This window comes from Dipodomys spectabilis, unplaced genomic scaffold (genome assembly GCF_019054845.1).
Source record: "Dipodomys spectabilis isolate Male_0828 unplaced genomic scaffold, ASM1905484v1 ptg000783l, whole genome shotgun sequence".
NCBI classification, from domain to species: Eukaryota; Metazoa; Chordata; class Mammalia; order Rodentia; family Heteromyidae; genus Dipodomys; species Dipodomys spectabilis.
The window spans coordinates 19,728,326-19,982,841 of NW_024871460.1; the positions used below are offsets into that span (position 1 = coordinate 19,728,326).

Genomic DNA, 254,516 nt, shown 5'->3' on the forward strand with positions numbered 1-254,516 from the left:
CATATGCTTAGAAATGTCTAATTTTGATGTAGCACCTCATGTAAAGAATAGAAGGCAGTGTTTGGGACACAGGTAGAAGAAATACTAATTTCTAGGAAAGAAAGCTCTGTGGGTTATTGAGCATTACTGATGTGAAGAAAGAAAAGGAGAATGGTAATGACTGACTAGCCGGTCTGCGTATGTCAGAAGTAATACTGAAAATTAATATTAATGTTTACCATGTCGATTATGTGGCAGATCTGTTACACAGGATGGTCAGTTTATTCCCCAGAACAACTCTGTGAGGGGATCTCTCTGACTCTTAGACAGTGGGTTTCAAGTGGGTTTAAGTGGGTTTAAACCATTTTCTTAAGCATCTCGGCTTGTCATCAATGACAGAGTTGGGATTTGAACCTGAACACTGACTCAGAGACTGTGCCTTTTCTCTTGTACCCATGCTGACAGCCTCCTCACGAGGAGAGGCTCCATTTGTGAGGGTGGAGAGAGACACACAGAGAGGAAACAAGAGCGCAGAGATGTGGGTGTGGCGGGTGCTCTCTGCACAAAGAGCGGTACTGGGAAAACATCGCTGTGCTGGCACGCCGCTGGGGCCCATTTTGGTCAATGTAGGCTAACGGCTGCGCTGAACAACCCTGCAGCTAAACCCAGAAGCTTAGTTCTTACGGACATAAACTCAGACATTCCTCAGGCAGCCTTTCCCTCCCCCTCCCCCTTCCTTGCCCTCACTCCCACACTGGGCTCCTCCGCCACACAGTGAGTCAGAGATCCAGGCCCCTGTCCCTTAGGTGGCATAAGGTGGGGGAGAAATGTTGGTCACTTGGCTACTGAATCCCAAAATAATATCACTTAAGCTTAATTTTAATGAGGGTTAAGGAGAAATGATGAGTTAAAGGGAAAATATAGTTCCTGGTTAATCAACTGCTTCTAAATAGCATCCACTCCAGAGATGAGGAGTCAATTAGACATTTCTATCACGAGCACATTAGAGAAGGAGAAAGGGTCACACACACACACACACACACACACACAGAGGCCACATGATAGACATGATAGAGATAGAAGATACATGACAGATAGGCAAACGCTGGTGAGTGGCACACAAACTTCAGGCTATAGAGGTGGCATTAGAAAGGAAAAGCTCCAAAGGTTTAGTCTGGGTGTCCTCTTCTTAAAGTGGATCCTGGAGATCCAGTCTATTCCCCAGACCTTATAGAGAGCCCTAGTCTACAGCTCAGTGTCTCACTGAATCTGATCCCAAGTTCAGCCCTACAGAAGACCTGTTCTCTGAGGACCAGACCATCCTTCCTATGGCTTTTAGAATTAGTTATGTCTGGTCACAGGACTTCCTGAGGTTTTTTAAAAAGCTGACTGCAGGGAGTTCAGGCAAGAAGTATTGAGTCCCAGGGTTGTAATTTGCAGACTACAGATATTTAAAGTAAGAACAAGAATAAGCGTGGCTGTCTGAATAGAAAGAGGGCCAGAAAAAAGGGTGGATAGATTCTGAGGGAAATAAAAACCAACAACAACAACAAAAAAAACCCAGGCTGTTCTCTGAATCATATTTCAAATTCCAAGTTTTATGTTTGTCTTTTTCCAAATTGTTATTAATTATGGATTGTGTGTCCCTTGGAAATTTGTTAATAGTATTAGTTTTGGAATGGAATTTCCTGCTTCTTTTCCATATGTGGATATTTATTTAGTCAGCTGGTTTTCATTTCTTAGTGTATGTTCCATGGTCCAGCTAAAGGATAATGGGCCAAGATGTCTCCAAGAAAACTCAAATGAATACAGGACATTGATTCCTGTTTTTCAGGAGTGGATGGAGACAGAATTGGTCTATTGGGATCAACCTGGCCCCTCCTTAGGAAAATGTCCCTAAATGGAAATCATAGTGAATTTAAAAACAGTTAAGCTGCACATTTTCTGAAGGGCCAGTTCCTCTGGAACTCTGATGCTCTGGACTGGGAAACTTGGTCTGTAACTCTTCTCCAAAATCCTTCTCAGAGGAAAACTACAGATGAAGAAGCAAAATGGAAAGAACATCATGTCTCCCACAGGAAGGAGAGCATAGATCTCCCCTTTTCCTGGACAACTCCACCTTTGTGTAGCCACTTTCCCCATTCCTCAGCCAATAGGACTGCAGGACAGGCTTGCAACCAGCAAGTTGCTATTAGACAACTTTGAGGACGAGTGTATGAGTTTCTCTTTGGCATCGCTGTTCCTGTCCTTGTATTCTAAACAAACCAGTGAGAAGCTTCTTGAAAGCAAACTCTGACCTTCATGTGTGTACCTACCTGCCTGCTCTCCTTTACCAGGAATGCCCCTATATCTCTCAGGCCAGTACCCCAGTTCCCTCAATTATCTTCCCAAGGCTACCACAGCCTCTCCATCTACCTTCCCCGCCTCTCTTTGCATAAGCACAGCCAGCCTGAGGGTGTGGGTTTAGTCCAAGTGGTCTCAGAGCCCAGACCTATGCGTGCTTTAGCCCAGATGTGGTCTTTGTGGGCCAGACCAGCGGCTGCAGTAAGTAGGCCAGTGGCACACAGCTGAGGCCAGCATGACAGAGGTCATGACCTGGATGCAGGATGGCTGGATCTCAGCCTGAGTTGGTGTCAGCGCAGCTGTAAGACAGACCCAGATGTGCTGTCATGGGCAGTGGCACTCTGGATAGGAAGTCAGAGACCATGATCAAGAGCGGGTGGTTGCATCTGGAGAGGACCTCATGCTGCAACATAGCATGGTGTGTGGCAGTGCACAGCAGGTGCACATGTTAAGCAGAGGGCAGTCTATTGGGAAGAGACCAACACGCCAGAGGTAACCGTGCTTTGTAATAACCATTCTCACAGTGATGCCTTCAGTCCCATGACACCCAATACACTGCAGAGAGATGCTCAAGAAAGACATGACTCCACTTGTGTGGAGGCCCGTGACCTAATCACTGCCCAACATTGTTGCATGGAGGAATTAAGAAGCATCGCCATAAGTTTTGCTGGAGCCAACCCCCAATGGAAGCCAGGCAGGAGGTTAACACAGTGATAGGCAAAGCTTGCCTAGTACTCAGTCTCTCCTGATGTTCTGAGCTTTTTGCAACATGAACTTACCACGCTGTAGGGTTACCATCTTCCGCTCAGCATGCAGCTGAAGCAGAAACTCAAAGAATGTTCCTCCCTTCTCCCAGCTATCACAGAAGTGACTGAGCTGCTATTTGAACCCAGGCAGTCATAAGTTGCAAGTTTTGTCAAGCTCCAAGCTGAGTGTTGAAGTTTAAGAGGCTTGAGATGGAGGGTGGACAGGAAGGGAACTTCGCAAAAGGTAGGGTCAGAGGGCCACCTGTGGAATGTCAGGCTGAACAGAAGAATGAGAAGATGTTCAGACGGACCAAGTGGGAGATCAAAGTTTAAACCAGTCCAGGTCTCAGCTTCATTGCCTGTTCTTCCAGGAAGTCTTCTTTGATCATGAAGGATTGAATCAGGTGGTGCTTCTCTTCCGTGTCTCTCCCAGCATGTGGACCAGACACTAATGACACTGAACTGAAATTAAACTTGCTTACTCTCCCCATTGTGGGCCCAGAGGTAAGTGTGATCTGTGCAGCTTTCTGTCCTCCAAACCTGGTATCCAACCTAACATAGAGTAGGTCTTAGTAGCCATTCTTGAGTGAGTGAATGGAACAAAAAGCTGAAACATATCTGAGCAGCAATAGCTCTACCTCTAGTCCAAATACTTCAATTCTCACACCAGTGAATCCAACTGGGAAAAGGCTGACCCTGTTGTTATTCCTACTCCATACCTGAGTGGCTCGGGGTAATGGATCTAGAGGGGTCTGTGGAGATAAAAAACATACCTAGACCACAGCAGCGCCTAAAGGATGGTTTGTGGATGCACAAGCGCATGCGCACACACGTCTCTACCACTGGCAGCACAGATCTTGTCAGTCCCCGGAGAATGAGACTTAACTCTACAAAGCACCTGGGTATGAAACTAGAAAACTGGGGAGCAGACCAGGAGGAGGTTTCCGTGAGAGCCCAAACCCCCACCCATCTTGTCTAAAAAGGGATCCCACAGAAACTTTTTTTTTTGGTCAGTCATGGGGCTTGGGGCCTGGGCGCTGTTCCTGAGCCCTTTTGCCCAAGGCTAGCACTCTACCACTTTGAGCTACAGCACTACTTCTGGTTTTGGTTTTCTCGTGGTGAATTGGAATAAGAGTCTCATGGACTTTCTGGCACTGGCTGACTTTGAACCACTATCCTCAGATCTCAGCTTCCTGAGTAGTTAGGATTACAGACATGAGCCACCAGCCCCTGGCTCTACAGAAACTCTTCGGGTTTTGTGGGGGATTTGTTGTTGTTGTTGTTTGGTTTGTCATAGGGTTGAACTCTGGGCCTCGGCGCTATTCCTCAGCTCTCCAGCTCAAGGCTAGTGCTCTACCACTTGAGCCACAGCGCCATTTCCAGTTTTCTGGTGGTTAATTGGAGATGAATCTCATGGACTTTCCTGCCTGGGCTGGCTTTGAACCTCGATCCTCAGATCTCAGCCTCCTGAGCAGTTAGGATTACAGGCGTGAGCCACCAGTGCCCAGCTCCACAAAAACTTTTAACTAATAAGTTTTCTTCCCAATAAGGCAAGGACACTAAGGTCACGTGCCCATCACCATGGGGCCATCTCTAGGGCCCTTTTGGAGGGAGCTGCTCTTTCAGGGGACACTCTAGGAGAACCTTCAGGGGAATTCCAAGCCCCACCGATTGCCTGCCATCAGAACTTGGCTTCTCCAACAGTTGCTCAAGAACGCTGGCATGCAGACTGGGAGGCTCAGCACAAAATGCCTTGATCTGCTTCGTTTTCTTTCCCTAGTGTTGTGGGCCCAGCCAACCTCAGGACTTAAAAATGTGCCTGATTGCCTAAGCAGGAAACAGGCAGGCCAAGATGTAAGAGGCATGGGCCCAAAGTGTAAAATCAATGTATAATCTTAACAGGCTCAAGGTCATTTTGTTGTTGTTGTTGTTTAATTTGCAGCTCCCTGGCACCTAACTACTTCTATCCATCAAAGCCAGGCAAAGCCCCAGTTGCCGCTGGGGCCTTGGGCATGATTGCTAGACTTCATCCACCTCACTGGGAACACTCTGGGCTTGAGAGTTGAATCTTTGACCTGTACTCACACTTCCTTTCCTGGATGTAAGGCACAGCAAGAAACTCAGGTCAATAGCCAGGGTGCTGATAGAGGTTCAGGTGACACTGGTTACCTAAAATGAAGGACTGCCTGCTAATCTATTTACTGGAAAATGCAGATCATGGAATGTTCCAGGCAGCCCACAGAAGTTTTCCACACTGAAATTGCTAGTGTGGGATATATGAAAAAATATAGCCAAAGGTTGGCTGAGGCTGTCTATGTGGACTGAGTTTGGTGAACGCATGGCCTGTCTTCATAATCCTTGACCCAGAGTTCTTGGTCCATCCAGTCAGGCTGTAGATCCACCTGTGTTGTCAACTTCCTTCTTGACAGGACCTGAGGACAGTGGGGCAGGCTGACATTCAGAAGACTTAGAGCCCAGCCCCAGTTCTACTTCCAAGACCTCAGCAAGACACTGAATTAAGTAAATGAAAGAGGTTCAAAGCAAGTGGCAAAGCATATGACAGCGTGCTGGCTATTTGGCTAGTGTTTTTCATCTCTAAACCTCCCTCTGCTTAGGCTTGCAGGGACTGGTCTCCTGCTAACCACCATCCTCCCTTGCCAGCTGGCACTTATGACATCCTGACAAAGTGAGCAATAATAGCAGGACTAGAATGCTAAGTTAGGCAAAGTTGCGCCAGTGTGAAAGTCATGGATGGGAAGACCAACTCTCAGGTCTGGGACCTGGCCCTGGAACAACCCCCTGCTATGCCTGCAAGACTAAATGCTGTCTCTGTCTATAAGTACAAATGTGAGCCTAGTTCATCCACATATGCAGAATCCACCTCCTAAATATTCCAAGATAGTTGTTTTAATGAGCTAAGTCTTTTCCCTTCTCCAGGAGCAATAGACAAGTAATCTTTAATGACTGAAGGAGTATTCAGAGTTTACTATGTTGAACAATGTATCTTAGGGAAATGGGAATGGGAGTCTTGGCTTTCTGTCCCCAAAGCTGGTGAGCCTTGGCTGAATGAAAGGGAGACAAAATGATCCACATGGCCCAGATTTATTGTTTTTGATGCTGTTTATACACCTACATCTAATTTGGACTGACCAGCCTGAAGGAGGGAAGATAAACAAAAGGAGAAATGAGCAGCCAGCAGAGGTGGGCTTAGAAGCAAGAATGAAAAAAGAACGTAAATTGCTGATGGGAAAAGAAAAGTCCAGAACTGTTCACCAGAAGCAATCAGCAATTCACGTGGCCTTGTCATCTTCAGCTCCAGTGAAAATATGATTCCATCTGGCTGAAGGAAAAACAAAATCTATAGTGTTTAATGATTTTGTTCCCTTAATAACACTAAGTGAACAAACAACGTCTTTAGCTCTGCTTGGAGCACAGCACAAACCATTCTAATGGGGGTGGTGTTTAAACATAAACTCCCTCTGATTCACCTCTGCCTCACTCACCTCAGACCTACTGCTGTAACCTGTATTGACGTACCAAATGCTAAGCCATTAAGCTATTGCTATTCTGCTCAGAGGCATCTTAGCTATACAGCCACAAAATCAAGTGTCTGTTTTCTACCTAAGAACTACTTCAGGCTAGCCAGAGCTCACAGATGGCAGCTCAGGGGACAGAAGAGGCAATTGGTTATTTTTCTTAACTCTGCAAGAAAAAACCATAGACACAAACACTGTAGTATTCTGAAACATTTCTTACCTTGAACTGCTTAATGTGTGATTTAGAAATAAACTTTTTCTGTTAGGAATGGTACGTTAAATTTCTCAGAGTTGCCTTAAGAGAGTATATAGTCTGGTTAGCTTAAACAACAGACATTTATTTTTTCATAATTCTGGACCTGGAGGCTGGAAATCGAACATCTATGTGGAGGCCCTGTTGTTTTCTTTTGAGCTCTCTCTCCTTGGCTGGTGGTGTTTACATCATTCTGTGTTTCCACAAGGCCTTTTGTCAATGTATGTCTTTGTCCCACTCTCCTCATCTAAGAAAGACACTAACTCTATGAAGTTAGGGCCTCTCCCCACTAACCTCATTTTACCTTTTTTACCTCTTCAACAAAATAAATCACGTTCTAAGGCAATGGAGTTTTGGACTTCCACATATTAACTTTGAGGGTCAAGGTACAATTTGGCCCATAATAAGCTACAGTGATGACAATTGCAATGATAGCTAACATTTTCTGGAGACTTGCTATATATTTGAAATTGGATTAAATACTCAGCCTGAAAACAGTCCTATACTGGGCATATGTGGACTCCTAGCTACTTGAGAGCGTGAATGGGGAGAATCACAGTTCCCGACCAGCCTGGGGAAACAGCATGAGATTCAATCTAAAAACAAGAAAATAACTCAAGCAAACAGGGCAGAGATATGGTTCAGATGGTAGAGCATTTGTCTAACAAGCTTGAGGCTCTGAGTTCAAGTCTTAGTTCAGAACAAAAACCTAACCCAATATAGTAGGTAGCACCACCCTCTCATTATATAGATTAGTGATGAAAGCTTTCAGAGGTTCAGTGGCTTGTCTGTGGCTATACAACTATGAAGAAGAGGGCTGGAAATACAAAGAATGGTATAATGTGAGCCCACGTCTGTCCAACTCTAAAGAGAATCCGGGCATTAGAGGATCCTGCAGCTACTTCCTTTCCCAGCAAATTAATAACATCAATGCACTCAACACAAATCCATTGAGGATAATGAGGAAAAATAACTTCAGAAAAAATGCCTTAGATAACTCAAAATTTAAAGCCTGAATATGCTATGCGACCTGTTGGGTGATACCTACTTTTGAAATTAGGCGGCACTTTTTTAAAGACAAGACTAAGGAAAAAGAAAAGCAATGAATAATTAATCTTTATTTATTGATGTTCTTGGCACTGCTTTAGAAAAACAATGATGATGATCCATTCTCGAGAAAACTCCAGATCTAAAGAACACATTATGTACTATGAAATCGGAACTTTACCCAAAGACCGGAACATGAGCTAAACTGAATAGGTTAAAAAAATCATCAGATGAGCTGGTGGCTCATGCCTGTAATCCTAGCTACTCAGGAGGCTAAGAGCTGAGGATTGCAGTTCAAAACCAGCCCGGGCAGGAAAATCTGTGGGACTCTTATCTCCAGTAAACCACTAGAAAACCGGAAGTGGCACTGTGGCTAAAGCGGTAGAGTGCTCGCCTTGAGCTGAAGAGCTGAGGGACAACACCCAGGCCCAGAGTTCAAGCCCCACAACCGACCAAAAAAAAAAAAATCATCAAATGCTTGTTTTTCTCTACCTTAAATATAAAATTACATTGTTTATTTGATAGAAAAGACCTATGACAAGATTATCTGATCTAATTTCTTCATTTTCCTTAGCTATATGAAAAATTCCTATTTATTGAAAGCTTATCAAGGAGCCAATTGTGTCACTTTTCAATTAGTGTTATTTTACTTGCCTGTCCTTTCCTCTCTACCCTTGTTACTCCATGCACTCTAGCCAGATAATCTTAAAAGGAAAAATATGTACAACTATGATTTGAAATAATTCTTGAATTAATATTCTCCAAAAATCCAGATAAACATGAACTGACATTCTCTGACATACTAGAAGGACCCAACAAATATAGTTTGTGTTTAAATTAGTGGTTAGCCATAGTCCTTCAACCAGTATACCAACAGATGTGTCATTATCACAGGAAGGTGTACTTCCATGCTGGGAGCTGGTGGCTCACACCTGTAATCATAGCTACTCAGGAGTCTGAGACCTGAGGATCTCAGTTTACAGCCAGCTCAGGCAAGAAAGTGTGAGACTCCTATCTCCAATTAAGCACCCAAAAAAGCCAGAAATAAAGCTGTGGTTCAAGTGGTAGAGCATCAGCCTTGGGCAAAATAGCTCAGGGACAGTTTTCAGGACTGAGTTCAAGCCCCAGGACCAGCACACACTCGCGTGCACGCACGCATGCACGCACACGCACACACACTATAAGTGTACTTCCAATATCTTCCATACATGATTTTTTGAAAGTTACCATGAAATGCCAGCTGGAAAGGTTCAGATTATGGCTTTAAAGAGGCAGTATTATAAAATCAATCATCTACTTTATATATACTCTGCTTAAAAAACACTTTATAGGCATAAATTGACATTAACCTGCTAACCTTGAATTTAATCATAGAGTGTCTCAAAACAACTAGAGAAAAATCTGAATCTACTTATCATTGACATTATACCGAACACCTAATGCATAGTAGCTAATAAAATCATTGATAGTGATTGAAGTCACTAGTGGCTACACTGAGACATGAACGAATGTCAATCAACAAATTCTCCAAGGCCAAGGAGTTTCTTTATCATAAAAGGCAATGCTACTTTAAAAAATCATAAGTAATGCAAAGCAGGACCAATGTCAACAGTGGACGTCTTGCAGAAAAACACAGGTTCATTCACCACTGTAATAACAAAAATACCATACCAGGCCCAGTTTGTACTGGTAGTACTGGTAGGGGAAGGAGGTGAGCTACCTCAGCTGAGCCCCTGGGGTATGCTGCATGCCCCCCCCAACAACCTCATCTTCCTCAGGCACATTCTCATCTCTAGGCTCCTTCTCTCTTACCTCAATTTGTCCCTCTATGTCTGTGATTCCCAAACACTCACTGTATTTACTTTTCCCACAGTACTTGGGATTAACTTCCTATCTCCTCATTGCCACACTATAAGCAATAGGAAGACAATTAGCAAACTTGTCCTTAACTCTTCTAGTTACAAAGTCTACTACAGTAGTCATTGCATAATTGTTTTTGTGATAAATGGATAATTATGTTTAGTTGCCTTTGTTTTTAAATTTGTAGGTGATGTCCAACCCTTCCAATCTGTTGTTTAATAGAGCACATCTTTGTGTTTATATGTGATTTCTTTCCTTGGTAATAAAACATTCCTAGTGTCTAAATTGATTTTCTCAAAATGCATTCTCTTCGTTGATAAAAGGATCAGGTAGTTTAATGAATATCAACCTGGCTTGTCATAATAAGTCTAATTAGAGTCTAATTAGACATTTTTAAATAACCTTGAGCAATCAACTCTCTATAGTATCTAACGAAACATTCACAACCAACAAGTAAGTGTTCTGTGTGATTTTTTTTTTTTTTGAAGAAAAAGAGGGTTTTTTTTTTGAAGAAGCTTACTGAGCAATTAGTCTGGTATCCTCCTATATGACTCAGATTTCAGGAGCAGTATGACAGAGTGAGAGGAAGACTGTCATCTGGAAGTCCCCAAAATGGATACTTGTGGTCAACCTATCTCAAAACTCCACAGTGTGGCGTAGATCTGTTGCTAGGCAACCCTGATGATGGGACCCATGATTTGGCCAGCCCGAATAAACAACCCTGCTGCTTTAAGCAAACAAAAAGCTGTCAACAGAACATTTTCACTTAGCTCTGGAAATTATTTTCAGCATTGGAAGGTACACATTGCTCTCTTGCTAAGAAGAATCTTCTACTTAAAATAAGACAGATGTACTTTAAAGATAGGAGACCACAGACCATCTGACTCTCAAGGCTAAATGTTCAGAAAATAGGATTATCATTTTGTGCTTGAGTATTTGTTTTTCTCGTGCTCAAGTAAGGAATACTGAATGCAGGTGTCTACATTTTCATATATGCCACCCACAATGCAATTCTGTTTTCCTGGGGCATTAGCTCCCTGGGTTTCTGTTAAACAAGAGACCTGTTTGCGTCTACTTACCCTAAAAGAGATGCACTCCTCAAATAGCTGCTTTTAACTTAGAACCATGCTCAGAACTTAAAACCCTAACTCTGTACCAGAGCATTAAGAGGGAAAGATAGAAGTGAGACACCATGATCAAACCTTTTCCGTGCTTTCTTTTCTCCATGAACATCCTAAGGAATAGGTTGCCTATTTAAACCAATGAATTGTCACATTGTCAGGGCTTCTATAGCTGTTGTTGAGTAATTCTCCAAGAAGTTTAGAAGTTCTAATTCTTCATCTTCTCTCTGTCTCTGACACACACACACCATATCTTTTCTCTGTCTCTGACACACACACCACTTTTTCTGTCTTTGAGTCTGTATTTTTTAATGATGTTTTTCATAAGTCTGAATTTTCTGTTACTTAGATGGAATTCAGGTCTACTGAGGGTTAGGAAGTAGCTCAGTAAACACCTGTCATAGTGTTGTGTGGTAATTTAAAAATAAGACCATAATTCTTTGAGACAGCTTTTTTTTTTTAAGCTAGATGGCCATTCCCCCTTCTTCTTGAGTATAGCTAAACGTAGTGACTTGTTTCCAATGACTAGAATGCTGTTAAGATGATACTATGTAACTCCAAAATTAAGTCATAAAATTGGCAACTTCTTCCTCAATCACTCTGGGATCAGTTGCTATGGAGGAAGCCAATTGCCATGTTATCAGAGCACTCTAGAAATCTGAGGGAGATGGCCTAAGTAGAGTAGCACTGAACTTTGTGCCAAGGGCTACTGTCAAATTGCCAGTCATGTGAATAATACATATTAGGAATTAATCTAGCCCCACTCAAGCCTTCAGGTAATTGTGGTCCCACCTAACATGTTGAGTATAACTTCATAAGAGGTTCTGAGCTAAAGCTATCCAAACAATCCCCATACTTTTGACCCATAGAGGTCGGGAGAAATAGTAAATATATGTTGTAGTTTCAAGCAATTAAGGTTCAGGATTATTCAGTACAGAGCAATAGGTACACATTATCGCCTCTTCCTTCTGTGCCCCAAACAAACAACACCAGTGAATTATGGAGTCATAGCTCCTGAGCATGAACTTGAGTCTATGAACTTCACCTGTTATATTAGGAAGCTACCAAAAGAGATGAAATGCAGCACAGATCTAAAGGGCCAACTACAACACTCAACCAAATGTGTTAGGTGACTCTATTTGTAAATGCAGACTAACTTTAGCAGCAATATCCATGCTAGTCATTTTACACAGGTAAAAGCGTAGCTTATGGGGGCTGGCTCTTTTACTTGACTCTGGTTTGTTTTCTATAACTTTTCAACTTATTCCATAAAGTAAATGCCAAGTATCATCTTGTTCAAGAATTCAAAGTGGGCTTTGTGTCAGATCCCCAGGTCACGACAATAAAGAGCTAAAAACAATGTCACTATCAAACTATAGCTTGGAGTGATACCAGCAAAATGACAGTGTATCCGGCTCCAGGCTCAAACTCCCAAGAAAACACCAAAGAACAAGCAGAAACTGTCAGAACCCTGGAAAACAGCCACGGGTTTATAGCAACCACATGAAGGCAGAGTCAAGAGAAAGGAAGGGATGGGAAGGGGAAACAAAGGAGGAGGCAACAATGCTTGATAAGAAATGTACTCATTACCTTGCTCATGTAATTGTAACCCCTCTGTACGGTATTTTCACAAGAAAAAAAAAACAAGAAAAAAAGAGAGAAAGTAAGGTAGGAATGCTATTAGAAGGTGGGCTATTAGAAGGTAGCAGGTGCAGGTCACAGGGGAGCATTCCTTTGAAGGGTGTGTCTTGTCTCTTGCCCTTCCTGCCTCACTTGCTACTTCTTGGTCACCATGAAGTAAGCTGCTCTCATCTGCTGTGTGTCTTTGCCTTAATGTTTCAGGCTGTCCTCAGATGTACAGCAATGGAGTCAGCAGATCCTAAACTGAAACCATGAGCATCTCTCTCTCTCTCTCTCTCTCTCTCTCTCTCTCTCTCTCTCTCTCTCTCTCTCTCTCTCTCTCACACATCTATCTATATATTTTCTCCCTTGAGTAGCTTTTCTCAGATATTTGGTCACAGCAATGACACAAAAACTAAACACAGCTTGAAAAGTAACACAGCTGATAAACAACAACTGAGGAAATTTATTACCACTCCACCAGCTCTACAAGAATTGCTAAAGGGACTTCTTCAGCTTGAAATGAAACATGAGATACTATGAAAAAATAAAGATCATCCCACAAAGAAGTTGGACCCTTACTTTATACCATATACCAAAAAAAAAAAAAAAAAAAAACCCAAAACCCTCAAAATGGATCGAAGTTCTAAGCTTAGGAGCTAAAAGTATAAAACTTTTCAGAGAAAACAATGGGAAAATTTTTTATGACATTGTATTTGGCCACAATTTTATGGGCAGAACTCCATAAACACAGGCAATAAAAAATAGAAAAATGGAGCTTAAAAATTAAGAACATTTGTGTTGCAAAGGACACTCTGGGGGAAATAAAAATAGGAAATGTCCACAAGTCATTTTTATAAGAAATTAATGTCCAGAATACATATAGAACTCCAATAACAATAACAACAAAATTGAAAAATGATAAAAGATTAAATAAATATTTCCCCAAAGAAGGTACACAAGTGGCCAACAAACATGAAAATATGCTCACTATCTTTAGTTTGGTAAATAAGAATCTAAATCTTGATGAGATACAAGTTCACATCCACTGGAATCACTATAATAATTTTTAAAAAGCAGATAATAGTTGGGTGCTGGTGGCTCACGCCTGTAATCCTAGCTTCTCAGGAGGCTGAGATCTGAGGATCGTGGTTCAAAGCCAGCCCAGGCAGGAAAGACTGTGAGACTCCTATCGCCAATAAACCACCAGAAAACCGGAAGTGGCGCTGTGGCTCAAGTGGTAGAGCACTTGCCTTGAGCTGAAGACCTGAGGGACTGCACCCAGGCCCAGAGTTCAAGCTCCACGACTGACAAAAAAAAAAGCCCACATACTTTGCTGGTAGGTGTGTAAATATATAATGCATTTTATTTACAGAAATACCTTGTTTTCCCAATAATGGACCCCTACTTTGAGCTATTTTGAATAGTGATGTAGTCAATATTGGTGCCAAGTATCTCTTTGCGTTCTGTCATTAATTATTTGGGACATATATTTCTTGGTGTAATTGTTGGGTTACAAGGTAATCCTGTTTGTGACTTTTTGAGGTACTACCAAACTATTTTCCATGGTAGCTGAAGCCTACTGTTGAGATACAAGAAAGAATGAAGTTTGAACACAAACTACCACATGGATGAACCTTGAAAATAGTATGCTAAATGAAATAAGCAAAACCCAAAGGATAAGTATCATAAGATTCTTATTGCATGAAATATCCAAAATAGGTGAAGTTATTTGGACAAGAAGTCAATTAAGATTGTCAGCAGCTAAAGACAGGAGAATGGGAAGTGAGTCCTTGATAGTTACAGAGCTTCTTTGAGAGGTGATAAAATGTTTTCAAATATAATACAGAGAGATGGTTATATATTAACAGTGTCAATAATACTACAGAATTATATACTGAAAATGGTTAAATGATACATTTTATATTATAGATGTTTTAGCATGATTATTAAAATGAATAGATGTTTTAGCATGATTTTAGCATGATTATTAAAATGAATTTTCCAAACAGTAGAGCTGGTACAACACTAGCCTAGCATGAGAGGGGTCCTGAGTTCAAGCCAGAAACAATGAAAAAAAAATCAGAAGTCCATTTGCAGTGTCTGATGCCTCTAAATTTCAGCCTCAGGATCAAGACTGAGATTTGGGAGATATTAGTTTTGTGCAGGCAGGAAAGCTCATGAGATTTCCTTCTCAACAGAGAGCTTGCTGCAGTGGCTCATGCCTGCTATCCTAACTACTATGGGAAGCCCAGATCCCAGCCCAGACATGTTCCAAGGTCGGAAGACAGATTATTTAAAAAATAACCAGCAGAAAAAGCATAGAGGCATGGTTCCAGAGGCCTTGTTTTCAAACACCAGTGCTACCAAAAAGAGAGCGAGAGAAGGGCAATGGCTTGTTTTACCCAATTACATCCTAGGCACCAGAGCATTGATTGGTCAGAATTATTTTAAAGATAACTATTTGACATGACCATTGGCTAAGGCCACAAAGAAAACCTGATAGATGAAAACAAGACAGTCATTTATCTACCAACCCCTCTCCCCCTGTCCCATCTCCCAGGATACCTTGCCCCTGCCAGGTCCAGTTCCCAGGCTATCTGACTATGCAGTAATAAATCTGAGTTACTTTCTCCTTGGTAGAGCTAACGTCCCTTAGAGAGATGGCCCAGGTGTGCTCAGGTAATACCCTCCTGTACAACACATGTTTCACTCCTTTTCTCCTTACAAGGATAGATGCCTTGATAGGTGACTACACCAATACACCACTAACTGCTTCCTATTTTTTGGTGCCTCGCTCTTCAGAGAGCCAGTAATAACTCCTGAGAACAGAGACGGGGAAGATCCATTCTTCTTCCTCACATACACTTTGTTATAAGATAGACTGAGTGCAGTTCTCAAAGTTTAATAGATTTTAGAACATGGCTTTTCCATTTGGTCACTCCCTCCTCTCTTCTTAGGCAAGGAGACTCAGGGAACAAAGCAAGAGAATTGGCAGAGGAGGCAGTCTATGTGGCTAGCATAGTACTTGGGGTTCAGAAACATCTGTCCTCCCTAGGTTTTTATGTATTTATTTATATTTTTAAAAAATATTTTTATTGTTGTTATAAAGATGATGTACAGAGGGGTAACAGTTACATAAGTTAGGTAAAGAGTACATTTCTCTTCTAGTTCCTCCCCAATTTTAATCCACTGCTCTTGATAAAATTTGGGGACTTCACTCTCTTCCTTTGGCACAAATTCTCTCCTAGAAGAGCCTCAATCGTCATAGCAAATAGCCACTGTAGTCCAGCCCCTCCACATTCCAGATTTGCAGGGTATCTTGCTGATTATTAATCTCTAAGTACCATGTGCAGAAATGAAAGCTTTCAGATAGGCACATTTCCCTTTTTTTAGATGAAAAAAAAATCTTATGATAGTCATGACCCCTGCATGTTTTGGAAATTTATTAATGTACCAAAAATTATGTATGATTAAGACTTGCCCTCAATCTTGTTACTTATTACTTCATGTAACCCTCTTCATAATCCAGTGAGGAAGACTTGTCTGTGGTCCAGACAAAGATAGCTGAGCTTAAAAAAGGTTAATGACCTTGTCCAAGGATGCACACAAGAAATGGATTTGTCCCGAAAGAATCAGAGCTCCTTCCATTGGCATACTACTATGCTATAGTTAGGGCAGGAAAGAGTTAACCCCCAAAGCTGATGGGGGCCAGTTATTTTGTGTTTTCTAAATTCTACAATGGTGGTTGTTTTTGCTATTTTAATCTATCTCACCAGTCCTAGGGTTTTTCCAACTTTCTTATACCTGGGAACTTACAAGTTTCTCTGAATCGTGGGTATTAAGGCCCACAAGGAAACCCCTAATTTATCTTTGTGATAAATTCCTTCCCTAGATCATTTAGAATCTTCTTAGGTTCCCATTAGTGTTTGTGTGAACCACTTACAAAAATAGTGCTAAGTTTCTTCTGTTAGTGAGATATGTTGGCTTTGGGTATACCCAGTCAGGAGTTTCAGAAATGCTCTACCTTATGTATTTTCTTCCAGTCTTCAAAGTCCCCTGCTAAGATGAGAAGAAAAAGATGGTTTTCCATTTAAAAGTCACCCTCCAAAGTTGATTTCTCTCGCCTGTGTCAAATTCACAGCGTCACCATGAGAAAAAGGCAGCCCTCGCTGCTTCAGGTTGAATACACACCCAGCCCACTCCTTCCGCAACACTGCACCCGTCTCTGACTAATCTTCACCTTATTGATGACTCACACACACAAAGCTGCTCAATGCAGACCTACCGCCTCTACAACTCCAGTGTTCGTCTACTACCAGGGTCACCACTTTCCATCCCACATCCTGCTTCTTTCTCCCTCCCTTCTCAGGGCTTATACAGGCTAGCACACTGGGGATAGCATCTCCAGATCCTCTCAATAAGAGTCACTGGTGCCAGTGGGTAAATTGTGCAGAACAAGGGCCTTGGAATTAGATAGGCCATGAGACAGGAAATAGGTTTGGGCTCCTTTACTTACAGGCTATACAGCCGTAGAGACGTTCATTAATTTTTCCTACCCTTGCTTTTCTCATCTCTAAAATGTCAGTGTAACTACTTCAAGAGGATTGAATAATGTGGGACAGAAGAAACTTGTAGCATCTAGAAGGTACCTTATAGGCAGTAATGATTATTATCACTAGTATCATCACTATTAAACATTCCAAGACTCAAAAGCTCTCAGAAGCATTGGTAGTAAGCAACCTCAGACTTGTACCCAATGATCTGTTTCTGCTCCTCTGTACCCCATCCCCTTCACTCACTCTGTCCAGAAAATGGGTAGGGTACACCACGCCTGACTTGGTGACTTGGTACTGGAGCTTAGAATCCTCTCCTCTCCCAATACACCCTTTCCCCTTTGATTGGCCATCTCCCAAGGAAGCCTAGTGGAGCCAGTCCCCACCAGACTAACTTCCCTCTTAATTCTTTCAAATGCCATAGCCGTTTGGCATACTCTCCACAATTACAAATATGTCACTATAGTTGTTTAAATATTATTAGATATCTACAGTAAGCTCCATGATGATTGAAGGTGTATGGGCTGTGGTGACCTTGTTGCCTAGGAATTGGCTTGGTACATATGTGAATGAATGAGGGGAAAGCAAGAAGGAAGGAAAAAAGAAAGAAGGAAAGAGGGTGTGAGGGAGGAAAGGAAAGAGAAAGGAAGGAAAAGGGGGAAAAGAGAAACTGACTTGGGTTTTTATATGGACCATCTCAGATATACCATTCTATGCCTTGTCTTAGTACAGAGAACTCAACTTCTGCATCTACCTGCTTGCATAGCTTGAGACTTGATTTTAGGTCCCAGCCAGCTTTGTGGAGCCTAACACTGGACCAAACTCCTCTAAATCCTTTCTTGGAGGAGTAGATGTTTTCTCTGTACCCACCAGGCCCTGCCTGAGGTCCTGCCAGACATGAGCTTAACTTTGTGAATTCTTGGTTCTAAACTAGGCTCCATAACTGACTACATTAAACACACAGGTCCCCCTGATGTAGGGCCCAGGTTTCTCTGGCGCTGAGTGACCAAAATCCCAGAAGGCCTCATGCCTCTGCTCTGAGACACCACAGGAGACAGGGGCAGGCCTACCATTGGTATTTCTGGGATGGTTTTAGTGTGGTGTCCTGGAATTATTTCTCACCAGCTTCCCACAGAATATCATAGGAACATGACATTTCTACAAACTGTTTAAAGAACTAATTTAAGTTTTGTTTAAATACTACTTTTCCCATGAGGTTTCTTACTTGCTTAAGGTCTACCTAACACAACCACATTAAATAGCCCGGTACTATCACCCTTGACCCCTCCCAATATATACATATTTTAATCTTTCCCTGCCTGTGCTAATCACCAGGTATAAGTGTTCCTGTGGGAAAATGCTCACCCAGATCCAATCCACCCACCTAAATAACAGCCTTGGGATCCTCAGTCTAGAATGGAAGCCCTGGTTTCTGTTCCCATTCTCTGACATATCAGGAAAGTGAGGAAGGAAGCAAGGAATTCTCCAGGATTGCCTGCGTCCATGGAAATGTCTATTTCACTAGTGTTGGAGGAGCCAGGTGCTTTCTAGGAAAACATACCCTGTGAGTTTGCCCAGCTCAGAGCTAAGTTGTCAGGGGTGATAGGCAGGGAAAAATCAGAGAGGCCAGGAGAAGCCCACGTTACCCTCAATAAAAAAAGCTGAAGGAGATATAGCTGAAGGATTCTTCTGTGTTGGGAGAGCCTGTGTGGCTCCCACACAGATGTGAGCAAGGAGGAAGCAGCCACCGTCAAGTGAAACTGTGTTCTGTGAAATGCTATATGCCTTCCTCCTTGCATTCCTTGGAGAGCTTTCAGTAAACTCAGCTCTGCTTCTTAACCTGTGTGGAGTTTTTCGTTCTGCAAGGTGACAGGTACAGGGTTTCTCTCAGTGGGTACAGGGCAAATGAGCAGACTCCCAAGGAATTACAGCTTGTGTGTGTGTGTGTGTGTGTGTGTGTGTGTGTGTGCATATGTGTGTGTGTGTGTGTGTGTATGTGTGTGCGTTTGTGTGTGTGTGTATGTGTGTGCTCGTTTCTTTAGTTTGTTTGTCTGAAGGCGTGGTGGTTCTTTACTAGCACAAAAACGTAAAATATGATTGATCAAGATGGGGAATAAAATGTTACATAGAGTGACTCTAGGTGAGTACTATTTCTCCTTACTTTTTTCAAATTCGGACTAAACTAAGGAATGACAAATAATGATCTAGGGCCAAGGGAAGACCTTGGAGACCAAGGAGAATCCTGGTGTTTGCCAACCCATGTCGTTTATCTGTGGGCATTGCTGTTCCCAGCTGCGAGGCTCAACAGGAAAAGCCTAAGAGATCCAGCAGTTCTGAAAAAAAATGTTTCTCTGTGCCTGAGGGGTCAGGGGGCACCGGCCTTCGTGGGAGAGCGCCAAGGACCAGCAGCCTCGCCCTGTGGGTTGCATTCCATCCTCACACTTATAATTTAATTCAAGACACTGTAGCTCTAAGCCAAGAGCAACAGCTTGTGATTTGTGGGTGTCAAACCTGCCAGAAAATGGCCAGAGTGTTATAGGCAAACAAATGGGAGGGGAAGGCACTCCTAGGCTGTGGTGGAGGAGGAAGGCTGAGGGCCTCTTCCATTTTGGAGCATGTGGCTTTCTCTGCTGAGAACGGATACCCAACCAAACCAGGAAAAGTCTGAGTTTACAAGGCCTCCCAGCCTGAAGGTCAACCATAGTCACGTTAAAAATAAACTCTGTGACTATAATCCTTGCTGAGCATGTGCATTTGTGGCGTTGGATCATAGACACTGGCTGTGGCTAAGAGTTAGATTCACCAAAAATAGTGATTCAAGCATCTGGGAATCATATTGGGAAGGAAGAGCGAAGTTTAATGTGGCACTCTCTTGCTGTGTCCTTCTCCAGAAGACCAAGCAAATCAACTCAGCCCTGGTTACTTTCATTCAATACAAGGTTATTGAGGACCCTTTATGTGCAGAACCTTAAGACTCAAGTGTGAATGAGCCAGACACAGGCCCTGCTCTCAAGATGATGACGTCTTGTTGAGTGTCTTCTATTTTCACAGGACTGCTCTAATAAGCCACTAAGTGGATGACCTAAAATAACAGATTTATTTTTTTCCTTTCAAATAGTTTTGGAGTCAAGAAGTTTGAAATCTAAAGAGTCTACTTGTTGCCGGGCAATTCTTGGCATGCCTCCATCTTGAGTTTCTGTTTGTGTGCCCAAATGTCCCTCTTTAAGTACACAGGTTGTTGGACTTAGAACCCATCCAAATCCAGTATGACTTCATCTTAATTGTTTCTGTCCCCAAAAAGGGAGGTGTGTCATATTCTGAGGTTCCTGGTGAACATCAATATAGGTGTCACTTGGTGGACCTATAACCCCACAAGTAAATGGATATGAGGCTGAATTATATGGCAACAGTTAATCTGAATGTTTACTGAATATTTCTGTCTCTATGCTCCTCCTTACTGGTACACCAGGTCAAGACATACCACAGCAGGAAAGAAGATGGAAAGAAATACCCCTCAGGGTCCTTCAGGAAGATGCTGGGGAAATGTGTTTTGCTGAGGCTGCAACTAGAGAATCCAGGCCTCATTTTCGGAGAGCATGAAAAGACCCTGGGACAATAAGAACAAGGAAGTAGAGAGAAGGAAGGGGTCTCCACAAAGGGAAGGGAAAGGGTTTGGAGGGGCTGTCCTGGAGTGGGCCACTTCCTACCACACACACACACACACACACACACACACAGAGGCATATTTAGGATGCCTGTCAAGGTTCCTAGGTACTGGTCTCTCCCTCTGTGGAGAGGGGGCAGTAGATGGAATTGAACAAAACCAAAGGGATTTTCTTCTGAGCTGGGACCATGGTAGAGACCACCACCCCTGTGCTATGTCATGGGGGATAGTAACAAGACAAACACGTATACTGGCTGGAAGTAACAGGGAGAGGGGGAACTTCCACTGAGGCTGAGGAAGGAGGAGTTCCCTGAAGAAGTGATGGCTGATGGGTGATGTGCAGAGGGACAAGGTGGGGGCACTTGAAAGCAAAGGGAACAGAGCTGGCAGGTCTCAGATGGGAATCTGGAAGGGAAATCAACATTATGGAATTATTGCATCTGGGGTGTGTGTGTGTGTGTGTGTGTGTGTGTGTGTGTGTGTGTGTGTGTGTGTGTGTGTGTGTGTGTGTGTGTGTGTGTGTGTGTGTGTGTAGGGCCAGGGTCTGGATAAGGAAGAGCCACGTGAAGATAGAGAATAACAACAATGACTCAGTAGATGGAAATGAGAGAAGCATTTATTTATTTGGGGTCTCTTCCAGATAGTCATGTGGAAAATCTCCTTTGGCTGTTGAGTGGTTAGATCTGTCCCAGGGAGAAATCAGGACTTCTGACATTAATGTAGGAGTTCTGTCAGGGGAACTCACAAGGGGTTCATGCCTCAAAATCTGTAAACCAGAGAGGAGAGAGTGATAGGTTTTAGTTTTAATAAGATGTAGGCATTTTCTCCTAAAAACAGAAGCAAATTCATTGCAACAGTATTGGAAATTAACCTCAGCAACAAGGGTAAAAATGGAAATATTTGCACAGGGAAATGTACTAGAAACACATCTCTCTGTCAATATAAATCCTGCAAAACAGTGTTTCCTAGCCGAAAGTTTCCATTATGTGAATAGTCAGTTTGTTCCCTCCAACCGCCCCCCCATTATCAGCAATCCTGAGACCAGCACCCTTGTCAGCCTTGTGTACATTCTTTAGCTATTTCTGAGAGAAATGTCCATAAAATCAAATGGTTTTTATTTCATTTACTTTTGATCATTGTTACCCTCCAAAACAGTTGGGCCTCTTCATGAAGCTGCAGGTGTGGTTGGATTATGAAGAGCACTCAGGGAAGATCCTGCCCATTCCCTACCCTGCCCACAGAGTGGGGCAAATCCTTGGAGCAGGGGGGTGAGGGTGGCAGAGAATAGTCTCAAAGGACAGTGCACAAGTCTGAATGAGGAGCTTTTAAGCACCAGGATGTTCCCAGGAGTGACATCAGAAGCAGAGCTGGTCCGTTCAGGAAAGTCAGGGCTACCAGATGAATGGCACTTACCTTACCAAAGGAGGTCGCACATTGCTAGGGTGACAGGGCCAAAGCATGTGGCCTGCACCCAGAGGGCCAAGGTGAGAGAGGGCTATCTTAGTTAATATACCATCTTTCAGAGTCTCTTGGCCTCAATGATTTCTTAGTTCAGTCTCTTTGGAAGAGCAGTGACTTAGCACCATGTTGGAGACAGTCAGCATCATACAGGTGCAATCTGACTGCACTTCACCTTAGCCTCTGACACCCCAATGTAGGAGGAAACAGAAACCTGTTTGGAGCTTAGCCAGTGTCCTGAGACACTTGAAGTACCTCCTTGTGATCTAGGGCAAGGCCAGTTGGATTATGCATCTTTGTAATAGCCTTGCTACAGCTCTCTATGTCTCCAATACATGGGACCCTGCTTCTTAGCAAAGCATTCACTTCTATGTTGTGTTAAGCTTTTCTTTGTAGAGAATCTAGACTAAACGTTCTCATTTGTGACCTGAGGAAAATGCACAAACCCTCATGTTCTCATCTCCAAAATAGAGGAAAATAGGAGCATTGACAGTGGTAGGTGGCCTAATAGTCCCCTCATATCATCCATATCCTAAGCCTTGCAATTTGTAAATGTGTGACTTTCATGGCAAAGGGAAATCAGAGTTGCAGGTGAAATTAAAGTTGTTAGCTGATCTGAAAATAGGAAGATTATCCTGGATACTGGCCCCCATGTATCAAAGACTTCTTAAAAGTGTGGGTGTGAAGTCAGTTAGATTAGAAAGATAGCGATGTGACCACAGAAGAAAGACCTAGATAGATGTAATGCTGCTGCCTTTGAAGATTCCATAAACCGAGGAATGTGGGCAGCCTCTGGAAGATAGAAACAGACCCCAAACAAATTCTCCCAGAGAGCTTCCAGAAAGGAATCGACCCTGCTGACACCTTGTTTTTAGCGTAGTGAGGCTTGTGCCAGACTTCTGACTGTAATAATGCTTATATGTTATTTTAAACTACTGAGTTTATGGTAATTTGTTTTACCAACAATGGAAAAAGAATATAGCTACCTCATGGTCTACTGTGACAATTTTATGAGATAATATGTTTAAAGTACTGAACTCAAGGTCTAGCACATAGGAAATAAGTTATTACTGATGTTACTATTTTGGCAATACTCTGAGAATGCTTGCCTAACCCAAGGTGCAGACACTTTGAGTCCCACCTCTAGTGATTCAGAAGTCTGGGAATGGGAAGGAAAATTACAGCCTTGAAGAGTTAACCACATGATCTTCCTGTTCAGCTACGCCTTTGATCCAAAATGATAACATGGTGGACAAGAGTATTATCATCCGACCCCATCTGTCAGCCCTAAGTCAGGCTGCTCAGGCACTTGAAATAGCAGCCACATTTCTTGATCAAAAGATACTTGTTCCTGCCAGATTGATCTTTGTGTCTGGCAGCCTCAGTAATGGTAACAGTTTAAAGGCCTCATTCTGCCTTGAACACATAAAGATACTTTTTCCTTTAAGGCATCATCAACTTACCAGGCAGGCCATGTTCTCCAGGTGGCATTCGTGGACCAACAATATCAGCCCACCTTGAACTTGTTGGAAACGCACATTCCCTGCGCCATACCATCCCTACAGGCAAAACTTCTGGGGACAGGGGCCAGCAAGCTGCCTTTTCCCAGGATTTCCAGGGGATCCTCTGCACCTGGACTTTGTCTTGGGGAGGACTTTGTCCAAATGTGTGGGGGGGTGCCCTTTTCAATGGGCTGTTCAGTATCTTGTCTATTCTTATCACCCCCTGGGGATGGCTACACAGAATATATGGCTTATTAATTTAACAAGTAGAATGGAGTATTTATGGTATTCCAGGGATTGGGCCAAAAGATAGGAAGAAGCCTGAAGAAGTCAGGAGGGGCCTGACCTCGTGGGGCTAATAGAGAGGACAGACATTGAGCAGCCCATGGCCAGTGACCTTGCAAGGTAGGGCTTGCAGCTGTAACCCAATGCTGCTGAATCATTCATTGGCATGGAGATTCCCTGGAGCTTGTTAAGGTACAGTTTCTGCTTCAGGAACATCATGGGGTCCATCATGGAGGCCACTGGTAGTAACTCCACACTGAACAGCACCACTGTCAACCTCCTTGGGTAATTCTGTGTCCGTAACCCATAGTTACAAGACCCAGTGGCAAGAATTATTTTCCCCACTGCAGGTGAAAAACAAACAAGCAAACAACCCAATGTCCTATTAAGTGTTCTATTAAGGCTTACAATCCCCACCCCCAGCTCCTTGGACCTCTCCCACTTTATCAAGAAGCACAGCAGGGGCCGTGGACAGAGGTGGCTCACTGATTAACTTCTGAATCTGTTTTATCACAGAACCAGAGCTCTCCTGCACCCACCCCTGCTACGTGAGAGACTGCAGATTGGTTCCTCCTTCGGTCCAGAACTGTGATAAGAAAATGTGAAGTTGCAAGGCCTCAAGGTCTAACAAGTTCTCCTGCCAGCACTGCATGAAAAAGAAGACACACTCTCACCTCACTGAAGGGGAGAGAAATAATAGTGGATGTCTGCAGCTCCTCTCACCCCACACCTATTTTAAACATAAAGGTCTTCCATTCTCTTACAGCCAAGGGGAAATGGGAAGCTGGCATTTCTTGGCTTCTTTCCAGTCCAGGCATCTGGAATCTATTGGACGTGTTCAAACAGTTACCCTCCACTGAGCTAGGTGGGTTAGGGGAAAGTGGGTGTTATATTCATGAACATTCTGTCCCCTTTTTGGCCTCCCACCTCAAGGTAAGGGATGCCTCTCCAAGGCTACTTTTACCTCTGACACTCTGGCTGTGGTTCTGTTTCATGTCCACACCTGGCTTTCTCAAAACTCGTGAAAGTGATAAGATTTGACCCTCAGAATGCTGAGGCAGGAGAGCTGTGAGTTCAAGACCAGCCTGAGGTACATAACGAAGCTCTCAAAAAAAAAGTTCCTTTTGGAGACTCTACCCCAACATCAAATTGAATATATGTTTGGACAATTAACTAAAGATAATACAAATATAATTTTAAAAGATTTTTTAAAAACCAGTCACATATTATGTAGTAAGCAGTTAATTGGCCAATGTGAGCAAGTAAAATTTGTTCATATTCTGGCTGTAAAAACTGTGGTATGACTTTTATAATTCTGCTTTTGACATAATTCGCCTACAATGAGTACATTTAATTTGTGATGGGCTGTGATTTTTCTGTGATCACTATGCAAGCTAGAAAAATCTTTGCAAAGTAAGAAAAAAGCAAGTCTTATTGTTTTTAAGCATCATGAATTTTTTATGAACTCCCAATTTATTCATGAAATTAACATGCCATTTTTACAAATCAGACCTACTTTAATTTTAGTCATGCAGTTTTCTTTTCTTACTTTGGAGCTCCCTACATTTTTTTTTTAGGAGGACTTTCAACATTACTGTAGGCCCAAGAGGGCATTAAACGGCTACACAGGCCTTGGATGGGTGGTGAAGAGACAGGTGAGACACGGCCAGGGTGGGCACCTGGGAGAGCATGTTCCAGCTTTAGCAGTCTTCAGAGCACTTTGCTTCCTTCCTGCATTTTCTTACCTCCTGGGATCCAATTTCAGCCAAGAATCGGGTTGCTATGGTGATGGGGAATGTCAAGCTGGGGAAAACTAAGCAGAAACATCAGGTCTATGGGGTTTGTTCAAATTGACTAAATTTTAATTACAGAAAGTATGGTGAGCTGTGGGGAAAGGGAGTAGAATTATGCTGAGTGGAGAAGGTGTGTGTGTGTGTGTGTGTGTGTGTGTGTGTGTGTGTGTGTGTGTGTGTTAGAGAGAGAGAGAGAGAGAGAGAGAGAGAGAGAGAGCATGCACCATATGTGACCAGGAAAGTCTCAAATGCCTCTACTGCTTCATGGCTCCATATCAGGTGACCCTGATATAATATAAGGCAGACAAATCTCTGTGCCTGCCTTTCATTAATATGCTAGGACAATAGCAATAATGTCTGCCTCCCATAACTGCTGCAAAACTGAACTACTGCAGGATATTATATTCCTGTATCTGTATACATGCTTGTGTTTATTGAATTTTATCAAAATAATAGATATTATTTTATTATTGAAAGCAAACTCTCCAGGTCAAGTATCTTTGCCCTCATATAGTATGATGGGACTCCAATCCTCAGGGAGAAAAGGCTTTGAGGATGATGCCAGTACATCTTAAGGCCCCCAGACATCCGTAGCTCACATACAGAGCCAGTGGCAAACATAATGGAGAAGACAGTCTCTAGGGTAAGGTAATCAGACTGCATTTGTAAGCCACCAAAGAAATCTCAAGTCAAGTGTCCATGCTGTAAGCAAAGGCATTGATTAGAAGAAAATGTTTGGGGTTTGAGATTCTCGTAACTGGCATGTACCTAAGTAGCATCCCTACTCACGCCCACCAGAGACCTCTACAGATGCTGGCATCCAGATAGGGAGTGGAGGGAAATGAGTGGAGAGTTGTTATGATCTAGGCTTGGAAGTGACAGGCATTTCTTCCATCCTTATCTCATACATTAGCCAGAACCAGTCATGCCATTTCTGAGTGTTAGAGACTGAGAAATGGATCCACACAGAGCCCAGCGAAAACCAGCCAGCAACAACTAAAATGGGCAATTTTGATGCACAATTATGTTGAAAAAAAAACAGCAAAAAAAATACAACCAACTTCTATCCTGGGGTGAAAAGGAAAGAAATTGAAGCATAAAAAAAAAACAACCACCTAAAGAAAGACACAGAGGAAGCAAAGAAAATGATGTGTTCTAGTGGAAGAGAGGCTGCAGTTTCCATGGACTGTCCTGGACTGTCCCGCACGCCCACTTAAGTGTTCCAGATAGATAGAGCAGTGTGGGTGCCAACTTACCCTTCCAGGTCCTCCCACTTCACCTTGTCCAGGCCTCTGTTCCCCACCTATCCCACTCCTGTGTTCTGTGTGTCTGCTTCCAGACAAGGATTTCCACTTACTCATCTCCGAATCCCAACTGCCTGACACAGCACTTATAGCCTAATGGAGTAATTACTTGTTGATTTCAGTTAAATAAGAGCTAAATGGAAAAGAAGAAATGAGGACTGAGAAGTAAGGTCTCCATGGCTAAGAACTCAGCTTTTGCCTCTTAGTAGCTAGATGACCTTGGACAGGTCCCTTAACCTTGGTTAAGTGTCTTGGTTTCCTTGTTTGTAAAATAGAATTCATAATTGCATTGACCTGAAATGCTTGTTGTGAGGGTTTGTGAGTCATGAAAGCCAGTGTGCTTAGAAAAGTGCCTCATTCATCATAGGTCTGAGGAAGTATTGTGGCTATTTTTGTTAAAAGACAGTAAGAATGCTACCATTGAGAGGTGGCAGATGGCAGAAATGAGCAAGCACACAAGAAGCTCCCACTGCCCACAGAATTGTGTAAGTTGAGGGGAAGAGAGAAAGATGTCTGCGATAGGTAAATTTTCCCATGTATCTTGCCCAAAGACTTCAAAGTAAGTAAACATCAGAGGGTGACATTTAACATGGAACTTCACCATGCTAGCCCTGTGCAGGCTGGGACAGGAAATGGGGGTGGGGAGGGGGCTGAGGGAGGAGGAATAGAGTAGGAATTTGTTTCTCAAACTATCAGAGATTTACTTGATATCTGACACTGGCCTCAAGCAACAAATGATGGCATTTTTGCTGTAAAGCTCATAATTTTCAAAAGATATATTGCGCTAGGTAGCTGCATGGTAAAAATTTAATGATTCGGAGGAGATCATGATGTTTTAGGGGGGAAACTCTAAGGCCTTGCATGATAAAACTAAGAGGGAAGAGTGCAATGAATGTCTGCTTCAGCACCCAAAGTTTAGTTTCTTGCTCATGGAAATGAAACAGGCCACTATTAAGGACACCAAGATTGAAGGCCTAACCTGGATGCTACGGCTCTTTCTGTACTAGTACCCCTCTCAGAAAACTCAAATGTAATGAAATTGAGGGAAATCCACGTAGCCTGCTCTCCAAGAGAGCCTGGGGTAGTGGTGGATTCAGACTCTCGGGGAACTCAAGGATCCCACCCTTCTGCTGTTAAGCCCCCTAAATTTCCAGTCTTGCCCGTGGCCTTGCAGCGGCACTGTTATCCCAGCATCAGAAAACGGTCCCAGGTGTCTGCTCAGCTTCCTTTGAGACAAATCTGAGCTATTGGTGACATGGCACACCATGTGTGGAGAGAAAAGTCCTTCATTAAAGAAAGTAGTCCACCAAGTCACACCTACCTCCTTGCCAGCACCAACAATGCCATCATCAGATAACCAGTCAAAGTGACTGCCATCCTGACACACAACCTCAAGACTCTTCTACCATCGACTCTGATGAATGAAAGTGACCTTAGAAATCTATGAGTCTGAGGAGAGGGGCTGAGTATTTTGGAGGAAGAAGGAGTCAGTATATAGCATCTTGGAGAGGGGTGAAATGGAGTCCAGAGTTGCCCAAATCTAACCTCACATCTCCATTCTGCAACTCTCTGATACCACAAGGATGACACACTGTTCATGATCTCAATCTCTTGGGAATTCCAGCTCATCTTTTTTTTTTTTTAAGTACTAGTTCTGGGGCTTGAACTGAGGGCCTTGGTGCTGTGCCTTAGCTTTTTGCTCAAAACCAGTGCCCTACCACTTGAGCCACAGCTACACTTCCAGGTTTTTAGAGATAAGAATCTCATGGACTTTCCTGCCTGGGCTGACTTTGAACCATGATCCTCAGATCTCAGTGTCCTGATTAGGTAGGATTATAGATTTGAGCCCTGGCCTCTACATTATCTCTCACGGTTTCCTGTTCACTACCTGATAGTTGCTATGGCCCCTGGAGGGTGCTAAGCTCTCCTGACCTTTGCCTAGCTCTGCCTGAAAACTGTTCCTGTTATTTCTCACAGAACCTTTCCCTAGGGTTCCTCTTTTGTTAGAGGAAAGATATTTTCACCATCAGAAGGAATCTTGCTATCTTGGAAGGCATTGTACCCAGCCAGCCAGAAGGTGTGAGGCTCCACTTAAGCAGATGTTGAATGAAGGGACTTGTTTGAAGTTGGTTGGGCAAGCCCCATAACTTGGTTCCCGGCAGGATGAGACCAGGTGAGTGGGCTGAGTTTCTATTAAAGTCTCCTCATTAGGTTCCAGTTTTGGTGAAACTATGTTTGCAGGCACAAATGAGTGTATTTGAGACTCTGATTCATGCTCTCGATTAACCCATGGACCACATGTGATGGATCCACGGAAGAACCTGGACCTGCTGTCACTGTTCATTTCCTTCAGCCTTAGGGACAGTGGGAGCCATGGTAGTCAGAAATTGTAAGAAAATGGACTTGTGAACATGGTCAGGAAGTTTTATTTTTAGGGTTAGAGTGATCCTTGACTAATACCTCTATTGTTCTATTGCATTGGGAGTCCAAATTAAAGTCTGAGAATTGAAGAGTGAAATGAGCATAAGAAAGCAACTAACCCCACATAGAGAAGTGTTTCCCTCTCTTTGGACCCAGAAGGGCCTCCTGTCATTTATTCTCTGGAAGTAGAAGGGGGATCTGCCTCCCCAGGGAAGAAAATGCAAACAAGGCTGGGAGTGTAGCTCAGTGTGAATGCTTGTGTGACATGCATAAATGCTGATTCTCAGCACTGTAAAAACAAAACAAAACAACACAGATGATCCTGGTATAAGATGTATGACACTCAGGATGATCCTCTTGCAAGTTCTGCAACATTAAGATCACAGTAAGCCTGATGAAAGGAACTATAACAGGTACCAAGAGGAGCCCAAACCACACAAAATTTTTATAATGCTTTTATTTTTCATATATGTGAATATATTAGAATAAGAATATATGAGAAGATTTCTCTGTGATTATTTGTGAAAGACAGGGAATAATTTTGTGGGTTTTTTTTTCCTTAGCTGATTTTTTTTTTGTGACACTGGGGTTTGATCTGAGGGCCTTCCACTTTCTAGGCAGGCATTCTACCACTTGAGTCATGACTCCAGCCCTTTCTGGTTTTGTTGTTTTTTGGGGGGGGTAAAATTCTCGTTTTTGTCAGGGGCAGCCTAGACTATGATCCTCATACCTACACCTCTCACGTAGCTGGGATTACAAATTCATACCATCACATCCAGCTTATTGGTTGAGATAGCGTCTCACTAATTTTTCTTGGGCTGGACTCAGTACTGCTGACCTCTGCTTCCAAGTAGCTAAGATAAGAGTATGAGCTACCATATTAGGCCTTTAGCTGAAAAAAAAAATGTAAGTTTTTTTTAATGGACATATTTTACTTTTGTAAAAAAAAAAAAAACAAAAAATTATGTTTTGTGGAGATGGGGATTAGAACCCAGAGCCTCACATGTGCTCATTGAGTGCTCTACCACCAAAGTATACTCTTATCCAATTAAAAAAAATTAGCAAAATATCATAGAATTATGGGATTGGAAAAATTATTCAAAGCGCATGTGTATATAAGGGTATATCTATGATTTTTTTGCTTGCCTTTGAAAACATATTTCATCAAAGTCACTTTCTATGCATTTTAATCTAAAGGATTTTATTCAAACATGTGAACAATATAATAGCTACTAAAATGCTGTAGTTTGACTTTTACTTGTGTAAAAGTCATGAACATGAGAACATACATGTTCCCTCAAGGCAAGTTTAGATTTCATAGCAATGGGAAGCCACTGACAAATTTTAAGCAGCTGAATGACAAAATCAAGTTTTGATTTTGGAAAGATCTTGTGACTCAACATGGAAATCCATGGTTGGGGTGAGATGGAACGGAGGCAAACTGAGCTAGGGTTCATACTATACTCTTCTAACCTCCTACCACAGAAATCCACACTTCTTATTCTTGCCTTCCTTCAAAGTTTTGAGCACTATGGAAATTTTGAGGCCCAACGTTCCCATTTTACTGATAGTCAGATAGGGCTTAGAACTTTAAGTGACTTTTAAGATCACATAAAGAGTAGTAAAGCTTTGTATTAAAACATAAGGCTTCTGATTTTAGTCCTATGTTCTTTCCTATAATTAAATCTTTAGATATGTATCACTGTGTTAAGTTGAAGATGGCTTATAATTTTGTGCGGAAGGGATTCTTGGTGACGGTGGAAATGATGGCGGTAGTGTGTATAGAGGTGGTGGAGATGACAGTGGGGATGATGGCGGTGGCGGTGTGGTACTGGTGAGGCTAGTCATGGTGGTTGTAGTAGTGAAGGTGTGGTGGTGATGGTGGTAATGTGGTGGTAGTGAGGGTGGTGATAGTGGCGATATGGTAATAGTGGTGTGACAGTGTTGGGGCAATGGTGGTAGAGGTTCTGGTGATGATGGTGGTAATAGTGAGAATGGCAATGGTGGTGGTAGTGATATGGTAATAATGGTGATGGTGTTGGGTGTAATAATGGTGGTGATTCTTTACGAAGAAAGCATTTCACCAACTATGAGCTCATTTGATTTTAAAACAACTAAAAAACAGCAGCCATAACTCATTATCAAGTAAGGTATCATGAGAGAGGTCTTATTTACATTTTTTTCATTTAATGGCGATCACAGTCTTATGAGGTTGGTATCATTATTTTTTCCCATTTTAAACCCGAAGAGCCTGTGTCTCGGGGAGGTAAACTGTCTGTCATTTACACACATAAGGAAGCTGGGATGAGAACTCATTTCACCTGTGAAATTTTATTGACTTATTTTTTCCAGGATTAATCATTCCGACAAGACTTTCTTCCAGCAGGCTATCTGATCAAACTGTCAGAGGGAATGGCTGCAGAGAGAAGCTGGTTGCTGACCTGCCCAGGTACATGTCAGTTGAGAATGAGTTGGAAGATGCCGTTACTATTACACAACCACAAGACAGAGAAGAGCTCCACACAACATTCTCCAGGAATAAAAAGCAATGCAGGTCCTGTGGACCTTATTATTAAGAATTATTACTCAAAGATGACTGGCACATGAACTATCATAGGAACAGAACTATCTTTCAACCTTGAAATTTTCTAAACACTGATTGCATCTCACAAGCTTCTATTGGAAGTGCAGGCAACAGCAATCATGGGCTGACAAAACTGCCCATTGCAATTGTGCTTCCAAAATGGGCCAGCAAATACTCATTGTTATGTTGTTTGAATGTGAATCTTATTTGGACCAACTGTCTCTGGTTGGGGTATATAAATGCAGATGACCACTAATTTACATGATTAGTTTATGAGAGAAATTCGTGACACCAGGAGGAATAAATGTCATATTTGTTTTTATTTCCTTGCCCAGCAAATCCTAAGTTTCGTAGTCTAAAAACTACTGTGCCTGAGACATTTGTCCTCCTATCAGAATGAGATGGATAGAAAAGTATGATGATTGCCAAAAGTACTGTCAAATGAGGAAAAGAGGTCCCTTCTCCAAAAGTAAAGCAAAATAAAATGCAAACTCATTCAATGAAGGAGGAGACAGGACCACCTCAAGGAGTTGTCCATATTTCAAGTTAATCCTTTTTACAAACTAGAAATTGGTTTTGCTGTCTATGGCAAAGAATTTTCTCACTAGTCTAGCTCACCCTCCTCTCCTCCAGGTCATAATTTAAAGGTGCCTTCTTCATAGTACCCTCCCTAACATTACACATTACACACTTCCCCCCATACTACCTGTGTCTCTTCCTGCTTTTTAGCTTCCTAACAATTGCTGCTGCTGTTTTGCCTATTCTATATACTATTTATGTATCTTTTAGTGGTTATTTCCCCCATTCAAACATAAACTCTATGAGAGCAGGAGTGATTGTTCCTTTTTGTTCTCCTGTTTTCTTAAATGAACAGTGTCTGGCACATAGTTGGCTCTGAATATTTGTTGAACAGATGAAGGGATGAATAAATGAGTAATTGCATTTCTTCAATATAGTGGAGAACTTAGCCAGAGTGCTAGAGGAAACACATCATTTGTTTAATCTCTAATATCAACTAGATACCGAATAAATGGGTTTCATGTCTAAGAGAGAACATGGAGGTATTATTTTTAAAGCAAGTTGTACCTGTTTACTCTAGAACGTGAAGACAGAATTCATCCTGGAAAGCAAGGTCCTCTGCTGAAAGACACTTGGCTGTGCAAAAATGAGGTGAAGATGAGGTGAGTTTGCTTTTCATAAATGAAGTAACATCTTGACTATAACTTCCGTAAGCAGAATTTTGGGTTGCTTCTCTGAAGGGATTGTCAGGCTTTTTTTCCCTCTAACAATCATAAAATACAGAAGTTCTGGTCTGAGTGGAGTGGGGAGGAATTTTAGATCTGAGAGTAAAAACAGATTTGAGAAAGAACTTGGTTCTGAAGAAAGAACTCCCAGTCTGGAGGCCAACTGGTGACCAAAAAGAAAGACCACCCATGAGGCAGTCCTTCTAATGGGGGTACAACTGAGACCCCCACAGTGATATTGGAGATCTACTTTTAAGTTGTCCAGGAATGTGCCTAGTCCTTCAACGAATCTGTCATATATGGCTGTTTGATAGGCAGCTACTCTCTAGATAGCTACACTATTAAAATATCAAGGATTTTCCCATTCTAAGCTGGGTACCAGTAGCTCACACCTGTAATCTGGCTCCTCAGAAGACTGAGATCTGAGGATCATGATTCAATGCCAACCAAGGCAGAAAAGTCCCTGAGGCCCTAAAGTTAACCACCAAAATGCTGGACTAGAGATAAGCCTCAAGTGATAGAGTTCCAACCATGAACAAAAAAAACAAGTAAGGTGTGAGGTCCAGAGTTCAAGTTTTAGCACCAGCACACACACACACACACACACACACACAAATGAAGATATTTCATACTAATTAGCAAATAACTTCTGTGCTAAGGCCTTTTCTCCTAGTTCTCTCATCATGATCTTGAGGACTCTCAGCCCATACCAGGACCCTTTCCCCTCGGAATCAATGGAAGCCTTACCCCTACCACAGCAGGGCCCATCCAGACTCATGCTTATTCCCTGGACCATCAGTTGTCACATATTTACTCTCAACTATTTTGCTCTATACATGGCAGCTTGGTTTGGAAGCCAAGGTGTGAGAGTAGGGGATAAAGGAGGAGGTTGTATGCACAGTTGAGATGAAGTGGGGCAGAGAGAGGGTAGTAGCATGAAAAAGACTGAGGGAAGCAATAGACAGAGGAGAAAATGTGGTGGCTGCTTGGTGGGGGTGATAAGAACCATCCAGGACATCTTTTGAGCCGTCTGGAAGACACCGTGTCCTGCAGTCATGTAGAGCAAGGGGGTCAGGCTATGAACTTGGGATATTAAAAGAAAATGAGCTGGCAGAGTGCTGAGGAACTCGGAGCTGTGAGATTACGTATTAGGCAGACAGAAAGAAAACATGACCTTCCCACTGAGGACCTGTTAATTCTGATAGATTCCGTTTGATCCCAAAGAATAGCTTGTGTTCACAGAGAACAGGCTGACAGAAGACAGCATAATTCCCTTTGTATTAAATCAGATGTTCAGCTACACAGGGGGTATGCACACGGCTGCTCCCCCCATACCCACTTCAAAATCTGGCACATTCCACAGGCATGAGCATCTAGGGAGGAACATGGAGCACCTGCTGCGTTTATTGGGCTCCCTGCTCAGTCCTTTTCCTGTTTTCTTCATATCAGAGAAATTTCTGGGAAACTATGAAGCAGAAAGGAAAGCAGCCATTTCCTTCCTTCCTTCTTTCCTTCCTTCCTTCCTTCCTTCCTTCTTTCCTTCCTTCCTTCCCTTCTTCCTTTCTTTCCTTCTTTCTCTCTTTCTTTCTTTTTCTTCCATCCTTCCTTCCTTCCTTCTTTCTTTCCTTCCTTTCTTTCTTTCTTTCTTTCTTTTTTTATTGGTTTCAGGGCTTGAACTCTGGGCCTGGGCGCTATCCCTCAGCTCTTCAGCTCAAGGCTAGCACTCTGCCACTTGAGCCACAGAACCACTTCCAGTTTTCTGAGTGGTTTATTGGAGATAAGAGTCTCACAGACTTATCTGACCCATCTGGCTTTGAACGGTGATCCTCAGATCTCAGCTTCCTGAGTAGCTAGGATTACAGGTGTGAGCCATTGGCGCCTGGCTAAAGCAACCATTTTTCAAGAGGCCCCAGGCAAGCATTGGTGGGGGCTGAGGTCCAATATCATCTTTTCTTTGTGACTCCCATTTTCTGAGACCTCTTCATCCTAGAGCCTTCTAACCTCCCAGTGTCAACTTGGTCTTTCCTCTTCTGTTCACACTTGCCTTTTGAGCTTTGTTGAACAGATTTACAGCTCACTTACTGGCAACATGGTGAGATCCTGCTCTGAGCTTACCAAAGGGAGAAATACCCAAGAAGCTGGGAAATGAAAATGGATTCAAGACCATTGAAGTCCATGAAGAAGAAGTGGGCTGCCCTACAGGCTGGTGCTAAGGATCCAGGAAATGCAGACATTCCCTATAGATAATTCTCTCATGTTTGCTCTTTCCCTTTTGTTGCTCCCCACCACATCCTCTATCTCTAAAGCGCATTCCCTGCTTCATCAGAGTCTCCCACAAACTGTCCAGATGCTCGGTGGGGGTGTATTCTGTTCTGCAGAATATAGAGCATATTTTCTGCAGGCCATACTCCCCTCATGCTTAATCTCCGAACAAAGTCCAGGCACTTGGGGCAGACCACAAGATGGAATATGCAGAGTGGAAGTACAATGGATGAGAATTCTTATGCTAGAAAAATATTTTCAACCTAGCAGGGACCCATGAAGTACCTTCCGATGGTGTCCATTCATCGTCAGCATTGCACCAGTATGTAAGGAAGGCCCATACTACCCTGCAGGTCAAGCCCTGTTATAGGGGCTGAAACTCAGCCATTGACAAAAAAATAAGCAGCAAAATGCTTTACCCTTATGCATATTCTGGCAGGAGAAAATCATGAGGAAATAAATGTAGAATGTGTTATAGGGTGGTAAATGCACGTAGGAAAGCAGTATGGTTTGTGAGGGCAGTCATCACAAAGACCCATAAACTAGTTAAAATAACAGAAATGTTACCTTGGAGACTGGGCATGATAGAGCTCTCTTGCTATCTCAGCCCCTCAAGGGACAGAGGTAGGGAGATCAGGTTCAAGGTCAGCCTGGGCAAAAGTACAAGACCTTATCTGGAAAACAAACTAAGGGCAAAAGTTCCAGGAATATGGCTCAAATGGTAGAGTGCCTGCCTACTATGTGGAAGGCCCTGAGTTCAAATCTCCGCACTGCCAAAAAATAAGTTGAAATTCTGAAATCAAAGAGTTAGCAGAATTGGCTTTTTCTCTCCTTGGCTTGTAGATATCTGCCTTCTTCCTGTGTAAATGGATCAGATGTTACTTATCATGAAAGTTTACACACAGTTAAAAGTTGAAAACAAGCAAAACCCACATTTACCGTTCCCTTTTTTGCTTGTTTGTTTTCTTCTTTTGGTTGTTTTATTTATGGCTAGAGTGAATATTTTGAAGAGATTCCAGGATCATCTCATTTCAGACTTAAACACAGATCTCCAAAAATGATGTTTTCCTCAGACAACTGTAATGTCATTACCTTACCTATCAAAATTAACAGAAATTCTCAGTTACTGTTTAATGCCAAAGTGTGGTCAATTTTTTTCAATTAGTCAAAATTATTTTCACAATTATTTGTACCGATCAGTCTCTAAACAGTATGATCCTTTCTTGTGCTTGGCTGTTCCATCCTACTTCATCGCTAAATCTCTTTGAACCTAGAAGAGCCCTCTAGGCATTTTTCTTACTAGTTAACTTGGAGGAGCCCAGTTAATTTCTCCAAAATAACCCACATCTTATTTTTCACAGATGCCTTTAATGTGACAATTTAGCATGTTCATTTTCCCCATCTTCTCTAAAAGTAATGGTTTGGTTCAGGTTTGGTTGTTCCCCAACCATGCTTCATTTATTGTTTTGTACTGCATCATATCTGGAGACACAGAATCTCTGGGTGCATTTTTTGTCAGGCTAAGATGAAACAATAATTTCACATGAGTGAGAACCCGGTCTCTCTGTTGTAAAATTCTTCATCAACAAGAGCATAGGATGTTTATCTTTATCCTCCATTGATAACTAACTACCTGTTCTCCTTCTTCATGGAGGGGGGAGCTACAAAATGATTCTTTTCTAATATTATCACTTCCTATTATTCAGAAAGAAATTTCAAACTCTAATCAACTGTATTGATTCAACTTCTAATCAGCTGTATTTTAAATGACATAAGGCAATGGTCCATGCTTGTTTTTAGGTCACTGAAGAACAAATGATATTGCTCATGACAGTCTGGTGGAGACTCCAAAGTCATCTCATGAAAGATGCTTACCTTTGTTGTATGTGTGTGGTGCTGGAGATGGAACCTGGGACTTCATGCATGCTCTTTCCTACTTTCAATCTACTACCAAGCTACTGGGCTACACTTCCATTCCCAGAGGTTTACTTTTATTTGGGGGGGGGGGCTTCAACTTAGGGCCTGGACTCTGTCCTTGATCTATTGTGCTCAAAGCTAGTGATCTACCAATTGAGACACAGCTCCACTTTCAGCTTTCTAGTGATTAATAGGAGATATAAGAATCATAAACTTTCCTGCCCAGATTGACTTCAAACTGAAATCCTCAGATTTCAGTCTTCTGCGTAGCTAGGATTACAGGTGCGAGCCACTAATGTCTGGCGTTTTTTTTTCTTCTTCCCAGTAGTGGAGATTCAACCTAGGGTGTCAAGCATGCTAAGAAAGTACTCTACCACTGAGCTCCCCTAGCCCAATTCCAGGTGGGTCTCAAAGCACATCTGGAGTGAATCAGACTGTCTAATAATAGCTACTAGTTATACAGGTCTTCCAATGTTCTAAATGATGGGCTAAGCTCTTGACACATATTTGTTTCCCATCTACTTATGGGGACTCAAGTCCAATCCTACCCCTTTGAGAGTCCAGCCAAGAACCGGTATCGCAGGTAATAAAGGGCCTGTCAATCAAGCCCAGCCCAGCCTCCTAGTACACAGTATCAGTGAGCTGCAGTGGTCTCCTAAAGTGATCTCCCCACTCCCCAGCCACCCAGGAGGGCACTCAGCCCCCACTGCTTGGAGACCTGTGACAGTAGTCTGCATTGTGTTCCATTTTCTGTGTCATGAACCAAAGAACACAAAATCCTGGCAATACAGCTGACAGGCAGGCGTGTCTCATTCTGAGTTGACAGATTTCATGTCTGTGTCAGCCTGTCTTTCCTTTTTTAGGAATCATCACGGCTCTAGTTTTTCCTTCTAGATAATACATACACATCCATCCCATGCCTTGAGCCAGATATTTGTGGCTACCCAAACCCCACTCTCCCCCACATTCTTTTATAGTCTCTGAGTCATCATCCTCACACAAGCCCCAGGCTGCCCCACCTGATGAGGCCTCCCTTCTGGCTTCTTGCCAAGGCTGCTCTTCTCCTGTGTTCATGTTCTTTAGCATCCTCCACCCCCATCCCTTTCCCTTGTGTTCTGTTCTGCTCTTGCTCTGCCACCCACTCAGGCAGAGCTCAAGAGCTGTGAAAAAATGAGCAAAGCTTAGAAAATGGGGGGGGGGGTGCCACCTGGAAACCCTTCATGCCAAGTTTAGGGCAGCCCCTGTTAGGCAAGCAATAAAGAAATGGCAATTTATGCAATTTAGAAGCAAACAGGCCTTTGATCTGGAGAGGCTGTCTAATAAAAAGCACACTCGTGCCAGGGAGGGGAGTAAGCTCCAGGGAGGAGAGCCCGCCTGCTGCAGCCCAGAAAAGGCCGCCTGGCTGCCCTGCCTCTCATAAAAGCAGCTGGAGGCAGAGAGAATGAGCAGAAAATCGCCTGGTGGATGCAAGATTAAATTTTATGCTTTTGTGTCTGGTGAATGTTCACTTCCAGGGGGTCTACTCTGGGCTCAGCTGCAGGAAGGCAGAAAGTCAGAGCATCAGTTATTGCCTGCCTGGGCGATGGATCAAAAGGGCCAATAAGAGACATTTGATAGCAGCACTCCATCACTGGAATGGTGTCCAAGGGTGAGATTGGAGACTGGTTGTCATCAGGAAAAACAAAAACAAAAACAACCTTTATCAACCTGATGGCCACATGAGCCAACTTTCCCTCTCTTCCACGTGGGGTGGTTCGGACAAAGCTAGGTCATTGCCATTCATGCGTGTGCTTCAGGGACCACGTTCGCAATGGAATTGCCCGAGCTTCACAGAAAATGCAGACTGTGGGGTCCCACGACAAAGCTAGTGGGTCACTTTGCATTTTAACTGCCACTATCCTGTGGAATTCTGGGTCACTGGCTGAGTGTGTGTGTGTGTGCACGTGCGTGCATGCGCACGCATGCATGCAAGCACACAAGCAGGGTGGGGGACCTCCAGACCTCCCTCTAGCTTGAGAGGATACAGGTGCAATAAGGAGACAGAAGAAAGAGGTCACGAACATGGAGGCACAGCCACTTTCTTCTGTGGGCCACAAATAGAGAAAGTGCCTGTGAGTCACACAGCCACTCTTCTTGCCTATGGGGAACTTTCAGCACTGAGTCATACCCCTCATTCCGTTCTAAGTCCCACCAGATCCCTCCTTCCTCCTTTCAGCCAGGCAAAACTCCGGAGTACGTACAATAGATTCCACTCTTTAACTGTGCAACACTGCCTCTTCTCTTCCACTGGTCACAAACCAGGTCTGTCAAGCATTCATGGAACCTCTGAGTGCATTGAAATAAGCGGGTCCAGCCCTCTCCGGAGCAGAGCTGTCTTCAGCTCTCTGGGATCAGTCAGCTTTAACCACCAGGACTCCTAGCAAGTTTCCCCAGTGGGCAGCATTTACTGCTTCCTATATCGTCCCTCAACCTCCAGGCCACATGCTGAAAGCAGAGAAAGATTCTATTACAAAATTTACTTGAAAGGAAATCCTTCCAAGTTGTCTTTTTTTTAATCTTGCAAGTATTTTGAGAATGTATGTGCTGTGGTGACCAGGCAGGGTGTCTACCTCAGCATCATTAAAAGAAAAACGTCCTCAGCTTTGGGAAGGTGGGAAGAGGAGCATATCCAGGAAAGGACGGGTTTCTCCCTGCAACAAACGACTGTGGCACGTTCACCCCCCATGGCCCTGAGCCTGGCCTAGCACCAGGTCCTTCTGCCCTGTCTGCCCAACACCCCTCCTACCCCCGCTTTGCTTTGGGGAAGCCATCAAGATGGGAGTGTTCACTTCTTTGGGCAAAGCTGTGTTGAATTGGCTCTTTTAAAGTTGATAATAAGAAACTTGTGTACCCGTTGATCTTGAAGTAGCTGCTAACTCACTAAATGTGGTCATTTTCAAGTATTAGGTATTCATAGAGTTTGACAGAAAATTGAGTGTGTCCTAGGAAATGATGTTGAAGGCATGAATTTCCCCAGCCAGAATAGTGCCGGTCATATTGAAGAATGCAGGCGTTTTATGTTTATGTGTGATCATTTCAGTCTAGGAAATGGGCTGGAACGAGATGGCAATGGAGGAAAGAGAGGGCATGTGTTGTTTAACATGCAGGAGGGCCACAGGAAGTACCATGACTCAGAAGAGGTCGGGACTGCTGATACATTTGAACCTACAGAAAGAAACATGGACGACCAGGCATGGTACTGCAAACCTGTAGTCTAGCTACCTGGAAGGCAGAGTCAGTAGAATCTTGGTTCAAAGCTAGACTGCAAAAAAGTTAAGAGTTGCCAGGTGCCAGTGGTTCACACCTGTAATCCTAGCTACTCAAGAGGCTGAGATCTGAGGATTGTGGTCAAAGCCATTCTAGGCAGAGAAGTCTGTGAGTCTCATCTCCAATTAACCACCAGAAAAATGGAAATAGAGCTGTGGCTCAAAGTGGCAGAGAGCTAGCCTTAAGCAAAAAAAACCCTCAGGAATAGCACCCAGGCCCTGAGTTCAAGCCCCATGACTAACACCACCAACAACAAAAGAACTAAAGGACTATAGGCATGGCTCTAAGTGCTGGAGTAGTTTCCTTGCAAGAATTTCAAGGCCATGAGTTCAAATCCCAGTATCATAAAATAAGAGAGATGTGGAGACAGGTTACAGGCACCAAAAAGAGGCTGATAAGCACCCCAGATAACAGTCATCGATCAGGTCACCTCTGGTCATCTCTGCTGAGCCAAGTGTCAGAGCCCCCATCCTCCATCTCTTCTTCCTATAAAAAAAAAAAAAGGTTTCCCAAATGGGGACTTAGGATAGCAAAGCCTGTGCCTGCACCTGCTTTTAACTAGTATGGGTAGATACACATTTCTTCCTTTAAAAGGATAGCTTTTTAGAGACATTCCTGTTTCTGCAGGCAGAGCCTTTGTATAATCAATTCAAATTATGCCAGAGAAATCTATTTGGCCGTAGCTGTTTTGACTTCCCTGGTAAGCACTGTGGAAGTGTTGGTGGGCAAAGAAGAAAAGGAATGAAAAAACAGCAGGCTTGCAGGCATCAGTGTTTCAGAGGACTGCAAAATGGGGCCAGCACCCCCAAAGACTGCATAACCAAATATGAATTGAGAGTGAAAACAGAACAATGAAGATTTGGGGGAGAGCGAATGCCTAACAGTTCTCAGTTGCCTTGGCTTGCCTACCTTGAAGTGAGTGTCTTCTTCTATTGCTAGGGATTTCATCTTAAGCTGGAGTCAGGATTCACAGGCCAGGTGTAGATCAGAGTGTGCTAAAAGGAGAGAGAAGAAAGATGGACAGGCTGTGCGTTGCTGCCCCAAGCTCAAACAACACCACACAGTTGATCCCACCATGAAACAAGGGGCCATCAGTGGTCACTCACTGAGCCAGGACAGCAGGTAGAAGGGAATGGAGACCAAGTGCAGTCCACTAGCCATACAAGGGAGAAGCTCACTGGCAACTCCTACTGCCCTGTCAAGGTTCACTTCAGCACACAGCTGGGTCCACCAGTCAAGCCTGGGTAATAAATAATATGTAATGTGATTTTTGTCTGTATCATTTAGATTTTTACCAGCTTCTCAACCCTGATCCCCTCCAATTGTTCTGCCTCACTTACCACCTTCCAACTTGCTAATGATGTATCTATTTATACCAGTTCATAATTGATTTATTATCTCTGCTTCTACACTGGAGAATCTAAGTTCTACAAGGTCAAATAGTTTTACATACATGATATATCCTGAGAATAGTATCTGACATGTCTGTAAGTACCTTATAAAGTACTGCATAAATATTTGTAGGATATAAGAGTACTCTGAAGAGTGTATTCTTTATGGCTGCTGCTCAGAGACTTTTGGGATTGTGTTTTAGGAGCAATGCAATTACATGGTGGACATGGGGGAACACAGAGCCCTGTGATTCTGACTTCTTTGTATCAAGAATAACCTGGGGGACAGAGGGTAGGCCAATGAAGTGAAGAGGCAGGGGAGAATCATAATATTCAATGCATAATCTAAGAAACTAAGAAAATTGAAGGGAGGGGACGGCCTGGAAGGGATGAAGGAGAATGAGGAAAGGGGTGCAAGATGCATTGGACATTGGACTTAGAAACTGAGTTGTTGAATGGTAACTCCTTTGTACCACTGCTTAATGATGATGATGATGATGATGATGATGATGATAATGATGATGATTTAAAAAAACATCCAGGGATCTTGTTAAAAATGTGATTCTTGGCCCCCTAACCCAGATTCGTATTCAGTAGGTCTGGAAAGAGCCCACGAATGCACTTCAAAACAAATAAAAACAACAGCAACAAAAAGTCTGTAACTGTTGGTTTTGAGGTAGGTGACCCAAGACACATACTTTAGGAAACACTGACAGAATTGGAAACAGTAGCTTAGTTACAAGCTGATGAGCCACGGAGCTGGGGTAGACCGGGCTCTTCCCACCTCCAAGCAGCACATTTTCCATTCACAGTCTCTCTTAATATATGTATATATAAGCTCTGCACGTATGCTTGTTACTATGGTAACCTGATGAAATCCTACCATCGTAGCTGGGCTTGACGGCACAGGTTGATCGCTATCTTTAGAAAACTTCTGCTTCACATTTTATTCTGGCGCTTATTACCTCTATTTTTCCTGTAGATTTTTTCTTTTAAATTTTTTAATACATTTTGTGATGCGCTGATGTCATAATCATTTGTCAGGAGGGAACTCGCTGTGAGCCAGGAACTTGGACAACAATGTATATGTGGATTATGGGTTGTATTGAAAAGAGATGGGGAAGTTATACTGGGAAAACTATGGAATAATGTAGTATGGATTTAATGCTGGAGAAAATCTCCAGGGAACATGTTAATTGATTAGAAATCAGTACACAGGAATTTCTAAGTCTGAATGAATGAATGAAGTAAATTTGCTTAAAGATATTGTAATAAGGAAATAAATAAAATTTTATCGAGTATGAATTGTCTAATGAAGAACACAGTATCCTTAGAAGGAATGTATTGAGGGTGGGTGTTTAATCCCAAAGTGTATGCTCAAAGAAGAAAATTAATTGATAAGCTATTTTCCAAGAGAAGTGTTTGAAGAAAGAACTATATTATAGGTTAAATAGCCTTCACCTAAAAATTAGAAAATCAAAATATTCTCTAAGATCCAAAACTTTGGGGGCATCAACATGATACCATGAATGAAAAAGTCTACATCCAAACTTTGTGTTTTGTGCATAAAATTATTTAAAATATTGTGAAAATTACCTCAAAGGTAGGTTTAAGATTTATATGAAACATAAATTTGGTGTTTGGACTTTGATCCTCATGGTCAAGCCTTCTTAGTGTATGTACTCACATATATACATGCAATATATAATATATAATTATATATACTATATATAATATGATGTAATAATTCCCAAATCTGAAACACTTGGGGCCCCAAGCGTTTCTGACATGGGTACATGGTACTTACTGTGTGTCAGGCTGCGCTTGAAGTTTTATATATCATCTCACTGGATCTTCATATCAATGTTTGAAGCTGTGTACTAGTGTCCCCAGAAAAGAGAAGTTAAGTCAGTTGTCTAAATTTGAGCTAGGATTTGGTCTGAGCTATTTGGGTCCTGAGCCTCTACTTTTAACCAACCACTACTTTTCAGCACATCTGAAATATGAGGCAAGACTTTGATTTCTGGAGCATTGCCAGGGAGGTTGATGAACCATTTCAAAATGGGAGTTATCACCCGTCCGAATTACTTAACAGTTTGGCAGAGGTGAGTGTCAGGAAGCTAGGGAGCCATAAGCATCAGGTGGAATGCCGATTATAGGACCTAAATTCTCTCCTCTTTGATCTATTCAGAAATCTACCATGTTTACTCTGGCCTTTTCCAAGTGAACTCTTTTCTGGAAGCATTCAACAAATGCTTCCTGAGCTTCTACTGGACTTGGGATATAACTGAATGGAACAGATTGCTGGGTTAACAAAAGCAGACTAGCAAGTTGAACAGTGTACTTCATGGTGATGCAGCTATGAAAACCAGTGAAACCAGGGCAAGGTAAGACAATAAATAAGAAGTGCTGGGGTGGGGTAGTCTACATTAAATTTTAAGGTTAGAACTGAGAGACCCCTGGAAGCAGGTGTTAGGTGGAGCCATCAACAGAAGTCCTCAGAACTCAGAAGCAAAGGCACCTCTCTCTCTGTCTCTCCCTGTCTCTCTGTCTCTCTCTGTCTCTCTGTCTGACTCTGTCTCTGTCTTTCTCTCTCTCTCTCTCTCTCTCTCTCTCTCTCTCTCACACACACACACACACATACACACACACACACACACACACACACACTTCCAGGAAGGCTATTTGAAGGCAGCATAGAGTAAGCCTCTGGGTGAAGAAGAGGAGGAGCTCCAGAAAGGCCTTGAACCTGTGAATCTAGAGGGGAAGGAGGCCACTACTACTACAGGACTATCAGCATTTCACTGAGTCCCTCTTAGAGCATTAGTCTTTGCCATGTGCTCCCTCAATGTGGTCGGACACAAGCCTGCACTAGAAACAGGATGTTCTGGGAGAAAGGCTCAATGCAGCCAAGACCCTCTCCAACTCCTTGCCACTCTCCCCCTAGACTTGAGAAGAGAGTAACATTCAAAGTCTCATGTGACTGTAGGTGTTTTGGTACCCAGAGCAAAGTCTGAGGCTATTTCAGTTACACAGAAAACACATTAAAAATAAATGTTTCTGCCTATTTTACCATGCAAATCATGTTTCCTAATCCTTTTCAGTCTATGCATATTTCATACATTCTTCAGGGAAATGAATACACCTTGGTAAACAGTCATTTCAATGTCCTTCAGACCCAAACTGTATGCTGCCATAATCTCTCATCTGGGGGACTATTTCTGGCTTGTCACATTTGACATGCCATCATCCTAGCCCATTGCTCACAGTCATCTGCCATGAACTGGCGAGCAGCAATTCTGGATCCTTCCCATGGTTATTTGTGCACTTTGGGCACAAATAATAGGGTTTCTTTATTGTTTTTCTAAGTTCTCGGTTTACTTTGAAAAAGCAAGATTGATTTTCTCACACAGCATGACACTGAGGCTTTGGGAAGGGGCTGGGTATGGGAAATGCAGCACTATAATAAAGGGGTTTATTGAACTTGGTGGTTCCCAGGGCTGTGCCTCATGTTGGTGTTAACAGTGGTCATATGGAGTTTTGGAGGGCCAGGTTTGGTGCTAGTCAGGAGTCAGGGAACCAGCATCCTCTTGGGCCTCTGCGCTCTGTGACCTCTACACTCTGTGGATGCTTGATTTCGGCCTCCTTGCCTCATTTCTCACTTTCTCAAGTGACCTCTTAAGCTAACGTCCGTGGTTCAGAGGGACATTGCCCAGACTGAAAGCTCCAGTTCATTCCCAGTGACTCTCACCCCCAGTGACCTGTGAATTACTTTCAGACCAAAGAAATGCTCAGACTTCAAGAGTTATGGAGGAACCAGGTCATTTGTGCCACCCCCTAAATTCCTGTCAAGACACCCCCTTTTATGGTAGACATCATCACCCACATCATCAAAATTATCCCCCACCCCCAGTTTCTTTATCTTTCTCCTCTCTCCTTGACTAGATTAATGAATACCAAAGTGACTTGCATGTGTTTTGGCTAATGTCGCTGCTTGATTTCACCTTGATCTTTTCATTCCTGCGTATGTCTAGGTTGCTAATCCTTAGCTGGGCTCAGATTCTTGTATTCTTGCCACTCAGCCACCCCCTCAACATCACTAATGCCCATGTGTGATGCCCTATTTTGGAAACAATGCTGCAAGCAACATCCTCAGGCTTTGTCATTCTGTTCCACAGTGGCCCAGCCAAGGACTCCTATCTCCCTCCCATTTACCCAAACAACAGACGCTTTCAGATCCTCCCATGAACACTGTGTTTCACCAGCCATCACTCAGACGTTTTAGTGATAAGCAGGGTTGACGGATTTAGCAAGGAAAACAACAGCCAACTAATCAATTTTCAATTTGTGATAAGCAATGACTAAATTCTCACTATATGTCCCCAACAGCATTTGGAACATGCTTTGTGATTTAAAAAAAATAGTTACTATTTACTTGCATTTCAAAATGGCTGGATGTCCTCTATTTTATCTGACAACTGCCTTTCCAAACCACACAATAACAGGCAACTTACTGACTTAGGTAACTGAGAAGTTCAGGCTGCAGCAGCTCTAGGATGGCTCAACATGGAAGTCAGAATGATGTCACAAGAACAAGATTTCATCTTTCTCCTCTGCCCAGGCCACACTCCTCTGGATTGGCTACATTTGAAGAGAGAGTTCAGTCCTGAAGCCACATAGTGAATATTCCACCTCCTTGTTTTTAATATTCTGGTGTGTGTGTGTGTGTGTGTGTGTGTGTTTAAGTGTTTTTCTCTCCCCCCCTCCCCCCCAAAAGCTCCACAGAACTTTTAAAATTCACTCCAAATGGATCAGCTTTGGTTACTTACTGACTGCTAAGCTCAAGCTTGAGGCTAAGGAAATAAGATGACATTCAGGCCAGGGTGGTTGCCCACCACTGGGGTAATTGAGGTACCCCCCCCCACCCTGAGCACGTGGAAGGAGAGAGGCCGCACGTGATGGCCAGAAAGGCAGGCAATGCACATTCTCCACTCAGGCTAAGCTACCAAAGACACTGGGGCAGCACTTGGTAGTTTCTCTGGCCTCGAGAGAAGGCACAATGTTGGAGAAGTGAAGTACAATGCCTAGAAAGAAGTAAGTAGCTTAGGAAGTGCCAGCCAGCAGCTGCCATCATTTTGCCTATAGCTTGTGGATTCACTCTCCCTGGCTCCTTTCCTGTTGCCTGGCTGTCTCAGCATGTGCCTCGTTTGTAGCAACCTGGGAGACTGTTTATCCATGCAGCCGAGATTCAACAGTTATTTCTTAACACTGATAAAAGAGGTTTGTAAAATGGTCAATGACCTAGAGACGTGTGATCCACCAGATGGCTTTTCTGTGTATCTGTCTGTTTGAAGGGGCAAATAGCCTAGAACAATGTTAATGTTTAACCCGTCTTACTCATGTGCTTCAAGTATTTTTCAATGATACTGTCTAAAGGTTTTAAAAAATCATTACCTTCATTTCAAATGGCAAAAAAATTAAAGTAATTAGGTCCCCCAGCATGATAGTGTATACCTATAATCCCAGCTGTTCATGAGGCAGAAGTAGGAGGATCAGACCTGAGACAAGCCTGAGTATAAGTGTAATACACGATCTGAAAAACAAACAAAGCAAAAGGACTACTAGCATGAGTCGACTGATAGAGCACCTGCCTAGCAAGCAGCACCTGCCTAGCAAGCAGGTGAATCCACAGGACCACAAGAAAAAATATTTAAAGACTAAAGGCCTAAGATATAAAAGCTTATCTCTCTTTCCAATAGAAAGAAAAGTGTACAGGGAGGTATTTGAGATGAAGTGTTTCCATAGAGTCATCGAAGGACGATCCTTCTCACTGCTCTTTCATTCTTGAAACAGTCTATTGTAAGGCTTCAGATGACTGCTCGAGTTCCAGCCACTAAATCTACATCATAGCTCACAGCAAGGAGGGGAGAGCAAAGCATATATTTTGCCTTCTAAGGACATTTCCTTACATTTATACATTCTATTGGACAGGACTTAATTATATATTCATATAGATCTGCAAAGGAGCTGGGAAATTCAGACTAGTGACCTTTGTCCTCTTGAAAATTGGGGGCTTTGTAAAAAAAAAAAAAAACAACAGAAAGGATAGATGTTAGGGACAAATAGAAATCTTGGCAGCACAGATAATTATAAAACTTTAATATTGCATTGAGAGTGAAATATTGAAATGTTTTCACAAGAAAGATTTTTAAAAGACATAGAATAAAGATATCAGACATAAACTAATGAACATTAAGACCTGAGCATTTTATATTTCAAATTTTCTTCTAATATGTTACATCATATCATTGTGATCAATGTCTATGTCTTACTTTAATTATACTGGATATACACATTGCCGTATTTGGCCATAATTTTTTTTTATTTGTAGTTTCAAATATTTGTTTGATATTCATTTAGCATCTTTTTAAACCATGGAAGAAGGGAACAGTATGAAGTCACAATGGCAAAATGTTGATGAGCATTGCATTGGTGAATTCTTTACAATTGTTGAAGTTAGTTGTTGTATTATCTCTATTTTGAAAAGACTTCTTTATGCCTATATTACAGTTTCCTAACTTTTCTTTTTGTAGTCAGATAAAGGAATAAAGAAAGACAGAAGAAATTTCTTCCATCTTCCTCTTGAGCAAAATAAGTTTCATTCACAAGACAGATCTCATCTAAGGAAGCTAGTTGTAAGACTGCTTTGTTTAAGCACAGTGGTGCTATATTCGTTTGGGAGGGTGGGTTTCAATTTATGACTCTAATCTTTCATAATTTTACTTTGTAAAAGAGTCATTGTCTGTAGAGAGGCATTGCACAAAATTCTTTCTTTCCCCCAGACCTAGACCCCTGATCTCCAACGTATATTGAGAATCTATTCAGAGTGGTTCTGGGGTGAACAGAGGAGGAGTCTGCTGCTAGTCAAGCAGCTGGGATTCCTTTGGGAGATGTGAGACCATGGCAGGATGCTGAGAGAGCTGTGTGGAGCATATCTGCTCTACAAAACATACTCAGGGAATAGAATGGCTATGAAACAATGTGTTTAAAGATGTCTTCTTCATCAAAAGCAACTTAGTAAGGTTGAATGTATGCAGACTATGACCCCACTTACATAAATTACAGAGATGCTTTAAAATGAATGGAATTTACAAATGTTAATACATTCCACGAAGCTTAAATGGTACTATAACTTGACTACAAATTCCTCAGTTTTAATCACAGAAATGTGATATTTAGTAAAGAAAAGCCGTTCAAGGATCTCATACAAGGTAAGTTATTATGTAACCTGCTGTTCAAGTTCATGGAAAACAATTTTTTAAAAAGATGATGACTTACTTAAATCATCAAATAAGCCACTTCAGATACAGCCATTGCTGTACTTTCTACGCAACAGATATTTTTGAATGAATGAGTTATTCAGTCAGATTTAGTGACACCACTTGGAATCTAGTCTGTCTTGGATTGGCCACAAAGTAATCAAGGGCTGTAGGCACTTTACTGGAACCTCCCTGGGGTTTCTTTTTTTTTTTTTTCAATCCATGAAAACTAAGGGTTTCAAATGTTATTTACACATCAACATTTGTTCAAATAAATATAGTACTATTTGAAATGCAACATATAGGTGGGAACTAATTAGAAGTATGTGTGTGCATGTGTGTAGGTATGTGAGAGAGGGAAAGAAATAGAGAGAGGGAGAGAGAGGAGAGAGAGTATGTGTATGTGTGTGCATGTGTGTATGCACATTTGCACTCGTGTGTATTGCATGACTGGTCTGTGATCTTGGTCCATTCCCATTCTCAAGTTCCCACCTAGAGTTACCTTCTCCAAAGAACAGTGTGGCACCTACTAATCTGGAGAAGACTGGGGCCATTTCTACCTCTCCCATGGAATGATCTTGTTATTGCAAATCATGCAGCCATAGAACACTCACTGAGGAAATGTCAATAAACAAAACAAAACAAAAACCTTTAGTCTATCTACAGGAAGAGAAGGCTTAAAAATGGGACATTTTGATCACATTTGATAGTGTCTGTGAGGCTAGAAACAAAAAAACTGAACAGGTTACCCCCCCCCCCCACCCCCATTCTCTTTTAGATTAGCTTCCTAGACAGAGAGAATATAAATGAGCTTAGGTCCAGAGTCAAGCTTTCCAGAAGAATCCATGGGAGCCATAAAACCAGGAAAAGAGATTGGCTTTTCTCATTCTTCTCTGTTTAATGCTTTTAGCCACTGTCTCACAGGGAACTCTGTGTCTGCTCACATACAGCCTGACCTACTGATGTGGTTGTGACAGGAGCAGGAACATATTTCCCCAACGTGAAACCTCAAGTACATTTTCCATCATCTGTAACAAACCAACACTAGTTCAGGGTGGATGCTTTTCTTGCTCACTGATGGTCACAACCTCAAGGAAAACGCCTATAATCCTAGCTACTCAGTAGGCTAAGACCTGAGATTCACAGTTCAAAGCCAGCCTGAGCAGAAAAAGTCCCCATGAGACTCTTATGTCCAATTAACCACTCAAAAACCAGAAGTGGTGCTGGGCTCAAAGTGGCAGAGCACTAGCCTTGAATGAAAGAGCTCAGGGACAGTGCTCAGGCCCTGAGTTCAAGCCCCATGACTGACAAAACAAACAACAACAACAACAAATAGCTGAAGCCTCCACTAGCAAGAGCCAGTAGGATCTTGTAGGAACTGCTTATGGGTCTTGGCTATAATGCCATTTTGTTTAGACAAGGCTTCCCTGAGATACAAGTACACATTGCTCTGAGAAATGCTCCAAAAACTGGAGCCTTCTCAGTCTTATGACTTACACCTCAGCCAAAACCACCTCCATAACACTCAGCCACGAACTTTACTGGTCAAGATCTTGCGTTAGTACAAAACCACACACCATCTGGAAACAGCCTTGAGAAACTCACACAGTGAAAGCTCCAGCTCCCCCGACCAAAACATTGCCTTCCTAGAGCCAAGCAACCCACAACTGATCACTTTCTCAACCCTTACAGCTTTCCTGGAAAGGAGACTGAGAAATAAGTAGGTGAGGACTGCAAAACAAGACAACGTGGAAGGTCTCCACTGAGGGCTTGGCTTCCCATCTTGTACTTAATAAACAAAGCCAGCAACTTCTCTGTACCAGCTTATTTCTCTAGCCTGGGGGAAGAAACCATTGTCAACAATGTGCATTTTATAGACACAAATTCCAAACCACAGAACATTTAAATTTAATTTTTTTCCTCCATGTAACCCTTGGTGTTGAAAGATGATATTTGTCTCTCAAAAGGGCATTTGTATCCTTCATTGGAGCTTCTAGCAGGAAGGGAGCTGATTTTCCAATGAATCTGTATTTACTAAGATGTTTGTCATGATCATCTTGTCCTCTGAGCTTGATAGCATAAGCTCTTGTCCTTTCTGGTGGTAGTACGAAGTCATTGGTAGACAGCTAGTTACACAGGAAAGCTCTTATTTAGATTGGGTTAAAGTCTTTGACTTAAGCTTTCCCATGTCTTTGCCCAAATTCCTGAGGTTGGAGTTTCCCAGCTAGTCTAGGTCTAGTCTATGTCAACTAGAAATGCTTCCAGTCACCCAAAAGGACCTCTTTGAAATATTGTGTCATCTGGCTGGAAGGCCACATTGACAGTCTGATCCATATTTTGTTATGATATATGATATATATGTGAACACTGAAAGGAAATGCCTCAAGATTGCTAACTAGTGTCTTTCTCGGGAGGGTCAAAATCTGGATGATTTTTTTTTCTTCCTGATTTTGTACTTTCCAGAATTTCTGCAATAAACAGACATTGCTCTCCTAGAAAAAAGACGGTGTGTGTATGTGTGTATGTGTGCCTGTGCGCGTGTGTATGTGTAGTTTGATATGGTTTAATCAACAGTTTATTCTATGGAGAGGTCAGGCTCCCAACACCTAGACTGTTTACTGAATTTTCTAGACATTCTTAGCTGCCATCTTCCTGTTATGCAGAATATTCTATCAACTTCCTGCTTTATGAGAGTTGTGAAGATAGCTTGAAAACATTGTCAAATTTTTCAATTTCTCAAATGTTCACATTAGTTAATAGAACCAGTTGAAAATGGTGAGAGCCTAAGCCAGTAGCAATCTTTAAAAATGTTATCTTTATAAATGCTTATGTTAAATTGGTTCTAAAACATGCTAATCATTGTAGATGATTGTTCTTAATACTTTCATACATTTTTTTCTTCCACTGAGTCAATGCTGGAAGTTATCATACTGGGCATATATTTACAGGGTAGGGAGGGGAACACCAAGAACATGACTCTGAAATTCTGGGCCTCGCAGGTTTCTCTTCCTGTTGTCTAGGCTGGATCTTAAATGATACTCTCACTACACCCATGGAGACAGGAAAGGACCTGCATGATTTTGTTCCTTTTAACTCAATGGAAAAGTTTATTTGAATAAGCTATCTAAATATCTGTCATTGTGCACAGATTCTGGCTGTCCAGAGATCAATAAAATGGTTTGGAGACAAAATATGAACAAATAATCGAGGCATAACTTGCAGAATCCATTGACAGATCCAAGCTAAGATTAGCCAACAATATCTCAGAAAGATAAGGGGGAAAATACAGCAAAGGGAACCCTGGGCAGCCTTCACAGGGCATTCCTTGGTTCTTCTAGCTGATGAGTTATGAACCTTGACTTCTAGAAGCAGTTGGCTCAGACCCCAAAGCAAGTTGTGCCACTTACTTGCTATAAGCAACAACAACCACAAAAAAAAAAAAAAAACCTTTTGAAAGCTTATCAAGCTTTAGTTAGGCCTACCTTCTTAACAGGGACGCTGACAGAATGATTTGAAATAAGGTCAAGACCTTACCGTGAGCACTCCTGAGGGCCAATGAAATGACCACAGGGACCTCCTTCCTGCTGCTGTGTGCTGCCAGCACGCCCCGCAGACCCTGGAGTACATTGTAATCCCTAGAAAGGAGAATTTCACATGAATAGGGAGCCACTCCTGCAGGATAGATGGAGAAGGGAGTGGATGGCCCTGAACTCTTATCTGCTTCTTCAGGGCACAGCCTGAAGAGGAAGAGGCTGAGACCAATGAGGGCATGGTTTTGAGCACTGCCACTCAGGAATGGAAGGTACCTGACTTCTGCCTCTGTTGCAAACTAGGCAAGAGCAGGGGCAAAGCACACATTGCCAGGGGCATTACTAAGGCCAAGTGTACCATTTCGTTCATCACCTTCATCTCATCTGGACATCTACCCCCTCTTAGTGGTTGTCTTATTGGTGTCTCAGGAGATCCACATGGCATCCTGTGAGGTGTGTAGGAAGCAAGCTTCCTGAGACAGACACTGCAGATGCTGATGTAAAGAAAGCTACCACAGACTGAACTTTATCTAATCACCACTAAAGGCTATTTGCCCAATACTTGCTTACACAGTTGTCTCAATGAGACAGAGCTGTGCCAAGATCCTGGAAATCCTCTAAAAGGCACTGAGAGTACACTATGTGGACTTGAAGTACTTAAGCCAATATATTTTATTCCCAAGGCCTGGCTTAGACCATTGTGACTTTCCTGCATGGAGCAGAGATTCCATGTTTCCTCTGGGATGTGAGTGACTTTTATCTCACAATGGTGATCACTGATAGCAACAGCTCAGTTTTGACTGGGTCCTAGTTTTCCTCCCTGATTCTCTATGATACCTGATCTATCCCTATAGCAAGATTTACAATCTGATGCAGAGAGGCTGATTGTTAGACCCAAGTCTAAGGATAAAAAAGATTGACCTTAAGTCCCAATACTAGAAATGAAGAAACAAATTTGTAACTCAAATTTAAGGCAGAACAGATGTAGCTCAATTTATGTTTGAGGAGAGAATCCTTTAGTGACTAAAGTGTACTTGATAGTTAACTGGAAAGAAATTCTTTGGAAAATCCACAAACATGTTCAAAAGTAAAAATATGTTATTTTTCCCATTTCTAGAAAAACAAATCTGGAAACTTATTTTTGACATGAGACTGGTGACACATGAAGCACTTTTAAAAAGTGAGATCCAGCCAGGTGCCAGTAGCTTGCACCTGTAAGCCTAGCCAGTTAGGAGGCTGAGATCTGAGGACAGAGGCCAGGCCATCCAGACAAATCTAAGAGACTCTTTTTTTTTGGGGGGGGGGGTCTGTTTGTGGAGCCTGAACTCTGGGCCTGGGTTCTGTCCCTGAGCTCTTCAGCTCAAGGCTAGCGCTCTACCACTTGAGCCACAGCACTACTTCTGGCTTTATTTTTTCTGCTTATGTGGTGCTGAGGAATCCAACCCAGGGCCTCCTGCATGCAAGGCAAGTGCTCTATCACTGAGCCACCTTCCCAGCCCAGAGACTCTTATCTCTAATTAACCAGTGAAAAGCCAGAAATGGAGATGTGGCTCAAGTGGTAGAGTACTAGCCTTGAGTAAAAAAGCTAACAGGGAGTATGAGTCTCCAAGTTCAAGCCCCAGTATTAGCACCAAAAAACAAACAACAAACAAAAATCCTGAGATTTGATACTCACATTATCTTCTCTCCTACTTTCATTGAGTCTGATGTTGTTCTGCATAATAATGAGGCCTCATCTCATCTTATTGACCAAGAGTGGAAACCAATCTGGGATGTTATCATTAAGAGTTCTGCTGGATCCATAAACACTTAAAATGTTTTAAAGAAGTGGATTCATTCCCAGGAATATCCATTAGGGCATTTCAGAAGAGATGGATTTGGGCACTTTAGGACATCCAGGCCCACCCTAATGATAAAGAGCAGCTCACAGTGAGTTGGGGCAGACAATCTCAGAGGCACAGCCAGGAAACCAAGACTCTGGAAAGTGAAAAGATTTCAAAAAACAAGAATTGAATTTCCATCTGGATATTTCAAAGTTTATTTTTGTAAAATAAATTTGGAAAAAATGTGTTTTCATAATGTCCTCCTTCGTGAATATAGGGAAAGATAAAAACATGAATTTGTTTTTACCATATGAATATAAATAGGGAAAAGGGCTGGGGTGATATCACAGGAGATAGAATACTTGTCAAGCAAAGGTAAAACCCTGAATTCAACCCAAATACCACAAAAATAAAAATATTTCATATTTTCATATTTTTTGTGACTAAGGACTATGTTTATTAGGTTTAAAAACTGGGTATTCATCAGAATTTTTTCCATTAGAGTTATTATCTTTTCTATAAGACATCCACAATGCTTGGCTATTAGCCAGTTGTTATGAGTTCTATGTGCTTGTTATTGTTTTCTACTATTCAATTATGGAGGTATGCATACATGAAGAGGTTGTCTTTGGTTCCTAAACCCTTATCTGTTTTATCCCCACTGGATCCTAATAGAGTGTAACCTTGGAATAAGTGCCCAAGTTTTCCTCTAGCATTTCAGAAATCATAGACACAAGTATCAAATCCCCTAAACAAAAACAATGATAAAGAGGCAGACACAGGAACAGACAAAACAAAAATATGACAGGGTATCAGAAGACGATGTGGGCAGACATTCTCTAAATCTTTTGCAAGCCAAAGAAAAGGGAGGCCTTTTTTTCTAATTTGCCTCATTTTTGTTTTAGAGGTGATATACGGAGGGATTACATTTACATACATCAGATAACGTGTATTTCCTTTTGCTAAGTGTCATCTATTCCCTCATTCTCTCCCATTCCCTCCTTCCCATCTCTACCCACAGCTGCATAAATCACCTTTGTCAATGTCCAGTGTGCTCCATTGTTGCACTTTTTCACCCTTTTTCTCTCTTTCTGTGCCCTTCTCCCACTCTCCCAAAGATGTGCACATGAATACACCATATATAAGGTAGAGAACATAAAGTCATCAGAAAAAGAAAAATAATTAAGAAAAACTCTTTATTACCATATCTTTGGAGTTCATTTCAGTATGGTTATTATTTTATATATGTATGAAGAGGTGCTTGGATAGTTCATCTTTTATTACTCTAATTTTCATCTCCTTCCCTCCAGTCCTCCTCCTCCTCTTCCTGCTCCTCTTCCTTTACTTCCTCCTCCTCGTTTTCTTTTTGGTGGTACATAGGATTGAACCAACAATGTGGCTTAAGTCATAGAGCACTTGCCTACCATGAACCACTTAAGTCATGCCCTTGTGCCCCAGTCCTTTAGTTTTATCTTCTTTGGGGACTAGGTCTAAATAATTGTGCCCAAGATGGCCTCCTCCCACCTCCATCTCCCTGATTACGATATTTTCTAGTACTGATGGGTCTAAATTGATTCATCCACACAGTTTTGTTTCTTTTTTGACTAAGGACTATGTTTGTAAGATGCCTGTCTGACATAGTGATGGAGGAAGGGAAGGGGAAGGTAAAGATTCAAGAGTCGGGAGCCCCAAACAAATAGAGAACAGGAGCACATATTATCTAGATGTTGGCCATCTGACCAAGCAGATGTGCATGGACCAGAAGAAGAAATCTTGCATTTTTTGTAGTCACTTGGGCAGAGGTGAAGGTTAGAAAGGAACATGTTTTAGAAGAGCAGGTACGACAGTACAAGGTCTTGTGCTACTTGTCATGGGATCGAGTCCTGTCAATTCCTAAGAGCTGAAACAAAGCTTTCTTAAGTGTTCTACTGCTCCGATATCTCATCTGCACCATTGGGATCATAGCACTTCCTGCCTTGCTGACTCAGACTCCATATTATGTTTCATATTATGCTTGAGTTCATCTCAGAACAAACTGAAAACGCAAGTAATATCCTTCCTATTCTATAGATAGAGACATTGAAGTCAGGTGCTGGTAGCTCACGCCTGTAATCCTGGCTGCTCAGGAGGCTGAGAGCTGAGGATCACAGTTCAAATCCAGCCTAGGCAGGAAAGTCTGTGAGACTCTTATCTCCAATTAACTACCAGAAAATTGGAAATGGTACTGTGGTTCAAAGAGGTAGAGTGTAGAGCGCTAGATTTGAGCAAAAAGAGCTCAGGACAGCACCTAGGCCCTGAGTTCAAGTCCCAGAACTGACAAAAAAAACCATTGAGCCTCAGAAAGTTAAGAAAAATTGATCAGATGTATACAGGTAAGTAGCCCATCTAGAAAGTATCACATCTAGGTATGTTTGCCCCCAAACTGTATTAAACATCACGGTTACCCCCAGCCTACTTGGGCTGCTATTTTATAAACTTCTGTAATGTAGTTCAGAACATTGCAGTTCTAATCAATATTATTGCTGAGAAAATTATTCCTCTCTCTAAAAAGATTTAACTACCTCATCCAAAATTAATCAGTAATATTAGACAAATGTTTTATACATCTGAAACTGAGTCACTCCAGAGTCCCTTAGCAGAAAGCCCTATCTGAGTACAGCTGGAGAAAGGAAAACATTACTTTCTTCCTTCCTACACTCTTTGACTGGACAGGAAGGGCCAGCAAATGCACAGATGCCTCTCAGCACAGACACAAAGCCCGGTGCAGTGTCTTTCCTGAGCTGGCAGTGATCTGCTGGTTCCATCACCAAGTAGCCATGTTCTCTCCCAGGCTTGCCTTCCCAGCCTCAAAGCTCTCCGGAAGCTGGGAGCAGGACTTTCCTTACCAATAGCATTCAAGGCAGGAAGCAGATTTTCCTTCAGGCTGTCCTGTTCTGCTTCCTGGTCATGCAAGAAGACGAGTAAAGAACAAATAAGAACAAAAACACTGATTAGAAAAAAGTACAACAAGCAGTGGTATTGGGATAGCATCATGATTTAAAATCTGAGTTCAAAAGAAGTCAAGCCCTGGTACTTGTGTTTAAATGATATATCTAAGAACTCATTGCAATACATGGTCAAGAAGGACGATGCCTTTATGGTTTTTCAGAGTTCTGTAGTTTAAGATCACACATCTAGATCACACATCCAAACATGGCATAAAGTAAAGGCACTCCATTGCATGTGATTATACACTTGTCCAGAGTAAAACTTTGGCTGAAAGCACCAGTGTCCTCCACCTCCCTTGACTGTCTAAGAAACCTAGTCAAAAAACATTTGACAAGCCAGGCAGGGTAGTGCATGAATATACTTTCAGCACTCGGGTGGATGAAGTAGGAAGTTCTTGAGCTTGAGGGCATCCTGGACTTCATATGAGTTCAAGAGCAGCATGGGTAAGATCTTGTCTCAGAAATAAAAACAATTAACTATAAATGTTAAGAGTTGTTTCTAGGGGCTGAAGAATTCTGATATATTCCTATAATACCAGCTACTCAAAAGGGAGATTCACAGGGTTCTGGTTCAAGACCAGCCCAAGCAAAACACAAGTGAGATCCTCTCTCACCACATCCTGACATGGTAGTTTGAATTTGCAATCCCAGCTATTTAGGAGGCTTGTGTCTGAGGCTAGCCTCTGGCAAAAGTACAAGGCCCTATCTAAAAATAAAGCCAAAAAGTGGTGGTAGGGGGAGGAGTTTGGCCAAGTGATAGAGTATCTGCCTAGACAGCACAAGACCCTGAGCTCAACCCCCAGAACCAGAATTTTAAAAAGGAGTTTATTTCTAGGACTTTCAGTTCTATTATATTTATCTATGTGCCTATTCTAATGCCAGCAGAACATTGCTATTACATTGTACCTTTGTAGTAAAATTTGAAATTGGAAAAAATGGAACACTTCCATCTTTTCTTTTCAAAATTGTTTTGGCCCTTCAGGTCCCTTTGAATTAGCATATGAATTTTAGGACCAGACTGTCATTATCTTCAAAAAGACAACTAGGAATTTGATAGAATTTGTATTAAATAATCAATTGGTAGTATTCAATATATTTGTGGGTTTTGTTTTTGTTTTTGTTTTGGGTAGATGCCCATAAACAGAGATATTTGGGAGGTAGAGATAAGAGAATAAGAATCTTAGAACAGCCTGAGCAAAAGTGTGAAACCCTATCTGAAAACAAACTAAAGCAAAACAGGCTGGGGTATAGAGCACTTACCAACCGGTGTGAGGTCCTGAGTTCAATCCTAAGTATTTCTGAAAAATTGAATGAAATAATTGTATCGTTTTTGCTATATAAAATATAAATGCTCTTTTGATCTAATCAATTGGTGAACTGAAGTTACCGAGATTTTATGTTAGCTTGTTGTACTGGAAATCCCATTAAACTTGAATATTTCATTACAATATGTGTCATATTACTTTGACTCTCCATAGGAATGGGAAATCACTGTAGGTCATTGTTTTTGGAAGCAATTTGATTATTTGGAATGGTTTGGAGTCAAGTATGATGTTTCAGGGAATGCAATGGTTGGTCTGGGTAATGCTTTTTTTCCCCAAGACTGAAGGGTTCCATACCACTCAATAATGGTGTTGTTATAACATTTCCTGTCAGAATGTATGTGCTTAAATGAGAATTGTACTATGAAGAAGTCCTGGACCAGAGAATTTATCTATGTATGAAATGATAAGCTAAGAAAATTCTGAGTCTTGTTTCTGCCTATGATAAGAATTGTCTCCTCCCTCCCCTCCCTCACTCCCAGCCCACCTTCCAAGCTTGACACTACTGATATTCTGGGCTAGATAATTCATTGCTATTACAGCCAGCACATGTGTTACAGATATTTAACATCATTCCTGGTATCTCCCCACTAGATTACAGTCCCACCACAATCGCCACAATCGAAAATGCCTCCCATGTTTCCTAACATGCTCCAGCCGTCAAAATCATCCTTTAACAGCAATGAGTTCTTAGTCCTTCTTGCTCCAAGAAATAGGCTTTGTTGCTGCTGTTGTTTGCCAGTCCTGGGGCTTGGACTCAGCCTGCGTGCTTACTGTCCCAGAGCTTCTTTTGCTCAATGTTAGCACTCTACCACTTGAGTCACAGAGCCACTTCCAGCTTTTTCTGAGTAGTTTTTTGGAGATGAGTCTCACTGACATTCCTGCCTAGGCTGGCTTTGAACTGTGATCCTCAGATCTCAGCCTCTTGAGTAGCTAGGATTACAGGTATGAGCCACCCGCTCCTAGCTAAGCAATAGTTTTGGTTTTGGTTTTGTTGTTGTTGTTGTTTATTTTCAAACATCTAGGCTAAAGATCTAAATGGCAAAGGCAGATCAGGTTGATGAGATGTGAAAAAACCCAATTGATATAGATATGAGATATATGCCATTTTCCTATTTATTGTGAGATAAGAAAGAAAACAAGTGTGAATAATAGAAGCAGTGGTCACCCTCGGTTTAAGGAGCAGTAAGGGTCGGTTAAGATTATGGTGAAGAACCACCTCACAGGGGAAGCCACTAGTCCATTTCAGCCAGCACTGTTCTTTGGGGCATGTGGCCTCGTAGCCAGACATTTTGATTTTGAAAGGTGGGGGAGGGAGAGAATCAAAAACTCAGATTTTTGTTTGTGAAGCTTCCCAGTTTTTAATACACTGTCATTTCATTCAGCGTGTTTAAAGCCTTGCCTCTGACCATGTGCCTGACCGTGCCTCGCGTTTGCCATTCCTGGTTGAGACACAGAATTTGGATGCCCTGAGGGAACCAAATTCAGAAGCTATGAGAAAAAGAAGGAGAAAGTCTAGTGTTCCCCAAAGCACATAGACTCCCCAAAACTGGGCTCTGCAGAGGTGGGGTCCATTCCCTCCCATATGGTGTGTCTGCAGGATATCTGGGGATGGGGAGCAGCAGTGAAAGTCTCTGCAGTCAAGTCCGATGCAGAGGGTATGGATGTCATGAGTCCTGGCCTTCACATGAGCAAAGTAGCTCTGCCAATGAGCATCCTGATTCTGATCAAGGTTGATTCAAGACCAGAGATCTTTTCTCAGGTTTCCTGGATAACACCAACTTTCTGATTCTCACGATATCTTAGCAGAGAAGGAAGAACTGTCACTTCTAGTACCAGCCCCCTGTAATCTTGACTGTGTGGTATAATCAAGATTGGATAACCCATGTAGCCTGCTGTCATCTTGGCTCTAAGTTGCTCTAGAACAGTTCAGTCCAGACAATGGATATAAGTTTTATCCTTAATTCTAGGGACAGTTAACTGACATTTGAAGTATCTATACTAGGATTGACACTACAAGGGAGTTTTTTACCCTTTAAAACACTCTAATAAAAACTCATATTCCCTTTGTCTCAGAACACTGTAGGCTTTGCTAATTGGCAGAATGGATATGGAAAAGGGTTGCTCTTTGGAGAAATGATTGGTGAGCAAACTGTGGACCACCTAGAAATATACTAGAGGCTTGCTGCCTTGTGCCTTTGCATGTACCCTCCAACATTGCACCCACCACAGGACTTTTCCCTGCTTCGGTCACATCATTGGAGACACCACGCAGGTTATCTGACTCGTAAAAGATCACCAGGTCCACCTCAGGGGAAAATTTCAGGCTAGCTACTTTCAAATGTCTTAAAGTCAGAAATCAGATTTTCAGCAAGCCTGAAAAATGAGATCTATGCCTGTTTTTGTACCTGCTTGGTAATCAGTGCCAGGGCATGAAATCCATTCATTGTAAGGAGAAAGTGCGATTGTGGCTGTCATTTGCTTTCACCGTCAAAGATTGTTAATAGCTACCAAGAAGGATCAGTAGTTGAAAATTTCCACACTGCAATCAGTTCATCACATCTGCCAACCCTGATCAGTGGAGGAAGAGTCAGATTTCATTTGGTTTTGAAAAATAAAAGAACATGATACTTCTTTCGCCCATGATCATAGTGATTACGCCCTTATTCCAGGGACCTTGTCAATGCTAACACTTGGAGGTTCTCCTTACCGTCACTGCTGAACCGTCTCACCATTCCATTGCCTCAGCTCTTCTCTATAGTAGTTCCTCACTGAAACACTTATGCACATGTGTTTGTGCTCACCCTCCCCCACTTTCCCACACTAGGCTTTAAAGATGCACTAACACACTCAGCTCATGTTTTTCCCTTTTTAAATCTAAAAAAAAAAATGTTAGACTAGAGATAAAGTAGCCTTCCTGCCCAAATTAGTTTCTCCTAAAGATGATCTTTCTGCCTTAGATAAACATAGCCTAATAAGAAATTGAGCCTCTGCACTAAACAAATATGTCCTAAAAGGAAACACCTGGCAGATTTTCAAGCATATATCAACTACGTAAGCTAAAGACACTTCGTGGCCTCTGAGAATCTCAAAATTACCAGTTCTAAGGACATAAGGTACAATGCAAGAAGGGTTATCACAGCAAGTGAGTAATCCTCCAGGTGGTCAAAAGGAAGAAGCTTGCTCAAAGATAAGGACCCACAGATCCCTAGACAAACTTAATCTTGTAAATATGCCAGACACAAAAGATGGCATTTCTCCAGCCAAATGGGATATGCTTGGCTTCCTGCTTTGCTGAGTACAACTTCTATAAACTTATTTCTTGCCAAATGACTCTCATCCTCAAACTGTTTTCTGTGATGACTTCACAAACTTGGTCAGCCTCTGTGCAACAAACCAGCCACCCCATGTCACAAGCTAAGAACTCCAGACTTCCCTACTTTAAAACTGGCCTTTGCTTTAGGAACTCACTTTCTCTGAGCTAATGTTCTACTAGCCTCGTGAGGATAAGAGATGGGAATTACATTCTAAGCCACTGACTTTATCATCTGGCCAGATAGAAATACATGCAAACATCCAGTCTGTAACACAAACCAGAATATGACTATGTCCCAGTGAGACAAGTACCATGTGAGGAGAGCTCTGACTGATGGGGAGTAATGCTTCATGGGGAGCCTGTGGCCAGCTGTGGGGAATGAGATGTTTGGTGGAGAATGAGGAGAATGCTCCACGTATTAAGTCCCAGAGGCAGGAAGCTCTAGTATGTGCAGGGAAAACAGAAAGAAGACTTGGAAGCCTTCCAACCACAGTTTGTAGCTGAGATGAAGGAATTCTGCTACATGGTTTAGTGGGAGACAAAACCCAGTCCTGTAGCCATGCCTTAAGCAGCCAAAACTCAAAATCCCACAAAGACCCCATGGCCTAGTGGAGCCTTATTTCTGATGGTCTTGAATGGCAATCCAGGGACTCTGGGCTTTGTTCTGTAGCCAGTGGGAATCTTTGAGGATTTTTGAGGTTTGAGAGCTTTAGAAGATAACACGAATAAGAAAAATAATAACACAATGGATATTGAACACCCTTTCCTTTGTTTCTTCCTCTGCTTCAGAAATATTCTTACGCATTCACAAAGGCCTCCAAAATGTAACTTTTTCTATCAATCAATTGTATAACAGTTAGGTGGATCCAGCTCAGATCAGACGCAGATCTGTATTCTCAGACTAAAACTCTCCATGTTCAGGATTTGTGACATTATACTTCTGAATGGAATATATGCACTATTTGCTGAATGTTTGGATAAAGGGGGAAAGAGAACAAGAACACACACGCACACACACACACAACAGCACAGCACAATCTAAGAGTGAAGAAGGAACTCATGTTTCACCTTGATTTTATTTGCTTGATTTTTTGAGACAAGGTTTTACTCTGTATCCCAGGCTGACCTTGAACTCACAATCCTTACTTCTCAGCCTCCTGAGACCTAGGATTATATGTAGTTACCACCATTTCTGGAATCTTCTTGATTTCTTAAACATTCTCCATCTTTCCACTTACAACAAGAGAAAAAAAGATAAAATTAAGACAGCAGTAGATAATTTACCCAAGTAAGTTCTAGATCATGAGCAATTATATCAACCAAACTTTACCCTTGCATACTCTTGCCATTATACCTGGTTTGATGTTAAGATAACATTTACACCCCCAAAAAAGAAGATAACAGTTACCCAATAGTCCTATGTGGAAATATTTGGCTTTAAGAATCCATTAAGAAGAGATTAACGAAAGTCTTGGAAAAAATTATATTTAATTAAGTAAGCCAGGCCCAAAGAAATATAGGTCCCATGGTTTCCCTTATCTGCAATAACTAGTATATGTCTAGGACAAGCAGAAAAAGTGAAAAGCTATGTACATATGACTATATAAGATGATGCCAAGCGAAATGAATCCCAAGATCGGAACACAGAGGTTTTATTTTTGTTGCTGTTGTTTTTAATGTAGTTATAATGTACTACGTGATTTTTTTTTTGTTTCTCTTGTATGTTCTCCTGTGGTATAACCCTTGTTTTCACTGTATTGGATTCTGGTGCTCTGCATCTTGTATATACATGCTTCTAATTTGGGGAGGGGAAGGGAAATAACAAAATGCTGAAACAAGGATAGGCATGACTCATTGTAACAATGAGAAGTACAAGACACTATGTTGAAAAAAAAACTTTACTACTTGGTGGGGGGAGGAGTTGAGGAGGTGAGGAGGGAAGGGATGGTAGGGGAAAAACAGAGGAGGGAGTAACAATGCTTGGTAGGAAGTGTACTCATTACTTTACTCATGTAACTGTAACCCCTCTGCACAGTATCTTTACAATAAAAAATATACATTAAAAAAAGAGATTAATGAAGTGTAAATGCTGCCAGCCAGCCACCCTGGTGGTATCTACTCACTGCCATTGGACAGTCAACATTGGTACATTAACACCAGCCATGCCTTTCCTATTCTTTATGCTTTTACCTGACTCCAGTCCAGAGATGCTCACATTTTCAGCTTCCCTGGAAGTTAAAAAAGATCATATGACAGTCATACATAGAAAGTTTTTGCTTTTCTGATGAAAGAAGGAACAGTTGACATTGTGACCTCCTTTTCTCCTCTTTGAAGATGGTATGGTGCCTGGAGCTACAAGCAGACTTCTTGTAGCCATCATTGTTACAATACCATTTATTGTTACAATAAAGAAAGTCCAAAAGAACTTCAGAGATGTTCATATTAACATTGTATCATTGAGCTGATGAGTGAACTCCATTGACTGCCTGTTTCTAGCTTCCATGTTGTTTTAGAGATATAAACCTTTATTCATTGAAGTTGCCTTTAGTTTGGTTTCTGTATCTCAACTAATGCAACCAATTATGGAAAATTTTTATTACTAAAATTTATTACTAAAATTACTCTAATTTAGTAAGATGTATCTACTAAAATTTATCTTCCCGTAATTCAGTCTATTTTGTGTGTGTGTGTGTGTGTGTGTGTGTGTGTGTGTGTGTGTGTGTGTGTGTGTGTGTGTGTGTACCAGTCCTGGGTCTTGAACTCAGAATCTGGGTGTTATCCCTAATCCTTTTTTGCTCAAGGCTTGTACTCTACCCTTTGGCTTCTTTTTCTGGTTAAGTGGAGATTAGAGTTTCATAGACTTTCCTGTCTGGGCTGACTTCGAACTATAATCCTCAGATACCAGCTGCCTGAGTACCTAGGATTACACGTATGAGACTTGGGTGACTGACTCGGTCTATTGATTTTAATCTACCATTTCTCTCTTTTCCCTCTCCTGTGTATGTCAGTACTGTCTGAGGCCTGCTTTTTTTTTTTTTTAATCTTCATGATCATATCATGGAAACTTAATTGTTTTACATTTGGGGAAAATACTAAATTCATTTTCAAAGAAATACATTTGTACTTTTCACTTTCAAAATCTAATCTATATCACTCTATGTAGATAGAAGTGTTTCCTTGGGCAACTGCCACCCACACATGGTAGGACCCGTTGATGTGGGAGCAGGAAAGGGAAATTGTGACTGTGTCTCAAAGTACAAAGCCATTGGATGACAGACCAGATTGTGCATGAAGACAATACTTAAAAAGAAAACCATAACCTTTAGCAAACTCAACTGTCAAGACCAGAGTGTGAAATAACTACCACAGAAAACATGAGAGGCCTTTTGTCGATCTTTAGTACACTAACTCACCTTAATATACTAGAGAGAAAAAGAAATATATGCTTTTAATATTGTTGTTTTTTAAAATCAATTCCTTACAATGTGCTTTCAGTCTCTTTAGTTGTGGTTGAGCAATTGACATTGCTTTGGTCTGTCAAAGATAGGGTCCATCATATCTTGTAGTTTCCTGTTTATGAGGACGTTGAGGAAATATTCCTGGCTGCCCATAGAACTTGAATATTTATATCTGGGTAATAAGCTTATTTTTATCTCATGGATATGGCCAATAGGCCACTGATTTTTGTTTAAACAACAAAAGAAGTTATCTAAAAAGGCACACAAGCCTCATAGCATTTGTTTTTTACTTTAGAAAAGAATAATTTAATTTGGTCAGGTTCTCCCTGATGCATAAAAGTGTAAAGGAACAATCATACATTCTTGCCATCACTCAGTGTTTCTAGCATTGACATTAGCGTTAACTAACATCATGTCCATTTTCATATTTTTTATTAATTGTTATTACTAGTTTAAAAGGTGCTCACTAAAATGACAAGAAATAGAGTTTAAGTTTAATTAGGTTAAACCAATAATACAAAAAATATACTGGGGGTGGAGATGGGAGGGCAGGGATGGTAAGGGGAACAAAGGAGGAGGCTACAATGCTTGATAAGAAATGTACTCATTATCTTGCCCATGTAATTGTAACTCCTCTGAACAGTATTTTCACAATAAAAAAATTCTTTAAGATAAAAAAAGAACCTTGCTCATGTAATTGTAACCCCTCTGTATGGTATTTTCACAATAAAAATAACTTATTAATAATAAAAATATATACTTGCTTTCACATAACAACTGAATTTTATTTTCTACTCAGAGTAATCAAGTCTAAAATGGGAATTCCTGATCAGCCTATAGCTCCTTGAAAATCAGGTCTCTGTCATCTTGAATCTGTAGCTTTCAAGATAACCTTATTTCTCTGCACTAAGCCTAATAGAAGAGGGAGGGCCATGGAGGGTAGAGTGTTTGTTAGTGTTTCCCAAATTTCATTGGCTCACACTCAGTCACATGTGCCACAGTAACTGCAAGGGAATCCGGGATAAAGTCTAGCTCTGTGCCCAAGAAGTGGAGGAAAGTTTTGATGAAGACCTAGCCAATCTCTTCAGCAATGAAAGAGATAATAAAGTATAAGAAAATCTGCTTTACAATCTAAAGAAGAATGGAAAATTCAATTAACAAAAAGATAGGCTACACAACCAAGGTAAACTCTACAGAGTTTTATTCACTTAAAGCATGTGTTTAAAAGGGAAAGATACTATGATAAAAAAAATAGGATAAGGGTGAAAGTTTAAAGTTACTCTGAGGACAGATACTTGTGGTGACACAACAGGCAGAAGCTCAGATAAAACCATCCTGGAAAAACTCCCAGTATTTCATATCTAACTGATAATCAGTGTAGCAGTTCCAACTAACTCAAGCTAGTCTGAAGTGATTTCCTGCTTCCCGTGACAGGTAAAAGTGACTTTCCATGGAAAAGGTAAAGAAAACAGATACTGAAAGCAGTCTAATTCATTGGATTATGACTTGTTATGTTATGTCTTAGGAGTAAGTTTGTTAGACGTTCTGATCAGTTTGACTTAAAAAGTTTGAGCCGGGCGCCTGTGGCTCACACCCGTTATCCTAGCTACTCTGGAGGCTGCAATCTGAGGATCACGGTTCAGAGACAGACTGGGCAGGAAAGTCCCTGAGACTCTTATCTCCAATAAACCACTAGAAAACCAGAAGTGGCACTGTGGCTCAAGTGGTAGAGCGCTTGCCTTGAGCTGAAGAGTGCAGGGACAGCATACAGGCCCGGAGTTCAAGCCCCATGACCAACCAAAAAAAAAAAAAAAGTTTGAAATGTTTCAGAGAATCTAACATGGTCACCTTGTGGTTTCCTTCTAAATTAATAAATTGAATGGTCAAGAAAACTTAATTTACTCCAGGCACCAGTGGCTCATGCCTGTAAGGCTAGCTAGGAGGCTAGGAGGCTGAGCTCTGAGGGTTATATTTAGAATCTAGCTTGAACTGACAAAACTAAAAGACTCTTATTTCCAGTTATCTAGGCAAAGGATAGTATAGCTTAAGTGGTAGAGTGCCAGTTTTGAGCACAACAGCCAGGCAAGATCACCAGCCCCAGTATCAGTACAAAAGGGTGGGGGGAATGCTACATTTATAAGTTTCTTATTGGAGTTAATTGAGATATAGGAAGGTTTTTCTTTCTAGGTTTATATATTTTACCACCTTAACCATTGGATTTGTAAAAACAGTTGCAACTATCTTAGAAATTTAGCTCCGGATATCTGTTGCACTGTTGCCTCTGCATCCTAGCATGGATGGATGCTCTTCTCTTGAAATGCCAATCCTCTCCTTGCCTGTGAACCTTCTCCATATCTTTCAAGACTCATCTCAATATTATGTGGATTTCTCTCCTTTCCTTTGATAGGAAAAACTATCAATAGTGCTGTGTATCTCTAACTTGAGATTCTATTTTATGGTACCACTATATTATTTTTATCATTTTATTCCTGCCTTACACATAGCAAGTTGTGTGCAAAACAGAAACTCTGCTTATTCATAAATGTAATCTCTGCTGCCCTACACAAGTCTTACTTAAGACACACACTTAATGATTTGTGGAACTGAATGAACATCAGAGCAATACCAATGTAACTCATTAATGATCAGCTCATTTGAGATCTTACTGCTCAATGTCTCCCATATCCTGAAATTATTGATACAAAGCCCTTGGCAGTTGTTGAGGTCAAGCAGAGATACTATCTTGTATATTTGTTGTCTCTTACTAAATTTTTGATCTTTAATATCAGGAATTATTTTTGGAACTTACTGTTAATTTCCTTTCCTCTCTCCAAATTCCTCCCCTCAGCTCATAACCAGTAATTCTTAGCTCAATGTCCCACTTACTGAATTACTTTTAATACTCCATTATTTTACTTAATTTTATTTAATTTTGTTTTTCTTTGTTTTTGGTCAGTTGTGGGGCTTGAACTCAGGGCCTGGACACTGTCCCTGAGCTTTTTCACTCAAGGCTAGTGCTCTACCACTTTGTGCCACAGTGCCACTTCCTATTTTATTTTATTTTAAAAAGTATCTTTAATTTTCCCAGCCCTCTCTCTTTCACAACTCTTTTTCCCAGCTCTCTCTTCTCTTTCCCAGCTTTTTCCCAGCTCCCTCTCTTTCCCAGCTCTCTTTCCCAGGCCTTTCTCAGCTGCGTGGAGGGCCAACATGGCCTGTGCAAGCCAAAATGATGAATAAACCTACCCCTTACCTGAATACCACATGCGTGGTGCTGTTCTTACTCGATCTACCTCTTTTTAAAAACCTAACATAAATGGTGCTGTTTGAACCCAGGAAAGGCTTTAAGTCAGGATAGGTGGGATTCCTTTCCTATTTTTCCCCCTTTTTTGTTCTGAGGAATATCCACAGTTCTGACAGCCTTTTGCAAACCTATCTGTCTAGGTTCCCTCTCAAAGGCTAGCCAATGTAGGCTTGATCTATTTGTTCAGGGTTTCTTTGCATTCTTTCAGAAATTCGCCATCTTGAGTTCGCCATCTTGGCCACTTGGTGGGTTAAGGGTTTGGCCCCATCTGGCCCTTAACCTTCCACCAAGCTTACTACTCCATCCATTTATTCACAGACCCTGGTAAGTGAGGCCCAACCATCTGATGTTCTTTGTTAGCAAAGATGTCTAAACATTGTTGTCAAAAATTTTAGGGTTTGAGTTTTTCCTTTTTTGCTTTGTGTTGTGTATTCTGGTACTGACTACATGACTCTAAAATATTGGGCATCTAATGAGTTTTGTCATTTCAGAATATTTGTTGGCAATTTTTGATAAGGACCAGGTAAACTCTACTTATTCTATTTGATCTCCTTGTTGCTTTAATTGGAAATAACAAAGGGTTTTTTTTTTTGGCAAAGTTTGCAGTTCAAAGCCAGCCCAGGCCGAAAAATCCCTAAGACTCCATCTGCCAACTAACCTGCAAAGAGCCAGTCTGAAAGCATGGGTCAAGACGCTTATCTCTAACCAGCCAAACACTGGAAGTGGTACTGCAACTCAGTGTGGTAGAGCACTAGCCTTGAGCAGAAGTGCTCAGGGACAGTGCCCAGGCCTTGAGTTCAAACCTCCATGAATACTAACTGGGAAAAGCCATCCCAGCAATGAGCATCTAGACTCAGCCAGTCTGGGGAACAAGGGACTATTGAGAGAAATAAGAGGAGATGATGTCATATCAGCAACTTTGTGCCTGCCCTTTCAATATTAACCAGAGCCGGGAGGTCAACAGAAGTAAGAAGCCTGCCCATCTAGTATCCACAGGAATTTATAGTCTTGCCTTTGTTACCTGACTTCTCTACCTAGTCACCAGATGTCAGAAGAAGCTAGGGACATTTCTACTAACGTTTTTCAGCCCCAAGTCCTTCCTCTTGTCATTTATTTGCTCTCTAGTATTTTTCAGCCCCTCAATGCCTCATGAGACTTCTCCAGACTTCATCTATGAACTCATGCCACCAAGGGACAGCTGCTGCTCGCTGCCTTCTCTAAGAGGGGACCAAATTCCAGCCTTTTACCCCTAATGTTGACTCCCCTTGTCAGCAGGAAGTAGCCAGAGAGAATCTGAGCTCTATTTCATGATTATTAAAAGGCTGGAATGTAAGGTCCACTCCTGGATGGTGAACAGACTCCACCCTCCTCACAGCAAAGTCTCCACCCAGTACCTGCATTACCTAGGCAACTGGCACACCTGGAAGAGGTCACATCTGCATCTGCTGAGGTCACATCTGAATTTGATGTGGCCACACCTTTCTCCACCCATACCCTAGATAAGGCCTAGCCCAGGCCCAGATGCTCTTTCCCAGCTCTTTCTCTCTTTCCCAACTCTTTTTCCCTTCTTCCTCTCTTTCCCAGCTCTCTTTCCCAGGCATGTGAAGGGCCAACATGGCCTGGTGCCAGCCAGAATGATGAATAAACCTACCCCTTACCTGAAAAAAAAAATTATATTAAAAAAAGTATCTTACAAAATGTCATGTCAAAAACGAGCTTTACAATGTCGGTGGGGGGGGGGGGGAAGGATTGGGTGGGGGGGAAGGGGGAGGCTGGGAAGGGAGGTGAAGGGTAAACAAAGGAGGAGGCTGCAATGCTTGGTAAGAAATGTATGCATTATCCTGCCCATGTAATTGTAACCCCTCTGTACAGTATGTTCTCAAATAAAATAAAATACAATTAAAAAAAAAAAGTATCTTTAAGCACTTGTACAAAGGGATTTCAATCCAACATGTCAGCTTATGAGCACAATCATTCTCATCAACATCCTCTTCATCATTCTCCCCCATTCCTCCAATCCCACCCATCCCTTCTCAAATACTTCTTGAAGTAATGAATGGATAAAGTCACATTTTCTTTTCCAAACATTTGCTTTTCTTTTCCATTTTCAGGGCTACTATTTGGTCAGATGGTGCTCATTTCTTTGTTCTATTGTTTAAGCCTCATTCATCAAAGATTACTCCAGCTCTTCCCAGAGCTCTCAGAACCCCAATAACCAGGGAAAAATTAAGTAATCCAGTCTTCCTTTAATCTCCATATAATAAAATGTTGGTGAGATTCTAAAAAGCTCCAGGGTCTGATTTTTTAATTGCTAAGTAGTTGTACAAAGGGTTTATAATTCCATGTCAGGTTATGAGTACAATGCTTCTTGATCAAGTCACCTCTTCCTTCATCCCCCCCCCCAATTTACCCCCTCCCTTCCCTACTCTCAAGTTACCTTTTTTACATAATGTACATTGAATATAATGGCTGCATTTGCTTACCCTTCCTCCTTCCATTTGTATGCTTCTCCCCTTATTCTTAAAGGGTGTGAATAAAGCATAGAGCTTTTAGATATTTGCATGGATTTTTTTTTTTTCATTGCTAGCAGGCCAACAAGTATGATGCTCTGAGGTCAGCACTCCAAGATAAGGAAAGTTTCCATAGCAAGTCAAGGTTTGTTCTTGCCTTTGGTTTTTTTTTTTTTTTTGGTTGTTTTTTTTTTTAGTAGGAATTTATCCTATCACTTTCCAAATTGGAATTAAGGCTGATTAACATCTGTTCATGGTCAGATTTCCAGCTCACAAAACATCCCTAGGGAATAGGGAGTTGGGAATGGTGCCCGGGTCAGCTGCTTCTGCAGAAGGCTCTGGAGTTGAGAGACTTCCCATCAGTAATGCTAAATGGGAGGATTTCTGTTCTAAAGATCCCACTGTTTCCAAACACAGCTTTCTCTGTGTCCTCACTCTGGTATCCCTCTTTGGTGATATATTGTCCAATTCCACATAGTGGATGCACATCTTAGAATATAGTCTCATTACTTTAAAAGCCTCCCGTGAACTATTGCAGACTTTGTAACTCCCATCATAATTACACTTTTTTTGCATTAAGTATTTTAATTATCTGGAAGTCATTGTACAAAGCAGAATTACTTTTTAATTTTCATTTTTCAATCCAGACCAACCAAGGCTCCTTCACCTAATTTTTTCTGTAACTGAGGAATAAAGGATCCATTCTGTAGGTCTGTGAATCATGCCTGCACTCAGGCAAGGCTACACTTCACACAGCCTTGGGATTCAAATGGTGATCCTCCCCTGGTTTCTTCTCACATAAATTCCCCTCATCCCCTGCCCCACTCTTGTTTTTGAACTGTGTTAGTCAGCTTACTGGTATTGTACCAAATACCTGAGCTAGATCAACTTATGAAGAGGAAAGGTTTGTTTTGACTCACAGTCTTAATATTTCTGTCAGTTGAGTGCTGTCAACTGAGAGCATGACAGCACATCACAACAAGGGAAGAGTGTGTGGAGGAATAAGATGCTCACCCCTTGGTGGCCAGGAAGTGAAAAGAGGAAGAAAGAGAGACTGGAGTCCTACAAGCCCCTTCAAGGTCTTGGAAAAGTTCTACTACCTCCCAATAGTGCCAAACAAAGAACTAAGACTAACATATGAGCTTTTAGACATTCCAGATGTCAATTACAGAATGAACCTCCAGTCAGCATCCCTGATCTCCCTGTCCTCTTGCTCTTCTGCTTTTGCAGTTCTAAAGACCACTTCACAGCAGGCATTCAACCTGCATCAAATCACAGTAAGACCAAGGTGCCAACCCTCAAGAGAAGGGGCTTACAATTTCTCCCTCTACTTCTCTCTCTCTCTTCCTTCTTTCCTTCCTTCCCTCTTTTTTTGAGATAGGACCTCACTGTTGCACAGGGCTGATCTGGATGATTACCCTCCTATTTTATGCTTTCCTCATTACTGGAACAAGAGGCACATGCTATTATACCCAGCTTTCTCTGTTGAATTAGGATCTTGCAAACGTTCTACCTGAGTTAGAACTGTAGTACTCTTGATCTGAGCCTCTTAACTAGCTAAGATTACATGCATGAATCACCAGAGCTGAGATTCCCCTTTTCTTTTTTATATACTTGGTATTTCCCCAATTGTTTGTCTACATGCGTGTAACATTTTCTGGGAATGGCCATGTTTATCAAGGATGAGGGTTACACACATGGTCCTACTATTATTGAGTAGGCAAAAGATGCTCAGATGAATGCTCATCAGAGGAAAATGTATTTCTCTCATACCTTTTCCTTACTCTGACAATTTTGTGCTCATGATGCCTTAATTGGATTTTTTTTCTTATATACTGCTGGAGAGTTCAGAGAGAGAGAGAGGAGTCCACTTTATTGCTTTGAAAAAGACAATGAAACCTGGATTTAGAGCATATGAACCACTCCTACTTAAATTACTTAAATGCAATTTTCCAACTGTCTTTCATAATTCGCTGGTAAATTTTAAAAAAGGTCTACCATCAGGAATGAGATTACTGGAATATCAGTTGTCCTAGGAAAACCAAGGCAGAGCAGATAGGAAAAATACTATGAAAATACAAATCTGTAGAAGGTTGTATTTGCTTCGCTTTCCTCTCCCCTTCTTCCCCCAGCCCAAATACTACCTCAAGTTGATTCCCTATCTCTGACCCAGGACAGGGATGTCTTTACTCTCCCTAGAAGATAATGACACCTTGGAAAATCTATCATTATGAGCCACATCTTTGCCACAATTCTTCCCCATGGGGGACTTACAGGAAATATTGTCATTATGATCAGTCTTGAGCACTAGGCTAACAGTTGGGCCTTGTTATGCTTCAAAAGTGACTCTCTTCTTTCTGATTTTGAGTTACTTTACCAAAAAAAAAAGCCTCTTCTCACACACACAAAATAAGGTGGAAACCATTCTTGATTAATTCTTCAGGGCCTTTCCCCATCAATGGTAGAACCACACAGGAGGGACAAGGGGCCATCCAGGATGTCCACCCACCCATTCCCAAGTGAGAACTAACAGTTCAGCGTTCTCACTTTCCAGGCCAGGTACCATGACAATCACTTTACATGCACCATGTCATTTATTTTTCCCAGTAACTACAAGGGAAATACTGGAGCCTAGTTCAAACCTGGGCAACTTGCCCCACCACTCTGGCACGGAAACCTGCTTTTTCAAACAACCCTGAGCAAACTGGAAGGCAAGAGGCCAGTGTCACATGTGGAACATTTAGACCCCAAAGGAACGATTTCTTCCTGAATTGCTTTCAGATATTTTGATTTTGTGGGAGGTGTTTCCCAAGGCCACAAAGAATATGGGGGAGAAAAATGAGATCAGCTTCTTCTAAAAGAAACTCGTGAGGAATAAATGACTCTCAGTTAGGCTCAACATCCTGGCAGGAAACATCTAACACTGCCTGCAGCGAGCACAAGGGACTTAAGAGGGAAGAAGTGCTCGTCTTTGTCTGTCATTTGGTTTCCTGTTTTGCTCTTTTAAAATTTGCATCTTTAAAAAATGCTTGTAGCAAAAGTTTTGTCTTCCTTTGTTTTGTTCTTGTCTTTTCCCAAAGATAAGGTTTGTATCCATCAGTAAGCAGGCCGGGACTGGCATGGAATCCACAAACTTACATGGTCTAACCTGGAGCCCGTTTTGTGCCTTCCCACATGCTCCCCGCCGTGCCCCAGCTGATTCCTGTGGCATTCAGTAAAGTTTGCTTGTGTAGATGCCTCAATCTCTACCAGACCCTCAGCTCCCTGGAGACAGGAACTATGTCTGACTCCTCTGTTTACCCTGGTGTTTCCATAGCGCCCAGCCCACAGCTGCCACTCAGGAAACTAATCGAATCAATGAGCAATGGAGTGATCCCTGACTGCTGCAGGCGATCAGTGCTGAGTGAGTCTCTACATAAGGACAAACAGCAAGCCACTGGCTTACACCCACATCTCATTTAATGCCCAGGACCCTACTGGGCAGGTCCACCTATTCCTCAGTTTCAGATGATAGAATAGGCTCAGGGAGCTATGTGAGTCACCCAGCATCATACATATAGTAAACACTTGGCACCAGGAGTCAAGCCCAAGTATTCCTTCCCAGTATACCTTTGCCTTCTCCTCTAAATTTGGCAGAAGAAAGCAGTCAGCTACTCAGAGGGTTTGCTGATCTTTACAGGTTCTGGCCAGTTTTCCAAAGCTGACTCCTATTTGGCATGGGAAACCTTATTTGGGTTGGCTGCAGCAGAGTGAGGTTATGGAGACAGAAATGGCCCTGATTTTCTGAGATCTCTTAGAAGAGGCAGGATGGAGTAGGAAAAGAAGGAGGTTGGGAATCAGCCAGGCCCGGGTTGAATCCTGGTCCTGTCAGCTGTATGACAAACACAGCACCCAATAGTTTGGTGTGTCTCCTAGAAGTCACTTCTATATAAAATTAGTAAGTCAGATATTGCAGGTGGGGCACCTGGCACCCAGTGAGTACTTCATCCAGGGTAGTGCTTTGAATGTAAGGAAGCATCTGTGCTGCTGCTGTGTCAGCGACCTCTTCCCATTTTAGCAAGCCCAAAGCACTGTGCAAAGCTGTCACTTCATGCTGGGATTCCCTGTAGGTAGAGGGAATCCCTCTACTAACCCTCATCTACCTGGCTGACAAGAATCTCCACAGGACACCTACCCTGAACTCCTTATTTGGTGGTCATTTAGTTGGTTGATAATAAGTGAGATCTTGAACTGGTGGCCCAAATCAGAGATCCACAATGACCTATAAGCTACATGAAACTCCCTGACCCCATTTTTATGGCTCACAAAATATGAATTTTTTTACATTTTTATTTTTATTTTTATTTTTATTTACATTTTTATTGAAAGTTCAAAAAATACTATTTTATAACAGATGGAAATTACACAATTATATAAAAATCAAAATTCAGTGTTATGTAGAGGGTTAAATTTCTTATTATCATTATTATCAATATTTGCACAGTACAGGATTTTGAGCTCAGAACCTCATGATTGCTAGGATGAAGCAAGACCTCCAGCCCTTAAATGAGGTTTTATTGGAACACATTCATTTACATATCATCTACATCTGCTTTCTTATGACAATGACAGTGCTGTGTATTTACAATAAAGATCTACAGAACAAAAAGCATACATAATTCCTATTTAGCCTTTTAAGAAGAAAACTTTGCCAACCCCAGAACAAGCAAATAAGAGAAGATTCTTCTCACAGAAATACCCTGCCAGGCCCCTCACCCTTTCCCCTTTTTCTGTCCCATTGCCAAATATAGTTTTAAGTCAGAAATTCTTTGGGGAGGTGGACATGGTGGTATAGAACTATAGCACATAGTGGGGAGCTAGAGATGGGAGGCTTGCAGTCCAAAGCCTCCTGGGAAAAAGGAAGAGACTCAACTTGAAACACAAGTTAAGAACAAAAAGGACTGAGTATGTCTCAAGTGATAGAGCACAAGACTCTGACGTAAGTCCCCCCATGTTGAAAAAAGAAGATACTCTTTTGGATTAACAAACGGTAAAATCTTCTAGTAACCTTTGCAGGTGCACATCATTCCTCACACTTCATTTTCATTTGGTTTAATCACACCTTGACCCAGAAAGGAGAAGGAGGGAGATGGAAGAAAGTATGGAAAGGGGAAAAAACATGAAAGAAGAGAAAAAGGGAGGCAATGGGAAACAGGCAAAATCACAAGTAAACGTGCTTCAAATAAGCAAGTTCATTAAAAAAAAAACAACCCTCAAAACAGGAAAAGATTCACAGAAATCTACAGATACTCTTGCCATTAACACAATCAGATCATCCCTTCTTCCAGAAAAAGTGTCACAGTTTTGACAGAATGGTAGCAGAAGACAATAGCATCTGCTAACCATGGCTGATCAAGCAATTATTATTGAAAAATGTTTTACATATTTACTCAACTTTAGGAACTACCAGTAACAAAGATGAACCCAAAATTCTCAGTAATCTTTAGTTGTCTTGGTAAACTAAGCTTAAAGGGCTAGAAACACCTAAAAGTAGTTGATGCTGGGCATGGAGGGGCATGTTTGCAATCCCAGCTGAGGTGGGAGGATTGGGAGTCTGGGGCCAGTTTGAGCTATACAATAAGACCTTGTCTCAAAGAATAAAGAAAGAAATAAGCAAAGAAACCTCTGAATTCCTTGGTGAAGAAAGAAAAATCTGTCTTAGTATTTAATCTGTAATGCTTAAAGACTTAAAACCAGGAAAGTACTAGGTGAAATAATAAAAAGATAAAGATGCTTATTTTAACAATAAAAATTAAAAGTCTGCCCTTTCACTTGATTAACATAGGTCTTATTTTATTGATAGAAAAGTCCCAGTGGTGATAACACAAGACTTGGAGAAAAAAAAAGAAAACTTTTGTGTCTAGGGCCCTCACAGCAAGATTTATAGGTTCAGAAATAGGGATTGGTAAAATACCAGAATAAGCCTAGCAAACCATTCCTCCATTTTAAGACAAAGAACAGAGATGAAGACCGCAAGAGCCCCAGTGTTTGCCTGAGACAAGTCCCAATGGACTTATTTTTAAGTATGCTCTTGATCCAAAAGAGAGATTTGATGCAGGCAGCACTCACCAAGGGATGTGAAAAGTGGGAAACTCAGAACAAACTGCAGAGCAGTAAGAGCAAAGGAGGTATGAAACATTTGCAAAGCTGTCTGTACTCTCGTTCATTTACTGATTCCATGTTTCTGTCTCTCCAGTTTCAGGGAGTTGACCTTTCACATGCAGAGGAGTTTACACATAACTTTTGTACAAAGGGACCTCCAATGGTTTACCAGTTGTCCACAGGTCTTTGCCACAAATTAGATAACAAAAGGGTAAAATTATCAAGAGATCATGCTAACCAGCACTCCTCACAACTGTCAGGGTAATGAAAAAAATCAAGGCTTAGAATTGTCACAGCCAAAGGAAGCCTATGAAGGTTAAATGTTAAGTAGTCTCCTAGATGGGACCCTGAGATAGAAAAGAGATATTAGGTAAACACTGAAGAGAGCTAAATAAAGCACTGGTTAATAACACTGAGGCATTCATTGGGACAAATATGCTATACTCATACAAGGTACTGCTATGGGGAGATGAGGAATCATAATGTGGAACAATGTGCCAAGCTTTGTAAATGTTCTCTAAATTTAAAAGAAGGGGGCTGGAATATAGCTCAGGGATTGGATATAGTTCCAGTGGCAAAGCACTTGCCTAGCAAGTGCAATGTTCTGGGTTCAATTCCCAGTACCAAAAAAGAAAAGACAAAAAAAATTACAGTTAAAAAAATCTCAAAACTAAAAGTAGGCTAGGAATATAGTTCAGTGGGTAAAGTCTTTGACATGCACAAGGCCCTGATTTGAACCCCAGCCTCATCCCCAAACTATTCTTTGTGGGAGACATTGGTCCAAGTTGCTGTTATCCACAATGAATAAATTTAGTTTAGTGGTTGAATGCATAGCATGATAACTATAGTTAATAATATAACACAGGTCATTGAAAATTTGCCAGATAGTATATTTCAGGTATTCTTACCATCCTAACATGAAAGGGAGTGGAGGGAGATAGAGGAAGGGAGGACAGGAAAGAAGGGAATGAAAGAAGAAAAGCCAGGCACCAGTGGCTCATGCCTGCAATCCTAACTACTCGGGTGGCTGAGTTCTGAAAACAGTGGTTTGAAGCCAGCCTAGGTAGGAAAGTCCGTGAGACTCTTTATCTCCAATTAAACACACAAAAAAAGCTGTACCATCCTAACTTTGAGCAGAAAAGCTTAGGGACAGCACCATGGCCCTGAGTTCAAGCCCTAGGGCTGGCAAAGGAAAAGAAGCTGTAAGGAGAAGGTTATATATTAATCTGCTTGACTGTAGCAATTATTTCAGTATGTATATCAAAATACTGTGTTGTATACTTATAATTAAATCTTTATAATTCAATACTGTGCTTAATATATATAATTAAACCTTCCAATTTAAAGACTCATTCATTCAGGAAACATTTAGTGAGTGCCTATGTATCTGTCAGGGGCTGTGCCAATAGCCACACATGGAACCTGGCACACGGAGAGCCTGATGCCCAGCCAGTCAGTAGCATCACTTCAACTAAAGCTAAGGAAGCAACGGCCACATTCCCAGCCAGTCAGTAACATCACTTCAACTAAAGCTAAGGAAGCAACGACCACATCAGTGTTTTCCAAAACAAAGTTCACTGTGAAATATCATCAGTGTTAAGGTTTCTTTCTTTATAAGGTAAAAAGGGGGAATAAAGAGAAGGGTCTTGAGTTGTAAAACATTCAGAAAAAACAGACTGAAACCAGTTGTGATGCTGTATATTACTGGATCCATCTGTCTTTGCTATGCTTTGTGGTACACTATGACCATCCAGAAGGAGCTGTAGAGAACAGCATTTTTCTAAGCTTATATGATTATGAAGAGTTTTCAGTACTTTGGCTATGTTTCCCTGGAAGATACTTGGGAACCTTTTTTTTTTTTTTTTTTTTCTGGTTGTGGGGCTTGAACTCTGGGTCTGGGTGCTGTCCCTCAGCTCTTCAGCTCAAGGTGAGCACTCTACCACTTGAGTCACAGCACCACTTCTGGTTTTCTGAATCGTTTATTGGAGATAAGAGTCTCACAGACTTTCCTGCCCAGGCTGTCTTTGAACTGCGATCCTCAGATCTCAGCCTCCTGAGTAGCTAGGATTACAAGTGTGAGCCACTGGTGCCCAGCTTGGGAAACTTTTTTTTGTCAGTTGTGGGGCCTGAACTCTGGTCTTGGGCACTGTCCCTCAGCTCTTCAGTTCAAGGCTAGCATCCTACCATTTGAGCCATAGCACCACTTCTGTTTTTCTTTTTTTCTTTTTCTTTCTTTCTTTTTTTTTTTTTTTTTTTTTTGCTTATGTGGTGCTGAGGAATCAAACCCAGGGTCTCATACATGCAAGGCAAGCGCTCTACCACTGAGCCATCTTCCCAGTCCCCTTGGGAAACTTTTTAATTAAAAAAAAAGTGTTGTGCTTTAGTACTGGCCCCAAACAAAGTTTCAGTAGATAGGTAAAGTCTTCAACATGTTATTTTGATATATATCAAAATGATTCTTATGGTCAATAAAATTAGTGTATTCATATTCTTCTCAAGATTATCTTTTTTTTTTCTGGTGGTGTGGTAGTAAAAGCACCCGAAAGAGGTACTACTGGAGGAAAGACCTAATAAAATAAAGTGCAAAGAAATACAATGGAAACAACTGAATTTACCATTGCTGCTTTTTACAACTGATTACTTGGTTGCTTAAGGAATCTCAGAAACAAGAAATTCTGCCAAATTAATTGCTGACAAAGTCTCATTTGATGTCCAGCTCCTCAAACAAGAGCTTAATGAACTGTGCATCTTATTTAATATAACTGAGCAAGAAAACTATTAGGCTCACTTGAGGTCTTCATTTCTCAACAAAAGGTCCTTTTGAAAGCCCTTTGAAAAGTTACACAACTTTGGGGTTGAACAATGAATATTGGGTAGAGATTAGTTAATTCAGAGATAACTATACACTCCTTATCCTAAAGAACAAAGGCAATTCAGTTTGCAAATAAATGCAGACACTTGAGCCACTCTTGAATAGCTGGAAATTTTAGAAGCCATATATGAGAAATTGCACATTTTATTCCTTTTGACATGCAGCTTCTCAAGTCTAAATTGCATTTTGATTTAATCATTTTGGAAAATCGTAGCTCTTCTGCTGAGATTAAAATATCAGGCTCAGAACAAGCAGGGTTGTTTTGAAAATTTGTTTCAAAATAAAGCAAATGACAAAGAATGTGTTGGAATATTGACAACACAGCTTTGTATGGGACACAAGGAGAATTTTTTATCAACCACTGACTACTTTCAACACAATTTCTTGAGGAACTGGAAAAAATCTTGCTTGATATTCATTTAAAGTAGCAGAGAAATAATTATTGAGAATACAGAAGACCTGTGGGAAAAAGAAGACAGGCTTTGGCAGGTAACTGATAAAAAGAATTGCAATTCTAAATTCATCCCTTCAAAGCCAAGTAATCTTGAGCAAGTTACTTTTGGAAGCACTTCTTTCTCATCTAAAATGAGGTTAATATCAGCTTTTGTTAAAAGGAGGTTCCAAAGTGCCAGCCTCCGGTGGTTCATACCTACAATCTTAACTACTTGGGAGGCTGAGAACTGGAGGATCTTGGTTTGAGGTAAGCCTAGGCAGAAAAGTTCAAAGACCCTTCTCAACCCACAGCTGGACATGTGGGTACACTGTTGTCATCCTAAGCTATGTTGAGAGACTGAGACTGGTAGGAACATGGTTCAAAGAATTCAACTCCACAAGACCCCCATCTCATTGGAAGAAGCTCATTGTAGTGGGGCATGCTTGTCATCCAACTATTACAAGAAGCCTAAAATAGGTAGATTTCTTCCAGGTATGTACCTGAGGAGGAAGCAAAACCTTATCTCAAAAATAACCAGCACAAAAAAAGAAGTGTAGTTCTTTGGTAGAGTGCCAGACTGTAAAATGCAAAGCACTGAGTTCAAATCCCAGTATTTCCAAAAAAGGTGCTTATAAGTAATAGAGACATTTGCAAAGTGTTCTTTAAGAACTACTAGACACACACTAACACAAGTACTGGCAGAGTTGTACTGTATCTCAGTAAATGGTTATTGTAATAACTGTGCAATTGCCAATCTTAAACAGGAAGTTGTAGCAAGGTATGAGCAAATGTTGGAATGTCACCATAAGAAAATTTCACACAGTTTATAAGAAATAGAGGAAGAAAAATAATTAAGGCAGCTAAAAGTAAATGCTTTATAGAATGAATAACTTTATTTGCATCAACAGAAAGGAAGTGAAACCAAGACACTTCTCTCCTTTCAATATAATTACATTCAGTTGCAATAGTTCTGCTAAAGTCAAGTTTGTGAGGACTACCCAGAAATAACCCAGAGCAAAGTCTTCCAAAACTAGTAAATTCTTAGACTCCATTGAGAAAACCATTGGCCACTAGGAATGAATAAGGAGGGCTGAGAATGTGGCTTAGTGGTAGAGTGTTTGCCTAGCATGTATGAAGCCCTGGGTTTAATTCCTCAGTACCACATAAATAGAAAAAGCCAGAAGTGGCACTGTGGCCCAAGTGTTAGAATGCCAACCTTGAGCAAACAGGAACAGTGCTCAGGGTCTGAGCACAAGCCCCAGGACTAGCGAAAGAAAGAAAGAAAGAAAGAAAGGAAGAAAGAAAGAAAGAAAGAAAGAAAGAGAGAGAGAGAGAGAGAGAGAGAGAGAGAGAGAAAGAAAGAAAGAAAGAAAGAAAGAAAGAAAGAAAGAAAGAAAGAAAGAAAGAAAGAAAGAAAGAAAGAAAGAAAGAAAGAAAGAAAGAAAAAGAAAGAAAGAAAGGAAAGAAAGAAAGAAAGAAAGAAAGAAAGAAAGAAAGAAAGAAAGAAAGAAAGAAAGAAAGAAAGAAAGAAAGAAAGAAAGAAAGAAGAAGGAGGAAGAGGAGGAGGAGGAGGAAGGGGAGGGGGAGGGGGAAGAGGGGGAGGAGGAGGAGAAAAGAAAAGAAAGAAAAAATGAACAAGGAAATGTTTCTCAAAGTACATTGTGGATGCTACTCAGAAACAAGGTCCCTGAGCCACCATAGTGCCAGGACTATAACCAAGAAGAAAGCAAGTGCCCCTGGGCTGGGATGTAGCTCAGTGGAAAAGCGCTTGCCTAGCAAGTGCAACGTCCTGGGTTCGATTCCCAGTACCAAAAAAGAAAAGACAAAAAATATACAGTTAAAACAACAAACAAACAAAAGAAACCGAGTGCCCATTAGTACATGGCACTGTAAGATGACAGTAGGGGAAGGAACTTTGCCTTTGAAGGGAGGTCACTTTATCCAATACATGACATAATAGTCTTTGCCTCCATTCTACTGAGACCAAGAAATAGCTCTGAAAATATAATCATTGTGAACCAGTGAGCAAACAAGTTAAAAAGAATTTAACAGTGTCCTTGTATAGCTTGAAGTCTGATAAGATTTTTAAACATCATAGATAATGGGACGGGGAGGGGGAAACTCCTAATTGCTCAGATTTGGATAGGTGAAGAAATTAGATCAAAAGGATTGCCAGCTGTAGTCTTGGGACAGAATGTAGCTAAACTTAAAAACTGGCAAGATATACACATTCAAATGGCTACCATGTATCTACTCACATAGTTTGAAACCTTTACAAATTATATTGGCTTTCTACTTGCTTCTGAAACAAAGTACCAGGACCTTCCTGATTTGTACAATACAAATGTATTATTTGAAGGTCAAAAGTCCAAAATGGACCTCACTGGGCTAACATCATAGAATGTTAGCAGAGCTGTGTCCCTTACACAAGCTAGAATTAGACCCAGGTTCTTTATCTTTTCCAACTTCTAGAGGCTGCCCTTATCTTGAAACACGGTCACCTTCCCCATCTCCAAAATCACATCACTTTAGCCAAATTTCTGTTGACACACCCCCTTCTCTAACTCTGACTACTGTTCTGCCACAATCTCATATTTAAAGAACCCTTTTGACTGTATCACCCAAATGGATGATTCAGGAAAAAAAGGCCCTATCTTGAAGTCAGCTAATTAACATTTCCCTCTATCTTAGCTGTCCCATATTTAATAGGCCCAGGGATTAGGACATGAACATCATTGGGAGAGGCATTATTCTGCCTGTCACACAAATTAAGAACTTAAAGACAACATCATTACTTGCTCTCAAACCACTGCAAAACAACTAGCATTTGAAACACTGATAATCAATTATATGAAATACATCAAATGTTTATGTCAAGTGTCTAAGGTTAAATGTTTCAAATGTTCAAGAGACAGTTTATGTAGATAAAGAAAGGCAATTCTCTGGAAGCTAATCCTTATTCAATAAATTTAATGTCTTAAGAAATCAGGTTAACATTTTCTTCTTTCTTTCTTTTCTTTTCCCTTTTTCTTTTTCTTCCTTTTCTTCCTTCCTCCCTCCCCCCTCCCCAGTACTGGGGACTGAACTCAAGTACTCACCTTTGCTAAGCAAGTGCTCTTCCACTTGAACCACATCCTGCAGTCCAGTTTAACATTTTTCAGATGGGTCATTTATCTTTTAACAACTCAAGAATGTTTTCACATTGCTTAGTTTCCATTGTATGTTCTCAGCAACAGCACAATTATATACAATGAAACCACAGCAAACAGCAGTCATTACATCTTAGTGTTGGTGTGGGTCTATGAGCTGCTTTCAAAGATGTGGACAAGGAAAGGTAACAAATCAATTACGGGTCCTCTTTTATCTCTCTTCCAGCCCCAGGACTCAGTTTCATCACTGTCTTTCCAACACATTCCTCACATCTGTTCTGTACTCCACCACCTCTGTGCCTCAGCACACACCACCTAGACCCACAGAGACATCATCTACTCCCAGCCTGACCTCCACCCCCATTACCCCAACAAACATATTCCTTTTTTTTCTTTAGCTCTCCACAGAACCCACTTAATTCCAGGATATTCTAATCAATTATCTTGTAATCATTCACTTGATAAGTTCATTCAGTTCACAGCCATTACTTTAGAACAAAAACTACATACCAAACATGCCAAAATAACCTCTAAAGGATTATTTCCTTGAAACAGTTTTCTAATTTTGACAATGATCATGTATATTTACATGGCAACTATGCCTCATTCTCTCTCTTGTTACTAGATAGGAATATAGCTGAGTGATCATGAATACTCTAAGACATAAAACTAGCACTAGGTTGTTTTTATTTGGGGGCGGGGGGGGGGGTAATACCAGGGTTTGAACCCCAGGCCTTGTGCTTGCTAGGCAGGTGCTCTACCACTTGAGACATATTTCCAACCCTTTCTAAAAGTTATTTTTAAAAATAAGGACTTGAATTTTTATGCCCTGACCGGCTTGGATCATGATCCTCCTATTTAGGTTTCCCATGTTACTGGAATGATAGGTGTCTGCCGCCTTGCGTTTTATTGGTTGAGATGGGAATCCTAGAAAATATATGCCTTGAGTGGGCTGACTTTGAACCTCAATCCTTCCCATCTCTACCTCCCAAGTAACTAGGATTACAGGCATGAGCTACCATGGTTGGCCAGTACTTAATAATTTCTTGCTAACCTACTGAGAGGCTGAGACTGCAAGAGGCTGGGACAGCTATTCTTAACTACACCTCAGAGAACAAAAGTGAACATACTCTATTTCACATTTCTGAGCCACTCTAATCCACCTGAATTTTGATCCATCTGCCTTCTTCCTCCATCTCCTCTCCAATATGACCATAGCATATTTACCTACAAGAAGTAATCATGTAGCCCATTCAACTTTTGCCAAAGGCAGAAGCACTTGGTCCCCAAATCCTAATGCATCACCTACAAGGCTGCTCATTAACTGAGCTGAGCTGAAATCTCAGATACAGTAGACAAGGAGAAAATACTGGAGCTATCTTGGGAAGCCATAACTTGAAGGTCTCGTGTCCTCATCTTAAGATAGAAATGCTGGGGGCTGGGACGGTGGCTCAGTGGTAGAGCGCTTGCCTTGCATGCATGAGGCCCTGGGTTCGATTCCTCAGCACCACATAAGCAAAAAAGAAAAAAGCCGGAAGTGGCGCTGTGGCTCAAGTGGTAGAGTGCTAGCCTTGAGCTGAAGAGCTGAGGGACAGTGCCCAGGCCCAGAGTTCAGGTCCCACAACCGGACCCAAAAAAAAAAAAAAAAAGAAAAGAAGAAATGCTGGAACTAGCCTGCAAAGGTTCCTGTGAGGATGAAAGAAGAGATTGCATAAGAAGGTGCTTTAAACCCACAAAAGCTTACAAAAAGTATGGAAGAGCCACCTTTTCAGCTTTTCTCTGGCTCACTTACTGCCATTGAAAAAGTACCATGAAGCCTTTCTAAAACTAATTCCACACTAATTATTCAGAACTTCAGTCTGTCTTTTGATAGTAGAATTTTAAGTCAAAATTCACAAAAGAAAACCATCACTTTGTAATCAGTTATACCTCAACCTCCTGAAATTTTCCTTCCTTCTCAGAAGTCTAATGAAGCTCTACCCTAGAAGATCATGTGTGAACTTAATTTGCCCATTCCAAGGGATTTTCTTCCTTGGTAGTCCATGAATCCTGTAAGAACATTGACTATTTTCTTTCTCCAGTCCTGTGACATAGCAACAACTCCACAGATGCCTTCCCAATAGGATGCCCATACTTCCTCCTCCTACCTCCTGATTGCAGCAATTCCCAGTGTAATGCCTGCCATTTTCCTCTTTCCCTCCCTATTCTCCCCTGTGGACTGACCCACTTGTGACATCAGTAGATGAATTTCACTTTAGCTTTACTCCTAATCTCAGTAGATGAGCTTCACTTTAGCTTTAGACCTAATCTCTTCCTGGCCTGTGGCATGCTCCCACACCGGCAGCCTATCAGCAAATAGATATTTTCACATCTAAAACAAAACTTACCATTCCTCCTTCAGACTGGCTCTTCTTTCTGCTTTTTCTTTCTGTATCCCCCATTCATAGTTACACATTTCTGGCAGTTCTCTTTTGCAATATCTTGTCTTGTCCAACTACTAATTACTTCATACAGAGCTACCATACTAGTTTGGCAACTATTTTGGATACCAAATGAGCTTTTCTCATTTGTAAGCTTTGACTTGTAATTAAATTATATAATAGCTTTCAACTTGACGGAAAAGTTTCTTAGTTACAAATTTCTGGTAAGCATTTTGTATAATGTCTAAGAAGGAGTGTTTGAGTTTACTATTTGACAGTAAAAAAAAAGCATAATAGGTGTATCTCAGATCAACTAATTGAGGATAATTGGTGTGTGTGTGTGTGTGTGTGTGTGTGTGTGTGTGTGTATGAGTGAGTTTTATTGGTACAGTTTTGCCAGTTTGGCAAAGTCTGCTCAATCCAAATTGATCCTTCCTTCAAAGTAAGTCACTAGATAGCCAAGTTTTTAAGATAGGGTTTTCTCTACTTCTAAGTATCTTGGGACCAGGGAGCTTCCTCAACAATTGATGCCCATCTTCCTCCCTTACCCACACACCCAAATACCCCTGCCTAGTGAACACATGAACCCCCACTGAATGGTTCTTTTTTTGCTGTCATGCATAACCCAATTGTTTTCTCTGCTGTGTTGCTACAACACCTTCTACTTGTCACTATTGCTATCAAATCCCTGCCTTCTGCCCTAGTGAGAAGAAATACACCTGAAGTGACACTTAGGGACTATAACTTAGAGTATCTCCAAAGACTGTAGAATGCAGTCATATGGTCATTTTAAGTCTGGGGTTTTTTTTTGTATTATCTGTATTTTAACATTTGCCACTTTTTATAGCCAAAAAGGTAAATCATACCGCCTCTCTTTATTGCTGAATGTGTCTGGTAGATGATGTCATCCCATCTCAATGTCTCCACCCTTAGTGCCCTATCCTGACCTCAAGATGTCTCACCATTCTTGATGGAAAGTCCAGGCCAGGCCTTTCAACCCTGCCTGAAATTGGGTGAGGCTTCTTTTCACAGTCATGTTATTTGACTTGGGGTACCATGTTTTCCTCTCCTCGAAGGGAAAAATTTACGCCACTCCCTCTCAAATTAACTCCATGACTCTCCCATCTACTGCTTCTTCTGTTCACCAAGAGGACTTTCCTAAGCTCAGTGAACAAATTCAGCCCATCACATTGGCCCCTCCTACTTTTAACATTTCTCATTACAGTTGCACAAAAAGCTTTGCTAACAAAATCATGACAAAAGAAAAATGTCCCAGTTCTCAAATTCATTTGCTGTAGTAGGTCTCTCCAGCAAGCTGACTCTGTTTAAATAAGGATGTCTCTCTGTGATGTATATTCTTCAACTACTAGTCCATCATAGTCAATACCCTTGTGCTGGCTTTTCATTTAAAATTGCAATCCTAGCTGCCAAACAACAAGGATATTGAGAAATAATTTATCAGGCAGCAACAAAGGAGGCTCCTAGGAAGGTTAGAGGAACAATCCAGAAAGAAGAAAGGACTGTACACAGACTTGCCCCACTTCCAGAGTTGTCTGAATCAGAATAGACAAGCACAAAACTGTGAACTAGGACACTGACAGGACTAGTCTCCTTCCATATTAATTCACAAAAAATATTTATGCCCCAGTTACCACTGGAAACATTTTTCTTATATTGGGACCTACGAATCCTATGGCCTAGTTTTCAGTTTAACCTCTCCTACCTGGCCTACAAGGCTCCTCATTCAAATGGACATGAAGTAATTCTATTTTATTCCAAGCAGAAGTGGTCTTTCATGACCAGTCCTGAGTACTAACCAGGACTAGTAGAAATATATCTCTGGCTGGCTTTGAACTGTGATCTTCAAATCTCATTCTCCTGAATAGCTAATATTATATGCATGAGCCACTGGTGCCTGCTATTTCATAGTTTGAGGTACAGTATTTCTGCTTTTCCGACCAAAATATAACTTTCTTGGATATAGTCAGTGTGAACTGTCATGCTTATTGCTTTGGCACATAGCATTGTAGTTGACTAAATGAATGATTAAATGAGCCCTACAACTCTAGGCAACTCACATAATCTCTCTGGTATGTTACTTTCTCATCTGTACAATGAAGTTATTTATATGAGTGAGGGTTCTCCAGAGATACTGAACCAATAGGAGTGAGAAGAAGGTGGGAGGACGGGAGGGATGGAGAAAAAGAAAATGTAATTGGCTGACATGAATATGGAGGCTGAGGAGTCTGAACCAGCCAATTGGAAGCTGGAGAACCAGGGAGGTTCTCCCAGGAACCAGTGTCTGAAGCAAGAGTAGGTGCACTGCAGCTCAAGAACTAAGACAATTCACTGTTCCTCTGCCTCTTTGTTCTATTCAGGCCCCCTGTGGATTAGAGTTGCCCACCTACATTAGTGACGGTGATTATCTTTACTCAGCACTATTTCTTCTGTAAACACCCTCATAGACAGACCCAGAAATATTTTACCACCTAGATAGGCGTCTGTTGCCTGGTTAAGCTGACACATAAAATTAACCATCACTGGGACTATTGTTTTTAGGTTCTATCCAGCTCAAAGCTACTAGAGTACATAAATTCTATTACTGATATTTTATTTAATCCTTCTCCTGGGGTAGGACAGAGTTGCCTCTGAAGGTCTGCTATCATTCCTTTGTACCTCCTCTGCTCATGATTCTTTGTACATCCTGAATATAAGTTTAATAATTATTCTCTTATAATAGATAGATAGATAGATAGATAGATAGATAGATAGATAGATAGATAGATAGATAGATAGATAGATAGTCTGATACTCTAGAAAACCCCACTAATATATTCTAGAAAGCATATGCCAGAGTTGGAGTGTGGCTCAGTTGGCAGAGTGCTAACCAATGAACAAATGCATCAGGTACCAAGTTCCAGTCCCAGTCTCAGACCTAAAGAAAAGAAATAGAAAGCCTGCCTCTACACAGGTTATCAAACATGATTGATTTCACTTTAACAGTGGATAATGATATCAGAGCTTTGAAAATTATTCTTTTTTTAACATAATAGTATATGTTTTCTGTTATCAACAATTAATATTAGATTATTTCCTAAGACTTCTATTTCTCTTTTCATATCTTCAACTTAAGAACCTGTTGTTTTTAACAATAGTGCCAAATGTAACATGTTACTGTAAACAATTTCATAAAATTTTCACAAGACTGTTAAGATCTTCCCCATTAAAAAATTAATTATTTATTTATCATGTTTGACATTGTCTAATATATAAAAATCATAGTATTTCTCTAGAAATTTTTTATTGACATTAATGATCCAGATATATTCTCTAAGAATGTAAGAGGGTAACTTAGATTTTTTTTTCCATTGATTTCCTGGAATCTAATTGCAAATCTTGGGTGATTTTGGATGTAAGTGTAATGTCATCAAATGGATGGGTAGCTTAGATACTGTTGTTGTCACAAATAATAAATTCACTTATTCCAAGAATTAAGGTAATGCCTTTTGTAATTCAGAGTAAAGTAGAAAGAGGCATACTAAATACACAAATTAGTTATAAAATCATATTATAGCATACTTCTAAATACAAAATTATAAGAAGCTAAACAGACCACCTCTCCTATATAAAAATGCGTATGGTAAATAACCATGATAAATTAGGATTTCATTTGACTTCACAGAATACATGGTGCAGAACAAATATCTCTGCTCTGGCAATTCACAATTATACTCCTAAATAACACTCTCAATCCTCTCTCATTGTTCATTATGTAATATACCCTTAGCTTTTCAGAGAATGCTTGACAACAGTTTAAGCAAATGTATTGAAATATAAACTAGAACACAAATATGGGTTAATAAAATACTTATTAATATAACTCATCTTCTTGAATTCTAGATAAGTATTTGCTCCAAATCTTATTTGATAAGTCTTATTTGATAAGATAAATGAATTGTACCAATTTGTTACCAAATACAATTCCTGTGAGGTTTTCTTATTCCTGAGAACAAGTGGAGAAAAACTCTTGGTTTATTGAACAGAATGATGGAATCACATGATGGCAAATTATAGGAAGCGAGCAAACAGTAAAGATACATGGGTAAGAAAGGTTATGAGTTTTCACCATGCAACTGAACTATAAAGGAAAATTCTCTCAGGAACCCCCATGAGTCACTTTGTTCAACAGCAGTGATTTACTTTCTGTTCAGTAGGGATTTTTCTAAAGTTTAGGGGTAGAGGGAGTTTTATGATCTATGGCTCTCAGCATCAGTTATGACTGGGGAAAGGCTGTTGATAGAATAATTCTGACTCAGATAATAAGATCCTTAGCTTCTAATAGCATCTAATAGCTTCACAGGAAATTTTAGGATGGAAGCCAGCCAGCAAACCCATCTTCATTTGCTCTTTCCTTATAGTTGGCACAAACAGTAGACATTTATTTCTCTTCAAAAATAATTCTCCTTAAAATTTTTAATGGCCGTATTTCATAGGACAGTCCAGCATACATTTCAGACTGGGTGAAAAGTTTTAAAATAACTACACTTCTTGCTGGCTTATTCCATTCTAGCCTTGTCTTTGTTGTGTCATGCTGGGCAGTGTCATGACTACAGAGGGTGAAGGAAGTGTAGGAGAGAAACCTGGATCAATATGGAGAAGGGTCTGGTGTGCCAAATGAAAAACAGGCAATAATAGCAAGCCACAGATGTTCTCCAATCAGGAGTAGGGCATGATCCGATCAGGTGACTCTATCTGGAAATAAAAATCATTCTGGTGACAATATTGAGGACTGATTGGAAAGAAAGCACAACGAACTTGGCATTATCACCTGGAAGGTTCTAGAAATAGACGGAAGGTAAAAAAGCAAAATACCTCTGGAGATGGAGAAGAAAACAGGTTCAGCTCTTAGTCACCAGGACCTGTTCATTATCTCTCTGAAACTTCTTTACTGCTTTAGTTAGATGTCTCCATGATGTTCTTTATAGCATTTATGTTTTCCTCAAGTCCAGCTTCCAGTCCTGAAGCACATATTGCATTTGCTTATGTTTGTTTGTTTCTTTCTTTCTTTCTTTCTTTCTCTCTCTCTCTCTCTCTTTCTTTCTTTCTTTCTTTCTTTCTTTCTTTCTTTCTTTCTTTCCTTCTTTCTTTTTTGTCAGTCCTGGGGTTTGAATTCTGGGCCTGGGCACTAACCCTCAGCTCTTCAGCTCAAGGCGAGTACTCTACCACTTGAGCCACAATACCACTTCCAGTTTTCTGAGTGGTTTATTGAAGATAAGAGTCTCTCAGACTTTCCTGCCCAGGCTGGCTTTGAACCACAATCCTCAGATCTCAGCCCCCTAAGTAGCTAGGACTACAGGGTGAGCCACTGGAACCTAGCTGATTATGTTTCTTTAGATGCCTTTAGTCTAGAATAATTCAACTTTTCATTATCTTTCATGACACTGACATTTTTGAAAAACAGAGATCCATTGTTTTTATATTGTTTCTTATCTGATGTTTTCTCGTGATTATTTTCAGATTGTGCATTTCTAGAGGGAACAGCACATAAGTCATTGGGTCCTTTTTAGGGTCACATCTGGCAGCTACAAGAAGTCCCCCTGCTCCTCACTGGCTATGTTAATCTTGCTTATCCAATCAGGAGTTCTCTGGTTTCTCCTCTGTACAGTTAATATCTCCCCCTTTTCTACCAACAAATAAACTGGAGAAATAACTGTAAGACCACATAAATATTCTGCTCTTAAAGGAAAGAAATGTAATCATCTCCTGATGTGGAAGAAATAATTTGTATTGTCAAAGCTCATAGAACTCAAACTTTATAGATCATGACAATGACAATTTGCCTTGTGAAGGTTAAAATGTGTTTGTGACTTTAAGCATCACTATTCCACAATACTGTGAAATATGTGAAATTTATGTAATCACCTAATCTAAATTTTTTAAAAAAGTGAGAGAAAGGATGGGTTAGGAGTGAGGGGTAACCATGTTGTTAGACACCTTGTACTCATATACTGTGTTGTAGAGTGGGAACTTCTTTGTACAACTACTTAAAGATATAATAATAATAAATGTAAAAGAATATTCTGCTCTTTAAGAAGCTTTCCTCCTTAGATTAACATTCTCTAAAGATTCTTATCTAAGTTAATCATTACCATAGAGGTTTTCCAAACCTACCATCTCCCAAATTCCCATTTTAAACACATAACCAAAACAGTAGCAGCCCATCGATACCTGGTTACCTCTCCAAAGTTTTAGCTCTACCTCCCCAAAGTTTTAGCTCTCGATACTGTTGCACTGGGAATTAAATTTCTAAAACATGAGCTTTGGGAGACACATTCAAACCATTCCATAACCTAAAATAAGATACCATATGTCCCAGGCTATTTGTAGTTTTAGTACTAAATTCTAATAGAAGTGTCTGTGAGACTTTCAAGAAATTTATTTAAAAGCATAAAGTTCAGCTAGATATGGTATGCACACTTGTAACCCAGGCATTTGGGAAGGTGAGACAGGATGATTCAAAATATAAGGTTAGCCTACACTGCATATTGAGACTTAGTATCAAAAACAATCAATTAGCTGGGCAGGATGGTAAACATTTGCAATTTTAGCTATGGGAGGTAAAGGTAGGAGAATCACTGGCTGCATAGCAGACTGACAAATACTGATAAGCAAAAAGGGCTGGGAGCTTGACTCAAGTGTTAGGCCCTGAATATAAACTCCAGTATCAAAGAAGAAAAAAAAAGCATTCAATAGGAGAAAAGGGGAAGCACTCTTTTCCCAGACTAGAAAGAACATGATAAGAGAAAAGAAAAAGGCCCTAAGAGACAGTGAAAGTGTTCTGGATAACTAAAAACCAGAGTGACCAGTACAAAAGTTGGTGAAAAATCAAAGAAGAAGACAGAGTAGTGCCTCCAAAATCAAGAAAAGGAAGAAATTGAAGGAAAACAGGATGAACAATTTAAGTACTAAAAGCATATTAAATGAAATAAGAGCTGAACAGATGCCATTAAATTTTGCCATGAAGAGATCTTTGGCAGCTCACCAACAGGAATTTAATTAAAATGGAGAGGGGAAAACCCTGAACTTCAGCAAATTAAGAGATAAACAGAAGATACACAAAAATTGCTAGAAAAGGAAAGGAATAAGATTAGACTATAATTAATTCTCAGACTGTACATTAAAGGCAAACTATCTTGCTTAGCTTTAATATCTAGTGATGAATGTAGGCTTGACACAGTAAACAATGAATAAATATCAGCTGCATGAAAAGTAGACAGAAAAAAAAAACCCTCCTGTGGAGACTTCATGCTCAAGTAAATAACTGGATAGAGTAGAATGCTAGAGTAGAATGCATGGTTGAGGGATGGGTTTATTTTTCATATACAAGTTTATGTTTATTATTATTATAATAGACTATTTTAATCATCTTCAAAAGTTCCTTTTCATCCCCTTCCTTTAACTCCAGTCCCTGGCAACCACTGATTTGATTTCTGTTCCTACAGCTCTGACTTTTTCTAAATGTTATGTAAATGACATTCAAATAGGAATCTGTTTGACAACCAAACCAGAGCCTTTTGTTCTTGGTTTATTTCATTTTGCATGATGCTTTTGAGATTTATCCAACTTGTTTGTTACATGTAGTAATTCCTTACTTTGGATTGGTAAAATATATTCCATTGCGTGGTGAGGTAAAAATTTGTCTGTTTCTCAGTTACAGTATTTGGATTGTTTCCAGTTTGAGGCAATTATAAGTGAATTGCATACAGGTCCTTGTATGAGCATACCTTTTCATTTCTCTTAGTAAATCTTTGGAGGTAAGGTTGCTAGGTATATGTTTAACTTAATAAGAAACCTTATCAAACAATTCCCCAAGTGGTATGCCAGTTTGTATGACATCAGTGTGTGAGGTTCCTGTTGCTTTACATTTTCTCACAAATTTTATATTGTCTGATTTTTCTATAAGTTTAACTACTGTTATATGAGTACAGATTGTCACTAACTTACAATAATTCAACTTATGATTTTTCACATTCAGTAGAAATGGGACTTTGAATTCTGAAGTTTGGTCTTCCGGGCTGGTAAAAATGTGGTGTGACAATTCTCTGATGATGCTGAGATAGAGCAGGATGCCACAACTACACTCAGCTACATGACCACAAGGAAATCAACCATTCTGTACTGTGTGATATTCCTGGAGTTTTCTGGATATACTAAAGCATTGGGTATCCTGAACTTTATTATAAAATGATTTTGTGTGTTCAAATACTTTTGCCCAACAGTAAGCAAATGCAAGTGTTCTGAGAATATTTGAGGTAGGTTTGGCTAAGTTATGGCATTTGATAGGTTAGGTATGTTAAATCCACTTACACTATTTTGTTGGAATATAATCCCAGTGACCTATCATTGTAGTTTTGACTTCCATTTCAAACTGCATTTGCTTTGTGCTAATTACATTGAGCATTCTTTCTGTGTTTGTCTGTAACTTATATTTCTTCTTTGGTAAAGTATACATTCATATCTTTTGCTCATGTTAAACACTGCATTGTTTGAATCATGAAAATCTTTACATATTTGGGACTAAAATACTTCACCAGATTTTTTTTCTGCATTTTCCTCCAAGTCTGTGGCTTGTCTTCTCATTTTCTCATATGTCTTTTGAAGAACAGAGTCTTAAGTTTTGATGGAGTTGATTCTGTGCATTTTTTCTTGTGTTTCATCCTTTTACATTCTATTGAAGAAATCTTTTATACTTTCTGTATAGGTCTTTGGGATAGTTTGAATTATGTTTTGATGTAATGATTGTAGAAGAGAATAATTAAAGTTAGAGAGAACAACTGAAGATAAGCAGTGTAGCATGATTGTCAAAGCAGAAGAAGATTGAAACAGGGATTCATGATGATAGAAATGAATCCCTTCTCCCATTAAAATAAAAAGGAAGCTGGGCACCGGTGGCTCACACCTGTAATCTTAGCTACTCAGGAGGCTGAGATCTGAAGATCACAGTTCAAAGCCAGCCCGAGCAGGAAAGTCCATGAAACTCTTATCTCAATAAACCACCAGAAAACCGGAAGTGGTGCTGTGGCTCAAGTGGTAGAGTGCTAGCCTTGAGCTGAAGAGCTGAGGGACAGAGTTCAAGCCCAGAGTTCAAGCCACAACCGACAAAATAAATAAATAAATAAAAATAAAAAGGAAAGAAATTAAAATGGTGGAGAAGCAAACTGAATGGAATTCTAACTTGGCTCTCATTTTCTTTGGTATAAGGAGATGAGATTACCTAATAAAAGGAGAGAATAACACTGGGATCCAGATTTGAGAAGACTAAGATCTGGAATGCGTGTTATTAATTGCGGGGGAAGATGTAATTTAAAAAAAATACAGGGGCTGGGAGTATGGCTGCTTAGCATGCATGAAGCCCGGTGCCATATACATAGAAAAAGCCAGAAGTGGAGCTGTGGCTCACGTGGTAGAGTGCTAGACTTGAGCAAAAGAAGCTCAGGGACAGCACCCAGGCCCTGAGTTCAACTCCCAGGACTGGCAAAAAAAAAAAATACAATATAAGCTAAATGATGTCAAGCTAAATGACAAATCCGAGAACCCTGAATTTATAATTGGTCCAATTGCTCAGTTATTGATCAATTGCTTATTGATCAATATCACTACAGAAATGATGAAGACCAACAGAGGAAGGGCTTGGCAGAGGACAAAGCGGGTGAATTCATTTAGAGGTAGATAAGAAGTTAAAATCATGATTAGGCAAAAAAGTGAGAAGCTGGGTGCTAGTGGTTCATGCCTATAATCCTAGCTTTTCAGGAGGGGATCTAAAGATTGTGGTTCAAAGCTAGCCAGGGTAGGAAAGTCTGTAAGATTCCAATAAACTACCAAAAAGCCAGAAGTGAAGCTGTAGGTCAAGTAATAGAGTGCTAGCCTTGAGCAAGAAAAGCCCTGGCCCTAAGTTCAAGCCCTAGGATGGGCACACAAGAAAGATGAGGCTGGGAAAGCCTGATAGGTTGAAACAAGAAAAGGCAATGGGAACTAGAGGTCTGGATTAAATTGAAGAGCAAACCTCAAATCCAATAATTATTCTATACATCTAGTTCATATATATCCTCCACATATATGGGGGGAGAAATGGCCTATCTAAATAAAAGTTACCTAAATGACAGGTTTGTTTGGGCTTTGGCTTTTTTCCATTTTTGTGTTTCTTCTATAACAAGAAGACTAGAAGTAGTAAGTTCTGGGGACGGTTAAGTAAATAGCACAACTATATCTAGATTCTCAGATAGTATTTCTGCTATTGCCTTGATTTACATACAATTACAAAATGGCTATCAGGACCCCAAACATTTTATGTTTTTTAATGGTCATATTCAAAGGTAAGAAAGGAGAAAAGTGGTTCTCCCTTTTTTTGTGTCACTCTCTTATGAAGGAAAGAGATCTTTCTAGAAGTCTTCTTACTAGATTTTTCCCAGTTCCCATATGACTGGGTCATATGCTCATACTACATTGTATGGAAGATTAGAAAAGCAAGTTTCTAGCTTTTCTGGCTTTGTCTTACTAGAGTAGATGACAGCTTTGCCAGCAAGGACAGGAGTCTACTGTTGGCATATCATGTTTTTAGAACACTTGCATGACCTTAATATGACAAAAACCTGAAACCAAGAAAGGTACTTCAGATAAAGTTCCTTGTCTTCCAGATAGGTCATACCTTAGTCACATGACTCATCATGTTCATGTCTAGAGCTAGGAGTATAACTCAGTGGCAAAGTCTTTCCCTAACACATTCAAGGCCCTAAGTTCTATCCCCAGCACCAAGGAGGGAAGGAAGGAAAGAAGGAAGGAAGGAAGGAAGGAAGGAAGGAAGGAAGGAAGGAAGGAAGGAAGGAAGGAAGGAAGGAAGGAAGGAAGGAAGGAAGGAAGGAAGGAAGGAAGGAAGGAAATAGGTCATTCTTGAAACAGCTACTTTTCTTTTTTTTTTTGTCGGTCATGCGCCTGAACTCTGGGCTTGGGTGCTGTCCCTCAGCTCTTCAGCTCAAAGCTAGCACTCTACCACTTGAACCACAGCGCCATTTCCAGCTTTTTGTTGAGGAATGTGGCGTTGAGGAATCTCACCCAGGGCCTCATGAATGCAAGGCAAGCCCTCTACCACTAAGCTACCTTCCCAGCCTGAAACAGCTACTTTTAATGTGGCAAGATAAGTTATAGAGGTAAGACTGTGGATCAATGCCCATGTAATTGTAACCCCTCTGTACAGTATTTTCACACACACACAAAAAGAATGTGGATCAACAGGGCTACAGAGATGTGTAGGTGTCTCACCCAGCTAAATAATCTGGGCACCAATGACTCATGCCTGTAATACTAGCTACCCAGGAGGCTGAGATCTAAGGATTTCAGTTTGAAGCCAGCCAGGGAAGAAAAGTCCATGAAACTCTTATCTTCAATAAACTATTCAGAGAAGGCTGGAAGTGGCACTGTGACTTAAGTGGTAGAGCATTAGCCTTGTGCACAAAGAGGCTCGGGGTTAGCACCCAGGCCCAGAGTTCAAGCCCCAGGATCAGCAGTAAAAACAAGAGCTAAATAAAGTAGCAAGAAAGGTAAAATTAATTCTGTAGACAATGGGGGCTATTGCAGATGCTTAAGAAGCAAATTGACTAATATATATATAATTTTAATATAAATCATTTTTAATATAAATCACTTTAAATTGATCATCTGACTGGAGGCTATTTGTAGAGACAGATAAATGAGACTTTTGGATGGTTATAATTAAAGAGTAGGAGCACAGATGTGGGCAATGGCAGTAAGAAGGAAAAGAAGATGATGAGTTCAGAAAACACTTCAGAGGTGATACAAGGAAAGAATCCTAAAAAAAATACTAGCAAAAGATGCTATCCTGTTTAACCCCAGGGAAGTTTTGCTCCAGAGAATGCTCTCTCTGACTGTTCCCCCTCTGAGCATATGGTTTTTGTCTTTAAAAGCTTAACGCAAGCTTGATTCTTGGCTGCAGGTGTTTGAGACAGGAGTCCACCTGCAGTCGCTGGCTTTCTAATAAAAACTCCCAAATTGGAAAAAAAAATACTAGCAAGGGATTCCAAACTTTATAAAATGCTACACGTAAGCTAAACTTTGGGATACAGGTCAAGGAAGGATTATGCTGCAGTTAGCATATATTTCCCCTAATGACAATGAGAGCCACGTTCTGCTAACCACAGTAACAGTGAGAGCAGTCTATGAAAGCAGAAATCATTTTTCCGTAGAGCATAGTAAAACTACCATTTGTTTTACCATAGTAAAAACTATCTTTTTAAATACCTGTATGTATCATTTACTGTGCTCATATGTCATGGTTTTTTTTCCAACCAAGAATAATTTTCCCATTTGTCACATGTGGAAAACAAAGTACATTAACATGAAATAATTTGCCAGAGTTATCTTCATGAAGTTCAAAGTTTGAACTTCCTGAGTTCAAAGCCCTTCGCCTAATGGAGAATATGATGAAAATGTACAAACCTTCTTTTAACTAGTTACTAGAATATTTGCCTTTTCAAGATAGCAAAACTTCTCAATCTTTTCCTTTGGTTTTAAAAATGTCTTCTATCTTTCTCACTATTATACATACAAATACAGTGAAATTATTCCTAAACAAAAACAATTTCAGCCATAAGCTTTTCATGTACTTGACTTCCTGGCCAATCATATGTTAAATGATATTCCTAAATTGTCTCCAAATGCTAAACTTGGATCTTCTGTATTTCAGCTAAGCCCAAGTATTTGAGGTTAATAAGTAGAGCTACCTGTAAGCAATAGATGTCCATTTTTCTCTGCCTCACACAGTTTGGGCAACTATCTGATATTTTTTATTTTTTATTTTATTTTTTTGTCAGTTGTGGGACTTGAACTCTGGGCCTGGGCGCTGTCCCTCAACTCTTCAGCTCAAGGCTAGTGCTCTACCACTTGAGCCACAGCACCACTTCTGGCTTTTTCTGCTTATGTAGTGCTGAGAAATCGAACCCAACACCTCATGCATGCGAAACAAGCACTCTACCACTGAGCCACTTTCCCAGCCCACTGCCTGATGTTTTGAGGGTGCATTTTGCCATTATTTACATAGTACAAACAGAATTGGTTTTTATAAAATTAACACAAGTGCAACAGGAAGTAGAGAATCTTTAGCCTCCTCAGATACTGTTTAGATGGAAAGTGGCCAATTTTTGTTCTGCTGTGATGAAAAATGAATATAGATCTAGAACTATATTGTCAAATTTATTCCTAAGAAATTACATAAATATATACACATACAGCTATGTGTGCATCAACATGTGTGTATGTATGTATGTATTTTATATGTTCATGTATTTTTCCTTCAAAAGTTCATGTGCTAGAAACTTAGTTCCTAATATGGAGAATTAATGACTGTTAAGAGGTGAGGCCTAGTGGAAAGTTACTAGGTCACAGGGATTTCAATTCATGCATGGATTAATACTATCTTATGGAGAGGGTTAGGTCTTGCACAATCAGATTAGTTCCTGAGAAACAGACATTACAAAAGAGATAATTTGGCCCCTCCATACTCGCTTGCTTTCTCCTGCTACAGGACAGGTTGTGTGGGCACTCTCTCCCTGTCTCCCTCTCACTTCTAGGCACTTTGAATGAGCGTGTTTTAAAAGCTAAATCATCGTATTACTTTTGGATATTTAGAGTATCTAAAATTGACAGGTACTAAAGTAGGAACTATAAGGTTTGCCAAAAGGAGACCTCCACATGGTTAAAGCAGAAAAGAGTTTATTGTGTGGAGAGCAAACTGCTGGCCCACACAAGAGAGAAGAAAAAAAAAGGGGGGCTGTTCTCCCAGGCAGACCTAACATTCCAGTCTTTTGATAGTTATAAAGAGGCTCTGACTCTGCTGACAAGGGGGATCAGGTTTAGGGGTAAAAGATGGAGATGTCTGTCTAGGAAAAGGCAGCAGTAACAGTTCCTTGGTGGTGCATGCAGGTATGGATGAAATTTGAAAGAAGTTTATGAGGCAGGGGCTGAACAATAACAAAAATATTAGTAGAGGGCACACAAACAGAGAAGGAAGGGCAGCCATCCATTCAGGGTGGAAAAGAAAACCCTGTATGACTTGGCTAGTGTTCCAGGTAGTTCTGGGGTTGGTCCCTAACTACTTCTGACTGATTAATATCTGGTGGCTGGGTATGGAAGAGCATGGTAGACTGTTTAAGAGTAGCTATCAGAAGCTAGGGCTGGATGGGGCTGGGTAAGTGATTTAGTGCTAGAGTGCTTGCCTAGCCTGCATGAAGCCCGGTTCAATTCCTTGGTACTACATAAACAGAAAAAGCCAGATATGGCACTGTGGCTCAAGTAGTAGAGTGCTAGTCTTGCACTAAAGAAGCTCAGGGACAGTGCCCCAGGACTATCAAGAAGAAGAAACAAGCCACAGCAGCAACTGAGGCTGGAATGGAGTGCTTAAAGGCCAGGTAGGAGGCCTTGAACACTGACTGCTACAGATGTCTGGACTATAGAATATGGATGGGAGACCCACAGCAGGTAATAGATATAAGTTCCTGTCCAGTTAGAAGATAGACAAGTATGAATATTAGATAGGCATGCTTATTAACTATTTTCTTTTTTATATTTTTTATTGTAAAGATACTGTACAAAGGGGTTACAGTTACATGAGTGAGGTAACGAGTCCACTTCCTATGGAGCATTGTTACCCCCTCCTTTGTTTTCCTCTTACCATCCCTTCCCTCCCCACTCCCTCACTTTTCTCTCTCCCCTCCTGAAGCTGTAAAGTTCATTTTCAACATAGTGTCTTGTACATCTCATTGTTACAATGGGTCATCCTCTAGCCTTATTTCAGCATTTTGTTTTTTCCCTTCCCCTCCCCAAATTAGAAAAATGTATATACAAGATGCAGGACACCAGAATCAAATACAGTGAAAACAGGGGTTATACAATGGGGGAAGAACATACAAAAGAAACAAAAAAAAATCACATAGCACATAAGTACATTAAAAATAACAACAACAAAGATAAAACCTCTTATGTCCCTATCTTGGGGTTCATTTCATTTAGCATCATCTTGATGTCATATGTACATAGCTTTTGACCTTTTTCTGCTTGTCTCAGACATATACTAGTTATTGCAAATAAGGGAAAACATGAGACCTATGTTTCTTTAGGCCTGGCTTACTTCACGTAATATGAATTTTTCCAAGTCTTTCTATTTCCTAACAAATGGGGCAGTATCATTATTTCTGATGGAGGCATAGAATTCATAGATAGATAGATAGATAGATAGATAGATAATGTATATATCACATTTTCTAGATTCATTCATCTACCGAAAGGCATCTGGTTTGGTTCCATATCTTAGCTATGGTGAATAATACTGTGATAAAAACAGTTGTGCTGGTAGGTTTAGTATGGCCTTGTTTGTGATCCTTTGGATAAATGCCCAAAAGTGGGAATGCTGGGTCATAGGGGAGCTCTATATGGAGTTTTTGAGGAACCTCCATACTGCTTTCCAAAGTGGTTGAACTAGTTTACACTCCCACTAACAATGCAGTAGGGTTCCCTTTTGACCACATCCCCTCCAGCATCTGTTGTTATTAGCGTTCTTGGTTATAGTCATTCTAACTGGGGTGAGGTGGAATTTCAATGTTGTTTTGATTTGCATTTCTTTTACTAGAGAAGTTGAGCATTTCTTCATGTGTCTATTTACCATTCTTATTTCCTCTTCAGAGAAATCTCTCTTTAAGTCTTTAGCCCACTTACTAATCGAGCAGTTGTTTCTTTGAGGATTTGTGGTTGGGGGATTTAATTTTTTGAGTTTCATGTATATTTTAAATATGAGACCCTTGTCCATTGTATGGCTAGTGAAGATCTTCTCCAAATCTGTGAGCTTTCTATTGATCTTGATAGCTACATCCTTTGCCATGCAGAAGCAGTTTCATGCAATCCCATTTGTCCAAACTTTCATTGATTCGTTGTGTTTCTGGGTGTCTAATAAGAAAATTTCGTCCTGTGCCAAGGAGTCCTATAGTTTCTCCTATTCCTTCCTGTAATGTTTTCAGGGTGTCTGCTTTTATTTCAAGGTCTTTGATCCATTTGGAATTGATTCTAGTGCAGGGTGATAAATATGGATCTAGCTTTAGTTTTCTACAGGTGTTTAACCAACTTGGCCAGTACCATTTACTGAAGAGGCTGTCTTTCTTCCATTCTATTTTTTTTTTTAGCTCCCCTATCGAAGATTAGGTGGCTATAGGTCTGTGGGTTCATTTCTGGGTCTTCAGTTCTATTCCACTGGTCCTCAGGTCTGTTCTTGTGCCAGTACCAAGCTATTTTGATTACTTTGTAGTAGAGTTTGAAATTTGTATTGATATTCCTCCAGCACTGTTCTTTCTGCTATTTTTTTTTGCTATTCGGGGTCTTTTATTGTTATAAACTATTTTCTTTTGATCTCCAAGCTCTGGTTAGTTTTGAAAGGACAACTGCAAAGGCTATTTGGGATCTGACACCATCCCCTCTTATTCCTCTCCATGATCCTTCATTGCTAGGACTAGCTTTGTCCTAGGTGCTCATTGCCAGGGTGGCTTGTCCTATTTGGTGTTTTTGGTAGTAGCTGGGATGGCATGTCCTAGTTGGCTGATGGCATGACCCATTAACCTTGGCTGCTGGTCATAAGTAGCACATTTACTAGCTACAATTCAAGTTAAAAGTAAATAATTTCAGGGAATATCAATACCAAAAATATCAGAAGCACCTTAGTTTGGTAGAAAAGAACTTTTCTCATACCATGATGACAGTGTTATGTATTAAAATGCTGTTATTTTAAACACATTCACACATGCACTCACACACTTGTACACAAAAGCTTTAGGCACTTAGATTTAAAAATGAAAATGAAAATCAGCTGTAGGGGCTGGGAAGGTAGCTTGGTGGTAGAGTGCTTGCCTTGCGTGCATGAGGCCCTGGGTTTGATTCCTCAGCAACACATATGCAGAAAAAGCCAGAAGTAGTGTTGTGACTCAAGTGGTAGATCTCTAGCCTTGAGCTGAAGAGCTGAGGAACAGCACCCAGGCCCAGAGTTCAGGCCCCAAGACCAGCCAAATAAATAAATAAATAAGCTGTATGTTTTCTGGAATTCCAATGGCAAAAGACATTTTGCACATTGCATGATAGAACCACATGATCAATGCTAGAAAAACAGGCAACGCCAAGCAAAATGCAAGGCACAAAACTTTTGTCAACAACAAACAACATTTCTTATGAATAACCAAGACCTAGATAGCCCAAGAACAGAGTATGTTTAGACATCTTTGCTAGCAAAGCATATTAGATGGGTGGACCTGTTTCCAGAGCCTGGGAAGAGAGGTGGCAACTTTGTTAGCAAGGCACATTAGCACATGGATTGATCATTGAATACTTCCTGGATGGGTAGAGGCTTAAGCTTGGTGGAAGGGTGGGGGGGTCATGTGAGGCTAAACCCTTGTAACCCACCATGTGGCCAAGATGACAAATTTCTGAACAAGTTATGATGGTAAGAAAACTTGGTGGAGCTTTATCAAGTAAGCAAGCAGATAAACAGACCAAAAGCAAACAGACAAGAAGAAAGGAAGGGACACACTCTAACAGAGTATGGGTGCTCTCAAGGAGAGACAGGGAGAGATGGACAGTTTTAGCTAAGAGAACTCAAGCCCAGGATGGCTAGCCTTTAAGAAAGAACCTAGAGGGGGTCCCTGGGATGCAGTGTGTATTTCATTCTCAAGGGCACAAACCAAAGGGCTGTTGGCTATAATGGAGGCAATCCAATGGCAAATGATCTCCAATCTGGAGGTCATGAGAGAGACAGACAGACAGAAAGAGACAGAGACAGAGACAGAGAGACTGAACTTCAAGACAACAAAGTTACCTTTCTAGAGGAGATGGCTGGGAGACAAAGGTGAAGGTCAACTTTGCTTAGAGACAGAGAGGACAAGAAAAGAGAACAAAGAAAACCTGACTATATGGAAACTATGACCATTTACCATTGCTTTGGAAGAAATTGTCCAGTTCTTCCAGTATTGTCCTGTCAAAAGTGCTGTATGCAGGTCAGTGATAACTCTTGTCCAATTAGTCCTAAGGTCAAATTTCTAAGAGGTTAAGTTTTTAAATTTTGCTATTGTCCAATTGATACTAAGTCCAAATTACTAAGCAGATAAGTTTCTTTTGATTTTAGATCTGGTTCCAAGCCCAGAATGGCTAGCCTTTAAGAGGGAACCTAGAGGGGCTGGGAAGGTGACTCAGTGGTAGAGCGCTTGCCTTGCATGCATGAGGCCCTGGATTCAATTCCTCAGGACCACATAAGCAAAAAGAAAAAAGCCGGAAGTGGCGCTGTGGCTCAAGTGATAGAACACTAGCCTTGAGCTGAAGAGCTGAGGGACAGTGCCCAGGCCTGGAGTTCAGGCCTCACGACGGACAAAAAAAAAAAAAAAGAGGGAACCTAGAGAGAGGTCTCCGGGATCCAGCCTCCATCGTCCTCTCGAAGGCACAACCCTAAAGGTTGGGCCCTTGAGACCGATTGTCTAGCCTTTTGGCTTTATGCAGTAGTCTGGTGAGGATGTAGAAGGGGGTTTGCAAGGGCGTAGAGGGGATCTGTAAGGACGTTAGATTCAAACTCTCAATTCAGCTGTCCCCCAAATGAGAACCAACTGGCCAGAAAGGTGTCTGGGGTCCCTCTGGTGTGGTACCACATCGAAAAAAGACAGAGGGCCCGGAGGCAGAAGTCACTCGCCAGACATAAAGAGGAGATGGTCTTGTGGATGCGTAGCCAGCAACCGTAAAGGGGAGAAGCCTGAGGGGAGGGGAGGAGGGAGGTAGGAGGCTGACTGACCCTCAGAGAGAGAAGAGGAGGGGATCCAGAGATTCCTACGTGTATCCCCTCCTGGGTTTTCGGCACTAGGTGTAAAAGGAGACTGGCATGTGGTTCAGGTAGAAAAGTTTATTGTGTGGATAGCAAACTGCCGGCCCATAGGAGACAGAAATAAAAAGGGGGCTGTTCTCCCGGGCAGACCTAACTGGAACATCAGTTGTCTACTTTAGCAATCAGATAAACACATTTTGGATTCTACTTTTTATTAGCATCTGCAGATATGTAATTATCTTCTTAAAACCCATTTCTTTTTTAAGTAGGCTCCATCATTCTTAACCAATCATAATATACAATGAGTATTAAAGGACTAATTTTCTCTTTTCACTGTGTGTGTATGTGTGTGTGTGTGTGTGCATGTTCATGTGTGCAGATGTGGGATGCTGGGGATTAAACTATAGCCTTGAATGCTAAGCAAAATCTCTACCTCTGAGATCATTCCCAGCCCTGATCTTCTAGAGAACACTGGATATTATTCTTTTTAGGAATGGTTTCATTAGAGATACAAATGTAAAATTATTTTAATCTTAATAATCAGAGCCTGGCACATTTAGAAAAGGCTAAAAGTAAAGAAATATATTGAATTTCAAGTAGTGTATGTGATTTCCTACTCTTAGGGACATGGTCAAATATTTTCTTAGACCGTGGTAGACCTCAATCCATAACTCTTAATTTATCATAAATAATTAGGCAGTCATTTGTTATATCATAATGTGTATGTATAGATGGGCCTTAGAGTTAGAAAAATAAAGCAAGATCAGACTGAAAGTTCATAGAGTTAGAAAAACAAAGCAAGGTTGGACTGAAAGTTTATAGTGAGAATCTGTGGATTTTGAAACACTAATATACCACATTTAGTTGATATTGTCTCTCCATCTCCCAAATCCTATGGATAAAGTAAGGAAAAAGTGTCATACAAAATACAAGATTTAGAAGGAGATGATTTCAGCTTTTATTTGGTACAGATATATGACTACAGAAAATTCTGAGTCTGTTTTCTAGCTACAAACATTACTAAATTCAGAACATTAATTTTAAGTTCAATCATGTGTTAGAAAATATCTGTGAAACTGTTTACTACCAAATGCTACTACAAATAGGGAAAGATTTAATTTGCAATTTATTGAGGGTTCTTTAGTAGAACTTTCTTGTCTTGGTTTGGGAAAAAAGTTTTGCCTAGTACTTAATATTTATGATGGCTAACCTTGACTGTCAACTTGACTGTATGGAGAAATGTCTAGGAGATTAGAAAAGCACACTTCCTGGATATCCACAAGGACATTTCCAGAAACAATTGATCTAGGGACATCAACTGAGGAAGGAGGTAGGAAAGCCCTGTCCCAAATGAAGTCAGCTGTTGCAGGCTTTCCCCCTCCCCCCCTCCCCTCCCCTCTCTCTCCCTGCTCACAGTGGCCATGGGATGAGCACCATCCTCTGCCCCACACTCCTAGCACTGAGATGTTCTGCTTCACCATAGGCCCATTGCAACAGAGCTGACTGACCACAGACTGAAACTTTGAAATCTGGAGTGGAACCAAAATGAATCTTCCCATTTTAAGTTGTTTATGTTAAGTGTTTTGTCACAGTAAGGAAAAGTTGACTAGAACAGTATCTTTAAAGAAAACTAATAGCAAATTCGTCCACATGTCGTTGAAGAAAAGGAATCATGATAGAAAGGAGTAAATGATTTTAGACAAATGAACAAATCACCCCTATATTTACAAAGATTTTTTTTGGTCAAGACAGAATCTCTGTGTAGATGAAATGTGAAGTTTAGAATGGTTTTTCATTGAAATGTCAAAAATGGCTCCTAACTATGTTAATACAAATAAAGTCTTTATGATGTTTTGTTTTAATAAGGACTAAGGGTTCACAAATGAAACTGAATGATGAGAAATGACAGAAAAGAAGTGAAGGGACAAATTGCCTTTAATATTTTTGTGTGTTTTTACATGAACAAAAACAAAGATAATTATTGATTAGGCTAGATAATCAAATACCAGATAGTCACAGGTAATAGCATCAACAATTTTCTTTATTTTTAGCAGGGACTTCAGATACTGAAGAATGACACAGAAGATGAGAAGAAAATATGTAATAAGGGCTGGGAATGTGGCTTAGTGGAGGATTGCTTGCCTTGCATGCATGAAGCCATAGGTTCGATTCCTCAGTACCACAGAAACAGAAAAAGCCAGAAGTGTCACTGTGGCTCAAGTGGTAGAGCACTAGCCTTGAGCCAAAGCTCAGGAACAGTGCCCAGGCCCTAAGTTCAAGCCCCAGAACTGGCAAAAAAAAACAAACATGCAATAATACATCATCTATCACAACTCAAACATTTAGAAGTTACACATTGGTCAAATTTCCATCTATCTTTCCTGCCAGAAACTGCCCTGAAATTCTGCCTACCTATAAATTGAAAGGTCATTCCTTATTAGTAGGGTCCTGCACTGCTATCTGACCAGTTAGTCTGACCAGGGACAGACACTACACTCAAATTAAGTCAAAGACAGATTCTCTCAAAGACATGGTGGCTGAAGTCAGATGGTATTGACTTTGAAGTTGCAAGGTTATTCAGATTTATCCAGTCCAATAATGTGCCAGGCCAAAGCTATGTGTCAGCCCATGCTATGAGGGAGACATAGAGATGCAGAATAGTCCAGCAAAAGGCAAATGGAACAAATATGAAATAGGGCAAAGAGAGGTTAGGAAAACAAGCAGAGATGAGAGATAATGAGAAAGAGGCAGCTAACTAATCATACTTTCTTCAGTTGTGTTCTGCTTTCTATTTACTACTACTACTCCTACTACTAAGAGGTTTCAGTCAACATGTTGGTTTCTCAGTAAAATGACTTTTAGGATTTTTTTTTGCCAGTCTTCAGGCTTGAACTCAGGTCCTGGGTGCTGTCCCTGAGTCTCTTTGTCCTCAAGGCTAGTGTTCTACCACTTGAGCCACAGTGGTACTTCCAGCTTTTTCTGAGTAGTTCACTGGAAATAAGAGTTTCACAGATTTTTTCTGCCTGGGCGGGCTTTGAACCACAAGCCTCAGATCTCAGCCCCCTGAGTAGCTGGGATTACAGATGTAAACCACCGATGCCCAGCTGGGAATCTTAAAATTGATCCCTTTCCTTTGCTTGTGCTGGCTCCAGTGTGTTTTGATTCCTCAGAACCAAAAGATACTTTAGGAAGACATTCGCCACTTGGATTATAGCCAAAGGCTAAAGAGTAATCAAGAAAGATAGCTGAGCAGTACAATTGCATTTTCAAATTATTACATATGAGACCTCACATGACACCAAAAATCCTTTATTATTTAATTTTTATAATACCTATATTGAGATAATTTATTTACTATAAAAAACTACCTTTCTCTCATTGCTGTTTACTTTTAATTTTTTAATCTCATCATGCTTCTGGATCCAATGTCCAAGCCCATGAACAGATTTGTTAATAAAGAGTGTGGCCAGCTGAGGCAAGCACACTATAACAATAAAAGTGATAGTTGGCAGCCTAGTACAGAGGAAACAAAAACTATAAATAGGAGCACAGTAATTCCAAGGGAAAAAGCAATCTGGGGTCATTTAGAGTGCTTTTCTAAGACGCTGGTGATTCTGAGGAACTGCTCAAATTGCATCTCATGTTAGGGGAAGGCTTTATAAGTAAGAAAGAAAACGGATCTCTGCCCCCACCAGGCCTCATGGGAAACCTAAGCAAGGCCAAAGCACCAAGCCTTGATAAGAACAGGAGCTTCATCAGCCAGACCTCAGGAAGACCAGGACTTCATCGGGAATCCAAGGTTACCCCAGACTTAGCTAAGAGGCAGCTCTTGATCTATTTCAACATGCAAACTCATTGTGTTTGGCCTGTTGGTGTCTAGAATTCCAAAGTCTCTGGGCATGGCATAAACTTGGCAGTCTTTTGTTCTTGGCCACACCCCTTTACTTCCCCCACTTTCTGTTCTCTTCTCTCATTTACTTTGCCTGCCTGCTTGCAGAAGGAATTTCACTTGACCTCTGCTTCATGTTTCTTTTCTATCTCATAACTTATGTTTATGTGGTTTCTCATAACTCTTACATATATAGAAATATATTAGCACCCACAGCTAAAACTTGTCATTCCTACTTTCCAAGCCCAAAGAGAGAAGCTTTCCCTACTTGTTCATATACTAGGAAGCTGGCCAGCCTATGGCATAGCTGCTTTAGATCACATGTTTGTTCCGCCCAATCACTGTGACTGAGGAGTGGCAAGGCCCACATGTAACACAGGTGGTCTGCTAGGGCTGAGCTTTCACCTACAACTTTGCATGATATCGTTATTTATAGAGAGGCTAAGAGAAAGGCAACCACTACAAATGTCCAGTGCAGTGCTTGAGAGAGACATAATGTTATAAACTTTCCTGAAAAGGCCTTAGAGAACCAGTCTCCATCTCAATTCTCCATACAATTAGCATCTGTGATACTAGCACTGAGTCCTTTAGAAATGGTTAAATTATTCTCAATTTCTCTCTTTTAAGGGAGCAATAATGTATATATTTTGAAATAATTTCCACTGAAAATGATAAAAAGTAAAAATTGAAAGGCTATAGTACATGCTCAGAGAGTGGCGGATTCTTGGATTTTTTTCAATCTTATTTTCTTTTGAAATAGGATTAATCCTAGACAGAAAAAAAATACAACTTTTGAATGTCATTAATCTGTCATTAATCAGCCAGAAAACTTTTTAGTAATTTGGTTCCACAATTATCTATAAGCTGAGAATGATAATACCTCTCTTGCAGAGTGGTCAGAGTAAATGAGAATGTCCAAATAAAACAATCAGAACAGATACATGGCTCTTAGTTAAGTACTAAATTATTAGTATCACTGCTGCTTTTGTTGTTTTCTTATTCTATAAAAAGGGAGCTATGTACTAATGCCTTAAAAATTATAATGCTTGCTATTTTCCTATTTGTACATAATCTCTTTTGTTCTAATCCTGTCCTACTAGTTGTTGTTCCAAACAAACAAACTGCTTAATCAGACTGCTTCACTGTATAACAATAGTGTCTCTTTTTGGAGACCTGAGCTTGTTTTTGCCTTGGAACTGGTCTGTCTAACCATTCAGTGATCTTGGTGGGGAAACAGAAAGGCAACCTTCAGAACAGCTTCCAGTGCAGACAGTTGTCAGTTTGAAAGTAAATACCTTTGAAAACTAACAAAAGCTGTAGCCAATTCCAAAGCACTGATCTACAGACAGTCTCTTTGGAGTCTCTGGCCAATTCTAGGATAACTTCCTGCCTGGAAATCAGACAGGAAAGTGCTGACTGGGTATCTGCCAAAGGGCTGGACCTGAATGGACTAGGTGTCTGGGGAGCCATAAGAACTGTGTAGGGTACTTTAGAAAACATACCAAGACTGGTCTCAGAGTAGGCCCAGGTCACACTAAGGCTCAGAGGTGGGACAGGGAACATGAAAAGGCAAGCAATCCTGGTTTGTAAAGACCTCCCAGTTGCCTCTAAAGGGCTGCCTGGGATTAACATTCACCTCCAACTCCCTTATCCCCTTCTAGGGCTTCCTTTAATTTGCTTCTGTCACTGGGAACTCAGGCAAACACGGAGGAAAGGACAGACATTGTTCTAAAACTTACCTACCATACAGCTTACCACGCCTTGTTTTCTGCTCTAAACTTTGCAGAAACTGAACAGAAGATGAGAAGATGAAGGTTAATGCTGCCTGCCTTCACAGGGCAGAGTTGGGGAGTTTAAATTAGCACAAGACATGGTTGCAGAACCATGAAGCATTAGGTTGTGGCTCTGATTAAAAACGCATGCGCTAAGAGTTCAGCTGAGGGCAAGGACAGAGTCAGCCTGAAAATGAGTAGGATTTAGGCACAACGGGAGTATGATCAGCACATTACAAGAGCAGGGAGAAGCCAGGTGCTGGTGGCTCAGGCCTGTAATCCTAGCTACTCAGGAGGCTGAGATCTGAGGATGGAGGTTCCAAGCCAGCCCAGGCAGAAAAGTCCATGAGACTCTTATCTCCAATTAACCACCAGAAAACCGGAAGTGGTACTGTGGCTCAAGTGGTAGAGAGCTAGTCTTGAGCTGAAGAGCTGAGGGCCAGTGCCCAGATCCAGAGTTCAAGACCCACGACTGACTATAATAATAATAGTAATAGGAAGGAAAAAGGTGGTCATGGTGAGGTACAAAGGAAGACAAGACACTAGGGTGAGACAATGTTGGACAGCCGAGAAATGCACTGAATAATGACACTAGGGTGAGACCAAATTACAGAGTGTGCTAAACTGAATAATTTCAACATTGTGCAACAGAAACTAGGAAGTCACGGTAAGGTCTTAAGTAAAGATAGATGGGTTTTTGAGAAATGTGACAAAATAGTGAAAGAAACTGAACCAGATAAGAGACTGTCACCAGAAGGCCTATTTGGTCACAGTAAAAATAGCTAAGGAAGAAAACTTGCCTCCTAAAGATAGATTTATAGTCTTTTGTGTGTTATTTTGGTTTTTGATGTTTGAGGTTTTGTTGGTGGTGGTGGTGGTCTGGGGTCTGAACTCTGGGCCTGGACACTGTCCTTCAGCTCTTCAGCTCCAGACTAGTGCTCTACCACTTGAACCATAGTGCCACTTCCAGGGTTTTCTGCATATATGGTTCTGAGGAATCAAACCTAGGGCCTCATGCATGCAAGGCAAGCACACTACCACTGAGCCACCTTCCCAGGCCTGGCTTTTGAGGGTTTTTTTAATGTGCAATATGTGAACATTATAAAATTGGAGAAGTCATGGACAAGTTAAAGGAAGGAGGAAAAATATGCACAATCTCTTAAACACAAGTAGCTATTTCTTTCTAGTTTTTAATATATTTTATGTAGCTGTGATCTTACTGAATAAGCAATTTTGTAACTTGCCTTTAATGTAACCATGTGAGCTTGTTCTCACATAATTTACAGCTTCGAACTTTGTTTCTTCTAGCCATGTGACCTTCCTTGGTCTGAATACGCTGTAATTTACTCATAGGAAAACAGTTTTTAATGTTCCCCTGCCGAAAACAGTACCGTGTAGCACATATCTATATATTTATCTTTGCCTACTTTGAAGATTACAGCCATAAGATGGATTCCTAGAAATGCTATTACTGAATAAAGATGAAAAAATTAAAATCTCTTGCTACTTTCCAATTTGCACTGCTTCTGAGAGAGCACAGACTAACAATACTGCTTCCCTCACTTCTTAATTTGATACAATAACAAATTAAATCAAACTTACATTTTACTATTGTGAAAGTCATTTTTTGATATATGATGGAGTGCAGGATTATAATCATACACCACCCTTGCTAAGGTTAAACTGTTTTGGGAGGTCGGGGAAGGGGGGAGGCGGGTTGGTAGTGGGGCTTGAACTCTGAGCCTGGGCATTGTCCCCAAGCTCTTCAGCTCAAGGTGAACACTCTACCACTTGAACTACAGTGCCACTTCCGGTTTTCTGGTGGTTTATTGGAGATAAGAGTCTCATGGACCTTCTTGTCTGGGCTGGCTTTGAACTGTAATCCTCAGGTCTCAGCCTCTTGAGTAGCTAGGATTACAGGCATGAGCCACTGGTGCCCGGCTAAGGTTAAACTTTGTATGTGCATATTAGACTCATCTATTTCCTAAATGGCTTGTTCAGTTTCTTTTCCTCATTATTGGAATAGTAAGAGGGAACAAAAAATTTAAACTTGGGAAGAAATAGAAGAAAGTGTAATGTTCTTAGAAAATATAAACACATTTAAGCAAAAAGAAAGCTCTTAAAAACAAAATATTAAATAGCAATCTAGAAAAAGAATTGCAACACACATTGCAGAAAGAAGCTAATTTCCATAAAATTAGCTTATAAAGGTCACTAATTTTTTTTAAAGTGGGTCAGAGACATGAACAAATAGTTCTAGAAAAGTAAGCAAATCAAGGGAGTTTTAAGACAAAAAGATACTAATTTCAGTCACAACAAAATGTGCAATTTAAAATGAAAATGAGATATTTTCAGGTACAGACTTGTAAACACCAAAATGCTTAACTATATACTTGGTTTAAGAGGATGTTAGAAAACAGGTACTTTGATAGGAATGCTGATCTTATCAAAAAGGACTTGCAAGATCACTGGCGACTAAAGTTAAATTAAAGAAACCAATATGGAAAATGAACATATATGAAACACAACCTGTACAATTTAGGTGGGGAGGGGGGAGAAGGAAGGGAAGGGAGTGTAGTTGTGGAGGTGGGAGGGAAGGGAGGGTAGGGGAAAAACAAAGGAGGAGGCAACAATGCTTGATAGGAAATGTACTCATTACCTTACTCATGTAACTGTAACCCCTCTGTACAGTATTTTTACAATAAAAAAAAACAAAATAAAATAATAAAAAAAGAATATGAACATATACTTTGATTCAGCAATTCTACATCTAGGAATATAATAATTTTAAATTATCTGTAGAATACATCTAGGAATATATTCTACAGATAATTTAAAATGTATTTGAAAGATATACAACCTGGATAATGCTTGCAAATAATGTTTGTAAGAGTATAATATTGGGAACACCTGAGGCATATTAATAGGAAATTATTTAAGTAATATATGGTATATCTGTATACATATCAGTCAGTCAAAAGAAAAATGTACATTGTAAGTACTTAAAATTTTTCTCTAGGATATATATTCTTGAGTGAAAATGTGTAATGCAAAGGCAAGCACTGTTTTGTTTTTTTTAAAAAAAAGGTGGATAGGGCTGGAAAGGATGTGTGTGTGTGTGTGTGTGTGTGTGTACATAATGCTGTTCCTGGGGCTTGAACTCTTAGATAACTACCAGGATTCTAATCTAAACAGTAGAAAAAAGTGAAGAAACCACAGATAAAAATGGGCAGATTAATTTGAAAAGTCTTAGAGACAAAAGCATTTCAGAGTGAAAAAGATTTCCTGAAAAAAAAATCATTTCAGCCTTAGTTGAGGACAAGCTCAGAGCCTGAGTCATTTAATCTCTTTCACACGAGTGTGTGTCTACAACAAAAAATGTCAAGAGGTCTGTGGAGGGAAATGAAGCTGAAGAGGTAGGCAGGGACCAAGTTTCAATGGAAAGGAAAATGAGAGTTAGAAACTGAATGGACATACTATTCAGTTAACTTTGGCTTCAAGAAATAGACATCAACATCCGAAGGGGAATTTATTGGCCTGTGTGATAGGGAAGTCTAGAGACTCAACAATCAGGATATTGTTTCTCTTTCCTACCCCCCACACTTGTCTTTCTGTATTAGTTTCATTCCCTTGCAGACTCTTCACACACTAGCTGCTGGCAACTCTACCTTTACCATTAATAAGTACTCTCAATAGTGCCCAATAGAGACAGTAAAAATCTTAAAACTAACTCATATTGGGTAGCTTGAGCCACATCCCCATCTTTGAAATGATCATGGTGTGAAATATTTGTAGGCCAGGCAAGCCTCATGTGACACCCACACAGCTTATAAGCTTAATCTTATGAACCAAGAACTGAACGGAACCTTGGAGGCCAACTCTCCCAACTCTCCTATTTGAAGCCCTATCTCCACCCCCAAACACACAAATTAGGGTCCCCTACATAACTATTCAAACACTGCTTGAACATATTTGGTAATAGCTCATGGGTTCAGAACATATTTAATTTTATTGTCATACAAATCTAACACTAAATTACCTGCTTTTCATTGAGGTATTTTTAGTTTTTAGTTTGCCCTTGGGATAAACAAAACCAAAAATTGACTTCTTTCTTCACAATATTTTATGTGTTGTTGAAAGACACTTCATTACTGTCCTGGTTTTTTTCTCTAGCAGCAAAGTACAACCAATTCATTTGACCATCTATCTGGTAACATAATTTCCAGAGTTTCTATGGATTTGTTATCCTGCTCAGGATTCATGCTGCTTTATCTGAGTCTCCAATTTAAATATATTAAGATGGAAGCCTGAAGATTAAGACTTGACCTCTGCTAACTTCCTTTGGTGAGATCACTAACTCAGCTCATCTGGACACTATAGTTCGTTAATGTAACCGGGGATTTCATTGCCTGGTTTTCTTTTTCAGTGCAGTAACACAACTCACTCATTTTGAGCATGTGACCAACAAAATCCCCAGGTCCTTCTTCTCACAAATGAATGCCAAGTCAGGCCTTTGGTAATTATACAAGTGGTATATTTTGAGCCAAATGCATAGTACTTCCTTTTTAAAAAACATTTTATTTCTCTTCTTGTTTCTTTCAGACTATTACTCGTCCTGCCAAAATGTGACCCTTTATCAACAGGTGGCACAAAGCCTGTAGACTGTGCTGTAAATCCAGGGAACCCTGCTGCATTCCATTAGCTCAATTGGTCTTTGGGCTTCTACATTAACTTTCATGCCTGATTCCTGAATAAGTCCTTAGTCATGTGTTTCAGCCTCTCCAGCCAGCAGCTCACTGATGTGAGCTTTGACCTGTGATTTCAAGTTAGTCTTCATAAACCATTACTCCCACTTTGTCCCAGTTCCAGTTCTGGAACAAAGACACTAGAAGTTGTGCTATAAGTTGTTCTACCCTCATCAATAGCAACTTAAAGGTAGCAGTCAGGACAGCTCTAGAAGCATTTGGAATTAGTCACACCTGCCTTGCGCTTTACAAGGTAGTGTTTTCAGAGTACTAAGTAACCAAACCAATGAGCCTTTCACCCAAATTCCAGATTGCTCAATGCCTCCCCTCACACTTTTACTAGAAGTGAAGCTCTCAGCACTGTTACCACTGCATCATCTGGGGGCCTGGTAATCTTCTGACTCCCTAAGTTGGTTTATAGAAGACCCTTTCTTGGAGGGTATAATTTGCTACCAGAGTTTGGAAATTTGGAGTTTATGAAGTAGTAGATTTGTACAACCAACTGTCATCTTGAAATACAAATACCTATACCCTCGGAAGCCTTTTCTTACCCAATGTTGAAGGCTCATGCCTATAATCCTAGCTATATTCAAGAGGCTGAGATCTGGAGGACAGCAGTTTGAAGTCAGCTGGGGCAGAAAAGTCTGTGAAACTCTTTGTCTAAAACAATCAGCAGCAGCTGGGAATGTGGCTTAGTACTTGCCTAGCATGCATGAAGCCCTGGGTTCAATTCCTCAGCACCACATAAGCAGAATAAGCCAGAAATGGCACTGTGGGCTCAAGTGGTAGTGCTAGCCTTGAGCACAGAGAGGCTCAGGCCCTGAGTTCAAGCCCCAGGATTGGCAAAAAAAAAAAAATCATCAAAAAGCCAGTCTGGAGGTATGGCTCCAGTGGTAGAGCACCAACAGAGTAAGTAAGCCAACTGAGTGGCTTTGAGTTCAAACCCTAGAGCCCAGGTGGCATGGGAGGGAGGGCAGGAAAGAAGAGCTAAACCTCTTCCCTGACACCAAGAAACAGAGGAGCATCCGGCCTGTGGTAGATAACCTTTGCCCTTTCACCCTGCCTTCTGTAACACATGCCTTTAAGACAGAAGAGTCTTACAAAAGAACAGAGCTCTCATCCTCTCACTGTGCTGTCCAACTCAGACCTCAACCATTTGCTAGAATTGATTGCTGAGTTTCCTCACAAGACTCTACAATTGCTCATTGTCACATGGCGTCAACAGCCATAAAGACATGATATATTTGTGCTTTTCACTCACATATTCTGAGTCCCTGAAGAAAAAACACTGTCTTGAGAGCAATAGCAAAGCAGAACTGTCTCAGATGATTTCAGCAGCTTCCCAGGGCCTGTTTTGTGTGATACCCTTTTTGTATTATTTTAAAAAGAGGAACCAGATGTCTGCCTAAGGGGGAATTTCTTAACACTGCCTTTCTGAAAAATAAGATACTGAGGGACCATCCATACAGGATTCCCCAACTAAAAATCATAATCAAGCACCGATGACATCACTTATGGGAAAGAGTGCTTGATGTATAAGAAGGAACTATTATAAGAAGAAATTATTGACTCTAACAGAACATTTGATAAGGATTCTTGGCTACTTGCCAGCCCCAAATTAGTAAGTCAGAAAATGAAAGCAATTTTTCTTGTATTTTTCTTACCAAGGTTAAGGTTAAAAACTAAAAGCCCAAGCCTGGATGTATGGGACTTTTACAGAGCAAAATAGAAAGTACCTGGAAGACAATCCAAATAAAATCATTTAAAAAGAAATAATGCTCACACATTTTCTGAGGAACTGTTCATCAGAATATGTAATCCAAGTCCAAGGATGCCAATCTATTGGCTCCCATCCTGGTCAATGAAGGATAGAACACAAATTTCAAAAGGATTAAAAATATAAAAGAGCACTCAAAAAGCTGCCAAATTGTAGGAGGGTTTTTTTGTTTTGTTTTTGGGGTTGTTTTGGTGGGTTGTGGGGCTACTCTGGGCCTGGGCACTGTCCCCCAGCTCTTCAGTTCAAGGCTGGCACTCTACCACTTGAGCCACAGCACCACTTCTGGCTTTTTCTGCTTATGTGGTGCTGAGGAATCGAACCCAGGGCCTCATGCATGCAAGGCAAGCACTCTACCACTGAGTCACCTTCCCAGCCCCAAAGCTACCAAATTGTAATATGATATTAGAATTTCTTTCATCAAAGAGTCAAAATACAGTTTTGTGTTTAATACAGAATGTTAAAAAGATATAAGATAAATAAAATACCAAGTATTTCAGAATTAAAGAAAATATTAATATCCATAAGGAAGAAGAACTTGGGAGAGGAAAGAAAATACAACCTGTATTCCCTCTGGAATAGGAAGAAAGGTGAACTTGAAGAGGAGGCATGGAGACATGGCATGGAGAAAGGGCTGTGGACAAATGGCCACCTCTCCTTGCACTGGATATTTTCAGTCAAGCAGAAGTGGTGAAGGAGCTGTTTCCCTCAGTAGATTATTAGGTCTGTGAGTGCAATGTTATGCTTTAGATCAGAGTCCTCCAAAGGCCCATGTGTGAAAGATAGGGTCCCATGTGGTGCTATTGGGAGATAGTAGGATGTTTAAGAGGCGTGGCCTAGTGGGAGATTCCTAGGTTACTGGGGATATGCCTCTCCCACCTCTCCTTTCTCTCTTTTCTTGGCCATGAAATAAGCAGTTTTAATTACCAGAGACTTCCTCCATGATATGTTGTCTCATCACAGGCCCAAAGAACCAGGCCAAATAATTGTGAACTGGAACCTCCAAAACTGTGAGTCAAAAGAAAGCTTTTCTTTTTGTGAGTTCTTTATTGAAGGTATTTTGTGATAGTAACAGAAAGCTAACACAGGCCGGGACTAGATCCATTTTGTTCCATATTGTAGTACTTACTGCCTAGCACAGTTCATGGCATAGTGTCATTCTCAATTAGTATATGTTGAATGAAAGGAGTAAGAGAGTGTGTGTGTTAACAGGTTGGAAGAGTGGGAGATGCTGGGAATGGCTATGGTAAAAAATTGTGGACTAGAATCAAAAGAAATGAATAATAGGGCTGCTGACCTGAAGTTAGGTGGTGGTATACATCGGAAGATAATTGAGTCACTCTTTTCCTGAAGTTCAAAACAAGAACAGAAAAGGCAAGGAGGAAGATATTGGTCTGACCATCACAGTTGAATGAAAGTGATAAAAAGTTTATGCGCTGGATGATTGAAATGAAGTCAAGGAACAGAGCAGTGACAGACAGGCAAGGTCATATTTCAGTATATCAGGGGACTTTAGGACACTATAGCATAGAGTTTTGTAGAAAATGGATTTGTAAACTGATAAGCATCAAATTTAAATTGAATGTGCTCAAACAGTATCTGATTTGTTTTCTCTTATAGCTTGATTAATTAAATGAATCAATAAAAGGGAGAAGGAAAACAAAGACATACTTTATGTGTTATGTCTATTAAAATTATGAGCTACAGTATTCAGACTTTTGTGAATGTAAAAGTATATTAATATGTGAATCTGTATTTATATAACACACACAGGTCTGGGAAGTTGGCTCGTAGTAGAGTGCTTGCCTTGCATGCATGAGGCCCTGGGTTCACTTCCTCAGCACCACATAAGCAGAAAAAGCCAGAAATGGAGCTATGGCTCAAGTGGTAGAGCACTTGTCTTGAACTAAAGAGCTGAAGGGCAGCGCCCAGGCCCAGAGTTCAGGCCCCAGGACTGACAAAAAAAAAAAAAACTGTATTTATATAAAACACACACAAATGATTATTCCACCAGTAAATATCCACAGATATTTTTCTGCAGTGTTGGAGTTAACAATGATTTAGAAATCTGTTATTTAGCTAAATTGTGCTCTATCTGTTAAGTGTGTTCTCTGAGTTATGAGATGGGGTCAAGATCAAGTGAATATAAACTGAAGACCCAGGGCTGGGGTTGGGTGGGCTGAAGAGCTGAAGCTGGATAAAGGCCGAGAATCAAATTCCTGGCCATTGAAGGCTGAAACATCTTGTCCAGGACTTAGTTATTGAAAGGAAAGGAGACAGAAATGGCACAAACTAACCAGGATTATAGACCACAGCAATGGCCAGGTCTAATGGAGGAACAAACTAATAGGTAGAAATGAAAGCAGATACAGAATTATTACTGTGGTTTTTCCTCTTTGGATGATCCCAAAGTCAAACCCTCCTCTTCCTCCTCTTCCTCCTCCTCCTTATCCTCCTCCTCCTTCTTTTTCTTCTTTTCTTCTTTTTTGTCAGTCATGGGGCTTGAACTCTGGGCCTGGGCACTATCCCTCAGCTCTTCAGCTCAAGGCAAGTGCTCTACTGCTTGAGCCACAGCGCCACTTCCGGTTTTCTAGAGGTTTATTGAAGATAAGGGTCTCACGTACTTTCCTTCCCAGCCTGGTTTTGAATCATGATCCTCAGATCTCACCCTCTTGAGTAGCTAAGATTACAAGCGTGAGCCACCGGCACCCGACTCAAACCCTCTTCTAAGGCTCTTATGTCTTCCAAGTGCTCTGTCTTCAAAGTCAAATGTGTTTCCCTTTGTAGTATTTTTATATCTTATAAAAAATTCCTTTGGATTCATTTTCCTATTACCTCTTGTAGAAATGAGGTTTTGCATATGTGCTTTGGCTTATTTTTAAGCAAACACATCAACTTATATATTTAGTTTTCTCAGGTTGGAAATTCTTTGCTTGTGGAAAATCAGTAAGAAGACAGTAACTCAGTGTTAAAAGGGTGAGATGAGAATAGGGATTTGGAGGCCAGAGAAGGAAATGAATTTCCTCTACTCTCCTTCAAATGTCCTAAGTCTTCAAAATGTACTATTTCAAGGGAATCTATTATTTACATTAAGGAAAGAAAAACTGTCGCACTTGTTTTCTGATTGGGTCTATAACTCAGTAAAATATTAAGGTGATCTGGGTACCAGTGGCTTACCTGTAATCCCAGCTACTCAGGAGCCTGAGATCTGAGGATCATGGTTCAAAGCCAGCCGCAGCAGGTAAGCCTGTGAAACTCTTACATCCCATAAACTACCACAAAAAGCCAGAAGTGGAGCAGTGGCTCAAGTGGTAGAGTGCTAGTTGCCAGCAGAAAAGCTCAGATACAGTGCCCCAGCCCTGTGTGTGTCTGTGTGTCTGTGTGTGTGTCTGTGTGTATGTGTGTCTGTCTCTCTGTCTGTGAAAATAAAAGCCATACCTCTTTATGATCAATCATCTACTTCAGTCATCCTTGAATTTTTGTTATAGATTTGTCCTTTTGAAAATAGAATGTCTCAAGTATAGTTTCTAAATTCCCAAATGCTTGCTACAGAAATATCTTGCTTCTAGTTGACATTGAGCATAAAGAAGATAACTAAGCAGAGCTCAAATGATGCATGGAACTAACATAACAAAATCTAGATTGAGCTCCCTTCTCTTTGGGGATCATGGGGAATTAAAGCTGGGGGATCATGGTTCAAGGCCAGCATGGGCATAAAAGTTCATGAACCTCCATAGCAACCAATGGCTGGACCCGTGGTGTACACCTGTTACCCCAGGTACCAGAGAAGCATAATGGCTGGATGCAGACAGATATACCAGTCATCTCTAGTGACACAGGAAAGCAACAAGTAATAGAATATCAGCCTGGGCAGATCTGGGCATAAAGTGATACCCAACTTTAAAAATAACCAGTGTAAAAAGGGGCTGAAGATGTAGTTTAAAGGGGTAGAGCTCCTGCCTAGCAAGCATGAGGCCCTGAGTTAAATCCCTTAAAAAAAAATACAAAACGAAGCCAGGCACAGTGTCTCACACCTGTAATCCTAGCTACTTAGGAGGCTGAGATGTAACGATAACAGTTTAAAGCCTGCCCTAGCAGGAAAGTCCATGAGACTCTTACCTCAAATTAACTCCCAAAAAGCCAGAAAGTAGAGGTGTGGTCAAAGTGGTAGAGCACTAGCCTTGAGCAAAAAAGCTCAGGAACAATGCTCAGGCCTTGAGTTCAAGTCCCAGAATTGGCCCAACTTTAAAAAAATACAAAGCAAACCAAAAAATAAATTATAGTAGTAACTTTCATGTGGGGGAATTTTTTATTTAAGCAAAACTATCACAAAATTGTAACTCTGTAGTTGAGATTTCCTTTCATGTCCTTGGGTTATATTGTAAAGTTTTACTTTTACCACAGGATATTAAACCCCTAGAAACAATTTGAAATTGAATACAGATCTCTGGCCCCAAAACTTCAGATACTTCTGTCTCTTGTATAGTTATCCAACTATTTAAAAATCTTATGCTCTTTGATCTTTGATAGGAATGTTGGCTTGGCATTGTCATTTTAGCTCCAAACTTATGTTTTTTTTTAAACTCCCAAGTATGAATTTCAACAAGCTAATAAAGAGCTCTAAATCCCCTTTCCCTACCCAACCCTAAATATGTCCACTGATGCATTCCCTTGCTATCTTTTTATATCACACAGACTTTCAATTAGCCATTTTAGATTCTGACCACATTTGCTAAGAAGTAACTATTCAAATGTGTCTTCCTCAAACACATTTTTAATGGAATTCCCCTGGCAAAGGTAAATGGGATTTTTTAAATTGGAACCATACTATGAACAGAATTGTTTTTTGGTAATTGCCGATGAGTTTTTCTGGCTAGCATATATGGAGCCAAAGTGACAGTTCTATTGAACAGAAAGGATGGCAGGAAAACAAGGGTGAAAACCTTACAAAAACAGGCTATCCTGCTCTAACTCCAGCAGGGGACATTTTCAACTTAGCTGCCTCTACTATTTTTCTCTCTCCTTATATGCCTGTTTTCTTTGTACTGTTTCAATGTTGAGATTTCGCCAAAAATACTAAACACAATTTGAAAGGAAAACATAAAGAAAGAACTCCTAAAAAATTATACTACTTGGAGGAATAAACCTTCCTTTTTCTGTAAAAACTTTCTATGATATGCTATCTTCAAGCAAAAGCCATTGAATCTAACATTTACCATTTACAATAACACTATTGGTAGTTTTATTATATTTATAATATTATAATACTACAATCAAATGTAATATTCATTGCACTATTATTAAGTGCCAGGCATTGTGTTAGATGCTTTATATTATTACTTCCCCTAATCTTCACCTAAACCTATAAAGAAGGTATTTTATTGTCTTAATTATAAAGATGAGGAGACAGGCCTGAAGGATCTTGATGTACAGGTTCTCATCTCCCTGTATTCAAAATTTTAGACTTAGCTGGGTGCTGGGGGCTCACACCTGTAATCCTATCTACTCAGGAGGCTGAGGTCTGAGAATCGACCAAGCCAGCCTGGGTAGAAAAAATCCTTGAGACTCTTATCTACAATAAACCACCAGAAAACCGGAAGTGGCACTTTGTCTCAAGTGCTAGAGCACTTGCCTTGAGCTGAAGAGCTCAGGGACAGAGCCCAGACCCAGAGTTCAGGCCCCATGACTGAAAAAAAAAAATTTAGACTTGCCACTGAAAGAGTTCTGACAATCAAAATGCACACAGTATTTTTCTCACCAAGTTAATGTTGACAACTATAAATATAATTATAGTATATGCTGGAGAAGAGTACAGTGTTTTCAAACTTTGAAAACAATAAATCTTCATTAAATTTGGGTCTGATAGAGCAAATCTCCTGCATATGCATAAAGGCATACATAAGAATGCTCTTTTAGCATGATGTCAGTGGCTCAGATATGTAATCCTAGCTACTAAAGAAGTTGAGATATGAGGATCAGGTTCGAAGCCTGCCCAATCAGGAAAGAAAGAGAGACTCTTATCTCCAATTAACTAGCAAAAAGTGGACCTGTGGTTTAAGTAGTAGAGTGCTCACCCTGAGCATAAAATCTCAGGGACAATGTCCAGACATTAAGTTCATGCCCCAGGACTCACACACACACACACACACACACACACACACTGCTCATTTATTTAGCAGTTTAAATGTCTGAACTAGATATCCATTTCTATTTTAAGGTTTTCTTTCCTTTGTTTTGTTTTTAAGTTATAGAATGGTACAGGAACTATGTGAGATTATTTTGTCATTCTCTGAAAGGTTTTGTATTAAAAAAAAATACATCCACTGGGCACCCATGACTCACACCTGTAATACTAGCTACTCAAAAGGCTAAGATCTGAGTATTAAAGAATTCAAAGCCAGCCCAGACAAGAAAGTCTGTGAGACTCATATCTCCAATTAACCACCAGAAAATCAGAAATGGTGCTGTGGCTCAAGTGGTAGAGCACTAGCTTTGAGCTGAAGAGCTCAGGGACAGTGCCCAAGCCCCATAACCGACACACAAAAAAAATCTACCTACCCTAAGAAAAATAAGATAGGCATATTCATGCTGGGGAAATTAAACAAAACAAGAATTACCATATAGAGTTTTAACAATTTTTTAATAAAGATTATCATTTAGTTTCAGGAGTCTGGGTCCTATCTAAGGTGTTTCACTTGTAAATTAATCTAATCTCTTGTTTGCTTTTGTTTGGGATCTTTTCACTTTGGATAATGTTGTAGTTAAAAACTCCTAAAACTAGCATTGAAGTGATATTTGTTTGTTGAGGTTATATTTTGTAAGTGAGGAATTATCCGTTGTATGCACTTAAGTATAATCCCTTTCAGCTATTTAATTACCAAACAGTACTAGTTTGTGGATATATATAGACATTATTTTATTACGTTTATATTAATATTTTATTATTTTATTATATTTTATGCTATATTTATAGCATATATGTTAATATAATTGATATTTAATTGTGTGGTTACAATATTTATTGTTTATATATATACATATATGCACATATAAAACCTGCCTTATATATAGATATATATATATGCTTATACATTTTAAACCTGCCTTGTTCAAAAAATGGTAAAAGATCAATTATAAATATATGTCATATAGCACCAGAAAAATTAAATCTGAACTAGTGAAGAAATGGGAACTAAGCAGGAGTGAGGTAAGTATATAAAACACATCCTGTTACATCTTGTACATAGCCGGAAGGAGACCACATATATAGCTCTAAGCTTCCTTGCAGGCAAGGGAAATATTGTCATGTCCACAATGAGGCACTCACAAAACAAAAACAAATGTAGACAATAAAAGAGGGAAACATAACTATACCAGGTGTTAAACCACAGAAAAATATTTCCACATATTGTCAGAGAGACTAAATATAGCAACAAGTTATGACTCTTTCTTATAAAAGCTCTGAATCTCCATTCATATCTCCTACAATACTATACAAAAGTGGATTCATTAAGAAAATTTGGAGCCAGTTTCTGGTAGCTGACATCTATAATCCTAGCTACTCAGAAGGCTGAGATCTGAGAATCTTGGTTCAAAGCCAGCTCTGGCAGTAAAGTCTGTAATACTCATTTCCAATTAACCACTAAAAAGCTGGAGGTGGAGCTGTGGCTCAAGTGGCAAAACATTAGCCTTGAACAAACAAAAAGCACAGAGAAAATGTCCAGGCCCTGAGTTCAAGCCACAAGATCAGCTTGTATATGTGGGCGCATGTGCACACACACACACACATTTGAAGCTAGAGGAGCCATATCATGAGATTGGGTGGGAGTAGAAGGCTAATCAGTGAAAGCATAATCCTTCAGTTGGCCTTGATATAAGTTCATTACCAGGATGGTCATGATATTTGTTGTCTAATCTAGAACCTGTAAGAGTAGAGGGGATAAGTCCCCACAACAGACATAAGTCATGAATATCTTGAGCAACCTGGGACATAATTTTACTCTAAGTTATTGTTCCTCATCCACTGTAATTCTGCTTCATTGCAACATGTCACTGTGAACTCATCCGATCCACCATAAAATATGCCTAACTTGTTTTGCTCTAGTTATAGGGCATCCTGGGAATTTCTGGTTCAAGTCACCGGTACCGAGTGAGCTTGTCCGTGACTCACTGAAGGTAACTGAGAAAGACTGGTAAGAAATTTGGAACACTGGCCTGAGGATCTAATTCACATCAAGAAAAGATTAGAGGAGATGTGGTATAAATTACCTGAAGAACTTGCTTAAAACTAAATCCTAGGCTCCCCAGTCTGAAAAATAATGATTCTTTTTGGCTGAGATGGAACCCAGGTATATATTTAAGCAAGCATGCCACAAAACATAATTTTAGCTTGTACTTTGAGAAACATCACCCTAATAATTGCTTAAACATACCTTCACAAAGTCTAACCTATCTCTAAGAAAGAACAGCTTGGGCCAGCATTAGTGAAGAGTCCAATGCTGGTTCTCTCTGTGGAATGCGGAAGGTGAAGGAGAACAGAGTTTATTTAGCCTTTAGCCACCTGGACTTTTCCATTGAAGAACCTATTCTCCATTTTGAAAAGGCCTCTCCTCCTCAGATTCCCTGTATAGTACTAACAAGAAAATCACTCAAGCAGTTACATTAGTGACACAATATTAGAAATCTCAGCTGGAATAATTCCCTCTCTAGTAAGAGTTTTTTGTTTGTTTTTATCTAGTAAGAGTGGCTAACATTTATTGATGCTTTACTCCAAGCCAATCCTTTAGGCATGTACCTTTATCATTTGGTCTTGTGACCCAATAGGTGATACTATTTTTGCCTTCCATTTTATGTCTGAGCACAGTAACCAGGGATGATGACTATTCACTGAGCACTGGGAATAGTGTGGTCTGTGTACATGGCACCCCCTCTAGTAATTCAGGATACCATCATAGCCATTCACACTAGTCCTGAAATTGTGGATCCCAGAAATTCCACAACTTTCTCAGAATCCCATAACACTGAAACTCTGAAACCTCATACATAGAAAATGGAAAAAATTGTAAGAAGGAATGTCTGTGCCCCTGCTGGAAAGGGAACTGAGCCAATTTGGAAATCAGTGTTAGCAGTCACATAAAGATAAACAAGGGTGAAAGGTCAAGAAGTAGCACATTCTGTGACAAATTGTGCCAAATGAGATTCTCCAAGTCTTCTTTGATAAGAAAGGCTCAGTATGTCCTCCTCATGCCAAGTTAATGGCAATAGAGAATAAAGCCCTAAGCTGCCATTCCTGACTTCATTTTCCTGCAATGAAAACAATGCTAAGGCCAAGTTTCTTGCCTTTGTTGACCTCAGACAGAATTTATGGTACTCTGATACAGTTCTAACTGCTTGCACCTCACATTTGGCCCTTATATTAGAGTGACTTTCTATGAGTTAGTTTCTCTGTGAAGTTTATAAGTTAATTGAGGGCAGGGAGCATGTTTTACCCTATTTTTTCTTCCAGTGCTTAGGAAAAGGCATGTCATGTGTATGAAGCGAGGTTGCCTGCTTTCTTCTGTTCCATAAGTGTAGGCATTAAAGCTCCCTGCCTTCAAAGCTTGGTGGGAAAGACCTACAAATAGTGATAATATAGTGCTTTGAAGAAAGAATTATAGTGGATAGAACAGGCTTTCTAAGAAGCCAGATAGGCTTGACATAGCCAAGCAAAAATGAGTAAATGACCAGCAAAAATGAGTAAACAAGCCATGTACAGAAGAGGGAAGGGGACATTCTAGGCAGAGTGACACATGGGGGAGAAACCAAAATGGGGGAGAGAGAAAAGGTAGAAGAGCAGAAAAAGGAAGGATTTGTGGTGCTGGAATCTTAGTATAGCTAAAGAAAATTTCACTTTGTGGCATCAAAAAAGGAATTATGAGGCAAGTGTGGGAGAAAGGTATGAACTCTAGAGCCAGGCTGCCTGGATTGTTCAAATCCCAGCTCTGCCACTTGCCATCTATGTAACAGAGCAAATTACCTAACCTCTGGAGCTGTAGATACTAATTTGTTAATTGGCTAACAACAAAACCTACCATTGGGAACTCATAATAATTAAATGGCTTAATACTAATAAAATAGAACAGAGCCTGTCAGGTAGCATGTACTCAATAAGGAGCACTTAATGTAATCCCATTGTTTCCACTAGTAGCCCACTTCCCCCACCCCCACCCCCCAGTCATGGGGTTTGAACTCTGGGCCTGGGCACTGTCCCTCAGCTCTTCAGCTCAAGGTTAGTGCTCTACCACTTGAGCCACAGTGCCACTTCTGGTTTTCTGGTGGTTTATTGAAGAGTTTCATGGCCTTTCCTACTTGGGCTGGCTTCAAACCTTGATCCTCAGATCTCAGACTGAGTTGCTAGGATTACAGGCATGAGCCACTGGCACCTGGCTAGTGTCCCACTTTTACTCCATTTGTTCACCTATTTCTACCTATTTCCTCCAGTGCCCTGGATTGAATGCAGGACCTTGTTTATATGGAGCAAGTGGTCTACCATTGAGCCCCAAGCCATGACTCCTTTATGGGATTCCTTCAATATCCTAATTGGTCTTTCTGCCTCTTCTCTTGGTATACCATAATTTGGAATAACCAATTGCCTATTGGTTTATGACACACCATACCAATTATTCAAAGTCACCTTCCATGACCTAGGTCTTAAATAAGCTGGCTCCCTCCTATCTTCTCTAGCCCTCCTATACTCCTGTATGCTTTAGCCTGTGTTTGCTTTGAACTTGACATATTTTTCTTGTTAGGATATTGAACTTGCTATTTCTTCTGCTTTTTCCACCCGCTAAACTTATTTGCTTCCTTCTTGCCTTGCAGAACCCAACTCAAATATCAGAGGCATTTACCTTAGTTTGAGAGATCGAAATTAAATAACCTTCCTGATTTCTATATACTACTCTGGGAAGTTAATTTATTTTTCTTTATTCTTTTTTCCTTCATGCCTCATCCACTATCCTCAGCTCCAGGAGAACAGACATATGGGTTGGGTTTTTGATTGATGTATTTTCAGTGCCTCTCAATAGCATTCGCTCATTGACACTGAAGGAATTCCAAGAGCATAGGGAAATGAGAACGCACCAAAAATGAAGGCACCAGGCTAGTTTGGGGGAGGGGGTTATTTTTCATTAATCCAGTGAGAAATCACAACATCCTAGTAGTTTTTCAACTTTGGCTATGCATTAGAATCACTCAGGGTCTTAAAACACTGATGCTGGGCACCACTCTCAGAAATTCTAATGAACTGATGTGTGTAGCCTGAGCACCAGAATTTTTTTTGACAGAGGGGAGGGAGGGATGAGCTGGGGCTTGAATTCTGCCTCATACTTGCTAGGCAGATGAGTTAAAACTTGAGACAAGCTTCCAGTCCTTTTTTGTTTTGTTTCTTGTATGGATCTCACTTTTTTCAGGCCTCCAACTGAAATCCTCTAAGCTCTGCCTTCCCAGTAGCTATGATTATAGACATGAGCCACCACAGGCAGCCTGGCATAAATAAGCTCCCCCAGGAGATTCCAATGTGCACTCAAACTTGAAAACACTGCTTTAAAGATACAGGAGGATGTAGAAGAGGTAGTACAGGAGGGTATAATAAACAGTAGAGTGTGTAATAAACAGCATGTGGTAGAGGTTATCGAAATTCTTTGAGAAAAATCCAGTTTGGGGCCTGGATAATGACAGCAGCAAAATTTAAGAGAAGTAGAGAGCTGGGCACGGTGGTTCATACACCTGTAATCTGTTTCCCAAGAGGCTAGAGCATCCAGAGTTCAAGGCTAGCACAAGCAGTTAGCTAGATCCTATCACAAAACAAACAAAAGGCCTGGTGGTATGGCCTAAGTGGTAGAATCTTGGATCTTGGATAGGCTGAGTTCGAGGCCATCTGAAAGTGATCCAGTAGAGGTGTTCAATAGTTTTTGTAGTATTGTTGTTGTTTTAGTAGTACTAAAGTTTGAACTCAGGGCTTCACTTGCTAGGCAGGTGCTCCACTTAAGCCACACTTTTTATTTTTGAGACAGGGTCTCACTTTTTGCTAAGGCAGGTGTGGACTGCTATCCCCTACTACTTATGCTTCCCAAATGTAGATTGAATGCCAGGCACTTGTTACTGCATCCATCTATTGGTGGAAATTGGATCTTTCTGTAGGTAACTTTTTGTCCAGGCCCACTTGGAACCTCAATCCTTCCAATCTCTACCTCTGGAGTAAATACAGAGCTGCATTGCTTAACAGGTTCCTCTTGGTCTAACTGAAGAGAACGAAATTCCTCTAGTTTCAGGAAGACAAGTAATGGGCATCTCTGGAAACTGCGACAGCTATACAGAATACAAGAGCATTTTTGTTCTGTACTAAAAACAACCAACTTCCAAGCTCATCATGCTGAAATGTTTAACATGATTTATTTTCAAGAATTATGTGTGAGTACTATTCCTTGTATATAACTCACCAGTGAACTTTTGTAGGCTTAAAGTATTCCATTGATTATATTGCTGGCAACCTTCAAGCAGTATTTAAAGCTACATTCAACACTTCTAAAATTTCCAATAAATGAAAAACATATCCACAATTGCTTCAAGGTTTGTGGTTAAAGACACTTAGACCTGAACTGCCTAGCTTATTTGGTTTTCTAATTGGTAAACATTTACTGGGTTACCAAAGATACCAACTACAGTCTGAAAAGACACAGCTCTTCAGTTTGTCCCAAATTTAAATTAGACACACTAAAATAAGGATCGAAAGGTTGATATATTTAGCTAAGTAACAGATGGCGGGTGGACATTTTGTCCAACATTTATCACATGTATTCTAAGGAAAAACGATGTAAATCTCTGAAGGGAAACAATCTAGGAGGGAAGGGATAAGGATTAGAATGAATTTGCTATTCAACTACGAACTTATACCCAGTCCTGTGTAGGCTAAAACACACACACACACACATTAGAAATTAGAGGATCTGAGGATGAGACAGATAAAGCTGAATTAAAGTATTTTGGAATGTATGGGATTGATTAAGGACTGAACCAATCCGAGATCTGAGGGCCATGGTTTGAAGCCAGGCGGACAGCAAAGTCCGAGGGAGACTCTTATCTCTAACTAAGCACCAAAAAGCCGGAAGTGGGGCTATAGTGCAAACGGTAGAGCGCTAGCACGCCGGGGGCGGGGCACACTGAGGGCAGCGCCAGGCCCCGAGCGCAGGCGCCAGGACCGGCACACGCACAACGGGAAGGAAATGCGCGGAATGGGTGGGCGACCAGGGCCGGGCCAGCCCGGCTCGGCTCTCCCGGCCGCTCAACCAAGCAGGTGCGCCGCGAGAACACAAAGCAAAGAACAACTCCGGCTCCGCGAACCGCCCGGCGTCCCGCAGAAGTCCGCAGGTCCCGCGATCGCCCTTCCCCGGGGCCTCGGCTCCAGACACCCCGAGCGGCCCACGGAGGAAACTCCGTCGCGGCCACCCGGCGGCTCCGGGCGATGCTCAGACGACTGGCTGAGGCGCCGAGCGAACAGGCACCAGCGAACCGCCGAGTCCCAGAGGCGCCCGCGGCGAGCCGGGGTGGGCGTGACGCCATGACGCCAGGCACGCGGGCGGTGCGTCGGGGAGGGGCGGGGCCGAGGGCGGGGATGGGGGTAGGGAGGGAGGGGTGCGGGAGGGGGGGGAGGAGACAGGGGTGTGTGGGGCGGGGGGAGAATGGCAGTTGCGGCGCTGCTTCTCCGGAGCCGCCGTCGAGCCGGAGCTGCGGAGGAGGAGGAGTTCGGGGAAGCTGCGGTGGGGACACTCGCCCTCCGCTACCCGCGCCCCAGCCGACAGGCGCCGTGGCGGGGCTCAAGGGGCCTCCTTCGCCTTTCCTCCGGCTTCTCCCTCCGCGGCGGGGACATGGGCCTGCTCGCCCGCCGCCAGGCGCCTCTGCAGCTCTGAGGAGTTAAAGGTACCACCGGCACCCGGAGGAGGTTGCGCCCGGGACGGGAGGCCAGGGGCGGCTCCCACGTCCGGACCCGAGGAGCACTGGCCGGGCACTGCCATCGCGCGTCCCCCAGGCTGGGACGTGGATTCGGAACTCCCTAGGGGAGGCGCCGCTGGGTGCCCCGCGCGGGCGGCCGCTGTGAGGTGGGGCGGGGGGGGGGGTCATAGGCCTCGAGCTGGGCCCGGGTCCGCCCCTGGCTCGGGGGTCCCCCCCCCCCCCGCGCTTCCCCGGGATCGCGGGCGGAGGCGGGGCGTGGGATCCGCCCCGAGCCTGGCCCTGGCCCGGCCGGCTGCTGGGCGGGCGGCGGCCCCGCTGTGTTGTGACGGGCCGAAGCCGCGCTCCCCGGAGCACTCCCCCCAGCCCGGCCCGGCCCGGCCCGGCGCTACCCGGCCCGGGAAGCCGGCGGGACCCGAGGGCGGCTGCCGCGGGGAGGCGGCGGGGGCGGAGCGCATTCCTGACGGGTGAAATCGGCTCTAACGGGACGGTTTCCGGGCGTCGTTGCACGTTCGGAGCCGGGGACTTCGCCCCGCAACCCGGGCTGCCGGAGGCCCTTAGAGAAGGGAGAGCCTTGTTCCGGGGAAGAATTACCACCGTTTCCAAAGCGAAGATCGCACCCACAGACGCACACGCCGGAAAAATGGAGTAGCCTTGGGGTAGAGTACGTGTTGCTGATGGGGGTCTCCCGGGGTGTCTGACCCTGGCTTAAACCTTCTAGTTGTCCCCAGCCCTCACCCGGCCGGCAGTGCCACTACTTGTTCCTGTCTTGTTTTTCCTCCGATCGGAATTCCACTCTGCCACCCTCCTCCTCCTCTCTCCTCACCCCCGTTTCATTAATTTGGGAAGGAAAAGTAGTTTGGGGTTGGTTCATTAGCCCCAAGATAAGCGCGGCGAGTAAAAGAGGTTCGAGGTAGTTAGGGTTCTGCATGAGAGAGAGGAAGGTTTAATTTTGGCCATCGATCCCGGGCAGAAATAGACGAGTGATGCTTTACTCGGCTTAAGATTTACTCCTCTGGGTGTTTTGTTAGGTTGATGTTAGGAAGGACCGCCCTATTTAAGTGCTGCTGCTGTTTTCAAACCCAGGTGTTGGCTGGAAAGGCTATTTTTAAGTCAACAGCAGAAGGTATAAAGCAGTCATTCCCCTGGTCCGTTGCTTCAAAATGTTTGTGATCTTTTCCATTCTACCTCTTTGTTTTGAAGAATATGGCTGTCTTTTTTTGTTATTGTTGTTGATGATGGTGTTTCTTTTTCTAACCTGGATACATTGACCCTTTTGAGTGTCTGAAGTCTAGCCAGTATGCTCAAGTTTTATTTTCAGTTTTGCCATTAACAACCTTAGTGCACATTTTACCACTTCTGTTTATAATTCCAGCCCTTACCAAATTTGCGTGTTTAGCCAACTCTTAACACTGAGCTGTCTGAATTGAATTAAAATGTAAATACTTTATTTAGAAAATGGCGATGACCTTATTTCCAGATGTTCTTTCCTTGCTACATGTAATTCCAGGGTAAGGATTTAGAATCAAATCTTGGGATTTAGTAAACCAAATTATGCAATAACAAAACACTTTTTTGTTACTACTGTGCCTAGTGCTCTTTAAAAATTACTGTATACACTATATTTGAAGATAAATTTTATGTTTTAATGGGAAATATTTTAAGGTCTTCAAAAGACCTCAGGAAAATTACATTTGGCAATTAATGACATGTTTTTAAGTGCTGGTAAGATTAATTTTTTTTTTTTTTTGTCGGTCGTGGGGCTTGAACCCTGTCCCTCAGCTCTTCAGCTCAAGGCTGGCGCTCTACCACTTGAAGCACAGCACCACTTCTGGTTTTCTAGTGGTTTATTGGAGATAAGAATCTCACGGACTTTCCCGCTCAGGCTGGCTTTGAACCGTGATCCTCAGATCTCAGCCTCCTGAGTAGCTAGGATTCCAGGCGTGAGCCACCAGTGCCCGGCAAGATTAATTTTTTAAAAATATAAGTATATTTTAGAAGTTGGAACACAACCAAATAGTGGCTGCTTTAACTATTGTCTCCTTCCAGAGATGCTTCCAGCTGACCATTTAGAATTGATATAAAGAATTGCCCATTTTACTGTTATCCCACTACTGTCTGAATTTATTCTTCCTAAATATTACTGGCAATTTGTTAATTTTTTGGTACTTTGGTACTGACTAAATGAAACCAGATTATTTTCTGCCTAAGTGCTTTTAAAGATACTTAAGCATCTTAATGGAAAGTAAGTGAACTTCCACGTTTGAACATGGATAAAGTAATAGAGTAGCATTTTTGCAACTGTGATTACAACATATTTGGGGGTCACTTGTCATTAATGAGATCAGATGAAAGTGTACACTATTTGTTATGGTGTTAGGTGAAAATGAATGTGGATAATTTGGCAAACCTTAACATTTGAAAGACTCTCCTGTATCATGGAAGGTTCAGAATTTATCTTAAATCTTTATATGGATTTAACACAGAAAGTCTTTGATTCCCTCGACCCCAATGTATTTTTCTTTCTGGACATGGTGGTACCTTGTAATCCTAGCTGTTTTACAAGTTGAAGTGGAAGGTTGGAAATCATTTGGGGCACTTTGAGACCCTGTTTCAAAAATTATTTTTTTAATTTAAAAATATCAAGGACTGGGAAATATAGTTTTATGAAATTTCCAGGAAGGCAAAAAAAATTTCTGATGACATAAACATTCCTAGTCAGGTGTTTGCTTGTCACAGAGTAAACTGGTGGTATATTTTGTTATATTTACATCATAATTGGTCACTTGTATCTTCTCTACTCAGGTAATGTAGAAAATGTTAAGAGAACTGTTACTTGTTTTTTTTTTATTTTTTGATGCTACTAATAAGTGACCATTGTAAAATGCCAACTAGTTCTTATTAAGCTATGTTGTTTAAAAAAATCAATTTTTATTATTGAGGTCCAGATAAAAATTTGGACAGTTTGGGCTGAAGGCAAAAGTGAAACTGACCTTCTAAATTTGAAGTTAAATTTCTAAATTTATATTTGATTGCATATTTCACTGTATTTGTCAAGCTAGTTCATCATAGCTAAGTAGTAATTTAATGACTGTCTGAAAGAACCTCTTATCATATATGGTGTTATTTTGACTCCATATTTAGTAAAATGTTAATCTGATTACTTACAGAAAATAGCTAAAGTTTTCATACCTTGGCAGTTTTTTTCCCTCCTACTAGGAATGATATTTCTTGTTTTTCCTCCCTCTTTTCCTTTATCAAGTCATTGTTAGCTGACAGAGATGTATCATTGAAACAACTCATGTACATAAGCACACTTGCACAGCTACAGATCAACAGATAATACCCATTTGCTAAACACATTTGTGTTTCAACTAAATTCTCAACAGCAATCATGTCTTATATCTGCTGTGAAGTGAAAAAATTAGTACATTTTTTATAAAATCACTTTTAAAATAGTATTATTTATAAAATCACTTTTAAAATAGTATTTACTGTATTGGTTTCTTTGTTGCTGTCAGTACCACAATTATTTTTATTATTCATACTATTTTGAAGGGTATGCTATTGGCCTTACAACCATTAATAATTTTGGTCCTATTAATATTACCTGGTATTTTATTTTAAAAGTCAAGTCTCAATCCTGGCTACTCAGGAAGTTGAGATCTGAGGATCACGGTTTGAAACCACGTGGGCAGGAAAGTCTGTGAGACTGTTTATCTCCAATTAACATCCAAAAAGCTGGAAGAGGAGCTGCCACTCAAGTGGTAGAGTGGTATCCTTGAGTTAAAAACGCTGAGGGACAGTGCCCAGGCCCTGAGTTCAAAGGCCCAAGACCAGCACTAATGCACACATGTGCACCCACACCCACAGAGTCAATTCTAGTTGTACCAGACAATTCTAGTTGTTACTTTGTCTCATTTGGGAAGGTTTTGTTATGTGAAAGTCTTAGTAGCACAGAACTGATGAGGAATTGTTTTAGCCTACAAATAGAGTTGTTCATTGAATTATGAAGCAAAATCTTCCTTATAAACTACGCTTCTTTGTTTGAATTCCAAAGAAACTTCAGAACTGTATCCTTGGTTCACAGAGCTGGTGTAGCCACCTTAAAATTATATAGTCTTCACATTTTCAAATCCAATCCCACTCTGGATACCCCAATCCCATAGTAAAAATAGCCCTGTTGTAATGTGAGTAGATAACAAGTTGTCAGTTAAAAAAGAACTTTTCTAGACGTGAGCCAAAAGGAAGAAGCAGGAAACCAGGACAAACTATTGGGAATGTGATACAACTAGACTTTTGAATAAGTGTTATATAACATATTAATATAAATATAGCATCACAAAAATAGTCATTAGTCTGAATCTATGGATTTATGTTTTGTGATTTCTAAATCAAGTATTTATATCTGCCTCCTAAAGTGAGATAGCGTTGCAGATAATGCAAATTCTATTATCACAGGAGCATTCCTTGATTAACTGTAAAAGTTTCAACACTTGGCATAAACCTATACAATAGCTGTTGAATAAGCATTTGCTAACTAACTAAAGGATGTACAATGTAAGGTATCTATTTCATAACTTTCTCTACAGCAATACGGTCCAGTAAAAATACAATGTAAGCCACAAAGGTAAGGATTTCTTAGACTTTTAACATGCATTAGTGAATAACTTTACATTTTTTATTCATACTAAATGGTACAATTCTAGGGATATTTTGTATGAAATGTTCCTTTCTACAGAGATTCATCTTCTTCTACCTTTTCTCCCTGTCCCTTCCTCTCCCCTCCCTGCCTTCTTTTTTTTTTTTTTAATATTAAAAAAACATTTTGCTGGGTGCCAGTGGCTCACACCTGTAGTGCTAGCTATTTAGGAGGTTGAGAGCTGAGGATCATAGTTCAAAGCCAGCACACACAGAAATGTCCATGATATTTGTATCTCTAACAAACAACTCAGAAAATGCTGGAAATGGCTCTGTGGCTCAAATAGTAGAATGCTAGCCTTGAGCACTAAGATGCTCAAAGACACAGTGCCTAAGCCCCAGGCCTGGCAAAAAATAAGTTTTTGTTGTTGTTGTTGTTTTTTAATACCCATACTGGAGTTTGAATGCAGAGTCTTGAACTCTTACTTGACTTTTTTTCCTCAAGACTGGTGCTCTACCACTTGGGCCACACTCCACTTCTAGGTTTTTGTTGGTTAATTGAAGATGACAGTCTCACAAATTTGTCTGGCCAGGCTATCTTTAAACCACAATCCTCAGATCTCAGCCTCTGAGAAGTAGCTAGGATTACAGATGTGAGTCACTGGTGCCTGGCAGATTCATTGTGTTTTAGTAGTATTTTTCTAAATGATCAGTATGTCTTTTGAAGTGAAATACAGAATTGTATGTGCCATTTATTATACAGGAATTATTGAGTTTAATTCAAAGTCATGATACCTGTCTTCTCTCTTTTACAACTGTCCCAAAATGACTGTGCCTTACCCTTTTTCCCAATCTATAAAATAAAGGAGAATATGCTGTCCTCTTGTACATTTGAAATACTTTGAACCATTCAGATAAGATGGTACAAAAGAAATCTTTTATTATTAGTAAGTTACAATGACTAGTCCTTCTGCCTTGAATGTTCTTTCACCAGATTTTCACATGGCTCTTTTACTTTGGACCTTGGTGTAAATGTCACTTTTTCAGTGAGACACATGACCATGTTTAAAACGCATTCTTGGTTTTAAAGAATTCTATTTAACTTTTTCCTACCTTCTATCAATCACCTAAAATATTTAGATGAAATATTTAGAAAATATTAAACTTTATATTAAAGCAAAGAACATTTTAATATTAGTTATAATTACTGAATTTAAATTGTTTATGAAGAACAAGGAAAGGAGTAAGACTTTAGAATATCAAAAAAGATGGCAAAGAATATTTTATGTAGAATCCAAGGCACAATAAAAATCATGGAAGTGAAATTATGTGTATTTTGTTAAGATAACATTACAAATATTGGGCCTTTTTTGTGGTGGTATTGGAGTTCAGGACCTTGAACCTGCTAGGCTGGCACTCGTACCACTTTAACCGTACCTTCATCCTTGCATTTTACCAGTTATTTTAGAAATGTCATCTCATAGACTTTTCTGACCTAGGTGACTTTGAACTTCAGTCTTCCAGATCACAGCTTCCTGAGTAACTAGCATTACAAATGTGACCCATGTACAGTGGGGTAAATACAGGATTTTTGTTGAGAGACTCAGACTTTTTTAAGTTATACTGGGGGTAGAGAGAGGGACTTTGAATGCTATGTTAAGTTGAAATTTTTCAGTATCTGTGGGAGACCAATAGAAATTTGTAAGTAGACCTTAACAAGAGAGGCTAAGTGATTAATAAAGCGCTATATAAGAAGGATGGTAGCAGAAAGAGCACAGAGAATTTGTCTCTGCCATATTTACTGTATGGATAAATCATGTACTCTGTAGATGAGTGCTATCCAGTAGAACTTTCTGTGATGAAAGTATGTTCTTAGATCTGTGATGAAGGTATGTTCTAACAAATAGCTGCTGCACTTACGGCCAAAGACTATTTGAAATGTAACTAATGCATCTGAGGGACTGAAAATGAATAATTTTATGTAGCTAGTGATGATATATTGGACTGGGTATCTCTAGACTTCATTTTTTTTTTTTTACAAACTATAAAGATTAAAATATTAGTGTCACCAGGTGCTGGTGGCTCACTCCTGTAATCCTATCTACTAAGGCTGAGATCTGAGGATCACTGTTCAAAGCCAGCCCCCACAGGATGAGGCCTTGGGTTCAATTCCTCAGCACGACATAAGCAGAAAAAGTGGTAGAGCGCTAGCCTTGAGGTGAAGAGCTGAGGTACAGTGCCCAAGCCCAGAGTTCAAGCCCCAAGACCGACCAAAAAAAAAAAAGTCCTCCCTCTTCCCCAGCTTTCTAAGAAGATTGGTGCTAAGAAGAGCTGGGGCCAAGGTCTGATTGTCAGAGACTGGACTGAGGCTAGTTGTTGGTATGAATGTATGAAAGACCATTTCTGCTTCGTGTATTTCCACTGCCTTTTACATTATAGCTGCATTATCTCAATAATTGTTTCACTAAATTAGTGAATGCATAACCATTTAAGTAGTAATGATTCTGTACAGTATTATTACATGCATTATATTGTCAGAGCATCAATGGATCACTCTACATTTAGCCCAGTATGTATATGATTAACATGTAAAATAGATGTTGCATGGTGTTTTTGCAGGCAATCAAAACTTCTTTTTTAATTTATTTTTTTACCAGTCCTGGGGCTCGAACTGAGGGCCTAGGCATTATCTCTGAGCTGCGTTTTGCTCAAGGCTGGCACTCTACCACTTGAGCCACAACACCATTTTGGCTTTTTCTGTGTATGTTACTGAGCAATCAAACCTGGGGCTTCATGCATGCTAGGCAAGCACTCTACCATGGAGCAACATTCCAGCCCATGCAACCAATATATTTAAGAAATGTCTTTATGTAGTTTGTGTTCAATAAATGTTGATAGTATTGAATTTGCAGTTTTAGAATTTAAAGAAAATTTCCTAGTATTGTGCAAGCCTATGAAATTTAGACCCTCATGAATCTTCTAGATAGTGGTATATGCTGTTAAGCTTATAAAATTGAAGTCTGAAATATTTTTTTATGAGAGGAATGGGAAATTCTGGAGATCTTTGTTTTATTTTCATATGTATTCTCTATATGAATAGTTTCAAAGAAATACATCATTGAATAGTGTGTTATAACTTGGGAAAAGTTAATGAGGAAAATATTAATTATTTGAAAATGAAAAAAAAAATCTTTCCTCTTGAGAAAGTGAGAGATTCCAGGGTCTCTACAATATATCATATACAATATCCAGCTTATAATAAGCAATTACTAGGAGCATTAATAAAAGCTTACTTTTTACTCTATCCAAAAAAATGGTAGGTAGCAAAGTTAGCAGACAGATTTTTAAAAGCAACACTAGTATTTTAAGGACTTAAGAGGAGATAAATAACTGAACAGTTGGATAATATCAGTGAGGAAATGGAAACTAAAAAGGAATAGTTACTCTAGTAATGAGAAGTACAGTGTCTAAAATGAAATTTTTCCTGGATGGATTTAACAGTAGAATCCAGATAGCAGAAAAAAAAGTAAAACTGAAGACAGATCAATAAAAATTTGTTAAGCTAAGAATGAGGAAAACATTACACAAAATGAACACAGAACTATTGATGTAATGAAGGGTGTTTGTGAGAATTGTGAGACATAAATACTTTTATGTCGGTTGGTACAAATTGGAAGAAAACAATTGGAAGCCTGTATCAGGGGCTGGGAAGATGGCTCAGTGGTAGAATGCTTGCCTTGCATGCGTGAGGTCCTAGGTTTGATTCCTCAGCACCACATAAGCAGAAGAAAATGAAGTGGCGCTGTGGCTCAAGTGGTAGAGCGCTAGCCTTGAACTGAAGAGCTGAGGGACAGTGCCCAGGTTCAGACTTCAGGCCCCAAGACCAACAAAAAAATAAATAAAATAAATAATAACATCAGAAGCCTGTATCATTTAGGTCATAGGAGATTAATCCACTAAGAAATTGTATCGAATCAGTGAAGATAGGGTGGAGATCATTATTCAGTAACTATGGTCCAGATAACTCATAAATGGCTAATTCTTTAGAAATCAATATTTAATCCTTACTTATTTTTTTCTTTTTTGCTGAACTCTGGGCCTAGCTGTAGTCCCTGAGTTTTTGTGCTATGGCTAGCATTCTGCCACTTGATCCACAGCTCCACTTCTGGCTTTTTTTCTGGCCTACATGAATCTGAATCACAGACTGCTAGCTTTAAACCACAATCTTCAGATCTCAGCCTCTTCTCTGAATTAAGCTGGAAAGACCAGCAGTCCCTGGTGGGGTTTTTTTGTTGTTGTCTTTGTTTGTTTTTTTCTCTTTTAAAACAAGTCTTACTATGTATTCCAAGCTGGCTTTAGACCTCCTGTGTGACCCAGGTTGGCCTTGAACTCATGATTCTTCTTCCTCAGTCTCTTGAGTGCTTGAATTAAATGTGTCCATTCATACCCAGCAGATCTCTACTTTTTCCCCCATAGTACTGGAATTTGAACTTGTTAGTCAAGAACTTTACCACTTGAGCCATTCCAATAACTCTTTCTGCTTTATTTTTCAGGTAGAGTCTCATATTTTTCTCAGGCTTGCCTCAGACTATAATTGTTCCTCCCGAGTAGGATTACAGGCTTGTCACCATGCCCTCTTTATTTGTTGAGATGAGTATCTCACCACACCAACTTGAACCCCTGCTGGCCTTAAACCATGATTCTCCAGATCTCTACCTCTTGTTTTCTTTCTTGCTGTGTATCTGTGTTTACACGTGTGCATATGCATGCATACATGTGTATGTTTGTACTGGGGCTTGAACTCAGCCTTGTGCATTCTCTGAGCTTTTTTTGCTCAGAAGTGTTACTCTACCACTTGAGCTATACCTCCAGTTCTGGCTTTTTGCTGGTTAATTGGGGAAGGGAGTCTCGAGAAATTGTCTTCCTGGCTTAAACCTCAGACCTCAGATCTCAACTTTCTGAATAGCTACGATTACAGGTGTGAGCCTTGGTGCCTGATAGATGGATAGCCTCTTTCTTTTTCTTTTCCTTCTTTAATTTCCTTCCCTATCCTTCCATCTCTTTCTTTTCATATTGTGGTGTAACATGTATCAAAAAAGTACATTAGGAATTTGTAGATCAGTGACAACACAGAATTACCTTTGTAATTCCTCATACATATGTTAAGAAAGCTCCTATTTTACCATCACCCCAAGGTTGTGACTTCTAACATTGTAGATTAGTTCTGCCTATTTTGAATTTTACATGAGTGACATTTTATAGCACACCTTCTTTTATGTGGCATTCGTTACTTCATATGTAGCAGTGTTTTCATTTTATGATATGCCTTAGTGCAAATATACCACAACTTGTTCATCTGCTCTACTCTTGATGGAAATGTGGGCTTTTTCTCTATTGACTATTATAACTAATACTGTTGGGAACATTGTTATATGTGCACAATCGGATACCTTCATGCATGCGTTATTAGAAAATAATATAGAAGAGAACTTCTGTATTCCTATCTAGAAATGGTAATAAGAGTGAATGTTCATATTTGGTAGATATGCTTAACAGATTTCCAAAGTATAGATGGGCTATTTTATGTACCATTTTATATTCCTAACACCAGTATGAGAGAGTTCCCATTCTTCCGTATCCTTGTGAACAACTACAGATACCAATTTTTAAATTTTAACTATCTATTAAGTATATAGTAACTTCTCAGTGTGGCTTTAATTTTTTCTCCCATATGACTAATGATGTTGATCATTTTCTTACAACTTAGTGCCTCTTAAGTCCTCTTCCCATTTTTCTGTTGGGTTTGTCTACTTTTATTGATTTGTAACTTTTTATGTATTTAGGGTACCATTCCCTTATTAGTTATATATACCACAAGTCTTCTCCAAACCCTTAGAGTACTGTCCCTAATATTCTGTTTAAGGACATCTTTTTATTGAAAATATTTCAGTTTCTTCTGTTTCCTAAAAGTGTCATAGTTTTATTGTTTACATTTAGATCTATGAGTCACTTGGAGTTGATACATTAATGGTATTGTTTTTTTGGTATTTTAATGATACTAATGACACTTTTTCATCAGTATTTTTTACTGGAATTTATTAGTATTATTTTTTAACAGTACTGGGTTTGAACTCTGTGCTTTGCATTTGCTGAGTAGGAACTATACCTCTGTGTCACATCTCTTACCCTTTTCTGTACTGGTTTTTATGAGACAGAACCTCACTTTTTGCCGAGGCCTATGCTGTGTACTGTGTACCTCAAGCCACCTATTTTATGCTTTTTGTTATAACTGGGATGATAGGCACATGCTACCACACCTAGCTGCTTCTGTTGAGATGGAGTCTCATGGACTTTTCTACTTGAACTGACTTGGAAGTGCTATCCTCCCAATCTTAGCCTTCTACACAGCTAGGATAACAAATGTGCATCACTCCATCCAGCTATCGGTTGGATGGAGGTAGTCTCACATGTCTGCCTGGCCTATCTTTGAACTATAATCTCCCAGTCTCAGCCTCTGAAGTTTATAGGATTATAGGCACGATCCACCAGTACCTACTTTAATTTTTCAGATAGGATCTCACATTTTTGCCCAGCAAAATAAAGTCTGTGATCATCTTAATTATACTTCTCATATAGCAAGGGTAACAGATAAATATAGGATCTCACTAACTTTTTACCACAAACCTCTTGATCACCACTTCCCAAATAGCTGAGGTTACAGATGTAAGCCACTATATTTGGCCTTTGGAATTGATTTTTATACATGAGGTGAGCCATAGGTTAAACTTGTTTTATTTTCTCAAATGAAAAACCAGTCAACACTGTAATTTTTTAAGGCCATTCTCAGTGCTAAGAATCCTACCTTGGTCATAATTCAAATATCATACATAAGGAACATTTTTCTATCCTATGCTCTGTCAATTCAAATATAGAGAATCTTTTGTTAAGATTAAAGAATGTTCTCACTGCTATTTCAGAATTAATTTTATATTCACCTGTAGGCTGTTAGTATTTTTAATCTAATGGTTAAAGAACACACTTGTTTGAAATTGCACAGAGAATTTGTTTATAAAAACATACAAACTAAAATTACAATTAAATGGTCTTGAGTTGTTTTTGTTTTTGTTTTTCAGGACATCCATGATATAGTCTTCTATAAACTGAACTTTTTCAAGAATTCTCTGAGGGAGCCATGTTGGATTTTGTTACATCATGACTTAATCTGAATACAAGAAATAAGTTTTACTTCTAAATATAATGAAGGGCTGTGTATAACCACTGGCCCTGACTAAATTCTGATGAGCATTTTAGACATGAGTTTACATCGGCAAATGGGTTCAGATCGTGATCTTCAGTCTTCTACTTCATCTGTGAGCTTGCCTTCAGTCAAAAAGGCACCGAAAAAAAGAAGAATTTCAATAGGCTCTCTGTTTCGGAGGAAAAAGGATACTAAACGTAAATCAAGGGAGCTAAATGGAGGGGTGGATGGAATTGCGAGTATTGAAAGTATACATTCTGAAATGTGTACTGATAAGAACTCCATTTTCTCTACAAATACCTCTTCTGACAATGGACTAACTTTGATCAGCAAACAAATTGGAGACTTTATAGAGTGCCCTTTGTGCCTTTTGCGGCATTCTAAAGACAGATTTCCTGATATAATGACCTGTCATCACAGATCTTGTGTGGATTGCTTACGACAGTACCTAAGGATAGAAATTTCTGAAAGTAGAGTGAATATTAGTTGCCCAGAGTGTACTGAACGGTTCAATCCCCATGACATTCGTTTGATACTAAGTGATGATGTCCTAATGGAAAAATATGAAGAATTTATGCTTAGACGGTGGCTTGTTGCAGATCCTGACTGTAGGTGGTGTCCAGCTCCTGATTGTGGGTAAGAAGATTTTGACTTTTCTGAGTTAATTGGTTGTTCCCTGGAGATAAGAATTTGCTTACTGTTACTGAAAAACCAGTCTTAACATGCAAGACAACTTACTTGTTTAGAGACTAAACTGAGCATATATCATGTGAGGCACTATATTACTTGTTAATGTCAAGAATCATAACTTGTTTTTATTTTGTCTCTTTATTCAATTCCATATTTGGAAGGAAGGAATAAGATAGTGAGAACAGGATTTACCTGTATACAATACTGAACTTTCCTGTCCATTTGGAGAACTTTTATTTGGGACTAACAAAATGATCAGGATTATTGGTGATGGCAGTTATTTTTGGATATAAATAAATGATCCCTTTGAAAAATATCTTAATTGCAGAATAAGGTGCTCAAGTTTGTATATGTAAGAGTTTCTAGTCTCAAGATGTGCTACATATAGTGTTGTACTATTTCATTTACTTCAAGTTTTTAAATTATAAATACCATTTAATCAGCACTTAAGTTTTTTATGTTAACATTATCCACTGTTCATAGTGCAGTTATTATGTTCATTTGTCAGAACTAAGAAAAAAGTCATATATCCTTCAGGAATAGAGAAAGCCATAAACAGTAAGACTTACTTATATAAATAAAACAAATATAAGTAAGAGCTTATGAAAACCTGGAATTTCCAGGTTATAGAGTCTCAGGCATCACTGGAATATGAATTTATCAAATTACAATTTTGGAGGCAGGCATGGTGATACACACAGGAGGATCATGAATTTGGGGCCAAATTAGGATACATAGGAGATTGTCTTCAAAAAAAAGAAAAATACAATTTTAGGATTCATCATCTGAATTGGATGCTTATTGATTAATAAATTTTAATATTGTATTTTATAATTTAAAATAAGGAAAGTTGTATTTCTAGTGTGTACACTTAAGTCCTGGTTTTCTCTGGTATGAGTAGCACTAAAGACCTATTAAGGATTTCAGTAAAAATTTTATCAGTTATTTATGAATTCATGAATTTATTAATTATGAGTAGGACAAAGTGGGCTGTGGTGAGCTAGGTTTCCAGGGATAATGGTATAACCAACCTCTAGGACACATGAAAAACTAAACTCTCAAGAAAATGATGGGAAGAAAATACTGTTCAGTAATGGACAGTATCTTCAAATGATGTGATATGATTGTATTACTCTTTTTTGTGGTGTAGAGTTTGAACTCAGGGTTTTGAATTTTCTAGGCAAGTATGCAGCTAATTGAACTGTTGTTTGCTTTAATTATTTTAAAGAAAAGATCTCACATTTTTACCCAAATCTGGCTTTGAACCTTGATCTTCCTACCCTAGTCTCCAAGGAAGCTGGGATTCTAGATGTATGCCACCAGCTTATTGGTTGATACGAGATCTTGCCAATGTTTTGCCTGGGCTAGCCATAAACTGTAATCCCCCTGATCTCTGTCTCTCCGGTAGTTGGGATTATAGGCCTGAATTATTCATGCTTAGCCTCTTATTCTCTCCCACATCTCCACTACCCCAAGACCAAAATTCAAACTCAGTACCTGATGCTTTTGCTCATTGGCTTGTTTTCTACCACCTGAGCCACACCTCCAACCCCCTATTTTATTATTCTTTATAAACTCTTGGATGTATGATATTTCAGAAACTAATACTTTGGTGGTATTTTTGCTGGTACTAGAGTTTGAACCTGGCCTTGTGCTTACCCAACTGGCACTTTACCACTTGAGCCATGCCCCCAGGTCAGCTTTTTGCTGGTTATTTTGTAAATGGAGTCTCACAGACTTTACTGCCTATGCTATCTTTGAGCTACAGTCCTTCAGATCTCAGCCTACTGAGTAGCTAGGATTACAGATTTGAGCCGTGGATGCCCAGCTACTTTGCGATAGTTTTGAAAATTTTTCTTTCATTGAGACTTTTATTTTTCAAAAGTAATATGTTTCATTATGTTAATATTTTGAAGAAGATAAATGTTAATGTCTAGTTAAATAGTAACTATTATGAAAACAATCAGGCTTAATATGTAAGCTTAATATGGAATTGCCCTTCATTAATTTGACTAAATTAATTTTTGATTAATTACTCTTTACTGATTAATTTTTGGTGTTGATGGTTGTCAATAATCTTACCCACAGAGGCAGAGAAAACATGTCACACACACACATTTTTGGTTTATACTGGCTCTCTAGTTAAGAACATATATTTCATGTATTCGATCATATTGTAGGTTTTATGTTGGTATTAATGTAGAAAATCTCATCCACTAACATTAAGCTTGTATGTGTATTTTGAAGACATCATACTAAACAAGCCTTATTTAAAGTTACAGTATTGTTTATTATGAACATGTATAAACCTGATTTTGGATTCCTATCCTATCATGTTACAAGGATTAGGATGAATTTTGTTGTTGTTGTTGGGTATGAAACCCAGAGTCTTGTACGTGCCAGGGAAGTATTCTGCCACTAAACTTTGTACTCCACCCCTGTGAAGTTGATTTTTAATCCTACACAGTAAACTTCTCATAGCTCTCACTTAATATCCCTCATCTTCATTTCCTAAGTATCTGGTTTGGTTTGGTTTTTGTAGTACCTGAGCTTGACCTGCGGCTTTGTACATGTTAGGCAAGTGATCTATCACTCAACTCTACCTAGTCCCCATTTTAACACTCAAATATTTAATGTACTAATGTGCTAGGTAGTAAAGATTTAATAACAAAAGACAAAATGGCTTGCCCTCAGAAGTAATTAAAACCTTTTAAGATGGAAGAAGCATCCTGATGCATACTTAAAATCCCCACACTAGGGAGGATGAGGCAAGAAGATTTAGAGTTCTGGGCCAGTGTGGGCTGCAGAGTAAGTCCCATTTCAGAAAATAGAGATAATAGGAGCAGGGAGAAAATTTTAGAACTCAAAAGAAGGACGTTTTAAATTAAAATTCCATTTACTTAAGTCTCACATAAAAAAAATTGGTAAATGCCTGAACATTACCAATCATTCATAGAAATCTGTATCCACAGTGCTAGGACCATTACTGTTTACATAGCATTTAACCTCCTTCACTGTACACACGAAAGATTTCCCCCTTCCCAGAAATGATAAGAAATTAGGAATTTTTCCTTTTTCGTTGGTCATTTTCTTTATCTGGCATTAATTTTGTTTAAACATGCCTAACACACTGTCTTAGAGTAAGAAAGACTAGTGACTTAGCTTATATTGGAGATATCTTAAGATTTCTGACCTAATACTGTTTTCATAGAAGACAGATTAAATTTGTTTAAAGGAAATTGTTTCCAAAAATTTGCCTTAAGAAAAGGCTTAGGCGGAAAGATCTGAGTGTTGTGCTCTGATTTAACGAAAGAGTTTTTTGCTGGCCTGTTTGTAGGACATAGCAGTCCTTGCAGTTTCAGAGAAAACTTTCATTATGGCTAGGAAAAAGAATAGGGTTAGGAAATTAAAAGATGAGGAGAGGAGAACCTGTCTCAGATAAAAAATACCAGATTACTTTCTGCTTTGGTGCCTTCATTTGCATGTTTTAGGCAGATAACAGAAAGTTGACTTTTTAGCCAGGAGCTGGTTGGCTCACACATGTAATACCAGCTACTTAAAGTGTCTGAGATCTGAGGATCACAGTTCAAAGCTAGCCTAGTCAGAAAAGTCCATGAGACCCTTATCTCTGATTAACTAGCAAAAAGCCGGGAGTACCACTGTGGCCCAAATGCTTGAGTGCCTGGCTGCCAAGCACAAGGCTCTGTGTTCAAGCTCAAGTACCAGCATATGCACACATACATACACACACTCTGCCATTTTAATTTTTCTTTTTTTTTGATGGGAGGTAGGGGCAATAGAGGATTTGAACTCAGGGCCTTGTGCTTATTAGGTAGGCACTCCAGCACTTTTAAATACTTGCTTTCTTTTGTGGTTACAAATCAATTATTGAATGAACTAATCTGACTCTGTCCTTTACACCAAAACATAAGTCCTCTTACCCTTTACAAGGGCATAAGAAGTTCATACTACCCTATACTTTATTTAGTGTAATATAATAAACTATAAATTAGGTTTACGTAGTATCAAACTGGTTTTTTAGAACATATAAATGGCGTTCGGTGATAACACTAGTTGAGAAGAGGATACTGTTTTTAATGGATTAAGAAAAATGAGGCCATTAGTTTGGGATAGAATTAAAAATGTATATGTCCTGTTTTATATCTTATTCAGCAAAGAATTCCAAAACTTGACAATTATTTGACATACTAGAAATACTTTTATAGGTTAACCTTTAAAATATTTGCACAGGCCAAAGACTTAACTTTTTCTCCAGAGGTGAAAAGTGTTACTTCTTACAAGTACTTGGAAGAAAGTAACTAGTACTTGGAAAACAGGTCTTGTATATAAGGATCCGTAATGTTTCAGTACTTGTAATTGATGATTAGTGATTCAACAGACATTCATAAAAATATTCTGAGAGTTAATGGTTTGAACTGAGTTTGTTCTTTTTTAATTTTATTTATATTTTTATTATTATCTTCAAGTAGTTGTACAAAGAAGTTCCCATTCTACAAAACAGTATATGAATATATGAATACAAAGTGTCTGACAACATTGTCACCCATCGCTCCTAACCCTGAGTTTGTTCTTACTAATTTAGTTTTCTTCCTAACCATAAAATTAGACCAGATACATCTTAACATAATTCAATTTATACTACTTATACATTATTAATTGTTATTACAATTCTTGGTATGCTTTAGGGAGTTGGTTAAGAAGTAACATTTTTCACCTTACACCCTTGTTCAGAATGTATTAACATATGACATAGAGACACTGATTTTTCTTTTACTACGTAGTTGACTAAAGAAAATACTTTTCTAGATATTCAGGTAAAATACCAATCCTCAATCCCTAAATTTGACAGGCTTCTCCAGTTAGTCTCAGGTAGTCTGAGCATCTATAAGTTTCTCTTCCAGCTTGCAGTAAAGCTGAACAGAATGCCTCCTTTCTGAAGGATGCATATCCTAAGAGGGAATCAGGAGATGAGCTTTACTTTTTTTTAAATTTTACTGTAAAGGTAATGTACAGAGGGGTTATAATTACATAAGTAAGGTAATGAGTACATTTCTTGTCTTACTTTCATCTAGATATTCCAGAGATAGTAATCAGGTTAGTCACTGCTTTTCCATTGGAATGACAGAAATTCCTGAAATAGAAGCATGAGCCTCTTGATTCTTGTATAAAACTTGACTTTTCTCATTAACTGAATCAAATAATTTTGATACTGTGGTTATATTTTCTTTGTTCTTTAAAGGTAGTCAGTTGAAAGCCTTATGCTTTTGTAAAACTTAACTTGTACTCCCACTTAATTATTTTTTCCAATATTGGGTTTGAACTCAGGGACTCACATTTAGTTGGCTTGCTTGCTCATAGCTGGCACTCTGCTTCTTGAGTCATGCCTCAAGTCTAGCATTTTAATGGTTAAATTGAGAGTAGTTTCTCGGATTTTTCTTCCTAAGCTGGCATCAAACCTCTATTCTCCAGATCTCAGCCTTCTGAGTAGCTAAGATTACAGGTGTGAGCCACAGGTGCATGGCTTTTTTCATTATTTCTTTTAATTAATTTATTTTTTAAAATTTTTTGTGAACATACTGTACAGAGGGGTTACAATTACATGGGCGAGATAATGAGTACATTTCTTTTTTTTTTTTTTTTTTTTGGGTCCAGTCGTGGGCCTGAACTCTGGGCCTGGGCGCTGTCCCTCAGCTCTTCAGCTCAAGGCTAGCGCTCTACCACTTGAGCCCCAGCGCCACTTCCGGCTTTTTTCTTTCTGCTTATGTGGTGCTGAGGAATCGAACCCAGGGCCTCTGGCATGCAAGGCAAGCGCTCTACCACTGAGCCACCTTCCCAGCCCCATGAGTACATTTCTTATCAAGCATTGCAGCCTCCTCCTTTGTTTGCCCTTCACATCCCTTCCCAGCCTCCCCCGCCCCCCCCACCTAATCCTCCTCCCCCTCCCCCCCCACCAAAGTTGTAAAGTTCGTTTTCGACATGACAACTTATACTTCTCATTGTTGCAACGGGTCCACCTGTATCCTTAAACGACTTGTTTTTCCCCCGCTCCTCTACAAATTATACCGACATCAAATATCAAAACATTTATTAAGACCATAATATCTTCTTAAGATTACATTTGGTTGGCTGTTCTTTCCCCCTTTCTTGTTCCTTCAAAAGGAACTTGTAGAATATACCATCCTAGTTGCTAATCCCAATGCCTCAGTGTTATCAATAGTATAATATGTAAAAGGCTAATACCCTCTCCCACAAAACAAAAATCAAGGCCAAATAAATTCAGGAAATAAAACGTTCTATTTATTGTGTTAAAAATTATTTTAGTAAGGGGGAAGAGAAAGTGATAAAGGGGGTAAGACTGATTGGAATATATTGTGAATATGTAAAAATCTAATGTGAAACCTCCTATATAACTAATGCAAGCTGATTTAAAAATTCTTCAGCAAAATCTAGTATAAAACAGAAAATAGGCTTATTCACATTTCCATAACTTGACCATTGAATCTTTTCTTGGTACAGCTCTTAATAATAATGGAAAATACTTCAAGGAAGATTGCCTTTTGTAGTCTCTTTCCATTTTCCCACTTACTTCCTATCTCTCCTACTCCACAGCAGGGTTAAGTTTTTCAAGTAGCTGAAGCCTTTTAGCCGAACGTATCTATCCCACTATTTAAATACTGCCTTATTTAAATCTCACACACTTTATATCCTTCTATTTTTAAGATTATTTTACTTTTTTGAGACAGGATCTCATTGTTTTTCATTTGGCTTAATTCCTGATCTCAACTGATGGGCTTCCTGCCTCAGCCTCCCAAGAGGCTTGGACTATCTATGTACACTACTATACTTGACTTAAATAGTAATTTTTGAGATGCATCAAGCCCATATTTTGACCGAATGATGAATGGGTAGATCTTAAGTCAAGGCTAAATAAAGATCTTAAGTCTGAGGCTAAATATAAATATATATATATAACTTTATTAAAAAGAAATTTGTAATCAGTATTAAATGTTTGACATCATAATGTAGGAATGATAATTTTCCTACACAGTCAACTATTGTTTTGCCCTGATAATTATAACTCATATTTTAATAGTTGTATGTAAGCAGTCACTTTAATAATGTCAGTACTTTTTGTTCATAGCAAAATAGGTAAATTCAGGATAAAGTTTTATAATAATGTATTTTATAAGGCAATACACTTTTAGATACAAAGTTTGGATGAATCTGAAATCTTGTCCATTTGTAAATCATTTTCTTTCTTTCTTTTTTAAACTTGTGCCGGTCCTGGGGCTTGAATTTAGGGTCTAGGCACTGTCCCTGAGCTGCTTTTGCTCAAGGCTAGTGTTCTACCACTTGAGCCACAGTACCACTTCTGGCTTTCCACTTCTGGAAATCATCTTAAAAGAAGGCTGGAAGTTTGGTTGTTGAAAAGCATGTTTCACATTTTCTGTTTTCTTGCCATACGGATTCCATAATTTTATGGATAGGAAGGTCATAATTGACAGTCTGCTTTTAATTCTCCTTGTTAGTATTTGAAGAACTTGCTTAAAAGACTTTTTCTTGAAAGACATAGAGTCTAAATCATCAGTTAAAAATTGTTAGTTCTAGCTGGGTGCCAGTGACTCACCCCTGTAATTCTAGCTACTCAAGAGGCTGAGATCTGAAGATCACGGTTCATAGCCAACCTGGGCAGGAACGTCCATGAGACTTTTATCTCCAATTAACCACCAGAAAACTGGAAGTGGCCCTGTGGCTCAAGTGGTAGAATGCTAGCCTTGAGCTGAAGAGTTCAGGGACAGTGCCCAAGCCCAGAGTTCAAGCCCCACAACCGATGGGCCATTGCAACAATGATGCCCACAAGACAGTATATTAGAAATGAACTTTATAACTTTGGGGGAAGGGGGGGGAGGGCGAGGAGTAAGGAAGGAAAGGGATAGTGGAGAACAAGGGAAGGGGAACAATGCTTGAGAAGAAATGTACTCGTTGCCTTATTCATGTAACTGTAACCCCTCTGTACAGCATCTTTACAATAAAATAAAATAAATTTTAAAAAATTGTTAGTTCTAGCCAAGCACTGTTGGCTCACACCTGTAATCCTAGCTATTCAGGAAACCCAGGTAAACAAAGAAAGAAACAAACAAAAGCCAGAAGCGGAGCTGTAGCTCAAGTGGTAGAGCATTAGCCTTGAGCAAAAAAGCTCAGGGGCAGTACCCAAACCCTGAACATTTCAAGCCTTAAGACTGGCACACGCATGCACGCATGCGCACACACACACATTGTTAACTCTTGCCAGGTGCCTGTGGGTTATGCCTATAATCTTAGTTTCTCAGGAAGCTGACATCGGAGGATTGCAATTTGAGCCAGCCAGGACTGGAAAGCCTGTGAGATTCTTAGCTCCAGTTAACCACCAAAAAATCATAAGTGGAACCATGACTCAAGTGGTAGAACCATAGCCTTGAGCAAAAAAACCTCAGGGATAGCGCCCAGGCCCTGTGCTTAAGTCCCAGGACCTGTGTGAGCGCACGTGCGTGTGCGCGCGTGCGTGCATGCATGCCTGTGTGTGTGTGTGTGTGTGTGTGTATGTGTGTGTGTATGCGTGTGTGTTATTCCATGTTAAATTGAAACCCCTTTATACAACCACTTAAAGATCATTTTAAATATATAAAAAGACAAAAATGCTCTTGAAAATTTTGTTTAGTAATATGAACACAATCTTCTACAAAAGTTATAATTACAATACATAACTTAATTTGAATTAATCTATATTTTTATAAATATATTTTCAATATTTTTTTCTAAATTTATTGAAAACTTTCAGTATTCATATTAACTGTATTATTTTCTTATTTATTTTAAAGCTAAATTTGAACTTAATTTGGTTTTTCAATCATCTTTAAAGATTATAGTATTTTACTCTTGTAACATAATGTACTTTTTTTCCCCCCAGTTCTGGAACTTGAACTCAGGGCCAGGATACTATCCCTGAGCTTCTTTTGCTCAAGGCTAGTACTTTACCACTTAAGCCACAGTGTCATATCTGGCTTTTTCTGTTTATGTGGTACTGAGGGCTTCATCCATGCTAGGCAAGCACTCTATCACTAAGCCACATTCTCAACCCATAACATAATGTTTGTTTGTTTGTTTTTTGCCAGTCCTGGCACTTCAGCTCAGGGCCTGAGCACTGTCCCTGAGCTGCTTTTGCTCAAGGCTAGCACTCTACCACTTGAGCCACAGTGCCACTTCCAGTATTTTCTGTTTATGTGGTACTGAGGAATCAAACCCAGGGCTTCATGCATGCAAGGCAAGCAGTCTACCACTAAGCCACATTCCCAGCCCACATAATGTACATTTATACTTTAGTATCTACTAAAATTGTAAAGGATTTCTACTGCCATATCTACAATGCACACCAATACTTGTTTTTTTAAGATAATAATATTCAATCTATGTTGATGTTGTTGTTATTGTATTATGTTTTTGAAACAGTCTCAACTCTGTTGATTAGTATGGTCTGTGGAACTCTTCATCCTTCTGCCTCAGATTTAAAAGTGCTGGAATGATTACAAGGCAGTCACTGTCAGCTGTTAAGTTTTTGATGTAAAAATGATAATAACTTTTACAATCACATAATCCTTAATGAATCACAATTACAAAAATGCTGGAATTGTTATTGAAGCAGTCATTTGCTTATGAGGCCAAACTCTAAGCTGATTCTGATTTGAACTGAATACTCAGTTTATGACATTATATTTTATGTGTGGAAGACTTGGTTGAGGAGAGATTAGATTGGTGGAATTTTCATCAGCTAGCTTAAACCTCTCTCTGGCTTTGTAAATTGTGACCAGTTTTAAGAAGTTGTTGGTGCTTGCAATGTTTCTAGCAGTCATACGGTTTCCCATTTTGCCCCCCTTTAGTTTTTCCTTCCTTCAATAAAAGGAACCTCAGAGTTTTTTTTTCTTTTTCACTGTAATCACCGATTTATGTAAAGACTGTACTTTAAATCATAGACATTTTAGATTCTTAACTAATAGAAAACAAAGTACAGGGTCTTTTTTCTGGAATTAAAGTAAGTTATCTTAAGCTTAGCTTTACCAACTTATTTTAGTGATTTAAAATTGTGTTTAATTCTATATTGTTTAAACATGGTAGATAATGTTAGATAATTCTATCAAAAGTGAAGTAGAATTTAAGATGTAAAGTTTAAAGAGTGAAGTACCTACTTAGGGAACAGCATATCAAAAATAAAAGAACTTCCTGTTTCGTAAAAGCTTGCATAATTTTATATTATCTTGAAACCTGATAAAATCTCAGTTACCATTATTATTCAGCTTTTAGTGCCAGTAACAAGAAGAGCCCAGAAAACTCCCGTACATTTCCAGGCAGAAGGAAATGTTTGTTGTTGTTTTTTAAAGCAACTCTTAAATATAAGTAGTACTTGTTTGTTTTCAACTTTTAAAAAACAAAACAAAACAAAACAGGAAGTGGCGCTGTGGCTCAAGTGGTAGAGCGCTAGCCTTGAGCTGAAGAGCTGAGGGACAGCACCCATGCTTAGAGTTCAAGCCCCATGACTCGCCCCCCCCCCCACACACACACAAACTAGATACATTTAGAAATTCTGTAATTGAAAGTTTTTCTGCTATAGTTATACATGCAGTTATGAGAAGTAATAGATTCTGCATACTCTTCACACTGTTTGACAACGCTGTAGAACAATTTGACAGTATAATTATCACTTACATAAGAATATTGGCATAAAGTGGGGCAACGATCCCTCACACCTATAATCCTAGCTACTCAGGAGGCTGATATCTGAGGATCATGTAAAGCCAGCCCGGTCAGGAAAGTCTGTGAGACTCTTACACCACTCAGAAAACCAGAAGTGGCTCTGTGGCTCAAGTGGTAGATCGCTAGCCCTCAGTTGATGAGCTCAAGCCCAGAGTTCAAGCCACATGACCAACCAAAAAAAAAAAAAAAAAGAACATGGGCATAGATAAAATCTAGTCATTTTATCCACATTTTCCCATTTGTACTAATTTGTGTATGGATGTGTATTATCATGTGTAGGTTTATATAGCTATCACCAAAGTATCATAACAAAGATCATGTTTTGTTTTGGTTTGGTTTTTTCCAGTCCTGGGGCTTGAACTCAGGTCTTGGGCACTATCCCTGAGCTGCTTTTGCTCAAGGCTAGCATTCTACCACTTGAGCGACACCACCACTTCTGGGTTTTTTTTTGTTTATGTGGTACTGAGGAATCGAACCCAGGGCTTCATGCATGCTAGGCAAGCATTCTCCCACTAAGCCATATTTCCAGCCTGATCATGTTCTTTTACAACAAGATTAACTTCCTGCTTTCCCAGCAGCCACTAATCAATTTTTGCATTTCTAAAATTTTGTCACAGAAGCATATAGTTTTAACTTTTGAGCTTGACTTTTCATTTAGCATAATTCCCCACAGGTTCATCCAAGTTACTTGTGTTAGTAATTTTTTTAATTGTTGAGCAATAGTCCATGATGTACATTTATGCACCATACTTTTATTGTTTACTTGTTAGAGGACATCTGCACTCTTTCCATGAATAAAGCTGCTAAGAATATTCATGTCAAAAAACTTCTATTTCTGTAGGACAAATTCTTAACAGTTCCCTGAATTTAAATCTTAAAAATTTAAGTACCAAAAATATTGATACAAGAGAACGGGAATTGAGGCTCTCTACCATTCTTAGTCACCTTATTTGAAAGCAAAAGCACCCAATCTACTTCCCAGTTAAAGAATTTCAGTTTGTATACTTTTTGGTAGAAGACTAATACCAATGATCATTTCACCATGCAGTTTAGAAATTAAAGTGTGAAAATGACAGGGTGTCAGTGATTCACACCTGTAATTCTAACTACTTAGAAGGTTCAGTATACTGCGATCTAGGATTGTAATTCAAACTTAAAGCTACCCATGGCAGGAAAAGTCCATGAGACACTTATCTCCCATTAACCAGCAGAAAGCTGGAAATGAAGACTTAAGCCTTGAGTAAAGAAGTTAAGGGACAATGCCCAGGCCCTGCAAACCCTAGTACCAGTATGCACATACACACAAAGAAAAAATTAATACATAAATTACAAGGTAATCACAAAATTTATGTTAGTGCAATATGCCATTAGCTGAGAGATATATCTGATTCAGATTCATTACATTTTTAATCATTATCTTTTCATTTTGCTGATTTTAAAAGTAATTGTGGAAAATAAGAAATAAATAAGAAAATTAATATTCCAACACCAGAAAGACCAAACACCAAGACTTCTTGGTGTATATATGCTACTAAAACAATATATTTTTAAAACATTTATAGTTGTACTTGTAAAAGTAAAATTTGAGCTTTAAGAATGCTTTAAGGTTACTTGGGTATCTTCATTTGTAGACTGTTCATTTTTCTCTCATTTTCATATTGGTGAGATAGTGTTAAGGTCTATGATGGTTTGCCTAATGCCAAAGAAAATTTCAGGAATAATACCTTTTTTACATTACTTTTAGCTCTTGTTTTATGTCACATTTTAAATCATTTTCTTTGTTCTTTCAAGATATGCTGTGATAGCATTTGGATGTGCCAGCTGTCCAAAATTAACTTGTGGGCGAGAAGGCTGTGGAACAGAGTTCTGCTACCACTGTAAGCAGATTTGGCATCCAAACCAGACCTGCGATGCTGCTCGGCAGGAGAGAGCCCAGAGTTTACGTCTAAGGACTATCCGTTCTTCATCTATTAGCTATAGTCAAGAGTCTGGAGCAGCAGGTATTTAGTTTTCTTTTTTTCTAATAAGATATCTGACACATACAGAATGCCTAGTAATTTAATGTAAAAAGAAGTATTCAATTACTCTCATCAGCTGTGCTCCCCTTGCTTTATTTATTTATTTATTTTTTGTCGGTCGTGGGGCTTGAATTCTGGGCCTGGGCGCTGTCCCTCAGCTCTTCAGCTCAAGGCAAGCGCTCTACCGCTTGAGCCACAGCGCCACTTCCGGTTTTCTAGTGGTTTATTGGAGATAAGAGTCTCACAGACTTTTCTGCCTGGGCAGGCTTTGAACCGCAATCCTCAGATCTCAGCCTCCTGAGTAGCTAGGATTACAGGTGTGAGCCACCAGTGCCTGGCATTCCCTTTGCTTTTTAAGAAGTGTCTTATAGTGGTTTTCTGTCGCAGGAGCACTTGTTCTTCCTGTAAGAAAGTGGTGTTAGACTGGTAAGATTTTATTGTCCTAAAAACAAGAAAATGTCATGATTATGTATAAAGATATTTGGAACCAGTTGTTTATAAAGGCATCACAGGCCAACCTTAGCAGATATTTCTAATATTAACTTTGAATCTATCACCTGTAGATTTCTCCTGGTTTTGTAAATAGCACAAATTATTGTTTTAAAGATTTAAAACAATATTTATTTTTGGAATCATTTTTGTTTCAATATTTTTGGCAATACATTTTTAAAATTTGTTATTGTAAAGGTGACATACAAAAGGAGTTACAGTTACATAAGCCAGATAAAGAGTACATTTCAGCCGGAAGTGGCACTGTGGCTCAAGTGGTAGAGCGCTAACCTTGAGCTGAAGAGCTGAGGGAAAGTGCCCAGGTCCAGAGTTCAGGCCCCACAACCGACAAAAAAAAAAAAAAAAGAGTACATTTCTTTCTTTCTCTTTCTCTCTCTCTCTTTTGTCAGTCCTGGGGCTTGAACTCTGGGCCTGGGCACCATACCTGAGCTTCTTTTGCTCAAGGCTAGCACTCTACCACTTGAGCCGCAGCACCACTTTTGGCTTTTTCTGTTTATGTGGTACTGAGGAATGGAACCCAGGGCTTCATGCATGCTAGGCAAACACTCTACCACTGAGCCACCTTCCCAGCCCTACATTTCTTTTTGAACAATGTCACTCCTTCCCCTCGCTCTCCAGTTTTTCCCTCCTGTCCCCACCCACAAAATAGTTCATTTTCAACACTGTCACTGCTGCATTTGTTCATCCTTTGTCCTACCATTTCTGTGCCCTCCACTTAACTTTCCTAAAGACAGATAACTGAACAAACAAGACAAAAAGTGCAGAAAACAAAAACAGGAACAAATCAAAAACAAAAACCTCTTGTTTCCACTTCTGGAATTCATTTTGATACATATTATTTTATATGGTCAGATGCACATGGTTATCCTGCCTATGTAATCCTCTCCTAAGAATATCCTCCTTTGGTCTCTATGTGAATGCCAAGAAACTTGTATAATTTATCACATCCCAGTTTATTTTTTCCCCTTTTTTTCTCTTTTGCCATCCAGTGTGTTTATTTGGAGCTTTATAGGCCCGTTCTAGTTACCACAAATGAGGGAAATTGTGCAACCTGTGTTTCTTTGGTTCTGGCTTACTTTATGTAATATTTTTTCCAAGCCTTTCCATTTCCTTACATATGGTATAATATTCTTTCTGATGGATGCATAGAATTCCATTGTGTTTTATATACACCACATTTGTTTGATCCATCTGTTCTCTGAGGGGCATTTGGTTGATTACATCTTGGCTATGGTAAACAATGCTTCAATGAACACAGTTGTGCTAGTAGCTTTAGTGTAGCCTTGTTTGTGTTCTGCTGGATAAATACCCAGGAATAAAATTGCTGGGTCATAGAAATTTCTGTGTTTAGTCTTTTGAGGCGCCTCCATAATGTTTTCCATAGTTACTGAACAGGTTCACACACCAACCAACAATGTAGTAAAGTTCTCTTTGGCCACATCCCTGCCAACATTTGTTATTTTTAGTTTTCTTGATAATGGCCATTCTAACTGGGGTGAGGTGGGATCTCAATGTTGCTTTGATTTGCATTTATTTTATAGCCAGAGATGTTGAATATCCTGTGTCTATTGGCCATTCTCACTACTTCTTCTGAGAAGTCTCTCTTTAAATCTTGAGCACACTTATTAATTGGGTTGTTTCTTTGAGTTTACTTTGGGGGGGGGTAATTTTTTTTAACTCTAATATATTTTTTGATATGAAGCCCTTGTCTAATGTATAGCTGATAAAAATCTCCCGTTCTGTGGATCTTCTATTTTCTGTTTATCTTGCTGTGTCCTTTGCCATGCAGAAACTCTTCAGTTTGATAGAATCCCATTTATCCAGTCTTTGATTTGTTGTGATTCTTGATCTTTACTTAGGAAGTTTCCTCCTGTGCCTCGGAGTCCGACTGCTTTTCCCTACCCCTGCCTCCGTAATATTTTCATGGTATCTGGCCTTATGTTGATGTCTTTGATCTGTTTAGAATTGATTCTAATACAGGGTGATATGTAGGGGGTCTAGTTTCAGTTTTCTGCACATGGATAGCCAATTTGCCAGCCCCATGTCTTTCTTTCAACCTGTATTTTTGGCTTATCAAATATTAGATGGTGGAGATCTGTGGGTTTGATTCTGGGTCTTATATTCTGTTCCATTGATCCTCAAGCCTATACTTATGTCATTACCAAGTTGTTTTTATTGCTATGGCTTTGTAATAGAGTTTGAAATTTTGTATTGATAATCTTCCAACACTGATCTTCCTGCTAAGGATCGTTTTTGCTCTTTAGGGTCTTTATTATTCCACATGAATTCGTGGATTGCTTTCTCTCACATCTAATCCAGGAATAAGAATATAAATCAGACTTTAGTTAGACATTAAGAATTTTAAGGTATCTTTGGCCAGGAATTCAATATTCTTTAAATATTCAAAAAATAAATTTTCTATTAACATATCTTTCCTTGCTCATTGAAATTGCAGTGCTTAGAAAATATTTTCCTTGATTTTGACTGGAAAAAAACTTGGAGATACAGAAATTTGTAATGAAAGTAATACATATTCCACCAGTAATATATTCTGATTTTCATATACTTGATGTGATTAGAGAAAAGGTTTTATTTAAGCTTCCAGGGAATTTTAATGTTTAATATTATATAGAATATATCTGGATTTTCATTCTTGTTTGCTTACTAATTTGTTTCTGTTTCATAAAGATTTGAGTGAAACTCAAAGTTATTAATAATAATTTGTGGGTATGTGTTCAGAAGCAATTAAGAGAGGAACAGAATATATCTGAACTATTCCCTAAAGAGTCAGCAGTCATCATTAGGTAGCTCACATAGAAGTGATACTCTCTTCTGAACTGGGATATTTATTGACCACAGGACATCAAACATATAGAGTAAAAGAGAATAGACTCTGCAATTTGACTTCTTGGATTTAAATCTGGAATTTTCTGCTTCTTCTAATGTGACCTTGTCTTATCTTTAAAATATAGATACTGGGGCTGGGAAGATGGCTCAGTGGTAGAGCGCTTGCCTTGCATGCCTGAGACCCTGGGTTCGATTCCTCAGCACCACATAAGCAAAAAGAAAAAAGCCGGAGTGGCGCTGTGGCTCAAGTGGTAGAGCGCTAGCCTTGAGCTGAAGAGCTGAGGGACAGTGCCCAGGCACAGAGTTCAGGCCCCACATCCGGACACAAAAAATAAAAAATAAGGGCTGGGAAAGTGGCTCAGTGGTAGAGCGCTTGCCTTGCATGCCTGAGGCCCTGGGTTCGATTCCTCAGCACCACATAAGCAAAAAAGAAAAAAGCTGGAAGTGGCTCTGTGGCTCAAGTGGTAGAGCGCTAGCCTTGAGCTGAAGAGCTGAGGGACAGCGCCCAGGCCCAGAGTTCAGGCCCCACGACCGGACCCAAAAAAAAAAAAGAGAAAAAATAAAAAATAAAATATAGATACTAACAAAGCTTATGTCTATTGAGTTCAACTTTTCTTGGCTCACAGTAAGTGTTTCTGCTATATGAGACAGGCAAATGTTAGAAGCAGAGCTATCTGCTGGGGATTTGAGCATGTCTCATCATTAAATTAAAAAATCATAGAAGTGGCTTTTGTTATATTTTAAATGAACATTATGAACAAGTATTGATCTTCCTCAAAGTAGTCATCATTTCAGCGCTGCTACAATGGAATGCTTTACTGGCACAACATTGTAATTCAGTAAATTCAGAGCCAGTTTAATTTGACAGTGTAGTGGGAATGACCAACAGTTCTTTTAGAGTAACAATAAGAGTATCATACCAGGTTGAATCGTGAAAATTGATTTAGAGTGAACTATATGATATTCAGAGAGATTTTTTTAAAAATAGAGTTTGGAATACAGTTCTGAAGAACTTCCCAACTGATTTGAGCAAAATAGTATTGTTAGAATAAATATAGCCTCTCAAGATGATTATTTAATAAAATAGATTTTATTTTGAATTTGTACCATTTAAATTTTTTCCTTATAGTTTTGAAAATTTAAAATAGTACATGCATTTTTGCATTTCAGAAATCAAAGTTCAGAGTACATGACCCTGTTGTGTTCACTTTTCTTTTCTTTCTTTCATTCTTTCTTTCTTTTTTTTTTTTGTCAGTTGTGGGGCCTGACCTCTGGGCCTGGGCGCTGACCCTCAGCTCTTCAGCTCAAGGCTAGCACTCTACCACTTGAGCCACAGGACCACTTCTGGCATTTTCTGCTTATGTGATGCTGAGGAATCAAACCCAGGGCCTCATGCATGCAAGTCAAGTGCTCTACCACTGAGCCACCTTCCCAGCCCATGTGTTCACTTTTTTTAATATGTAATCTATAAAAAAACTAAAAATTTGAACTTAGCTTCTCAAGAAAAGGGAAAAGGGAAAGAGAACTACTTGCATTATGAGACTATTTTGAAAGAATTTTTCATTATGTCATATTCATGGTAAATTCATTTTCTAAAATTTGTCAGTTTGAAGAAAGAGACAGCAGCACACCAAACAGCCTATCATAGATAAATATGTACACCAAATGTAAAGGTGGTTACAGCTATAAGAAGAAACCTATGAAAAATACATTGCTTATGGTGTTGTTTTTCCAAAGATGGAGGGCCTTTACTCCTACTTCTAATTGAGATGTCAGTACTATTGAGTATAGACTGGTGTGAGGAAGCTTATCAGTTCATACACTGCTTAAACATATAGGATTAGTATTTCTTTTATTTGATATATGAAATGTTATATCAAATTTTAAAATATTTTTATGCCCTAGTGTTCACAAAATTTTAATACAGACTATGTTCTTTGTATCATTTAATGACTTACAATGTTTTGTATATTTTATTATCTTTAAGTAGTTGTACAAAAGAGTTGCCATTGAACAAAATAGTTTATGAATACAATATATCTTCATCATTCTTACCTGTCCCTCCTCTGCCCACCCCCCCCCCTTACTCATCTTAATTTTGTAGGATATGCGTTGGATTCTTGACTCATTCTCCCTCTCTTCATTTGTCTACCTTTTTCCCCTTGACCCCAACTCTACCCATTTTACCCACACACTTCTTAGTGTTTTATTTTGCTGAACTTTAACTTTGTTTCTCTAAGGAATTATCCTGTTTGAGTTTTCCCTTGAATCTACCATATTTCAGTTAATACGTTTGTATATACTTACATACCACCCACAGATTATTTACTTACAAGTTTATAAGCCAAATCTAGCTTTTACATGTAAGGGAAAACATTCTTCCTATGTCCCTCAGGGTCTGACTGACTTCACTTAACATCATTTTTTTCCAGGTCTTTCCATTTTTTTTACAAATGGAACAATATCATTCTTTCTAATAGATGAGTAGTAAAATTCTACTGTGTATATACTACATTTTCTTGATTCATTTGTCCATTGAGAGGCATCTGGACTAATTCCACACCTTGGCTATGGTGAATGGCGCTGCAGTGCTGCAGTAAACATGGATGGGCTAGTGCCTTTACTGTATCTTGGTTTATAATCTTTTGGGTAAAATGTCCAGTAATGGAATTGCTGGATCATAGGGAAGTTCTATGTTTAATTTTTTGAAGAACCTCTACATTTTTTCCCAGAGTGATTAAACAAATTTACATTCTCACCAACAGTATATTAGGGTTTCCCTTTAGCTACTTTCTTACCAACCTCTATTATCATTTGTTTATTTAATAATGGCCATTCTAACTGAGGTGAGATTTTAAAATTTTTGTATTCTAGTTAGTATCGTTTGTCTTGGTCTGGCTGCGAGAGTTAGTAGTTTGCTCAAAATTTATTACATTGTTGAAACATTGTGTTGTTCTAGTTCTTAAGTTAAAATCCAATTGGCCCTAGAAAAAAAGCACTAAGGAGACCTGAATTCACTGATAAGCACAGGTAAAATTTAGTCATAAAACTTGTAGAAGGGAAAATAGGATATAGCTTAGTGCTTAAAATATTAAAAAAAAAATTGGAACAAATTCATTGTATAGCATTATAAATATCTTTGCTAAACTATGAGTGCATAATTGGAAACTAAGCTATCCACTAGTAAAATAACTATAGGTTACTATTTAAATAACTGCTAAAGTTCCAAATAGTATGTAACTTACTCTATCATCAGTTCTCAAAGTTATCTATCACTTGATTATAGTTGATACCATAATTACACCATTGTGTAATTTAACCATATAAGGAGCATGCACTGACATTTGAATAAATGAATAGAAAAGACAGACAACAAATGAAAAACAGTCATGAGCTTAACTAACAATGGTTGCTTTTATGCTGAAATTGCTTTCCCTGTTTACAGTAACCCTTCATTAATCTTTTACTTCTTGAACCCTTTATTGTAAGTATACTCTGCAGACTGTCATATGAAGTAAAATATAGGGAAAATCTGCTTCCTCAAGGGATTCTGAGTATTATTTTTAAAGTACTTATAGTTCATTTATTTAGAAGAGAAAAATGAACAGTGCTTTATATATAGTGCCTCAGAGTATAACACTTAAGAGAAAGCAGCTATGGTATCTGGACTAGACAAACTTAGTGAAGTTCGGAATTTGCCTTGATTCTCTTTTCTTTTTTATTCTTCTGTTACTAGTTTGAAAATGTGTTTGAAAATGTTCACCTCTCTAAGAAAGGAAGAAGAGAAACTTTATATACTATTGTCAGTTAATGAATTATGCATACTAAGATTTCTTTTGTCAGTATTACAATTGATAATCTACTGAAAATTATTTTTAGATCAGTTTTATATACTTAGCAGATATCTGTCTATTCCTGATGTCTCTCTGTTTCTAATAGCTGATGATATAAAGCCATGTCCACGATGTGCTGCTTATATAATAAAGATGAATGATGGGAGCTGTAATCACATGACATGTGCTGTCTGTGGTTGTGAGTTTTGTTGGTTGTGCATGAAAGAAATCTCTGATTTACATTATCTAAGGTAAGCTTATAGCAGGTGTTACTTATAAATGCATATGATTTTGTATTGCACTGTAAAAGTACTTTTCAGAAAAAAACTAGGCATATTTTTAAGTAGGAATTTAAAAGGATGGATTTTATTTTAGTTTCAATAATTTAAAAGTTGGTATCCAATTATTACATCAGTCATTTTGAATTTATAACTAGTCAAAATAGGAAACGGAAATTCCTATGTTTGTTTTTGTTGAAATAGAATGCTTGTATGTAATGCCCTTTGTATTATACTATGTCTTAATTTTCTCATATATGAATTTCCTTATTTAAACCATAAACTGAAGTTATATTATAATCACATAATTGCATGCCTAAAACAGAGCTTAAGTGTGCATTTATTTAGTTTTCAGATTTTAAGGTTTTGAGCATTATGGAGGAAGAGGGATAAATTTTGAATTTCATATAGCAATATTCTATTAATTCAGTTTATAGTTAATATACTGTATGTTATCTTTTAGCTTTAGTGAACTCAAAATGCAAAAAAAAAAAAGTGAGAGAGGAAGAACTAAGTATAAAAAACTGAATAAAGTTTTTTACAAGTTATTTTACATTACAATTTTTCCCTTTAGTCCATCAGGTTGTACTTTTTGGGGAAAGAAACCCTGGAGCCGAAAGAAGAAGATCTTATGGCAGCTGGGAACCCTTGTTGGTGCCCCTGTAGGAATTGCTTTAATAGCTGGCATTGCTATTCCTGCAATGATTATTGGCATTCCTGTGTATGTAGGCCGTAAGGTAAAAATGCATACTTCTTTGCTAGCATGTTAGAAACCTTTTGGTTTGTCTTTTTTATTGATGGGTTTGTTGTTGTTTTGCTTATTTTTAGACAACAGTTTTTTCATTATAAAAGAACTTTCATAATTTTAGTGCTTATAATCTAATATATGCATATTGATTTTATACAAAAGCAATCTGAATATAAAATCTTAAGTCTATTTGCAGTATAAAACCAACTTTGAATGGAAGGTGAATTAAGGAGGATCACAGTTCAAAGCCAGCCCAAACTAATGGTAGACACTACTTCATAAGCAAGTCTGATGTTGTAATGCATGCCTGTAAACCTGGCTATTGGTGAAGTGAAGGTAATATTGCTATCTTAGTCTAGGCCAGGCAAAATATCTCAGAACCCTATCTGAAGAGTAAACTAAAACAAGAAGGTCTATAGGTGTGGCGTAAGTAGTAGAGAGGAAGAGACAAATAACTTTTAAGCATCAAGTATTGAAGAGTATACACTTGACATTCTTCATATGGGTATATCACTGTAAAAACAGGTATATGAGATTGTTTCAAAATTACAGTTAATAACTAATTAATGCACGCCCAGAGACAGAGAATAGTTAGCCAATTCTTTAATTTTTTCCGCTTTAGTTCAAAGTCCTGCTATTAGTAAATATGCTTATAGTATATTCTCAGATTGTACTTACTATTAATTATTACTGCTCTGTGATTGCTGAATTATATTTCATTAGTAGAACAGATCTTCTTTTTGAAGAGTCAGTGGCTAGTAAGTGGATACACTCCCTTTGTCAACTACAACAAAAATGATTTGTTAGAACATTTTCGTGTTGAGTCAGAATGTTTCCCTTTAAATTATTTCCTTTTATTCTATGTCTGATTTCTAGGGACAAATTCAGTAAGGTTGATCTTCTTCTATATAATAGATAGCATTTTTTTAATTGAAGACATTTTATAGTAAAACATCTTAAGTTTTTATTTGAATTTATATTATATATTCTATAATTTCTATATAATATTTAAATTTATATTATATTTATAGTAAGGCATATTTTAAAATAACAACATGTATACTAGTTTTTTTTAATTACTTTTAGGGGGTTGGGATACAGCTCAGTGGTAGATCACTTGCAGAGTATGTAGCTCTGGCACTACAAAAAACAGAAAACAAAACAAAATAACTAATTCTGAGACTGATGGTAACAAATATTTGTAAGCTAAATGTTTCAGAAGATGTTTATTTGTTTGCTTATACTGGTTCTAGGGCTTGAACTTAGGGTCTGGTGTTCAGAAAACCTAAATTTAAAAAAAAATCTCCAAATAGAGACTGGATATAATTTTAATGTACTTAACCAAAACAGGGTTTTGCTGAAACTATTTATTTGTATACTTCTAAATAGAAGTAGAAAGGAAATAGAAAAACGATTATACTGCACATTCTTATAGGAAGAGGTTATTTATTGCCCTGTGTTAGTTACCATACAGCTGGAAGTAGAAGAATTTATTTTCCATTCTGTTCTGTGTTTAGGGATCTAAACCAGACAGGAAAACCTATTGTCAATGAATTACTAAAAAGTTGAGCCTTCATTTATAATAAAAAAGTAGGAAATGTGGCAAACAATTACATTGAACCAGAAATAGTGTATAATGGGATGGATTACTGTAATTGAACATTGATTTTTAAGGTACAAGCCTCCTTTAGCAAGGTTTTGTAGCTTTTGTGTTAGGTCTGCTTTAGTATTATTTTTCATAGAAGTACAAGTGAAAAAGAGCAAGAATTAACTTCATACTGAAGGATATGAAAAGGACTTTGAGAAGATCTTCCATTTCTGCCTCCATGAACTTAATATAGTCACTTATTTCCTTGAAATACAGTCAGTAGTGGGAAACAGAATTTTGACTAGGGTCAAGAAATGTTCCTTGTCTCCTACATGCCTAGCCCAGCACCCCCCCCAGCCTGTTTCATCTTTCATACAAGACTAATAGTATTTTATAGCTTTTCAAATAACCACCAATGATCTTTTGTTATGCTTTGTCTTAATATTCTTTGCAAGTAAAATATTTTATGCTAGAATATTTTTGAGGCTGTTTTGAATGTATCTTAAAACAGAGAAAAATTTTCTATATTAGCATTAGCCCTTGAAAACCTTAAGAACAAAGCTACTGCTAAGCCCCAGTGGTTTATGCCTGTAATCTTACCTAGTCAAGAAGCTGAGGTCTGAGGATCTCAGTTCAAAGCAAGGCCAGGCAGGAAAGTCCTTAAGGCTAGTATGTCCACTAACCACCAAAAAGCCAGGAATGGAGCTGTTATTCAAGCGGTAGAGGGCTAACCTTGAGTGAAAAACTTGAGTTCAGGTCCCAGGACTGACACCAAAAAACAGCTACTGAGCTATTTCCAAGTTATATAAAACCTCATAAGCCAATTTTGTGGTGATATTAAACTCTATTTGTTAATAGCAAAACTGTATAAAGATGTTAAGTACATACGCTTCTTATCTGGTAGTCATTATTTACTCTCTCTCTCTCTCTTTTTTTTTTGGCTGGCCCTGGGCTTGAACTCAGAGCCTGGCCACTGTCCCTGAATCTCTACTACTTGAGCCAAAGTGCTGCTTCCAACTTTTTCTGGGTTGTTTATTAGAGATAAAAGTCTCATGGAGGGGCTGGGAAGGTGGCTCAGTGGTAGAGCGCTTGCCTTGTATGCCTGAGGTCCTGGGTTCGATTCCTCAACACCACATAAGCAAAAAGAAAAAAGCCAGAAGTGGCGTTGTGGCTCAAGTGGTAGAGTGCTAGCCTTGAGCTGAAGAGCTGAGGGACAGCACCAAGGCCCAGAGTTCAGGCCCCACAACCGGACCCAAAAAAAAAAAAAGTCTCATGGACTTTTCAGCCCAGGCTGGCTTTGAATCACAATCTTCAGGTCTGAGCCTCCTAAGTAACTAGGATTACAAGCATGAACCACTGGTGCCCAGCTTACTCTCTACCTCTTGAAGAAAGAATTTTGAATCATCTATTTATGTTTGTTTCTTTGACAAAAATGTTCTTGAGAAAACCCCTAGTTGTGTATTTGTTTTATTATGCTACTTTTTTCAATTAACTTTTTTATTGTGAAAATACTGTACAAAGGGGTTACAGTTACATGAGCAAGGTAATGAGTACATTTCTTATCCAGCATTGTTGCCTCCTCCTTTGTTTTTCCCCTACCATCCTTTCCCTTCCCCTTCCCCTTCCTCAGCTACACCACCCCTCCCCCCCATTCTCCACTACTTTTTAAGTTCAAATTTTAAAAAATTGGAGCTGGGTGTTGGTGGTTCATCCCTGTAATCCCTACTCAGTAGGCTGAGATCTGAGGATCATGGTTCAAAGCCAGAGAGGCAGGAAAGTCCATAAGACTTACCTTCAGTTAACAGCAGAAAACCAGAACTGGCACTGTAGCACTAGCCTTGAGCAAAAATCAGAGAATCTTACATAGAAAGAAACTTATAGAATGCTAAAGTTCCTGTTAGTGAAATAACCCACTAACAACTGTGTTGAAATAATATTCTTACTTCTTTTCTAAATACACAGTTGTACTACTCAAAATTATCATTAAATAGTTGTAGAAAAGGGTTTATATATACAACGCATGTTGATCAGTGCCACCCTTCCATCATTTTCCCCCTCCTCCTATTTATCCCAGTCTTACCCATCTCCTCAGGTTTCTTAAAGTTCCATTTTCACATATATGCATTGGGTATTATGATTATATTTTTCCACCATTCCTACTTTAACAGAAAACACAAAATCTATTGAATCACTGTCTATACATAAGCAAATTACTGTTAAAGGGCAAATTACTTGTGAAATAAGGCTTAAGAACAGTAATTTTACTTTGACACTCAGTTTAAGTTCCTTACATATGTAGATCTGTTTAAATATGTAATGTATTTTCTGTTTAATCTTCCACTCTTGATTTATATTTTTAATTCAAGATTCATAATCGATATGAAGGCAAGGACGTTTCAAAGCATAAGCGGAATCTGGCAATAGCAGGTGGTGTGACATTGTCTGTAATTGTGTCTCCAGTAGTAGCTGCAGTGACTGTAGGTAAGAGAATGCTTCAAAATACTGTTTGCCTCAAGTTTTATGGAGTTGTGGAAAATTTTTGTTTTGGGTTTTGTTTTGTTTTTTAAGAAGTATTGATAATGAAGGTTACTTTTTAAATTTAAGGATGGTTTAAATTAGGCCAACAGAATGTCTCTTAGCGACTTTAAATATATTACAAAGTAAACTCATTACTTGACTTACAATCATAATCCTTTTGTATAACACCATAATCTTTTTGTATAACACCTTTAATAATAACAATGAAATTATATTTTTAAAAAGCATTATAGATTTAAGAAGCTAACTTCAGGGTATCAACCTCCCCCCTACTATTAGATTCTACACCTGACACTTTAAAAAAAAAGGATTTTAGGTGTTTTCTTTTTATATTCCCTCTCATATGAATCAGCCAAAAGACAGGCAGGTTGTGTCCTTTCATTTGTTTGTGTCCTTTCATTAAAGAGCTTGGTGAGTCTGCTTTTGGTACATGCTTCATTTTTCTTTTCTACCTTCTCTTAAAAAGATTTCCTTAACCTTATATTTCTAAGATTTTATTTATTTTTAATACATATTTTTATTGTAAATATATTGTACAGAGGGGTTACAGTTTCTAAGATATCATGTTTGGGGCTTATATTGACTAGTTTAATTCCTCTTTAGGTATTGGTGTTCCTATAATGTTAGCTTATGTCTATGGCGTAGTTCCAATTTCACTCTGTCGAAGTGGAGGTTGTGGAGTCTCAGCAGGCAATGGAAAAGGAGTCCGGATTGAATTTGATGATGAGAATGATATAAATGTTGGTGGAACTAACACAGCTGTAGGTAAGTCCTTTAAGAAAAGGAAGAAAATGTGTGTATTAATAGTTTGGGGGGGAGGGGACATATATACCATGCAAATCAGAATTTCTGTTATCTTCTTTTAAGCCTAGTAGTGTTCATCCAGTATGTCAGTGAAATGAACTGTCAAGGAAGTATGTATGGATGAAAAAGAGTAGAATGATTCTAAGTGATATCTGAAGCTTTTTATTGTTATATTTTGCTTTAACACATTGAAAATTAAGAAAGGATGTAAGGGAAAATGCAGTTAAAAGAACAGGTGTTCAATAAATCCAAAATATCCTTAGCAAAACATTATTTAAAAACTATGAGTTACCCAGGAGCTGGTGGCTTACACCTATAATCCTAGCTTCTCAGGAGGCTGAGATCTGAGAATTGCAGTTCAAAGCCTGCCCAGGCAGGAAAGTCCATGAGGCTCTTATCTCCAATAAACAACTTAGAAAAAGCCAGAAGTGGGGCTATGGCTCAAATGGTGGAATGCTAGACTTGAACAAAAAGAGCTCAGAGATAGATCCCAGACCCTGAGTTCAAGCCCCAGGACAGAAAAAAAAAACAAAAAACTATGAATTAGGTAACAATAATTTGTAGAACTTAAGTAGAACTTATAATTAATGTTAGAAATAGCTCAGAATGTTGAGGTGACACATAAGAATAAAGACACCAAATCAAAAGGAACTCACCAAGGCAAAGTTGACTTCTGCAGAAGAGTGAGCCATCAGTCAAAAGTCTGGCAAGCAAGCAGGCCTAACACAGCAGGGCCTACCCCTCTGCTCATATTGACTGAGCTCAGGTTTACAATTTGCAAAAGGATGTGGCTTAATTAACAGCCTAAAACTAAAATTCAAGAAGCTTCTTTTTTTTTGGGGGGGGGGGTTCCAGTCTTGGGTTCAGAACTCTGGGCCTGGGCGCTGTCCCTCAGCTCTTCAGCTCAAGGCTAGCACTCTACCACTTGAGCCACAGTGCCACTTCCAGCTTTTTTCTTTTTGCTTATGTGGTGCTGAGGAATCGAACCCAGGGCCTCATGCATGCAAGGCAAGCGCTCTACCACTGAGCCACCTTCCCAGCCCTAAAATTCAAGAAGCTTCTAACTGATACCTTAAGTGCTCAGGAAAGGAGTGTATGTAACTACTCACAAGGTTAATAAAAAGGAAGCAAACCACCTTAATAGAAAAGACACTTTTCTCACATTAAAAAGCTTTTTTTTTTTTTGGTCAGTTTGGGGCTTGAACTTAGGGACTGGGTGCTGTCCCTGAGCCTCTTAGTGCTCAAAGCACTATAGTGCTCTACGACTTCAGCCACAGGGCCACTTCCAGTTTTTGAATGGTTTATTGGAAATAAGAGTTTCATGGGGACTTTTCTGCACAGGCTGGCATCGAACCACGATCCTCAGATCTCAGCCTCCTTAGTAGCTAGAATTACAAGCATAAGCCACCCAAGCTTTATTTTTTAAAGTGCATGTTTTATATTCCAGCAGCTTTGATTCTATTTCTTTTTCTAATTTTTCAAAAATGAAATATTACCATTGATTATATTTCTTAAAGATAAAATTAGAAAATATGTAAGAAATAAGGCCCCTTTGTTTCCTTTGTTCTCTCTTGACCTTAATACAATCAGATTTTTGTCTTTCTACTCCAGAATTTACCTCCACCATTCTACTAAATTAGAGGCCACCCATGGCTTCCATGTTACCAAACACAGTAGTCCATTCTAGCCTCATCTTAACAGCATACCTCATACCTAATGTGATAAACTGGATCCTCCTTGAAACACTTGTTTACTTGTCTTTCTGTAAGTGACTTCTAATCATATCTGCTAGCCATTCTTTCTAAATTTGCTTTGAAGGTTCATTTTTTTCTCCTAACCTGTTTTAGTTTCCTAGGGCCCAGTTCTCACACTTCTTCTCTTACTTAGCTATATTCACTCCCTAGGTAATTTCATCTATTAATGTATAGGATCTATTAATATATATTATATATTAGTGTGTGTTATATACAGTATATAGTGTATATTAATAGATTAAATAGACAGCTGGGCTCATAACTGTAATTATAGCTCTTAGAAAAGTACAGGACCCCTTCCCAGCCAGTATTTGGATTCAGTGATGCACATCTGTCAAGCTACATAGGCAGTTTCAATAGGGAGAATTGTGGTTCCAGGCCAGTCTGAGTAGAGTCTAAGAGACACCATCTCACCAGAGACAGTGGGCATAGTGGCACACATTTGTTATCCCAGCTATAATGAAAAGCCTAAAATAGATGGATTGTGGTATAGGCACTGCAATAGCCAGTGCAAGAATGTTTTAGAGGCATGCCTCATTGGTATAAACACCTGCCTAACCAAGTACAAAGCTCTGAGCTCAAACCCTAGCACTATAGATCACCTATACAAACACAGAGATATACATACATACATACATACATACATACATACATACATACATACATATATACATACATACATACATACACACACATATAGACACTGATAGCCCTATAAGTTTATATTTAGTTTAGAACTCTCTCCTGAGCCTCAAACTTGAATATCTAACTTTGTCCTTGAACCTACACTTTGATTTCAAACAAGAATTTCAAAGTTAACTTTTCTACAAACTAACTCTTTATTCTAAAACTTGTTCTTCCTTCCATCATTCTGACCTCAGTAAATAATTTCTCTTATTTGTGTTGTTTGGGTCAAAAACGTTCTCCCTATAAGGGTGATGACTCTAACTCTATCTAAATCTAATGTCAAGGGATCAGTGTAGTAGGTACTTACTTGAAAATTGTCACAACTCTGGGAGGCTATTACTACTCCCATTTTACAGATTACCCAAAGCAAAACTACAATGATTATTAACTGATTGCAGACTTGTTAAATTTAGAAAATGAACCGAAATGTAGTTTCACCCAACTCAGAGTTCCCCTATTACCTTCTATTGTCTCTTCCATAAAGGGGGATGAACTAGAGAGAAACTCCTTTTTTGTTTATCACAGTCCTAGCTCCAAGAATAATGCCTGACAAATGCTAGTCATGCAATAAATGTTACTAAAAAAGTGAAATAAAACTCTTCTATCATGACCCTCTTTCCTCCTCACACCCTATAACTGATTTATCAGCACATTCTGCTGCTTCTTTCAGTCTGTGGCAACAGTTCAACTACTTATTACCTCTCCACTGCTTCTGCACTAATCCATACTACTATTTTCTTTCCTCTGCTATTATAATAGCCTCACAACTGATATATCACCTTCTCAGTTTCTACCCACTGTTCTGAAGTGCAGCCATGGTCATACCTTGAAAACATTGGTCAGATCATGTCTTATACTAAACCTCCTTGGTGACTTCTAACTGTATTCTGAGGGAGGCCCAAAATCCTTATGGCCCCAAAGACTGCTATGATCTGTTCCAAGAACCTCATCCTCCTCTTCTATACCATTGTCCTCTTAATTTTTGAGCATGCTAATCATGTTTCTGTTCCTAGGCTTTAAACTTAACAGTTCCCTCCACCTGGAATTCTCTTCTTCCAGATAATTTCATAGCTTACTCCTTTACTTTTCCTAGATTCTCTGTAAGAGTTATCCAAGAGGCCTCCTAATCATAGTATATAAAATGGTATGCAGGCATTACATACAGGGCTGGTCATTTCTCACTCCCTTACTTTTATTTTTCTCATAACTTATATTACCCTAAGTATATAAAATACTGACATGAATAAGTGAATCCCTCAAAACAAAGCTTACCATAAGATTTAGAATATAGTGTTATCAAGTCTTGCAATAGTTTGTAGACAATTAGAACTGTGACATATCTAGGAACCATTTTTGTCCCATTTTTATTGACCTAGAGTTACAAGCTCTTCATATGACACTTATTGAAGATTTGCCCATACTTTTCATCTAAAATCAATTAAAATTTCAATAATTTATTCAATATAAAATTCTTTACTCTTCTGGATCTTTTTTAAAATTAGTTTCTGATCCAACTATACTTTCTGAGATACTTTGCTCTTACCCTGTTGTTCAAACATCTTTCTGTTCCTGTGTGTTTTGTGCTTTGTTTAATAAAAAGGCCTATCTGAAATTATAAAGCTGTTAAAGAAGGGAGAAATTAAAATCATGCCTTAATTTCTTTGAATCATTTGCTTTTAGATACAACATCAGTAGCAGAAGCAAGACACAATCCTAGCATAGGAGAGGGAAGTGTTGGTGGTCTGACGGGCAGTTTGAGTGCAAGTGGAAGCCACATGGATCGAATAGGAGCCATTAGAGACAACCTGAGTGAAACGGCAAGCACCATGGCTCTGGCTGGAGCTAGTATAACGGGGAGTCTGTCAGGAAGTGCCATGGTAAACTGTTTTAACAGGTAAGAAATAGTGTGATTTTGATTTATTTGGTTTCTGCCTTATGTTAAAAAAAATTTTTAGATTAGACTTTTGACTAGAACATGTTTAGCCTCTAACAAATGAAATTTAGTGGTAGATCAGATTTGTTTTTACTGATTAAATTTCCTGTCAAAATATTCTATGTTGTGGTAATAACTAAATTGAGAAATAACATTCTACCAGTTTGTCATTACACTTGTCACATTTGATAGGAGAAATTGGTGCTGGAGCTGCTTCAGTATACACTGAAGGTAATGCTTAGCTTAGTCCTTCATTCTGGGGTCAGAAAACAGCTGGATATTGGGAAATGAGACTTTACCTGGGCTTGGTAACAAGTGGAGTCAAGACATCCAAGAGTACATGAACTTGGGTCAGGATAATCAGTCTAGGTCCTGTGGAGTTAATGGTCACTTCTCACCAAGTCTTATACTAATACTCATATAGATAAATAGGAGAAATTAACATGTTTTTTAATCTTCTCATGTTTCTTCTTTTTGATTCACTATGCTTTTAATGTTTTTATGTAAAGGGAAAACATGAATCAAAAGATAAATCAGGCCAGGTGCTGGTGGCTTACACCTGTAATCCTCGCTGTTGCAGGAGGCTGAGATCTGAGGATTGCAGTTCAAAGCCAGCCTGGGCAGGAAAGACTATGAGACTCTTACCTCCAGTTAACCACTAGAAAACTGGAAGTGGCACTGTGGCTCAAGTGGTAGAGAGCTAGCCTTGAGCTGAAGAGCTGAGGGACAGTGCCCAGGACCAGAGTTCAAACCCCACAACTGACCCCCTAAAAAAAAGATAAATCAGTTGCATTTGTCTTATTTTTAGGTAGATTGTGCTTGAACAGAAACTTTTTTTTTTTTGGTCAGTTGTAGGGCCTGAACTCTGGGCCTGGGCACTGTCCCTCAGCTCTTCAGCTCAAGGCTAGCCCTCTACCACTTGAGCCACAGCGCCACTCCCAGCTTTTTCTGCTTATGTGGTGCTGCGGAATCAAACTCAGGGCCTCATGCATGCAACGCAAGCTTTCTACCACTGAGCCATCTTCCCAGACCTTGAACAGAAACTTTTAAGTTATAATTGTTATTTGAACAGAAGTTCTTTAAGTTATAGTCATGTATATTATTATTTCTTAAAAGTCAGATATGGGCTGGGGATGTAGGTCAGTATCTCATATGCACAAGGTCCTCTGAGTTTGATCCCTAACACTACTGAAAAAGAAAAAAAGTCAGAATGCTCTTCATAGAACCTATTTTCTGTTCCAGTTCTGGGGCTTAAACTCATGGTCTGGGCACTATCCTTAAGCTTTTTTGCTTAAGGCTAGTGTTCCACCACTTAAGGCTCTATTTCTGGGGTTTTGTTTTGTTTTGTCTTTGTCTTTGTTGTTTTGGTGCTTAATTGGAGATGAGTCTCATGGACTTTCCTGCCCAGGCTGGCAGCTGAACAGCTATCCTCAGATCTCTGCCTCCTGCATAGCTAGGATTACAGGCTTAAGCCAACAGCACCAAGCTTAGAACCATTTTTAATGCAGAATTTTTTTGACTCACTGATCTGTCATGTGTAATGGTTGGTTATATATTTTGATGTTGTGTTTTGCACTGAAGCATGACAGAGTGCCACATCCTAAGTGAAAGTAGTGGAGCTTATTTAAGTTAAAAGCCCATTGTTTTATTTTTGTGGTGTTCTTTCTGCCTTACTTGGCTAATTTTTCTCATTGCTTCTGGATGACTGGAACTGACTATTCAGTGTACTACAATAGAATTTGAGTGTTCAAGTAAGTAGAAACTGAAAAAAATAATGGTATCTAAAATTAGCTTCTCACTACTAAAGTTCTTAACTGAATTATTTAACATTAACATGGCATCGCAGTACTGAATTATAAATAATTTTGGCTTTTTATCTGATACCCTCCCCTTTAAGGTTGGAAGTACAAGCAGATGTACAGAAAGAACGGTACAGTCTAAGTGGAGAATCTGGTACAGTCAGCTTGGGAACAGTTAGTGATAATGCCAGCACCAAAGCAATGGCAGGATCCATTCTGAATTCCTACATCCCAATGGACAAGTAAGGAAAACATTGTTATAAAGCCACAAGTAGTTTTGAATTAAATTTAAGGGATTATCTTTACCACCAAGCCAAAATAAACCAGTGAATAATAGTGACCAACTGTTAAGTACTTTGGGAAAAGAAATGGTGAGATATTCAAAGTAGACAAATCTAATAGTAGATTCCTGATTGCTGGAGCTCCAGGGAGGAAAGAATGGGAACTGATTGTTACAGAATGTAGGGTTTCTTAGGGGGATGAAAATCACTAAATTATATACTGTAAATTATATACTGGTGAATTTAATCACATTTAAATTATACTTCACCTGGGGCTGGGAATGTGGTTTAGTGGTAGAGTGCTTGCCTAGCATGCATGAAGCCCTGGGTTCCATTCCTCAGTACCACATAAACAGAAAAGGCTGGAAGTGGCACTATGGCTCAGTGGTAGCCTTGATTAAAAAGAAGCTCAGGGACAGTGCTCGGGCCCTGAGTTCAAGCCCCAGGCTTGGCAAAATTAAACAAATAAATAAAACTTCACCAAAGCTGTTTTTTAAAATATATGGGGAGAGTTTACAGGAGATACAAACATACCTGTAATCCCAGCTGTATGGGAGGTGAGATTTTCAAAAGAATTGCAGTTTGAGACCAGCCTACTCAAAATTAGACTCTATCGTAAAAAACAAGCTGGGCATGGTGCATATGCCTATAATCACAATTACATGGGAGGTAAAGGTAGGAGTGATGCAGTTCATGGCAAAGCCATGCAAACAAAGTAAAGCCCCATACAAAATTATAAGACCCTACCTGAAAAAATTAACAAGGCACAAAAAAAGTATCTAGAACAGCGTAAGAAGTAATTATATCTACTACTCTTTTTAAAAACTGAAGCCCTCTTCTTTCCATTAGTTTTATGTGTGAATATGTTCTGACAGCTTCTATATATAGCCTTTCGATTGTTCTTTAAAAACAAAAACCTGCCCCCTTTGCTATCAGCTGAATAAAACCAAAGCCAGAAATTATATTTGTTACTCCTGTGTTCCAGAGAGGGCAATAGCCTGGAAGTGCAAGTAGACATTGAGTCGAAGCCATCCAAATTGAGACACCACAGCGGAAGCAGCAGTGTGGATGATGGCAGCACTCCCCGAAGCCATCCTGGCACTTCATCTTGCAGCTTGCCAGAAGGTAAATCCAGTGCAGCCAAATGGTCCAAAGAAGCTGCCGCAGGAAAGAAATCCAAGAGCAGCAAGTTGAGGAAAAAGGGGAACATGAAGATCAATGAGACCAGAGAGGACATGGATGCACAGCTGTTAGAACAACAAAGCACGAACTCGAGCGAATTTGAGGCTCCATCCCTCAGTGACAGTATGCCATCTGTAGCAGATTCCCACTCTAGTCATTTTTCTGAATTCAGCTGTTCTGACCTTGAAAGCATGAAAACATCTTGTAGTCATGGGTCCAGTGATTATCATGCCCGCTTCGCTACTGTCAGCATTCTTCCCGAGGTAGAAAATGACCGTCTGGAAAACTCCCCCTATCAGTGTAGCATTTCTCTGCTCACCAAAACTGCTTCATGTTCAGAAGTTCCACAGCAGAATCCTATCACTGAAGAACACGGTAACAGTGGAATAAAACCTAATGCTGATCTATATTTTGGTGATTCACTAAAAGAAACAAACAACAACCACTCACATAAGACAATGGAATTAAAAGTTGCAATTCAGACTGAAATTTAGGCCTATAAATGCTGCAAAATCATTACCACTGAACAACCTTGTTTGGAGCTGGTTAAATGTCTGTGACTACTTTTTCACGTTACCAGCAAAAGCCAGGTTTCATCAAAATGCAGATACCTTTTCTGTATTCAGCAAACCATTGTGTTTCATGTGGATCTTAATCACCAAACTATGAAATGAAGGCTTTAAAGTGCATTATTAGGAAAATAGTACATCTTAAGAGTAAAGCATGTTTTGTGTGCTCACAAAACATTCTTGATACTATAGCTGTGTATTTAGATAGAAATGTGGCTTAATTTATAATAAGTACAAAATACTAATGCAGCTCTACAGCATTCTTACAAAGAAAACTTGAGGCTTTGAGATAAGTGGTTAGTGACATTTTATTGAAACCACTAAGGGATGTTATTCAAAATAACCAGGCAGGTTACTCAATATGTGATATTCTCTGCAACATTTCTATTCATAACTGGGCTTAAATTTCATTTTCTTCATAGGTAATGTGGATATATAAAGCTTGGCAGCCTATTTGCAACCATTTGGATATATAAGATACTTTGAGCAAGATTGTGGCAGTTTTTGCACAACTTTGAAATAGAAATACCTGGTACTATATATATATATAGAGAGAGAGAGAGAGAGCATATTGTTGATGCTGTTTTAGAAGAAAAATGTAAAAGCTAATTAAATATATTGACAGCAACAAATAAATAAAACTATAAAGTAAAGTCCCATTAGGTTGTAAGTATTACCAAAAAAAAAACAAAGTCATCTTTTACTAGGGGGAAATTTGTACCCCATTGATTCTTGGTGCCTTTTGGGATAGTTTGGGTTTTAAGAGCCTAGTCATTGGAGGATTTTGCTGTATTGTGCACAGTGTCCTCTCTTACCACCTTGAATTATATAGAAAAATACAGGAACTAGATAAACATGAATGTGATTAATAACAATGCTGAAAAAGTATTAGCCTACCAAAGACACACTCAGGCTTTAGTAAATTTAACTTAATGTAACCTCAGTTTTAAACACATGTGTATCTTTTCCAACCATAAAATCAAAGGCACCATGCCAAGCTCATATGTGCCGAGTGCAAAAGGTCTGCATATGGTTGGCTTTAGAAGTTGGCCAAAATACTACCTGTATTGTTAACTTCCTATGTAGGTCACTTATATAAAGCAGGTTAATCTCAATGACAGCAGTTAAAATGTTCCTTCTATGTTTAAGTACTACCATTATGGTGCTACTGAGCATTTTCTTTTGATTAAAAAAAGAAAAAAAAAAAAGAAAAATGTCATGGGCTGCAGTCTACTTCCATCACCAAGTCTTTCTTTCACCAAGTCCATTAATATGCTTATAACACTAGTGCCGGTTATTTTATTTGATCATGCTTATTATGATATTTGTATATTTGTTTGCATTCCAGTTTTGTTCAATAATGAGTGTGTAAACTGCATATGTGAAATAAATGTAAATACTTTTGCTGCATTTTGATGTGTGGACAGGTATTTTTTTAAGTTTTATTTTTATAAAGGAGACACAAATCAGAGTACATTTTAGACAGGTTATTTTTGAAAGATACATTTTTTAAGGAATTTTCACTTGCTATGTGATAATAGTCATCAATATTACAAGCCATTAAAATTATTTTGCTTCTGGCCTCAGTCACAAAGGAAGCATTTGCTGAATTTTCCAACAAATAATGTTAGAAATTCCATTTTTCATGTCTCAGTCCTGCCTTTACTGCAGAAGAAAGATATTTTGTTAAAATAATTTTATTCATAAAAGTGAGTTAGGGACTGAGGATTTAGTTCAGTGGAAGTGTGCTTGCTTATCATGTGCAAGCCCCTGGGTTTGATCCCCAGCACCACACACACACACACACACACACACACACACACACATCCTTTGAGATGACTTCAAAAGCTCCTTCATATTTGGATCCTTCAGGTGTGAATCAGTATAGGATCCAAGAAGTGTGCTTGCTTATCATGTGCAAGCCCCTGGGTTTGATCCCCAGCACCACACACACACACACACACACAGATCCTTTGAGATGACTTCAAAAGCTCCTTCATATTTGGATCCTTCAGGTGTGAATCAGTATAGGATCCAAGCCAGATTTCCTTGGAGCTCAACTCTGGTCTAGACTCAAACAAGAGAATATACTGCCAGGGTAGCACTCTACCACTTGAGCCACAGCTCCACTTCTGTTTTTTTGCTGATTAATTGGAGATAATTACTGCTAAGACTTTACTGCTAAGGCAAGCTTTGAACCATGATCCTCAGATCTCAGCCTCCTTAGAACCAAGATTACAGCTGTGAGCCATGGGCACCTGGCTCACTGAAATCTTTTTAAACCTGCTTTCTTTAAGGCCTGGAAGAAAAGATCACATGGTAGTGTGATACCCTACTGATGATTATGTAACGCATTTTAATTGGATTCTCTTAAATGTACAAATTTTCAGCTTCAGAGTACCAAATCAGTTAAATGTCAAATGTGCATGATTTATCACTTTTAATTTTGTTGGAAATTGGGGAAATGTAGACATATGTAAGATTTTCCAAAGCATATTATCTAAATACAGACTTGGATCGCCAAAGAATATGTTGAAAGCTATCAGCTATTTGTTCCTATATGGCATGAGCAAAATAACTGCAGTTACATAGATTGTTTTGCTTTTCCATTCAGAATCAAGTGTGTCTTGACACAGGAGACTTTAACTCCCATTTCCTGCCAAGGAATTGTTCTTTTTTCTATTTCTCCCTTTTTTACTCCATTATACTAAAATCTTTATTAAAAACATTAAAAACCCAGGCTTTAGTGGCTCATGCCTGTAATTCTAGCTACTCAGGAGGTTGTAATCCTGAAAATCACAGTTTGAAGCCAGCCCAGGTAGGAAGTCCATGAGACTATAAACTTCAGTTAACTACCAGGAAGCTGGAAGTGAAGCTGTGGCTCAAGTAGTAGTAGAGTGCTGGCCTTGAGCACAAAAGCCCTGAGTTCAAGTCCTAGAACTGACAAACACACAAAAAGCCGCCCACATTTTTATGTGGCTCCTTTTAATAATTCTCTATTGCATTTATTTTCATTTAACTGTGAGAAGCCACTATTAAAGGCTAGTGTTGACTCCCAAAGGCTGGTGTTGAATGCCAAAAATAGTATAAATTGAAAAGTTTTATTATTTGAATGCCATTGATTAATAGACATGAGTTTGCAGTTTTAAATTTAGTTGAGATAGAATCACTATACCTTCTCATGCTAGTTAGGGATTTTTGTGTTTGCTACCTATTCATTTATTCAACACAGGAATAAAGGTGATGCTGGAAATACAGTGTAATACTAAATAAACAATCTGGCCTCAGAGATTGTATTACAGTTGGGAGAAAGTAAAAAAATAGGTAAACATATACATACAGCTTAAAATAATGTCAGATGATGATTGCTATGGAAATGCAAGTTGGAAGTAAGTCTGACTTTCTGGGGTATTGGGAAGATATTTTCTGAGTATTAGGAAAGCTCCCTACTTTGAGAACACTTGTAGGAAATGAGCATGTAGGCATAACTTGGTGGGTGGATGAGTACTAATGAGAACTAATGGACAGTTTGGACATCAGTCTTGGAATTTGAAATCTAATAGGTAAGTCTGCCATCTTGTTTCTCTTGGAGAGTATCTTCCACAAATTCACAAAAAAAATTAAAACTAGAAACAACCCAAATGCCTAGTGAATGTGTGTATGCCATCTTATGAATAGATGAATGAAATGTGATATGTCCATATATATATATATATATATATATCCATGCATATATATACATACAATATGTGCCCTTTTATGACTGAATTTAGCATGTTTTAAATTTCATCACTTTGTAAATTCAGTCATAAAAGGACACATATTTTATGATATATCTTAAATATAGAGAGATGCAAACCTGTAAAGACATGGGCAGTATAGTGTTTGTCTAGAGCTAAGGGGATTGTGTAAAAATGAGGATGCTCATGGTATGAAGGGTTTTGGGTTGGTTGGTTGGGGTTTTTTTGGGGGGTGGGGGTTGTAGTGAAGTTTGAACTCAGCACTTTGTACTTGCTAGACAAGTGTTCTACTTCAGCCATACTCAGCCCTAGAGTTTCTTTTAAAGCGAATATTCTAAAATGTATTGTGGTTTTGTACGTACAATTCTGTGTATGTACTAAAAGCCAATACATTTTACACTTTATAAATTATGTGAACTATATCTTGGTAAAATTTAATTTGTTTTTGAGATGAGCTGTTGCAAAAGCTTGTACTGAGCTGGGTGCCTGTGGCTCACCCCTGTAATCCTTGATATTCAGGAGGCTGAGATCTGAGGATCGAGATTCAAAGCCAGCCTGGGCAGGAATGTCCATGAGACTGTTATCTCCAATTAACCACCAGAAAACCAGAAGTGGTGCTTGTGGCTCAAGTGGTAGAGTGCTAGTCTTGAACTGAAGAGTTCAAGGACAGGGCTCAGACACAGAGTTCAAGCCCCATGACCACCACCACCAACAACAACAACAAAGCTTGTACTGAACTTCTGTGATCATTCTTCTTTAGTATCCTGAAAAGCTGGGACTAACCATGCTCAGCCATAGTTGATTGGGTTAGTTTTAATGACTTAGTATGTCTACAGAATTTCATGAAAAAGAATAAATGAAAACTGCAAAGACAAAGATCACCTGTAAAAGCAGTAAAAGTACAACTGATATTTCAATTGGCTATTATATTCTTATTTTGGTTACCTTTTCATTGTCTATTTGAAAGAGATCTTTGTATGTTGTATATTATAGCTGTTGACAGTTTGACTCATTTTTTTTTTTAGCAGGCATTTTGATGTGCAGCCTTTAATTCTGAAACTTTTGTCAGTTGTGGGGCTTGAACTCTGGGCCTGGGCGCTGTCCCTCAGCTTTTCACCTCAAGGCTAGTGCTCTACTGCTTGAGCCATAGTGCCACTTCTGGTTTTCTGGTGGTTTATTGGAGATAAAGTGTCTCATAGACTTTCCTGCCCAGGCTGGCTTTGAACTACCATGCTCAGATCTTAGTCTCCGGAGTAGCTAGGATTATAGGCATGAGCCACCAGTGTCTGGCTCTAATTCTAAAACTTTTTGTTTTGGATGTACAGAGAAATTGCAAAGGTAGTTCATAGTTCAGAATGTTTATATATATTTGGTATATATGTGTATATGTATTTTATTATTATACATATTACATATGAAAGCTATATTGTTAACGTGCTTAATTTTTAACATCCAGGCCTTCAGGCTATAATAGTTAAGATCTCCCCTGGTCCTAGATTTCCTATGAGACTTTTTAATATATTTCATTTGCTTTCATGTCTGGAATTTATCCTATCATTTCATCTTACAGATAAAAAGCCATTTGTGTTCGAACTATTTGTTCCTATTTTCTTTTCCTACTGACTTGAATATACTACCTCAATACTAGAATCCATTTCTAGTTTCTACCAAAGCTCAGGTAAGGTATTATTCACACATTTTTTTCTTTTTTGACAATACTAAGGTACCTTGCCTCTTAGTCTCTGCTAGCCACTAATTTACTTTTGAAATCTATAGATTTGTCCATTCTCAACATTCCATGTAAATGAAATCATAAGATATGGCTTTGTTTATCCTCTTTTTCTTAATTCTTTCAAAGTCATATATCCAACAGCAGTATCTCATTCTTCTGTGGCTGAATTATGTATTCCGACATTTGGGTGGTTTCTATTCATCTGTTATGAAAAATGCTCCTATGTGTCTGAATTTTTGTGTAAACGTTCTTGCAGTTTTCCTATAGTGTCTTGGAATTGTTAGGCAAATGACAACTCTTAAGTTTTTGAGAAACTGACAAACTTTTCCTAAGTAGCTGCACAATTTCATACTCGCACCAGCAATACATGTGATTCCTACTTTCTCCACATTTTTGCCATGTTTTTGTCTTTTTTACTTATGTGGCTCCTAATATTTGCCCTTGTTTTAGTACAGATGTAGGCTGGAGTTAAGATTGTGTTTATTGAAACAGTCTTCTTAACCAGCTGCTTCAAAGACTGATAAAACCTGGGTACTGGTGACTAATGCCTGTAATCTTAGCAACTTAGGAAGCTGAGAACTGATGATTGCAGTTTGAAGTCAGCCCAGGCAGAAAAGTCCATGCAATTCTTAACTCCAATTAACCAGCAAAAAGCTGGAAGTTGAATATGGCTCAAATGGTAGTGCACTGATCTTCAAGCAAAAAGGCCAAGGAAAAGAGTGAGGCCTGAGTTCAAACCCCACTACTAGAAAAAATATTGATACATGTGGAAGGTAGTTAAATCTAGCTGAATTCAAGTTATTCCGTTAGACTTCTGTGTGGCTTGGGCCTCTGCGGTGGTACCCCTGGAAGGGCAGAGTTGAAATGTTTCATGTGCCTGTGATAGTGAAGATTCTACACCAAAGCCATTAAATTCTCCTGAGCACTTCTCATTTACTTATTTCAAAATCTGGCTTGGATTTTACAAAACGTTCCCATTCCTCTTAATACCTGTGGGCCCTTGAACTTTGAAACTATGCTTTCAAAGTATCTTGTACAAAGACTCCCATATTCCCATATTCTCAGTGTTTTACAAAGTACCTATAAGCTCAAACAAGGTAAAGGCTATCTATCTCTCCTACTGCTTTATTCAGTCATGAATAGTTTAGTTCACCCCAATGCTTGTGCCATTTAGTATTAATTACAGGCTTCTTTCTGGCTTTGGGTCATAGGTCCTTATCTTTCTGAAAAATCACAAAGCTAAGATTCTGAATGCTCTGGGCTTTTAAGGTTTCCAAGTAACTGTGAAAATACTCCCAAGAATGACTGCGAATTTAATGCTACTGTAAACTTCTCAATAGTAGGAACTTGTCTAATCTGAACTCTGGAAATGAACACTGTTTAAGGCAAAATCTTCTAGATTCGTTCAGTGAACATTTATGTAGCATTTCGAAGCCTGTGCCAAACTCTGAATGTACAATAGTTTACATGTTGACTACCTTTTAAAACAAAGTGAAATTGAGAAGAGAGACATGCTAGCTATTACAAATAGGCCTGCCCAGCTGCACTTGTGGGGTTTCTTAGCTGCTGTAATATGACTAATTTCCAGGAGATGGCACCAGAGCGCTCCAGAGCCAGCCACTTGTCTAGCCAGCCATTTGTCTGGCTATGATGTTCTTATTGGAGGGGTCAGGCGTCTCCATATGTATCTGTTATTCAAGTAAATATGGTGGATTTTAGTGTTCTTATTATTTTCCAACAACATTGATACAATCATTTTACTTACAGGAAAAAAGCAATTGGTCATTTGTGGCCTGATAACCGGGATATATTTTGGGAAACGCATCAGGTAAGTGACTGTTGTGCAAATATTGAAGTGTACTTTCACAAACTAAGCTCCCATGTCTTAGGCAATACAGTATTATGAATCATTTATATTTGTATATAACATAAGTCATCATTTACTATTAGAAAAAGCACATGGAAAAAAGAGAACTCTGTATTTTTGTTTGAAGACTCAAGTCCCCATTCCCGACTTTAACAACAAGGAAAAAACAGTTTAGAAGAAAAACGGCAGTTTGAAAGGTACCATTTACCCTTAAAGACAGTCTCTATAGTCCAGGCAGGCCTTGAACTCAGCTATGTTGCTCACTCCAGCTTTGAATTTGAACTTCTCTTGGCTTTGTAATCCTAAGGCTAGGATTACAAGCATACACCATATAACTGGCCCACCCATGATGATTTTTTAAAGTGTTCTATAATTATAAAAGACCAGAAAAAAAAATGGATATCAGGATAATGAAAATGATATGATCATCTTCACTTTTAAATGAGTAAAAAATAATTCTAAATAAAGGAATTTAGACTGCAGTAATAATTGACAATACATTGAGATTTAAATATTTTATTGTTAAGAAATACCCTCTTAACAAAGGAGCTTTCCCTTTTGCAGAAATAAATATAAAGCAGAAAACAAAAGGTGGGGATATTTTAATTTGAGAAAATAAAGGGGTAACAATTCAAACACAAATACAGGCTGGGTTTCTTTTATATAGTGACTTTATTGCTTATATAAGCAATATATAAAGGAAAGATACATTTTAAAACCTAGTAAAAAGTGGTCGCAATTTTTGGCAATTTTCTTATTAGGCAATACTTTATATTAGAAAAATAAGTTCCTAGCTCTAAATAAACTAATAACCAGACACCAGTGTTGTGTTTCATTTTAACAGACTCCACTAGCAGTATAAAATTGGATTTATGTTATCTTCATAGGATACTAAGTGATAATCACTGTTAAGACTCCATTTTTCAAAAGAACTTTAAAGCAATTCATTACTGTCAAATAGCCCAAAGAAAACTGCTTAAATCAAAAATTTAACAGGTTGAGTTATTAAAAGAAAACATGTACTATAAATTAAAGTTCCACATATACTATTTAAATATAAAGATGTTGGCTCTGGTACATAAGAAATATTTACAACTAATAAAAAGAATTTGTAGAGTACATTTTTTGTATATTGTAGAATATACATGTTCTGTATATAAAAATAACTAAAATATTTTACAACCCATACCTAAGTATCTTTTCCAAGCCAGGTTTTATCCACGCAACTCTATTTTAATACCATCTTATTAAGCAATACTGGAATTCGTACATGCATGGAAAAAAAATCTAGCAATGATCTTGAGTTTAAAGCTCATACTGCTCTTTTAGGGCCTGTACATCTTCCAAAGTAAAGTGGTTGGTTTGTGCATCTGAAAGGTCATCAAATAGCTGTTTAGTTTGCTCCTTTTGGTCTTTGCTAATTAGTGTCAACATCATCTGAAAAAAAGGAAAAAGTTACATTAGCATTAAAAACATTTTTAAAATTTTGGAAACCCTAAAAAACTCAATCTCTATTAATAAAATATGTTCCTGCTTACCTTAAACCTTTCTGCTGTGCTCAAATGCAAAAGATGCTGATACACCAAGAAGGGATCTTTCCTGATGAGGTGATTTTTCAGAGACTGAATAAGGAGGAGGAATGAATCCCCTTCAAGTTTATTACTCAGGAACATTGGCAGATCTTCTGGTGCAATGATGCCTAAAAGGTGTGCACAAGCCTCTTCATCTTTCCTAGTATTTATAGCATTTAGAACCTGACCAAATTCATAGGCGTTATTAGGCTTGGAGATGGAAAGTCGCTCAGAGCGTTCTGGAGGCCCATTACTTTCATCCCCCTTCTCATACGTCAGGCAGTCCGTGGAGACCTCCGAGGTTCCTTCAGGCTCCTCTTCATTGCCTTCGCTCACCTTCACAGGGAAAAAACGTACATTGTGACCCTAAGCAACAGTCACCACACGCATCCTAAGTCATGCTTGTCAAGTAGGCATTAATAACCACAATTTCTAAATGAAAAATTTGTAGATTTTCCAATATATTACAAAGTGTATGATTTCTTTATAGACATTTATGCTATAAGAATCCAAATAGCAGGAGTAATTCTTTGAGTTTTTAAAAACCGTTTCCTCATTGAAAATGTACCAAATGTTACTTTTATGACTTTCTGCAAATAAAAACAGTATATAAATTGAAAACATATATCAATTTTCTTTCATAAAAAAAAAATTTTTTTTGCCAGTCCTGGGCTTGAACTCACAGGGCCTGGCCTCTGTCCTTGAACCTCTCTATGCTCAAGGCTAGTGATCTACCACTTGAGCACAGTGCCACTTTTGGCTTTTTCTGCTTATGTGGTGCTGAGAAATCGAACCCAGGGCCTCATGCATGTAAGGTAAGCGCTCTGCCATTAACCCACCTTCCTGGCCCCATCCTTGTTTCCTTTTAACAGTACATTTTGATAATTCTATTTTCTACTTAAAGCATTAAAAAAAAACTTCCTAGCTTCTCTCACCTATTAGCCTCTTAATCTAAATGGAGATGTCAGATAAATAAGAGGCTATTCATGAATGAATATATATATGACTTGTGATCTGACATTCCTCATTAATGGCAAAGCAAAATGTTTGAGTTACTATAAATCACAGAGATAGGTTTGATCCTGAGGTAGTCGAAGGTCTCTGATGAGCTCGTATTATTTCAGAGTACTGAAAAAGCTGAGTCAATTTCAAATATCTTCATGGGGTGTGGCTTTCAAGGGACCCTGAAACTGAAGTCAGCCCTGTCAGGATTTCCAGGTAGATCCTGAAACAAAACTGGAGGGCCAGGCTGGGAATGTGGCTTAGTAGTAGACTGCTTGCTTAGCATGCATGAAGCCCTGGGTTCGATTCCTCAGTACCACATAACAGAAGAAGGTTGCAGTGGGGCTGTGGCTCAAGCTGTAGAACACTAGCTGTGAGCAAAAGAAACTCAGGGACAGTGCCAAGGCCTTGAGTTCAAGCCTCAGGACTGACAAAAACAAAACAAAACAAGAGGGCCAAGGGCTCCCATGCATCATAAGTAGAAATAGTACAAATGAAAAGCTTACATGGAAGTGGCAGGGAAAGCAAGTAAGGTGGAGATGCTGATACTCACTCTGTACCCACACAGAGAAATACTGGGTCAATCATGAGGGCAAAGGACAAGCTTTGTCTTTATAACTGGTTAAGTTTTGTCAATGACCACCAGAATAAACAGAATTGTGTAGAATCCATAGGAACTGCCTTTGGAATTCTGCAGATCTCCAGAAGACTATTTTCCCAAAAAATAATGAAATGTAAATACCTCTTGAATTTCAATTTTCTTTCTCTCCTTTTCTTTGCTGAATGTTGCTGTGTTGTCCTTAATACTAAGCAATCTGGTTACCTCTTCCAGTTCCATCTTTGCCTCAACAATATTTGGATCTAGTAGGAGAACTTTATTGAGGTCAGATAAGCTTTCCTGATAATTCTGAAAGTAGGAAGACAGAATAAGACAGGGCCTAGATTAGCATGAGTGACAAAATTGTATTGCAGGGTGATGGTTCCATTCTTACTGCAGCTGAAAGGTTATCTCATAGTACAGCATAGTACATCTATGGAAAAAGCCCAGTGTCCAGAGTTAGCAAGCCCAAATTTCACTCTCACAGCTATTGGTGGTTAATTGGAGATAAGAATCTCATGTAGTGGGAGAAAAGAAGGGAAGAAATGTACTCATTCCCTTACTTATGTCACTGTAACCCTTCTGAACATCACCTTTACAATAAAATAAAAAAAAATTTAAAAGAATCTCATGGACTTTGCTGCCTGAACTGGCTTTGTACCTTGATCCTTAGATCTCAGCCTCCTGAGTAGCTAGGATTACAGGCATGAGCACCCAGCACCCAGCAGCCTTCCTTGTATTAAATGCATGATAGGCACATGTGCTGAATGAATAAAAGACTTGACATCCTTTTATTAGCCTTTCATTACTAGCACAATTGTAAGGAAACAACACCCAAGCCAGGCATGGCGGCTCACATGCACCTGTAGTTCCAACTACTTAAAGAGACTGAGGCAGTAGAAAAACTTGAAGCTTAAGATATCTCTGGGCAATGAAGTGAGATGAGCTTCAGTTTTCTCATCTTTAAAATAAACTAAAACTAATTTTTGTGAGTTTGTACTAAAGAATTGATAAAACTAGTTTAAACATATAAAGGGCTGTAGAAATGGCAACTATTATTTGAATGTTCTTGTTTTATAAAAACCAAAGTTGTTCATTATTCAAAACAGGACAACAGCAAATCTTTTTCTTCTTCCTCCTCCTCTTTTTTTTTTTTGTGCCAGTAATGGGGCTTGAACTCAGAGCCTCAAGCTCTTACTTGTCTTTTTCACTGAAGGCTGGTGCTCTACCCCAGTCACAGCTCTACTTCTGGCTTTTTGGAGATAGAAGTCTCACAGACTTTTCTACCCAAGTTGGCTCTGAACTGGGATCTCTGGTCTCAGCTTTTTGAGATTACAGGGGTGAGCCACCAGCAGCTAGCAGCCTTGGATCTCACCTGAGAGTCAGACAACGCACTGGAGAAAGGGGTGGGGGGGGTGGGGGGGGGGGAGAGAGGGGAAGGGTGATAAAAAAGATGTGGCCATTGAATTTAGTAGCAAAGACAAATATCACAAAATCAGTCTGCTGTGACAGGTCCCATTCTATAACTACAAACTAGACCTGTATTTTGATTAAGCCCAATTGTGAGGCTTAATACTATAGCAGGGAGCTATAGTATTTTACATAGTCGTGCTGTGGTAACAGCTGCACTGGGGCTGAGCCACAGATACACTAAACTAGGGGTTCTGTGACATTCCCAAGAGACTAGCTATCATGTCACCTCCCTTCTTCCCATCAGCAACACACCAGAGCAAGAGTGACATAATAACCTTACCTCTGGTTTGGGTTTTTGGTTTTTTTGGTTGTTTGGGTGTTTTTTTTTTTTTTTTGGGGGGGGGGGGGTTGGTGCTGGTCCTTGGGCTTGAACTCAGGGCTTGAGTACTGTCCCGGAGCTTATTTTTGCTCAAGGCTAGTGCTCTATTACACAAGCCATAGCTCTACTTCCAGTTGGTTTTTATTTTTTATTTTGTTTTTTTTAGGGGGGAATGGGGGTAATATTAAATAGAAGTCAGAGTCTCCAGACCTTCCTGCTTGGGCAGGCTTTGAACCACAATTCTCAGATCTCAGCCTCCTGAGTAGCTAAGATTACAGGTGTGAGCCATCAGTACCTGACTAATAAATCTGTTTTAACTTACTAAAAAGGCAAATTATTTACAAACTCAATATCCTATACACAACTCTCCACATACTACCATATAATAGTATGTATAATGAAAACTACTGTATAAGAATAATGCTTCATAATAACATAGAGCCAACTAAAAAAATATTGGCATTCTATTCCTACCCTATCCCTAGGTGGGGAACCACAGGTGAAAGGCAAGAATCTGCAAAAGGCAAGTTGATCAAGCGATAACAGTTAACATCCCATCCTATGGATTTTACAGGTATTCCTTTACTCTTACAATATCCCCTATAAATATTAGCTTTTGCTGTATTAAAAGTAAGATATAAAAGAAGCAGCTTTGGGATGGAGCCAGCAGCCAGGCCCAAAAGATGCATGACAGTTCAGTATGGACCTCCAGTGTGACGTCTGAAATCAGACCTGTGAACCGCAACCTGGCAATGGAAGTCCAACACATCGTGGATCCCTTTGTTCTCAGCACTTGATGAAGTACGTCTGGAAGTGCAAACAGCATCAGGGCAAGTGAGAGGAGAAGGACAGAACAGTAAGGGCAGGGCAGCAGAGCTGGGGCTACAGTGACAGGAAGGGCAGGCTTGTTCTTTTTGGATTTTTTTTTTTTTTTTTTTTTTGGCTAGTCCTAGGGCTTGAACTTGGGACCTGGGCGCTGTCTCTTGAGCTTCTTTTGCTCAAAGCTAGTTCTTAAGCCACAGCACCACTTCTGGCTTTTTCTGAGTAGTTTATTGGCAATAAGAATCTCACAGACTTTCCTGCCCAGGCTGGCTTTGAACTACAGTCATCAAGATCTCAGTCTCCTGAGTAGCGAGGATTACAGGCATGAGCCATCGGCACCCAGCTAGGGCAGGCTTGTTCTTACATAAGCTTATTATATCCCATGAGAGGAAGCAATTCTTTTTTTTTAAAGGGCTGGGAAGGTGGCTCAGTGGTAGAGTGCTTGCCTTGCATGCATGAGGCCCTGGGTTCGATTCCTCAGCACCACATAAGCAGAAAAAGCCGGAAGTAGCGCTGTGGCTCAAGTGGTAGAGCACTAAATAAATTGTATGTAAAAACAAAATATTTATACCTTTTCTCTTTTTGTTGTTGTTGGTAGTGGGGCCTGAACTCTGGGCCAGGGTGCTGTCCCTGAGCTCATCAGCTCAAGGCTTCCACACTCTACTTTTTCTGCTTATGTGGTGCTGAGGAACTGAACCCAGGGCCTCATGCATGCAAGGCAAGTGCTCTACCACTGAGCCACCTTCCCATCCCTATACCTTTTCTTTCAGTACATATTTTTGGACACACGTACATACATACACACACACACACACACACACACACACACACTTTCTCTCTCCCTCTCTCTACTACTACTACTACTACTACTACTACTATACTACTATTACTACTAACTACTAAACCAGCTTAGAAAACAAGATCTGAGGAGGCAGGGCTCAACTGCAGGCAGACAGAGGTACCTGCTACCAAGGGGACCTCTCCCTCCCCCGTGCCACATCCTCAATATAGTTGCTCTCTAAAAATGGACCCAGATGTGAATTCTGACGCATTTTACAAGCAGCTGTGGCCTTTGACAGGCCTGACATTAAATTCTTCAGGCACATGCCTCAGCCTACTGGACCTACTTCATTTTCTACATCAAGCTATAAAAAGTCAAACCAGAAAAACAAGATACCAGTGTCATAATCTAGTGAGTTAGGGTTACTCAAATTGGGGATTATCTTTCTACATCATAATAGAATTTCTAGAATTCATTCTAAGAAGTATACAATCCCTGTCCTTCAGTAGGTACACCTTCGGCTCTTTAGTCAGCTAAACAGGTTCCAAAGGCCAGTATGAGGTGGAATAGCTCTAAGAGTCTGGGCACGTGTAATTCATGAGTCATGCACATCCACCTTCCTTGGCCAAATCCATTTGCTTCAATAGTTGAGCAAGTCATCTGACTCAGGGTGCCACATGCCATGCCACCTACAAAATCTATACAGCTTTACAATTACTAGCACAGTCAGTGGGAGGGGAGAGGGCAGGAGATAAAAAAGGGTCACAGTGACACAATCTAAATACAGTGCGGCCGAATGGTTTTCTCGGGTGGTGGCATCTGTGTCCTGGTGCGGGGCTAGCTCTACTGCAGCCTGAGGGGGTCTGTGATCTAGAAAAGCCTCAGCATTCAGGGCACACATATGGTCCTCGTTTGATACAGTATACAAACAACATGACCTAGATGCTGCCTCTTCAGTAGTAGACCTGGATCAAGTATCTCAAAACTAAGCAGGTCAAAATCACTCTTCCTCAGGAGCCTGTCTCCACTCCTGTGCACCCTCCATCGTCACCCTGCATCCCACAGCCATGAGGCCTCTCCTGCCCCCAGTCACTTCCACGGCTATTTTCTGCCAACCCATCCCACACAACCTTGAATGAATTCCTGTCCTTCCATTATGATCTGAATTTTGTTTGTACCACCCCAAATTCAAATGTTGACGTTTAAACAATACCTTAGAATATAATATACTTGGGCAGAGGGTCTTGAAAGAGGTAATCAAGTTAAAATTAACTCATTAGAGGGTAGGGCCTAGTGCAATATGACTGGTATCCTTATAAGTGTTAAGTGTGGACAAGGACACATACCCAGAGGCAAGTCTGAAGACAGTGCCCTGAGGAGAAACCAATCTGCCTCAACCTCAGACTTTGAATCTTGAGAAATGCCACCTAAATGGCCTCTCATCTTCCTACTCTATGGGAGATGCCTTTCTGATCTTTGTTCATGCCTTCCCTGAAACAACTATCATGTCATCATTTCCTTCCTCCCCCTTTGGTGGCTCCCATCACCTCCAGGATAGACCAGCCTCCTCCGCAAGGCCTCCCAGCCTCAACTGGACCTGATCATCTATCTCTCTCCATTCCCACATCCTACACACACCTGGTCTCCTACTGCAAGGTACACACACAAGTCCATTAAAAAAAAGTCTAAGAATATCAAAGAAGCTTTATTTATAACAGTTCCAGGCTGAACGCAAGCTAAAGGACTGTTGAATGCATGACTATATAGACTGGTATATTTGTACAACTCAGTAATAAAAAGGAATAATCGCATCCATACAGTATGGATGAATCGTATATAGTACTGACTGAAAAAACTCACAGAGTGGTCGTTTTACAATAGTACTAAAAAGCAGCAAAACTCTAGTGACAAATCAGATGAATGCTTGCCTAGATGGGTGGGAGGGGAGGGATATTGCCAAAGGACACAGGGAACTTGCAAAAGTCGGTGATCACCACAATTACAAAGTGAGAGCATGGAAATGGAGGGACGAGGGGTGAACCAATGCAGCAATGGTACTCACTAGACACTATGTTGAAAATGAATGATAAGACTGTGGCTGGGGATAAGAGGGAAAAACTGGAAGAGAGCGAGGGAAGGGGTGACATTGTCCAAAGAGGAATGAGCTCATTAACTGACTTACGTAGCTGTAGCCCCTCTGTACATAAACTTTTGAATGACAATGAAAAAAATAAAATTTTGACAGGAAGAGAAGAGAATGAAGTCACAATATTCAATACATATCCAATGAAACTAGGAAAACTGAGTGGAAGACCTGGACTGGGAGAGGTGGAGAATGATGAAAGGCGGGGAGACACAAAGAATGATCAAGATGCAATGTGTTCACAAACTGATTTATTGAATAGGAACCTCTGTACAACTATCTGTACAACTACTTTATAAAAATACACTTTTAAAAGTAAAAAAAAAATTGTTAAATCTTAATAAGTTTTTTTAAATGTTTCAGGAAATATATTTTCCAATGTTTTCTGGGTTTCCTGATGTTGGTATTTTCTACATACATGAATACTCACTGACTAAGAGTTCCATGCAGAAAACCAGCATAAGGATAATTATGCAACACCCTCTTTCTTTGAAAAGAATGGTGCAGTTCTATTTATTATTACTGTTATTATTATTAATCTTTAGTAGTTATACAAAGAGGTTTCAATAGTTTCTTGGGAAAAAAGTCCTTCTGTAGTCCCTCACTGACTTACTCCAGCTGAGGCTCAGGTCACTACAAGCTTCCAACTCCCTTATTGTCTCTACCAACTGGCGCTGGGTGGTCCAGGCTCCATCCAGATGCTTTCCCTCATGCCCTCTCCATTGCGTTACTTGAGGATTTTAGCAATACACTGACAAACCTTCTTGTGTGTTAAAGTAAACCAATGGTAATACACTCTCCTTAGAAGACTAAAGAATGAGTCTGAATTTTGAACTGGAACCATCTTTAAAAGTATCTGCTCCACATGTATAGTTAAGGGAGAAATTGGAAGTTGACTGAACTTATGTGGTTTGTTAGGGCTGAAATTTACCCAGGAAAAGGCAGATGTCCTCACCTTGAGTCCTTTCTGAGCGAGCGCTCGCCTATAGCACGCTTTCACATTATCACCATCGATGTGAAGCGCCTGGTCACAGTCCTGCTTTGCCTCTTCAAACTGGCCCAGCTTCAAGTAACAGAGAGCTCTAGCATAATACAGTAGGGAATGCAGGATTAGCAGAGCTAAAGATAGCAGTGAAAAATCAAACAACTCAGTAAGTCTTTTATACCACAGAAAGTGAGAATGATGTGTTGCCAAGGCTCTGGGCTGAGGAGGTGGGGAATAAAAGCAGGACACAGACCTATGGCAGAACAGCACAGCACTATAGATGAGTTCAAAAAATCTAGCCGGGTGCCTGTGGCTCACGCCTGTAATCTTAACTACTCAGGAGGCTGAGATCTGAGGATCTTGGTTCAAAACCAGCCTGGGCAGGAAAGTCTGTGAAACTATTATCTCCAATTAATCACAGAAAAAGCCAGAAGTGGCACTGTGGCTCAAGTGATAGAATGCTAGCCTTGAACAAAAGGAGCTCAGGGACAGTGCCCAGGCCCAGAGTTCAAGCCTCAGGACTGACCAAAAAAAAAAAAAAAGGTATTTGTACATCATGGCTGAGGCTGGGCTGTATTCTGAGTCTAATTGAGGTCCTCTGAAAGGTTTGTAATAGGGGCTGACATGCCCGCCGTGTCTTAGAAAGATCACTGCAGCTACAAGGTGGAGAATGAAATGAGGGAAGAACATGCAGGGGTATCGTGGAGGTATTGCAGACATCTTGCAGGAGGTGACACTGGCCCATCGCAGGAGTGATGGGGAGGGGGCAGACTGGTCATGCTGAAGGAATGTTTAGAAGATAGGCCCGTCCCAGCTTGCTGGGAGAGGGAGGCCAGAGGCTGAAGTGGGAGGTCCCAACTAGAATTCAGAAGCTAGAGAGGTGGGAGGTAACATGACAAGGTATAAATGATGCTGGGCAAGGGGCGGGATGCCATGGCCTCCAGAGTGCATGGAACAGATCAGGGCTCGAGACCTGTACCCTGAGATAACTGGAGTCAGAAAAGTCTGCAGAGAGAAGAGAGTTGCAGTCAGGGAGAAGGGAACTTAGGGAACAGTGGCCACTGGTGCCCAGAGGCTGCCCTCTGCCAGAGGCTGGAGGAGAAGGAAAGAAAAACATCTGCTACTGTCAATGATGATATTTTTTGGAAAAAAAAAAAAAAGTTGCCACCAGAGGAAAATATGTACAAAAACCTTGGTGAGCAATTATGTCAAGACCTTATCTGAAATATTCTCAGAAAACATCAGGAAGCTAGCCTTCATTCTTCCTGTCAAAGAGACTCTACTCACGCCTAAAAGTCTCTAAATCACCAAATTTTAGAGGCATCTTTCACCATTTGTGGTGAAGATGACACCAAAGCAGCATTCTAAAACGCTCTGTTCCTGTTCTTGCTGTACATTATGAAAGATGTTCCCCTCAACCCCTCAGATTTTAAAAAGAAGAACATTGCCAATCAGCAGGAGTGGCTCACACCTGTAATCCTAAGTACTCAGAAGACAGAGATCAGAAGAACTGTAGTTCAAATCCAGCAGGGTCAAGAAGCCAGGGAGATCCCATCTCAAGTAACTGAAAGCTGAATACGGTGGCACATGCCTGTCATCCCAGCTATATGGGATCACTATTCAGACTACCCCAGACATAAATTTGAGATTCTATTCGAAAAGTAAAGAAAGCAAAAAAAAGCAGAGGGTAGAACACCTGTTAGGAAGCACAAGTTCCTGAGTTTGAACCCCAGTACCACTCAAAAAAGGGGTGAGAGCATTGATCCCTAAGACACTATTTTGAAAAGCCATTGGTTCCCACTCTTGCTACACTGAAGAGTGCCCAGGCCTGGCTTGCTATAGCAAGAGGACAGTCATCCACGAAGTGCTGAGTGAATGCAGCGCAAACTCAAGCAAAACAGAGCTCACAGGAACCCGGAAACGGATATCAGACCCTAATCCATCCCACACTTCAGCTCCCCAACCCCTCCACAGCGCCCAGGCCCACCTCTCTCACAAAAACTCACTAGAACAACGTGCCAAATGGATTCCTAGAATCATATAAAAGAAAAAAAAGCTTTGGCAATTAATTGTAGTAATATAATTTAATTATTAATTGTAATATAATTTAATAATTGTATTAATATATTAAAGATTATTTTTAGAATAACTGAAATTATGAACGTAAGACATATAAAATTACAAACTTGCCTGTTTGTATATATGGCACATTCCTGGTTGTTAATCTTCAAGCATTCACTGTATTTACTAAGAGCACCTTTGTAGTCCTTGTCCTTTACATACTGATTTCCTTCTTCCTTCAGGGCTTTAAACTTTGTTTCATCTATGGGAGAGAAGGGAAAAGCAGCAAGGAGGGAAAAGAGGTAAGGATGGAGAGAGAAAGAGAAGAGATAAGGAATTATCTCTTCAAAATCTGAAGTACCACTTCAGTGCACAACATTTACAGAACAAATCCAAATGGAGCAAAGCTTTATATACAGAGTAAAAGACATAAGTAAAAGTAATTATATAATTGCAGCACTATCATTTTCCTTCTTTTTTGGGGGGGCAGGGGGGTCCAGTCGTGGGGCCTGAACTCTGGGCCTGGGCGCTGTCCCTCAACTCTTCAGCTAGAGGCTAGCGCTCTACTACTTGAGCCACAGCCCCATTTCCGGCTTTTTCTGCTTATGTGGTGCTGAGGAATTGAACCCGGAGCTTCTTGCATGCAAGGCAAGCGCTCTACCACTGAGCCACCTTCCCAGCCCCAACCACTATCGTTTTCGAAGTAGAAAATAAAATATGAGAAATTATGCCATGTGATCTATAATGGCACATCTTGTTTTTAGAGATGGGAGAATCAAATAAAGCTCCAGAACACAGAGGACTACAGGAGAAGAGGTGTGGGGTCTCAAACATGGCTGCTCCTGTGCATTCACAAGCACCACCACCGTGATTCCTATGGCCTCCACGCACGCACGCTGCCTGGCACAGCATTGAGACAGGAGTACAGGAGGCACTTTGCACCTTTCACTAAGCTACAGGCATAGTGGAATTGGTGTAGGAAACAGGGATCCAAGTATCTCCAGCCTCTGGCTCAGTAACTATTTCATGAATATTGTCAAGCAAACCCTCAAGCTTCAAGTGGATGCCTACTCTGCTCCCTAAATTGCCTGCTATATATTTTAGTGTTTTACACACACCAATCTCTATCTGCTACCTCTGTCACTTACGCAGTCTGCTAGGGCACATAATATACATTATCTCCATTTATTCCTGAGAACTGTCTGCTGAAATATTATTCCTGTTCTCCCCTTTCCTCATATTAAGACATGGGAGGGGGAAAGCAACTTAAGGGTGGGTAAAGAAAGGGAGAAAGGGGGAGGGGGTGTCCCACGAGAGGGAGGGGCATGTCAGCCAGATCTGGTTCCAGAGTTCCAGGCTCTTCTCTGCTTTACTCAGGAAATGTGCACAGGACTTCAGAAGTCCCCAGAAGTAGAGAATGGAGGTCCCCTCCCCCGACACACCTGGAACGCTTGGTGGGGGATGGCCGCTGGAATCAACTGCTTGATCTGGGGTCATCTCTGCTGCTGGACAGCAAGCTCGAAATGGCTCAGAAGTAGGCACAGTAGGAATGGGTGGCAGCTTCTCTCGCCAATTTGGTCCATCTAGTTCTATTAATATTTTTGTTATTCTAAAAAGAAAATGAGTTTATTAATCAAGATTTGCTTTTTATACTTTTGAAGGTCAGATCAAGATAGCAGGTGCCATACCTAAGTATACTTCCTTGTAGAAAACACCGTTTTGAGCTAGTTTTGAAATTACTGTAAAAAGTTGTCTTTAATGATGTAACCATTGTCTCTTCGTTGTTGTAGCTCTATTTTACTTTGAGACAGACTACTTTGCTGTGTTGTCCAGACTAGACTCCAACCAGTGATCCTCCTGCCTCAGCATCCCAAATACTTGGGATTAGTAGATGTGTACAACCATGCCTACTAGACCATTTTCTCATCAAAAGAAAATATTAAGACCTTTTAATTGCTTTTTTATTTAAAAAATGCAATATATGCTCAATAAAATTCAATTTCTGAAGAAGTGACACATGAAAGTAAAATGTAGGAGGCCTAAAAGAAACGTCCTTCATATTCTTTAATGCTTACTAAATTCATAAGGCATTCCTCTTGGGAATAATCAGAAGTCCCATGAGATTTCAATGCACCAACTGGGGGAAAATGGAGCTAACAGCAGGTGAGGACTAGCTTCTTCTTTAATCATTCCCATGTGGTTAAGCTACTCCTCCTTGGTACTTTTTCCTTTCTAAAACTGCTCATCTATTTTCTTTTATATGAATAAACATGAAAAGTAAGATACTGGAGCCTACCTCCAGAGCATTTATCCTAATGACATTTAGTAATTACCACCATAAAACTCAGACTTATGTCCTTGATTATCCTATCATTATTATTTTAAACATATACAATGCCACACTTAGATTTAAAAACAAAATTGAATTATGTCTTGGGATGAATCTTACTTAAAACAGCATTTCCCAAGACTGAACAAGTTAACTAGTAATTAGTACAATGCATTTAGCTGACATCTATAATCTCATATACTATTTGTGTGAAATTATAGTTATATACAGATAACTTTAGTATACACACTTTCCTACCATTTATTCAACTGAAATTTCAATGGTAAACTTTGTCTGTTATAACTATATCTCATAAAAGGGTATTTTTGAAAATTAATGTATAACCACCCATCATCACAGAAGAAAAAAGTAGATTTTGGAAAAAAAAAAAAAAAAAGGAAATTTTAAACAAAACTTGTATTACCAGTAGAGAGGAAGGAAGAAGCAGCTGAAAAGAGATGATGTATTTGTTGCCAGGGAGGAAATAAGGATATGCAGGGGAATGTAACATATTAAGATTCCTGGAGAAGAAGAAAGGAATATGGTTAATGGAAGACAGAAATAAAATAAGCACAGAGGTCTAAATTAAAATAAAAAGAAATTGCTGATGTCAAGTTTTCCATAATGGACTGAAATAGATGGAAAAGGAAATAAACATGGAATTCACAAAGGAATGATGAAACTTTTAAAATATTTTATCTAAAAATATAGGGCAAAACCAAAACCTCCTCATCTGCCTTATAGAATAACACACCAACAGAGACCATTCAACTACAAAATGACCATCTGTTTTTGCAGAGGGGGGAGGGCAGTACAGGGGTTTAAAACAACTCAGGGCCTCTCACTTGCTAAGTAGGCACTCTCTTACTTAAACCATGCCCTCAGCCCTAAAAAAAAAAAAAATGCCTGTCTTAAAAGTTGGTATGAAAGAACTTTTTTGAGTACATATACAAGATCTAATACAAACCTCAAAAAGTTGGGCTGGGAAGGTGGCTCAGTGGTAGAGTGCTTGCCTCACATGCATGAGGCCCTGGGTTCAATTCCCCAGCACCACATAAGCAGAAAAAGCCGAAAGTGGCACTGTGGTTCAAGTGGTAGAGCACTAGCCTTGAGCTGAAGAGCTGAGAGACAGTGCCCAGGCCCAGAGTTCAGGACTCATGACTGACCAAAAAAAAAAACCTCAAAAAGTTAAACACAGAATTACTATGTAGTCAACAACTCTACTGCTTTGTATATAGCAAAAGGAACTGAAACAGGTATGCAAACAAACACCCATAATTCTCAACACACTATTCACAACAGCCAGTCGAAAGTATTTATCCACTAATGAATGGACAAACATGTTGTGACATATCATGTATGTGATGGATTCAAGTATAAAAATAAATGAAATGAACAGAAAAAATCATAAACTATGCACATATGACCATATAAGATGATGCTAAGCAAAATGAACCCCAAGATAGGGACACAAGAAGTTTTATCTTGTTGCTGTTGTTTTTAATGTACTTATAATATACTATGTGATTTTTTTTGGGGGGGGGACCGGTCGTGGGGCCTGAACTCTGAGCCTTGGGTGCTGTCTGTCCCTCAGTTGTCAGCTCAAGGCTAGCGCTCTACCACTTGAGCCACAGCGCCACTTTCAGCTTTTTTTCTTTATTATGGGTGCTGAGGAATCAAACCCAGGGCCTCAGGCATGCAAGGCAGGCGCTCTACCACTGGGCCACCTTCTCAGCCCCCTATGTGATTTTTTTTTGGTCGGTCATGGGGCTTGAACTCTGGGCTTATGCGCTGTCCCTCAGCTCTTCAGCTCAAGGTGAGCGCTCTACCTCTTGAGCTACAGCGCCACTTCCTTTTTGTTTCTTTTCTATGTTCTTCCCCCATGATATAACCTGTTTTCCCTGTATTTGATTCTGGTGCCCTGTATCTTGTATATACATTTTACATTTTTCTAATTTGGGGAAGAGAAGGGAAATAAAATGCTGAAATAAGGATACAGGTTGACCCACTGTAACAATGAGATGTACAAGACACTAAGTTGAAAATTAACTTTACAACTTTGGTGTGTGTGTGGGGGGGGGGGGGGTGTTGAGAATGTGGGGAGGGACGGGATGGTAGGGGAAAAAAACAAAGGAGTGTGTAACAAAGCTCGATAGGAAATGTCCTCACTACCTTACTCATGTAACTGTCACCACTCTGTACAGTATCTTTACAATAAAAAATACATATTAAATTTAAAAAAATAAAAATAAATGAAATACTGATACTTGCCACACCACGGATGAACCTTGAGAGAACATGATGCTGAGTAAAAGAAGTTAAACATGAAGTCACATAGTTGATGACTCTATTTATAGGAAATATCCAGAACAGATAAATCCACAGAAAACAAGATAGTGGTTGTCAAGGGTATGGGGGTTGGGGGGAGAAGAATGGGAAGCTGAATGAGGTAGAGGGTTTCCTTTGGAGTGATGAAAATGTGTTGGAATGAGGTGATAATTACACAATATTGGCCTTACTAAATACCACTAAGCATAAGCAGGAAGTTGAAAAAGTAGCGTAATCGTGGTCTCAAGATACACTTTGCCCTTCATACCAGCTCCTACAAACATTTAGCCTCTACTTGGTTTCCTGAATCTCCTGTGATAAGGCCATTCCTCTCTACCAGCTTCCCAGGTATCTCATTATCTTCAGGCCTCCTGTTCTGGAGGAGATCCTGCTTTTTCTCCAATTGCCAGACCGTGGGGCAAGCTCAAAGCAAAGTACACTCTGCTTTCCCTGTGGGAAAACACTTCAGTCAACGCATTTCCATTGAGGTATTGCAGCCAGGAAGATGGATTTGCTGCAGTTCCTAACATCAAGAAGTGCCCAAGTTTGTCTGATCTGGGGAAGGGAAGGAGGATAACAAAATAGCGAGACAAAGGATGAAGAGTGAACCAATGCAACAGTGATGCTCGAAAGACACCATGTTGGAAATGAACTGTACAACTTGACAGGGAGGGGAGTCAAGGGGGGAGGGAAAGAGGGAGAAAAGGAGGGAGGGGGTAACAATGTTCCACAAGAAATGTACTCATTACCACACACACATGTAACTGTAACACCACTGTACATCACCTTTACAAGAAAATTAAAAAAGAAAAAAAGTGCCCAATAAAATAGAAGGCCAAGAATGGGACAAAATGATGTGGAGAAAGGGAGAAAGTACAAACCTTATGTATGGGTAAGGCAAAGTGGCCAGGGTTATGGAGCTCTGAGTAATGGAACACAGGGCACAGCACGGCACATAAATACTTGAGAAGTTACACTTTAACAAATGAGATCAGGAAATAGGGTACACAACTGGGAATGTTTTATCCAACTCTATGTAATGTGTCTATGTCGTTTCATCTGGAGGCAAGTTATGATGTCTGCGACTTTTTTCACGTATATTCAGGTTGCTGGGGATGGAAGCCAGAACCTCAGATATGTGTGCTACCACTGGGCTACACATCTCAGCCCTCCAGTCTGAAACTTGCAGCCTTCCCATTCTCAGGAGGTAAGTTAATCATGATATAAATTAAGATCCAAACTTTGCTAGCCCACCATTATAAATAATACTCCCAGGTGAGGGTCTATTTCCCAAAGCCAAATAAAACATCTGAGTGGTTTCATGAAGACACTGGAACAGATATGTTTCCACCACTTACATACCCTGCAGGAAGGTTCAGCATGGCAGTTCTCACTACATTTCCAGACTTTGGCCTACACTCAGTCCCGATTTACACCATCTCTGAAAACACCTTGCTAGCAGTATAGATATTTAAGCAGCATGTGTGAGCCGCATGCATGTTAGTAAACAAAATGTACTACACAGTAATAAATGGACCAAAAAACAAATATGGAAGTGTAAAGGTATAAAAGTTGCTTATTCTATAAGCAAATATAAAAGTATAAAAGTAGCTCACTCTGTAAGTTAACCCATAAGCTATCCCATATGATGGGCTAGTTGGAAATTAAGTTAGGGAGAAGAGAGCAGAGGGCTTAATGAGTAAAAGAAGACAGTCATTCATAAGAAATGAGTATCTGCCAACGCAGTTGCGCAGGGACCTACTTCTTGAAGGAGAGGGAAGGGGGAAAAAATGAATCCATCATAGACAATTAGATACTAACTAGCTGGCATAAATTACCTGTTAATACTGTCGTTTGCTAGCTGGATGCCATAGTCTATTTGCAGCACTGTTTTGTAATCCACGTACGCTTTCCCATACTGCTCTAAAGTTTCATAGGCCATTGCTCGTCGCAGGAGAGGTTTCATGGAAAATGGATGGAGCTCCAGAGCCCTACACAAAAAACAATAGTATTGCATATGATTGATCTTGGAAACCATTTTCTTTTAATTCTCAGCTGATTATATATACTGCATCACCAGATTCTCAAGTATCTACATATTGGAGATTTCATCCCAGAGACCTGGCAACACAGCAAACAGGAGAGTTAACCAAGTAACAGTGCAAAAAAAAAAAAAAAACAGATAAAGCAATCAAGTTCATATTAGTTCCGTTGAACCCAGTACAAAAGCAAGTTTCCAACTGGTTCATATTATTGGAAAGCAAGTTTCCAACTGGTTCATATTATTGTAAGTTTAAAAGGAACATTTTTACTTGCATCCGTGTATTTAAGAAGGCATCTCAGTACAGAACCACAGAAATGTAAGTAACATTTTGAAAATCACTTCTCTAGAAAAGGTGTTAGAAGTACTATATGCATAAATTGTGTTTTAATGCTGTTTCATATCAGCATTTTAAATTTGGTTCATGTCCTCAATTCTGGCAAAAACTTAACCACTGTTAATTAAAATAAAACCTTGTTGTATATGATACAGCATCATTTTTGCCTTCTCTCCTTTTCCACCCTTTCTCCTTTATTTTTTCCTATCAGGGCCAACTTCGTACATTTTGTAACATGGAAATAAACATAACTCATATTTTTTCAAAAAAAGTCTCATAATAGAACAGAAGGAGATTAAGGAACTAAACATATGCTGATTTCTTAGAAGTCATGAAATTTTGTGCGTTTGTATCTTTGGAGTGCTTTCCATATCACTGAAGAGGCATACAGCTTGAGGTTATATTCTGGTTTTGTTTGTTTTGGTGGTTCTAAATTTTAAACTCAGGACTTCACGCTTGCCAGACAAGCACTCTACTATTTAAGCCAATGGGCCCAGACCTTGTTTTTTTCTTTTTCCTCCTTTAGTTATTTTTCAGGTAGAAGAATCTCATTTTGCCCAAGGCTAGCCCCAGATCTAGATCCTTTCTACCTATGCAACCCATGTAGTTGGGATTATTACAGAGGCAAGCAGCACGCACACACACACATGCACACACATGTGCGCACACACAAAGGTTTGCTGAGATGGGATCTAGAGAAACCTTTTGCCAGAGTTGGCCTCAAATCTCAATCCTTTCAATCTCCACCTTCTATGTAGCTGGAATGACAGGAATGCACTATCACATTCAGCCTTGAAGTAACTGTTTAGAGCTACTTTAATACTATCTGAAATAAACATACAATCAAAAGACTACTTATAGGGCTCATGCCTGTAATCTAAACTAGTGAGGACTAGTTTAGACTCATCTCCAATTAACCACCAAAAAGCAGGAAGTAGAGCTATGGCCCAAGAGGTAGAACAACAGCCTTGAGCAAAAAGAAAGTTTAAGAATAGTACCTAGGCCCTGAGTTCAAGCCCCTGGTGAGCAACAAAAAATAGACTTTATGGGTGAAAACTAATAATCTCTTTGTTGAACAAAATGATGTGAAGAAGTAGAGAGGTCCTTCATGAAGAGTCCATGACCTCTAGAATCCACACCACACTGTCCGTGTCAGAGATTGCAGGTTTGCTTTTCACTAACCGGTATAATATTAGCTGTTTATATATAATTTACTAACTTGCCTGGGTAAAAACAAGAAAGAGCAAGGGGAGAGAGGAGAGAGAGGAAAGAGAGGAGAGGGAGGAGAGAGAGAAACAGAGACAGAGAGAGAGTCAGAAAGACAGAGAGAGACAGAGAAAGAAAGAAACAAACAAAGAAAAAAAGAAAGAGGAGAGTAAGAAAGAGAGACAGAGAGAGGGGGCAAGCTGTTACTTTCCAGGCAGCAGTCTCTAGCCACTCAGGTAAGTATTAATAGGTTTATCGTGCAGGTGAGGTTACTCAGGTTACTGTAACATGCAACCTGTCTGGTCTTTTGAACAGAAGCTTCCTGTAGGCCAAGTTCATTGCCTGTCCTGAGCATCATTAATTAGCCAGGTTCCCAGCCCTACATTAACACCTTGCCATGTGAGACTCAGGAAACACCTCTGAGGGAGCCCTCAGAGCTGCATTCTTCCTACCTCCTACTACTCACAAGCACACAAGCACACACGCCGCCCATGAAGAAACTGAGTCACCTGCCACCCTTCCCATATCTCCACATCACCTTCAGCTGAGATCTGGACTCTATACCTCAGAAATGACTCCAGGGTTGCCACTAAACTGAAGTGGCTTCATTGCTTTGGAAAACAACCAGTTTCCCGGTGCCCAAGTTATAAGCATTGTGAGTTATCTCAACAATCCCCATTTGTGTTATGCTGGCTTTTTACATTTTGTTTTCTCTCATGGGCATGTGTTACTTTGGTAATTAAAGTTCTCATGAAAATGAAGTTAAAAATCAACTAAGTCTAAGCACTAGATACTGGACGCCTGGACATCTGGATGAATTGTCACATCACGGCCTTAAAGCCGGCGTCGGTTACTGCTGAGGACAGTGTAACTACACAAATACCTCCAGATCATGCACACTTCCAATACTCAAGGTGCCCTTTATCCAACCAAGATGGCCCCAACTACATTGGGATCTAAACTTCATGAAGTGCGATGCTTAATTTTTTAGCACTTCGTAGCACAGTAAATCCAACAGTTATTGGATCTTTTTTCCCTTCATCTTGAAAATGAATATGAGATTTTGAATTTAAATTCTATTAAAGAAAAAAAATACACCCAATCATAAAAACAAACACAGACAACTTTTCAACCAGAACTTACTCAAGACCTAACAACTCTCCCAATTTCATGGCTTCTCTGGCATTAAAATAACTTTTGAGAATCCCAACTTTGGATAACATCACCACCCTTTGGGCTCCCTGCCCATCCTGCTGGGCCTCATTTGCCTGCTATCAAGGAGACATTTAAGTAGGTCGGCCTGTATGCAAGTCAACACTGACCAGCACAGCAAGATTCCTTGGCCCAGAACACAGCTGTTACCTAAGGATAGCTATCTAAACTGATGCCCAGCCTCCCTCTCTCACCTCCCTCCTGTCCTCTAGCCCAGAACCAACCCTACATCTAGCTTCCCTGGATATCAGCCTTCAGTCTCATCTTTTATTTCATCCCAATTGACACTGAAACACAATTTTAGCCAGAATATGATAGCTCCTTAAGCAATTTCACTTAACGTCAAAGTAAGGCTACTTCAGTCCTAACTTTAAAGGTCTCAAGTGTTAAGATTTGTTTTTAAGTCAGAGTCTTGCTCTGTGGCCCCGGCTGGCCTGGAACTCAAAATTCTCCTGCCACAACCTTCTCTGTGCTAGAATTATAGCTGTGCAGCACCATGCTCGGCTAGAGGTCTCAAGTTTATGCGATTTTGTATGTGTGTGCATGTGCACACGCTGCTCCTGGGCTTGAACTCAGGGCCTGGGCATAGTAACGAGATTCTTTTTCTCAAGGCTAGTACTCTACCATTTGAGCCATAGCATTACTTCCAACTTTTTCTGAGTGGCTTATTGGAGATACAAGCCTCAAGGACTTTCCTACTCAGATTAGCTTTGAACACTGATCCTTAGATCTCAGCCTCCTGTGTAGCTAGTATTACAGACATGAGCCACCAGTGCATGGCAGAGGTCTCAAGTTTTAAGTAAGGAATCCTGACTTCACTCACTACAGGTCCTGAAACCAGTCTGTGGATAATGTATTAGAAATAGACACTTGAGCTTTAAGACTATTGGCTACCATCTCAATATGCCTGATAGCTAACAAGTCTCGTCAGTTAGTTATAGGTAGTGGTAGAGGCTTAACAAGCTTTCAGATAAAAGGAAAAAGGAAAAGCGCCCAGATTTGTGGCAGGTGCCAGTTTTCTTGGGATCAGTACTTGTGCCACGGCAGATTTCAAACTACCAACTTGACATCAACCAGTTCATAAAGCCCAGAAAACAGAACAAATCACTAACATGCGCCAGCATCACTGTAGATGGGATCAAGTCAAAATATAAACATGATTTGTGTTAAATATGTATATGTAAAATTAGCCAAAAAAAAAAAAAAACCCAAGTTCCTCAAGCTTTCATTTTATACTGTAGGGCACAGATCTATACAGAATTTACCCACACCAAGTAAACTGGTAATGCCAATGACAGAAATATGTTGTTAATGTAAGCTAATAAATAGTTCCTCTTAGAAACAGAGTATCCACATAATTCACTGTCTGGTCTAGGGCTTCTGCAGTGTACTGGGGTGATCGTTAGGTAATTACATTAAAAAAAAAAAAAAGGAGAAAACCATGGCTGTATTAGTCACACCAGGACACAACTTCTTATTTTTTCAGAAGCACTAATAGTCACTTCTTGTCAAAGGGATCCTGTGGCAGGCTCATCACTTAATGACTAAAGAAAACAGTATGTTCTATTCATGCACCACTCACTCACCCTGTCGGGTAACTTACTGAGCACCAACAACAGTCCTGCCCTGTGAGGAGTTGAAATCCACTGCAGTGAATGGTATGAGGACCTCTAGGTGTGACCCAGTGTCATCACAGCCCTGCAGATGGCTGGGGAGCCTGAGGAGAGCTGGCAGGCAGGGATTGCTAAAGGCATTCCAGGCTTTGAGTTCAGGGTGAGCAGAGGCTTGGAGAGCAGGGAGGGGAGGGGAAGGAAGTGGTCCAGAAAACTCGTTTGGGGAGCCAGCTGGTGCCAGCATCGTTCACAGTGATCTCGAAGACTATACTGAGCCATTAGGTACCCTCTGGAAAGGATCCGAGGAAACCAAGCTTCCAAGATAAGCCATTCCGGACTTACAACCGGATTAGCTTCTCTAGAAGCCCAGAATGATAAGACGGAGCAAGAATCTGGGAGGGGCAGTGCCTGCACTCCGGGGAGTGAAGCGGACAGATTTTTAATTTATCAATCAACTAACACACCTCTCCAAACTGTCTTTAAGAAGTTAGGCCCCCTAGGCAGGAAATTCAGATTATCATCAACGCCTGCCTTAGTCACTCGGAAATTGTAAGGATCTCTGACAAAGCCAAAAGCCTGCAGCTTACCTGTTACAGTCTTGAATGCAACCGCCGCAGTTTCCTTCCTTTAGGTAACAGGCTGCTCTATTTGAATACAAGATACTTAGGGCATCTGCACTCTCACTTCCTAAAATCACAATTTAATACAGTTAAAGCCAGTAGCCAAATCACAGAAATCACCCGCGCACTGCGACAGCGGTCGGGGTGGCACTGCAGTCCCGCAGCCTTGCTGGGCACTGCGGAGCCCCGCGGGTGCGCGGGGGGGCCCTGCCTGGGTCCCGCCGATCCTCGCCGGGGCCCTGGTCCCCGGCTGGGCCGCCCCCCGCCCCGCGAGCGAGCGGCGTTCCCGGGTATTGCCACCGGGCTCGGGTCACCAGGTGCCCGCGGTGACCGGGAAGGCAGGCTCGGGGGTCCCCGGCAGGCCGCGGGGTGCGCAGGGCGCTCGGGGCTCACCCACCTGCGGGCTCCAGCTGCTCGATGGCCGCCGCGTACCTGCGGGCCGCCTCGGCGAACTGCCCGTTCTTGAACAGCTCGTTGCCCTGGTTCTTCAGGCCGGCGGGGTCCGCCGGGGCGCCGGGGCCGGGGTCGGGGCTGGGGAGCTCGCGGGCCCCCGCGGGGTCCCCGCTGCCCCGCCCGCTGCCCGGGTGCCCGTTGGCGTCGCCGGCGGCCGTGGAGGTCGCCCTCGGCGCGTCCCGCTCGCCCGCGCCCGGCCCCGGCGCCCGGCCTCGCCGCGGGGCGCCCCTGGCCGGCCGCCGGCCGCCCTCGCCTTTGCCGGACAGCTTCTTCTGGATGTTGCCCATGGCGCGCGGGGCCGCTGCGAGGAAGCGGATGCGGGAAGTCAGCGGCGGCATCACCCGCACCGACTACCGCGGAGGCCGTGGGCCGGCGCAGAGGGGCGGGACCGCGGGGAAACCGAGCGGCCGCCTGCCCGCCCCGGGGCGGAGCCCGGGGTTCCCCGGCCTCCGGCGCTCCCGCCCCGGCCGCCCCAGGACACCGCGCCCGGCTGCGACGCGCGGCTCGGGAGGCGGTCCCCCCACCTCCACTCACAGCTTGGCAAGGCCGGGTCACTAGAATCCAGCCCTCGTTCGCACCCGACGCCAGGGCACCTCCCCGGTTTAAAGGACCGGGTGAAACACGGGCATTCGAATGAAAACTAAAAACCAAGGTGACTTTGAATTCACAAAGTGAATGTGTCAAAGAAGTTGCATAAGATATGCACCCAGCATTTAAAAGTTAAAGAAAGTATTAAGAAGACCATTTTCCACTCCCGCCTTGTTCAAACTAAAAATCTGAATTTGTTTCCAAGATCTCAGGTATTGATAGCCTTAAGAAGTGTGCACGGTTTGGCTTCGGTTGTGTCTTGTTTTCTCCAGGGGCCTGGAGGGTGAACTCTGGGCACCCACTGGATAGGCAAGCCCTCGACCAATTGAGCTCCACCTCCAGCCCTATTTAAGCTTTTGTTATTTTCTAGATAGAGCCTCAGGTTCAACAGGAATCACCCTCCAGCTACCACCACACCCATATCCTTTTATTTACAACTTACTACAGGCCTAAATCCTTAGACACAGCACCCCATTGATTTTATGGCAAGTAGTATCTTTCCTACTTTACCAGGCAAGAGAGACACTGGAAGACACTAAGGAATTTGTCCAAGTCCAGAGAACAAGAAGCCAGCCTAATTGGGATTTGAACTAAAGACTGAAGTATTCCTGAGCAACTTACAAGGAGAGGGAAGGAGGCTGGAACATGAAGGACCCAGGAGTCTCGCTGGATAATGACTTACTCATGCCCCAATGCAGAGGGGCTGTTTAAGGGATGGCTCTCTATATAGATCAGAGGATGGCCTGAAAGTTCATGAAAGATTGGCTGTAAATGGGTCACGCTACAAAGCAGAAATACTCTTAAAGGATGAGAATAGAATCTCCATTGTAGATGGAAGAATGCCTAGGAATGAGAGAAACCATAAGGATCTGTTGCCCTAGAAACTAAGAGTGTGGTGGTAAAAAAAAAAAAAAAAAAGTCAACAATAATGAATATTAAAAGAACAATAGTGGAACCTTAGGATAGTATGAGCAATCAGTAGATTTGAAAATCTCAACAAAATACTAAGAAGCTACAGTGTATTAAAAAGGATTGTGTACCTTGGTCAAGCAGGAATTCATCTCAGGTGGGAACAGGTAGCTCAATTCTCCAACATAAAATATTAACAGGATAAATAAAAAATTTATATGATCATAATAACTGATGCTAGGTGAAAAAAAAAATGACAGTAGAGAGACCAATGCAGGAAGATCTAAAATTCTAGGCTACCCTTGAGCTACCTGGAGCAAGACCCCACAAAAAGAAGAGAAGGGAAGGGGGAAAAGGAGAAAGGGAAGGGAAGGATACAAGGGGGGAAGGGAGAGAGCTGTGTGACCAAAGTGGTAGAGCATCTCCTAGCAAGTGTAAAGTCTTGAGTTCAAATCCCAGGAGGGGGAAAAGGAGAGAGGAGTAGGGAAGGGTTAGAGGTGGAAGGGGATGGAAAGGAGGAGGGGGGAGGGGAGAGGGGGAGAGGAGTGCAGAAAGGAAGGAGGCAGGAGAGAATGGGGAAGGGGAAAGAAAGGAAGAGAAAAAAGGAAGAGTAAACAACAAAAAGACCAACAAGCACATAAAATGATAGTCCACATAGTCATTAAGCAAATGCAAAACCAAACCAAAGGGGACACCACTTCATCACCCACTAGGATGCCTATAATGACAAAGAGAGAGAAACACAAATGTTGGTGAGAATATGGAGAAATTGAAACCTTCATACAATGCTGGTGTGGTCCCTTGGGAAAACAGTCTGCAGCTACTCAAGAAGTTACACATATAGCTATCACACAGCCCAGCAATTCTACCTCCAAGAGTACACCCAAGAAAATTTGAAACCTCAGTTCATACCACTGTATATAAATGCTCACAACAACATTTGTTCTTTTGTATCCAAAAAAAAAAGAGAAACAATTCAAATATCCATCAAGTGATAAATAAAGAAAACATGGTGTTAGCCATACAATGAAATGTTTCTACATAAAAAGGAATGGAGTACTGATACATGCTGTACCATGGATGAATCTGGAGAACATTTTGCTGAGTGACGACAACAGATACAAAAAGGTACATTTTGCATAATTCCACTATCTGTGCAAGTATATAAAAACATAGTCTCAAAATACACCTTCAGCCAGAGTGCAATTATTTTTCAGAAAACAAGTGAAGGAAGTACTTCTGTTTTCTGAAAAACACTACTGAGGCTAGCATTGTCCTAATACCAAAATCACACAAACATGGAAATAAATAAATGAATGCAAGGAAGAAAGGAAAAGAGAAAGGGAGAAAGAGGGAGGAGGAGGAAAAAAGGAGGGAGGAAAGCAGATGGAAGTCTAGCTGGGCACTGGTAGCTAAGGCCTGTACGCAGAAGGCTGAGATCTGAGGATCACCATTCAAAGCCAGTCTGGGCAGGAAAGTCCGTGAGACTCTTAACTCCAATAAACCACTTGGAAAACCAGAAATGGTGCTATGGCACTAGCCTTGAGTTGAAGAGCTGAGGGACAGTGCCCAGGCCCAGAGTTCAAGCCCCACAATCGACAAAAAGAAAAACAAGACTGAAGTCTATTATCTCTCGTGGACATAGATACAAAAATCTTCTACAAGGTATCAGCAAAATAAGACTCACTAATTTTTTTTTTTTTTTTGGTCGCCCAGTGTTCAAGCCCCATGACTGACCAAAAAAAAAAAAAAAAAAAGCCAAAACAGAGGTACATCTCAAGTAGTAGAGAGCTAGTCTTGAGCAAAAAAGCTCAGGATCAGTGCCCAGGCCCTGAGTTCAAGCCTCAAGATTAGCACACGAAAGAAATCAAAACACTCAACCATAGCGAAATCAAAAGCTACTTCCTAAAAGAATCTACCAAAACACAATAAGGTCAAAATTATGGAGGAAGACTCTATGTTAGCCCTCTGAGACTGAAACAAGTAAGGAAACCAAAACAGATGCACCAAAGGGAAATGAAAAAGAGAACCAGCCTTACTGGCAGACAATATAACTAAAAAAGAAACAACCTAACTATAAAAGAAATTACAAATAATTTATACACAGGATCCTTGAAAGCATAAGTGAATTAGCAACATACAAGAAAATCATGTTTCTAAAGGCTAATAATGATCAATGGCATCTTTGAAAATTTTGAGAGGTAGCCTCATTTTTAAAATGTCAAAGCTGGGATTGGGAAGGTGGCTCAGTGGTAGAGTGCTAGCCTTGCATGCATGAGGCCCTAGGTTTGATTCTTCAGCACCACACAAGCAGAAAAAGCCAAAGTGGCACTGTGGCTCAAGTGGTAGGGTGCTAGCCTTGAGCTGAAGAGCTGAGGGACAGCGCCCAGGCCCAGAGTTCAGACCCCATGACCGACAAAAAACAAAACAAAAAACAAACATAAAATGTTAAAGCTGTGGTCATTGGTAACTTATGCCTGTAATCCTAGCTATGCAAGAGGCTGAGAGCTGAGGATTGTGGTTGGAAGATAGCCTGAGTTGGAAAGTCCATGAGATTCTTTTTTTTTTTTTTTTTGGGGGGGGGGGGGGGCGGGGTCCGGTATGCTTAGTAACTGTCCAACAATGTATTCAATGTAGGAATATAAATGGAGCCATCTCTGGGCACCTATTTGAGTAAAATGAAACGAATTTGTTTGTATCCAAGTGGATATACAAAATCACCTGTGAGATTTAAGGAGTTAACTTGCAAATAATTGGTGCCGCACAGAAACATTTACATTAACATGTGATATTCAGGAATTCAACTGAGCACTAGAAAAAGGTTCTAGACTAAGAAGAAAAAGAAGAGTGAGGAGATTGTATTACTCTATACTGAGAAAAAATTAATTAAATGTACTTGTAACTTGACAAGGTAAAGCTAGAAAAAGCACTTGAGAAAATGAGGAAAGATGTTCATGAATTTAAAGCCAGTCTTGGCAACATAGGGAGTTCCAGACCAGCATATACTATGGAAGGGAGGAAGGGAGGGTGGGAGGGAGGAAGGAGGAAGGAGGAAGGAAGGAAGGAAGGAAGGAAGGAAGGAAGGAAGGAAGGAAGGAAATCTGGCCTAGCACATTGTATGAAAAGTTAGTTTTTTGCATAACTGAAATAGAAAAGGCATTTTACTCTGATCTCCGCTGCCATCTTCTTGTGTTACTCTTCTCTCCTTTCCATTATCATCTTCTGAGTTTTCTACTTCTTCGATGACCATCCTTCTTCCCTTGGTCTGTGTCTTCGATGCAGGTTCAGAATTTTTCAGATCTCGTTCAACCTCAGACAAGGTTTTCTGCAACATAATCACCATACCGATAAACATGTTTTCCTTTAATGAAAAAGTGATCTTACAGATAAGAATATGCAGATGTTTTTAAGTGGAGATAACATAAGGCTCTTATGGTGGTCTAATTTCTTTTTCTTCAAAAAATTATCTGATTATAATTATATGTTTACTTAAAAATAGAAGAAAAAAAGGCCTTTGAGTGACAAATACAAAAAGGAAAGAGAAAAATCTACCCCAAATCCTGCCACTCAGGTAACACTACCAACATTTTGGTGATTTTTCCCATATGTTTCCATACATATAAACATATAGATGTTTAAACAAATAAAATCATGCTACATATTTCCTTAAAAGTAGTTGAAAGTCCTGAAATTCTTTATGTCAACTAGAATAAACATTTAGCTGGGCATTGGTGGTTAACACCTGTAATCCTAGCTTCTAAGGAGGCTGAGATCTAAGGATCAAGGTTTTTGAAGGCAGCACAGGCAAGAAAGCTCCTGAGACGCCTATCTCTGATAAACTACTCAGAAAAAGCCAAAAGTGGGGCTGGGAAGATGGCTCAATGGTAGAGCGCTTGCCTTGCATGCATGAGGCCCTGGGTTCCATTCCTCAGCACCACATAAGCAAAAAGAAAAAAGCCGGAAGTGGTGCTGTTGCTCAAGTGGTAGAGCGCTAGCCTTGAGCTGAAGAGCTGAGGGACAGCGCCCAGGCCCAGGGTTCAGGCCCCACGACCAGACCCCCCCCCCCCCCCCGAAAAAAAAAAAGCCAAAAGTGGTGCTGTGACTCAAGTTGTAGAGCACTAGCCTTGAGCAAAAAGAGGCTCAGGAACAAAATTCAGGCCCCAAGTTCAAGCCCCAGGGCTTGGCAAAAATAAATAAATAAAGGAAAAACAGAATGTGTACATCAAACCATCCCTCCATCTTTAAAATGTTCATGAAGGATAAATGACAAGAAGTGCACATACTTAAAATGTACAAGTTGATAGGGTATTAAGATAAAACACATCTATCACTCCCCAAAGTTTCTTCCACTCCCCTACCCCTCTCTGCAACCATTGTTCTGTGTGACAGGCTAGTTTGCATTCTAGATCTTCATATAGACAGACTCATTCTGCATGTTCTTGTTTCTGCCTGGCTGCTTGCACTCAGCACAATCACTTAGAACCATCTGTGCTTTCTGTGTCTCAATAGCACATTCCGTTGCACTGTGGGTCAAGTCCATAGTGTGGATATAGCATTCACCTGCCAACGGACATTTTAGACTGTCCTATTTTATTACAAATATAGTTGTTATGAGTATTCAAGAATAGGTCTTTGTATGGATATATGATTGCATTTTTCTTGTGTAAACACCTAAAAGTGGAATGGAATGACTAGAGCATATGACAGGCATATGTTTTTATGTTTAACTTTTTATGATACTGCCAAATTATTTTCCAAACAAGTGGTCACTATTTTACATTCCCAGGAATTTCATTTCCTCCACATCTTCACCAACAATTGGTACAGTAAGTCCTTTCATCTCACTTTTGAATTTATATTTCCCTAACATTAATAACATTTGAACATCTTTTCATGTGCTTATTTTCCATCTTTATATGTCTTCTGATAAACTGTCAGATCAAATATTTTGTTTGGTCTGAAAGGATACCTCAGTGATAGAGCAATTGCCTTGCCTGTACAAGGCTTGGGTTTGATCCCGAGCACTGCCAAATTATATGCATGCGAATGTGTGCATTTATGCAAATGTATTTGCTTATTTCCTATTTAGCCTTTTGTTTTCTTATTAAGTTTTGACAGTTCTTGATACAAGTCTTCAGTTGATTTGCAAACATTTTCTTCAGTCTATGGCTTATCCTCCTATTCTTCTAATAGTGTCATTCAAGAAAGCAGACCTTTTTAAACTTGATGAAGTTGAATTTATCAATTTTTTCTTTTATAGACTATATTTTCCAGGTCATATGAAGAAAATATTCATTTAAATAAAAGTCACTGGGGCTGGGAATGTGGCTTAGTGGTAGAGTGCTTGCCTAGCATGGGTTTCATTCCTCAGTACCACAGCTACAGAAAAAGCCAGAAGTGGAGCTGTGGCTCAAGTGGTAGAGTGCTAGCCTTGAGCAAAAGAAGCTCAGGGACAGCGCCCAGGCCTGAGTTCAAGCCCCAAGACTAGCCAAAAAAAAAAAAAATCATGGGCTGGGAAGGTGGCTCAGTGGTAGGGTGCTTGCCTTGCATGCATGAGGCCTTGGGTTTGATTCCTCAGCACCACATAAGCAGAAAAAGCCAGAAGTGGCGCTATGGCTCAAGTGGTAGGCGCCATGACCAGCCAAAAACAAACAAACAAACAAAAATCACCAAGTTTTTAATTGCTGTTATAAAGGTGATATACACAGGGGTTACAGTTACATAAGGTAATTAGTACATTTCTTTTTTCTTTTTCTTTTTTGTCAGTCCTGGGGCTTGAAGTCTGGGCCTGGGCACTGTCCCTCAGCTCTTCAGCTCAAGGCTAGCACTTTAAGCCACAGCACCACCTTGGCTTTTTCTGCTTATGTGGTGCTGAGGAATCAAACCCAGGGCCTCATGCATACAAGACAAGCATTCTTATACTGAGCCACCTTCCCAGCCCCATGAGTACATTTCTTTATAGGACGATGTCAACCCTTCCTCTTGCCTTTCCCAGTTTTTTCCTCCTGTCTCAACCCACAGATTGTATAATTCATTTACAGCATAGTATCTAATGAATACTACTGCTGCATTTGTTTACCCTTTGTCCCTTCATTTCTGTATCTCCCCCCACCCCCGCCTTACCCTCTTAAAAGCAGATAAATGAACCAACAAGACAAAAAAAGGATAAAACAAAAACAGCAATGAATGGCCGGGTAACAGTGGCTCAAGCCTGTAATCCTAACTACTCAAGAAGCTGAGATTTAAGGATTGTGGTTCAAAATCAGCCCAGGCAGGAAAGTCAGTGAGACTCTTATCTCCAATTAACCACTTGAAAAACAGAAACAGTGCTGTGGCTCAAGTGGTAGAACTCTCTCCTTGATCTGAAAAGCTCAGGGACAGAGCCCAAGCCCGGAGTTTAAGCTCCTCGACCATAACAACAACAACAACAAAATAGCAATGAAGAGAAATTCTTTTTTTTTTTTTTTCTGTTCGTGGTGCTTGAACTCAGGGCCTGGGTGCTGTCCCCTGAGTTTTTGTGCACAAGGCTAGTGTTCTGCCACTTGAACCACAGCTCCATTTTCAGCTTTTTTTTTTTGTGCTTAACTGGAGATCAGAATCTCACAGATTTTCTTGCCTTCAGATGGCTTTAAACTGTAACCTCAGATCTCAGCCTCCTGAATAACTAGGAGTGTGGGCAGCCAGTGCCTGGCTTACTATGTTTTCTTCTAGAACTTTTATTTTAGATTTTACATTAAGGTATATTATCCATTTTGAGTTCATCTTTACATATGGTTAAGCTAAAAATGCATTTGGAGAAGGCTTAAAAGTTAATATTTGAACATAAAATTATTGTTGTAAAATGAAAGTGGCTTCTCTTGTTCCAACATTTTTCTCTTATAATACTGTTACATTAACACTTAATGTCTATAAGCATCATATAAAGGACATCCAGAGAAAGTATGATATATAACCCAGTAGGCACCGAAGTTAGTGGAAACTTAGGTACAGTTTATCAATGGAAGACAGCTGTTTATGAGCTTCTCCAATTCTGCCCATATTTTGAGTGGGGACACTGACCTAGGACTATCTTTAAGGATGTTTGTACCAAGAATAGCCTTGGGAAGCATAAGTAGCATTTCCTGTAGAGAACAGGGCAAGTATTTTGCTCTCCAGTATAATAAAGATGGTAATTGCCTCTGGAGCAGAGGTTGGGCAGATTTGCTAATAACCCATCATAAAAGATGGGGTTTTTTTCTTTTTCTTTTTAAAATTGTAAAGATGCTGTACAGAGGGGTTGCAGTTACATGAGTGAGGCAAGGAGTACATTACTTGTCGATCATTGTTACCCCTGCCCTTCCTTGTTCTCCCACTATCCCTTCCCTCCCCTACCTCCCACACTCCTCCCCACACCATTCTCCCCCCACACCCCCCCAAAGTTGTAAAGTTCATTTCCAATATACTGTCCTGTGGGTATCCTTGTTGCAATGGGTCATCCTGTGTCCTTGTTTCAGTGTTTGGTTATTCCCCTTCCTCTCCCCAGATTAGAGATGTGTGCGTGCGTGTGTGTGTGTGTGTGTGTGTGTGTGTGTGTGTGTCTGTGTCTGTGTCTGTGTCTGTGTCTGTGTCTGTGTCTGTGTGTATCTGAACTCAAGGCTTGGGCACTGTCCCTGATTTTGGGGGTTTTGTTGTTGTTGTTGTTGGTCATGGGGCCTGAACTCTGGGACTGGGTGCTGTACCTCAGCTCTAGCTCAGGGCTAGCAATCTACCACTTGAGACACAGCGCTACTTCCGGCTTTTTCTGCTTATGTGGTGCTGAGGAATCAAACCTAGGGCCTCATGCATGCTAGGAAAGCACTCTACTACTAAGCCACCTTCCCAGCCTCCTGAACTTGTTTTTGCTCAAGGCTAGCACTCTACCACTTGAGCCACAGTGCCTCTTCCTGAAGTATAGACTCCCTAGCTATCACACAAATGTACAGAGTGGTAACATCCACCTGGGTCACTCTGTATCACTCCTCCAGTTATTGGGAACAAGGGAACTGACATGAATGTGAAGCTCATCTGTCTGACATGCCATGAGTGACCAAGTCCTTTGTGTCTGACGTAGGGTATCTGCTGTGTAACTCCTTCCTTCCTTCCTTCCTTTATTTTCTTTTACCTTTTTTTGTGCTAGTCCTGGGGCTTGAACTCGAGACCTGGTGCTGTTCCAGAGCTTTTTGACTCAAGTCTAGCATTCTACCTCTTCTGGAGTCACAGCTTTACTTCCCTAAGTCCCTTTCTTTTATATTTTTAGTTTTTTATTTTTTATTTTTATTATAAAGGTGATGTACAGAGTGCTTCCAGTTACATATCTCAGGTAAAGAGTACATTTCTTTTTGGACAATGTCACCCCTTCCCTCACTCTCAGTTTTTCCCTCACATCCATACCCAGAAGTTGTATAGTTCATTTTCAACCAAGTGTCTGGTGAGTACCACTGCTGCATATGTTCACCCTGTCTCCCTCCCCAAAGATATATAAATGAACAAACAGAACAAAAGGAAAACTTTTGTCTTCATTTCCTGGAGTTTATTTCAATAAATATTATGTTGTATTGATTGGATGCACATGGGCATTACATCCTCCTTGTTCGCGCTGTGTGTGAATGCCTAGAGACCTGCATAATTTATTATGCCCTGTATTTTAGATCTAGCTTCCACGTATGAGAGAAAACATATGCCAAGGAGGGTAAAATCTTAGACTTCTCACTTATCTCTACAATTTTCTTTTTGTAGTGCTTGAGATTGAATTAAGGGACTCATGCTTGCTAAGCTGATGTTTTGCAACTTGAGTCATGCTTCCAGCCATTTTTGAATTATTTTCTAGGTAGAATCTCACTTTATGCTCAGGCCTGTATTGCCATCTTCCTTGTGTGTGTGTGTGTGTGTGTGTGTGTGTGTGTGTGTGTGCTGGGACTGGGGCTTGAACTCGGGTGCTGTCCTTTAGCTTTTCCTCTCAAGGTTGGCACTCTACCACTTTAGCAATACCTCCACTTCCAGCTTTTTGCTGGTTAATTGGAAATGAGTCTCATTGGCTTTCCTGTGATTTGAATTGTGATCCTCATATCTCAGCCATCTGAGTAGTGAGGATTACAGACATGAGCAATGGATGCCTAGCTTTGTGATCTTACCCTGTGTCACTATGGATGACAAGTGTGTACCACTGCACCCAGCCATTGAGTGGAACAGAGTCTTGTAAACTTATGCCCAGCTTGGCCTCAAACGACCTCCACAACAGCTTGGATTACAAGCTTCAGCCACTATGGTTGACCTTACCTCTACTCTTTAGGCCTTAATATAGAGCCCCTTAATTCATATCTGAGTTAATCCACTCAGTTGGGTAGTATGTGCTATCAATGATGCTATACTTACCATGCTAGAAGCCAGCTAAAACCTCTTCTATGGCCGTGAAACTCACCAGTAATACCTAGAAACTTGTGTGCCACTCTGCATAATAAATTGGGATTTGTTTGGAAAAAAGCAATGCTTGCAGCACTATAAGTGACAAAAATTAGCTGGCATTGAGTGATAGGTTTCTACTTAGGAATACTTTATTTTTCTTAAAAGCCTGTGTTCTTTCCCATCAGGAGGATGTTCAACATTTTTTTGTATCTGGAATATATCTGCGTTGCAAAGCTCTGACTATCCCTTTAACATCGCTGATTTGGCAAGAATGTTACCATTGTAACATAAATTCAGAAACAGCATTGAGAGACAAGTCCATGTTCTGTACTTACCTTGGCCAGTTCATTATCAGGCTCAACATCTAGTACTTTAGTCAAATCTTCTAGAGCTTCCTGGAACTTGTTTTGATGCTTATACGTAGTGGCACGACGCAGAAGAGCTGAAAATTTACCAAAATAAAAGTTGGATGTTGGACAGCTGCCCTGATGTGTAGAACAGACTTTGCAAGTGGGAAAATACAAGCAGTAGGGGAGATCAGGATGCAAAACTTAAATTACCCACTTTCATTTGTTGATCCCAGGGAAAACAAACCTGTAGTAAACAAGCAAGAGAGGATATACCAGGCAGCTACCTCGGCTGCCATCCTGGCCTCTGCAGCCAGGCACACCAGCTCCTCCCAGGGCTGAGGGTTGACATAGCAACCTTCCAAACAGGTGTATGTGCCCCACAACACTGCAGCATTGGGAAGCTTTCCTTCTTATCATCATTCTAGAAACTTAGAAAAGCTGTATGAAAATTAATAAACTACTGACCAGCATCTAGCTTAGAGTATGGCGTATCCATGAAAGCTATTTATCCAATGTTCAAATGTTTAGAGAGAGTACTGCAATCATGAAGTCAGTTAAGCTAAAAAATGGAGCACTTGTGTCAGATTCTTCCGTAGTTTCAGTGTATATGTTATAATTAATACTGACAATGAATCTTTCAACCCCACCCCTTTATCCATCCTATAAATAGAGGACTTTGTGTGATAAAATTGGTACTTTGAAAAATATCAGGCTTCTTATTTATGAGAAGAAGTTTCTATCTGAAACACCTGACCTGTTTTTAAATATAGCTGTAAGATTAACTTGCTGGTTTTCGTTTCAGCCCTCTAGGAATGCTATGGAGATCTCAAGAGCAAGCCAAATGTGATCAATTACTCCAACTTGAGATACTGCCGACACTTTCCCATCACCATTGCTGGTCAGATTCCCAAGGGAACATGGGTCCATGCAGATGTGTTCATGATAGAACAATTGTCTGTAATGTTTTTTATTATTTGGAATGACTTGAGAGTTACAGAAAAGTTGCAAAGATAGTACGGAGAGTTCCAAGGTCCCTTCATTCAACTTCACCTAATGCTAACATTTTAATCATTCTTTCAGGATTATGAGCTAGCCCAGTGCAATCAGGGACTTCAATTCCAAATAGGTGGTTGGAGCACATGTAGAAATTGGGGTTTTGCTGAAATAGCTTTATGTAAATATATTTAGTATCTACAGACGATCTAACGGGTCCTGCTGTAACTTTCAAAGTGCTCAGTGAACATTTACCCTTGATGTTTCCAGGCTCCAACTCCAAGACCTTTTCACAGTCCTGGAAAGCACTATTCCAGTTCTGTAGTTTGATTTCCGCTTGAGCTCGATTGTTATAGGCAGCCACAGTAGGAAGGGCTGAGAGGCTCCTAAAAAGAAATACTTATTGGCAACATGCAGGCCCAAGATAAAATTGTAAATAAAAAAAATCATACTACATGTATGGGCTGAACAATGTCCCTCGAGAACTTAATGTTAGCTGGGTAAGTTAGTACATGACTATAATTCCAGCATTTGGCAGGATGAAGCAGAAGGATCATGAGTTCCATTTCAGTCTGGGCTTATATGGAACAAGGAAAGAACTTGTCTCAAAGAACAAACGAAAAAGTGTATGTTGAAGTCCTGACCCCGCAGTGTCTTAGAAAATGAATATGGTTGGAGATAGGAATTTAAAAGTGGTAATGAAGTTAAAATAAAGTCACTGATGTGAGCTTTAATGCAGTAAAAACTAGCACCTGAGGGGAAATTGAAGCTAGGTGCTGGTGGTTCATACCTGTAATCCTAGCTACTCAGGAGGCTGGGATCTAAGGATCATGGTTTGAAGCCAGCCTGGACAGAAAAATCCTCATGAGACTATTATCTCCAATTAACTACTCAAAACCGGGAAGTGGAGCTGTGTAGTAGTAGAGTGCTAGCCTTGAGCACAAAGAGGCTTAGGGACAGTGCCCAAGCCCTGAATTCAAGCCCCAAACCAAAAACCAAAAGAAAAAAAAAAAGAGGAAAAATTGGAGCTCTGATGTCTGACACACCCTGTGAGCACAGGGGGAAAAGATGGTCACTTGCCAGCCAAGAAGAGAGGCCTCCGAAGAAAACATCCCCACCTATACCTGGATCTCTCAGACTTACAGCTTCCAAAAATGTGAGAGGTTGTTTTTCCTGTTTAAGCTACTGTTTAAGCTATTAAGTTTGTAATATGTTGTGATGGCAGCCTGAGCAAAATAATATATCCTGTATCACTCAAAGTAATAAGACATAAACCTACATATAAAACTTACATTTAGACAGATGCTTCACTAACCAGTAATAGGCTAAAGTTAATTCAGATTTTTGAGGTGATATCGAAATGAAGATACATATAAATCTCTCAACAAAACAAAACAGGTTAGTTCATATTAAATAGCAAACTTTTTTTACTCCTTAGGATCAATTTCCTAGTATACACACAAAAAATGGAGTGATCAATCCCAATTAATAACCTTTCTTCAGTTGTCAGCATGCTAACTGAAACAAATGAGTCTGCAATGTAAAAGTAGATTCTAAGATTCTAAGAAAATGATCCAAAAGTAATTTAATCAAAGAAATTCAATTGAAGGAGACAGAAGAAAAGTCAGTAGGATGAAGAATATAAAAACCAATGTTGCTCCATGAAGGAGATAAGTACATGAAAAGAACTGCAACATCAACCTTATTGTTGATTTGGAATGCTGTGAAATAATACCCAGATATAAGAAATACAAGGTTATCAGTGCACTGCATTTATAAAACCCACAACAGAAGATGGAAACAGGAAAGTAGTGAGCAGGATCAATTTATCAGATCATGAAAGATGAATGGGGAGGAACGGCACGGCTGGGTAGAGAGATGTGCAGAACACCTGTCAGGAAACAACTGGAACAATTGATCCTAAGCATTCCTGCCACTGTGTGCCACTGGCCAGGCACTAAGGCCTTCACCCACAGAGCTCACTTCCTCATTTCCAGGCATGGAGGAAGAATCGTTGTTCTTTTCATTACACAGATGAGAAAGCAGGTGCTCGTGTTGTGCCCGCAGCTAATAAATGACAGGCAAGAGAGAAAGCCAGTCTGCTATGGTTACTACCATGTCCTCCCACTTTGAGTAACATTGTCTAGATCAGGCCTCATGACAGCACTCATCTGCGCTATGACAGCTTATAACACTGAGGAAACAGGCACAGGAGATAAGGAGTCTTCCAGGGTCAGAAGGAAGCAGGTCTTTACCCCCATACCACATCATACCATACATACAACATAGAACACATATCTTTCTCCATAGACAAGAAGAGAGAAAACGATGTCAGCCCTGAACACAAGAGACTGCCCTGACTGAATGATCCATCCAGTATCTTTCCTGTGTTCCCTTAAACTGTCAAAGACAACAAAGTTCTTTTTTATTTTCTTCTTTGGTAGTACTGGAGCTTGAACTCGGGGCCTCTTATTTGCTCAGCTGGCACTCTACTGCTAAGTTATACAGGCACTTCCGGCCTTGTTTTTCACTGGTTATTGGGCTCACACCTGCACTTATTTAGATTATTTTAGATTCGCATAGTCACTAGGGTCTCAACACCTACCATTGCACCCAGCTTCCCTCCATAGAGGTGGAGTCTCATGGACTTTTGTGTCCAGGCTGACCTTGATCTGTCATCCTCCCAATCTCAACCTCTCATACAGCTTGGGATGACAGGCATAAACCACTACCTCCATCCATGGGTTGAAATGAGGGTCTTGAAAACTTTCCTTCCCAGGCTATGGTTGAAACTTGATCCACCCATTCCCAGCCTCCCAAGGAGCTAGCGTTACAGGGATGAGCCACAAGTGCTCAGCTATAGACAACTTCTTTGGAGACACAACCTTTGTGTACTGAGTTTAATTCTAAGGTGGCATTAGTGATTCTATACGCTCAATTTAGGAACTTCTTTTCACAGACTGTAAAAACTTCAAAAGTTCCTATCAGCACTTATTGAACATCTGCTATGAGCCAGGCCTTTTCCTGGATTCTGAGGACATAAGGATATAAAAACAAAACAACAACAACAAAAACAAAACAAAACCAAAAATACCTGGGCAAGTATTTAGAGATGACATTGCAGTTAGTACGGCATCAAACAAACTGTGTCTTTGACAAATGCTAGAAAGAATTGATAAGGCTGTGGCAAGAGCCTATAAACTGCAGTGCAGAGGTGTAGAGATGGATGAAGGCTGGGAGGCCAGGAAGACTTAGACAAAGAAGACAAGACAAGTTCTAAAGGATGAGTTAGAATTAAGTAGAGGCTGAAAGTGCATTCTAGGGTATAAAGGCACTGAGGAGAGGGGAGATGTTTAAGTATCAGAATGAAATAGGACCAGCAATCTGACTGCAGAACTCAAATTCTTAATCTTTATGCTTATGTGAGTTCCATCAAGTTTCTTTCAGATGATTTCAGTTTTTTTTTCTGTAAAATGGGGAAGTTTAGATTCTGTTAAATACAGAGTAGAGTAGGAACTTAGAAGTCTGAGAAAAGTTTTTTGGTTTGTTTTTTTTTTTAATCGAGACAGTGTTAGGGATGTAGCCTCGCAAGATAAGACCTTGGTTTCACACCACACACTAGCTGAAAAAGACAAAAAAAATGGGAAAAATGAAAATATAAAAGCACAAGGGGAGCCAGGCACTGGTGGCTCACACCTGTACTTGCAGCTAATAAGGAGGCTGAGATCTGTGGGTTCAAAGTCAGCCTGGGCAGAAAAGTCCAAGGGAGAGTCTTAACACCAAAAAGCCAGAAGTGGATATACAGCTCAAATCGTAGAGCACTAGTCTTGAGTGAACAAGCCAAGCAATAGCATGACCTAAATTCAAGCCCTAGTACTGGCACCAAAGAAAAGAAAAGAACACCAGTGAGTTCATGATAAATCACAAGCATAACTTAAGTGAGCCTGATAGACTACTGAGCTATGGTTCCAACAACTAATCCATTAGAGCTTTATTTAAATAAAAAAGTTTGAACAACAGAAGCCTGCTCACCTGGTGTAATACATCACCGCCTCTTCATAATCTTTTGAGTTGAAAGCCTCATTTCCTTTTTCCTTTTCACGAGTGGCAAGAATTCCCCTTTCTTTCTCCGTGAGGCCTAAAAATAAATATCTGATTTATAGGAACATATAACTAGATAGATAGATAGATAGATAGATATAAAAAGTTCAAATCCAAGAGAGCTTTTTTTTCAGTTTCCTGAAAATCTTCACATCAGACAATTACGTACTACTGAGTGCCACTCTCTCATACACTTCTGTGTATTATAGCTTAAGTAGAAAACAACAAACTAAACCAAAGAAATGAAAGGTTTCCTAAGCTTAGTGGCTTTTATTTTCTTTACCATTCACAACTTTTAAGAATTTCAATTTTTTAAAATTGGTTTTACCGCAATCTTTTTGTTGCAAAGAAAAAAGATAAAGGGCAAGGAATGTAGCGTAGTGGTACAGTGCTTGCCTGGCACACATGAAATCCTGAGTTCAATTCCTCAGAATCCACATACACAGAAAAAGCTGGAAGTGGTGCTGTGGCTCAAGTGGTAGAATGCTAGCCTTGAGCAAAAGAAGCTCAGGGATATCGCCCAGGCCCTGAGTTCAAGCCCCAGGGATGGCCAAAAAAAAAAAAAAAAGGAATTTGTAGAAAAGAGAAAATTGGGAAAAAATTACAGCAAGAATAATGGGTTTATACTCTTTTTCTTGGTATTGTTGGTGGTGGTGGTGGGGCCTGAACTCTGGGCCTGGGCGCTGTCCCTCAGCTCTTTATCTCAAGGTGAGTGCTCTACCACTTGAGCCACAGCACCACTTCCAGCTTTTTCTGCTTATGTAGTGCTGAGGAATCGAACCCAGGACCTCGTGCATGCAAGGCAACCACTCTACCACTGAGCCACGCTCCCAGCCCCTGGGTTTATATCCTTAAGTCTTACATATTTGATTATTATAACTATTATTCATATAAAATTAAACAGTTAAAGATATATGAAGTCAGGCGATGGTGGCTCACACCTATAATTCTAGCTACTCAGGAAGCTGAGATCTGAGGATTGTGATTCAAAGTCAGCTGGGGCAGGAAAGTCTGTGAGACTCTTATTGCCAATAAAGTACAAGAAAGCTGGAAGTGGAGGTGTGGCTCAAGTGGTAGAGCACTAGCCTTGAGCACAAAATTTCAAGAACAGCATCTAGGACCTCATTTCAAGCCTGAGGACCAGCAGCAGGAAAAAAACAAAAGATAAAAAGGAAAATGAATTTGTTAGAACTGAACTTTGGTATGACCCAGCAATCCCACTTTTGGGCATTTACCCAAATGTTCACAAACAAGACCACCCTAAAGCTACCAGCAGAACTATGTTTATTGCAGCATTATTTACTATAGCTAAGATATGGAACCAACCCAGATGCCCCTCAGTAGATGAATGGATCAAGAAAATGTGGTATATATACACAATGGAATTCTATGCCTCCATCAGAAAGAATGACATTGCCCCATTTGTTAGGAAATGGAAAGGCATGGAAAAAATTATATTAAGCGAGGCCCAAAGAAACATAGGTTTCCCTTATTTGCAATAACTAGTATATGTCTCAGTCAAGCAGAAAAGATCAGATAAGTTGATGTTAGGGAAATGAACCCTAAGATATGTATTCAAATGTTTTATTCTTTCATACGATTGTTTCTAACACAATTATAAGATGATTTCTTTGTTGCTTTGTATGTCCCTCCCCCACGGTATAACTGCTGCTTTCACTGTATTTGATGTTGGCATAATTTGAGGAGGTCAAGGGAAAAAAACAAATCATTTAAATAGGGATACAGATGAACCCATTGCAACAATGAGATGTACAAGTCGTTATGTCGAAAACGAACTTTACAACTTTGGTGTGGGGGGGAGGAAGATTAGGGGGTGGGGGAAGGATGGGAAGGGATGGGAAGGGTAAACAAAGGAGGAGGCTACAACGCTTGATAAGAAATGTACTCATTAATTGTACCCATGTACAATGTACCCATGTAATTGTAACCCCTCTGAACAGTATTTTCACAATAAAAAAAAAAAAAAAGTGAACTTTGGGAGAAAATCTACACTCTTACACTCTTCTCATGGAAATGTTACACTTATAGATGATGTTTCCTAGGTTGAAGTTTTAGTATAATTAAACATGTTACAGACTATTAATTAATCCATGATTCTTATCCATGATCCCCTCTCACCTGATATATCTAGTCTTGTCTCAATTTTAGACAAATGAGCCTTGTTGTCCACTGTAGTCTTTTCTTTGGAATCCTCGTCAATTTTTGAGCATTCCTTTTCCACATCAAATCTTAAGTAGAAGAAAAATAAAACTGAAAATATGTTTAATACAAGTAAGGAAATAAAATTTATTGCCGGGCACCCATAGCTCACATCTGTAATCTTAGCTACTCAGGAGGCTAACATTTGAGGATCACAGTTCAAAGCCAGCCCATGCTGGAAAAGCTGTGAAACTCTTTTTTTTTTTTGGTCTGGTCGTGGGGCCTGAACTCTGGGCCTGGGTTCTGTCCCTCAGCTCTTCAGCTCAAGGCTAGCGCTCTACCACTTGAGCCACAGCGCCACTTCCGGCTTTTTTCTTTTTGCTTATGTGGTGCTGAGGAATCGAACCCAGGGCCTCATGCATGCAAAGCAAGAGCTCTACCACTGAGCCACCTTCCCAGCCCCAAGCCATGAAACTCTTATCTCAAAAAAAAAAAAAAAAGGAAAGAAACAGAAGTGGCATTGTGGATCAAGAGGTAGAGTGCTAGCTTTGAGCTGAAGAGCTGAGGGACAGCACCCAGGACCAGAGTTCAAGCCCCATGACCGACAAAAAAAAAAAAAGAAAAGAAAATTTACTATTGTTATTCTTATATTTGTATAACAGGTTGTATATCTTACTCTTTTTTTTTTTTTTTTTTGGGTCCGGTCGTGGGGCCTGAACTCAGGGCCTGCGCGCTGTCCTTCAGCATTTCAGCTCAAGGCTAGCGCACTAGCGCTTGAGCCACAGCACCACTTCCAGCTTTTTTCTTTTTGCTTATGTGGTGTTGAGTAATCGAACCCAGGGCCTCGAGCATGCAAGGCAAGCACTCTACCACTGAGCCACCTTCCCAGCCCTGTATATCTTACTCTTTTATGTGTGTGTGTGACAGTACTAGGTTTGAATTCACACTCTAACTCAGCTTACATAGCTAGGGCTCTACAACTTTGAGCCATACCTCCAGACTGGCATTTTGTTGGTTAATTGGAGTCTCTTGGACTTTTTGGTCTGGGCTGGCTTTGACCATAACCCTCTGAGACTCAGTTTCTTAAGTAACTAGGATTATAAACATGGCTTGCTTTGGTTATTTTTCAGATAGGGTCTATTCTTTTTGGCCTAGATCATTCTCAGACCATGACACCTCCTGTCTAGCTGTAATTACCGTGATTAGCCCAAGCTGCAGTCCTCCTATCTCTTTCTCCCAAATATCTGAGATTATAGGCATAAGCCAGACCACAGGCTCAGTATCTCCTAATCTAAAATTCTTGATTAAGAAGTATTTGGGATTTCAGGGTTTTTTTCAGATTTTGGAGTATTTGCATAAACATGAGATACCTTGGGGATGGAACCCAAGTTAAAATACCTAATTTATTTATGTTTTCTATGCCCCTTATACACATAAACTGAACATAATAGTTTAAATAGTCATGTGCATGAAACAAAGTTTGATAGTATGAAATTTGAAATAGTAGGATAAAATCATTTTAGAAGTTTAAGCATTTCAGATTTCTTTTCAGAAAGTTACAGATGTTCAACCTTTATTGTACCTTTGAATATAGTCTCAAAACTTGCATCATAAGTGTGTTTTCCACATCCTTTTTTGTCATTTACATTCTTTCTTAAGAAAAAATGTAATTAAGTGAGAATTTAAGTATTAATCAGATTCAACCTGCTCCAAAGGGGTCATTAAATTGTGACTAATTTCTCTTCATTTAAAACATTTGTACTTTTTACTTTGGACAAGTATAACAATGGTTATTTTTATAAAATAAAAATTTGGTTATTTTTGTCAAATTTCATTTTTGTCAAATTTTATTTTATAAAAATAACTAGTGTTATCCATATATTTACAAAATATATATTTTGACGGGTACTAGTGGCTCATGCCTGTAATCCTAGCTACTCAGGAGGCTGAGATCACAGTTCAAAGCCAGCCGGGGCAGGAAAGTTAGTGATACTTTTATCTCCAATTAACCACCAGAAAACCGGAAGTGGCGCTGTGGCCACAAGTTGTAGAGCCCTACCCTTGAGCTGAAGAGGTCAGGGACAGCGTCCAAGCCCAGAGTTCAAGCCTCGTGACTGATAAAATGATGTAGCTGTTTTGTTAAATCAAGATAAAACTTCTTAGATAAACTAGGCATGATGGTACATGCTTATAATACCAGCAATGTGGGAAGTTAAGAAGTGGCAGGATTGTAGTTCGATGAAAGCTGGGAAAGAAAGTAGGAAGACTCCATACTAACAAGCAAGCCAGGTGTTGGGGTACATGCTATAACACTACCTTCTTGAAACACAGTGATAGGAGAATCAAAGTTTCATGCTGCGCTAGGCAAAATGTTCAAGACCATCTAAAAATTTAAGTGGGGGAGGTGTAGCCTCAGTGATAGGGATCTTCCTTACTAAGTTTGATTCCCTGAGTTCAAACACCAGACCCACTTACTTCCACATAAGTGTTTATACTACTTTTTGTATTTTACTAAAAGCAATTTGGTCCACCTTTTGAGCTCTTGTTCTTGTGCTCTGTTCACAAACTCAGAGCTGATGCTCTACCGCTTGAGCCATGACTCTAGTTCCATATATTTTGTGCCAGTACTTGGTTTATAATATGTACACTAAAAGTTATCATAGTATTTAATGGTGCAGAATTTTTCAGTAACAAAGATTGTATAAAGGAATATAAAACATACTTATCCCATTCTGAATAATCCCTTGGAACTTTCTTCTTAGCTGGTCTACTTTTAGAATGTTTCCCCTGAAAGAATAAAAATCATATCTTATAAGATATATTTAATCTAAAATTAGCAGGTTTTACTGTAAATGCAATGTAAACTATTGAGTCAAAATACACAAATGCCAATTGTTCAGAAAATAGATGCCTTTCAGGTTATAACAACTTCAAGACTATAATACAATAATATACAGCAGGTAACAGAAAGGATTTTAAATTTGTAGTTACTTCTGGGGACAGTCCAGAGGTTTTAAAATATATAGAGATATTTATTTATTCATATATAAAATTTGAAAACTCAGTGTGATTATTAATGATTTTTTGGCCAGTCCCGGGGCTTGAACTCAGGGCCTGGGCACCATCCCTGAGCTTCTTTTGCTCAAGGCTGGCACTCTACCACTTGAACCACAGTACCACTTCTGGCCTTTTCTGTTTATGTGGTACTGAGGCTTCATGCATGCCAGGCAAACATTCTACCAGTAAGCCACCTTCTCAGCCCAGTGTTTTTTTTTTAAATAAGAAAAGAGAGGGCTGAGAAGATGGCTCAGTGGTAGAGCGCTTGCCTTGCATGCATGAGGCCCTGGGTTCGATTCCTCAGCACCACATAAGCAAAAAGAAAAAAGCAGGAAGTGGTGCTGTGGCTCAAGTGGTAGAGCGCTAGCCTTGAGCTGAAGAGCTGAGGGACAGTGCCCAGGCCCCGAGCTCAGGCCCCATGACCAGACCCAAAAGAAAAGAAAAGAGTACTAAATAAATTCATTCTGTGTGAGGGTGGCGGGAGGGGGTTGTGGGTGTGTGGCAGTACTGAAGCCTAAACTCAGGAACTTGGGCTTTTCCTCTTCTTGTACTCTATTTGCAAACTCAGAGCTGATGCTCTACCACTTGAACGATGCCTCTAGTTCCACATTTTTGTGCCAGTACTAGGGCTTGAACTCAGGGCCTGGGCACTTTCTCTAAGCTTTTTCTCCCAAGGATAGCACTCTCCTACTTTAACCACAGCTCTACTTTTGGCTTTTTGGAAATTAATTCAAGAAAAGAGTCTCTTGGATTTTCTTGCTAGGCCTGGCTTGGAACAATCCTCAGATCTCAGCCTCCTGCATGAACCACCAGTATCCAGCATCTAGTTCCTAAGTTTGCTGATTAACTGGAGATGAAGTCCCAAAGACTTTTCTACCAGGGCTGGTTAGAACTACAGGAGTGAGCCACTGGCACCCAGCTCCAAATTTGTTTTTTTTTTTTTTTTTTTTTAAGCTCCAAGCATTAGAAAAACAAGAATAACTACTCTGCAGAATTAGTCACAGCTGTTTTGTTTGCAATGACAGATACCCATCTTGTACTAATTCCATTTAAAAAGAAGAAATCACTAGCTGACAAACAAGCAGAGGTACTGCCAGCTCAAGGGTTTCTTAGGCCCTTCTCCAGCTCCTCTCTCCCAAATCCATGTACTCCCTCTACCTGTGATTTACATCTTCCTTTAGGGCTATTTGCTTTCTCTTGTGGGAGGAGACATGGTCCTGGAAGCCTGCATTATAACCTTACAGGTTTTCTCATCAGAGTGGAAAAGACTGAATTTCTCTTCACCTCCAGTTAGGGAAATCCCAGGGAAGGGCTCTGAGTGGTTTAGAATAAAGTGCACCATACTAGATCCAAGATCTCCTGCTGGTGATGGGGTAGGGGAGCAGGTTCTGCACCAGAAGGAAACAGGAAAAATGTACATAAAATCCATTGTTGCTCATAAATAATCTCCCAGAGCAAGTAGTACTTCGTCATGCTAGACATATACTAGGGAATGGTACCTAAATTTTGCCTATCTATACAGTCTAATGAAAGAGAATAGAGTAGAATTTAGGGTAAAATGTAGTAGGCACTGATTTTTTTTTTTTAACTCGGCCTGGGCGCTGTCCCTCAGCTCTTCATCTCAAGGCTAGCGCTCTACACTTGAGGCACAGCGCCACTTCTGGTTTTCTGGTGGTTTATTGGAGATAAGTCTCACGGACTTTCCTGCCTGGGCTGGCTTTTAACTGTGATCCTCAGATCTCAGCCTCCTGAGTAGCTAGGGTTACAGGCGTGAGCCACCGGAGCCCCGCTTGCACTGATTGTCTTTAAACCATTGAAATGTCTTTGGTGTCATTTAAGTTTGCCAACAGATGACTCAGCAATTCTAGTGGTATGGTTTGAAGCTCCTGGTTTTCATCTTATTTTTGGTGCAGTCCTGAGGCTTGAACTCAGGGCCTGGACACTGTCCGGCTTCTGGTTTGAATGTTTGGTTCCCAACTGGTGGCCCAATTTTGGAGGGCTCTTAAAACTTTAGGAGGTCGAACCTCCTTGGAGGAAATAGGTCAGTGGGGGTGGATCCCTTGGGACATCCACCTACTGGGGTCCCTTCCTGTCCTTCTCTGCTTCTTGGCTGCCATGATGTTAATGGTCTATGCAATGTGCTTCTTATGTTAGTGATGCAGTGTCTCACTACACTGACTATGGACTGAAGCCTTGGAAACTGTGAGCCAAGGTCAGTAATTCCCTCTTTCAGTTGTTTATGTCAGGCCTTCTGTCACAGTGATGTAACTAACTCAACTAGCAACTCTAGAAGGCACACAGGAGTACTGTGCACTCCTTATCGCTTCCTAGGTAGTCTTCCATGCTTGCACTCTTCTTCATGCTTAGAAAGACAGGTTCTCAATGCTAAGACTGTGGTTTGGGTTGAATGTGTTTCCTAAAAAGATATAGGGAATTCTTAATTCTTGATATCCATGAATGAAACCCCATTGGGAATAGAATCTGTGTAGAGGTAAACAAGGTAAGGTCATTAGAATGGGCCTTTGTCTAATATGACTGACATTCTTATATAAAAAAGAGAGAAAAGTCTGGCACTTGGGAAGACGTGGGTAGAGGCTGGAGTTAGACTACAAGTCAAGGAATGCTTGGGACTTCTAGAAATGAAAGAATAAAGAGGGATACTCCTCTCAGGTTCCCAAAGGATTATTACCTTGACAATCCCTTAAATTCAGGACATGTGGCCTCCAGCACAGGGAAAGAATACCTTTCTCTTGTCTTAAGCTTACCAGTTTGTGTACCTTTTATTAGTAGCCCCAGAAAACTACGTAAGTGGTACAACTTAGTTTCAAAAGGTACTAATTAGGGGTTCAGAGTGGGGCTCAGTGGTAGAGTGCTTGCCTTGCATTTATGACTCCCTGAGTTCAATTCCACATAAGCAGAAAAAGCTGGATGTGGCACTGTGGCTGAAGTGGCAAAGCGCTAGCCTTGAGCTAAAGAGCTGAGGGACAGCACCCAGGCCCAGAGTTCAGGCCCCCCGACCAACAACAACAAAAAAAGGTACTAATTAAAAATGAGGAATATTTAAATTCATATGTGGCACTCCAATATCTAATTATGACAAAGAATATTCTCTTTGAGTAAGTAAAATAAAGAAGAATATGAGTTGGTTTAATTGTGGTAATTATCTCACACTGCATGTATATATAACCATCAAGTTAAATATATAATTTGCACTTGTAAATTTAATTCAATAAAGAAATGTTTTTTGATAAATAAAATGAATGTGCAATGAAAAGGCTCAAGATATGAATGGGGGGGTTGGGGAAGAAAGGGAAGGGATGGTAGGGGAAAAACAAAGGAGGGGGTAACAATGCTCACTAGGAAATATACTTATTACCTTACTCATGTAACTGTAATCCCTCTGTACAATATCTTTACAATAAAATACATATTAAAAAAAGATATGGACGAGGCATACAGAATACACTAATCAATACACCTAGCCCATAGTGCTTTCCTTGAAATAACAAATCATTCTCATTAGTCAATATGGTGCATTCTGCATACTTCCTACTGTGTCATACAAAACATTAAAAAGATATATTTGTGGGGTTCAATATTTAACAAAGTCAAGATTTTACTATTTCATCAAAATTATTTTTATACATTTTTTTTCTGTTACTGGGACTTGAAATCAGGGCCTGGGAGTTGATTGTGCTTTTGTGCTTAAGGCTACTATTCTACCACTTGAGCAACAGGTCCACTTCCAACTTTTTTGGTTTCATGGACTCTCCTGCCTAGGCTGGCTTCAGATCATGATTCTCAGAGATCATGATTTCTCCAGAGAAATTAGGATTATGGGTGTGAGCCAACAGCACCTGTCTATAGGTACCTAAGAACAAGAAATTTTCCTTGACTTTGAAAACTTTCCATACATCCCCACAATACCCCTGATCATTGTCCTAATCCACAGCAGACTATGTCAGTGTGGTGCACACTCTTTGGTGTTAGGACATTTTCATACTTCTGAAAAGTGCATTTGCGTATCTTCCCCAATATTCATATATCTGATTATATAATTAAAATGTCATATCCTAACCAGCCCCTTAGCTCTCCAAGTTTTTCAAGAATGATAATAAAATGATAGGAGGCTGTTCATTTCAAATGATCTTGTTCACTGGGCTCCAATACACCAAAATGGAGCCACTCATTCTTAAGATCCCCATCGCCAAATGGAAAATTAAGTTCTCTGACCTGTGGAGAAATCAGAAGAGTGAAAAAACAGCCCTATCTCCAAACAGACCAATGTGCTGGCAGAAAATGCATGCCCCTTGGCTTTAACTCATATGAAGACAGTAACCTAGTGGTATCCACCTGCTTTTTAGAGTCCCTGCTTTTACTTTAAAACACTTAATATGCTGAGCACCAGTGGGTCATGTCTATAATCCTAGCTACTCAGGAGGCTGAGTTCGGAGGATCATGGTTCTTCAAAGACAGCCTGGACAGGAAAGCCTGTGTGACTCTTATCTCCATTAAAAACTACTCCCAAAAAGCTGGAAGTGGAGCTGTGGCTTAAGTAGTAGAATACTAGCTTTGAACAGAGCCCAGGCCCCAAGTTCAAGGCCTAGTACAACAACTGACACACACAAAAAGACACCTAACATAAGCCAATGACTCTGCCATGCCAGTGGAAGATCTTTCTTAGAGTATTATTCCTTGTTCATTTTTAAGGCACAGACTTTGCCCATTGTGCTCAGCTAATAAATATGAATTAATTGATTACAGCATACCTAGGCAGGAAGCAAGATCCTAACTCATAAATAACCAGCACAGGGGCTGGGACATTGGCTCAGTGGTACAATGCTTTCCTCGCATGCATGAGGCCCTGGGTTCGATTCCTCAGCACCACATAAGCAGAAAAAAGCCGGAAGTGGTGGTGTGGTTCAAGAGGTAGGGCACTAGCCTTGAGCTGAAGAGCTGAGGGACAGCACCCAGGCCCAGACTTCAAGACCCATGACCATAAAAACAGAAACAAAAACAAAAAAAAAGCACAAAGGGGGCTAGAGGAATGACTCCACAGTATCAAACAGCCTAGCAAACATGAGGCTCTGTGTTCAAATCCCAGTTCAAAACAAAAAGGGAGCCAGGCGCCGGTGGCTCACACCTGTAATCCTAGCTACTCAGGAGGCTGAGATCTGAGGATCAAGGTTCAAAGCCAGCCTGGACAAGGAAAGTCCATGAGACTCTTATCTCCAATAAACCACTAGAAAACCAGAAGTGGTGATGTGGCTCAAACGGTAGAGCATTAGCCTTGAGCTGAAGAGTGCAGGGACAGCGCCCAAGCCGAGTTCAAGCCCCACGACTGACAAAAAAAAATATAAAACAAAACAAAAAGGGAAAAATCTAGAAAGGTACCGAGGGAAAAATAAAAACAAAAACACAATGCACTAAATACAAAAATAACACCTGTAGGGGCTTGGGAGTATTTATTTACCATTTTTAAATCTGTAGGTACTTAAATTAATCAAATGAAACACACCTTCTGTATCTCAACTGGATATATATGTTTCCTGAAATTTGCATGCACACTGATAGGGACCTTATGTGCTCATCAAAACTGGTCAGAGTAGAAGAGACTAGATAGTAAAAGGAAAAAGGGAAAAGAAAGTGAAACCAGGCTTTCAAAGGCTGGTGCTGCTTCATTTCCACCTCCAGGTGATGAGACACAGCTAATAGAAAACATCTCCAGTTAGAGTACAAGACATTAGCTACCCTCATTATACTGAGATATCCCCTTAAAGCCACAGTTACCACCTTCCCCCACCAACCCCAAACCATATCACAAAGGCGTACTTTGCTGACATGGGGATGGCTATTTGAGCCACGAACTGGAGGTAAATGATCTTCTTCGAAATTGGGATGCATTTCTGTGTGGTGAGAATGCATTGTATTTTCTTCATTTTTAATGTCCAACATCCAGCTCTGAGAAGAATGGAGAAAAAGAAGGTAAATACATAGGTTGAAATAACCTATTGAATAATGAGACAGACTCAAGAAATATCTGTAAATCATAGTTTGCTATGAGTGACTTTTGAGGTGACAATTTGATCATGACAGGTAACACTCCACCTACATTTTTTTTTAACTGGTGCCAGTCTTGGGGCCTGAACTAAGAGGCTGGGTGCTGTCCCTGAGCCTTTTATTTTTTGCTCAAGGCTAGCAGTTTACCACTTGAGCTACAGCTCCATTTCTGACTTTTGTTTGTAGTTAATTGGAGATAAGAGTCATGGACTTCTCTGCCAAGGCTGGCATTGAACCATGTTCCTTAGATCTCGGCTTCCTGAGTAGCTAGGATTATTGGCATGAGTCACTGATGCCCAGCTCCTACTGTTTCTTTTTAGTTGTGGAAAAATACCTATTACATAAAATTTACCTTCCATGATGGTTCATCTGGGTTATGGATTGGATTCAATGCCTAAAAATTAGTAAAGCACACTTCTGGTGCATCTGTGAGGAGCACTCCAGAGCTGGTTAACTAAGGAGGGAATCCTTGCTGAATGTGCATTGAGCCATCCCATAGGATGCAGGCCTGGATGGGCTAACCACAAAGAAAAGAGGAAACCAGAACTAGAGACATTCCTTCTCCACTTCGGGGCTGCTGTAATATGAGCTGCCCACCAGAAATGATTGCAGCTTTTGAATACCTGAGCCAAAATAAATCTTTGCTCCTCTAATTTTTAGTAGGCATTTTGTCACAGTGAGGAAAGACTAATTAATACACTTTCTGTAGCCATTTTTAGTGTACAATTCAGTGTTGGTAAGCATTTTTATGTTGGCTGGGTAAAATAACTCACACCTGTAATTACAGGTGTAATCACAGGATCGAGATTCACAGGTTGAGGCCAACCAAGAGACTTCTCAACTAATGAGTCAAGTGTGGTGGTGCCTGTAATTCTGGCTACATGGCAGACATAGGTAGGAAGGCAGAGGTTGAGGGCAAGCTCCTGGCAAAAATTCAAGATCCCATTAGAAAAATAACTAAATCAATGAAAGACTGTGAATAATAGTAGAATGCTTGCTTAGCAAGTATGAAGCCTGGGGCTGGGAAGGTGGCTCAGTGGTAGAGCGCTTGCCTTGCATGTCTGAGGCCCTGGGTTCGATTCCTCAGCACCACATAAGCAAAAAGAAAAAAGCCAGAAGTGGTGCTGTGGCTCAAGTGGTAGAGTGCCAGCCTTGAGCTGAAGAGCTGAGGGACAGCGCCCAGAGTTCAGGCCCCACAACTGGACCCAAAAAAAACCCACAAAAAACAAGCAAGTATGAAGCCTGAGTTTAAGCCCCAGTACCATTCACACCCAAAAAATATTCATCATGATGTTGTCTTATTTTTACTTGTCATGCAATGTCTTTTAACTGCACCTTTCAGTAAGTTTCCCTGAACTTCCTATCTAGTAAGTGAAAATGCACTTCCTGGGCACACGAGCATAAAACATTTTAGTTATCTGTTCATGTCAGTCTCTCGCTTCATACTACAAATTCCCTGGGGGCAAGACTTATGTCTTAACATCATCTTTGCAATTCTGTGTCTGGCATACATTAGGTTCTTAATAATGTTTATTAAACTGAATTATCACAGATACCAAAAAACATTGAGTAAGGTCTCTTCCTCCCATCCTCCTCCCTCCTTTCCTCCTTTCTTTCCTTCCTTTCTTCCTTCTTCCTGCTCTTTCTTTCTCTCTTTTCTTTCCTTCTTTCTTTCCTCCTTTCTTTCTTTCTCTTTCTCTTTTCTTTTCTTTTCTTCCTATCTCAATATCATCAGGCGCCAGTGGCTCATGCTTATAATCTTAGCTAGTCAGGAGGCTGAGATTTGAGGATCGTGGTTCAAATCCAGCCTGGGCAGGAAAGTCTGTGAGACTCTTATCTCCAATAACTCACTCACAAAACCGCAAGTGGTGTGGTGGCTCAAGTGATAGAGCACTAGCCTTGAGCTGAAGAGCTGAGGGACAGTACCCAGGCCCAGAGTTCAAACCACAGACTGACCGAAAAAAAAAAAAAAAAAGATGCTCAATATCATTAGTCACTGGAGATAGACAACTTAAAATCACAGTGAATCAAATCCTAGTACAAAAAAAGATGCCAGGGATAATAGTTTGTGCCAGCAACCTAACTCCTTGGGGGACAGAGATTGAGAGGATCATGGTCAGAGGTCTGTCCAGGCAGAAAAGTCTGTGAGACTCCATCTCCAATATAACCAGCAAAAATCAGGAATAAAGGTGTGACTCAAGTGGTAGAGCACCAAGCATGCTGGAGTCTCTGAGTTCAAAACCCAGCTCCACCAGAAAACAAAGCAATTAATACTTTCTAAGTAATCACCTCTCAGTCCTATATTGAGAAACAAGAAGCCCAGGTATCAGATAAATGTTATTCTCTACCTTTAAATCATTGTCAATTGTTTCCCATTCTTCTTTTGTAAAACTGGATGGTGTTGCTGCAGGTTTATCCTTTCTCAAAGCTCTGCTTCCAGGAGCCAAGCCTGTAAGACGCTTCTCACAAAACTCTGTAAGTTCAGGATAATATCCTTCCTCACCAGACCTTAAAAAATGTTTATAATTTCAGAGTTTACCCCTTATATAGAGCACCCTGAAGGAGCCCCAAAATTCTATAGAGATCTCAAGGGCTACCCAAGGCTGAATGCTGGGCTTCTGGCTCCACTAGCACAATCTCCTTATGTATCTGTTAATCTATGGGGTGACATAATGATGAAAAAATTCCCAAAGAAACCAACTTCCTAGGCTGGGAATGTGACTTAGTGGCAGAGTGCTATGGAGCATGCATGAAGCCCTGGGTTCAATTCCTCAGTACCACATAAACAGAAAAGGCTGGAAGTAGTCCTGTGGCTCACATGGTAGAGTGCCAGCCTTGAGCAAAAAGCAGCTCAGGGATAGTGCCCAGGCCCTGAGTTCAAGCTCCAGGACTGGCAAGAAGAAAAGAAAAGAAAGAAAAGAAAAGAAGAAAGAAAGAAACCAAATTCTACAAGATTTTCCAAATTGAGCCGGGCGCTAGAGGCTCACGCCTGTAATCCTAGGTACTCAGGAGGCTGAGATCTGAGGATTACGATTCAAAGCCAGCCTGGGCAGGAAAATCCATGAGACTCTTATCTCCAATAAACCACTAGAAAACCAGAAGTGGCATTGTGGCTCAAGTGGTAGAGTGCTCACCTTGAGCTGAAAAGCTGAGGAACAGTGCCCAAACCCAGAGTTCAAGCCCCATGACCAATCAAAAAAAAAAAAAGATTTTCCAAATTGAATAAGTAGCATGTTCTCTCCTATATAAAACATATATATTCATTTTGGACATGAAGCAGTTTTATAAACACATCCTGGAAATTCAGTATTATAGATAGAGAAAAAATATGGGCTTTATTTTCAACAAGGAGTTTCTATTTAAAGTTCAATTAAAAAGCAGAGTTGGAACAAATGGCAGACAAACAATTTAGAAAAATACCCCCAAAATTCTATCACTCAAAAAATAGGATCCCTTTTTGGGGGAACTAAGTAGAGGCATCTGGTCTCTTTATTTTTAAGGAAAATAAATTGTTTCCTATCCCCGTGTAAGTTTGCTCTCAAAATATAAATTCAATTTACAAGTTAAATTTCATACAACAATCCTTAGTCAACACAATATAATTTAATTATGTAAGTTGTTGGAACCAACATTACAATTGTGGTTTTTAAGCTCTTCAACTCCTAAGCTTCTCATTTTTTATCAGTCCTTGGCCAAATATTCATGACAATATTCTGCTGGAAAAAAATTAAAGAGGAAAATAATGACAGGGCTTTTCATCTTCCCACCTCAGAAATGATGAGGTTATAATGCCAACTCTGGGACAAAGGACAGGAGGCTAAATAGAGGTGATGAAGGAGAAAAAGGTCTTGATCACCAGGAGAGGGTCAGAGGAAAAAATACAAGAACCGCTGGGGCCACAGGAATCCTAGTGCTCCTGGAAAGGAAGCCTCATGCTCCACAGTGCCATCTGCATCAGCACTCTGTCCCCCAAATGAAAACAGCTCCAGGAACCCAAAAGAGGTGTCTAGTTTGGTACTCTATAGGGCAGTGTTTCTCATTCAAGTGGGTTCCTTCACAGACATAGGCACAGACAGACAGACACACACACACACACACATACACACACACACACTGAGACTACCTGCAAACCTAACAATCAGTTGGAGTATTAAAAGCACATTTCTGGGCACACCCCAGATTTCCTGAAGCAAAAATCACAGAAGAATGGCCCTCAAATATGCATTTTTAGCCACCAATATTATACAAATTAATGTATATAATATATACATCTATTATATAGACATATATAGGATCATAAATTACATATTATTAAATATTAAAATCTAAAATATATATATTTGACATTCACCACTATGGGGCTGTACTTTAGGAAAGCCCTAATTTCTTGCCTTCAGACCTCCCTCCCACCATTCAGACTAGCGAGATAACTAACCTTCCTCCCTGACAACTGCTTTAACAGCTGTTTTACCTGGTCCTAGAAAACTGAAGGAAGGGCTGGGAATGTGGCGTGGTAGTGGAGTGCTTGCCTACCATGCATGAAGCCCTGGGTTCAGTTCCACACAGAAAAAGCCAGAAGTGACACTGTGGCTCAAGTGGCAGAGTAAAAAAAGAAGCTCAGGGACAGTGCCCAGGCCCTGAGTTCAAACCCCAGAACTGGCCAAAGCAAACAAAAAACTGAATGAAGCAGGAAAAATGTCCTCTTGGGTAGTAATTGGTCTAAGTCTAATGCTGAAAGTAAACCTAGTCAGACCCTCCAAGCTAACCATAGAGTCAAAATTACTCTTTTGGAACCCACTATGGGCAAAAAAATCTTAGTATTTGAAAATCTTCTCCAAAAGTTCCATTGTTATTTCAACTTTACAAAGTCAACAATATGATTAAAACAGCCATATTTTAAATGCTTACCTTAGCACACAAAGAATTTTTTCCAAGTGTTTAATGTCTGAACACTTTTCAATATATTTGAAATCCAAGTGTTCAATAGGAATTTTAAATTTTTTTGTTGTTCCAAAGCTCCACAAAGAAGGACAATCTTTGGCAGTCATGGCTGAAATATAGTACAGGAAAACAGATATGAAACTCATCTAAACAATAATTTTCAATTAGGATAGTGGAGATCATCTGAGTCAAGTGTTTTTTCCAAGGAGGAAAGCTCATTGTGGACTCGACACTCCCAGATAACTAGTTAACATAGGCAGACATTCCTATTCACACAATCTTCCCTTAAGCAAAGCTACAAGAAAATGACAAAGTAGATTCTGCTGATCCAACTACTTTTTATCTCTTAATGTTGATTTTGAATGACCTTTGACTTTAAATGCTTATTAACATCCCAATCATCCTTTGTAGTTCAGCTCATGTATCTCTTTCCAAGCTTTTCTTTGTTTTTCCATTTCTTGTGACCACTTGCCCTGTCAGTGAACAATTCCCAGGATAATGTTCTAAAGCAATGTGCTCATACTCATAAAACACCAACTTCAATTCTTCCTAGATTGAGAGATATTATTTTATTCATCCTCATGATTCCAAGACTAGCTAACATAGTAAGTAGGACTTTGACTTTATACCACTTAAGAAGTATTCGCTGAGTTGCATTAAGAATGAGTCCTTAGACCTTTTTCACTCTGATTACATTGCTATTAATGGTGATAAGAATAATGGCGCCGGGCGCTGGTGGCTCACGCCTGTAATCCTAGCTACTCAGGAGGCTGAGATCTGAGGATCGCGGTTCAAAGCCAGCCCGGGCAGGAGAGACCGTGAGACTCCTATCTCCAATAAACCACCGGAAAACCGGAAGTGGCGCTGTAGCTCAAGTGGTAGAACGCTTGCCTTGAGCTGAAGAGCTGAGGGACAGCGCCCAGGCCCAGAGTTCAAGACAAAAAAAAAAAAAAAAAGAATAATGGCAAATACTTATGTATTTTATTTTAGTTTTGTCGGTGTGGGGCTTGAGGTTGTAGGGCTTGAACTCAGGGCCTGGGTACTGTCCCTGAGCCTCTTTGTGCTCAAGACTAGCATTCTGCCACTTGAGCCACAGAGCCACTCCCAATTTTTGAATGGTTAATTGGAGATAAGAGTCTCATGGAGACTTTCCTGCCTGTGCTGGCTTCACCATGATCCTCATATCTTAGCCTCTAGAGTAAATAGGAATTATAGGCATGAGCCACCAGTGTCCGACTACTTATGTGTGCTGGGCATCATTCTAAGTACATGTTGTACTTTACATAACTTAATGCACTTAATTCTTTCAAGTATTATGTCAGGTACTGTTTTATGCTAAGAGTAATAATAAGTTAATATTGATGGAGATAAATTGCCATTCACCATGATTATTTCAATCCTAAAAATCGCTCTCCAGATTGGCATTAATTACTCCTAGGGTTAAGGGTATGTAAAGCTCACTGGTAGAGTGTTTGCCTAGTATGCACAACACCCTGGATTCAACTCTAGCAACACTACAAATAGTAACTTCCATTTTATAAAAAAGTAAGCTAACTAGTAAACTGAGGATATAACTCTAAGGCTAACTACAAAGTCCATCTATTTTGTGTGTGTGTGTATGTGTGTGTGTGTGTGTGTGTGTGTGTGTGTGTGTGTGTATGCACACATGCACGCACACATGCACGCACACGCGCCAGTCCTGGGGCTTGAACTCAAGATCTGGTCGTTGTCCTTGAGTCTTTGTACTCAAGGCTAGTGCTCTACCACTTAAGTCACAGCTCCACTTCCCACCAGAGTCCATCCACTGAACCACCCTTTAGTGTTCTTCAAATTTCAGGTAGCAACTTGTGAATAGCAATTAGCACTGTTTTATAGCAAGACAGAATTGAATTTAAACACTACCTGGCATGTACAAGTCTTATAAAGAACTCTTCAATTATTGCCTATATGAATGGAAATTTTGTGTATAAACACATGGCTACAATGTGAAATGTGTTTTATCTTGGGGGCCACTTTTTAAAAACCATTACACTAAAACCTATTCTATGATCATTTTAAAAACAAGAAGCATTAGATTTAATTCACTTAAGTATTTTTTGGGAGGGCGGTCAGGTCGTGGGGCCTAAACTCTGGGCCTGGGCGCTGTCCCTCAGCTCTTCAGCTCAAGGCTAGCGCTCTACCACTTGAGCCACAGTGCCACTTCCGGCTTTTTTCTTTTTGCTTATGTGGTGCTGAGGAATCGAACCCAGGGCCTCTGGCATGCAAGGCAAGTGCTCTACCACTGAGCCACCTTCCCAGCCCTTAAGTATTTCTTTCAGTATCACTGCCCTCTGAGTGCCTGAGTATATAATCTGTGCAGAGGATACTCTGTCAGCTTTCCCTCCATATTTCTGCTGAGTTTGACAAGGGGTATAGAATAAAAATGACAGTTCTTTGGCTTTGAGATGATATCCAACCAAAAAATTAGATTGTGGTGTTCTCACCATGCCTGCAGGTCCCAGAACAATCAATAGCTCTCAACACAGGATAATCTGAAGAGGGTAAATTACAGGAAAGAGGGGTGAAGTGTGGCTCCAGAAGGAAAGTGCTTAAGTACAAGTCCCTGGGATCAAACCTCCAGCCACTACCACCACCACCACTGAAAAACTTTACATTTTTTACGCGGTGGAAAAAAGAATGAGTCGCCTTGGGAAGACATTTTCCAAAGAACTAGAGAACTTTTGTGGGGCAGAATTGAGCAACTGGCAGTACTAAAACAGGTTATTGTAAACTGAAACCTACCTTGCCGTTATTGAGAGTTTGATTTGCATAAAGCATAATTCAGAATATGAAATTAATATATAAATAAAATTAAGAACATCTCTTACCTAATCAAACGATACTCATTCTGAATACTGTTAAAACATTGCTCAGAGAATCCATTTTGCGAACTACTTTTTTGGGGGGGGGTCCGGTCGTAGGGCCTGAACTCTGGGCCTGGGCGCTGTCCCTCAGGCTCTTCAGCTCAAGGCTAGCGCTCTACCACTTGAGCCACAGCGCCACTTCTGGCCTTTTTTTTCTTTTTGCTTATGTGGTGCTGAGGAATCGAACCCAGGGCCTCATGCATGCAAGGCAAGCGCTCTACCATTGAGCCACCTTCCCAGCCCCAACGAACTACTTTTTTATTTTACATACACATTCTCAAGATTTACTAAATGTTAATTAGCAAGTTCCAAGAAGTTGGACTTCTTTTGCTCTCTTAAGGACTCTTCCATAATTCTTTGCAAAGTCTTTGTCTCTGATTAGGAAAATGTTTAGTCTTCACTGTATTTTTCTCCATCATCCTGACCCACATCCACTTTCCCGATATCTCCTAATCAGCTTATCAGTAATACTTTCAGTGAAGCTACCATGGACCTGAAAACAACGTGAAAAACGGGTTTCTCGTGTCGTGGCACCTTCTTCCACAGCATCCACAGGACCGAGCGCCCTCTGCAGCCCGAAAGGAAATGGCATCCTCCAGCATGACAACGGTTACTATGTACAGCACGACCCGGGAGGACCGCTCGGCTAGGGACTGGCTCGGAAGCTCTACAAGCCAGTTTGCTGCAACTGCCACTCTTCAGACACAGGATTTGGCCAGCAGGGCTGGTGCCTCTGGCTGACCCCGCCCCAACTTCCAGCAGTCCCGGGCCATGGCATTTTCTCTCCACCAACACCCGTGTGTTTCCCCAGGTCACCAGGAAAGATGTTCATCCCTTAGCATGCCCCTTCTCATTCCAGTGCTTCTCCGCCTCTGCCGTTCGCCCCTTCTCCCACAGGGATGGTAATGAAGGCACGCTGCCTCAGGCGGGCAGGTACACACCAGCACTTACCTGGAGCTCGGATCCCCACCTGGAGGAGGGCTCAGTGTGTGGGCAGGCAGAAGGGCGAGTCACCCCAGCCCATGAGGGCGGAGACTAGGCACTCTGCAGCGTGATTGGCTAACCTCCACCTGCCAAACCGATGATTGGCCCCATCTTCCCTGCCCTCACCCGGACAAAAGGACCAGATGATTAGAATTGAAGGGTGTAGATTCTGTCCCTACCTTTGAGTTTTAGAGTAGATTAAAAGACTGTTTCCTCCTCCTCCCTCCTCTCTCCTCTCTCCTGCTATCGTGAGGCTTGAACTCAGGGGCTGAGTTTTTGTACTCACAGCTACTTCTCTACCACTGTGAACCACAGCACCACTTCCGGCTTTCCGGTAGTTAATTGGAGATGAGAGTCTCAGACTTTCCTGCCCTAGGCTGGCTTTGAACCATGATTCTCAGCCCTCAGCCTCCTGAGTAGCTATGATTACAGGCGTGAGCCTTTGGCCCCCCGCAGTCCTTCCTCTTCAAATAAATGAAACAAGTTTCCCTCTTCTTTTATATCTATCCCACATTTTCTAGATGCTGGTTATGATCCAAATACTCCACTGTGTTGGAGATACAAAAGTGAATGAGATAAACCTAAGTGAGATAAGACACTTTAGCTCATTTATGAACACATTAATTTTAGATCAGTTTCATACTCTATTTCTTTTTTTTTTTGGGGTGGGGGGTCCGGTCGTGGGGCCTGAACTCTGGGCCTGGGCACTGTGCCTCAGCTCTTCAGCTCAAGGCTAGCGCTCTACCACTTGAGCCACAGCGCCACTTCCGGCTTTTTTCTTTTTGCTTATGTGGTACTGAGGAATCGAACCCAGGGCCTCATGCATGCAAGGCAAGCGCTCTACCACTGAGCCAACTTCCCAGCCCCATACTCTATTTCTTAAATGGAGAATGAGCAAAGCAAACTTTGAGCAAGTTTACATTTAATACTACTTTTACATGGTTAAGAGTCCAGCAAATTCTTTCTCTTCTCCTTTTGCGCTTATAGCTCTACAATCTGTTTGCAGGAACTGCTGGTGATAAAAATTCTAATGCTCAATTTACAGTACTATCTCCACTGCCAGTACTAAAAACACTGAACTTGAATGTTCACATACATAAGATTCAAACTTTAGGCTAACTAAATTCCATGTTATGGGGAAACAATCGTCACATCTCACTCCAGCTAGCAAACTCCTTCCAACATTATGCCCTAAATTGCAAACATTTAGCCATTATAACTTTTCATTGTATCTCTAGTAAAGAAACCTTTTAACTATGGGGAATGGTAGTAATTCCACATGCCTTCTAATTTTATTTTTACTCAGTTTTCTTCTGGTTTTAATAGTGTATACATTTATATTGAACAAACAGGATAAAATAACTTGAAATACTTTAGGGAAGTGAAATTTACCACTAGATAAAATACTGCACCCAAAAATAAACACCCTCATATATATATTACAAATGTATATATATGTAAGCATATATAATATGTAAATACTTCCCATCCCCTTCAACAGCTGCTACCCTCCTGGCCCAGCCATTGGTTCAGATGACCCCCAAGTGTTTTCTCTGCTACCATCTGTCCATTTACATACAGTTCTCAAACAGCCTGAATGACTTTTTTTTTGTCGGTTGTGGGGCTTGAACTCTGGGCCTGGGCTGTGTCCCTCAGCTCTTCAGCTCAAGGCTAGAGCTCTAGCACTTGAGCCACAGTACCACTTCCGGTTTTCTGAGTGATTAATTGGAGCTAAGACTCAGACTTTCCTGCCTGGGCTGGTTTTGAACTGCAATCCTCAGATCCCAGCCTCCTGAGTAGCTAGGATTACAGGCGTGAGCCACCATACCTGGCTCAGCCTGAATAACTTTTTAAGTCTTTAAATCTTGTTACTCTCCTGCTTACTGTCCAATCATTCTACAAGTGGGCTAGCCACTTCCAACTACCTCACCATTCATAAGCTTCATTCTGAAATGGAATTAAGTTCACATGCTACCCGGTTCCCCTATTACTAGCTCCTTCTCATCAGTCAACAATGATCGAGTATCCACTCCACTTTAACTTATTTGGTACACAGAAGTTATTTCAGAAGAGAGGATGTATGTATACCTGTATATGCCACACATCAACTTGTTTTAACACCTCGGTCATTTTAATACCTTCTCAGTCCTCTATACTATCAGTTCTGGTTTCCTTTATTTTTCCATAAGTTTACACTAATAGCAACTACAATGGTATACTTCGTACCAAATAATGCTAGAGAGTTGACAAACAGTTGTGGAAAACAAACTTTGGAAGCTTCTAGAAACCTGAGTTTTAAACAAGACTTTGATGAAAAGTTTGGCTTGAGGAAATAATTTTAATTTTCATTGTGAGTCAGAACACGCAAGTCATATAATTGAACAAATTCTTTATACAAAGAAAGTATTGATATCTAAATACAATCTTGTTTTTAACATGAAATAAAATCATATGTACAGTTTCATACTCATAAGGAAAGTGTACTAACTTAAGTTATACAACAATAAGAACTATTAATGGAGAAAAGTCAAGTAAAATGAAGATACTCCTGTATTTCCATAATTCACCGAGCATCAAATACCACCACTGTTAAATTGGGTTAAGGACAAAAAAAGCACTTGAAATTATATAAAATTTATGTTTTCTGAGTCACTTTCTAATAAGTCATTCTGTTAATACAAAATGAACAAAAAATGGAATTCACTATGACAATTGGAGATTATCTAAAAAATACACAACTTTAATTTTTACTACAATCTCTTCTGTGACACAAAAGACCAATGCTCAAAACACATTTGAGAAGGGTTGGGAGGGATGGGGAAGAATGATGAAAGGAGAGACATCAACCAAGAAGCATTGTATTCATAAACTCATTGTTGAGTAGTAACTCCCTTGTAAAAAAAATATTGAAGTCACATTAAAGATGATAATTTGTTGAGTTTTAAGAATTTGTTAGTTACAATGTAACAATATATTCTTGGTATTTGCTACATTTTCCATTAGGTAGTGTATATAATATTTGTATTTCTTCTATAATTTAGTCTTTCATGAGAATGTGGCTTAGTGGTAGAATACTTGCCTAGCATGCGCGAAGCTCTGGGTTCAATTCCTCAGCATCACATAAACAGAAAAAGCTGGAAGTGACACTGTGGCTCAAGCGGTAGAGTGTAGCCTTGAACAAAAGAAACTCAGGGACAGTGACCAGGCCCTGAGTTCAAGCCCAGAACTGGCCAAAAAACAAACAAGAAGTACATCCATAAATACAGAATCTCTGAAAGTGTTTTTTTTTTTTTTTTTTGCCAGCCCTGGGGTTTGAACTCAGTGTCTGAGCCATGTCCCTAACCTTTATTTTGCTCAAGGCTAGCATTCTACCACTGGAGGCACAGCTCCACCTTTGGATTTTTGTTTTAGTAGTGTTCATTGGTGATAAGTTTTATGGATATTCCTGCCCAGGCTGGCTTTGAACCCTGATCTTCTGATCTCAACCTTCTGAGTAGCTATGATTGCAGATGTGAGCCACCAGTGCTCACCTGAAAAACAGAAATCCCAAATCAACAAATGTTTAAATTACGGCAAGCCAACACACTGGTACATGAAAACATTTATTATATTTCTTTTTTCAAAGCCAGGTAAAATTAATCAGCAAAAAAAGCTCTAACTGGAGGCACGGCTTAAATGGGAGAGCACCAACTGTGAACAAATGACCCTACCAAGAGCACAAGGCCCTGAGTTTAAGCCCCAGTACTGACATTAAACAAAACAAAACTGTAATCCAGGGCTGTGGTCATAGCCCAGGTGGAAGAATGCCTGTCTACCTCCAGGCCCTGAGTTCAAACCCCAGTATTGTCAAAAAAAAAATTTTTTTTAATCCAAGTCATTATTTTTTCAGGACTTAGTTTGTACCAACCCAAATGTTATGCTTCATTTCCCCCTCATATTTAGAAAGTATAGTAAAAGGATACATCTTTTAGTCCTTTTCTTGTACATTATTCTGTATCCACATTCTCTGCATCTGATTGGATCTCTGGATTTTATTTCACTTTCTGTGTGACACTCTAGAAAAGAAAACACATTTTTTTCAATGCCTAAAAGGAAAATTACTTTAGCCGTATTAATTCAAGGTAACCCAAAGCACTAAAATGTACTCCATCTCTAGGATATTCTAGTATTAAATGTAAACAGTACAGAACAAAAATTGTGAGCAGTGTACTTTTTCAAGATCAAAGAAAAGTGAAATTTAAACGAGCTTTTTTTTTTTAAGAATGCTGAAGTAATTCTGTCCCATAAACTGGCAGATCAGTGCTAATTGAAGGAAATTACACGCAATGATTTCCACAAGCTTAAGTAAAACGCTCTGGCTTTACGGGCTACTCTTACCTCCGCAGATATAGATCATGGGCTGCTGTTTCGGGGGCTGAACGTCCTTCTGGGTGTCCATTGCTAGGCCCTGAAATCAGACTCAAATACTCAGTATTTCAAAGCGGCTTTCTCACAAAACCAGAGACAATCTTAACCCCAAGTCTTTCCTAGTTTTGACCAAAATGTCCGGCTAAAATCCCAAGGGTCAACGCCCCCACGTACGCAGGGCGAGAAGAACTTCAGGCCGCCAAGCGCAGAGACACTTGAAGTTCGCCGATCCCCAGCCCCGTCGCGGCGTGGCCACCGTGGCTAAGGACTTCCGGTGCGGATGTATGACGCACAACCCATATCCCCGCCCCTTCCGCCTGGTGTGTTTCCTCTCCCTCCGTACCCCCGCCCCCAACTCCGTATTACGCAAAGTGATAAATCTGGTTCCCGTAATCCTAGTCCAGAGGCTGAGATTTGAGGATCGTGGGTTCGTAGCCAGCCCGGGCCAGGAAAGTCCGCGAGACCCTTATCTGCAATTAACCACAAAAAGGGGCCGGAACTGGAGCTGTGGCTCAAAAGGTAGAGCACTAGCCTTGAGGAAGTTAAACAAAAACAAACTCAGAGACAGAATGCAGGCTCTTAGTTCAAGCGCAAGAATCAGCACAAAAAAAAAGTGAAAATGAGTTAGAATGAGAGAAGAGAGAGAGAGCGGGAGGGGGGGGGGGTTGGGAGGAGGATGAATGAATGAATGAATGAATAACATTTGTGGAAGATCCAAGAATGAGAACTGAAGCAGAGGTGACCAGTGGAAACCTGAACTAACAGCTGCTTAGACTGCATTGAACAATCCACATAGAAAACACCTTATACTTTATGCTCTTCCAATTATTTGATGCCTGTATTGGGGCAGTGCAGCAACTGCCTCCTGCCCCCTGACTTCAGTTTTTTTTCTTTGTAGCCTTTTCTCCCCAGGCTCTTGTCATCTTTCTCTTCCACTCCTTTTATTCATCTTAAAACAAAGGCAGCCTCACCCATTATTCCTACCCACTTCAGGGACTTGGGTAGCTCTCCCTTTCCTCCTGTCCTCCCTTTGTTCCTTGTATTCAGCCTTAGAAGAACAAAATGGCCTGTTCCTTACAGATGGACTCTTCCAAAGATCAAAATTTTAAGGTGAGTCAGAACATTCTACATTGCCTTCTTTCACAACAGACACTTTACTCACACTAGAATGAGGGTAGAAAAAAATGTATTCAAATAAAAATTCATTTTCTTTTTTATTAGTTTATATGAGTTACACAGGTGGTAAGTTTTTAATAAGTATTATAAATTTAAATCAAAGATGCAGGATTGATTTCTCTTGACAGGTATTATGCCTTACTAAGCAGCTTTAGTTTCCAGTTCCCCATCTGCCCCTGTAGTATTCTGAGCTTCACCTTTCATTTCCAGGAGTTCAAACTGAAGTCGACTCCACAGACTAGCTTGAAAGATTTAACTTAAATCTTTTCAGTCTTCCTAAAAACCAATTAAAAAAAAATTCCAAGACTGTGGGTGTAGCTCCAGTAGTAGAACTGGCCCAGGGGGCAATTAATATAAAAAGAATTATCCAGAAAAACAGTAATTTCTTGTTTCTTCCACCATACACAGGATAAAATAACGCACATATTTTGTCTATTAGTCCTGTTACAAAGTACCTTTTCTCTCAAATAAAGAAAATCGACTAATTCAAGAGGCACAATAGGTTTATCTACAAGAAATGTCTTAGATTAAAATATCATAGTGGCACTGTGGCTCAAGTGGTAGAGTGCTTGCCTTGAGCTGGAGTGTAAGGACAGTGCCCAGAACCAGAGTTCAAGCCCCACAACCAGAAAAAAGAAAAAAAAAATCCTTGTAGCCTGAGCTTTAGTGGCTCAAATCTGTAACCCAAGCTAATCAGGAGGCTGGGACTTGGAGGATTCCATTTTGAGCCAGCCCTGTCAGAAAGGTCCACAAAACTACATATCCAATTAATCAGCAAAATGCTGCACTAGAGGTGTGGCTCAAGGGATAGAGCACCAGCTATGAGTAAGAAAGTTATTTAAAAGCTTGAGCTCCAAGCTGTTTTAACTATAACTAATTAAAGCTCTTCTTAATGAGCCAGACTCTGCTCTTGCATATTTTTGAGTTTGAAACTCCATGTTGCCTGCCTTTAAAATTTTGCTTCTTTACTATTAAAACCTACTTCATAGTCTGGTCATTAGGAATTCGGTAGCTTTAGTTGGTCCCTCTTCTTCTCCAGTAGCATTAGTTGGTCCCGCTTCTTTTGTGTCACAGCTGTTCTGTTGTAACATTTGTTACTGTACAACAAGCCTTTACCAGAGTAACTGTGTCATACTCATCTGTGTATTCCCAGTATCTAGCGAAGTAATTAGCATGTGGTTTGAGCTTAACTGCAAATTTGAGTTTGAATACATTGAATTTAATATATTGACTAAGGGGACCCACGTAGAAAAGTGTCCTCAGAGGAGAGTGGTGGTAGTGGTTGTCACTGGTTTAAAAGCAATCATTCACGTTCTGAATCATGTAAGAAAGTGGTGAGATGGGATATTTTGTTTAAAGAGAATAGGTAGAAAGAGCGGCTCTATAAGAAGACCAGGAAGAAGCCATCAGGCCAGTACGACTGTGTCTGACATATAATTTGAGCCCATCAAATGTTTTGGGGGCTGGGATGTAGCTCAGTGGCAAAGCGCTTGCCTAAGCAAGTGCAACGTCCTGGGTTCGATCCCCAGTACCAAAAAAGAAAAGACAAAAATAAATAGTTAAAAAAACCTAAACAAATGTTTGGGTATGAAAATTAGTATTAAAATGATGCCATTTGGCTGTGAAGTCACTGGGTGTTTGTGGTGCCTAAGAAGGGATGTTTGTAAACCATAAAGACATGCCATTCTTGTTCATTCCTAACTTTTTTCTAATTACAAGATCTATATACTCATTTTTAGAAACACGAAAATACAAAAAGACACTAAGTAGCAAGCACCATTTTGTCCAAGCCGTTCATTCATCCCTTGCAGTTTATACCCTGGGTGTACTTGTACCTTTAACCTGAGACCTGCTCTTACACCTGAAAACTTTGGAAAGTGACTAAACCACCCAGTAATAGTTCTCAGAATGGCATGCGCAGTGCAGGACACATTCGCCTTTAAAAACAGCTTCCAAAGTGAGTTTGGGGTGGAAGCGCTCCAGGGAGGCTACTGCAGAACCGCCGTGAGCCACAGAGCCGGAGCGGGACCTTCCGGGAGGCGGAGAAGAGGCGGAGCAAAAGGGCAGCAAAGGGACGCGCAGGAAGGCGGGGCCTTTCCGGAAGGCGGAGAAGGGGTGGGACCCAAAGCCAGCAAAGGAGCGCGATAGGAAGCCGGGCCTTTCCCGAAGGCGGGGCGAGGGGCGGGCCCTTCAGCACGGGGGCGGAGCTAGCGGAGCTTCAACGCCGGGGTTGCCCCGGCGGGCAGTTCAAGCCGAAGGAAGGGAGAGGCGGCGTCCTCACGTGAAGGTGGCGTGGGGGTTGCCTCAGCCCGCACCCCCAGGGGGCGAGGCGGGACTCCCCTGGCGGGCTTAGCCGCGGGCGCCAATCCCCTGCGGGCTCCGCCGTCTTGCCCCCCACCCACCCCCACCGGCCTCCAGGTGGGCAGGAGCTGGGCCCCAGGTGCGGCCCACTAGGCGGCCCGAGGCGCGTCTCCAGTCCCCACCACTCAGCCCTGCGTTTCCGGCTCCCGGAGCTTCGGCGACGCCGGCGGCGGCGGTCTGACCCCGGCTCAGGAGGTGCGGGAGGCCGCGCGGGCGGCGACGCACCGGAGAAACCGTTACTCGCCCGCCCACCTGGGTGGGGGTGC

At 40.2% G+C, this 254,516-nt stretch overlaps 3 protein-coding genes across 4 annotated transcripts; 1 reads left to right on the forward strand and 2 right to left on the reverse strand.

Annotated features, from left to right (window-relative positions):
- Positions 1 to 131,567: 131,567 nt before the first annotated feature.
- Rnf19a (ring finger protein 19A, RBR E3 ubiquitin protein ligase) lies at positions 131,568 to 180,017 on the forward strand. Of its 2 annotated transcripts, none has more exons than XM_042672923.1 (10): positions 131,568 to 131,813; positions 143,618 to 144,378; positions 157,030 to 157,238; positions 164,553 to 164,697; positions 165,299 to 165,461; positions 169,427 to 169,541; positions 170,202 to 170,363; positions 174,524 to 174,737; positions 176,674 to 176,817; positions 177,842 to 180,017. In XM_042672923.1, the coding sequence occupies exons 2-10, from the start codon at positions 143,783 to 143,785 to the stop codon at positions 178,530 to 178,532; spliced, it is 2,439 nt and encodes an 812-aa protein (XP_042528857.1). In that variant the 5' UTR covers positions 131,568 to 131,813; positions 143,618 to 143,782; the 3' UTR covers positions 178,533 to 180,017. The 2 variants fall into 2 exon arrangements, with proteins under 2 accessions (XP_042528857.1, XP_042528859.1); XM_042672925.1 differs by lacking the exon at positions 131,568 to 131,813 and adding an exon at positions 132,302 to 132,507.
- A 6,516-nt stretch (positions 180,018 to 186,533) lies between these two features.
- Positions 186,534 to 242,526, reverse strand: Spag1 (sperm associated antigen 1). The gene is made up of 19 exons (XM_042673174.1): positions 242,387 to 242,526; positions 239,827 to 239,986; positions 237,251 to 237,379; positions 231,084 to 231,148; positions 228,341 to 228,450; positions 226,133 to 226,238; positions 222,356 to 222,486; positions 221,093 to 221,199; positions 214,503 to 214,662; positions 209,976 to 210,141; positions 209,785 to 209,918; positions 209,355 to 209,454; positions 204,197 to 204,349; positions 199,144 to 199,310; positions 197,831 to 197,963; positions 195,611 to 195,737; positions 189,262 to 189,426; positions 187,485 to 187,853; positions 186,534 to 187,383 (listed from the first exon to the last, which is right to left on the reverse strand). Exons 1-19 carry the CDS (start codon positions 242,524 to 242,526, stop codon positions 187,252 to 187,254), a joined length of 2,754 nt encoding a protein of 917 aa, XP_042529108.1. The 3' UTR covers positions 186,534 to 187,251.
- A 6,098-nt stretch (positions 242,527 to 248,624) lies between these two features.
- Positions 248,625 to 250,981, reverse strand: Polr2k (RNA polymerase II, I and III subunit K). Its single transcript, XM_042673067.1, has 4 exons — positions 250,888 to 250,981; positions 250,684 to 250,753; positions 250,269 to 250,361; positions 248,625 to 248,892 (listed from the first exon to the last, which is right to left on the reverse strand). The coding sequence occupies exons 2-4, from the start codon at positions 250,742 to 250,744 to the stop codon at positions 248,870 to 248,872; spliced, it is 177 nt and encodes a 58-aa protein (XP_042529001.1). The 5' UTR covers positions 250,745 to 250,753; positions 250,888 to 250,981; the 3' UTR covers positions 248,625 to 248,869.
- Positions 250,982 to 254,516: the final 3,535 nt, after the last annotated feature.

Coding starts and splice junctions, on each gene's coding strand:
- Rnf19a (XM_042672923.1), top strand. CDS start 143,783: ATGAGCATTTTAGACATGAGTTTACATCGGCAAATGGGTTCAGATCGT. Junction 170,364..174,523: donor TGGAACTAACACAGCTGTAG/GTAAGTCCTTTA, acceptor ATTTGCTTTTAG/ATACAACATCAGTAGCAGAA. Junction 174,738..176,673: donor ATGGTAAACTGTTTTAACAG/GTAAGAAATAGT, acceptor CTCCCCTTTAAG/GTTGGAAGTACAAGCAGATG.
- Spag1 (XM_042673174.1), bottom strand. CDS start 242,526: ATGACTGCCAAAGATTGTCCTTCTTTGTGGAGCTTTGGAACAACAAAA. Junction 231,149..237,250: donor GCCATCCCCATGTCAGCAAA/GTACGCCTTTGT, acceptor TTATTCTTTCAG/GGGAAACATTCTAAAAGTAG. Junction 187,384..187,484: donor GCACAGCAGAAAGGTTTAAG/GTAAGCAGGAAC, acceptor CCTTTTTTTCAG/ATGATGTTGACACTAATTAG.
- Polr2k (XM_042673067.1), bottom strand. CDS start 250,744: ATGGACACCCAGAAGGACGTTCAGCCCCCGAAACAGCAGCCCATGATC. Junction 250,362..250,683: donor CATGATCTATATCTGCGGAG/GTAAGAGTAGCC, acceptor TTTCTTTTCTAG/AGTGTCACACAGAAAGTGAA. Junction 248,893..250,268: donor CAAGAAAAGGACTAAAAGAT/GTATCCTTTTAC, acceptor CCAATTTAACAG/TGGTGGTATTTGATGCTCGG.